Genomic DNA, 282,704 nt, shown 5'->3' with positions numbered 1-282,704 from the left:
TCTGTCCAAAAATTAAAAAATAAAAATTATCTGTATTTTAGTTTACTGGCTTGAGAAGCAGCTTCCTGTTTTGAGAATTATATTATGGAATATAATCATGTATAGTTAAGTTAATGGTTCAGAAAACAAAATGGTAGTAGTTTAAAAAGGAGCAAGTTTTGCTTTCATTAGGTTTTGACACCAGGCTAAGAGGGCATAGGATTGTGCTCAGGTACAAATCTGCTTCTATTCAAGGAAAGAAAGGGCAGGAGAAGGGATCCAGAAAACCTAGAATGGTAGTGGTACCTAGATGTGCAACTACCACAGCGGGTCAGAGACAGGCCGGTGCATCATCCTCTGGCCCAGCTGCTATGGGAAACAACTCCTGCTGAATATTAAATTGAGACACAAGTATCTTGGAGCACACTTATGAAAATTAGATTATTGACCCTCATATTACAAAGCACAGAAGGTGGAGACATTTAATTATTTTAAAAAGGAAGCTAAAGATTTTTTGAGGTTTCTCCTTATTTCATCTTAAAAACTAAAAAATTATAGAAGAGTTAATATATTTAAAAGGCACTTAAAACATTCAAAATACACCTGTCAGCTACATTTTAAATGAATGTTTTTTAAAAAGCATGTAATTTTTCTTATAACTCAGTGATATTTACCATCTAAGGGCTGAAAGTTTTGAAGGCTAGAACCCCAACTTCCCGAAGAACCACCTGAAAGTGCTTTTATCATAGAAACAGGAAAGGCACTAATGATTTGCTCTTTCACTAACAACATCCTGCAGTCTTTTAAGTAAAACATCATCATTTTCTTGACAGAGGCGTTTGGCAGGTGATTCTGCATCACCATCAATGGCTATTGCTCGCTTCTTGGTTCTCTGTTCACCTTGCCTTATCATGTTGTTGATATCTTTCAAACTCTGTGCAAAAACAGAGGACATGCATGAGTTAAAAGGGGAAACAGTAGCATTGAACTAAGCTAACTGCTTTTTCCTGCCCTCTATCCTGTGTCCAAAGCTAAACAATGGGGTACAGATGATTATTTTTTGAATCAAAGCCAACTGAATAAAGGTAATTAGAACTAATCTTTTCAGGGGTTTTAGAAACTGAATTTACCTTATAACAGTTCTCAAAGTGTGGACACAGAGCAGATGCAGCAGAGGCATCTAGGAGCTTAGTAGAAATGTAAATTACAAGCCTTACTCTACATCTAATGACTCACACATTGGGCATGCACCCAGAAATCCATTTTACCCAGCCTTCCAGGTGATTCTGATGCTCCCTAAAGTTTGAGACCCACCTCCTAGAGCAGGGCAGTCAACCTTTTTATACCTACCGCCCACTTCTGTATCTCTGTTAGTAGTAAAATTTTCTAACCGCCGACCGGTTCCACAGTCATGGTGATTTATAAAGTAGGGAAGTAACTTTACTTTATAAAATTTATAAAGCAGAGTTACAGCAAGTGAAAGCATATAATAATAATTACTTACCAAGTACTGTTTGTTGGATTTTCGCTAAGTTTGGCAGAATAAATCTTTATAAAACAACTTACTATAGTTAAATCTTTTTATTTATACTTTGGTTGCTCTGTTACCGCCCACCATGAAAGCTGGAACGCCCACTAGTGGGCGTTAGACACCAGGTTGACTACCACTGAGCTAGATTAATGCCTTTGAAACTGTAATGTATCTACTGAGCATCTGGGGATCTTGTTAAAAATGCAGATTCAGATTCAGCAGGGCTGGTGTAAAATGCTCCCAAGTGATGCTGATGTTGCTGGTCTGTGATCAACACTCTCAGTAGGAAGGCCTTAGAGAAATGTTTCCTAGAATCTGAGCATCACAATTGTGCAGGGAAGCTAACTGTCAGTTCTGTGATTCAGTAGGCCTATCAAACAGGCATTTGTGTTCAAGAAGCTTCTCAGGTGATTGTGACCTATGGGTTTGAAATAAATGCCTTCGAAGTTAATTGGTCCCATTTCTGATTTCATGAAAGAATCTCTTCTAAACATCCTTATGGGAAATCAACTTATATGAAAAGGAAATGCAAATCTGTGAGGTACCCTATCTCAGTGTGCTTTGTTTGCTAAGTATAGTGGGAACTAAATAGATGTTTGTGAAACTGAAACTGAATGAGAAAATCAGAGTTAAGGGAAACTTCGTAAAATCATGAGTTAAGGGAAACTTATAAATGAGTAAAATCATGAGTTAAGGGGCTGCACTTGTATTTGGACTGAGTTACAATCTGTCCCAGTGTAATTTCTTCCAAGTGGCAGTGATTCTGGCTTCTGGAGACAAACTGAACATAACTGCTTGACAGCCCTTGAAATATCAAAAAACAGCAATCATGTCCCTGTCACATCTCTATTGTTGTACAGGAATAAACATAGAGATTAAGTACAAAGCTGTGTAAATAAGAGACCTCTTTTCGGACTTTTTTACTGCCTTGTTACTATCTACCAAATGAACTTTCATTTTTCAATGCTTTCTTTAAACTTAATGTTCCCTGGTGTCGCCTTACTGGTCCCTTCCCAGGGTTATGCTGGAGCAGGGAGATACACTGGCATCTTGCAGTGAACTCCTCCAGTACCTTGTCCACAGTAATGGATTGAACTACCTCAACTGAGTACACAGTTCAGTGCACCAGTGAGAACCTTGCCATAGTAACAGTTCCTATTTATTAGTAGTAACTATGCAAAAAAAAAGAAAAAAAAAAGAGCAAGATTAAAGACTGCTAATTAGCAATCTGAAGTCCAGTTTCACCACATGCACGGAAGCTGTTCCGGAGCTGTCTGCGTGCCGCTTACCTTGGAAGGGCTGCCGCTGAACCTGTACAGCAGCGCCGTCCTGGGTGTGAGGCTGGCCCCGGTCTTGTGCGGGGACACGTAGATGGAGTGCTGCTGGGACACGCGGCGCGGCGAGCCGGGCTGCTGCTTCACGTGCGGGAAAGGAGAAAGTGGCGGCGCTTCCACCTGAAGTAACCCCAAAGTAAGCTGGGTTAAGATAAAAGTTTTCTTTCCTTTTTGGAATTCCACCATTTTGTAAAATTCCACCATATTTTTATTCTTATCGGCAACTCCTAGTTAGGAGTCAGTTAAGATTGTAAAAGCTCATTTGTGGCTGAAAAAAGCAAAGAAATGGCTCATTACCTAATTTTTCAACAATTACTAAGAAACTAAAATTGGCTTTCCTGGATGTCTCAGGAAATCCTGAAGAATTCTGAGTAAGACACCGTAAGCAGTAAGCTGGGAGTGGAAACCCCACGTCCACACTGAGAAAGTAGTGGTGAGGAACACTGGCAGTAAAAAAGCGCCTGAGCCTCTCGACACACACATACCCCCAACAAAAGTAGCAGCAGAGAGCATAAAAGAGTGGCAGAGAATTCTGTGAGCCAGCAGGAAGAGTCCAACAAGGAATAAATCTGATAATGAAATGTTAAGACTTTATATTAAAATGCAAAAGATTTAGAAACAGGTGAGCAGGCTCTGTACTTTTAATATTCAGCAGAATGTTTCCATTCCAAGCATAAACAAAGATGGCTCCTTAATTATGGTTTCATTTTCATCTTGACTGGAAGCTAACAAAACTAGTTTCAGCTGGCTGCTCACCAAGATAGTCACAGCATCGCGTATGACGGGAGCTAGAACTGACAGAGTAGTAGGATGAGCAGTCATGGCCTCTGAGAATAGACAAGACAGCACAGTCCTCGAAAGAAAGCTTCTACTATGTCCCTCTTCCTTATGACAAGTCTGGTCCACTGGAATCAACTCAGTTCATACACTGGTGATACCACTTGACAAACCTGCTGCTGGCACTGCCAAATCTAGGAGCTGCATACAAATTTCTTAGCGCCTGAGCCTACTTCTTTTTCTCATTTTGAGAAAAACATTCACGTCATAAATATAATAACAGAAATAAAAAACAAGAGAAAAGTGACCAGAATTAATTTTGGGGGGGGGGATTTCTGTGTTCCCATCTAGTCCTTGCCCATATGTATACACCATTCCTAGCGCCATAATCACAGTATGGATAAAATTTCCATGAGTCCCTCCGGTCTCTGCTGTATCAGAGCTTTAGCTATTCTCTGATTAATTATAAACTAGTATATTTTCTCCTATATAATGAATTAGTGAGGCTTTAACCCTGAAACACTTATACAGCAAAATAAACTCACAGTAATCCAACTGTGACCATGATATTAATAAAGCAGTAAAATATTACATACCATATGGTCCTGATTTGACAAATCATATTTCAACGCAAATGACTTCACCCTTCCTACATATACTGTATTGTAGAATTTGATCAGATCGCCTCTTTCCTCTCTTACTGATGCACTGGAACAATCAGGTGTTCTTGTAACATCTTCCAAGTCTGCTAAAAGAAGTCAGTGTTGTGCTAGATGTACTTTAATATGTAAGTTGATTATTTAAATTATATCTCTCTCTACAATATAAAAAACATCAAATAAACACAACTCTTTTTTTTTTTGACTTTTTTAATAATTTTATTTATTTATTTATTTATTACAGAGACAGAGAGTGAGTCAGAGAGAGGGATAGACAGGGACAGACAGACAGGAACAGAGAGATTAGAAGCATCAATCATCAGTTTTTCATTGCGCGTTGCAACACCTCAGTTGTTCATTGATTGCTTTCTCACATGTGCCTTGACCACGGGCCTTCAGCAGACCGAGTAACCCCTTGCTGGAACCAGCGACCTTGGGTTTAAGCTGGTGAGCCTTGCTCAAACCAGATGAGCCCGCACTCAAGCTGGCAACCTCAGGGTCTCGAACCCGGGTCCTTCCGCATCCCAGTCCGATGCTCTATCCACTGTGCCACCGCCCGGTCAGGCTAAACACAACTCTTTATGTAAAGCAATTAATGTTTTTAGAAAAGGTTCAGAAACCTACAAATGTTTTGCATGAATTAATCTGGAATCTCAGAAATAGAAACATATAAACCGAAGGTAGCATGCTTTCTCTAGATAGCACTTCAGCAACCACACCTTCTGAGCTCACTGTCACTGGCGGCCCTTAGAGGAGCACCAGTTCTGGGTTGGGGTTCAACTAAAGTAGGCTCTAAGTATGGGTGGCAGGGGAAACCCTGAGAGTAGGGGGACAAAAAGGCCTGCACGTATTCAGATTGGTTCTTTGAGAAAGTGGAGACTCTAAAAGGCATGTCTGCATATCCTCATAGGTCAAGAAGCACGATGAAATGCTTGTTTACTTTTTTGCAAATACATGGCAGATGACAGGTTTTCCAAGATCCTAACTTCCCCATGCACAATAGGAACATTAGTGCTCAGTTTATAGCTAGTACCTTTAGTTGCAAAATAACAACTTGCCTTAAGGTACTTTCCTATATATTGTTGTAATTCTGGGATAGTTTGTGACAGTGGTTTTCAACCTTTTTATACTTGGGGAATGGTGAAAATAAGAATTATTTCAGACCTGACCTGTGGTGGCGCAGTGGATAAAGCGTCGACCTAGAAATGCTGAGGTCGCCAGTTAGAAACCCTGGGCTTGCCTGGTCAAGGCACATATGGGAGTTGATGCTTCCAGCTCCTCTCCCCTTCTCTCTCTCCTCCCTCTCCCTCTCTCTCCCCTCTCTTAAAAAAAAAATTATTTCAGGGACCACTAAGGCAGAAATCACCCTGAGCATAAGTGAATTCAACTAAGATCACTGGATTTATAATCTTTGTACATCACAGTGGTGAACTCCTTTGTGGACCAGCATGAAATTTCTGGCGGACCACTGTGGACCGGCAGTTGAGAAACCCTGGCTTATGACACCAGGCAAAACCTTATTCTCCTCTTTTTTCAGGAAGAGTATTACCAGCCACTGCCTACTTATACACACAAGAATCATCAGCTTATAGGAGCAAAGAAAACCACTGGCAATTAAAAAGAATTTATCATATGGGAAAAAGTTCTCATTCTTAATACACTGGCCTACAAACACCGAGGACATGGGATAAAAGCATGTTTCACCTTAGAAAACCTAGAAAATTCAAACATGGTCCAAAGGCCAAGCAGCCCAGGAAATCTCCATAGGGATCTCAGTCCCAATTTGAATGTCTTTTTCATTCTTGTGATTTATTTATTTATTCGGATGACATTGGTTTGCAAAACCATAGAGGTTTCGGGTGTACAACTCAATATAACACCATCTGCACACCATATAGTGCACCCTCCACCCAAGCAAAGTCTCTTTCTGTCCCCATTTCCACCCCTTTACCTACTCCTACCCTTCGCTATTGCTAACTTTTCTCCCCATTGACTGGGAGGGGGGGAGAGAAGAGGGGAAGAGGGAGGAGAGTGAGGAGAGGGAGAGAGAGAGAGAGAAGCATCGTCATTCCACTCAGTTGTTATATTTAGTTATGCACTCATTAGCTGCTTCTTGTATATGCCCTGACCAATGATGGAACCCATGACCTTGGTGTACCAGGACAAGGCTCTATCCACTGAACCATTGGAAAGGACCACTCTTGCTATTTTTTTTTAAGGTTTTATTTATTCATTTGAAAGAGAGAGAAGAGAGAGAGAGAGAGAAGGGGGACAAGCAGGAAGCATCAACTTCCATATGTGCCTTGACCAGGCAAACCCAGAGTTTTGAACCGGCAACCTCAGCGTTCCAGGCCGACACTTTATCCACTGTACCACAGGTCAGGCCGCTCTTGCTATTTTTTTTAAGGACTTTATTAATTTTTCAGAGAGGAGAGAGAGAGAGAGGGAAAGAGGAATAGAGAGCAAAAGAGAGAAGGGGGAGGAGCAGGAAGCATCAACTTCCATATGTGCCTTGACCAGGCAAGCCCAGGGTTTCGAACTGGTGACCTCAGTGTTCCAGGTCGATGCTTTATCCACTGCACCACCATAGGTCAGGCCTCTTGCTATTTTTGAAGGAACTTCATAGGGGTAAAAAGCTATGTGGTTGAATTAAGTTGAGGGAATACTGTACATTATAGCCTCCTCTTGGAAACTCAGACTACATGTTAGTTATTAAAGGCTTTGAGATGTTTTGCAGTTTGGGAAAAAAATGTTCACTTTAATTCCATATTTCAGTTTCTTTCTGCACAGTCCCTCTTCACCATAACACTTATTACCATCCTGGGGAACACTGTTCCAAGGTATACCTGCTTGTTAATAGCTAATGCAGGTTATTCTCATTATTTGAATCAATTAAAATTATTTAATGTCCTCCTTGGATTAGAAATTTCTGGAGGCAGAGACTATATAGTCTTCATATTTCTGTCATTCCAATTCCAGTTGTCAATATTTTCATAAGATAAGGGACTATACTAAGTTTGAAGGAACCAAACATTTAAAAGTCTGGCACCCTGAATTCTAACTTAACATGATTTCATTTAGCTACATACCTTTTCATTTCAAAACAGAAAACAGTGTCAGTTATCCTTTTTGCAGGACAAAGATCCTTACTTTTCAACCTCTTTAAGGACTCTAGCACTCTGAAATTAAAGCCTCAGTAGGCCTGGTGACTCTCTTACTGCATACACAGGGAACTTGACTGCCTTAACCCAGGTGTTCTTGTGTATGACACAGAGGTTGGAGAAATAGAACGAAGCGGGCAGGCTATGACAGTTCCTCTACTCTGGGAAGAACTGTGTCTCCGGAGTGAACTGCCATATAATAAAATTAATAAATGTGATTCCAGAATCAGGGCATTTTCTCCCATTGCATTCCTGGGGTGGTCCTCCTCAGACCCATTTCTCCAGAAGAGGCTGATGAAATGAGCAGCAGGGACTCTAAAACTGAGCTGTCAAGTGCTACTGCTGAGAGTCCCACTTCCCTGTAGTTGGTGTGCTACAGCCTCCAGCACTAGATCATCACAGCGCAGAAGCACTGCAGAACATGCAAGGACTGCACATCACATCAGCTCCTATTCAGGTATTAACAAAGAGAGTCATTCTTCTTTTTTTTTAATGTTTATTTTATTGATTTTGGAGAGAGGAAAAGAGGGGAAAAGAGAAGGAGAGAGAGACAGGAACATCAAACTGTTCCTGTATGTGCCCTGATCAGGAACTGAACTGGTAACCTCTGCACTTAGGGATGATGCTCTAACCAACTGAACTATCTAGCCAGGGTGGAAGCCAATCTTTTAAACTTAAAAGTTTTCAAAAAAAAAAAAAAGTTTTCTATAAATAATGTTGCAATCACTTTTTGTGGTCATGTGGTGAGTGGTTACTGGATGAGAAGTGTCAGTGTCTGAGAGGGTAACCTTCAACTGAGTAAACCCATGAGTAGTCCTGGATTTAATCCCTGATTTCCTGAGTCTGGCAGCTCAGTACCAACAGATTACCTGTCAACAGTTAGTGACTTTAGACACCCAGTGACTTCTGTCTCTGCAAGTCATATCTCAATTTGTGTTTGATAAAGCCTTCAGATAGAAAGCAATTCTCTGAACGTCTGTTTCAGAAGGAAATGCTTTATGGCTCTTCTGTGCAAGAGGTAAAATTCTGAGATTATAGCTAAAGTATTACTGGTACTAACTAAATGCCCCTGATAAAGCAAAGGTTTTTCCAGGGGGCTCAGAACATACCAGAACTTGTGGAATTAATGACAGAACGGTCTTAGTTTGTCCTTTTTCACAATTCTCAGCCTGTGACACTTTGCTCTTGCTGTTCTTCATGCTTCATCTCCAACTCCTTAGAATTCCAAGAGCTCCAATTCTTGCTTCTTTCCTTCCAGTCAAAACTCCTCCCTAGTACCTGTATGTACTAACTGCAAAATGTCAGACTGCAAATATCTAGGCTCCTGACCTTCTCCCATCATGTGAGAGCAGTGACTTCCTAAGGATTTCTCACTATTCCACCTGCCAAATGACTATCTAAATTAGAATATTGCGCCTGACCAGGCGGTGGCGCAGTGGATAGAGCGTCAGACTGGGATGCGGAAGACCCAGGTTCGAGACCCTGAGGTTGCCAGTTTGAGCGTAGGCTCATCTGGCTTGAGCAAAAAGCTCGCCAGCTTGGATCCAAGGTCGCTGGCTCGAGCAAGGGGTTACTCGGTCTGCTGAAGGCCCACGGTCAAGGCACATATGAGAAAGCAATCAATGAGCAACTAAGGTGTCGCAATGCACAACGAAAAACTAATGATTGATGCTTCTCATCTCTCCGTTCCTGTCTGTCTGTCCCTGTCTATCCCTCACTCTGACTCTCTCTCTGTCTCTGTAAAAAAATAAAATAAAAACAAAACAAAAACAAAAACAAAAAAAATTTAAATTAGAATATTGCCTGGCTATGTTGGTTAGGATTCTAGTCACACTGAATTTTTACTGTTTTATTTTTACTTTTTTTAGATTTTATTTATTCATTTTTAGAGAGAGAAAGAGAGAGACAGAGAGAGAGAAAGAAGAGAGAAGAGAAGGGGGAGGAGCAGGAAGCATCAACTCCTATCTGTGCTTTGACCAGGCAAGCCCAGGGTCTCGAACTGGTGTGTGACCTCAGCGTTCCAGGTTACACTTAATATTTTCTTCCTAGATTTATATATTGCATATAAAAATTATGGGATCAGGGAATGTGCAGATACTCCAGTACTTTCAGCCTTTTGTAAAATGTATTTTCTTTCTTTGTTTTTGGTGACAGAAACAGAGATAGAGACAGAGAGAGGGACAGATAGGGACGGACAGACAGGAAGGGAGAGGGAAGAGAAGCATCAATTCTCCGTTGCAGCACCTTAGTTGTTCATTGATTGCTTTCTCATATGTGCCTTCACTGGGGGGTACAGCAGACCGAGTGACCCCTTGCTCAAGCCAGTGACCTTGGGCTCAAACTGGTGAGCCTTGCTCAATCCAGATGAGCCCGTGCTCAAGCTGGGGACCTCAGGGTTTTGAACCTGGTTGCTCTATCTATTGCACCACCACCTGGTCAGGCTATATAGTGCATTTTCACCAATGAAATAAAAGTTGGTTTTGCATCTCATTTGTATAATCAAACAACTTTCTTTGACTTGTCGTTTGCTTTTCTGATGTTATTGTTTAATAAAAAAACCCTACATGCTTCTTTTTTTTATTGCTTCATTTTTTTTTGAAATATCCCCTAATTTTTGTGAGCATTGCTATGTCTGGGTAGCAATGTTAGGATACACAGTTATCAGGATAGACAGTTATTAGGACAGAAAAAGTGGAGTGGGGAACAAAGCAGGGGTTTATCTCACCTTATCTCACCCACTTAATGAGGAAGTCAGCAGTCCTGAAACCCCACAAAACAAGATAACCAGGTCTCCCAAAATTTACAAGAAAACTACAAAGGGGAGTCTTGAAACCCTATCCGTTAGTCCTGATAACAGGGAAACAAAGCCTTGAAACTAAGAGCATGTAACTCCTAAGACTCCAACAGGCAGGGTGCTCGGACTAGTTGAGCTTGCTCGCTTGTGCCTTGTGCCAAGTTAATTCTGTCTCGGGACCCTGACAAAAACTGAGGAGGAAGAAGTCCTAGGGACTCAGGTCTTTGGTGACAGGGAGAGACCTTGATTAGGCTAAATTTCCTATCTAGAGTTAACAGTTGAGAAATGAGAAGGATATGTTTCCTACTTCAACCATGGTAAGTCAATTTCGCTACCCCATCACGGAAAAGCCCATGTTCAAGATAACAAAATATTAGCATTTGCCTCTAATGAATTTTTTGTGTGAGGTGGTAGTTGGACAGATAGATAGGACTTTCAACTAACTGTACAGGATGTGTAAACTGTGTATTTTTAAAAATAGTAATCATTTTATACCTACTGATGAATTTGTTTATAGAACCAGAACTATTTTTTCAAGGTGGTGCTCTTTTGTGTGGCCACTGCATTTAGCAATAGCTCCAGGAAGTGGAACATGTCTTTTCTGAACATAAACTTGCCTGATGATATCTTTCTCTGTAACTTTCTCACTGTTTTGGTGCCAGAATTCCTGAAAACATTATTATTGGATACTCTCCTTGTTCTGTGCCACCTACACTGGATAAGATCTTAGAATGGGTTGTTGTCTGCCTGCTAATAAATATCCAAATAAATGTATACATAACAATTTTATCTCTTGTAGGGAGAGTAAGTTAACCCTCACTCACCTCAAACTTCATTAATAGACAGTATATTAAAAAGAAACCATGGGCCTGACCAGGCGGTGGCGCAGTGGATAGAGCAGTGGACTGGGATGCAGAGGACCCAGGTTCGAGACCCCGAGGTCGCCAGCTTGAGTGTGGGCTCATCTGGTTTGAGCAAGGGGTCACTAGGTCTGCTGTAGCCCCCCAGTCAAGGCACATATGAGAAAGCAATCAATGAACAACTAAGGTACTGCAACGAAGAACTGATGCTTCTCATCTCTCTCCCTTCCTTCCAGTCTGTCCCTATCTGTCTCTCTCTGTTTCTCTCTCTCTCTCTCTCTCTCTCTCTCTCTCTCTCACACACACACACACACACACACACACACACACACACACACGGAAACCATGGGATATTTCCATTTGCTTACTTGTACTATCTTGAACTTCACTGGTCCCTGAATGCCAGATATTTCTGGCAGTTACTTTGTTTCACATAGAACACACTGTTTCCCATCTAACCTTCCATTCCTGGTTTTACAGGGACATAAAAACCACCCAGGACTGATGAACAAATGTGTTAACAAAAATAGGAAGGTTTTTTATTTTTTGGGATGGGGGCAGGTTTACTGTCTAATATACTTCTCATTATCTTCAAAAGGCTCAGGAATAGCCTGATAACCTGACCTGTGGTGGCACAGTGGATAAACCGTCGACCTGGAATGCTGAGGTCACCGGTTCAAAACCCTGGGCTTGCCTGGTCAAGGCACATATGCGATTTGATGCTTCCTGCTCCTCCCCCTGTTCTCGCTATCTCTTTCCTCTCTCACTCTTTCTCTCTCTCTCTAAAAATGAATAAATAAAATAAAATTTAAAAAAGTTTAAAAAAAGGCTCAGGAATAATATATTTATGTAAATAGAACGGAGTTGAGCTTATGAATCATTAAATGGGATCAGATTCTAGGTCATTATTATTAAAGAATTAAAAAAATATTTTTATTTATTGATTTGAGAGAGAGAAAGGGACAGATACAGGAAGGGAGAGAGATGAGAAGCATCAATTCTTCATGTGGTGCCTTAGTTGTTCACTGATTTCTCATGTGTCTCGACCGGGGGGATGCAGCAGAACAAGTGACCCCTGCTCGAGCCAGTGACCTAGGACTCAAGTCAGCAACCTTGGGCCTCATGCCAGTGACCATGGGGTCATGTCTATGATCCCATGCTCAAGCCGGCAACCTCGGGATTTCGAACCTAGATCCTCAGCATCCCAGGCCAATGTTCTATCCACTGTGCAACTGCCTGGTCAGGCGTATTTTAAAAATTTAAGTGCCTTTTATGTGTTTTATTAATGAGTAAAAGTGGACTAGAAACCTCTTCTAAAACACAATTAACAGAAAAATTAATGGTTTTAATACACAATCTCTTTGGAAGAGGCACCTGGCCCATACTTATCAGTCTAATTTATTTCTTTCCAAAACACACTCTCACATCATTGACTCCATGTTACCTGACATCCACTGTATTATGTACAATGTAACAATCAGAGGTCTGTTATATTAGAATGTTAAATTGGGCAACTTACCACAATCTGTCATTTCAAAATCTCCATTTATTTTTTTATCGTAAGACACAGCTTCTCTTGGGATACTTTTCAACAGCACACTTCTATAGACCTATAGGTCAGAGGGAGAAAAGGACTGCTGAGCCACAAAAAGGCGCAGGCTAAGCAAAACCAAAATAAGAACAACAAAATTATCAAGCCACTGTAAAAGTATTTGTCTGTATGGGTGACAATTAGTGCGGTAAATGTATATGACAGTAAACATCTTAGAAGAGGGACTACTGAAGCAGATTCTGAGACTACACCTAAAATATTCCACTGTAGGAGTTTAAAATAGAAACAGAAGAATTAAGTACAAAAATAGCAACTAACCATCGAGCAGGTTTTGCCAAATAAAAATAACTTTAAAGATCTGAATTTACTCCTCTACTCTTCTACCTCCTTACCCGAGAACCACCGGCTCTCATCAGGGCTTCTTCTCTGGCCCCATACCATTCCCACCTCTGTTCAGATGGTCGCCCATGAAAGTGTGCTCCCTTCCTGCCCCTACGCTTTCCTACCTCCAAGAGAGCTGACCAGCATGATCCATTCCCCCTCATTCTATGGGTATTAGTATTTCAAAGACATTTAGGAAGCTCTGGCTTGGCCCATTTTCATACACAGTACCTTTACCTTAATGATCTTTAGGGACAATCTGGACCTCTCTGGGCTCTGTTCCTGATTTTTTTTGAAAAGACCCAGAAACTCTTAACCTGTCATAGTATATAACACTTGTATTTGGCTCCTCTAATTTCTTTAAATTACTACTATCAGGGTATTTGGGGGCTTAAGTAAAGAAATGAGACTACTAGTGGGCTCTCTTAGAAGAGGGTATCACTACCAGTCCTCCAACTTGAGATATGAGCCACCATCTTTCTTCCAAAGATGGCAGATCACAGGGGCCAGAGGACAGGCCAGTATGCTCCCTTAGAGCAGAGCAACCAGGCCATAGCCTTCAGGTAACCTAACCCTGTGCGCTCACCTGCAGTAACAACAATATGGATGTAATAGTCATTAATGGTTACTATGTACCAGACAAGTACACTAACATTTTACATCTCCATGACTGAAAAGTTATATAAGATTCTCATGTGGGTATTATAACATTATCAGAAATGCTTGGCATCTATTCAAATATACAAACATTAAGATCGTAAGCAGATGGCAAAAGAAGCTGAATTTAAGTTAATAAATCCTCAAATTTCACTGGATTTAAACATCATCAAGGGAATCTTATACAATTAAAGAATATTATACACACACACACACTTCATTAAATTTTCTAGTGAAAAATGTCCTCACTCAACAGATGAACAAATGGAATAGGAGACCATGTGAGAAGTATTTAGATGCAAATGGATGCATGAGTCAGGAACAGCCAATTTCTTGGCTTCTACTTAAACTGACTCTTGAATTTAGTGATATCCACTAAACCAAAAAATCTAAAATACAATAAAACTAGAAAAGAAGTTTATCTTTTACATGACTTCTCATCAGAGAAATAGTACAAATCTGTTTTTGGCCAAGAAGAAAAATAATGTAACTCACATGACTATTAGCTTGAGGCTGATTCCTATAACTTTTCATTATTTCTTGAAAAGTTCTTTCTTCTTTTGTTACCTAAGGGAAAGAAAAACTGCACTTATCAATTGCTCCTAAAAGAAAAATGGCTCTGAACAAAAACTTCAATTACAAGCTGGCACGGAGAGCAGTCTTGCAGAAAGCTATTGACCCCAGGCTAGTCCATGACTAAAAACCAGTATCATCTATGATTTTTACTACCTTTAAAGTTCAGGGTTGGTGGCCTGGGGGAACTCAGCTAATAGTTTCATTAATCAAAAGCACCGAGATGGCCATAGTATATAACTTTACTGAAAATGCTTTTATTAAAAAAAAAAAAAAAAGCTAGAAAACTCAGATCTGAATCCCTTACAGTCTCCACTTTTATTAGTTTTAATTACTTACTTAATAGTAAATTAACTACATACTAAGTGACAGAAAATGTCTTGTGGTGGTTCACAATGAAATGAGTGGTTACCACAGGATTAGGGTTTTACCATGTCAGGAGAGACGTATGGTTTCTAATGCCTAGAGAGAACAGTCACAGTGGTGGCCAAAAGGAAGAAAATGGATTAGTGATCCATAAAAGAATATCTTCTGGTCTATTGTTATGAATAAAGTTCACTTCAATTACTCTTTTATTCTGTTTCACTGTGCATTAACATTTAATCTGTTCTTTATAATGGTGAGCTGGCAATGGCAAAACCTGAACTCTGATAGTTCTCTGGAAAACACAAATGATTAGTTAATAACACTTATTAATACCTACTTTGTATAGAGATCTTAAAGAGTCATGTTGAGACAGGAGCCACAAAGGAATTTGAAAACATGTCCTCTGTCTCAAAAAGCTTAAAAATTAGGTCTTAACTACGTATGTCAGCTAAGATTGCAAGTGTGGCCAACATGGTCAAGACCAAAGTTACAGATGATTACTTCAGATGTATCAGAAATTTAGAAAACAAGATATGCTATTTTATAACCTAAAACATGCTGTAGCAACTAGGGAGGAAAATGTTCTTCAGAAGTGGCGCAGAAAATCACTGGGAAGGAATATGTTATAGAAACCATTTTATAGTAGATTTTGAATCAGGAGATCCTAGATTGCCATATATTATGTAACTGGCAAAGTTACTTTCAGCTCTCGGCCTCAGTTATTCACTTACCATGTAATAATTATATTACTTTAAAGTACCAGATTAGGTGTCAACAGGGTGGAAGCAGAAATGTTGTCACATTAATAGTGGGGAGAGCTACTTGACTACAAATGGACTCTAAGACCTTTCCAACTTCTTTACGACTGATGTTTACTTATGAAGTGGGAAAGCTGACTAAAACTAAATGGAGAATCCAGAGAACAGATATAGCAGCTGGAATTTAGTACTTAATCAACTATGGTGGGCACTGTTGGCTTCTAGCACAGAAGGCAAACTAAGGATCAAGTACAACAAATATTCACTACATACTTCAAATATAAGCAACTGGGGCAAAGAACTTCCCCCAACTTATTCGTTACCTTTGCCATGATGTAAAAGGCACAAAGGAGGAGTTGATCCAAATGTCTGTCTTTCATTAGGTCAGCGCAGTGAACTAAAGTGAATTCAAAACATGTCCATATCTTCCTTCGTAACTCATTTGAAACATCCAGTTTTAAACATAAATCACGTAAGCGTACACTTGCCAAATGATAGACCTAAGATAGAAGGTAGCACACGGATGCAAAAAAGCAAGTAAAAACAATTTTCCCCTCCCTAAAATAATTTCTTAAATTTATGTCTTTCCATGAACATGGACTTTCAGGTCAAGATTAACAAGCACCCAGGCAGTTGATACCTTAAATTACATAAAATTTCTATTCTATAGTACTAATTCATTGCTATTACAGAAGGATATAGAATAAAAAAAAATTCTCTTTAGCCCTGGATAGACAGTTCAGTTGGTTAGAGCACCGTTCTAAAGTGCAGAGGTTGCTAGTTTGATCCCTGGTCAGGGCACATGTTGGAATAGACATGTTCCTATCTCTCTCTCTTTTCCTCTCTTGCTAAAATCAACATATAATATACACACACACATACACACACATTTTTATTTTTAAATTGAGAAGATGGGAGATAGGGAGATAGACCCCACGTGCCCCAAACAGGATCCACTTGGCAACCCACATCTTGGGCTGATACTTGAATTAAGTGACCTATCCTCAGTGCCTGAGGCTGATGCTTGGACCAATCAAACTATCCTCAGTGCCAGAGGAGGGAGAGAAGAGAGAGACAAGGGAGAGGAGGATAGAGGAGGAGGAGGGAGAGAAGAGAGAGACAAGGGAGAGGAGGATAGAGGAGGAGGAGGGAGAGGGAAGAGAGAAAGAGAAGGGGGAGAGGGAGAAAAGGAGAAAGGGAGAGAGGAAGGGACAGAGGGAGGGGAGGGGAGAAGAAAAGCAGATGGTCACTTCTTATGTGTGCCCTGACCAGGGATTGAACCCAGGATGTCCACATGCCAGGCTGACACTCTATCCACTGAGCCAACTGGCCAGGGCCAGGATGGCTATTTTTTAAAAACCCCTGAAATAAATGTTTGCAAGGATGTAGGGAACTTGGAATCCTTGTGTACTATGGCAGAAATATAAAATGGTGCAGTTTCTTTGGAAAGTAATATGGCATTTCCTCAAAAAACTAAATTTAGCCTGACCAGGCGGTAGCGCAGTGGATAGAGTGTCGGACCGGGATGCGGAAGACCCAGGTTTGAGACCCCGAGTTCGCCAGCTTGAGCGCGGGCTCATCTGGTTTGAGCAAAAAGCTCACTAGCTTGGACCCAAGGTCGCTGGCTCAAGCAAGGGGTCACTCGGTCTGCTGAAGGCCCGTGGTCAAGGCACATATGAGAAAGCAATCAATGAACAACTAAGGTGTCGCAACAAGAAACTGATGATTGATGCTTCTTATCTCTCTTCATTCCTGTCTGTCTGTCCCTATCTATCCCACTCTCTCTCTCTGTCCCTGTAAAAAAAAAAAAAAGACATAAAAAAAAAAAACCCCAAAAACAAAACTAAATTTAGAATTACTACTCCACTCCTGGGTATATATCCAGAAGCCCTGAGAGCAGAGACTTGAATAGATGTACTTGCTCACTAATGCTCAGAGCAGCATTGTTCATAACAGTCAATAGGTAGAAACAACTCCAATGTCAACCACAGGTGAATGGAGAAATAAAATATAAAAATGAATATTATTTAGTCTTGAAAAGGGAATTCTGACACATGTACAGCATGGATGAACCTTGAAGGCTTTATGTTAAGTGAATTAAGCCTGTACAAAAGGACAGATAATATGATTCCACTTATATGAGGTACCCAGAGTTAGTCAAACTCAGCAACAGAGAGTAAAATGGTGGTTACCAGGGACTGGTGCAGGGCAGAGAAAGAGGAACTGGGGAGTTGCTGTTTCGTGGGTACAGAATTTCAGTTCAAGAAGATAAAAAAGTTCTGGAGGTGGATGGTGGTAAAAGCTATATAACAATGTGAACATACTTATAATGACATTTAAAAATGGTTAAAATTGTAATTTTATTCGATTCCCAGCCAGGGCACACAGGAGAAGCGCCCACCTGCTTCTCCACCCCTCCCCCTCTCCTTTCTCTCTGTCTCTCTCTTCCCCTCCTGCAGCCAAGGCTCCACTGGAGCAAAGTTGGCCCGGGGAACTGAGGACAGCTCCATGACCTTCGCCTCAGGTGCTAGAATGGCTCCAGCCAAAACAGAGCAACGGCCTAGATGGGCAGAGCATCACCTCCCGGTGGGCATGCCGGGTGGATCCCAGTTGGGCCGCAGGCAGAGTCTGACTGACTGCCTCCCTGCCTCTAACTTAAGAAAAAAAAAATTGTAAATTTTATGTTATATATATTTTACCACACACAAAAAAGAAAGCTAAAGTTACTGTCTTAATCTTTCTTGCATCGATTAAATGAGATCTTTTTAGATGCTATAAAAACACGTACCTTTCTATAAAACAGTGCTAAGGATCCAGTTCTCTTTGGTCTGCTTATTCCAGTTGGGTGTGCCTCTTGAGCTTTAGTCAGATAGGTTTGTTTTGGAGAAATGCCAGTTAAGGACTGAGCAGTAAGTGGTACAGGACTCTCGACTGTGGTCTCCTGAGTTGTGTTCATGGAAATTGGTATCAGTGTGATCTCCCCAGCATCATTTGCAATACCTGAATGTACAAGGAAGAGTTCTATTTTAGCAAGAATCTTCATGTGTTCCAGAAAAGCTGTCAATTATATCTATCTGCCTTACCTGGGGTGACGTAGTGGATAAAGCACTGACCTGGAACACTGAGGTAGCCAGTTCAAAACCCTGGGCTTGCCTGATCAAGGCACATATGACAAGCAACCAATGAACAGCTAGAGTGAAGCAACTACTTCTCATCTTCCCCCTCCTCTCTCAGTAAAATCTTGTAAGATAAACTTTTAAAAATCTTTTAAAAAATTATATCTGCCTGATCTGTGGTGGCGCAGTGGATAAAGTGTTGACCTGGAACGCTGAGGTTGCCGGTTCAAAACCCTGGGCTTGCCTGTTCAAGGCACATTATGGGAGTTGATGCTGCCTGCTCCTCCTACCTTCTCTCTTTCTTTTTACCTCTCTTGATCTCTCTCCTCTCTTTCTAAAAATGAATTAAAAAATAATAAAAAATTATATCTATCCATCTATGTGTATAAACATTAGAATATGTTAGGAGAACAAAGCCACAAAAATAATAATTCTAGGTTATAACATTATATTCTATTTCTGCTGTTTTGTTCTGAGCTCTTGAGACCTTACAATAAAAAAAATCCTTACTCAATATACTCATTTGTAGAGCTCAGACAGAAATATAATCCTGCCTGACCAGGCGCAGTGGATAGAGAGTCGGCCTGGGATGCTGAGGGCCCAGGTTTGAAATCCCGAGGTCACCAGGTTGAGCATGGCATCATAGACATGACCCATGGTCACTGGCTTGACGCCCAAGGTTGCTGGCTTGAGCAAGGGGGTCACTCTGTTGGAGCCCCCGGTCAAGGCATATATAAGAAAGCAATCAATGAACAACTAAGTTGCCGCAACTATGAGTTGATGCTTCTCATCTTTCTATCTTCCTGTCTCTCTTGGTAAAAGAAAAAAAAGTCCTAAAAAGAATGGTAGTAAATTTATAAAATGTGAAAATTAAAAAAAAAAAAAAAAAAGGTATAGGTTCAAAACAAAAGGTGGAGCTATAATGGTGGATATTGTTATCAGACATATGTCAAAACCCAGACTATTCAATGTCAAGAGTGAATCCTAATATAAATTTTGGACTTGGGGTGATAGTAATGTGTCAGTGTAGACTGATCAACTGTAACAGATGTACCATTCTGTCGCAGGAGTGCTGATGGTGAGGAAGTGTGTGCTTGTGGGAGGGCAGAGGGTATATGGGAAATCTCTGCCTTCCACTCAATTTTGCTACAAACCTAAAACTGCTCTAAAAAATTTTTAAAAAATAGTTCTTAGGTTCAAGAAAAATTAGTGGGTTAGCAAGGCAATGTGATTCAACCCAGTAAGACATTTCTTAAATTTTATCCAACTCTGAAAAAATATAAAATAAATATATTAAAATGTTACCATGAAATGGGATTGTAACTTTATGTCCTGTTGCCCCCGCTACTATGGCTGTAGCCATTGTTAAAAGACTCTGTCCGGGTGAAATTGATATATTTTCGGCAGTAATGCTTGAAGAAGGAGCAATTTTCAATTTTTTTCCTTCTGTTATGATCCTGTCCATAAGCAATTCCTTTGGGGGGTCCTCCCCAAAAAGTCTTCTCTTAGCACTCCCTGCGGCAGGAGAACTGTAGCGTTCATGGACAGAAATTGGAGACAATGGCTGCATATCTAATAAAGAGAAAAATAAATATAAAACAGTTTGATATATATTTCACAATACTGAATGAGGTTCATGTATTCATTCAACAAGATACTGAGTTACCATCCTAGGCACTAGGAATCCAGCAGTGAATAATATGGCCTCTGTCCTCACATCAAGTCTAGGGTGAGAGAGGGGCCTGAAATAAGTCCTCGCAATAAAACGTGAAAATGATAGCTCACCTTCCTGGTTTCTTGAACTTCTGCCTATATTAATGGAGCAAAATGTTAAGGGTAAGGTAGAAGCTGAGCAGTAGAATGAGACCGCCATTGACTTTAAGTAGTAGTCCAATTAGCTTCTGTCCCCCAGTCTTATCTAGTAAGTAATACTTAAGAAGGAGGAAAATCAGTTATTTGGTTCACAGTTTTGCCTTCCCCTCCCATACCCCACTTCTAGCAGTTTACGGCAGTGCTGTGGCTTTGTGATTTAGTACAGTGGTCCCCAACCCCTGGGCCACAGACTGGTCCTGGTCCGTGGGCCATTTGGTACCAGTTCGCAGAGAAAAAATAACTTACGTTATTTCCGTTTTATTTATATTTAAGTCTGAATGATGTTTTATTTTTAAAAAATGACCAGATTCCCTCTGTTACGCTTGTCTCGGTCACTCTTGACGCTTGTCTCAGTCATGTGATACATTTATCTGTCCCACCCTAAAGGCCGGTCAGTGAAAATATTTTCTGACATTAAACCGGTCTGTGGCCCAAAAAAGGTTGGGGACCACTGATTTAGTATATACAGAATCTTATTTTGTAAGATGATAATGTGTAAAGGAGTAAGATTCTGCTTAACTTTGCCCTAATCTGAGGGTTGGCAGCAGTATGTTGATTAAAAAGAAAGTTAGGATATAAGTTATGTCTCTCTTCCAGTGTTATCTTGTAGGAGCTGCTCTCCTTTCCTTCTCTAGGAGGTGCAAAAGTTCTTCCAGCCTCTTAGGAACCTACATATAGTTAAAATTTTTTAAATTGAATTTATTGGGGTGGCATTAGTTAATAAAAATAGGTTCCAGGAGTACAGTTCTATAATACGTTATCTGTACACTATAAATTTTTTTTTTTTTTTTTGTATTTTTCTGAAACTGGAAACGGGGAGAGACAGTTAGACAGACTCCCGCATGCGCCTGACCGGGATCCACCCGGCACGCCCACCAGGGGGCGCCGCTCTGCCCCTCGGGGGCGCCGCTCCTTCATGACCAGAGCCACTCCAGCGCCTGGGGCAGAGGCCAAGGAGCCATCCCCAGCGCCCGGGCCATCCTTGCTCCAATGGAGCCTCGCTGCGGGAGGGGAAGAGAGAGACAGAGAGGAAGGAGAGGGGGAGGGGTGGAGAAGCAGATGGGCACTTCTCCTGTGTGCCCTGGCCGGGAATTGAACCCGGGACCTCCGCATGCCAGGCCGACGCTCTACCACTGAGCCAACCGGCCAGGGCCTGTACACTGTAAATTGTATTGTGTGTTCACCATCCAAGTCGTCTCCCTCCATCACCACCGATCCCCTTCTATTCTTCACTATCTTCCCCCCACGCCCCCGTTCCCTCCTGCACAACCCTACATCTTTTTCCACATTTCTTCTTCATTTCCCCTAATCTACTACTTCTTTACAGGTATAGAATATGTTTTTATTTATTTTTACTTTTACTAGATAATCAAAGAACCATGTAATCTACTTTTAAAATACACTTAAAAGGTATAAAAATGACCTCTGGCAATGATATGACAGGTCTCTGTGCTACTGAGGTGAGTGGGGAAATAGTCATGGTTTAATAAATACCTCGCCATAATTCTGGGGGTTATGAAAGCAGCTCTGACCCGTGTCCTCAGTTAACAAGGAGAAACTTCTACAGTAATTCTGTTACCCCTTAACAGAACTCTACCAGGATATCTTTTACTAAGAAATCCAAGCCAGCCCTTATTTTTTATTTATTTATTGATATTTTAGAGAGAGAGGAGTGAGAGAGAGAGACACAGAGAGAGAGAAGGGGGAGGACCAGGAAGCATCAACTCCCATATGTGCCTTGACCAGGCAAGCCCAAGGTTTTGAACCGGCGACCTCAGTGTTCCAGGTCGACGCTTTATCCCACTGCGCCACCACAGGGCAGGCCACAGCCCTTAAATCTGACTAGGAATGTTTGAAGCTAACATTTCAAGGAAAGACATTATAGCTATGAAATTAGCTGTAATCTTTTGAAATCATCTTTCCCTAGCACAGTACTGGAAAAGCTACAGTGGCCACTCAACAAAAATTTAATAAAAAATTTTGAGCCTGGCCAGGCGGTGGCACAGTAGATAGAGTGTCAGAGTAGGACACAAAGGATCCAGGTTTGAAACCCCAAGGTTGCCAGCTTGAGCATGGGCTCATCTGGTTTGAGCTCAAACGGGCTCACCAGTTTGAGCGCAGGGTAGCTGGCTTGAGCGTGGGATCATAGACATGACCCCATGGTCACTGGCTTGAAGCCCAAGGTTGCTGGCTTAAGCCCAAGGTCACTGACTTGAGCAAGGAGTCACTCACTCCGCTGGAGCCCTCAGTCAAGGCACATATGAGAAAGAAATCAATAAACACCTAAAGTGTCGCAACAAAGAAGTGATGCATCTTATCTCTCTCCTTTCCTGTCTGTCTGTCCCTACTTATCCCTTTCTCTGACTCTCTGTCAAAAATAGAAAATAAAATCTTGAGTATCTGTCCACTGTATTTCATATTAAGTCTAATGGGAAAGACAGGCCTGAAATAAGTCCTTACAACAAAATGTGAAAAGGACCGGTCACCTTCCTGGTTTCTTCAACCTCTGCCTATATTAAAGGAGCAAAAAATGTTATGAGCAAAGTAGAAGCTTTATCTCCCCCGAGTTGAGACTCAAATTATTGTTTCCTATTATTTAATTCTCTTGCATAAACCCTTATAAGAAAATAACTTTTCCCTCTAGTTATAAAAATAACATACTCTGAATGTTCACAGCAGCATTATTCATAACAGCCAACAAGTGGAAATAATTGAAATGTCCATCACATAATTAATAAACAAACACTATACATACAATAAAATATTATCCAGCCTGACCAGGCGGTGGCGCAGTGGATAGAGCATTGGACTGGGATGCAAAGGACCCAGGTTTGAGACCCCGAGGTCACCAGATTGAGTGCGGGCTCATCTGGTTTGAACAAAAGCCCACCAGCTTGAACCCAAGGCCGCTGGCTTGAGCAAGGGGTTCCTCGGTCTGCTGAAGGCCCGCGGTCAAAGCACATATGAGAAAGCAATCAATGAATAACTAAGGTGTTGCAGCGCACAACGAAAAACTAATGATTGATGCTTCTCCTCTCTCGCCATTCCTGTCTGTCCCTGTCTATCCCTCTCTCTCTCTCTCTGAAAAAAAATAATAAAAAAAAATTATCCAGCCACAAAAATAAAGTGGTAGTACATGTTACAACACAGATGTAACTTAAAACAATAACTCTTTTTATATGAGATGTCCAGAATAGGCAAATCCATAGAGACAAAAATTTGATTAGTAGTTCTAGGGGCTTGAGAGAGAACTGGAGTGATTAATGTTAGGTATGGGGTTTCTTTATGGGGTGATGAATATATTATGGAATTAGATAGTGGTGATAGTTGTCTAGTCTGGTTTTTTGTTTTTTGTTTTGTATTTTTCTGAAGCTGGAAACAGGGAGAGACAGTCAGACAGACTCCGGCATGCGCCCGACCGGGATCCACCCGGCACGCCCACCAGGGGGCGACGCTCTGCCCCTACGGGGCGTCGCTCTGCCGCGACCAGAGCCACTCCAGCGCCTGGGGCAGAGGCCAAGGAGCCATCCCCAGCGCCCCGGCCATCTTTGCTCCAATGGAGCCTCGGCTGCGGGAGGGGAAGAGAGAGAGAGAGAGGAAGGAGGGGAGTGGGGGTGGAGAAGCAAATGGGCGCTTCTCCTATGTGCCCTGGCCGGAAATCAAACCCGGATCCCCCGCACGCCAGGCCGACGCTCTACCGCTGAGCCAACAGGCCAGGGCCAAGTCTGGTTAATATTTTAAAAATCAGTGAATTGTATACTTTAAAAGAGTTAATTGTATGGTATGTGAATTATATCTCAATAAAAAAATTCACTGCAAAAAATCAAACAATACTAAAAACTATAATTAAGTAATACTAATGCTAAATTCTACTGCCTGGAATCAAATTTTGGTGATAATTTTTCATAATCTAAAATTCTCACATCTCTAGCTAGGTGGACACACAAACACAGAGTATATATAATATACATATAAATTACATCAATGGTACACACATGGAAATTCATGTTATATACAGTCCTAATATGCAGAGATTTCAGTTATCATAGTTAAAATTAACAGCACCTGACCAAGTGGTGGCGCAGTGGATAGAGCATTGACCTGGGATGCAGAGGACCCAGGTTTGAAACCCCAAGGTTGTTGGCTTGAGCATGGGATCACAGACATGACCCATGACCACAGGTTTGAGCCCAAAGATAGCGGGCTTGATGGCTTGAGCAAGGGGGCACTCGCTCTGCTGGAGCCCTCCAGTCAAGGTACATATGAGAAAGTAACCAATGAATAACTAAGGTGCCACAATGAAGAAGTGATGCTTCTATCTTTCTTCCTGTCTTTCTGTCCCTCTCTCTGGTTTCTGTCCCTCTGTCTCCCTCACTAAAAAATAAATTAGCCCAGGTCGGTTGGGTCAGTGGTAGAGCGTCAGCCCTGCTTGTGGAAGTCATGGGTTTGTTTCCTGGCCAGGGCACACAGGAGAAGCACCCATCTGCTTCTCCACCCTTTCCCCTCTCCTTTCTCTCTGTCTCTCTCTCCCCCATCTGTAGCTAAAGCTCTACTGGAGCAAAGTTGGACTGGGCACTGAGGATGGCTCCATGGCCTCCGCCTCAGGCGCTAGAATGGCTCTGATTGCGGCAGACAATGGGCCAGATGGGCAGAGCACTGCCTCCTGGTGGGCATGTGGGTGGATCCCAGTCCAGTGCATGCAGGAGTCTGTCTCTCTGCCTCTCAGCTTCTCATTTCAGAAAAATACAAAAAAGAAAACAAACAAAATTAATTAACAAATTAATTAACAACAGCCCCAGCAAAACAGTTCAAATTTCAGTTATCTTGGTATATTAACTGTAATTGCATAAAATACAAATTGCAGTCCATAAATCATTACATAAATAACAGCTGTGCATCACAATCAGTGCCCAGTCACTTCTTTCAAAGTCTGTCAGTGATGGGTCAGGGCACATCTGTTATTCAATTCATTCAGACAATGATGCATATAATTATGTTGCCTCCTTGTCTCCCAGTGGTAAACTCATACAACTTTTACAAAACAAACGAATGAAAGAATGAATGGTCAAAAAAAAAAAAAAAATTCAAAGTGCAACATAGGGATAAAGTAATAATGCTGAAAGTGAAATTAAAACAGTATGTCAATGAAGTTAAAGAAAAACTAACTCTAGGAAAGTTGTCACTGCCACTGTTAAAGAGATTAGACATGTATCTAAAAGTACTTTATAAAGACGAAAAAAGGATGATGTGCAACAGAAAGTGATGACAGCAAAAACAACATTAGAAAAGCTCTCAGAGAATTTCACAGCGTTGAAAGCACAAAGAATAGTATGTTGAAAACTGGGGGCATTTGAGATCTTGCTTCCTCACATTGTCTTCAGTTTTAGCTTAAAATAAATTCTTATAAAAACTGTCAAAAAGAAAAAAATGTTGAAAGCTGATCCAAACTTAGAAAGGAACATGGCAGTTCACCAAGGCACAGAACAGATGCTCCACTTAGTACTGTAAGTTATATGAGAACTCAATAAGCACTGTTTAAACTATTTTCTGTAAGCTTTTTAAAAAAGCAAATAAAATACTTTTATTCTCAATGTTTCTAACTTTTAAATTATACTGTACTAAGTAAATGTTTTTACTATTTATTTCTCTAAGCAAACAACTGTTAGAGAATTTTTAAAGTTTTGTCAAGATTTTTTAAGGTTATAAAACAACCCTAATCGCCTGACCTGTGGTGGCGCAGTGGATCAAGTGTAGACCTGGACACTGAGGTTGATGGTTTGAAACCCTGGGTTTCCCTGGTCAAGGCACATATGGGCGTTGATGCTTCCTGCTCCTTCTCCCTTCTCTCTCTCTCTCTCTCTCCCTATCCTCTCTAAAAATGAATAAAATCTTAAAAAAACAAAAACAAAACAACCCTTATTATTCCCACTGTTCATGAAGATTGTTTTATATGTACATCTTACACATTTTTATAATCTTGCACTACCTATAAAGCAAAGAGGGTGTGTGCATGCACGCACTCACGTAAAAAACTACGGCTCAAAAGTGGATCTAGGTCCTGGCCAGTTGGCTCAGTTGATAAGAGCACCAGCCCAGCTTGCAGATGACCTGCGTTCGATCCCTGGTTAGGACACACACAAGAAGCATCCAACTGCTTCTCTCCCCCTCCCTTTCCCCCTTCTCTTCCTTTTCTCCTCTTGCAGCCAATGGCTGGACTGGTTCCAGCATTGGCCCCTGGCGTTGGGCATAGCTGGTTTATTTGAGCACTGGCCCTAGACAGGGGTAGCTCGGTGAATCCAGTCAGGGCATACGTGGGAGTCTGTCTCACTATCTTCCCGCCTCTTACTTAAAAAATGGACCTAGAGCTACTTTACAATGTAAGCTGAATACTTGTTCATCTGAGGTTTGGTGCTTTTCTGTGATCAAAAGATTTTAATTGTTTTTAAAATAAATCAAGTTACGTCATACAGAAAATACACACATTAATTTTCTATATTGCAAGAGAAAATAAGGAAAAATGCACTAAAATCTTCCTATTTTAAGGTGTAAAGGAATTACCGTATTTCCCCATTTATAAGATGCACATTTCCCCCAAAAAATGGGGGTCTAAAAACTGGGTGTGTCTTATACAGTGGTTGTAGAAGTGTGGCATTTCAAATGCCATAGATGGAACTGAAGACGAAGCAATATATGAAGACAGTGATTTGTCATCAGACACAGATGAGGACAAGCTAATGGATGGGAGTTTTGATAGTGATAAGGAGTTGTATGCATTTTATGATGAATAAAACTTAAGTTCAATAACTTTATGTAGCCTGACCAGGCGGTGGCACAGTGGATAGTGTTGGACTGGGATGCTGAGGACCCAGGTTCGAGACACTGAGGTTGCCAGCTTGAGCACGGGCTCATTTGGTTTGAGCAAAGCTCACCAGTTTGGACCCAAGGTCGCTGGCTCGAGCAAGGGGTTACTCGGTCTGCTGTAGCCCCCTGGTCAAGGCACATATGAGAAAGCAATCAATGAACAACTACTAAGGTGTCACAATGAGCAACGAAAAAATAATGACTGATGCTTCTTATCTCTCCATTCCTGTCTGTCTGTCCCTATCTCTGTCTCTGACTCTCTGTCTCTGTATATTAAAAAAAAGACTTTATGAGCCCTGGCTGGTTGGCTCAGCGGTAGAGCGTCGGTTTGGCGTGCGGGGGACCCGGGTTCGATTCCCGGCCAGGGCACATAGGAGAAGCGCCCTCTTGCTTCTCCATCCCCCCACCCCTCCTTCCTCTCTGTCTCTCTCTTCCCCTCCCGCAGCCGAGGCTCCATTGGAGCAGAGATGGCCCGGGCACTGGGGATGGCTCCTTGGCCTCTGCCCCAGGCGCTAGAGTGGCTCTGGTCGCGACAAAGCGACACCCCGGAGGGGCAGAGCATTGCCCCCTGGTGGGCAGAGTGGCGCCCCGGTGGGCGTGCCGGGTGGATCCCGGTCGGGCGCATGCGGGAGTCTGTCTGACTGTCTCTCCCCGTTTCCAGCTTCAGAAAAATACAAAAAAAAAAAAAAAAAGACTTTATGTAATACATTTCTTTTTCAAATTTTGGACCCCAAAATTAAGGTGTGTCTTTTACATGGGAGTGTCTTATACATGGGGAAATATGGTATTTTAAAACTATATAAGTAATTTCTTAGATGAACCTCAGCATTCCAAAGAGTTCTCTGCTGTTTTAAATATTTATCTTTCTATAGATACATGCATAAACAGAGAGAGACTATAACTTTTGTTGTATTTGAAAAGTAAGTCTTTAGCTTATTTAAATAGTTTTCCACTAGCATTTAGGGAAAGTTGTGTTTATTAAAAGGCCAAAATACTATTTTCACAATAATTGACATCATAATTATAAAAATAGATTATATTAAAAATCAGAAAATCTTTTTTTTTTTCTTTTTCCCTTTACAGAGACAGAGTCAGAGAGAGAGAGATAGATAGGGATAAACAGGAACGGAGAGAGAGATGAGAAGCGTCAATCATTTAGTTTTTCGTTGTGATTCCTTAGTTGTTCATTGATTGCTTTCTTATATGTGCCTTGACCGTGGGCCTTCAGCAGACTGAGTAACCCTCTGCCTGAGCCAGTGACCTTGGGTCCAAGCTGGTGAGCTTTGTTCAAACCAGATGAACCCGCGCTCAAGCTGGCGACCTCGGAGTCTCAAACCTGGGTCCTCCGCATCCCAGTCTGATGCTCTATCCACTATGCCACTGCCTGGTCAGGCCAGATAGGAAATCTTTACTTTAACATAAAAAAGTATAGAACGAGCCACACTACAAGGCTGATTTAAGCATTAAGCCCCCTTTCAAATCCTGATGAAGAAATAATATATTAATAACAGTTGAAATTATCTCTGAAAAAATGATCTTTGTTATTTTTCATTGTTTTGCCAATGTTGAACTTACCCCTTCGAAGACTTCCACTGTCTGTCCGAACTTCTTTGACCCTTGGATGCATCAGAGGAGACATTGGCATCATGGGAAGATGTCCCTGTACATTTCCTCCACTTCCTGTTTCAAAGTTACTTGGAAATATAACCTGTTGAAAACAAAAGCCCTTTGCTATACATATAGATAAGCCTACTGATGAAAACTTGTAACAAAAAAAAAGAAGAAATGCTCAGAATAGGCAAATGAATAGAGACAGAAAGTAAATTACTGGTTGTTTAGGGCTAGAGAGAAGGGGGGGGGCAGGGAAGTGATAGCTAAAAGGCATGGTTTCTTGTTGAGGTGACAAATATGTTCCAAAACTGACTGTCATAATGACTGTACATATCTATGATTATACTAAAAGCTACTGACTTGTACAGTTTAAATTGGTGAATGCATGGTATGAGAATTATACCTCAATAAAGCTGTTATTTTATAAAATGACAGGATTACCAGCCTTGCCCTGACTCACTTCTTCACAAGTAGGAACTTTGTCTGCAGAAGCCTGGAGAGCCTCCCACAGTGCAGAATCATGATTCCATGCTAAACTCTCCAAAATCTGTTCTTCGATGCTGTTCAGGTGTTTAACCATGTCCCTGGAAAGTCCCTCCTCTGAGCGGATCACCACCTCAATAACCTGGAGACAAGAAAATTGAAAAGATAATGTAGTCTCAAGCAGTCAGTTCTAGTCTGGGTGGGCTTGCATATATGACTTACTCTGGTTTATTAATGACCAAGAACCAAGGAGATCTTTGAAGGAGTTTTTTAAGATCTTCAAAATACTTTCATATACATTTCTGTTTTTAATGTCTTTTTATACATGGGAAACTAAGACAATGATAGGTGAAAACCGGTTAACAGCCTAACAGTGGTAGAAATTGGGCACTGGGTTCCCAGTCCATTGTGATTTTGCATTTACTGCTATTTTGAATTTGAATTTATGGCTATTTTGAATTAACATTATTCTTCCTAAGAGCTCAAAAAAGCAGAATAGATAATATAGTTAAAAAGAACTTTGTTTATATATAATTCCATTTTAATAAAAGTAAGTATCAAGAACAAAGCCTATATACACAAAAGCATTAATGATTATTATTTATAATAAGAATTTTTTTTATTTTAGAAAGAGGAAGGAAGAGAGAGAAGAAAGAGAGAGGCCATTTGTATGGAAAAGCCGATGGAAACAGCTTGGGTGAACCCTAAAGTTGTGTGGCGTGGGGTCTCAGGGAATCGACGGGGGTGTGTGTGAATGAACCAGGTTAGTGAGGACTCGGATACGGAACCCGTCTGCCGGCCCTGTGGGAGGAGGCGCAACAAAGAAATAATAGCTTCTGCCAGCACTTCTGTCTGGAAGAAGGCTGCCCTTCCAGCTCTCATCCTAAGGCCAAACCCTTCAGTTCCTCCTCATATGTCTATGGGGTCTTTCATGCTAACACCCCAATGCTGGATTTCAGAGGGTGACTCCAAGTACGTCCATATGTGGGCCCTTTAAGAGGAATGACCAGGACTCCAGCAGCCATCTGTGTCACTTAGTCTGAGTCCCACTAGTTTTCACAACAAAAGTTATAGGGACTTCTCTTCCCAGCACTAGGACCCTGGGCTAGGGCACCTGGTGTACGGCTGGGACCCCTTGCTCTTCAGAGGGAACTCTGCAGTCAGATATGCCTCCCAAGTATATATAAACGCCACACATGGGTGGGGGACCAGCCTATTCTGCATTTCTGCTCTTCTTCTTACCAATCTTGATGCATCTTATTTTTTATATCCTTGGGTAGAGGACTTCTTTTCAGCTATTTCACATGGTTCTGGATGATGGTTGTTCTACACTTTAGTTGCAATTTCATGTGGTTGGGGGAAGATGTGAGTACCGCATTTAACTACACTGCTATCTTGACAGGAAGTCCGGGATTAAGATTTTCACTTATAAATACGAAAAATTCAGAGTTAACAACCTCTTTCCTGGTTATATTTGCCAGTCAGTGATAGAAAAAGAACCAAAGCTTAAGGTAACTTAATTTACATACACTCTTCATCCTCTCCCTTTTGTCATTGATTCCACTAAAAAAGAAATATCTATTTTTAGAATATCTCCAGAAATATTCTCCAAATTTCATTAAAGCTTGTTTCTTCAGCACTAAGATAAACAGAATTCTTACGTGAGGTACACAACAGAACTGTTTCATCTCACCTTATAAAAATAAAATGGCCGCAAATTCAGAACTTCAATAATCCAGGGAAAAGTACGAGGTGAACTATAGGCAAAGAGCACAATTTCCAAACAACAGGCCATCAAGGAACGATGAAATATGTCTTGCTCTAAAAGAACCTCGGAGAAGAGAAAGAGCACACTTGAACATTTCCAGCATTTCAGCCTTTGTCATTCTATAAAGAAGACTCTAGAGCAGAAACAGCCCTCACAGACACAGACAATAGTACGGTGATTGCAAGAGGGAAGTGGGGGGACAGTAGAAGTAACGTGGAGATAAATGGTGACGGAAGAGGACTTGAGTATGAGTCTAAAAAACATGCAGTTTTAAAAAAGGAACTTAACTGGACTATGAAGTTATATATGTATAATGCAATATCTTGCGGAACCACTAAAAAATATTGATACAAAGCAATAGTCTAAAAAATGTTCAAGTCATCCACAGAAATGTAGGAAAGATAGGGAAATGAAAAGAGAATAGAAAATAAAAACTAAAATGGTATACATATGTCCTAACAGCTATTTTGTTTTGTTTTGTTTTTACAGAGACAGAGAGAGAGTCAGAGAGAGGGATAGATAGGGACAGACTGGAAAGGAGAGAGATGAGAAGCATCAATCATTAGTTTTTCATTGCGGCAACTTCGTTGTTCATTGATTGCTTTCCCCTATTGTGCCTTGACCGTGGGCCTTCAGCAGACCAAGTAACCCCTTGTTCGAACCAGCAACCTTGGGTCCAAGCTGGTGAGCTTTGCTCAAACCATAATGAGCTCGCGCTCAAGCTGGCAACCTCGGGGTCTTAAACCTGGGTCCTTGGCATCCTAGTCTGATGCTCTATCCACTGCGCCACCGCCTGGTCAGACCTAACATATCAATAATTAAATGTTAAGTGGTCTAAATTTACTGATTAGAAGAGACAGACAGAGTAAATAAATTTTTTTAAATTTTATTTTTTTTCTTTATTTTTTAGAGACAGTCAGTCAGAGAGAGGGATAGACAGGGACAGACAGACAGGAACTGCGAGAGATGAGAAGCATCAATCATTAGTTTTTCGTTGCACGCTGCAACACCTTAGTTGTTCATTGATTGCTTTCTCATATATGCCTTGACTGCGGGCCTTCAGCAGACCGAGTAACCCCTTGCTCAAGCCAGCAGCCTTGGGTTCAAGCTGGTGGGCTTTTGCTCAAACCAGATGAGCCCGTGCTCAAGCTGGCGACCTCGGGGTCTCGAACCTGGGTCCTTCTGCATCCCAGTCCGATGCTCTATCCACTGTGCCACTGCCTGGTCAGGCCTGACAGAGTAAATAAAAACATGATTTAATTCTATGCTACCTACAAAAAATTCACTTCAAAGATAGTAATAGAAGTAGCTTGAAAACAAAAGGATGGAAAAAGGTATACCATGGAAACATTTATAAAGAGATCAGGAGTGGCTATAATTTTTTATTTATTTTTAATTTATTCATTTTTAGAGAGGGAGAGAGAGAGACAGAGAGGGAGAGAGAGACAGAGAGAGAGAAGGGGGGAGGAGATGGAAGCATCAACTTCCATATGTGCCTTGACCAGGCAAGCCCAGGGTTTCGAACCGGCGACCTCAGCATTTCCAGGTCAACACTTTATCCACTGCGCCACCACAGGTCAGGATGGGAGTGGCTATATATAAACATCAGATAGACTACAGAACAAAGAAAATTACCAGATTTAGAGGGATATTTTATCACAATAAGAGGATCAATTTACCAAGAAGACATAGCAACCCTTGATTTATATGCATCAAATAGCAAAGCTTCAAAACACCTGAATTAAAAAATTTTAAGAGAACTGAAAGGAGAAATAGATAAATCCACAATTATATTTGGAGACTTCAATTCCATTCTCTCAACAATTGATAGAACTACATAGAAAATCGCAAGGATATAAAGAACTCAACAACACCATTAATTGACAGGATAGAATGGACATTTCAGAATAATGTCCATTTAAAATACACAATGTCCAACAAAATACACAATTTTCAAGTACCCAGAATTTGCCAAAATAAAACATGTCCTATGTCATAAAATAAACCTCAACAAATTTAAAAGAACTGAACCACAGTGTATTATAAAAGTACAGAAGTAAAAAATAAATTAGTGGCTGAAGGGAGTAAGTAGAACCATAAAGCGGTGACATTAGGGACAGTTTTTTAGTGACAGACAGTTCTGCATCTTGATTCAGTGGTGGTTATATTCTACACATGTGATATAATGGTAAAGAGAGAGAGACATACAAGTTCCAATGTCAATTTTCTGGTTTGATACTGTACTATGTAAAAGGTCACCATTACTTTTGCAACCTTCTATGAATCTGTAATTATTTCAAAATAAAAAGTTAAAAATTTACTTCTTTCTCATCAAGCTATAGGAGCATATGCTCTATCAATTATTAGCATAAATCATGAAAGATATGGAATCTAGGAAAACGGAACCAACACAAAAAAAGATGAGAAATTTCCAAGGTAAAACAAAGAAACTTTATCGCAATGGTTATTCTGCTCCCCTATACATTAACCTGTTCCTATTGGAATCGAAGGTCAGAAGATTCTGAGAGTAACAAGAGGGAGAAGGATGAAACTGATAGTAACCGGTTTGACTTTGTAAAAAAATTCCTTTACATAGCTATTGAAGAGAGTGGTCAAATTTAATCAAATGTTCAAAGAAAACCCAGAACAAAAAAATTATTCCTTTAAAATCCCTGGGAAGTTATGGGCAAATACCTCGATCATCAGCAGGCATCACAGTTGGGGAGAGGGGGTTCATTATTAGCTGTCTATGAAGGACAAAAAACAGGACCTGAATGGAAAGGATACTGATGGTGTCCAAAGGGGAATTTTACATATTTCACACTCCTACCTAGAGGTGGCTAGCTCTAGATGTGCCAAAGACAACTAAGGCCAACGAACTGGCCATCGTGGCTAGGCCTGCCATTGACCACTGACCCCCACAATGCATCATAGAACCTCTCAACACTGCTTCCAGGCTTAAGATTTTTGGATATTGCAAGAGGCTGACAGAGTGTATTTACTTACTGACATGTCCATTCCATGAAGTCTTCGTGTTTCCTGGACCATTACAGTCTCTAATATTTTATAATACAAAATTTCTGCAAGCCTTAGTCTGTTTACAGCAAAGTCTATGGGGGCAGGAAAGGGAAAATGTGCTAATGAAATGTAGCTGTTAAGGATGAAAGAACAAAAATGCAAACATAATTCTGACAAATAATAGGCAAGGAAAAAACTTAAATTTCTACTTTTTGGGATAACAATCTGTCTATTTGTAATGCTGAATTACATTTAGTTTTGTCTTCTTACCTATGTGAGATCCTGGTTGTTCATCTGTTGATTGAGTATAGTGTTGACAGAAAATCTCTCCTATTTCTTTCACGATTTTTATAATATTATCCATAGGATTACGTACACAAGATCTATAAAATACAACAGGACCCCAATTATCAGGGGAAAAAAGAATCCTATAGCCAACTAACACTTCTTCTTTTAAGAATTACTTTGGTTTATGGTGACCAAAGCTCTATTCTTAGTTGTAAACCTGGATATGTAAACAACATATTTCAAACAAGTCTACAGCCTCTAAATAAAATAACTTGGCATACTGTTTAGGAATTTCAACATTACAAGAATCAGTATCCTCTTTAATATAGTTATATTTATATGACATTCCAGAAAAGGCAAAACACTACAGGGACAGAAAACATGTCAGTGGTTGTCAGAGGCTGAGGATGGCATAAGGGTTGACTACCAAGGAGCATAAATTTGGGGGGATAATGGAACAATTCCATGTTTTGATTGTGGTGGCACCAATTGCACAACTGTATGTACTTGTCAAATCTCATACAACTAAACAGTGGAAAGCAAAGAACTATTATATATAAAGTATACTTCAAAAAACCTGATTTAAAAAAAACAAAAAAACCCTAATTTACGAGAAAATTAAGAAAGACGATGTAGCAGTGTGTACACATGTACACATCCACAGGTATACACTCACATGTTCTGTTGGAAAAATAAATTACATGTAGTTCTTATCTAAGCCAAAAGAATAAGAAAAAATAGAGCACCAAAAACAAAGACACCAGGCAAGAAGCAATTCACCCTGTTACCTTTAAATTATTGATACCTTTCTATCATTCAAATACTGAATACAGGTCTTAATTCAGAAATGACAAACAAATCCCAGACTGTTAGAGATTTGCCCAATCCCATGTTCGAACAGACCAGTACCATGTGCAGAGAGGTAGGTAGCACACATGGCAAAAATACTTTCTCATGTCCACTTCTAACTCTGCCTCTTGAGTTGTTTTCTTCCAACTAGGTTCTTTGTGTTAAAAAACAAACAAACCACATGACAAATTTACCCTCTTAATTTTTAGGTATATTTTACAGTACTGTTAACTATGTACCCTGTAATAAAACAGGTCTCTAGAACTTTTGCCTCTTGCAGAACTGAAACTGCCTACCCATCCAATAATTCCCTTTCAACCTCTGGCACTGTCATATTACTGTATATCAGTCTGATTACTTTAGATAATGCAGATAAATAGAATCACTCAGTATTTGTCTTTTTGTGATTAGCTTATTTTATTTAGTATAATACTTTGAAGATATTACCTACCTTCAAGTTTCATCCATGTTGTAGCATGACAGGATTTCTTTATTTTTAATACTGAATATTCTATTGTATGTGCACATTATATTTTATTTATCCATTCACCCATAGATAGGACATTTAGGTTGCTTCCATATCTTAGCTATTACAAATAATGCTGCAATGAATTTGGACACTCAAGTGTCTTTGAGATCTTATTTTCAATTCTTTTTGCTATATACCCAGAAGTGGGATCTTTAGGTCATAAAAATGCACTTTTAATTATTTGAGAAATCTCAATACTGTTTCCCATATCAGCTACACCACTTTCATAACCCCACTAGCAGCATTTGTTTTTCTTTTTCTTTTTTTTCTCTTGTAAGTGGCTATTCTAATAAGTGTAAGGGGACATTCCATTTTGGCTTTAATTTGCATTTCCCTGATTAGTAATGTTGAGAATTTTTCCATAAACTTGTAGCCACTTGGATATCATCTTTAAAGAAATGTCTATTTACGTCTTTGCCTGTTTTTGTTTTTTTTTTAGTGAGTGAGAGAGACAGAGACAGACAGGAAGGGAGAGAGATGAGAAGCATCAATCATCAGTTTTTCATTGGACATCTTAGTTGTTCATTGATTGCTTTCTCATATGTGCCTTGACTGGGGGGCTCCAGCTGAGCAAGTAACCGTGGGGCCATGGCCATGATCCCAAGGTCAAGCTGGCGACCCTGCTGTGCTCGAGCTAGTAAGCCTGTGCTCAAGCCAGGGACCTCGGGGTTTCAAACCTGGGACCTCAGCATCCCAGGCCGATGCTCTATCCACTGTGCCACAGCCTGGTAAGACTGCCCATTTTTTAAAAAGATCACCTGATTTTGCGTTGTTATTGAATTGTAGGAATTGTTTATATACTTTGTCTAACCCTCTTATCTGATAATATGGATTGCAATTATTTTCTTCTATTCCAGCAGCTTTGCCTTTTAACCTGTGAATTATTTCCTTTGCTGTACAGAAATATTTAAGTTTGATGTAGTTAGTCCCACCTGATCTATTTTTTGCTTTTGTTACCTAAAATCTTAGCGTCATATCCAGTAAATCACTGTCCATTCTAATGTCATAAAGCTGTACATGTTTTATTCTAGATGTACAGATTTAGGTCTCAGATTAGGTCTTTAATCCATTCAGAGTGAACTTTTATAAATGGTGTAAAAGTCTATCTTCATTCTTTTGCATGTAGATATCCAGCTTTCCCAGCACCACTGTTGAAGAGACAACTTTCCTCATAGTGTAGTCTTGATACATTTGTCAAAGATCATTTGACCCTCTATAAAAATTCATTTGGGACCTGACCAGGCGGTGGCGCAGTGGATAGTGTCAGACTGGGATACCAAGGACCCAGTTTTGAGACTCCAAGGTCGCCAGCTTGAGCACGGGCTCATCTGTTTTTTTGGGTTTTTTTTGTATTTTTCTGAAGTTGAAAACGGGGAGGCAGTCAGACAGACTCCCGTATGCGCCTGACCAGGATCCATCCAGCATGCCCACCAGGGGGTGATGCTCTGCCCATCTGGGGCATTGCTCTGTTGCAACAAGAGCCATTCTAGAGCCTGAGGCACAGGCCATAGAGCCACCCCCAGTGCCCGGGCCAACTTTGCTCCAATGGAGCCCTGGCTGCGAGAGAAGAGAGACAGAAAGGAAGGAGAGGGGGAGGGGTGAAGAAGCAGATGGGCGCTTCTCCTGTGTGCCCTGGCTGGGAATCAAACCAGGGCCTGCTCGCCAGGCTGACGCTCTACCACTGAGCAAACTGGCCAGGGGGCTCATCTGGTTTGAGCAAAGCTCACCAGCTTGGACCCAAGGTCGCTGGCTCGAGCAAGGGGTTACTCGGTCTGCTGTAGCCCCACGGTCAAGGCACATATGAGAAAGCAATCAATGAACAACTAAGGTGTCACAACGAAAAACTAATGATTGATGCTTCTCATCTCTCTCCATCCCTGTCTGTTTGTCCCTAACTATCCCTCTCTCTCTGTCTCTGTAAAAACAAACAAACAAACAAACCTCATTTGAGGAATCTCAAGTCTGTTGCATTGGTCTACATGTCTGTCTTTATGCCAAAACCACACAGGTTTTGATTACTATAGCTATATAACATACTTTGAAATGAGACAGTGTAAAGCCTCCAGATTTGTTCTTTCTCAAGATTATTTTGACTAGTAAACATCCTTTGAAATTCCATATGAATTTTAGGATTTTTTTCCCGATTTTATAAAAAATGCCATTGGATTTTAATATTGATTGTACAAAATTTACTCATCTCCTGCCACTGTCCCAATGATAGGTAAGGGTATTATAAACATAAGATAAAGAGGAAGCAGTGCAGCTTTGAAGGACTTCAGTTGCTCCTGAAGGGCAAGGTAATTTTTTGGATTCAGAGGTAGCAAAGCTAACACTGAGCAAGCATCAAGCACCACAACTGTTAGTGTTCTATTGATCAGGAAAGCTACCCCACACTTCTGGAGAAGAAGCAGGGGGCGCATAAACTGGTAAAACACTTAAATGTCTATTAGTGACTTTCTGGAGGCTGTGTAAGGACTAGTGTGAGAAGTGGGAGACTCCCGGGGGCTGCAGTCTTAGAGGAACCCCCAAACTTTCCTGGGTTTTATCTCCAGGTTCTTACAGTCACCTCTTTTATAAAATAATTGCATAAAATTTTATTTTACTACTGTATCATCAATATGTAATCTGTCTTCCATTTGATGAACATTTAAATTGAACTTTTTTAAAAATTTTATTTATTGATTTTTAAATAGAGGGGAGAGAAAGAGAGAGAGAGAGGAGAAGCAGGAAGCATCAACTTGTAGTAGCTGCTTCCCGATGTGCCTTGACCAGGCAAGCCCAGGGCTCCGAACCGGCAACCTCAGCGTTCCCAGGTGAAGCTTTGTCCACTGCGCCACCACAGGTCAGGCTAAATTGAACTTCTTTTTATTTATTTATTATTTATTTATTTTTATTTTTTTTCTGAAGCTGGAAACAGGGAGAGACAGTCAGACAGACTCCCGCATGCGCCCGACCGAGATCCACCCGGCACGCCCACCAGGGGCGACGCTCTGCCCCTCTGGGGCATCGCTCTGTTGCGACCAGAGCCACTTCAGCACCTGGGGCAGAGGCCAAGGAGCCATCCCCAGCGCCCCGGCCATCTTTGCTCCAATGGAGCCTCAGCTGCGGGAGGGGAAGAGAGAGACAGAGAGGAAGGAGAGGGGGAGGGGTGGAGAAGCAGATGGACGCTTCTCCTGTGTGCCCTGGCCGGGAATCGAACCCGGGTCTTCTGCACGCCAGGCCGACGCTCTACCACTGAGCCAACCGGCCAGGGCCTAAATTGAACTTTTTTAAAGTCAATGTAGAAAGAAAAATAATGCATAATTTAGGGATAGTTATAAGAGTGGAATGTCAGAGCTAAATAACCTTTCAGAAGTGTTTAACCTTGAAAGTCTATAATAATATAAATATTTATAAAAAATTTCCAATAGGTACTTATAGCTGATTTTAGGTCAAAATATTTTGATTGAAATGACATAGTAAAACTTTCCAGATGTATATCTATCTTAAGAATTCTGAGTATACTGAGTACAGAATGAAATACAAAATCTAACTTAAAGGAGACATGTAGAAAAACAGTAGTACTGAACTTACTCAAAGATATTTATGAGGTGTTCGCTTGGTGCATTTTTCAGTCCAGTCACAATACTCTGTAACCGGCTCACACTCTGAGTGGCGGAAGCAACAGGAGTAATGGCTGCTTCTTTTTCCCGTAAATATCGCCGTCCTGTCAGTGGGGTAGAAGGTGCAAATGATGTTTTCTGTCAAAAAAGAAAAATTTTCCTTTACAAAGTTACCTTCCAAAAAATTAAAAAATAAAATTTAAAACAGGTAAAAAAAAGTTACCTTCCCCCTCATTCTGTGTTTAACATATTCATATTTAATAGGTTATTTTTCTCTACTCTTCTAGTTACTCACCAAATTTATACAAATATCATGCTAACAACATCTTTTTTTTGTTGTTTTGTATTTCTCTGAAGTGAGAAGCGGGGAGGCAGACAGATAGACTACCGCATGCCCCTGACTGGGATCCACCCAGTATGCCCATCTGGGGCGTTGCTCCATTGCAACCGGACCCATTCTAGTGCCTGAGGCAGAGGCCATGGAGCCATCCTCAGCGCCCAGGCCAACTTTGCTCCAATGGAGCCTTGGCTGCGGGAGGGGAAGAAAGAGACAGAGAGGAAGGAGAGGGGGAGGGGTGGAGAAGCAGATGAGCACTTCTCCTGTTTGCCCTGACCAGAAATCGAACCCAGGACTTCCACATGCCAGGCTGACGCTCTACCACCGAACAAACTGGCCAAGGCCTTTTTTTTTAAGCAAGAGAGACGGAGAGAGAGAGGGAGGGACAGATAGGGATGGACAGACAGACAGGAAGGGAGAGAAAAGAGAAGCATCAATTCTTCATTGTGGCACCTTATTTATTATTTATTGCTTTCTCATATGTGCCTTGACCAGGGGGCTGCAGCAGAGCAAGTGACCCTTTGCTCAAGCCAGTGACCCCATGCTCAAGCTGGTGAGCCCATGCTCTCACTGGATGAGCCTGCTCTCAAACTGGTGACCTCAGGGCTTTGAACCTGGGACCTGTGCATCCCAGGCCGACACTCTATCCACTGTACCACTGCCTGGTTAGGCAACATCCTCACATTTTAGTAACACTTTTTCAAAGCATAATCTCATTTTATCTTCCTAACATTCACTTGAAAAGTTACATATATATTTTCATTTTACATATGAGGAAACAGGCACAGAGAAGTTAAAAAAAACTCCTGTTTAAGCTGACAACATTAACAACAGAGCTTGGAGTAAAACTTAAGATTTTCTATCTTGTAGACCAGTGATTTTCAACTGGTATGCTGGAAGAATTTTTAAAAGATGCAATACTTAATTATTTAGTCAGAGGCACTGACCTCTTTTACCTTAAGATTGTCAAATAAAAATAAATGGCAACAGCCAACACAACAATAGCCATCTGGTGTGAATCCCCTTTCTTGAACTCTGAAAGTATAGGTCACATAGTACAGATGCATCATACTGGTCACACTGCATAGTAAGATTTCATGTGACTGGTGAATTCTTGGTACCAGAAACCCTTATGTACAAGTATAAGTGTCTGATTTTTTAAAAAGTCACTTTGGAGTAAAAAGGGCTGGTAACTACTATTATTTTTTGTTTGTTTTGGTAAAATCAATAAATAAAATCTTAAAAAAGGAATTCAGGAAAAGCACAGAGTTTGTCACAGGTAGGAAAGCAAACTAAATTTTAAAACAGTGGGTAAAGTGATTTAAAAAAATATTAGAAAGAAAGCATAGCCTGACCAGGCGGTAGCACAGTGGATAGAGCATCGAACTGAGATGCGGAGGACCCAGGTTCGAGACCCCGAGGTCGCCAGTTTGAGCGTGGGCTCATCTGGTTTGAGCAAAGCTCACCAGCGTAGACCCAAGGTTGCTGGTTCGAGCAAGAGGTCACTTGGTCTGCTGAAGGCCCATGGTCAAGGCACGTATGAGAAAGCAATCAATGAACAACTAAGGTGTTGCAACAAAAAACTGATGATTGATGCTTCTCATCTCTCTCCATTCCTGTCTGTCTGTCCCTATCTATCCCTCTCTCTGACTCTCTCCCTGTCTCTGTAAAAAAAAAAAAAAAAGCAAGCATAAATTCTGTATGTCAGAAGACACATACTCTACTGAAAAACCCAGGCATACTGGGAAAACATATCCCAAATATGAAAAAATAACAAGAAATGTGGTAAACATACTAAATGCCATAGCTTTTTAAATTACCTTTTAAGGCTTTCATGGGAAATATGAATTAGTAGAAGAAACTCAAGATTTAACTTGAAAGATGCTTCTGCTGTTAGTAGAATCACACACAAGAGAGAAAAGGACCATTCAACACAGTCCCGTCTAGGTTATATTACTTTTTCAAAGTGTTGAAGGTTATACTCCACATTAGCCTGTGCTGTCAGTTTCCCTAATGGGGTGTCACCAGCGAACTTCCGAGGAGTTCCAATTTCTTCTTCTGCATCTGCTCCCAAAAAGATCCTCTCGTCAAAATCACCAACAGTTAAAACATATTCTTCATACTCCTTGTTCACTGCTTTGCTGTAAAGAGAATTACTTTAAGCTGCAAGAATAAAACTAAGTAATAAAACACAATGGATTTATTTTGACTTAGAGGTAGATTTAGATCCCATAGCCTGGAAAAGTGGATGACTTTCTAGTTTTTGGTTTTTTTTTAGATTTTATTCATTTTTAGAGAGAGAGAGAGAGACTAGAGAGAAAGAGAGAGAGGAAAGGGAGCAGCAGGAAGCATCAACTCCCTTATGTGCCTTGACCAGGCAAGCCCAGGGTTTTGAACCAGCAACCTCAGCATTCCAGGTCGATGCTTTATGCACTGCGCCACTGCATGTCAGGCTAGTGGATGACGCTCTAGTTTTTATGAAGTGTGCTCATTTAACAATATCATAGGTTCCTATCTGATGAACACTCTTCATGTTCACACACACAACAATAAACTACTACACTTTGAAAGGTGAGTGAAATATATATTTAATCTGAAAAATAGATGAACCTAAATAAGATTTGATCATTGAGAAAACAATAGAGACTTTGAAAATATAAGTACATTCTAAATTTGCCAACATGATTAATAAAGGGATAAAAACTCAAATACAGAAGTCATTGGGTCTGTGACTTTTTCTGGAGAGTAGCTGTCTTAAGTGCCAATGGTTTCTTAAAATAAATCTACCTAAAGATAGCAAGGCTTAATGACAATGCCCACTCAATGTCACTAAAGCAGTAGGAACTTAAATATGTTTCACTTAACAAATTGAAACAAATTATTATTGACAGCCTAAAATATACCAGATACCAACAGTGTTAGATACTTACCTATTATCTGTAAAACTGGAAAGGTCCAGGAGGCATTCTCCTTTTAAAATCTGGAAAAAGTCATAATGTGACATCATATAATTAAGCATATTAATATACACATAAAAACGTAACATTTATTTAAATTTTCAATTGGTAGTTGTAAATCATTCAAACAGAAAAAAAAATTACTAAGTTATTTCTTTCAGACCAGTAAAACTAAATCAGCAAGCAAATAAAATAGTAAACATTTAAAGTCAAGTTTTGAAAATACTTTAAAGTCTACAGCAGTGGTTTCCAAATTTTAGTGATACACAAATCACAGGAACTTGTTTAAAATGTAGACTGGCCCTGGTTTGTTGGCTCAGCAGCAGAGCGTTGGCCCAATGTGCAGAAGTCCTGGGTTTGATTCCCAGTCAGGGCACACAGGAGAAGTGACCGTTTCTCCATCCCTCCCCCTTCTTTCTCCCTCTCTTCCCCTCTAGTAGCCAGGGCTCAAGGGATTCAAGCAATCTGGTCCTCGGTGCTGAGGATGACTCCATGGCCTTGCCTCAGGCACTGAAATAGCTCGGTTGCCAAGCAATGGAGTAGCGCAGTGGTCCCCAACCCCCTGGCCGCGGACCAGTACCATTCCGTGGGCCATTTGGTACCAGTCTGCAGAGAAAGAATAATAAATAATTTACATTATTTCTGTTTTATTTATATTTAAGTCTGAACGATGTTTTGTTTTGTTTTGTTTTGTTTAAATGACCAGATTCCCTCTGTTACATCCGTCTAGGACTCACTCTTGACGCTTGTCTCGGTCACGTGATACATTTATCCGTCCCACCCTAAAGGCTGGTCTGTGAAAATATTTTCTGACATTAAACCGGTCCGTGGCCCAAAAAAGGTTGGGGACCACTGGAGTAGCGGTCCCAGAGGGGCAGAGCACCACCCTGTAGAGGGCTTGCCCTGTCAGGGTACATGTGGGAGTCTGTCCATACCTCCCTGTCTCTCATTTAATAAAAGAAACAAACAGATAAAATATAGACTGATGGACCTCAAGGCCTTAGCTGAGGCACCGTTTTTAGCAAATTTCCCAAGGAATTTTGATGAAAGCTGTCCAATTTTCAATATTTGTCTGTGGAGAAAGAAAACTAATATATATTAAATGTGTTACCCAAGCAAAGGATTCAAAGAGAATACGAGTATTATCACTGGTGAGAGGAAAACTATACTGTTATTAGTATTCTGTGTATCCACACTACGTAAGATTACCACGCATCTGGAGTTGCAAAGTCAAAAGCCCTTAGGGGTCAATATGCATAAATGATGAGAGCAGAAAGCATACTTCCCATCTTCAAGGAGGTGACTATCATTTAACTTGAAAACAGTTACCCATATAAAGTCATGATGAAATTCCAATCATATATTTCCACAGCTTCTGATTTTTTAAAGTTTTCATGTAGAAGGTCTTTATATGTAAATTAAAAATTGAACAAAATAAAAATGAAATAAAGAACACCCCTACACTGGCCAGGGAAAACATCTGTGGCCCATGGCAGGAGGACCACTGTCCAAATTAGGATACAACTGTAGTGAAAGGAGCTGCTGTAATAATTACACTAAGACAAGAGCCCAAAGCCAGATAAGCCAAGCAAACCAAGATGTACAGTCATTGTACCCAGAGGCCACTATTGTACTATTTCTGCAACAGCCATAACCTAAGTTCCTGTAAAAGTTTACTGAAGATGTTTAACACAGATATAAGGAACCATGACATATACACATACATACATATGCACACAGAGAGACAAAAAATATATATATTTTAGGAAATGTAAAACCAAATTCAAAAGTTTGTATAAGAGACAAAGAACCCAGTTAGGAAACACTTTATGTTTAAAGAAAAATCTTGTAATAGCAGAGAGGAACCACAGTGATGACCTAATTCAAACCTTCTTTTTTTTAAATTTTCTTTTTAAATTTTCTTTATTCATTTTAGAGAGGAGAGAGGGAGACATAGAAGGAGAGAGAGAGGAGAGAGAGACAGAGAGAGAAGGTGGGGAGGAGCTGGAAGCATCAACTCCCATATGTGCCTTGACCAGGCAAGCCCAGGGTTTCGAACCTGCGAACTCAGCATTTCCAGGTCGACACTTTATCCACTGCGCCACCACAGGTCAGGCCTGATTCAAACCTTCTTAATTTTACCAAAGAATCCCACAAAACCCCTCGAGCTCTACGTGGCTTTAATGGCTAAATATCAGGGAAATAAGAAATTGAGTTCCAAAGGAACAAGCCACTTCATAAATATAGAAACAGTTCATTCTTGAGGAAAAAAATCCCCTAGAATGCATGCAGACAGCCTGCAAGTGTCTACAAAACTATCAAAGATTTTCTGCTCTAGCCCTGGCCAGTTCGCTCAGCGGTAGAGCGTTGGCCCGGCATGTGGAAGGTCCCAGGTTCGATTCTTGGTCAGGGCACACAGGAGAAGCACCCATCTGCTTCTCCACTCCTCCCCCTCTGCTTCCTCTCTGTCTCTCTCTTCCCCTCCCGTAGCCAGGGCTCCACTAGAGCAAGTTGGCCCAGGTGCTAGAATGGCTCCAATTGCAGTGGAGCAATGCCCCACATGGGCAGAGCATCACCCCCTGGTGGGCGTGCCAGGTGGATCCCAGTTGGGTGCATGCAGGAGTCTGTCTGACTGCCTCCCTGGTTCTAACTTTCGGAAAAATACAAAAAATAGATTTTCTGCTCTCTATATAAGGAATTAAAGCTATAGTTGTTATACACTATCCTACTTCTAGTAAACAGTAAGAGATTATTCAAGTTGTGGCCGTAAATGAGCTTACTTCGACCTTCTGTTTCTCATAATTCTTTATCAGAACCTCCTACAGTTGCCTCTGACAGTGTATTTTTACTTCACAGGACATATAGTTGGCCACATTCCACAGCTCAGTTTCCCACATCACAGAAGACCACAGGCCAATTCTGCATCATGGCAGAGACTGAAACCTGGAAATCTCGAATGAATCCTTAAAACATTGTCTTTCCCTTTGAGACTGCTGCTGCTGGTAGTCAGTAAAAATGTCAGTCATGTAATAATAAATATAGTACCTTCCTGTCAAAAAGTTTTGAAATATATGGCTTAAAGTAGTGCTCCTTTATTCCTTTTGCCTCTACCAGAAGCCCATCGTGAAGTTCACACAGTTCAGCAATGATGCAGGGAGGCTCTTCCGGGGCCCTGAAGTCAGCGGTGTGGAAATCAGACGGTAAACCTGGTTTGACAGGGTATGAAGAGCAATAGGGGAAAAACATACAGTCAACTTGTAAAACTCTTCTTCTAAAAACTGGTAATCCATTTTAAAAAATAAACAAGATCTTACCTTTAAATGATGGATTTAGCAAGTCGCGTCTATTTGAGCATATGATGGCATTGGCAAAAATCAGGTCCAAGCAGCACAGAAGTAAATGATAAGAGTTTACTAAATCATCTCCAATCATATGAAAATTACCTTTGTAAGAAAAAGAGAAACACAAAAGCCAGAAACCTCTCATACCAAATAGCACTAAGTTCCCACAGTAAAAATGTAAAACCACTGAAAAGTATCACCTTACCCTTTGTATAAACAAAGAGTGTCCAACAGAAATTAAAGAGATCCTTAACACTGCAAGGACTCCTCCTAAAAAAAGAAAAAAATGTACTTTTTATATGACTAATTTGTTAAATATCACTCCACCGTCATTTAAATTGAAATAGCAATATAAATAACAAATACTCAAGTCAAATTACATATAAAATTCCACATTCAACTGATAGACAACCTCTGATTAATGAAACTTAAATAAGCTTTTCTAGTCTGCATAAAATGATAAGAACATAAGAAAACAAGTGAAAGTACTACTCCACATATAGATAATTATAAGTGGATTTTAATAGAAACCTAAGTTTTTGCAGATGGATACCTATGAAAAAGAGTAGACTTTTAAAAATGCAAATACCGTTAATAACTTTTTATCATGATTTTTATGTGAGTGATATAAGGATTAAGGGTCTCACCTCTGCTTCCTGCTTCGTGCTAACTTTGGTGGCTCTTCATATGGATTTTGAAATATATCTAAAAAAATTGGCTCAAATTTTTTGAAAATTACAGTAGACACCTCAAAATTTCTTTCTAGTCTTTCTATACGCTCACGAAATCCTTGTGGCAGGTTTGACATGTCCATCCATTTCTTCATTTTACTAAAAAACTGTATTAAACTAAAGAAAAAGAAAAAAAGCAACTTTAAAATGAATCCATATAATGGATGAAAAGGAAACATTCTATTTATGCCCAAGAATCTTTATGAAACAATCTGAATTTATTTACTCACTTAATTTTATTTTTTAGTGAGAGAGAGAGAGAAACAGGAAGAGGGAGAGATGAGAAGCATCAGCTCATCATTGTGGCACCTTAGTTGTTCATTGACTGCTTTCTCACATGTGTCTTTTTTTTTTTTCTTTTTCTGAAGCTGGAAATGGGGAGAGACAGTCAGACAGACTCCCGCATGAGCCCGACCGGGATCCACCCCGCACGCCCACCAGGGGCGATGCTCTGCCCCTCCGAGGGGTCGCTCTGCCGCGACCAGAGCCACTTTAGCGCCTGGGGCAGAGGCCAAGGAGCCATCCCCAGCGCCCGGGGCCATCTTTGCTCCAATGGAGCCCTGGCTGTGGGAGGGGAAGAGAGAGACAGAGAGGAAGGAGGGGGTGGGGGTGGAGAAGCAAACGGGCGCTTATCCTAAGTGCCCTGGCCGGGAATCGAACCCGGGTCCCTGGCACGCCAGGCCGACGCTCTAACGCTGAGCCAACCGGCCAGGGCCCTTACATGTGTCTTGACTGGGCGGCTCCAGCTGAGCCAGTGACCCCTTGCTCAAGCCAGTGACCTTTGGGCTTCAATCCAGCAACCATGGGGTCATGTCTGTGATCCCACTGCTCAAGCCAGAGACTTTGGGGTTTCAAACCTGGATGCTCAACATCCAGGCCGACACTCTATCCACTGTGCCACTGCCTGGTCAGGCTTACTACACTTCTATTTCCTAGTTTTAGCATCCATTAAGGATTTCTCCCTCAATCATTACTGTAAGATTGCAAAATGGTTATCCCCCCGACTCTATCATTTCTTCTACATTTATTAATTGGCATTCTAATATAAGAAAGAGCTTTCCCTTCTCCTCTATTTATCATCAGTATGAAATTTATTCAATGAATTATAATCCAGTACTGTCCCTATTCATTTTGGTGTTCAAATTATCCCAGATTTGGCTACTACTAGACCTTTTCAAGTCAGCTTCTATGACCCTTGGACATGTCACCAACATTTTCTTTAAGCATTTCCTTACTTTCTGGAATAAGCTATTCCAGAGTCATCAGAAAACAACAGGTTTCAGAGCATTATGCTAAGTGAAATAAGACAGAAAAGGACAAGAACTGTATATAATTTCACTCATGTGCGGGATATAATACAAAAAGCCAAAACAGAATGGTGGTCACCAGAGGAGAAGGGAGGTGGGGGGGGGAGGAAGAAGGTCAAGGGGGTCACAGTGTGTAGGCTGCAGGTAGTGAGCACGCAATAGAATACACAGATACTGTATTATAAAGTTGTACACCTAAAATTTATGTTATTAACCAGTGTTAACCTGGTTAAATTTAATTTTTAAAAAAGAAAAAAAAATACATAGGTCTGCCCTAGCTTTCGAATCAGCCATTTTCTTAAAGACAATATGCTAATTTTTCAAATGCTAGGTGGGTCCTTCTTTAAAAAACACTGTGCTAAGTAAAATAAGCCAGTCGCAAAAAGGCAAAAAGTGTTTGATTCCATTTATATAAGGTATCTAGAATAGTCAAATTCATAGAGATAGAAAGGAAAATGAAGGTTACCAGGGTTATATTCACATTGTGCAACTGTCACCACCATCCATCTCCAGAACTCTTCATTATTTGAAATTTTTTATTATAAGCTTGTACTGCTCTAAATTTTAAGTCATTCTTTTTTGTTCAGTTTCTGTCTTTCTCTCCCTCCCCTCCTCTCTCACTAAAATCAATAAATAAAAATAAAAAAGAAAATGCTTCATTATAAAAAAAAATTAACAAAATTTTAAATATTAGAACAAAGATGACAAATTAGATAAATTTATTGTATCAATGCTAGCTTTGCAAGAGTTGCAAACTGTCAAGGACTATAATGTACACAACTTAATTTGAAATGGCCCAGGAGCCCTAGCCAGATAGCTCAGTTGGGTAGAGTATGGTTCTGACGCACAGAGGTTGCTGGTTTGACCCCTGGTCTGGACACATACAGGAACAGATCAATGTTTCTGTCTCTCACTAAAATCAATAAGTAATTTAAAATATTTTGCCTGGCCTGTGGTGGCGCAGAGGATGGAGCACTGACCCGGAATGCTGAGGTCACACACTAAAGTGAAACAACTATGAGTTGATATTTCTTGCTTCCCCCACCTCTCTCTCCTTTTTCTATAAAATCAATAAATAAAATATTTTTTTAAAAAAAGAAATGGCTGACGCCTGACCTGTGGTAACGCAGTGGATAAAGCATCGACCTGGAAATGCTGAGGTCGCTGGTTCAAAACCCTGGGCTTGCCTGGTCAAGGCACATATGGGAGTTGATGCTTCCAGCTCCTCCCCCCTGTCTCTCTCCTCTCTTTCTCTGTCTCTCTCTGTCTCTCTCTGTCCCTCTCTGTCTCCTCTCTAAAATGAATAAATAAAATAAAATAAATTAAAAAAAATAAATAAAATATTAAAAAAAAGATTATAAAAAAAAGAAATGGCTGAGGAAAAAACATTTAATAAAAAGAGATCAAATGATAAAGCAAATGGGGTAAAGTACTAAAGATAGGGGAATCTGGACAAAGGGTATATGGCTATTCTTTGTGCTTGAAATTATTTTCAAATTAAAAAAAAAATTATAGAAAAAAAAGATTTAGTGCAAAAGGCCTTAGCTTGAAGTCAGAATTTGAGGAAGAAAGGCAGTGGAAGATGTGGGAAAGAATATCTATAGAATAACAAACTTAGAATGGAATGAAGTTAAATATTTTAAAATAAAGAGAAAATCCTAAAATTAAATTTAGGTCTCATTAAACAATGTTTGAAAAATCAAAGTGCTTTACCTTAATTTAGCTGAACGCAGTATTCTGGTAAGTGAAACACAATTTCCTTCCATGATACCCTTCCCAACTGTGGGAATAATGCTTTTGCGGCATGCAACATACAACGAACATGCCAACCAGTGTATAACTTCTCCCTGGTAAGGAAAAGACAAATAGCAAAATGAGTATATTATGTTAAAATGCTTGAATTCTAGAACCAGAAAAGATCTTAGAATTATCTGGTCTAATATTAATTCTGTTTATAACAGGGCAGAGAGGTGAAGTATTTGCCTAAGGTCACAAAACTTAGCTGCAGAATAGGTATAAAACTTCTTACTTTTAGTCATGTGTAACAGAGTAAATCAGTATTAATCCAAAGCTAGATTTCTCATCTACACCCCAAATATAATATTACTGAAAAAGTTCTCCCGAAACATTAGCTGTCTTGATTTTAAAACACCAGTCATGGCCTTGATGATGCTGAATTTCTTACCATTTTTAACCAATTTGGCAGAGAAAGGAAAGAACCAAGTAGGAAGGTCACAAAGGAATTGCACACAAATAATTAATACCTATCTTGCACAACATCAGGGAGACTGTCATTTTTGTGACATAAAAATTTGGGGATTCACCCCAATCTTTAAAATAGTAAGTATGGCTCCCTATCTTAGCAGACATCTCAATTCACAATGTTACAAAAAAGGTGACATTTGAAAATTCAACACTTAATTCTCTGAGATAGACCTGCAGTATCTGCAAGCTAGAATCACTTCATGACTTCCTTGTTGAAGTATACACGAAATTTAAGGATTAAAAGTTGGACACAAATCTCATAGCAGAACACACTACTGTTGCTATTCACTGTTCTGTAGATCCTCTTTAAAGACCAAACTCCAGAAGGATAAAAAGACTGACAGATTTCTTGCACTAATCCAGAAAGGGTGGGCAAAAATGAGTAGCCACCAATAAAGCTAAAATCCAGTATTCCTACCTTAAAGTAGGGAGAAGCTTTATTTGCTCAGACAGTAAAAGAGGTAGGTAAGCTTAAGGTTGAATATTTTTAGAAGCCTTTATTAATTGGTGAGATGTATGTTAGAAGAAATGAAGATAATGTGCTGTGGGAGAATAGAGCATATGATTTTGACTGGAGGTCAGAAAAGGATGGAGAGACTTAAAATTGTTAAATGGTAAATCACCAACATGGAAAGGGGGATGAGAAAATGTAAGCAAGAGCTTGTCAAGTAGATTAGAGGGGCAGGGGCTGGGGAGATGGGTTCTTCGGAAGCAGCAGATATATGAAAATGCCTTGCATCAAAATAAAGACAGAAGAAAATAAAATATTTTGGATAGAAAAAAACACTCACAAAATCTTAATTCACCTGTCTATGCATTCTACATCCAACATTTAAGATTGTCTCGACCAACCCTGCCTAACTGGACACCTAGCTCTTTGATTTTCCCTGGAATGGGGGTGATGGGAGAGTTTTCGGGTACAGGTGATGGTGTGCAGAAAGCACCTAAGTGGCGGCAAGCTTGGCATGCTCACCCCTCTCAAAGAGGCGGCCTGGTGGAATGCCTCCACTAGAGCTGGCACTCAGTCAATGCTTACTCACTGAGACCCAATGAGGACCTGGGATGCCAGAAATGTTTTTCTAGGCTTTTAAAAATCAGTTTTTCACTGAGAGGCTGTAATTCACCACATCCCTTACTTTCTGATTCTTTCCTTAGCTTTCCGTCAAGCCACCTCGGGATGCAGACCCTCTACCTGTCTACCCAGTGCTGCACCAGAGACAAACCAGTCTCACTTGGGGGCTTTTTCCTTATGTACAGACACAGACGCTCAGCTCCAAATTTCCAACTCTACCCATTTAAATCCAGCAAGCAATTGTTTCACTGGGTGGTGCATCAGTCCAGCCTCCTTGGACCAGAAAAGCCTTTGAATCGAGGGCCACTGGAGTAACCGCTGAAATCCAGTGTGCCATAACTCCAGCTCTACACGGGGCTTGCACTCATCTGGGTTCCCATCGCCGTTAGGAGAATGACCCAAGGTAGGACAGCCCTCGGGGCCTCGACAGGACCTGGAAAGCAGTGTAACCTCGAGGCTCTGCACGTACACAGGGCTGTGGTGAGGTCCACGTGCAAGAATGGTTCGGAGACACCTACACAGGACGGCCTACATTTATTTTGTTTTCTATCCTGTATGAAACGACAGCCAGGGTTGAGGCATCAAGACTCCCTGCGGACCCCCCCCCCCGGAGAGAGCACCCTGGGGCTGGGACAGCGCTGGGTGAGAACGGCGGCTCGGACCTCCCTACTGCGCAGGCGCCGTGCTGCAAAGCGAGCGGCGCCCACAGCCCCCGCCGGAGGGGACCCGCGGCGGGTTCAAGGGCTCGGGCTCCCGGGTCGGACCCGGCACCAACCACATGACCTTACGCAACTAACTTCACCAGCCTCCTCTGGGGACTCATCTTGGCACGGGCGGAAGGGGGTCACAGACCGTGTGCAAGCTGGCAGCAAGAAGCCAGATGACGTATTTAAAGCGCTGGGCAGTGGAGTCTGGGCACACAACTCATTTTAGCTTCCTTTCGTCATTACAGCATTTAAAGAAAAAAACCGAAATTAAGAGCAGTGCCGTGGCGTCTGGCGGGTGGAGTGCAGTCTGGTCCGGAGTCTAGGGGACCCGTGAGTGGCTTCTGACCTTGCACAAGCCGCTCTTGTACCAAACTTCAGTTTCCCGCCTCGAAAATAAAAAAAGGACAGACTGAGCTAGACTCGCCCTCCCAGCTCGGCACCCGGCGGGCCCGGCGGGGCGCGACCCTCCTCGGTGGGGACACACCCCCGCCCCCCGGGGAGGCGGGGCGGAGCCGGGGTGGGGCCTGGCGAGGGTCGGCGCGCCCGCCCCACCTGCCGCCGCTCACCTCTAGGCTGTAGTTGCCCCGGATGGCGGTGAAGTCGTCCAGGGCTTCGGCCGCGCTGCCCTCGTCCAGGTTCAGCTCCTGGCACAAGGCCTGCAGCGCCTCCCCGGCCGCGGCGACCACCGCCGCCCCCTCGGCGTGCGGGTCGTCCTCGAACATCGTCTCAGGCCCCGCGGGCTTCGCGACCAGGAGCCCCCGCTCCCTTCTCCCTCCTGGGCGCGCTTACCCACAACCCCCTGCGCCAAAAGCGCGCGAAAATCGCAGCTTCAGAACGACGCTTCTTCGAGGATCTGCATCCGCGTTCCCCCTCAAAAAAGTCCGTCTCTCCTCCAGGGCTCCCAGCGGACCCTCTTCGTAAACGGGATAAGAAGACGGACCTCGGGTCCTGAAAGAAGCCTGGACTTGGCCCTAGGCGGGCAACGGTGGGCACAGCCGGCGGGACAAAGTCGGAGCGGAGGGATCGACACTCCGCGCGCACAGTCTGCTGGGAGTTGTAGTCCATACCCTGCCCTGAAGCTGGCGGTGCCACCCTTGTCGAGGTGGCTCTTTCGCTTGGGTAGGGTTGGGCTATTGCGACGTGGTTTCGTTCATCGTAGGGAGAAAGCTCCTCTGTCCCGCCAACCCATGGGCCTGGTGTGTCACCTCTCCTTGGCACCAAACATAGTCTGAGTTAGGAGATGGCGGAGGGAACAGAAAAAAAGTGGTCCCTTGACAGCTGGGGGGCCTTGTTGGAGTCGGTGTCTCCTGCACCCAGTGAATGGTCCGTTTTAATGAAGTGTTGGTGAAGCAAGGGTATTATGGAACACCTCCACACGACTTCTTGATAGTAGGGGTCACCCCCCCCCCGTCTTCTTGATCGCTAAATGAGGCTTGACCTGGACTAAGAAATGCAGTAAGGGGTTCTCTTTTCAGCTCTCAACCCTGGGAACCGTCCCAGTAAAGTCCTTCCAAGCTGAGCAATGGCCTGAGCCAGGCCCCAAACACTCTACACCAGATCTTTGCTTGTCTGGCTCCTCATAGTTCGAGCTCAACTAAATGTTGCCTTCTTAGGCCATCCCTGAGCCCTGTATCTAAGATAGCTGACGTCACCCTCCACCTCACTGTTCTTCATAACACCTTATCACTATCTGAAATTGTCTTTGTTTATTCACTGGCTCTTTCTACTAAAATGTTCCTCCTAATTTGTTGCATGAGAACAGGGGTCTTCCTTTCATGTTCACTATATTCCAAAGTTTAGATTAGTGACTGGCTTGTAGTTGGTACTCAGTACGTAATTAGCATGGTGGGTCTGAAAAGTTAGCCCCCCTTTTTTTTTGTGATAGAGACAGAGACAGAGAGGGACAAACAGGAAGGGAGAGAGATGAGAAGCATCAATTCTTCATTGCGATTCCTTAGTTGTTCATTGATTGCTTTCTCATGTATGCCTTGACCAGGGGACTACAGCAGAGCAAATGACCCCTTGCTCAAGCCAGCAACGTTGGGCTCAAGCTGGTGAGCCTTGCTCAAACCAGATGAGCCTGCGCACAAGCCAGCAACCTTGAGGTTTTGAACCTGGGTCCTCCGCATCCCAGTCCGACACTATCCACTGTGCCACCGCCTGGTCAGGCGAGAGCCCATTGTTTCTTGAATGAGGGAAGGAGTCACCATAGGTGAAAATGGAAGACAGGTCCAAGTAGGTCACCCCTCATATGGCTCCACTAAAAGCTTGGATATTATCAGTGTGGATTTTTTTTTTTTTAATTTAATTGATTTTAGAGGGGAGTGAGGAGTAGGAAGCATCAACTCATAGTAGTTGCTTCTCATGTGCCTTGACTGGGCAAGCCTGGGGTTTCGAACCAGTGACTTCAGCATTCCAAGTCAACACTTTATCCACTGTGCCACCACAAGTCAGGTTATCAGTGTGGATTTTAATGAAAGATGGAGACGAATGATCAGTATGTGTTTTGGGCAGGTTTCTCTGGCTGCATGTGACAGATTTGATGGGGAAGAGACTAGAGATCTAGACTTGATAGTGCCTGAGGCAGAGGCCATGGAGCCATCCTCAGTCAGGGCCAACTCACTCCAATTGAGCCATGGCTGCAGGAGGGGAAGAGAGAGAGAGAGAAAGAAAGGGAGGGGAAGAGAAAGAGAAAGCAGATGGGCCCTTCTCCTAAGTGTCCTGACCAGGAATCGAATCTGTGATATTCACATGCCAGGCTGATGCTCTACCACTGGGCCAACTGGCCAGGGGGCTAGACTTTAAATTTATTTATTTATTTTAGATAGGAGGAGAGAGAGAGAAGTGGGGAGGAGCAGAAAGCACCAACTCCCATATGTGCCTTGACTGGGCAAGCCCAGAATTTCGAACTTCGACCTCAGCATTCTAGGTCTATGCTTTATTCACTGCGCCACCACAAGTCAGGGTGTTGTCTTATTATTGAATTGAAAGAGTCCTTTACATATTCTAGATCAGCACTGCCCAATAGTACTTTCTGCGATAGTGGAAATGTCCTATAATTCTGTAGTCCATGTGTCAGCAGGTGGCTGTTGGGCACTTAAAATGTGTCTAGTACAACTGAGAAAGTGGATTTTTATTTTTATTTTAAATTCAAATTTAAGTATTTACATATAGCTAGTATCTAAGATATTGAAAGGCACAGAACCAGACATAGCAAGAACTGACTCTCTCTATTTGAGATAATAATATCTAGGACACTAATGATAATAAGAGTAACCTATTGTGCATACTTCTTATGTTCAAAAGAGTTAAAAGCACAGATTATGGAATCAGACTGCCCGGGTTCAAATCTTTCAGTTTCCTTCTCTATAAAATGGAGTAACAGTACCCACCTCTCAAATGGTGATAAGTAGTAAATGAAATAGTGTACAGGAAAGCGCTTACTACACTCTCGGGCTATCCTGCTAACCCTCAATAAACGGAATTAGTTATTATTTAATTCTTACATAAGTCGCTTCCATCTTTGAGCCTGCTACTTTCCAATCTTCTAAACTGGCTAACATGCTCTTCAAAGAGTTATTATTAGGAGTCGCTGAGTCAACACAAATGGTTTGCAAGTTACAATAAATGCCACACATACGTCAGTTATTACCAACCGGAACAATCTTTGGAGGAAATTGCCATCATTCTCCAAAGGGAGGAAAAGCAAGAACAATAACTATCGAATAACAGCACTTACCCCCTTGACCCTTCCCATTTCTTTAAATTGGCCGGGCTACACACACGACTAAGTGACAATGATAACGACCAATCAGAAGGAGCCACGTCTCGGGCCCGCCCTGAAGCCTTGCCCAATAGAGTCGCGGTAGCGCCCGGAACAGAACCGTTGCGAGGTGGCCGGTTCCAAGTGGGCCCCGGCGCCGGGGGAAGCGGGCTTGCGCGCGAGGACCTTGGGGCTCTTTGCGCGCGAGGACCGGAATTCAAGCCGTGGCTACAGGAAGCGGCCCGGCCCAGGGGGACGGCGGGGGCCGACTTGTGCCTAGAGCCCATCTGAGCACGCGGAGCCTGCCGCGTGTCCCCGGCGTCCCCTCCGGCACGCTCCCGCAGCCACTTTCCCGGGCGGAAGTCAGCCTGCGTTTCGGGCCCTTCTGGGACCTGCTCGGAGGAATGGCGCTGCCGGGTGAGGTGCTGCGCAGGGTTCGACGGCGGGTCCCCGCGGACGGTACGCCTTGGCGAGTGGGCCGGCGCCTGCGGGAGGCTAGTGCTCGGCACTCGGCAGCCGGCCAGGCGGAGTCCCCTTCCTCTGCGGGACAGGGGCAGGGGCTCCAGCTCACTCGGGGGTCGAGGGGCCGACGGAGGGCTGTTGAGCGGGCGGGACTGCCGGGGACCTGCGGAGGGGTGGGTGTGGGTGCGGTGCCGTGCTACGGCCTACGGAAACCCCCGAGGTCCAGCCGGGGGAACCGCGGCGTGGTTACCCTAGATCCGGCTTCACTCATTCATTGGACTCGCGCGCGCTCCTGGGCCAGGCGGACTAGGAGTGAGCTTTTGGTCAAACCATCCGTTGGACCACAGTTTTCCTTTAAGTTGAAAAGGGAGAAATTATATATATATATCTATATCTATCTATCTATATATATATATCTCACCTCTCTGGGTGCTTAGGACATAAGTTCTGAAGTTTGATTTTCCGGGTGCAAAATTGCAGCCCGCCACGTATTTATTATGTGACGCCCCCCCCCCCCCATCCCACCGCAAGTTACTTAACCCCTGTGCACCTCAGTTTCTATCTGTAAAATGGACCGGTCACATTGTCTGCCTCGTAAATTGCTGTGATAAGTGAAAGAATCTCCGTGCATAGCTTAGAACAATACGCATCACTAACTGCACTCCAGTAAAAAAGCAGGATCGACTCACCACCACAACTTGGGAAATGTGTACTATTGTTATTTCCACTTGACAGACCGGAGGGAAGAGAGAATCCCAAGAAGGGAAGTATCTTGCCCAAGGTACCAAGGAATGTCAGTGGTTTACTGGCCCATTATTTAAGAAGTTGAGGGTAATGGAGGTGTTAAAAACAGACTTTGGATTCAAACTGCCTTCAGTTTGATTCTCAGCTAGTTTTCGGTCTTAGGGCAGGTAACGACTTCTGAATCTCAATTTCTTGGTTTGTAAGCTGTACTCACTTGGATGTTGAAGATTTAATAATTCTATACATGCAAGGTACTTAGCTTAGTATGGGCATAACCAACCCATGTTAAGTGTGCAGATTTTAGCTAGGAAAGTTAATTGTTATCATTAATGGGAGGGGGAAGGTTAGGATTCTGACACAGATGCTTTGTTAGGGGACTTTACAGGCTAGCTGGGAAAATGCTAGTCATTTTAGGTCCTAGTCATTCATGATCTTAAGATATTAAGAGCATAACATGTTCAAAAGGCACTGACTGGGGAGTTAGCACTAGTATCTTGACTTCTCATTCTCACACATCTTTCTATTCGTTACCAATTCTACCTTGAATTATGAATTTTAGCCAGACTGACCTCTCCTCCCAACCCTCTATATTAACTCATGTAAAACTTTTAAACCTGAGGAGTAGGTATTATTCTTAATCCCTTTTTACACTTGAAGAAACTGAAGCACAGGCTTGCCACATTGTAATTGTCGGCTGGCAGGCACATTGCGCAGAAATGACAGTTAGAGCCCTGACCGGCTGGCTCAGTGGTAGAGCATCGGCCTGGCGTGCAGGAGTCCTGGGTTAGATTCCCGGCCAGGGCACACAGGAGAAGTGCCCATCTGCTTCTCCAGCCCTCCCCCAATCCTTCCTCTCTGTCTCTCTCTTCCCCTCCAGCAGCCGAGGCTCCACTGGAGCAAAGTTGGCCCCGGGGCTGAGGATGGCTCTATGGCCTCTGCCTCAGGCGCTAGAATGGCTCTGGTCGTAACAGAGCAACTCTCCAGATGGGCAGAGCATCGCCCCCTGGTGGGCATGCTGGGTGGGTCCCGGTCGGGCTCATGCAGGAATCTGACTGCCTCCCTATTTTCAACTTCAGAAAGATACAAAAAAAAAAAAAGAAGAAATGACAGTAAGGATTTCACCTTGGCTCCAGGGGCCATGTTCCTTATTATTTTATAGTACTGGCTTGGGATCTAATCCAAGGGAGGGCTATTGGGGGGCTTCTTAAGGAAGAGATACTTGAACTGGAATCTGAAAGTAGAAATTAAGCAAAGTTTAAGTGGGGAAAAGCATGAAAAGGAACCGGTAGAGAAGAACATGACTCCTTAGAGGAGGCCAGAAAGCCACAGATGGAGGGAAGAGTGAGGATTCAGGGTTGGGTCTGTCCTGAGAGGCCCAGGAGTTGCTAATGTACTTGAAATGGGAATGGTGTGATGAGTCCTGTACTTTAGACACAGGGAGACTGCCCGCAGGACTGGCCTTCAGATAGTTGATGACAGTGACCACCAATTCCCCAAGACTTCTCTCTAATTTAAACCTCCCAGTTCCCTTAGCCTTCCTTACATGATTTGGTGGTTCCTTGACCTTGGTGGGCATCATCATGGGAACTCTGTATAGAACTTTGGAGTAGTATGGAGTGTGTTTAATAGTCATTTTCCCCCAAGGTTCAAGCGCTGTCTTCCTGTTGGCCCTGACAATCATAGCCAGTGCGCAGGCTCTGACGCCCATTCACTACCTCACCAAGCATGACGTGGAGAGACTGAAGGCTTCGCTGGACCGCCCTTTCGCTAGTTTAGAATCTGCTTTCTACTCCATTGTCGGACTCAGCAGCCTTGATGCCCAGGTCCCAGATGTAAAGGTAAGGCTCCTTTTTCTTGGTGGCTTTGTCCCTTTACTTTGTTCCTTTTGTGTACTTCATAACTACCTTTTGCTCATTTGAGGATAACCAAGATTAATATAATATAAAAATAGATCTATCAATCTGCCAGATTTTTAAAATCTAATACATGTTTAGGAACTTGTCAGGAGTTTTAACAGAGTATAACGAAGAGCAAGTCATAGATGCTCTGGAAACTTTTAATGCAGCTCTGAGTGGGACCGTACAATACCGCATTTACTTGTCACCTGCCCTTATCTGTGGCTATAAACAATAAAGGATTTCAAGATGGGGGTGCATCCGACTTATTAAATAGTCAGTGTCCCTGCATCACGTTTTGATGTGAACCTTTGATGATGAAAATGCATCATGATTAAAACCTTTCCTGGATTTAGGAACAGTCTTAAGTGTTACATTTCACTCACTATAGTAGCAAGGATAGCTCGGGCAAGAAATTGGGGCCAGGTTTCTCATATATAAGCTGTGTATTAATTTTCTATGGCTGCATAGCAAATACCATGTACTTAGCAATTTAACACAAGACTCATTTCTGAGTTGATAGTTTTGTGGGTCGGAAGTCCAGGCAGGCTTGGCTAGGCTCTCTGCTTAAGTTTCAGAGTCGAAATGCAGATGTTGGACAGACTGGGCTCTGACATGGAGGGAATGGGGAAGAATCTGCTTCAAGTTCCTCCAGGTTGTCGGCAGAAACCACTGCCTTGCGGTTATAGGTCTGAGGTTCCCATGTTCCTGCTGGCTTTCAGCTAAGGACTGCTCTCTGCTTCTCAGTGTCACCCACATTTCTTCTTACATGACCCCTCCCCATCTAAATCAGTAATAGCATGTTGAGTCCTTCTTACTCTTCAAAAATTTAACTTCTCTGCCGCCACCAGCCCGAAGAACTTTCTGTTATTAAAGGGTTTACCTGTGTAGGTCAGGCCTGCCTGGATAATCTCTGAATTTTAAGGTCACCTAACTTGGGGCTTTAATCCCCCTGCAAAGTCCCTTCAGAGCAGTTTCTAAATCTGTGTTTAAATGAATGACCAGTGGATGGAAACCTAACGATGGCATCTTTTGAGTTCTGCCTCTCCTTTCTTGTTTTAGCATAGAAACGACCCAAATTTCAGTGGCTTATGACAAAAGCTTATTTTTTGCTCATATTATATGGCCCTCATGGGTCAGCTGGGACTTTGTTCCAGAACAGATCATTTTTAGTGGTCCCTTGGGAGGTAGAGGTTGTATAGCTCAGACTCTGCAGCCAAGCTGCCTGAGTTAGATAGAATTTTAGCTCCTCTAATAAGAGCTGAGTGACCTTGGACAAGTTACTTTGCCTCTTAGGCCTCAGTCTCCCCCCCCCCCCATAAACTTAAGGTAATAAGACCTAGTGGATAGGTCCTTTAATTAAATAAGAAATGCACAGAGTGCTAGCGAGGAGTTTCTCTGTTTTGTGGGGACTAACAATGGACACCCAGGAGGACGTCCGACTCCTAAAGGAGCAGCCAATGATATATATCTGTGGAGACTGTCACAGAGAAAATGAAATAAAATCCAGGGGTCCAATCAGATGCAAAGAATGTGGACACAGAATAATGTACAAGAAAAGGACTAAAAGATTGGTGGTTTTTGATGCTCGATGAAACATGGACAACAGAGGAATATCGTTCGCGTTTGGATTTACTGTTAATGTTGTATAGCTTTTGATTAGTGTACTTATCCTATAAATATAACTATACACATGATTTCTCCTATGAATATAACTATACACATGATTCCATTTTAAGAAACACATTTACATGTCTTATTTTTTAATTTTTTTTTTTTACAGAGAGAGAGTCCAGCTCAGAGAGAGGATAGATAGGGACAGACAGACAGGAACGGAGAGAGATGAGAAGCATCAATCATTAGTTTTTCATTGCGACACCTTAGTTGTTCATTGATTGCTTTCTCATATGTGCCTTGACCGTGGGGCTACAGCAGACCGAGTAACCCCTTGCTGGAGCCAGTGACCTTGGGTCCAAGCTGGTGAGCCTTGCTCAAACCAGATGAGCCCGCGCTCAAGCTTGCGACCTCCAGGTCTCGAACCTGGGTCCTTTGCGTCCCAGTCTGACACTCTATCCACTGCACCACCGCCTGATCAGGCCATTTATGTGTCTTTTAATTGTTTACATAAATAAACTTGTTTGATTAAAAAAAAAAGAAATGCACATAAAGCATTTGAACAGTACTTGACACATTTTAGGTGTTAATCATTGTTTGGGGCCTCAGTTTTATTGATGAACACCAGATGGCAGCAAAGCACAGGATTTAAGCTAACCCACAATTCTACAGAAAGGACTTGATTAGCTTTTCTAGTGTAGATCCCTAATTTGTGCAGTGTGAAATGTTTTGTCTCTTTCCTTTCCCTGTTTGGTTCCTTTCAAACTTCTGGTTTCAATTCATTTGCTTTGAGACTCAGTAAAGTCTATTCATTAAGGTTTTCTTTTTTAAAGCTTTTTGGTTGAAGTAGCACGTGCACACCGTAAGATGTCAGATTACAGCTGTCAGCAAAGAGCAGAATCCATTGCATGGCTCCCCTTGCCTCACTCCCAGTCCTGCTCCCTGGAAGCACCCACTTTTAACTACTTTTATTACCTTTGCATTTTGAATAGCTGAATTTATGTTACCTCAACCATAATACTTAACGATATCACAATTAAATGATGTTTCCTGGAGTTGGACATACTATAGATCGCTGGGGTTTTATGTGTCCCCTGTGTGCCAGGCACTGCGATGCGGGTTCAGCAAGTTTCTGGCCTCAGGTGACGAGTGACTGGGAGGGTGTTGGTACAGTATGGTGAGTGCTTGGGGGGGCGCTTCGGTGGGGGAACAGCTGGCCTGGCAGTGAAGACTCTCTGGAATCAGTGGAAGAGGTGACATCTGAGCAGAGATGAAGATAAGGCTGGGTTTGGCAGATGAGAAGGACAAGAGCTAGGTGCTCCTGGCGGGGGGCGTGGCGGGGTCAGACACGTAAATGGCGAGAGCCCGGTATCTCCAAGGAGCGGGTGGAGTTTGAGGTTGGAGGTGGGGGTGTGAGGAAGCTGGCACGTAGAGTACGGGTTGGTCAGGAGTACACCTCCCGCTGCGTCAGAAGCCTTCTGTCTTGTTCTGAGGGTAATTATAAGGAACCAATCAAGGGTTTTAATAGCAAATTTAGGTGGTGACATGTATTTTGTGAAGCTCACTCTTGAAGCAGCATGTGGGTAGGTTGCACGGCTTGAGACCAGTTAGGAGACGAGAAATGCAAGGGCCTGAACGAAGGCAGTGAGAGAAGCAGAGGGCGGGGATTGGGTTTGAGGAACACGAGGAGATAGACGCTGTAGGCTTGGGGGTAAGGGAAGAGTTCAGGCTGAGTCCCAGGTCTCTGCTGTGGGGAATTGGGTGCATGGTGATGCCCATCCATGAGCTGGGAAGTCCAGGTGAAGAAATAGTAGGTTTCAAGCTCATTTTGGATGCATTCAACCTGACTTAGCTTTGTAGACATCTAAGTGGAGACCCTAGTACAGCTGGAATCAAAGGAGCCACTTGGCCACTTACCAGCTTTGTCACCTTCACTGGATTGCTTACCAACTCGAAGCCTCAGCTTCTTTTTCTGTTAAGTGGGGATGATACACTCTACCACGGGTCCTTGTTCATTAAAAGGAAGAGCATCTCAAACACCCAGCAAAGGTCATAACCAGAGCAGGCAGCTCGGGGAGTGGCTTCTTTCCTTCCTCTCTAGGATTTACAGGGACCAGACTTCCTTCAGGTTTGTCACTCCGTCTCTGAAGTCAGCAATTTCGAGTAATGCAGTGTTCTATGGAAAATACCTCTTAAAAAAGGAAATCTTGTGTAGCTCATACTTTAAGCTAGCATATAGATTGCTTAGAATTTTGTCATAAAAAAAAATAGATTCTCGCCTGACCAGGCGGTGGCACAGTGGATAGAGCGTTGGACTGGGATGCATAAGACCCAGGTTCGAGACCCCGAGGTCGCCAGCTTGAGCGCGAGCTCATCTGGTTTGAGCAAAAGCTCACCAGCTTGAACCCAAGGTCGCTGGCTCCAGCAAGGGGTTACTCGGTCTGCTGAAGGCCTGCGGTCAACGCACATATGAGAAAGCAATCAATGAACAACTAAGGTGTCGCAATGAAAAACTAATGATTGATGCTTCTCATCTCTCTCCATTCTTGTCTGTCTGTTCCTGTCTATCCCTCTTTCTGACTCTCTCTCTGTCTCTGTAGAAAAACAAAACAAAAAACAACAACAACAAAATAGATTCTCTTCCAGTCACCATTTATATCACCACTTATCACTGATATTTCCCCTCCTTTTTAGAAAGCATGCACCTTCATTAAAGCAAACCTCGACCCCAGCAATGTGGACTCCCTGTTCTATGCCGCCCAGTCCAGCCGGGTCCTCTCGGGGTGTGAGGTGAGTCCAGCTTCCTACATTTGTATTTACTTAAATTGTCAATATGTGTTTGGGGGATTTCTTTTGAGAGAGAAAGAAACATTGATTTGGTGTGCCACTCATTTATTCATTCATTGGTTGATTCTTATTTGTGCCCTGACCAGACTTCCAGCCCACAACCTTGGTATATTGGGTTGTTATCCTATCAAACTGGCCATCGGCCAGGGCTCAGATTTTTTTTTATTTTAAACAATAAAGATCCATTAATGAGAATGGAATTCTATTTTTATTTTTATTTTTTTTAAGGAAAAGTAGTTTAATTTCCCCTGAGTTTTTACTTTTCATTAATTTTAAATACCTTTTCCCTATACTTGCCTCTCTTTTGGAAAGCCTTGATTTTTTCTCCATCTCCCTTTAACATTTAAAGATATTCAAAGTAAAGAATGCCCCACACCAGTTTTCTGGAAACCCATTTTATTGAACATAGGATAACCAGGTAAGTAAACAAGTGACTTGCAGAATCCTTTCAAGCATTACGTTAAGGTTTTAAAAACGTTTAATTTAGTGTCTGAGGAGTTGAGGGGGAACGATCATGTACCAGGTGCTGGGGTGACTTGGGCAGTTGCTCCGCATGCCAGCTTTGGCATGCCGGCCCCTGACTGCCAGCACCTGCTCTCCAACTCTGTGTCTGCCAATCCTTTCCTAGATCTCTATTTCGAATGAGACCAAAGACCTGCTTCTGGCAGCTGTCAGTGAAGACTCGTCCGTGACCCAGATCTACCACGCGGTTGCGGCCCTGAGCGGCTTTGGCCTCCCCTTGGCTTCCCAGGAAGCACTCAGCGCCCTTACCGTGCGCCTCAGCAAGGAAGAGACCGTGCTAGCGTGAGTCATCACCTCTAGGGCGTCTCAGGCTCCGCTTCGGTCGGGTACTCCTGAGCGGGCTCATCCACCGGTTCAGCAAATATTTTCCAGGCACCTGTTATGTGCCAGGTGCTCTGCTAGGTTCTACCAGACATACAGTTGCCCTGGGACAGGTAGGGTCCCTGTCCTCATGCAGCTCATGAGAAAAGGTCTTCTCCAAGCTGCTCAAGCAGAAGGCACACACTGAGTCAGAGCAAGAACACGGCCGCAGAGAGACAACGTTGCCCTTCGAGGTTAGAGACTGAAGCAAGGGTCGGTGACGACTGAGGGAAACTGAGGCCAGTGAGCCACGAGGCTGTTCTGTTCTTGCTGAGGCTCGGCCAGGCACAGGGAGCCGTCAGCAGTGGAGGCTCTGCACTGAAGGAGGGCTTACGGGGTCCCTTGAAGTAGTGAGAGATCGTACCCGGTGGGAGAGGGGAGTGCTCGGGGGGAGAATATTCTAGGAGTCAGATTCTGCGGCTCTGCAGATGGCGGAGGTGAAGCAGGAGCACCTTACAGGAAAAGCACTCTGAGCAACTTTCCTGGTTATTATCAATTTAATGTCACTGACTTAACACATTTACTAAACTTTAAAGTGATAGCGTATATAGATTTTTAAAACACTGAAGCTCGTCATTTAAAACAGTACATGTGTTTCTCGTTTTCTCTGTGCCCCCCATTTAATGGCAGCCCCTGCAGGAGAGTGGAGCCCTGGACTCTTGCTGATTGTCTAGCAAGAGGCTGTGACATTAACTCCCCATTGCAGAGTAGTTGAATTGTTTCCCAAGGTGGTGTTTGTTTGTTTTGTGTATGTGGTTTTTGTTTATTTTTGTTTTTTGCTAAGAACCAGAATATTTCTAAATTTGAAGCTCTGCTGAAGGCAGGGTTCAGTCATTTGATGTTCTCTTCGTCTCTCTCGCTCCCAATTTATATTCACATGGCCAGTAATCGGTGACTTTGGGGCTGATACTCTTTCCAGGGCTGATGTTTTGTACATATATATATATATATATTTTTTTTTTTTAAATTTATTGGTTTGAGAGAGAGAGAAAAACTTCAATTTGTTGTTTATGAGTTCATTGGATGATTCTTGTATGTGCCCTGACTGGGGATCGGACCCACAACCTTGGTGTACTGGGACGATGCTCACTGAATACCTGGCCAGGGCTTGGTACATATTTTGTCCAGTGCTTGGCCCTTGTCCTATTGTTTCAGGTTACTTTATTTTGATCTCATAATTTCTTATAGAATGCCTCCCCAGTCACGACCATCAGTGATGCCGCCTTCTATAGAAAAATCTTTCCATTTCCCTCTGGGCAAAAAGGAGAATCTGTCTTCTTAAAACGCTGGAACAGGAAAAAGTACAAAGCCTGACCTGTGGTGGCACAGTGAATAAAGTGTCGACCTGGAATGCTGAGGTCACCGATTCAAAACCCTGAGCTTGTCTGGTCAAGGCACATATGAGAGTTGATGCTTCCTGCTCTTCCCCCTTTCTTCTCTCCCCCCCGCCCCCAAATAAAATTAAAGTCTAAAAGGAAAAAGTACAGAGAAAATACATTCATTTTGGAGTCAATTATACTTGGGTTTGAACACTAGTTATGTTCCCTTTCTGCTGTGTGATATTGGGCTTGTTACTAACCTCTCTGTGCCTCATATGTAAAATAAGACCAACCAGTAATCCTTACATGGTAGAACAAAGGTCAGGATACAGTGATATAATAACACATGAAGAGCCTAGTGCAGTGCCTGGTTCTTAGTGGGCATGCAACAAATGGAGTTCCTTCTCTCCTAGAGCACTCTCCTAGGGAGCTGATCACTTCTGTGGTTGTATTGCAGTTATTTCTGTATTAGATTGTAAGCATCTTTATTTGTGGTGCATAGAGCCTGGCATGTGATTGGTGTCCAACAAAGAGTTAATGAAGGCTGATGCTGTGCTTTTGTATTTTGATTCTCTTATAGAAAGATTGCAGGTCTAAGGAGCACACACTTGGGCTCCGATAGAACTCTATTCAAATAGAGCATATTCAACACACACACACACACACACACACACACACACACACAACCGCCACCCCAAACCTCAGTGTTTTCATATCTAAAGCAGAGAATGGTGTCTGTCTCATAGGGGTATTGTGACAACCCAACTAGTAGGATACCTTATATGATATTATACTAATTTGCCTTATTTAATGAAATCTAGCATAAATTAGAATGCTTCTAAATGAGCCTTGTACATGTAAGTGAATGTATTCTAGGAAATGAATGTTCATAAGCTTGTCTAGAATGGGAAAAAATTATTTGTAGGTTTGAATGAATCATCTGAAAAGATGCCATTGTGGTCTCCCATAACACAATTTCTTTGAATCATCTGCTGAGACTGGATCTGCCTTCTTGGTGTTTGAATACAGTACTTGGGAAGGAAAGAAATTGCTGCCTGGGGAATAAGTAATTACAGCTAGTGACAAAACTTTTCAAATGCTTAGTGGTTTAATTTCATTCTACGAACTTCTGAGGTTGTTACCAGCATGATGCTCACTTGTTCCAAAAAAAGAGAAAAGTGGAATTTTAATTGAAAAGTTCTTTCTAGGGTATCCTTGCAGTCTTTTCCGGGCTCAGCAGTTATCATGGGCAGATGTGGGGGTTGTTTTTTTTTGATGTGGGGTTTTTTATCTTGTTTGAAAATCCAGGCTTCATTTTCTCCAGTGCAATATAGCAACAGGCATCCCGTAGGAGCTGTTCAATACTCCAGAACTTCCCTCCCCGTGAATTGTGACTCCTCTGTTTTCCAACTTGTCATCTTAATAGAACTAGTTTTCCGTGGAGAGAATCTAAATTGTTGTGATCTTAATGAAAGCAAACAAAGTCTCACTCCATGCTCCCCAACACATTGACTTAGTAAATGGTGCTTTTACACCAAGGGCCCGTCTCCTTTCTCGGGAACCAGGAAATATCCAGAGTAGGTAAATCCATGGAGACAGAATGCAGAATGGTGGTTGCCAGGGGCTTGAGGGTGGGCCTGGGGTGGCAGAATGGGAAGAAACTCCTTAATTTTTATTTTAGATTAATGGGAATGTTTTGGAACTAGACAGAAGTGATTGTACAACATTGTGAAATACACTAAATGCCACGGAACTGTTCACTATCAAATGGCTGATTTTGTTATGTGAACTTCAATCAATTTGTTAAATATCTCTCTCTATATATATGAGTGAGGGTTATTGGTTATAGCATTATATGATCTTGTAAAACATTTAATGTTTCTCAATTGGACATTAAGTTGACAAGTTGGACATAACTATGATATATCTAAGCAATGAAATGCTATGTCATTGTTAATAAGAATGAAGTACATTTATATGTACTCATGGAAAGGTGTATACAATATATTATTAAGTTGACCCTGGCTGGTTGGCTCAGCAGTAGAGCATAGGCCCAGGTTCGATTCCCGGCCAGGGCACACAGGAGAAGCACCCATCTACTTTTCCACCCTTCCTCCTCTCTTTTCACTCTCTCTCTCTCTTCTCCTCCCACAGCCAAGGCTCCACTGGAGCAATGTTGGCCCTGGCGCTGAGGATGGCTCCATGACCTCTGCCTCAGGCACTAGAATGGCTCCGGCCACAATGGAACAACACCCCAAATGGGCAGAGCATCACCCCCTGGTGGGCATGCCCAGTGGATCCTGGTCAGGCACATGTGGGAGTCTGTCTGACTGCCTCCACGCTTCTAACTTCAGAAAAATACCCCCCCCAAATATATATTATTAAGTTAAATAAGTTGGAAAATAGTTATCTTTATTGGTAGGGTTTACAGAAATCTAAACTTCTTTAATAATGTATTGTTTGAATATTTTATAAATATATACTTTTATGATCAGAAATTAATACTAGGAAAAGAAAGAAACTAGACTCCAGTTTTGGTTTTTTTGTGTGTTTTTTTAAGATTTTTATTTATTCATTTTAGAGAGGGGAGAGAGAGACAGAGAAGGGAGAGAGAAGGGGGGAAGAGCAGGAAGCATCAACTCCCATATATGCCTTGAATAGGCAAGCCCAGGGTTACAAACAGATGACCTCAGTGTTCCAGGCAATGCTTGATCCACTGCCACCACAGGCCAGGCTGACTTCAGTTTTGGAACCGAATCTTTTATTTCTTTTACCTTTACTTCATGCCTGAAGGATGAGTGACTTTCGGGTCACCCAGCAGGACGCCGAAAGCACAAACACTGGCCATTGAACACGTGTTAACCGAACACTTGCTGCTCATGTTGCATTACTATGGTTTCAGAAAAGTTGCTCCAAGTTTTACCGTGTAATCTGCAGATGTAGGTTCTATGATATTTTTTTGGTCTTAGAGTAAGAAAAGTAAAAACTTCACAGGCAGCCATCTTCTGCCCAATAGACCTTGGTCAAATTGAATCCTGTTCCGCCTAAGAGTCTCTCTGTTTTATACCTAATCTCGTCTCAGTGTTCTGTATGCGGTGCCAGTAGGAACAAAACAGGTTTCCAGAGGGCGCTGAACCTGTGCTCCCTCTCTTCTCGGTGCCCGCAGTCCTTGTGGGTCCTGTTGCATGGACTGCCTCCTTTCTAGCTGTACTGAACTTCATAATGTACTGGCCTCTGTCTCACCTTTCCCAAGATTGTAAATAAGCTCCCTAAAGGCTGAGATTGTCTTATACTTCTAAAGAATAGGAGTGAGCTGTCTGTGGGGGTGTCCCAGGACAGGAGGGAGTGAGGCGATGAGGAGCCGGGCCACTCATTCGAGTTCTGCTGCTTACCTTCCAGAACAGTCCAGGCTCTGCAGACGGCATCCCACCTGTCCCAGCAGGCTGACCTGAGGAGCGTTGTGGAGGAGATTGAGGTGTGAATTTACTTTGCCAAAGGAATTTCCCAGCTCCCGTCTTCGAAACTCTCTGGAAGAGCCTTGCTGATGGACGTGCGTGGTCTGTTATAGCCAGTTACGTCTCTTCACGCGTTCATGGCACGCTCGTGTCCCTTGTGTCACAGGGAGTGCTTGTTAGGCCTTTTGTAGGTACAGTTTTATAGTCCACAGATTTTTTTTTAGAGCCTGAAAAGCCTGAAATTCAAAAAGTTTTTCTACCTCTTATTACTTGGTAATCTCAGGCAATATCTGAGCCTCAATTTCCTTTAATGGTGGTTGTAGGAACAAGAGATTCTAAAGTGCCCAGTGGATAATATGTGCTCAGCAAGGGGTCTCGGTGGTTTTATTGCTGCTCTGTCCTTTCCAGTGCCCAGGACCTCCTGCTGCTCAGACTGCTCTCATGTAGGACATAGCCAGTAGTGACAGGCAGCCCTGACAGTGTCATCACTGCCTGCTCCATAGGCACATGAGCTGCCCTGTCATGTTGCCCAGGAGAGTAGAATGTTGTCTCTCTTCATCCTTAGAGCATTTAATAAGAAGGAGAAATGCTCAGTAGTTTGTGTCCAGATGGATGGCCAGGGAATCCGTCTGTGCCATGATGCTTCCTGGGTGCACTGCGGCCTAGGCCTTGGACTGCTGCCCAGGGCGGCTGGTGCCTTCAGTGCCATGATCCCTGGGCTTGGACTTGACTCCGTTGGGTAAGGGAGGGCACACTCACAGAGCTGCAGAAGACACTGTTCCCCTCAGATGCCTGAACGACATAGTCTACTCATCACCTAAGCACCTTTTTTTCAGAAATACTAAGTGGCTGAGATGGTCTCCAGATTTAGAGTGAGATTTCTAAAAATCTATCTGCATTGGGGTGACAGCAGTGTGTGTGTGTCTCATTTTTGTTGTCACTTGACTTCCAACGTGCTTGCATTTTGTTATGACAGGACCTCGTTGCCCGCTTGGATGAACTGGGAGGTGTGTATCTTCAGTTTGAAGAAGGACTGGAAACAACAGCATTATTTGTGGCCGCCACCTACAAGCTCATGGACCATGTGGGGACCGAGCCATCCATCAAGGAGGTGCCTAGCTAACAGTTCTTAGGAGTGAACCCCAAAGGGGTTGTTGACTTGATCTGCTCAGGATAGCTGTTTTCAGAGAGGGCTGTTCAGTTAGCCTTGGATAGAGTCCGTCTCTGTGTTGGGTTAGGTATTGAGAATGAGAACTAGAAAGATGTAATAGTGACTGTCCTTGAGAAACTGGTTGTCAGTGGATAGACACGTTAACAGACTTTTATTCACACTTGCTGTAAACGGGGTGGATATGTCATAAGGGAGTGTGACCAGGAGGCCTTGCCTCACCTCCCCTTTTCCTGATAAATCCTGCTTATCTCATGAATGCTGTCCACATTTGTGGCCCATGCCAATCCTGTTCTCCCTCTCGCCTCAGTTAGCAGTGGCTGAATCTTAGCTAATCTTTGTTGATTGGCATGGTTCACTAAGAGGCTTGTGCGTCTGCCAGACATCCACCAGGGGTTAATTCTTTTCTCCTGTTTCAAGAGGAGCTTGGAAACTGAAGGAACCTTCAGTTGGAATGTGTATGGGAAGTCTTGGAGTAGGACCCTCTTTGTACTCCTTTTTTGTGGAAAGGTTACCACCCTTGATATAAAGGACTTAAAATACAAGCTACTGTGTTTTAGGAGGAAAGATTTGGATTTCAAGTTAGAACTTTCATTTATTTTGTGTATTAGGAGTTCTGTGTTGAGTTTTTTTAAGTCAACAGTAAATAATAATCTGTCTTGGGTAATTTGAATTAATTTCATATTTTCTACAGAGGATATGACCTAATAATTTATAATGAATCCTACACTTCATCCCAAGTGTAGGAGGTCTAGAGATAGCCTAGTGTCTTTTAATTTCTGTTTTAGGTTAAAGTGCAAAAATGGGTCGTAAGGCACCGATCATTTAGGGACTCATTCATACATAGTACGTTAGATGAATTGGCAATATTCTTTGTATACAACTGACACTTTTTCTTGTTTTATTCCTAAGCTTCTCGTTAGCAGGTATTTGAATGGAGTAATTTTGCTGTCACTGCTTTTGACATAACTGTTCTGGCGAACAGTTACCCATTTTAACCTGTCAACAACTTAGTGATAGAAAAATGTAATAGGCACAATTAAAGAAAATTATTTCATGTCGACTGTGAATAACACTTGTCAGGAACAAGGGAGCTTTTTTGTTAGATGGTAGATTTTAAAAACAAAACTGATTGAAATGGAAAATGTTTCCTCCTGAGTAAACAACCTCCAGAATTTTAATAATGCCTTTTAGATTCCACTTTTTTAAAAAATTGCTTTCAATTTTTCTCTAAGCAGCCCATTAGTTTTAAATGGAGAGTTATTTTAGTTTCTTTCTAATGTATATTTTGGCTGTAAGGCTTGGTCTTGTAAATAGACTTAGTGCCAGTGTTCTGCTCAGAGGGGGGCTGGGAGGGGGCTGCTCAGCTGGGAGGGGGGTGGAATCAGGAGAGCACATTGTGGGAAGGACTTTGGAGACAAACCGACCTACACGTCAGTTTTGGTCTTGCTGCCCTTTTTTTTTCTCTCTCTGTTATAACTTGTAGGAGTTACTTAACCTCCTTTAGGCTCAGTTTTCTCATTTGAAAAACATAGATAGTATCAGTTTTTTCAGGGTTTTTGCTAAGATTGTGAGTTAATGTACACAAACTACCTGTCCCAGTGCCTGGCGCTTACAGGTTACTGTTACATGTATTTTATACTTCCGTATCTCAGTAGTTACCTGGAAGTACCTTGCATTTGTCTAGTAAGCATTCAGTAAATGGTTGATAAATAAATGCATTCATATCAGTTTTGCTAGAAGCTGGAAAAAAACAAACAACCAAATCCAAGTTTTGAACTTAAATGCAGAATATTCGTGTGCCCCCACCCCACCCCGCTCTCCCACCCCTGGCTTACCAATCCGGATTGATGGCTAGAAGACTTTCCGGTGAGCACTTAGATGGGGAATGACTTGAGCCAGGTGGGGGGGGAGGGCTGGCTCTCACAGCTTCCTGCTGGAGGAAGATCTCAGCTGCATTTCCCTCTCTTTCAGGACCAGGTCATCCAGCTAATGAACACGATCTTTAGCAAGAAGAACTTTGAGTCGCTCTCGGAAGCCTTCAGTGTGGCCTCCGCCGCCGCTGCACTCGCCCAGAATCGCCACCACGTGCCCGTTGTGGTTGTGTCCGAGGGCTCTCCTTCTGACACTCAGGAACAGGCAGTCCTGCGGGTATGGCCTCCACGCGCAAAACGTGCTGCCCTGCTGTCGTGTCCAGTGTAGGGCGACTGCCGCACAGCCGATTGTCCCCCATGAGGACACCCATGAACGGAGAGCAAGGCTCATTCCCTTAGCCTGGTATTCAGACTAAGGACTGCTGGGTTAGCTAGTCCCCGAAACTCTCCAGTCTATCAAAAGACGTGCTTTTCTTCTAGAGAAGTTTAAATAATAACGCTTTCACTAAATTGAGTGCAAGAAAATTGCATTTGTGAGTTCATAACTTGAAATGACTAGAGAAGTCTTGCTTCTAATGCATTTTTTAGTACCAAAACTTTCTAAATACATTATTTTAAGGCAGCTTTTTAAATTCCTGAGCAATTTTGGTACTTACCGTTGTTAAAGTACATAGCAGGTCTCCCTCTGGCGTGACTGTGGATGTCTCTGCCTCCTTGCTGCCTAGCCGCCTCCTCACTCAGCAGTGAGCACAGACTTCTCTTTCAAGTTAGCTCCCGGAACAGGCTCTGTGCACCCTTCTTGAGTTCGCTTAGAGATTTCATCTCAAGTGAGGCTTTTGTTGCTGTTGAAATCACTGGTAATATAAGATCTTGAGAAGAAATGAAGCATTCTATGTCTGAACTTTGGGGTTCCACATCGGACAGTCCCGTCCGCCCCATCAGTTCTACTTTGGTGGCTCCTGCAGATAGTCCCCTGGGGAGATGCCTAGCACTTCAAAGCTGCCTCTCCTCCCTCTCCTTACAGCCTACATCCCTTCAGCTAGACTGGGGTAAGAAATCACCTAGTTAACATAAATCACCACAAGGCAGGGCATGCTCAGAGAGCGAAGGAGAAAGAGGACTGGCTTTGAAGCTTGGCTGGGGTTTGAGTCCTAGGTCAGCAATTTTCAACTGGTGTGCTACAAGAATTTTTAAATTTTTTTATGGAGTTTAGAGAGAGAGGGAAAAAAAAAGAAAAACATTAATTAGTTGTTTCACTTATTTATACAATCATTCATTGATTCTTGTATGTGCCCTGACCAGGGATCAAACCTGCAACCTTGGCTATCAGGACAGCGCTGTAACCAACTGAGCTACCCAGCCAGGGCCAACTGCAAGAATTTAAAAACATGCAGTACCTGACTGTTTAATCAGGAACACTGACCTTTTTTTCCTTAGGTTGTCAAATTAAAAAATGATAGTAGCTAACAATGATAGCTGTCTGGTGTGAATAAATCAAAATTATACCTATTTTGTCTTTTTTGTCAGATAAGCAAAAAATAAACTTTTTGGTGTGCCACAGATTTTTAGTAATTAGTTCATGTGTGCCATGAGGTGGAAAAGGTTGAAAATCGCTGTTCTAGACCAGCCACTTAGCTGACAGTGTGGTCTGTGGCAGTCTCTTTTCCTCTCATGGCCTCAGTTTCTTCATCTGTAAGATAGAGGTTATGGTCTCTATTTCTGACTATTAATGGGAAGATAAAGAACCTAGCCTCGTATCTGGCAAATAGTTGACTTTCAACAAATGATCGTTTTTAATGTTATCCATATTCAATTTTCTCATTGCCCATACCTTTCTGAAGTGTTTCCCTTGTGAATACATACATTTTAAGTTACTTTAGTTGAGTGCATAGAAGAGGGAACAGAAAGAAAGGAACATACTGTGATCGGGGGCCAGTCATTCTCTTCGTCGGCTCTAGTTTTCTTCCCTGAAAAATGAGATAATTGGACAAGATCGTATTTAAGATCCTCCCCACCTCTAACATTTTATAATTGATCCTGTTCCCAGTCTAATTGTGTTTTCCTGTATTTGATCTCTGATAGACAGTAGACCAAGGGTCAGTGGAGATGTCCTAAAATGAGGCTTTTCTCCTACAAAGCGTCCTCCCTTTGGATAAAGCACACCATGACAACATTCTGTACTCCCTCAGCCTTGGTTGCTACAGATAATTTTTAAACTTATTTCCAGTTGCGGGTCACCAGTGTTCTGTCCCAGCCTCTGCCTCAGGCCTCTGTTAAACTAGAACATGCTAAATCCGTGTCGTCCAGAGCCACTGTTCTCCAGAAGACCTCCTTCACCCCTGTAGGGTAAGTCCTGAGCATTTTTTTAAGTGAGAGACAGACAGAAAGGGGGAGAGATGAGAAGCATCAATTCTTCGTTGGGGCACCTTAGTAGTTCATTGATTGCTTCTCATATGTGCCTTGACTGGGGTGCTCCAGCTGAGCCAGTGACCCCTTGCTCAAACCAGAGACCGTGGGCTCAAGCCAGCAACTGTGGGTCATGTTTATGGTCCCACACTCAAGCCAGCAACCCCGCACTCAAGGTGGTGAGCCCGCGCTCAAGCTGGAGACCTTGGTCTTTCAAACCTGGGTCCTCAGTGTCCCAGGCCAATGCTCAATCCATTGTGCCACTGCCTGGTCAGGCCTGAGCATATTTTTATCAGGTGCCAGTAAACTTGTTTTGGAAAGTTAGCTTGCAGCCATTGTAATCCAGATTAATGTGGATATTACCAAAGATCATTTAACCCTTTGAGTAGTGAGGTTATTATTATTTTTTTTTTTTGCTTGCTGACCCCCAGGAGTGAGGTTTTTTTAAAAAAATGAAATTAGTTCCAGTTCCAGTTTTATTAACTTAAAAATCATGTTTGTTTGATAATCAGTTTATGGAAACAAGAAGAATATACATTTGCCTTTTTTTAATGTTGTTTTACATATTTTTAAAATAAATCTGATCATACTCTGGATGGTCAGGAGGCACGAGGACGTACATAAACGTTCATACTAATCAAAGGGTTAATACCTACTGGTATCAAATCTTATAGTTGTCTCTGTTTTGTCACTGTTACATAAGTAGCCAGTTTTAGATTCAATATTTATTGTTTTTGTTTGATGTATGAGTAATAAATGTTTATTATAGGAAAAAACATGGAAAAGCACAAAAAAAATATATAAATTAACCATAATTTACTATAGCAGTTAGAGATAACTGCCATTAACATTTTACTATCCTTTTTTTTGTTTTTTTTCTATGCACAAAATATGTTTCTAAAATTGAATTAAGACTAGGCTTTATCTATAACGATATGTGAGGATCATTTTCCCCATAGGATTAAATCTTTTTTACAATCTTATTTTATTTATTTATTTATTTTTTTGTATTTTTCTGAAGTTGGAAACGGGGAGGCAGTCAGACAGACTCCCGCATGCACCCAACCGGGATCCACCCGGCACGCCCACCAGGGGGCGATGCTCTGCCCTTTCCAGGGCGTTGCTCTGTTGCAACCAGAGTCATTCTAGCGCCTGAGGCAGAGGCCATAGAGCCATCCTCAGCACCCGGGCCAACTTTGCTCCAATGGAGTCTTGGCTGCGGGAGGGGAAGAGAGAGAGACAGAGAGGAAGGAGAAGGGGAGGGGTGGAGAAGCAGATGGGCGCTTCTCCTGGGTGCCCTGGCCGGGAATCGAACCTGGGACTCCTGCACACCAGGCCGACGCTCTACCACTGAGCCAGCCGGCCAGGGCATACAATCTTATTTTTAATGACTGAATATTATTATATAAATTTTAAAAAAATTAAAGGTCAGTTTTATGTGAAACTGTTAAATGTTAGTAAGTTAACGAGATCCAGAACTTTGAGTGTTAGAAAATGCATTTATTAGTCAGTCATAACAATATATAGGTAAAATATGAAATAAAAAAGCAACATTATTTTTAGTAATGAGCAGTGGAATGGTTAAAGACATTGGGGATTTTGCTGTATAGTCTTTTTATATAATGGGAACCATACTGTACTCAACCTGTTTGGTATTTAATTATAGAAAGCTACCTCAGGGAGGCGGGCTTTTAGGAGCAGAGAGGGGAAATAAGGAAAAGAAGACTTTTGAGACTTGAAAGAGTTGCTCTTTTTAAATTGTGTTGAAGTTCTCCCCACATTATAATCAAAGTTGAAGAAGTGGGGCAGCCCTGGACCATCTCAAGGAGCGCCTCCCTTTGCAGCCCATGCATTACGTTCATGGCTTTCCCATGTGACTGTTTGCTAACCCCACTGTCCTTCTAAACAGGGATGTTTTCGAACTAAACTTTATGAATGCCAAGTTGTCCAGTGGTTATTATGACTTTTCTGTCAAAGTTGAAGGTGACAACCGTTATATTGCAAATAGTGTGGAGGTAAGTGCTTTTTTTTTTAAGTGAGACAGGAAGGGAGAGAGATGAGAAACATCCACTTGTAGTTGCAGCACATAAGTTGTTCATTGATTGCTTCTCTTACGTGCCTTGACAGGGGGGCTCCAGCCTAGCCAGTGACCCCTCGCTCAAGCCAGCAACCCTGGGCTTCAGGCTTGCGACCTTGGGCTCAAGCCCCCGACCACAGAATTACATCCCAGGTCGATCCTCTGTCTATTGCGTCACCACCAGTCAGGGAATAAGTGCTTTTCTTGTCATCTCTGTTGCCATGTTAATATATCCAAAGAAATGACCAAAAAGGCACGTGGCGTTGTCTGGTTTATTGACTTCACTTTACCACCGAGTTAATGTGACTGTGGTAAAAGAGGGATGGGTTTAAAATACACTGTTTGACAGACTTAGCCAAGAACTTTGTGATGGCGAGGTTTCTTTTATTTATAAATTATTCATTTGTTACTATGACTTAGCAGTACTATTTTACATAAAATTAGGGAAGCAGAAAAAATAAAAATCACCCATAATTCCACTGATGCATAAGTATTCTTAACATGTTTTGTGTGGTGGGCTTGATGGGTTTAGAACAGTACTTGATGCTAATTAGGCAATGGAAAAACATCAAGTGACGGATAGCATTGTAGTGAGCTTTCTGGGTAAATAAAGCACAAAAGAAAACTGGTAATTTCTCATAATGAAATGTGCTTCAGATGTTTAGCTGACTCTAGTTGTGTTGAAGACTCAAGTGGTTTTAGGGCTGGAAAGCTACGCCTCATTTATCTGATGCTTTGTCGGAACGAGAATTTCACATTAGTGGCTTTCTTGGCTAATTGAAGCTTACCCCTTCGGGCCCTGTGGCTTTCATTTTAACCTTCTTTGGATAAATGTTTATGATGAATTATGCATTTGCCTACTTTTTATTTTTTTTTTAAAGCAAGAGAGAGGGAGACAGACTGGGACCGACGGGCTGGAGAGAGAGAGAGATGTGCCTTGGGGTGGGGGGGCTCCAGCAGAGTGAGCGACCTTTTGTTCAAGCCAGCGACCTTTGGGCTCAAGCCAGTGATCATGAGGTCGAGTCTATGATCTCACGCTCAGGCCCGCGACCTCAAGGTTTTGAACCTGTGTTCTCTGCATCCTAGTTTGACATTCTATCTGCTGTGCCACAACCTGGTCAGGCTTGAGCTAATTCTTATATATGGTGTGAGGTATGGGGTCTTTCTTCTTTTGCATGTGGATAGCTAGTTGTCCCAGCATCAGTTGATGAAAAGACTATTCTTTCCCCACTGATTTGCCTTGGTATCCTTGTCAAAAATCAGTTTATCATAAATGTAAAAGTTAGTTTCTAGACTTGCAATTCTGTTTCGTTAGTCTCTTAGTTACTTTTTTTTTTTTAAGATTTTATTTAATCATTATAGAGAGGAGAGAGAGAGAGAAGGGGGGGAGGAGCAGGAAGCATCAACTCCCATATGTGCCTTGACCAGGCAAGTGCAGGGTTTTGAACCGGCAACCTCAGCATTCCAGGTTGACGCTTTATCCACTGCACCACCACAGGTCAGGCCTGTTTCGTTAGTCTCTATTTTCATCCTTATACCAATACTGTGCTGTCTTGATTACTATAACGGCTTGGATATTTGTACGAACATCAAATCTGGTGTTTGTCCAAGTGTTTTTGTGGTTATTGGAAAAATTAAGTACAAAATAGCAGAAATGGGTAATAGCTGTTATTCCTGCAATGAAATAAGCCCTTACTGAGGCCATGGCTGTCCTTTTACTTCACAGTGATGGAGTAAACATTACAAAATGTCCCCTCTCCCTCTTCATTACATTAGAGCTTTAATGTGCCTGTTTGTGTGTGTGCATGCTCTGACCTCTGTCGCATACGCAATTTTACTTAGTAATTTCAGTAATAGTCACACTTAGAGCCTTAGAGTGGGTCGGCAGGCCCTGTTTGCTCTCCTGAGGGCTGCTTGACATTGGTCAGAGTGCATTAACAGTGGTTTGGTGTGGGAGGCCAGTAATAACACTCATTGACATTGGACTTGCTGTCAGGGGAAGCATGGGCTTTAGACCTGTCTTCAGCATTAATTGCCCCTAATATACCATCATTTTTGACAGTAATGAGCTAAACGGCAGGGGTGGGTGGGGGTGGGTGGGTATTACTCAGCAGAAAGACTGCATTTCCTGGAGTTAAAACATTTTCGGAGGTGTATGTGGACGCAGCACAGGCAAACAAGGACTTAGCACGATTCCCTGTAAAACAGGCCGAGTTGCGTTTAGAGTGCCAAACAAGCCCTTTCCTCTTATAAACACTAATCTTGCAGTGTTCCTTTAAAGGAAGAAGCAGCCAGCCAGCAGGGGCCCTACTCTGAACCCTTTACGGCAGGGCTTTGGAAACAATTACAATGATTTTTTATTTCTCAGTTTGCTTTAAAAGAGTAGCATAAAAATGCTTTTCTTTTCAATGTTTCCAGAGACCCATTTGTAGTAAGATTTTAGGAGCAGAAAGACTTGTTTTACATTGTTCCCTATTTAAGAATAGTCCTATGGTGTTTCTGTGCAATAAAGAAAATGCAACTTAGGGGGCCTTTTAGAATTAGGGCTGAGAGCAAGCCCAAAATGACTTGGGTTCACTGCGATGTACTCTTTTGTCATTCCACGTGTTCGTATCCCTGGGAATGCTTATGATGTTTTTAAAACAAACACACAATTGAATCTTGGTTAGCAGGCCGTAGTGGGCCTGTGATTGTTGCAAGTTTACAGTCAGGTTACTAAGAAAGGCCTGAAAGTCAATGGCTTTCTTATCACTACATTGGGGAGCCCTGCACAAGTCTTTAAACATCGGTTTTTGTATCTCTCTCTGCTGAAAGGGAAAGTCATTAATTTAAAAACCATATATATTGGATGGTACTTTTTAACACAGAAATGTTTATAAAGAAGAAGGTGTATGACACACAGTCTCATTGCTCAGATAATCCCTACTTAAAAAATAAAATGGGAATAAAATATGCAAGTAGCATAAATAAATTCAAAGTACCAAATGATATATAATGAAATATAAGAGCCTTCTCTCAAACCTTCAGTGCAGTCCTTTTCCTCGGAGGGAATCCGTTATTACCAGTTAACTGTTCACTTTAAGAAAAAGGAGGATGCATGTATCAGTGAATGTCTGCATAGACTTTTAAATTTACACAAAGGGGGTCATTCTATAAGCAGTTATGTTCTTTGGTTTTGTCACAAAGTAGATGCTCCCAGCTTTCCCCTTGGGGGGGTCTATTCTACTTGATGGCCCCCCACACGCCCCAGTAACTCACCTAGCTGCTCAGATTCCATGACAGGCAGTGGTGCTAGATCTAATTCTGCCAATAGATGGCTCTATATTCAAAAGGACACAAGCCTTGTTCTTTTGAAGTGCTCCGTAGTGACTCATAGTGTGCATGTACCATTATTTATTTAATTTGTCTCCTGTTTATGGACATTTGGGTGGGATGATGATTTCAAGACCACATTTACAAATAAAATGAGTGTATCCTTAAGAGAATGAATCATAGAAGTGAAGAGGAATTATTTAGTTAAAGTTGAAGATTGCAGAGTAACTAATGAAGACAGATTTAGCATGAGGTATTGCTAAATTCCTGCCTCTCCCCAAATTCGAGGACTGGCTAAGGCCTCCTGCTACATACTTGCTACTCCCCAGCCAGAGATGCCCAAGGCCAGCCTGGGTCATAGTCCTTGACCTGTGCTTTTTGTAGCACTTTGTACATCCCTTTGTCAAAGCAGCAGCCTGGACTCCTATAATTTAGCTGTGCATATATGCTTCCCTTGAGGACAGGAAGTGCATCTTGCCGTCTCTATCCCCTGCACCTGGGCGACCCAGATGCTCTAGGGCAGTGGTCCCCAACCCCTGGGCTACGGACTGGTACCAGTCCGTGGGCCATTGGTACCAGTCCGCAGAGAAAGAATAAATAACTTACATTATTTCCGTTTTGTTTATATTTAAGTCTTAATGATGTTTTATTTTTTTTAAATGACCAGATTCCCTCTGTTACATCCGTCTAAGATTCACTCTTGACGCTTGTCTCAGTCACATGATACATTTATCCGTCCCACCCTAAAGGCTGGTCCGTGAAAATATTTTCTGACATTAAACTGTTCCGTGGCCCAAAAACGTTGGGGACCACTGCTCTAGGGGCTGGAGGGAAAGTAGTCTCGGTGGGTGTCTTGCTAAAAGGCGATAGCCTCCCTGACCAGGCGGTGGTGCAGTGCCTAGAGCATCGGACTGCGATGTGGAAGACCCAGGTTCGAGACCCCGAGGTCACCAGCTTGAGTGCGGGCTCATCTGGTTTGAGCAAAAGCCCACTAGCTTGAACCCAAGGTCGCTGGCTCCAGCAAGGGGTTACTCAGTCTGCTGAAGTCCCATGGTCAAGGCACATATGAGAAAGCAATCAATGAACAACTAAGGTGTTGCAACGCGCAATGAAAAACTAATGATTGCCTGACCTGTGGTGGCGCAGTGTATAAAGCGTCGACCTGGAAATGCTGAGGTCGCCGGTTCAAAACCCTGGGCTTGCCTGGTCAAGGCACAAATGGGAGTTGATGCTTCCAGCTCCTCCCCCCTTCTTTCTCTCCTCTCTCTGTCTCTCTCTCTCTCTCCCTCTCTCCTCTCTAAAATGAATAAATAAAAAAAAAAAAAAAAAAAAAGAAAAAGAAAAACTAATGATTGATGCTTCTCATCTCTCTCCATTCTTGTCTGTCTGTCCCTGTCTATCCCTCTCTCTGACTCACTCTCTGTCTTTGTAAAAACAAACAAACAAACAAAAAAAAAAAAAGGCGATAGCCTGATCTAAGCTCTTGTTTGAACCTTCCACTCCCGTTTTTCTTCAGCTGAAGTGGTGTCAGTGCCTCTCTGGGCTGAGCTTTACATAGCAGAGCCTGCTCTTTCTGAGTCCAGGTGAGTTATGAAGCTGTTTGCTCAGCAGAGCCCAAAGAACCAGAGTGGAGGCTCCTGGCTTGCTCCTCGGGGTTTATTCGACTTGAAGGCCCACTCTTCTCCCCCACTCCATAATTCACCCAGGCGCTTAGCTTCAGTGTCAAGCTGTGATACCAGATATAATTCTACCAATAGGTAGCTGTGTGTTCAGAAAGCAGGAGATGATATCCTTACAGCTTTAGACAGTATATCTTTTACATTCAGCATCCCTTCCTCCCTCCCTCCCTCCTTTCCTTCCTTCCTTCCCTCCCCCCCTCCCTTCTTCTCTCCCTCTCTCTCTCCTTTCCTCTCTCCTTCCCTCCTCTCCCTCCCTCCCTTCCTCCTTCCTTCCTTCTTTCTTTAATGTAAAGGCAAAACGGAACACCGCTATTTAACTTGATAATTGAGACTGTTGTCACAAAATAGTTATTATGGTGGCTGAAGAGAAGGCTGTTAAAAGGAATTACTTGATAGCTATCTTTATCTCTTTTTAATTTTTCTTCTGTGCCCTTGATTTGAGGCTGTCACACCTTGATAGTACGTTTTAGGAAAATATGGAAGCTGTCCTTCAATCATTTGCCCGGCCCTCTATCTCTGTTCCTTGATCCTGACCTAGACTATGAGCCAGCGGATTTGGCAAAGATTGCCTTAAGTATCGCATTCAAGCTTATCAGATACTTGGAAGTCTTATAGTTATTTGCGCAAAAAGTGCCTTGGGTTTGTTTACACAATTTGTACATTCAAACTTAGATTTTAGTTAATTATTTATTTATTTATTTATTTTGAGGGGGGGGGAGGGAGGGAGACAGGGACAGGAACATCAATCTGTTCCTGTATGTGCCCTGATGGGATCGAACTGGCAACCTCTGTGCCTCATGATGATGCTCTAACCGAGGGGTAGTCAATCTTTTTATACCTACCGCCCACTTCTGTATCTCTGTTAGTAGTAAAATTTTCTAACCACCCACCAGTTCCACAGTAATGGTGATTTATAAAGTAGGGAAGCAACTTTATAAAATTTATAAAGCAGAGTTACACCAAGTTAAAGCATATAATAATAATTACTTACCAAGTACTTTATGTTGGATTTTAGCTAAGTTTGGCAGAATAAATCTTTATAAAACAACTTACTATAGTTAAATCTATCTCTTTTTTATACTTTGGTTGCTCCGCTACCACCCACCATGAAAGCTGGAATGCCCACTAGTGAGCGGTAGGGACCAAGTTGACTACCACTGCTCTAACCAATCGAGCCATCTGGGGTCACTGGGGCTAACTGGGTCACTTTTACTAAAATCATGGTAGACTTTCTGTCCTAGGAGTTTTTCATGCCTATACTCACCTTTAAGAGAAAAATTTGGGTGTGCATGTTAATCCCTGGCACATCCGCCAGCTGACTTGGCAGACTTCTTCTGTGTTTCACTTCTAGCTCAGAGTCAAGATCTCCACTGAAGTTGGCATCACAAATGTTGATCTCTCCACTGTGGATAAAGACCAGAGCATCGCACCCAAGACCACACGGTAGGCGGACTGCCTCCCCTGGGGCAGCCGAGCGCTTCCGGATGTCATTTCTCTTTCAGCAGTGATCCAACTTGCACTCCCAGTTAGAGAGGCTGTAGTCCCACGGGCACACCAGCGGGGTGCTGCTGGCATCCAAGCAGTTCGGGGGGATGTCTGTATCCCTCCATTGGTCAGTCCCTCAGCAAACAGTCCACAAGTTAATGAGCTCACTTAAGAATGTCAGTGAACTCATTATTTACTTAAGGTGACAATTTTTTTTTAACTTTCTTGTTGTATTAGTTTATATTCTGGTGTGTTCTCTTTATCTTCACAATCTTGAAGTTGCCTTCAGTGGCCTCATGCAACTTTTTTTGGCCCACAGTGTGTCTGAAAAAAGTTAGCAGCAGCCTCATAGGTGCTTAGAATTGAGATGGCAGATACCGAACATTAGAGCTACGCGTCCCCTTTCCAAGGGCACAGAAGGCATCAGCGATCAGTCATACCGTTTGTTCCTGCTGAACTCAGAATCTTTTTTTACCACAACGTTCTAAGTAACCATTAGCAATTCATTGGAGTTGGGCCAGAACCCTGTGTGAAGCCCATTTGTCAGCCCTCTCCCAGATCCTTATTTTGGGGGGACCATCTCTACCTCTAGGTTTGGTCATACCCACAAATTCACTCAACTCTTGTGGGTATAGAAGCTAAGAGCAGTCGGTGAACCCTCAGGCCATTTTGAAGATGGTGTGTGTGGCGGGGAGGGTATTAGCTAGAGCCTAGAAGTGAACCATTCACTCCTTTTAAGTCCTGTGAAGGGGCTGGGCCCTTTGCCTCTGGCTTGGATATTTTCATAGTGACATTGAAGAGGAAAGCACTGTTGAGAATCCCTGGAATAACAGCTGTGAAAGTGCTTTGCAAAGTTTAATGTTCTGTATAGATGAAGAGTTGGTATTACTCATAAGTAAGTATAAAGCCCAAGTACAAATATAACCAGGTATAACCTCTAGAATCATCTTTGGCTTGTTCTGTCCTCTGGCCATTCTAACCGAAAATACAAGGAAATAGCTGTGAAAAGAAAAGGTTTCTCATCAAGACTGCCTTTTGAGAAAATGACTTTTTAAAATCCAATTTCAGACAGCAAAATACATTGCAACCGTGGCCAGAAAAAAAATTCAGCATTTAAAAGAAAGAAAGCTCTAAGTACCCTTTTCTTTGCATCTCCTACACCCTCACCTCCCAGCCTTGCTCACACGTGCTGCTGCCATTGATCCTGTGATCATTTCTCCTCATGATTCCTCCAGCCCAGCTCTCAGCCCGCCTGGAAGCCTGCAGGGGACCCACGAGCCCCACTGGTTCGTGATTTGGTTGAGATGACATCCTTAGGTCCTCGAAGTGAGAGCCCAAGCATCTCCACGGGAGCCTTTTCCCCAGACCTGATAGAAATTTGTTCTGTGCTTTCCTTCATCCTGGCTTCATCAGTCCAATTTGCCCTCTCGCTGCAAACAGTCCCCCGCTCCTGTGCTCCTGCCCGCGCATAACGGAAAGGTGTTAATGCACAGTGGGGGGTTTAGGCAGGGAAGTGAAGTTTGAGTTCTTTACTCCGTTCATAGCTGTGTGCAGGTCCTTGCTGAAAGTTTACTGTGTTCATGTCTCTTTCAGGGTGACCTACCCGGCCAAGGCCAAGGGCACGTTCATCGCAGACAGCCACCAGAACTTCGCGTTGTTTTTCCAGCTGGTGGACGTGAACACTGGTGTCGAGCTCACCCCTCACCAGGTCAGGGAAAATCCAGAGATTCTCTTGGCTTGAAACATGACAGCACACTGGAGCTGTTGACGCGTATGTAACTGAAGAGAGCAAATTCCGAGTTCCTGTGTCGGGTCTTCACTCACCCTGGCCCCGATGGTCCGACAGGTGCTCCCACAGGCCTCTGCCCCTCTCTCCTGCTGGCGACCCTGAACTTAGAATACACTCTTCTTTTTAAAAGATTAGCTGATGTTGAGAAGCTATATTTAAGGCAGATTAGCACTTAATTGAGGCTTATTTCTTTCCAACAGAAAAACCATTTATTAGAATAATTTTGCCAAAAGGAAAATGCGGGCACTGGGCCCAAAGCATGTTCTTTTCCGGCCAAAGCAGATTTTCTGTACATGGGAACCTGAAGGCTTGTTCTTTTTCACTTGCGCCTACTTCATGTTATGAAAGCAATAGGCTCCGTTTTTGTAAAGTATTGTAGTAATACTTTGACAGATTTTCAAACCAGGCCTTTTCCCCAGAGTACCTGAGGTGGCTGGCCTCCTGTCCTCTCACAGGCACCTCTTCCCTCTCCTCTGTCACCCCCCTTGATTGGCAGTACTGGCTCTCAGCCCCAATCCCAGTGTATTATGGAGGGAAATTCAGGTAAACAGTGCTGAAAGACAAGCAAGAACGTGGACCTAGTGGCCTTGCTTAAGGTGTTTTGTAGTGATACTTTAGCAAGAGGCAGCAGACTGTGTCCAGGCAAAGGAGCAGCTTCAGAACTAACCCCTGATGAGGGTGAGTTTACTTGGAACCTTTTGCTTTCTTCTTCTTCTTTTTTATTTTTTTTTATTATTATTTTTTTTTAGTGAGAGAGACAGAGAGAGGGACAGACAGACAGGAAGGGAGAGAGATGAGAAGCATCAGTTCTTCATTGTGGCACCTTAGTTGTTCATTGATTGCTTTCCCATATGTACCTTGACTAAGGAGGCTATAGCAGAGCGAGTGACCCCTTTGCTCAAGCCAGTGACGTTGGGCTCAAGCCAGCGACCTTGGGCTTCAAGCCAGCAACCTTTGGGCTCAAGCTAGCAATTGTGGAGTCATGTCTATGATCCCACGCTTAAGCTGGATGAGCCCATGCTCAAGTTGGTGGCCTTGGAGTTTCAAACCTGGGTCCTCTGCATCCCAGGCCGACGCTCTGTCCACTGTGCCACTCTCTGGCCAGGTGCGTTCTGCTTGTAGCTGCAGCGGCTACACTTGGGCCCAGGCCCCTGGGCGGCTGCCCACAGGACCACTGTCCCGGCTCTTCTCTGCTTGTCTCTCCTGCCCCCAAGCACCAGAGAGCTCAGTTGGTGCACATGGTCAGGGCCATGGCTAAAATACCAATCTTGAAGTACTTCAACTTCTTTGCATTTCACATGTCATTCTCAGAATGACATTTACCAACCAAACAAGGGAAGAAACAATATGAAGAAAGGAAATTCTGAGACTAAATTAGTGAGCTTTGGGTTAGGGCAGGGAGAGTTAGTGAAGGAGTGTAACTTTAACTGAATACTTGTCTCATCCAAGATTCTGTTTTGGAAACCATGGCTTAGAGACCTACATAGTGTTGGCATTTTGCAGCTGAGCCTGGCGACCACCTGCACTCCTATGACAGGAAGGAGACCAGGCATCTGGGCTCCTAAATTCCTTCTTGGCCAAGACTCCATAGTCAGGATGCTTTGCATCTGGGCCCCTTTCCCGAAATACTTTGATGGTTCTTTGTTGCCCGGATGGAGAGTAAGAAATGAAATTTGTGTTTTTTCTGTGATACAACACTAGCTGTGTGACCATGTAACTCATTTAATCTTGCCTTACGATCTGTAAAATGGAACCAATCGACCTGCCTTGTTGAGTTCTTTATTTTGAAACTCTTCAAGGAAAAGCTCTGAAGCAGATGTTAAATTTTGCTTCAGTTTTAATATGCTGAAACCTTAGTTTCTTATGCTACTGGAGGGATAAGACGATTAGACTGGCATCTTATTGATAGTAGCGGCTACTGTTTGTGGGCTAGCTGATGTATCCCAGCTCCTTGGCTAAAAGCTTTGCATGCGTTATTAGGAATATTCACACAGATACACCACGTGTTGAAGTTAATCATTGTATCTTATCAAGGCCCAAAAAGGTTAACCCGCTCGGCTAATAAGCAGCAGATCCGCATCTGTCTGCAGAGCTGGGGCGTGCTCGAGGACACCAGGCTGCTCAGCTTGACTAGAGCTCGCCTTGCTATCAATCCCCAAGCCTGTCTTCTCGGTCTGTGGCTGCAGGCACTAGGAAATTGAAAATGGGCCTCTTACAGTTCCACCTCATTTCCCTTCTTCTTACCCTCTGGTGGAGAAGTTAATTGGGCAGCGAAGTGGCCAAAGGCTGGCAGGAAGAAGAAATTGCAGCAACAGCGAAGGGCTTAAATCATCCACAAACTGGGCGTTCAGCCTCCAAGTAGTCAAGAATTGGCTGCATCCCTACGTTAAATTTCTCATACAAGCAGAAGTTATCTCTGCTCCCAGAACTCGGACCCAGGGTGGGATGGCCGGTCCTTGTGCTCTCCGGTTCGGTGGAGCCCCGAGCTCCCACTGCGATGAAAGAGCCAGCTGTCCGCAGCCTCACTGATTCACATTGGGCCCAGAGGGAGCTCTGAAATTACCAGATAAATTACAATATTATTGTTCCATCCAGACATTTGTCCGACTCCATAATCAGAAGACTGGCCAGGAGGTAGTGTTTGTGGCCGAGCCAGACAGCAAGAATGTGTACAAGTTTGAACTGGATACTTCCGAGAGAAAGATCGAATTCGATTCTGCGTCCGGCACCTACACTCTCTACCTGATCATCGGAGATGCCACGTTGAAGAACCCAATCCTTTGGAATGTGGTATGTACCTAACTGCCCCCCGACCCAGGCAGGAGTGGCTGTGCCCCAGTCAGACACAGACGACTCTTCCTTGTCAGGCGCCGGGGTTCTTTACCTGAGCCTTGCCTGTGTCACCCATGGGGCAACGAATACGCATTGTGAAGTGAGGAGCTGTGTGCTGTCGCTGTTAGTAGTCGTAGGGCCATGTACATTGCCTGGCACATAGTAGGCGCTTGGTTGAATGAGTGAATGAAGTGCATGTTTGTCTTCGTGGGTTCTAGCAAATTTCTATAGCAATTATACTGGAAGTTTTCCGTACTTCATCAAAGCATTGTGGGGGATACACAAATGTAAGAGATAAAGGTCTTGACCTGTGCAATACAGTATAGTTTCATGGGGGTAAGATTTGAGCTCCAGTGACAAATCAGGATGGCGTGGGACAGCGAATTGTAAGATATGCAAAATGTGAATAAACTAATCAACATTTGCATATTATGTTATAGTTTACGTGGTGCTTTCACCTGTGTGTCTCACTTTTGACTGGTGTGATGAGAGAAAACTTGAAAGATGTGGCTTTGAGCTGGGGTTGGAGACTTGCAGGGGTTTATCAGAGCGGCGTGGGGGCTTTGGCGTGCTCCCAGGGAGCTTTCTCGGCGGTGTGAGTGGGTCTGTTTTCCAGGAGTGCCTGCTGGGTCTGGTCAACAGCAGCAGGCGCAGAGGTGGAGCGGTAGCAGAGGCCAAATTGCCCTCCTTGAGGGGTGGTTGGTGCCTTTTGCAGGACAAAGGGGCAGCTGTGTTTCTTGTGTTGTTTTCAAAGGTCCTTTTCCTCTCCTGGACTTCGGGCTGCTTTTTGTGTGAGAGTGCATTTTCATCTCTTTTTCTGTGACTAAATAACACTTCCCGGGGACACCGAGCGTTTTCTGATTGCAGCTTTAACAGCCCAAGTGCCAGCTGAGATTTTGTATTAAGCAGCTCTGCGGGGCTCACCAGGCCAGTAGAAAATTGGAACGCTGGCTCTGAAAAGCGTTTTCAACACACACGTATTTTGTTCTTGAAACTTCTACTGCCTCAATCTGTCCACTAATACATGGGAGGTGATTTGACTGCCTGCAGCTCTTTCAGTTATGGTCCCTGATGTGAGGGAGGTGGTACTGTTGTGCTGATGAGTCGCACGGGCTTCTCTGTCCCTGTACCTTTAGCAGCTGCTCTTATTTTTTAGGCTGATGTGGTCATCAAATTCCCTGAGGAGGATGCTCCATCGACTGTCCTGTCCAAGAATCTTTTCACCCCCAAACAGGAAATTCAGGTATATTTCAAGGGGCTTCTCTGATACACCCAGACAAGAAACATGAAATGGGCACAATGAGAGGGCAACAGGCCCCTGGAGGGTGGCTCTAGTCCCTTCTTTACCCTGTTTACATAATGCGTTATAGTTTTGTTCTCACCACCCTGTGAATTAGGCAGAGCAAACTTCAGTCCAGTTCTAGAGCTAAAAAAAACAGGCTCAAATAGTTGGAGACAATCTCAGAACCTTGGTCTGTTTTCTTAAACATCCAGGAGGCACAGCCCTGAGGTCCCTGCTTAACAACTCCCACAGAGCTGGGTTTGGCCCTCTCTCTCTCTCTGCTCCTGTGTAAGTTAGGACTGGGCTGACGGGGGAAACCCAGCTGGGACCACAGGGCTTCCCTCCCCGAGGCAAGTTCTTCCTCTCTTCCGGGAGTCACTGGCCCTGCCCTGCCCTGCCCTGCCCAGCCCACGGAACTGCTGCAGGATCAGAATAGATCACGAATAGATAAGGCAAGACAAGCTCTGAAAAGTTTCTATAAAGCACTGTCCAAAACAAACACGGTAACTGTTAGTTAAATGGTTTGAGTGCTGGTTAAGAAAACTGAGGTAGGTTCACTCAGTGAATTATTTACATTCGTGAGAAAGGATCTTACTGTAATAACATGGAAACTTACGTATAAGTTCATGTTAAAGTGTTCCGAGCAGACTTCTTACTCTTAATTCACTGTTTAAAAAGGACAGGGATCGAAAGGGTCGAGGAGTGGGACTCCGTTAAAGAGAGTGAGGTTGACAGCAGTTGGCTGACTAAGTGGGGGAGCAGCTGTGCTGGGCCGTGCCACCCTGGCAGCCCAGAAGCACTGCACTGTGAAACCAGAGTCCTGTCTTGGATCTGTCGCTCAAGCCGTCCATGTGCCCGGCTATCCATTTTGGTACTAGGCAAATGCCATTTGATAGATTGCATTTCCCCAGCCTCTAAATGGCAGTGAGTCTTTGAAAGGAGACCTCTGGGATTAGAAGCCAGCAATGACAAGAGGCAAAAGGCCAAGTGGTCATCATTACAGGGGGTTTTAGCCTCTGGGAGACAGCTCCTCATACTGACTGTCATTGGCATTTTGGTCCCTAGTAAACATGGCAGCCCCTTCTGGAAGGGCATGTTCTTAAATATTCTGGTGTGTCTTCTTTTGGCAGCACCTGTTCCGCGAACCTGAGAAAAGGCCCCCCACAGTGGTGTCCAATACGTTCACGGCCCTGATCCTCTCGCCCTTGCTCCTGCTCTTCGCCCTGGTGAGTGGCTGTAATTAGCATGGGCAGCGTGCGTCTGGCGCCAGACTCAGCAGATGTTGCCGTTCCAAAGGAGGCTTTGTGCTCTGGCTGCAGCATAGCTCAGAGGGCCCAGCAGCTGGGACCTGCACCAACGGTCAGAAAGTGTCCGAATAACTACAGTTTCCCACAAGGAGGGAGCAGCCACATAAACCATCCATTAACGAGGGGCATGAGAAAGTACCTAATGGCCATTAAGAATGATAAAAGTGTATGAACTGGGATGCTCTCTGCAGGAATGTCCAGATGAGGGGAGGTGTTAGGAAACAAGACCCAATGCCCATAGCTGTGTAAGAATCGAATATGAGGCTGTGCATTTCAGCACTGATTAGAGCCTAAAACTGTAAGTGTAAAACCTGAAGTTCTCATAAAAGAGTGTGAAATAAATTATGATAAACCCATACAATGGAATAATACACAGCTTATTAAAGGAGTGGGTAGATAGGATATATGCTGACATAACAAGATTGCCAAGCTGTCTTACCGAGTGAAGAAGTCAAGGGGTGGGAAAGTTTAGTATGATTATCTTTGTGTAATTACTTTGAAAAGGCATTATCTATTAGTGTTGGTCACCTCTAAGGAGAGGACTTCTTAAGGAATATAAAAAAGGAAATTTTTATCTCTTACACTTTAAAGGACTGTTAGAAATGTTTTTGTCAATTGATTTTTTCTTTCTCTTTTTAAAAATTATAAACATAGATGCATATCATCAAAGTTCAGAGGATTTTGAGAACTGTATGGGAAACTCATTAGATCTTACTTTGGGAAAATTGCCTGTGTTTATAATTCATTCATTGATTTTAATAAAAGAAATATTGGGGCTTGACCTGTGGTGGCGCAGTAGATAAAGCATCAACCTGGAATGCTAAGGTCACCAGTTTGAAACCCAGGGCTTGCCCGGTCAATCTAAACCTGAAAGGCACACCACACACTTGCAGAAACCAGACCCCAGGGTATGGGCAGCTGTTGTCATATTTGAGCGATCAGAGTTTCAAAAGGCATGGAACCCACATCAAGTCCTACCAGCTGCCAGTCCTACCAGTGGGTTTCTCTTGCCAATACCCACAGAAACTAGCAGGGCTGCTAGTTACTTCATCACAAATGCAGTTTCTGACCTTTCAGCTTTGTTGGGTCACTTGTTTTAAAATAGAAAGGTTTGCTGTCATTAAAAATGATGTTCAGATTTGAGTTACCCAAGCACATTTGAGAGCAGGTGTTGGAATTATTGGAATGCCTTTCTAAAGAAAAAAGGGAACAATTTTTCCTGAGGACATGTAATGAGGTAGTTGTCACTTGGAAAAACCTCATGTTTATCAAGTATGCATGAACTTCTCAGCCCCGAGGGCTGTTCAGTGGACGAGCACCGGCATGCCATGTGTTGCCTCTTTCAAGTTCTAATCTCTTTTTAATTTATTTCTCCCTAATGTTTAGTGGATCCGGATTGGTGCCAATGTCTCCAACTTCACTTTTGCTCCTAGCACAATTATCTTTCACCTGGGACATGCTGGTAAGCACTCCGCCTGCTAATTCCACTTAACCTCCTCTGACATTTAGCCTGCCCACGAAAATGCCCCGCTAAGTAGACCCACAACCTGTTAGCTATAATGACTTAATAGTAGAACATTTTCCTCTTCCTCCTGGCCTTTCAGGACAGTTGATAGGATGATGACCCTGTTTGGGCCATCAGCTGCAAACAGCTGTCATTATGGTGGGTTTCGCTGGGCGAGGCTGCTGTTGGCAGGCCACTTACCCTCATCTCATAGCCCTGTTCATTTCCAGAGATTGCTCACTTATCGTATCTTTACGTTGAGCCGTCTTCCTGGATGAGGAGTATTAATGCAGTTTCCAAAGGTCATCTTTCTCCACCGAATCGATCTTTACATTTGCTGGCGGCGGTGTCTGGACAGAAATAGAAAACAGTTTCTTCCTCAGTCAGACACGCTGCCCTGCATTGTTCTCTTAAGAACTGAGGACCTAAACATAACCGCACAGTTCACACTTCAGCTAAGCGTTTCAGTGACTTGCAACCCCATTGGCTCGGTGGGGCCTTCCATTTCACTAAGAAGACTTCAGTACTCTCTGCTCATTTCTTTGACTCTTTCAGGAGTCACCCTCTTGTGTCCATAGTGTGCAGGTTCTGTATGGGCCCACAGATAAACCCCTTGAAATTCTAGGCACATATGTGCCTGTTCTTTTCTGGGGAAAGAGAGAGTATAGCTGATCAGATTCTCACAGCGGTCCGTCACCTCATAAACGGTTCAGAACCCCTGCTGTAGTTCACCGTCATCCTCCCAGGCAGAGCCGACAGGATGACCTTTCTCTCCCGCCCAGTTACTGGGCTTGAGTGTTAGCCCTCCTGGGTCAGGCTGAGAACAAAACCTGAATACAGACGTGTTTAGAGCCATGACTTTGCTTGCCAGAGTGCTCTGTGTGCACAGTCCCTCATTTGATTCTCAGTACAACCCTGGTGGGGGTCACCAGGGCAGGAGTTATGATCCGTGTTTGACAGGTGAGAGAATTCAGGCCCAGAGAAATGAAGTGGCTGGGAGGACAGAGCCTGGACCCGAGCCCTGGGCTGTCGATGTTTAGGCCTGAGCCCTTTTCACTAACCCTCCTTCCTCGGTTCTCCTTGCTCTCCTCCTAGTCACAGTGCAGGTTATCTTTGAATTTTTTTTTTTTTAATAAAAAGGAAATTATTTATTTCTATAATCCTGTATACTTTTATGCCGAATTTGAAAAACGACTTCCAAATGTAACATGAAAGTAATGTTTAAAATAACAAACAAAAAAAAACCTACATTAAAGAAAAGCAGGGATTGGTGAAATTATATGATATATGTGTGACACGTAGATACAGATAACAGGACAGCAAATCCCAGAGGGAAGCGGGGAGGGTTCGGGGTGGGGGCAAAGGAGGTCTGACGGGGGCACGTTGTTGGGGTGTGAGGGTGTTGTATTGATTAGGACACTTGAATCCATGTTAACATAATAAATTAATTCCAAAAAAGAAAGAAAGTAGACACGAGCCAGAACGCAGAAGAAGATTGGTAAAGGAGCTGGTTTGTTGCTAGTCGAGCCTGAGAGGCAGGTACACTGAGTGATCTACATTCTGGTATCAGATGGAAGGAGTAAAACAAGCTGGTCTAGGCCTGACCTGTGGTGGCACAGTGGATAAAGCGTCGACCTGGAAATGCTGTGGTCGCCGGTTCGAAACCCTGGGCTTGCCTGGTCAAGGCACATATGGGAGTTGATGCTTCCTGCTCCTCCCCCCCCCCCTTTCTGTCTCCTCTCTCTCTCCCTCTCTCTCTCCTTTCTAAAATGAATACATTAAAAAAAAAAATTAAAAAAAAAACCAACAAGCTGGTCTAGCAATGCAAGCCTTTGTAGGATCTGGCCACGCCTGCCCTCACTGTCCTCTGCCCCACTGTCTGTCACTGTTCTGTCTAATTGGCTGTCGTCGCCCTGTTCTTGCAGCCATGCTGGGGCTCATGTACGTCTACTGGACTCAGCTGAACATGTTCCAGACCCTGAAGTACCTGGCCGTCCTGGGCGGCGTGACGTTCCTGGCTGGCAACCGGATGCTGGCCCGGCAGGCCGTCAAAAGGTGAAGCTGGGGCGGCTGTGCTCCCAGGGTGGACGTGGAGATCTTTCTGTTGGCTCCGCTGCCCTGATTCTTAACACGGGCATGTGGCAGAACGGTTTACCCTTTAGGGGCAAGTGGGACATGTTAATCCAGCCTGATACGGAAGCCTTGTTCAGTCAGAAAACAGCCTTGGTGGGCAACTTGAAATATTTTAAAACCACAGCCATTTATGCCCTGGCACATTAGAATAAGAGAAGAAAATGATTGTTTTAATGTGGAGGCTGCATAAGAATGTGCCCTGCTGCTGCAGGGACCCTGCCCGCCGCCCTGCGCCTGCTCCTCTAGCCCCAGCGGGCTCCCGGAGCCCCGCCTCCTGGCATGAGGTCTGTGCTCCCCCTGCCCGGAGCTGCCACTCTGCTCAGCCCACACCATGTCCCCAGGAACCAGACACTCTTAGGTTCACACAATGATCGGATCTCCATCTGATCGCAGCTTGACTTTGGAACCTGGGTTAGAGGCAAATTTAAATGTCACAGAGGTGTTCCTTATTGATTTGACTTTATTAGAACTTGGGTGATTGCAGTCACGTAAAGGGCAGTAAGAAAGGTCAGACTTGCTTTCACCTTTGGAAGCTAGATTTGCAGACGTGCCCTGCTGTCTCCTCTCTGGGACTTCTGCTGGAAGAATGTAATTCAGTCGTGTGCCCTTCAGCGTGGCTGCCGATTAACTTGGTCAGGTCAGGGAGGGGCTTTCTCAGAGACCTTTAGCGGGCGGGGGAGCCACTGTCTCATCCTGGCCCGAGTCTCCATGGTGAGCCTCCTGAGTGCCTCACGGCGGAGAGCCGGCCCGTGGGCCCCTGGACTTGCCCGTGGTGATGCGGACTCCACCAGAGCCCCCCTAGCGCCAGCAGTGGAGCTGGTCCATGCTGCTGCCCCTCCAGCAGCCCCAGCGTGGCAGCTATGCATTGCGTCTGAGAAAGAGCCAGGGCCTCCGCTGGTTTCCAGTAGAGCCCTGCCCCTTCAGCAGCCGGTCCAGGCCCCAGGGAGCTGGAGGTCGCGCTCTGCCGAGTGCTCTCTTCTGGAAGTTGCCCACATAAGACAAACAAAATCCAGGGGAGATAAGTGTAGAAACCATTTGATTTGGATCCTGCTTAGCGTGAGTTCCTAATCTGGACTCCTAAAACTGTCCATTTTCTGGGGAGAGAGACCTTGGGCCCCAGCCCCGAACAGGGAGGTACAGCCCGTTCTTAGGCTGCATCCGGTGAGTCCTGGAGCGAACTCTGCCACGGGGAAGGTCAGTGACCTAACGGAAGCTCTGGTTGGGTTTTTGCCATTTCTTTTCTCAGCTTATTTCTTTTCTCACTGTCCTTTCTTGATTCTCAATCCCTCTTTCCTTTGGCAGGATCGCTGCAGAGCAGAGCAGTAGATTGGCAAAATATAGGACATTACGGTAACGACGAAGGGCGGTCTTGTCCCAGAAGCAGGGCCCCCTCCCATCTTGCCTGCCTCGTGCATGTCAGTCACTTATGTGTGCAGCCTGCTTGTCCCCACCCCATCCCCAGGCCAAAGCTGAGTTCCGAGGGCAAAAGCAAAGTCCCCGCAGTTAGCTCAGCTGATGGGTAACTTTGTAGGAGAGCAACCTTGACCTAGCTTTGACTGTATGACTTCGTCCTCCCATGTGTCCCCTGAGGTCCTTTTTAGACAAATTTTCAGGAGAACTGAGCTGAGGATAAGACAGGTCCAGCCTTGGACTTCTTTAAAGGGAACCCCATTCAGAATGTCTTAAGTTCATTATGTGATGGTCTGATGAGAAAACCTGGCACACCTTGGCACTGTCTCTAGGTCTTTCTGTAACACTAATTTTGGGTTGAACCAAACAGTTTGGTTTGGTGAGACTGAATTATGGACTGACGGCCATAGAGCAAGGCTGGCATCAGAACCCAGGTTCCTAGCGCATAGGATGTGGGTCAGGGCTGCTCTCTGTGGTGGAAATGTCAGGGGCGGTATCACCCATTCTCCAGGCCAGGGATGGCAGGGAGGCAAGGTGCAGGGAGGGAAGGAGAGAGTGTCTGATGCTTTCCTGACTGGCTCCTCTAGACCAGGAATCGGCAGAAGTTTTCTGGAAAGAGCCAGATAGTGCTTTAGGCTTCGCAGGCCCTGTCGTCTCTGTGAGAACCTCTCAGCCCTGCGCTGTGATGAGAGAACACCCACAGAGCATGGAGACGCAGAGCACGGCTGTGTTCCTGTAAGACTCTATTTATGAAAGCAGGCAGTGGGCTGGACCCCGTCCGGGACCGACAAAGAGGAGGGAAGTACTGGAATTTTCTCGTCATGTTCCGCCCACCCTGTGCCACAGAAGTGGCTTCCTGCCAGGGCAGCGAAGCGATCTAATTTTTAATCCTCTGAAAGTAAGAAAAATCAACCAAAACATGCAATGTAGAGCGCTTTCCCTGACATGTGAGCCTAGACTAGAACGTCTTTTCCTTTGCACAAGAAGAGACTACATTCGGTTTGGTTCGGTTTTTTCAGGTTTAGACGATAGACAGGAAAACTCACCCTTTTGGGTGTACAGTTCTGTGAATCTTGACGAACTTATGCAGTAGTGTAAACACCACCTCAATCAAGACACAGGCTATTTCCACACTCCAAAAAGTGCCCCGTGTCCAGTTTTAGTCAGTTCCTCCCCACCCTCGTTCCCTGGCCATTTCCATTTGGTTTCGTCCTAAACGATACTTGCTCTGAGATTTGCTTTCAGATCCGCTCCTTTCTGCTAAATACTGAGCTCTAATTCTTTAAAGTAACTCCGGATTGATTTTGTTTTTCTTTATGTTTAGATAGTCTACCTTCACCCTGCTACCCCCAAATCATAACTGCTTGAAAGAGAGGAAAGTCACTTAATTATTTGGATGTTTAGGACTTTCTGAGCTTGGGACCTAGGGTTTTACAGGGAGGTCCCTGGTGGCGAGGTGGTTTTGATCTGAGGACAGACACGGGTGGGTCAGGCATAGCCTCTTAGCAGGATAGGGGCTCGTGGGCCACGGCCCTTCCAGCTGCTCTTGTTCCACACTCACTCTCTCCATGCAAACGTTTTGGAGCACACGCACTTTAAGTTCCCGGGCACCTGCAGGTGTTGGTAGGGAATTAGGGGCACTTACTGCAGCCCTCAGGATTAATTCTGTGCCCGTGCGTGCTCCCGGCAACTGTTGATGAATTGGAACAAAGCCAGCCATTCTGCAAATTGTGTCATCACATGGGCCCTCACCACTGGGCAGAGCTGCCTGCTCGGGACAGCATGGTGCCAGCACCTTCCTCTGCTTGCCAGAGCCACCACCCACTCACTCGCGCTGTCACCTCCCTGGTGCCCAGGGTCTGTCTAGATTGTCATTTCTGTTCTTGTGTTGTCCTAGTACTTAGGCAGAGGCAGCCTTGGGGAGAGAAGGAATAAAGAGATCGATTGTTTTTACCCTCTTAGAATTTTTCTGTGAGCTGAGTCCCAGTTTGGAGAGTCATCCTTTCTTAGGTTTAGACATCGGTTCTGACCGTTGGCAAGAGCGTGACCACGGGCAGGTTTCTGTCTGAGGGTCAGTGCGCCGTCTCGGCTGGCAGACCGGGACTCTGGGGAATTGAAGATGAGCTCTCTTTAAACCATCCTCCCTGTTCCCCTAATCAAAGTGACCGCCTTTTTTGGCCTTGCATGTGGGAGGTGTGCCTGGAATGACTCCCATCTTCTTAAATTTTTACATACCACTCTCATTAATTATCAGGTTTGTTTCATTGTTTCTATTTATGTTGTCATCAGCTCTAGTTTGAACTAGCTGTGTTACACTCTTTTGTGAGATACTGGGCATAAGTAAATAGGATTAATAGAAAAATGATGGTTCCTTTATTAATGGTATCTTATAGTGGGAGAGTACCTTGGTCTCTCCGTTGTCACCAGTTAGGAGCTGTAACAGTGAGTTGAAATCTTTAGTAATTTTGTACTGTCTCCATCTTTCAGAACAGCACATTAGTTCTGGAGGAAGACAGGAAACCCTGAAACCTGAAATGAATGTCAAGAGGAGGAGACAAGAACAATTCAGTTTGAAAAGAGGAATGGAAAAAAAAACCCAAACTTTATTTAAAAAGAAAAAAGTTGAAATTGTGGTTATACGTTTGCCTGTTGTTCCGTCGCCCACCCAGAGCAGGGGCCCGAGAGCCTGGAGCCTCTGTCTCTCTGGCACGATGCCAGCGGGATGCCGTGAACGTCCCGACCTACCAGGTGTCGCGTTTGAAAAGCTGACGTCTGTAACAAGTCTATTTGGGAATAAAGGGTATGGGAACAAAGGCCTGACTGAGTTTATTTTAGCACTTTTGGACTGAGGGGACTCCTGGGGCCGTCCGTACACGAGGATGGCCACAGTGTTTCTTCAGGCCCTCTGACATTGATCCTTCTCACCTGGAAGAGCCACTGTCCTTTCTTCTCCAGCCCTGGGTACCAGCTGTCGGCATAGGAGCCCTGTTGGTATTGGAAGGCTCCGCTTTCGCCTTGTGAGTTGGTGTCAGCGTGCAGTGGGGGAGGGAAGGGAAGCTTAGAAGAGGGCTGACCACGCGAGTTATCTTTGGCTCTTAGAGGATCACACTCACCTCCGGAATGCCCCATTTTGAAGTTGTGCCCAAGACCACCATTACATAAGGGTTATGTAATCCCAGTTAGGGAAGTAATTTTGAATAGTGTGGTTAAGTGTATAGACTTCAGTGTCAGACAAACCTGCTGTTACCACTTGGTTGGGCGAGGGACTTCAGGCAAGTGGCTTAACTTCTCTAAGCCTCCCTTTTCCCTTCAGTAAAAGAGAGAGAATACCCTCCTCTGACTGAAGGAGGTGCTTGCATCTACGCTTGACATCTTTCCTAATTGGACCAAAGTTGTTTGTACTTTGGCTCCTTGCTTCTAATTCTATTAATTGAAACACAAGTAATACATTTAAGTAGTGTTTGAAATGCAGCTAATCCTAACTGTTGAATTTGGGACAGATTATTTTATTCAGATTGCCTTCTAAGCTGGACTTGACTACAGTGAGGGAACTGGGATTTTGACTGGAGATCGGGGGACTTGGGGCTAGTTCTTTTTGTATTCTTTTTTATTTTATTCATTTTTAGAGAGGGGAGAGAGAGGGAGAGAGAGAGACAGAGAGCTTGGGGCTAGTTCTGAACGGGATTCTGCCAGGGGGCGCTGTGGGCAGTCCCGGGTGTCTCTAAGAAGAAAGGGAGGCCTCACCTCCGAGGTTGCAAGCTGGTAGCCTCCACGTATGTTTTATTTGATCCACGGTGTTTTTTTTGTTTTTATAAAAAACAATTAGCTAACATTTACAAATTGAGAAAGTTCATATAAAAATCTAGGTTCGGGGTTTTGGACTCGAGTTGGCAGCAAGCAGCTAGTGGCAACTAGAATGTCCTTAGCAAGGAGAGCATGCTCAGAGGCCCGAACAAACGGGGCTTCTCAGGGAGGGGCGAAGGGAGGAGATCGTCTCGGAGGACCGCCAGCAAACGGGAGGGCAACTTGAATTTTGTGCTGGGATTTAGCAGAGGCAGCAACTCCCCATTAATCTGCTCTCTTTCTGGGCCCTCCACCGGGTAAAGCTCGCGGGCTCTGAGCTCTTGACTCTGGAGCAAGGCTGCAGGGGAGAGCGTGGGAAGGCTGGTGGTGACAGCAGGCTCAACTCTAGCGAATGAAGTCCCCCGGATTCAAATTCTCACCATGGACAAAGAGTCTTCGCTTGACCAAACTTTAGTCAGGGGCCCAAACCTCCTCGGAGGCCCATCTGTGCCCTTCCTTGTAAAATCTAGTTTTAGTGAGTGCCCTGCTGAGTCAGTTTAACCAGAAAGCCTCCCCCCCCCCATATCTGATCACCTTAATATCTGGTGGGTTCCTCATCCTCCAGCATTCCCCAGGTGACATCCAGTCATCCTGATCTGCCTCCAAGAATCCTGTTAGTTCGGTTTAGCCAGAATCCCACTGACCCCTGACATTTCCTCTTAAGTAAGTTTCCATCCACTGATACCCACCCCACTTCTTGGCTGTAAGTTCCCACTTGCTATGCAGTATTTGAAGTTGAGCCACGTTCTATACTGAGGTCTCTTTTCTCCTATTGCAACGGTCCTGAGTAAAATCTGTTTTAACCATGTTGTGCATCTCTGGTTTTTCTTCAACACCACAGCAGTGCTGGGCCATCTCTAAGGAGTACTAAGCACAGCAGTTTATATAAAGTCCAACTGACCTGCTCTGAATTCCCTAATTCTCTGTGTCCTTAGGTATTCTAAAACTTATTTATTTTTTACTTATTCATTTTAGAGAGGAGAGAGAGAAATGGGAAGGAGCAGGAAGCATCAACTCCCATATGTGCCTTGACCAGGCAAGCCCAGGGTTTCGAACCAGCAACCTCAGTGTTCCAGGTCGACGCTTTATCCACTGCACCACCATAGGTCAGACTAGTCATGTGTTTTTTTTAAAACCTCTCTGGGCCTCAGTTTTCAATCGATAAAAATGGGAATAATACCTCAGAGCTTTCTAAGAATTAAATGAACTCACACCCAAAACACATACCACAGGGCCTGGCACTTAGCACTGCCTGTTTGCTCTGGTTACTGTAGATACTGTGACTTCCCCTGTGTTGTTAGCAGCACCCCAGGAAACAGTCTGTACAAGGTCCATGTTTGTTGGCTTGTTTGTTCTTACGATTCAATTGATTGCCCCAGCTCTTAAAACAACAAAGAGCAAGGAATCGCTTCCTGGGTTTGCTCCTTCGGAGCAGGAGGACCTGGCTGTTACGGGGGCCTGTCACCTCCGTGGGAGGGGGCGTCCTGCTCTGCCTTTCTCCCCAGGGTTGGGGTCCTAGGGAGCAAATCTAAGCAATGCATGAGAAACCTCTCTGTGAACTTGAACACAAACACAGGGGTTATCATTACAAGCGACGAGGCCCCCACTGATTATTTCTTTAGGGGAAAAAATGGTATTTGGTCTTAAGTGGGACCCCTGCCCCTCTCCTAGACGGGAAGCTCCCAGCACCTCTGTGGGGGGAGGGGTTAAGTCCTTTAAGACTCCATTAGTGTCGTTGTTAATGGTGATAAAGCTCCCAGAGTGGTAGCCATCCTGGTTTCTGCCTTAATAATTGCATTCACCTCGAAAACCACAAGTAGCAGTGGGTCCCTGTGGTCATTATTTCATCTGAAAAACTGAAGGTGGAGAGGGCCTTCGGTGTTTGCTTTTGTGGGGACAGGCGGAGGAAAAGGTTGAGCAGGTGGGTCTGGGGGCCCGCCGCGTCCCCCGTTCAGCAGTCCCCTCCTTTGTTCCCTGGCAGGTTGCTGGCTGGCTGCCTCTCTTGTTGTAGTGGACTGCCCTCCCTCAATGGTCAGCCTCCTTCTCTGGAGGGGCTTTTGTTTCTCTGTTGTTTGTTCGTATTGTCTCCTCTGCCCGCTGCCACAGCGGCCCCCTGCCAAGTCTTTCCCACGATTCACACACATCCTTTCTTGGAAGGTAAACTGGGCTCCCAGGGAGAACAGGTGGTCTAAACCCAGAGAAGAACCGACGTGGCTTCTGTTCTGGTGCTGGGAGACGGGCCCACGGGACTATGTGTCCCGAGCTGCAGAACGGTGGGGGTGGCATTGCTCATATCCGAGTCCCCACCAACTCTACAATGCTGGGATTCTTCTACTTTTAATCAAAATAGACATCCAATCATCCAGACTTTTCACCTTTTTTTTGTTGTTGTTGTATTTTTTCGAAGCTGGAAACAGGGAGGCAGTCAGATAGACTCCCGCATGCGCCCGACTGAGATCCACTCGGCATGCCCACCAGGGGGCGATGCTCTGCCCCTCTGGGGCATCGCTCTGTTGCATCCAGAGCCATTCTAGCGCCTGAGGCAGAGGCCACAGAGCCATCCTCAGCGCCCGGGGTAAACTTTGTTCCAGTGGAGCCTTGGCTGCAGGAGAGGAAGAGAGAGACAGAGAGGAAGGAGAGGGGGAGGGGTGGAAAAGCAGATGGGTGCTTCTCCTGTGTGCCCTGGCCGGGAATTGAACCTGGGACTCCTACATGCCAGGCCGATGCTCTATCACTGAGCCAACCGGCCAGGGCCCAGACTTTTCACCTTTTAAAGAGAGATTTAATTTACTTGTAGTAAAATGGACACATCTTAAGTGTGCTGCTCAATGGATTTTTACATCTAATAACGCTGGTGTAATAACCATTATCCAAATCAAAATACAGAGCATTTTGATCCCCCTAGAGAATTTGCAGATCCTAATAAGAGGCATGGGTAGGGCTGGTGATGTGTGGGAATATCTGGCCCAGGTGAAATGGTTCATGAATAGAAAAAAGTTGAGTAATCGCTGACATGGGTACCTCTGGTCAGTAGCTTTAGTTCTCTGCTTCCTTTTATGGCAGAAATCAGAAGAATTCTCTCTACCAGAAACCATTCAATAGAAACGTAATGCAAGGCACATGGACGATTTAAAATTTTCTAGCAATATAAAAAAGTAAAAAAGAACAAACAGGTGAAGTTATTTTTAATATGTTGTTTAACCCAATATATCCAAAAATGTTATTTTAACATGTAATCAATACAAAAAATTTTTTTTGTTGAGATATTTTGTATCCTTTTTTTATATTGTCTTTTAAATCCACAATTTTATTCTTAATGCTCATCTCAGGTCATACTAGCCCCATTGCAAGTGTTCAGTAGCCACCTGTGGCTAGTGGCCACCATGTTGGACAGCCAGGCCTATACTGGCAGGCTCTGATGCCTCTCCTACCATTTTCTCTTGAACCCATTCTTGTCAGACTTTTTTGTCTCCACCACTCCACCTTGCCAAGGTCAACAGTGGCTTCCACGGTCACTTCCGTGGTCAGTTGTCAATGGGCTTGAGGCATCCACAGCCCTTGGTACAGATCACTCCCTTCTTCTTGAAAACCTCTGTTTTTCAGCCGGCTTCTGGACCTCCTCTCCCTTGTAGTTTTCCCAACACTCACTGCCTGCTCCTTCTCAGTCGTCTTTGTTGGTTCCTCATTATTCTTCCAAACTGTAAATGTGGGGGCACCCCAAGGTCAGTCCTTGGACCTCTTCTCTACCCTTCCTGTACTTCTAGCGCGGTGATCTGACTCACTTTCCTGACTTAAAAAACCATCTAGATGGTGACAGCTGCTAAGCCAACCCGGCTGCCCAGCTCTCTGTCCTGACTCCAGGAAATCCAGGTGCCTACTCGACACCCTCACTTGGACTTTTTTTTTTTTGTATTTTTCTGAAGTGAGAAGCGGGGAGGCAGAGGGCAGAGAGACAGAATCCTGCATGTACCCGACCGGGATCCACCTGGCATGCCCACTAGGGGGCAATGCTCTGCCCATCTGGGGCATTGCTCCCCTGTAACCAGAGCCATTCTAGCACCTGAGGTGGAAGCCATGGAGCTGTCCTTAGTGCCCAGGCCAACTTTGCTCCAATGGAGTCTTGGCTGCGGGAGGGGAAGAGAGAGACAGAGAGGAAGGAGAGGGGGAGGGGTGGAGAAGCAGATGGGCGCTTCTCCTGTGTGCCCTAACTGGGAATCAAATTCAAGACATCTACATATTGGACCAGTGCTCTACCACTGAGCCAACTGGCCAGGGCCCTCACTTGGACCTTTCATAGCATCTCAGACTTGTCTAACTCATCTCCTAATTTATTCCTTGCCCACCCCCAAAGCTCCTATATGGAGACTCCATCCTCCCAGTTGCTCTGGCCCAAAACCTTGGAGTCATTCTTGACTCCGCTCCAATCCCCACACCCAATCCATCAGCAAATGAGTTCTGCCCTAAAGATGTTATCTAGAATTTGACTCTTATTTCAGAGTGACTTGACTTTATTGTTTTAATTTTACTGATTGATTGATTTTAGAGAGAGAGGTTTGAAGACAGAGAGAGAGAGAGAACCATCAGTTTGTTGTTGCACGTATTTATGCATTCATTGGTTGATTCTTGTGTGTGCCCTGATCAGGGATTGAACCCACAACCTTGGCGTATCAGAACGATGCTCCGACCAACTGAGCTACCTGAATGTTCTTTCCCCAGATATTCACAAAGCCAATGCCTTCCTTCCTTCAGGACTGGACTCCAGTGGGGACTTCCCTGACCACTACACAGCACACTTACACATTATAGATAAAATAATGCCCTCCAGCATTGCCCACCCCCTTAAATTTTTATTCTTTGTATTTGCCACCATCTGACATATTCTATAATTATTTGTTTTTGTTGTTCTTCCCCTAATTTAAATATAAGCTCGATGAGGTCAGGGGCTCATGACTATATTCCCGGTGACTAAAATGGTGCCTGGTATATAGTGGGTACTCTATAAATATTTGCTGGATGATTAAATGATATTGTTCATAGATGAACAAGTCAGCAATGGATGAAGGAGGAGTTTGGCCTGGAATAGAAGAGTGTGGTTAAGCGGCTGGTTCTGGCTGGACTGCCTCGGTTTGAATCCCAGCTCTCTCCTTGTTGGCCATGACCGTGGCAATCCAGTTAGCCTTTCTGTACCTCAGCTCCTTGTCTGTGAAATGAGAAGGATGCCAGTACCTCCCGCTGGGCTGTGTGAGGAGCATACAAGATTCTAGGCAGAAAGCTGCCCAGCTGGGGCTCTGAGTGCCTGGTAAATGTTAGCTATTTTTTAATTTTTATCATACTGTATAATACCGCTTTGGGAAATGTAACTATGTAAAACACATAAGAAATTAGGCTGAAGATAAAAGAAAATTGAACTGCAGACCAGGATAGGGGAGTTTTATTGTAGTTAGAGAGGAAAAAGTAGGTCAAAAATTAAATCGGATTAATTGGATGCAGTTGTCTTTGGCTGCAGGCAGCATGAAACACAGGCAGGATCTTCATCCGTGGGAATTCCTGTTGCAGAAAGAGAGAAACAGCTCAATCCGGGGGGGACTGAAGAAAGGGCGAGTTAGGGCAGGGACGCTTGGAACTAGGGTGATGGAGGCTCCAGTGTCCAGAATGACCGTCTGGGTCTCTGAAGAACCTCATTCTTGAAAAAAGAACAATTGTGCACTGTTGGTGGGATTGTAAATTGGTGCAAAAACGGTAACAAAGGTTCCTCAAAAATATTAAAAGCAGAACTACCCCATGACTCAGCAGTCCCACTTCTGGGTCTTAACCCAAAGAAATGCAAAACTCTAATTTAAAAAGATATATGCACCCCTGTGTTCATGGAAGCATTATTTATAATAGCCAAGATATGGACACAACTTAAGTGCCCATCAATAGACCACTGGATCAAGAAGATGTGGTTGGAGAAGGGTATGGACAGTGGGGGGGGGTAAATGGTGATGGGCGAGGACTTGACTTGGGGGTGGGGTGGGCACACAATACATTGTACAGAGATGTGCTGTAGAATTGGGCACCTAAACCTGTAAGATTATGTTAACCAGTGTCACCCCAATGAACTCAACTAAAAAAAAAAAAAGAAGAAGAAGAAGAGGCGGTACATATACACAATGGGATATCGCTCAGCCGTAAATCAGAATGAAATCTCATCATTTGCAACAACGTGGACGGTCCTAGAGGTTCTATGCTAAGGGAAATAAGCCAGACAGAGAAAGACAAACGCCATAGGATTTCACTTATATTTGGAATCTAGAAAACAAAATAAACGAACAAACAAAGCAAACAAATTCACGGATACGGAGGGACAGAGTGATGTTTGCCACAGGGGAGAAGGTTTGGGGGGCGGGTGGAAAAAGTGAGGGGATTAAAAAGTACACACGGTCAGTTATTAAAACTCATGGGAATGCAATGTTTAGCACAGAAAATATGGTCAATAATATCGTACTAACTCTGGATGGTGTCGGACCGGTACTAGACTTATTGGGGTGATCACTTTGTAAGTTACATAAAATTTCTGTAATATTGCATGTCAGCTGTTGTTGAAAAATTTAAATTATAACATAAATTTTAAAAAAATAACCTCATTCTTAGCCCCAGTTTTGCTAACTCACTCCCTCTGAGATCCCCAGGCTGGTCAGTTCTCCTTGAAGTCACCTCTAATCCCCAGAGAGGGTTAGATTAGATTATTCCTTCCAGCACACACATTTGCCAAACCCCTCACATCCCTTACCATTTATCGCGCATTAAATAATCCACTATCCAAGTACCTGTTTAAGTTTTGTCTGCCTCACTGGATTATGTATGCCATGAAAGCAGGGACCACTGCTGTCCTATTTGCTGCTGTACTCTCAGCCCAGACCCTGGCACATAAGGACGATTTTTAAGGGCCCGGAGGACAGACCAACTGGACCTCAGTACAAGGCTGATAGGCAGACATCAATTGCGGCAGGTGCAGAAGTGTGCCGCCTGCCAAATCATCCTACTCTGCATGACCAAGGTGCAGGAACTCGCTCTCGTTTTATGTTTTCTCAGGCCCACCAGGGACATCCTGGTATTTGCAGCAGCTGAGCTGGAGCAGGAACAATGGCCGTAGCCGCCTCCAGACCCCTTCCTGCTGCTCTGTGGCTTCGAGCTCTGTGAAGCCTCTGGCTTTTAACCTGCAGGAACAAAGCCTGCATTCTTAGGACCTGGCTCTCCTTGAGGCCACTCCACCCCCCTGGGGCCTGGTGGCAGCCATAAAGCAGGTGAGTGATGACCTAATCTCAGCGTGAGAGGCACAGGGTAGGCATTATTCTTAGAGGCATCAGGGACCGTAGAGGTGGCCGGTGCTAGCCCCCTCCTTTCATGGGGAAGAAAACTAGGGAGCCAGCTTGCTGCGTAACAGCGAATTGGCTGCAGAACCAGACCTGGGCCCAGGGCTGCATCTTGCCTCCCAGGCTGGTGTCCGCCCCTCCCGCGGCCTGCCCATCAGCCTGCTGCTGCTGGTATCTCCACAGGAGTGTAGTTGGTGAGATCTCTGAGCTCTTGGTGTCTAATTGGGTTGGGAAGGAGCTGAGCGAGCACATGGGGAGCTCTGTTGGGAACCAGATTTGCTTAATAGGTGCAGAAGTGCCTGGTGGAGTCATGCCAGGACCTGTTCGTGCTCACAGTTGAAAATTGGCCTCAAAAATATCCTCCAAACAGTAGTGTCGTACTTGGGAAACTTTGTCCATTAGGTGGTCTTCATGGGAAGGAACTCCAGAGAAGCAGAGCAGGCCTGGGTTGGGCCTGCTAGCTGCTGACTTGGAGCCAGCTGCTACCCATTCTTCGCCTCAGTTTTCCTCTTCTGTAAAATGGGAAAACTCATTCCTGATCTCCCTTGACCACACTCCCATGGGAGTGTGAGGGTCAGTGAGATGGGGAATGACTGTCATTCTCATCTCTCCCTCGCGTGAGTGTAGCACCCACTGGCCTACCTGAGGGTGTTGGGAGTGGCTGGTCTTCCTTTGGCTTTATAGCTTTGTGAACTTGGCCAGGGACCCAGGGCACGCCTCTCAGATCACGCCCAACAGAACCTCCCGGACACCTGGGTCCTATCCCAGAACGATCAAGTAATGCTTTTGGACACAGACGCAGAGCCTGGCTTCTTGCTACACATTGGAGATACAGCAGTAAGACCCAGTCTCTACCACCCATTTTCCCCCTCCGTCCAGTTCTTGGTGTGTGGAGGGAGGGGTGTCAGAGCCCCACGCCTTTGGAGAGCAGATTCTTTCCTTTTCCTGCTGACCCTTAAAGAAGGAAGCCTCTGAGCTCCCTAGACATACATATACACATGTGCGTGCACGCACATGGGCAAAGACACACACGTGCATGTGTTCCTACCCGTGCTTCTGCGGCAGGGCCGCCAGGATGCTGTCCAGTGCCATCTGCTTTCGGTCTTCCCACACGCGGTCCGCCTGACGGCCAACCCGTACTTTGGCTCCTTGCTCCTGGTTTCTCTCTCTGTTCAATTAGAGGAAGAGAAACAGCCGAGGTTGCGCTCAGGGTGGGACACGGAGAGGCCCGAGAAAGGCCAGGGCAAAGTGAGCAGGGCAGGCTGGGTCCTCATGCCTGTTCTGATACCTGCTACGGAGGCTTCCACCAAACTGAATTAGATGCAGCAGCATTTAGGAATATATGTATATAAGCTGTGAAGAGTATAGGCCCCCAAATTTGCAAAATATCTCCCCACGGATTCTTATTTAATTTCAAAGGGGAAAATATTAACTTTACAGAGGAGAACCCTGGCAGACACCATGTTAACCAAGGGATCTTATTATCACCGCCAGTGGGACAAACTGACCTTGTGTGCCTCCTGACACAATGCAGTGAGAGGGACACGACCTCGCTTCTGTTGCGTAGCCTGTATCTAACCACGAGGAAGCATCAGACAATAATGAGGGATGTTCTATACACAATTGGCTTTTACCTAACAAAAATGTCAGTGGCGTACAAGATGGAGGAATGTTCCAGAGTAATAGAAACTAAAGAGACACGACAACTAAATGCAACCCGTGATCCTGGATGCATCCTGAATCAGGGAAAGAAATAATTGTTACAAAGGACGTTTTGGGACAACTGCTGAAGTTTGAATAGGGGCTCTAAGTGATAATTATATTGTGATTAAGTAAGGAAATGTCCTTTCCTTAGATATTGGGAGAGACACCTGCAGTAGTATTTAAGGATGAGGGTCAAGATGACTGTAGTTTACTCTCAAATAGTTCAACAAAATAATAATAATAATAATTAATAAATGTATACATGTGTTTGCATGTGATGTATACACCTATATCTAGGTATAGATAGAGAGGAAACAAATATAATAGAAATAGGAGGAATAGTTGAATATAGGGAAGTGTATGTGGAAGTCCTTTGTACCTTTGGTGAAATTTCTCTGTAAGTTTGGAATTTTTTTCAAAATAAAAGCTGAGAAATATATAGGCCGTGAAGTTAGGCTGTTTGAGTCCTAGCTCTGCCATGCTTTGATGTGTATCCTTTAGAAGTTATTAGGGCTGTGGACAATGGAGGTAAGAGTCCTACTTTACAGGGTTGTTAGAAAGAGCAAATAAGAAATAAAGAATGGCTAACACTACCAAGGGCCAACTGTGCTCAGCACTGTGCCAAGTGCATGCAAACGTCCCAATGCAGAGCCTTCATTTCTGGCCGAGTCGCGATCCACTGCTAGCAACCCCCAGTATTGTTCCTGTTGGAGCTCGCATAGGGAGAAGCACATAATAGGTGTTCAAGGATCATTTCCTCGCTAGAGGTAAGCTGAGATTGGACATCGGGGTCCTTCTGCTATGGCAAGTCCAGCAAGGACAGACGCTGTGCAGAGGAAAAGTCCAAACTTGGCGTCTCCAGTCTCTGACGCATTTGCAGGGTGGGAAGACATGCCCAGACCGTCTGCTTACCGCTGCTGCCGGCTCACAATGTCCTGGAGCAGCTTGCGGGCAGACAGCTGGCCCAGCACCTTCCGGTAGCTGTTGGTGAAGATGGCGTCCGCATACCGTGGCATCCTATGGAGGCAGAGTCAAAGACCAAGGGGTGGCAGGGCCAGCTCAGGCGAGGGGACAGAGGTGGCTGCACTTCGCAGGTCTCTGTAAGGTCCTGGTGTTGCCCTTTGCCCTGCACATCCCCAGAGAGAGTTGGAACCTGGGCAGGACAACCCCGTTGGAGCTCAGTATCTCCAACTGATGGCTTGATTCCGCATCCTCCAAGCACCCCTCCTCCCGCGGGGAAGGTTTTTGGGGCGGCAGAAAGCCAGGCCTGTTGGCAGGACTGCTTACCTGAGGGTTGGGGTGAGCAAGGAGCCGTGGCAGCCACTGCTGAGGGTGAGGGCCATGAGAAAGACCACCCAGAACAGCATCCTTCACCCTGTGGTGGAGCCTGGAAGGTGATGGGGGGGGGAGGTCAGATGTAGCCGGAGCCACGGGGGTGCCCTTTGCAGGCTGGGCCCAGCCCTGGACTTGGCTCCTTGCCAGCCTTGGTCCTTGTCCTTTGGAAGTGTGGGGTAGGAAAAAGAACCCAGAATCTGGAATTCAGACAGACCTGGCTTCAGGTGCTTTCTCTGCCAGTCACAAGCTCTGACCTCATTTTCTCCATCTGTCAAGTGGGCACGATAAAGCTACCCTGCTGACCTCATGTGGTCGAGCGGAATATGAAAGACAATGGTGAAACCGCCTCTTCCTAGAAGGCACTACACGTGGAAGTCAGGCTTCAGCCACGGGGAGGGGGGGGGCAAGCGCCTTCCCTTCGTCTCTCTTAAGTCACCCCCACCCCCGTGGGGCCCTGACCGTACTGAGTGGGGCTAACGGCTCCGGCTCTGAGTCAGACACTCCCGAGTCCATGTTCAGGCCCTGCCATCACTAGCCGTGCATCCCAGGACAAGCGGCTTCTCCTTCCTAGGCCTCCGTTTCCCTATCCATAAAACGGGGCCACACACTCTATCTGCTGCGTCGGAGGATCCTGGTGAGTACTGGGTGAAATGAGGCCCCCGTAGTTTGGCCCATGGGGAATTCTCCACAAAACTTCTGCCGTGATGATCTGACCTGCTCGGGCAGTCACAGGAAGCCTGAGCAGTTTTGGTTCTGTGTGGTGTTGGAGGGAAGGGATGGTTATACATCTTGTTCCAGACACTTAGATTTCACCAAAGAGTTTGAGTCCTGAAAGGGAACCAGGGAGCCTAGGGAGCTCCTGCTTCAGAATTGTCTCATAGATCATGTAATTACCCTTAATCAGGGCCTGTAGACATGGTGCTCTGCAATTAGAGGAAGAACAGTCAACAGGAAAAGAGCCCTCCTTTGCGGGGGCTGCCTCTGCGGTCACCCAGACCCGCCCTGGTGCCACTTGGCCACCTAGGAATGGGGTCTTCCCATCTCCCATGGCACCCCCCTTCATCAGGATACCCACTCTGTGGGGATACAGACCCATTCAGAAGCTCCATCAGCCCCAGAGAGGGCAGGACCCCTTCCTATCCCATGATCACCCTATATTGCTCCATGTCCTCCCCAGTCCAACTGAGAAGGGATTTCAGCAAGCAGGATCAGCACCGGCAGAATCCACCTTCCTTCCTGGGCTCCCTTGCCTTCTCAGGGCATCCCCCTACCCCCCCCCCAACCCCCCAGACACTGGGTCCTGACCAGGGATGTCTAGAGACCCCAGGGAGCACACATAGGGCAGCTCAGTGTGGGCAGGACCCCCACACCTCCAGCGCTGGAGGGAGCCACCATCCAGGCCTCGGTCATCAGCCCCTCCTTGATGTCTACCTTCCCTCCGCCCCACCCCCAGACAATCCCCGGGTTCCTGCTCAAACACTAGTTGCCAGTGAAGGACAGGGAGCTCACTACCTCTAAACCAGCCTGCCCTAGTTCCAGGCAGCTCTTCTTGTTAGAAAGTTCTTCTTAGTGTGTCGAGTCCAAGTCCTCTTACCCTGAAAATACTTGTTAAACTTCTGGTAGGCACTGGGCTAGAGAAAAAATGAGAAAATGGTATCTGCCCCGAGGGCTATCCCTTTGACATCCACCTGCCATGGCACCCAGAGCTCCTGCACCTTCATGCACATGACAGACCCTTTAGAGGTGTTTTGCATCTAACTTTGGCCTTTGATGCCCAAACCGAGGATCTTCGGTCTTCTGTCCGCCTCATCACACCGTATCCCACGTGGCTTCCCCTTTCCTGACCTGGTCCAGTGCCAGCGTTTCCTAAGCAGGGAGATCTTCGGAGGCAGGGAGGGCCCCTGGACACAACCACTGCCTTTTCTGTCTCCCAGCGGCAGCCTGGACTTGCTCATCTTCTGTGCTGCTGATCTTTAAAAGACCTGAGCACATCTACGTTCTTAATCACCCCACTCGCTTGCTCAGAAGCCCTTGGCCCCCCACGCCCTCCAGAATAAAGCCACAACCCTGCTCTTGGCTTAGGTCCTCCCTTGGCCTCCCTACCACCTGCTTCCTTCTCTGGGGGCTAACCCAAGTGATTCCCAGCCCCTGTGCCCTCCTGGCCCACACGGCCCATCCTCACACTCGCCCTTGGGAGCAGGTATCACGATTTTCATTTTATAGCTGAGGAAATGAGCCCAGAGTGGAGAAGGGCCTTTTTCCATGGTCCTCCATCCAATTAGTTTCGGAGTGCACACCTCAGAATGGGCCTCGCCATTCCCAGGCCAGCCGACTTCCCCCTGCTCCGTGCGGCAGCCTCCCGGATACAATACCCTATTCACAGCGCGCCCCATTCAAGGGGCGCTTCAGAATTCAACACCTGCATGTGGGAAACGGGTCTGAGGAAACCCAAAAGCTTTTGCTTTTTGTCGCTGGATCTCTGGGGAAGAAAAAAGAGGGATCAAGAGGAACACCTGCTTGGTTGCCACATCCCTGCACAGGCCCAGTGCTTTAGGGAGTTGAAAACGACCTGGTGAGAGGGCAGGCCTTGGGAGGAAAGTCATAGTAAATCTAGTAAGGGCTTGCTCATTCAAAACGAGGAGACGCACAGCATTTGCTATAAACCAGTGCCCCAGGGATGGCCACAATCTTTGGGCCGTGAGAACCCAATCAGTGGGGTTGGGAAATCCCATTGGACAAAGATGGGAAACAATAAGGATTATCCTGCTTAACCAGGAGTAGAATAGCGGTTGCCTCAGCAAGGATAAAATAGCCGTTAACAGATACATTCCACATGCCTAGTCTAAGGAGCTGGAATTCACTGATTTTTTAAGTGCAGCAGAAATCTAACAACATTGACCAACTCCTTGACGCTCCAAAGCAGTTTAGGGTTTATGATCTGTCATTATGAGGATCAGTTAGCTTTCCACAGGGCTTACAAACTAATTCAGTGATCGGATATACGCGAGGTCATCTGGGCTCAGGGTAAATGGGCACTTGGTCTACATCAGCTGCACTTTTCCCCAGCCTTCAGGCCAAGAAGGCCACGAGAATTCTGCAGACGCACCTTCAGCTAATGACGGAGGTCAAATCTCAGGTGCCCAGACTAGCGAAGCCGACTGTGAACACCTAGGGAGAAAAACCTTTTACCTTTCTGAAATATTCTGTAATTAAAAGACCCCGGTCCAGTTTATAAACTATTTCACCAACAGCGTTCCAAGTCTCAGCAGAGCAATTGTCTTGAATTGTCACTCAAGAGAGCGACACCCTACCTCCTCCTTCCAGAAAGAGCTTGAGGCGGCTTATGATGAAAGACACAAATACTTCCAGACCGTGAAAGCGAGGACTAGGAAACAAGCGTGGGGGGGGGGGGTAATGGAGCACTCCAAGGGCAGGTCATTGTGTCTAAAACCCAGAGGAATGAGCGCGGCGGCAATTGAGCAAGAAAGCGAAATGTTGTCAATTTCCAGGCAATTATGTTGAATCGGTTGTGAGCGATCGATGTGCCGTATTGATTTGCACAGCCACTTGGCTCCTTCCCGATCCATGGCAGCATCCGTTGCTGTCAGGAGAACCGAGCCAGCTCACATCTTGCCCCAGGAGCCTGCCTCCACACACCTGGGGCGGGGGGGGGGGGGTGGCACTGACACCTCACCTGTCTCCAACAGACACCTGCAGGATGTCTGCCTGCCTGCCTGCCTGCCACTTCTCCTTGGGTTGCGGCGCCACACGTCCCAGACAACCTCAACGTGGCACCAACCATCAAAAGCGCGTTCTAGAGCCCCTCCTCGGGGGCCTCAATGTACTCACCGGTCCACACCCAAAGAGGATGGCCGTGGGCCTCTTTGACCGGGTGTTTCTCAGTTGGTGAGAAGGTCGACTTTCTTGCCCCCCCGCCCAGCCCAGCCCCGAGGACCACCCCCCCTCTCACCTGCAACGAGGCAAGGTCTCCCTCTGCGACGAGCCGCTGCTCCGGCTCCGCGGACCTCGGGCTGGGCGTTTGTTTTGGAGGCTGCGTGGCACTGCCATTATTTATACCTTCATTTTCCTAAGTGTTGTCAGCGTCAGAGAGTCAATTACTCACAAGTCAACCAAAGGGCCATTTTTAGCATCACAGTGACAAGCCCTAAAAGAGGAAAGAGGTTTGCCCCTTAAAAAAAAAAAAATCGAGACTTGTCTTGGACTATCTCTTTATCTGTGAGGGAGTGGACAGAGTGCAAAGTTGTAATATTATTCCAAGAAGAACAGAGAGTACTGTATATAATACCGCTAACTCTAATAATTGGAGTCCTTCTAACCGTGGAAACACCAAGGGTTCATTTACTCTCTGAGATCAACGTGCCTTTTAAAAAGTTCCTGTGATTTTGTTCTGTCCATGTGTAACTTTATTTCACTTTAGGGGAGTCAGGATTATAGATAAGTATTTTTCTCTCCTTAGTAGGAAAGTTTATTCTGCCATCTCCCTTGTCATCCAATTATCAAGATTTTCCTCTGCTTGATTTACACCTGCTGTGGTCCCAGGCTGGTGTAGGCAGCCAGCAGTGGGGAGCATCGGTCGACAGGTGTCAAGGCAGCCAAATTGGTAGATGACTCAGAGATGTGTGAAGTAAGAGGAAAGAGATAGAAAACCCTGGGAGAGTTGTCACGCCTCCAGATTTTTCTAGCCTAGAGATACAGGATCCTCAAAAAAAAAAAAAAAGGCACAAAAGTGTACGAGGCAGAGACACTACTTCCCCTTTGGGCTGTTGTGGAGGGATAGAAAGAGCTCTAAGCTTCAAGTCCAGAGACCTGCTGCCCCTCCTGGGTCTGTCTAGCACAATCTCTGTGACCCTGAGCAAGTTATTTCTACCCTCCAGGCCTCAGTTTCTATACCTGGAGGATCGAGAGTTGGCCGAGAACACACCAGCTTTCAAACGTTTCAAATAGTGGCATATCCCTTTCTTTGGAAAACGTCCATGGAAGTTCAGTATACAAAGCAGTTGAGAAATGACCCGGGCTGCTCTGGTTGAAGAAGGAGGAGTCGAGACTCGCTTTGCCTGCACTTGAGACACCTCTCTGGGTCACAGTTAGAACCAGGAACGCCCCAGCAATGATATTTTATGATCCTACTTCTTAGCCTGCACAGAGCAAACACGGGATGTTCCCCATAGAAGCAGGGACTGAGCGGCATGTTACCCGGACACAAAGTGGTCAGGCCAGATCCACAGGGATGGAGTGGGCGGACAGGGTCACAGCGGCAGGTGGTAGATAGAATCCTTGGGAGCCCCTGGCCAATGGGCTCTGATGGAGTCGGGAGGTGTGGGGTTATCTCAGCAAATGCAAGGCAGGGGCCATATACAGCTGGAAAGCCAGAATGGACACCAGGCCAGAGGGCAAATTGGGGATCAGGATTCAACCCCAGTTGAAGCTCTGTGCCAGGCCTTACACTAAAGACTTCATGCCTGATCTCAGTTTCCTCATCTGTGAAATGGGCTGTTGGGTGAGGATTAAGTGTAACAGTGCACATAGTACAGTCCTGGCACAGAGTCAGTCTCACAAACTAGCTCACACCATTGCTATTACTGTTGTAATAAATGAGGAGACAGAGGCACAGAGAGGTTACCCACTTACCCCCCATCATACAGCTGGGCAGTGGCAGAGCCAGGACTCAGATAAAAATTTCTGACTTCCAACTCAGTGCCCCACACCCATCTGATGATCTCCTATATCCCTTCCGTGGACCACTAGTTCTTCTACCCCCCCTCCTTTTTTTTGTATTTTTCTGAAGTTGGAAATGGGGAGGCAGTCAGACAGACTCCCGCATGCGCCTGACCGGGATCCACCCGGCATGTCCACCAGGAGGCAATGCTCTGCCCCTCTGGGTATCCAGAGCCATTCTAGCACCTGAGGCAGAGGCCATAGAGCCATCCTCAGCGCCCGGGCCATCTTTGCTCCAATGGAGCCTTGGCTGAGGGAGGGGAAGAGAGAGAGAGAGAGAGAGGAAGGAGAGGGGGAGGGGTGGAGAAGCAGATGGGCACTTCTCTTGTGTGCCCTGGCCGGGAATCGAACCTGGGACTCCTGCACGCCAGGCCGTCGCTCTATCGCTGAGTCAACCGGCCAGGGAGAAGATTTAACTTTTAAAGAAACCGCCAAACTATTTTCCAATGTGATAATACCATTTACATTCCCATGATTAGTGCTGGAGAGAGCTCCCATCAGCTCTTAAATAAGCATTTATTTCCTCATCCCACAAATCCCTATTAAGCACCTAATGAGGCTCGCACAGAGCTGGCTGGATTAGCTGGATCTCTCTAGAAGGCCTTACTACTGGACAAGGACTGGACCTGGAGACAGGACCTAGAGCGGGTCTGCCTCAGGCCGGCCAGCAGTGTGTGGATTTTTGACTCTGTGCTGGAAAGATTTCACAACAGGAGTCCAGGTGATTTTGAGAGTGTGTTTATTTTATTGGGGACAGTGCAACAAAGAAAAGGCTTAGGGTAGAAAAAGCAACAGGAGAGAGCCCGGGGCCGGGCTGGGGTGGGGGTGGCAGCCCTGGTGTTCTAGAAAGTCAGAGGAAAAAGGGAACCTTGGAGACAGCTTCAGGGGGTAAGCTGGAATCTAGTTGCTGTTACCTGCTGCGCCCCTGGCTGCAAGTCTCGTGGGGACCCTTAGAGTCAGAGAAAAAGGTCCTTTGTCCCCAGGGCCATAAGGATGGAAAGGAGGGTAAAGTTACAGTGAAGCCGGGGAGCGTCAGACAGGAGCAGAGAAAAGCCTAAGACAAAAGGCATGAATTTAGGCGGCCCCTGGGTTTGGATCTGAAACTCGCCCCAGCCATTTGCAAGCTGTTTGAGTCTGGCAAGGGGTTTAACCTCTCTGAGCCTCCCGTCACCTCATCTGTACGATGGGGGGGGGTGATACCTGCCTCCCCAGGTTGTCCTGAGGGTCAGGAATACGCATGTAAAGCATCTGCTATATACTTGGTAAGTGGTGTCTGTTCCTCTGGTTCTAACGATCAGAGGTCAGAGCTGAGCTCTGGAAGCCAGGCGGGGTGGCGGCAACGAGAGCTGGGAGCCATCTTGGGTGACAAGCCTTATTTACAGTAAATTCTCAAAGCCATCGAGGAAGAAGAGGACGGAGAGAAGAAGCCAGAAGGAGCCTAGGGAGCAAGAGCCCAGCCCCCTCCAGTTCCTGCCCGACGCCCTTATCCTCGGAGAGGTGCTGGGAACGCCCCGCCTCCCTGCCCAGGACGGGTTTTAACCCAGCCTTAATTAGCGATTGTGCCTGCATTCAGGGGCCTGGGGCTTGAGTTGCAGAAAGAAAGTGCCCCAGAGAAAGGCAGGCTTTAAAAGGCCCCCAAAAGGCTAGGGCAGTGGGGCTCCACCGGGAGAGACAAGCTGGGCACTTGTGTTGCAAATTTCCAGCGCTGGAGCCAGCCATTCAAAGGGGATGATGCTCAAGGCAGGCATGGGGGTGGGGAGGGCAGAAGAAGGCGACAAAGGGGGCCTGTCTGAGGGCCTCAGACCCTGCTTTGTAAAAGCTGCTTTCATCACTCTCCCTGGATGATGGCAGCGTCCCAGCCTGAGGCCGCTGGGCAGGGAGGAGCGGCCTGGACCCCAGACTCCCCAGATTCTCTTGACCCCTGCCTTCCAGACCTATTTTTATGGTGTCAGCTGCAGCAGATGTCACATGAGTACTCATGAGTGCTCTGTAGAGTGAGGGATTAGGGTTCAAGTGGTGGCCCTGACTGGGTGGCCTCGGCAGAGTCATTGACGTCCCTGAGCCTCCCGGTCCCTGAGCCTCCTGGTCCTCTTCTATAGAACACGCTGCCAATGACGGTGATGAGTCCTTTCTCCTACTTCACATCCGACCCAAGCACCAGGGTTTGTGATTGGCTGGTGTTCAGAAGCTCATTTCTTTCTGGAAAAGTCTGCCATCTGGAAAGGTCATTAGCAGAGCTCTTTCTAAAAGGTGAAGTTGATTGTACTTAGTGAATCAATTAAGCGACTCTCAAGATGTTGATTGGAAATGTTACTCCCAGATTTGCTACAGTCACCTTGCTGGGCCTCCTTGGGGCTGCTCCAAGTCACTCATCACCAGGTTGTTTTCTTCTGGGTGGGGAGACGGGGTGCCAGTGCCAGGCATGCTGGCACGGGAGGGCGGTCCTCAGGGGGGCTTCAGGCAGCCTCCCCTGGTACAGATCCTTCTGGAACCCATCTCTGCATGAAGCCTCCCCACCCTGCTCCTCTCGCCTGGCCTGGCCTGTGGTTGACTAATTCTATATGGTGAGAACCGGGGTCTCCTTTCCTGAGACCCTAGGGGTATCTGAGGCCAGTTCTGATTTATCTCTGAGCCCTCCACACCTGCTGTCCCCCAACCCCAGCTTTAGTGAGATGTAACTGGCATCTATAAAGCTTCCTAATCAAGATGTAGTCCCTAGACGAGCAGTATCAGGATCACCTGGCAGCCCGTTAGAAATGTAGACTCCCAGGCTCCCAGACTGACTGAATCAGAGGCCGAACCCTCTTCGTTCTAGGCTTCTAAAGCAGCGATTCTCAACTGGAGTGCCACAAGAATTTTTAAAACATGCCATGCTTAACCATTTAGCCAGGGGCACTGTCCTCTTTTCCCTTAGATGAAAAAAAAAAAAAAAAAGACAACAGCCAGCACAACAATAGCCATCTGGTGTGAATGAATCAAAATTATATATACACACACACACACACACACACACACACACATATGTCAGATCGGCAAAAACCGTAATATAATTTTTGGTCTGTCGCAGAATTTTAGCAATTAGTTTATGTGTACCCTGAGATGAAATGAGTTGAAAATCGCTGTTCTAAAAAGGTACTAAGTCCCTAAGATGGGTCCCTGAACGCCCTGTGGTTTTGATTAGGGAGGAGGGCCGTGGCGGCAGGGAGCCGGCAGGTGTCGCTGTTCCCCAGACATTGGGGATGTCGGGCTGCTCTACGAACGCCAGAGGCCCCATGTGCTCGGCTTTGTTCGCGGTGAAATCCCGGGAGCGCTGAGGGGCCCAGGTCTCTGAGGCCACCCCCACCCCCACCACCTTAACCCTCCATCTTTCTCTGCCTAGTTTCTACCCTGGGTTCTCAGCTCTCTTTCCAGTTAGGGGAGGCTGTGTGACCCGCACTGTCAGCCTCTGCCCCAGGATCCCCAGGAGAAAACTCTGTGTGCGGAGCCTTCCTCTAGGACCGCTCATCTCGCAAGAACATGGCCCAGTGAGGAGCGGACATCTGCTGGGAGGCCCCTTCCCACTTGGAGTCTGAGTTGGAGCATCTTCAAGACAGCAGGACTTGCAGACACAGGGACAGGAAGGTTCCATTATTTGAATGTCTTACAGGGAAAAACCCAAGGACCGCCTGGAACTCCAGTTTCCAGTTTCCTTTCTAAATTGGGAGCCCAGTGTCAGGGGCCAGGTTACGGCTTCACTTCCCCTCTGCAGCTACATGGCAGTTAAGGCTGCGGTCCAGCTTGGGGGCCAAAGAGCCCTCATTCCAAACTGGAGGCAGAGCCAATGGGGTTTCCCTCCAGGGCCCGGGCTCCCAGGCTAGCCACAGCCTTCTAGCTGTCCCGCACCCTGCATCATTTGGTCCTGAAACACCCAGATCACAGAGCAGAAGAAAGATCAGCCTCCATGCTCAGTTCCACCCTCGGAGCTCGAACTCTTTTCTGAACCCCAGAATACATCCCTAATCCATGGCTGAGACTTAAGCCTGGCTTGCTGCCTAACTCCTGTCACGCCAGGCCCTGGGTCAGCCCCACTCAGCACCACCCGTCGCTTACAGGATTCTAGTTGTTCTGATCACAGCAGCAAAGCAGTAACATTTCTGGATGATTCCTCTGTGCTGGTCACATAACATATGTGATCTCACTCAATCGCTGGAAAGCTGAGGGGCACAGAGTGATACTATCTTGTGGGGAAAGAAGCTGAGTGTTGGAGCCATTGGGTAACTTGTCCAATCTCACGCAGACAGTACACGGGGAGGCCAGGGGCAGAAGTGGCCCTTGTGAGCCTCTGGACAAGCCCTACCACCCTGCCTAGCTTCAGAGCCTTAAGGCTGATTTTTGCTAGTTCCTCACAACAGATTCCAGATTTCCCTTTGAGCACCTTCAGTGGGATGTCCACGGACCCTGCAAGGTGGAGTGTTACACGTAATAAGCGAGGAGTTCCCACGGCTGATGGCAGGGAAGCTGTGCTGCAAGACGGCTCTGTACTTTTCACGTGCACTCCCCATGGCAGTAGTGACATTTCCAATGACCATCAGAACTTTGGTGATTTCACCAGCGAACCTGGTCCCCAAAGTGTCAGGCTCACCTCTGACCCTATTCACACATCCTTCAGGTTAGAGATGGTCTCAGGCATGCACACACATTACAAAATATCAATCGATGAAAGTGCATCAACGTATTTGCATAGTTCATCATTCATTCGCACTTCCATCCATCCTTTAATAATTCACCCATCAGATGCCAATGTATTTAATATTACCCAACGAGTGCCAAGCATTATATTTAGTATCCAGAAGCCAAGTACTAGGAAGATACAGTTCAAATTCCATTGATATTTATCAAGGGCCCGCTGTGTGCCATTTACTGTGTTGGGGACTCCAGGCAGTCTGTGGACTTGCTTTGGTGGAGATGTCAGTCTAGCTCGGGAGGCATGCAGGCAAACGGATGATGACACACAGTGTCATCCACACGCCCTATAGTAAAGGTGCATGCCTGTCGCTGTAGGGGCAGAGTGGGTGGGGAATTCGCTCTAAGGAGCCAGAGAGGCTTTACAGAGGAAGTGACGTTTAAGCTGGGCCCCGAAGACAGGGGACATGTTAATACAGCAGGAGCAGAGGCCTGGAGGCATAATCAGTGAACGGTAAGGTGCTTGGTGTGGCCAGACGGAGGGTCTCAGGCCTTTGTGTACTGTGGGCCTGGACCCCCACATTCAGTTGTCTAGGGTAGGGCCCAAGGTTCTGCATTTTTAAAATTCAATTTAGCAAAAAATAAATAAATAAATAAATAAAATTCAATTTAGCAATCTGCTTTTGAAAATTTTATTTTTCAATCACAGATGACTTTCAATATGATTTTATATTAGTTTCAGGTATAAAGCATAGTGGTTAGACAGTATTGGTTAGTTAGATATTATTTTCAGAGCGATCCCCTCGATGAGCCTTGTACCCACCTGGCCCCGCACATAGTTATACGGTATCGTTGACTGCACTGCCCATGGTGAACCTCACATCCCAGGACTGTTTTGTACCTGCCGATTTCTACTTCTGAATCCCTTTCCCCTTTCCACCCATCTCTCTACCACCCTCCCTCTGGGAGCCGTCAGTTTGTTCTCTGCATCTATGGTTCTGTTTGTTTTGTTCTTTTTTTTTTTTTCCCTAGGATTTTATTTATTGAGAGAGGTGGTGGAGGATAAGAAGTAGTTGCTTCACTCTAGCTGTTCCTCCATTGATTCTCGTATGTGTTGTGTCCAGGTAAGCCCAGAGTATCGAACTGGCAGCCTCAGCATTCCAGGCTGGCGCTCTATTTGCTGTGTCTTTTAGGTCTATTTAGGTCCTTGGCCCATTTTTTTTAATTGGATTGTTTGTTTTGCTGGTGTTGAGTTGTATGAGTTCTTTATAGATTTTGAATATTAACCCCTTATGGAATGTATCTTGGATGGATATCTTCTGCCGTTCGGTAAGTTGTCTTTTTATTTTGTTGATAGTTTCCTTTGCTGTGCAAACCCTTTTTGGTTTGATGTAGTCCAGGGTTCTGCATTTTTAACCAAGACTCCAGGCAATTCTGATGCGGGTGAGAGACCACAGTCTGAGAAACCCAGACCTAGGGCATCATTGGCAAGAAATGTAGACCATGATTCAGGAACGATAAATACATTAAGGCCAAGTTGTGCAGGGTGTCAACTGCTGTGCTAAAGAATTTGAGTCTTTCTCTTCTCAGTAGCTAGAACACTCAGGAGGCTTTCAAGCCCAAGAGTGACAGTTTTGAAAGGAGAGTTATTTTGTTTGTTTTTTTGTGAGAGAGAGGGAGAGAGATGGAGACAGATAGAGACAAAGACACAGACAGGAAGGGAGAGAGATGAGAAGCATCAACTCATAGTTGCATCATTTTAGTTGTTCATTGATTGCTTCTCATATGTGCCTTGACTGGGGGGCTCCAGCCAAGCCAGTGACCCCTTGCTCAAGCCAGTGATCTTGGGCTTCAAGCCAGCAACCCTGGGATCATGATCCCATGCTCAAGCCAGCAACCTCAGCGTCCCAGGTTGATGCTCTCTCCACTGTGCCACCACCGACCGGTCAGTCTGGAAGGAAAGTTTTCCCAGAGACCTGGAGAGGGTACTGGAAAGTGAAGTGGCCTGTTACAAAGCTTGTACAGCTGTCCAGGCCTGTGGTCCTGGGGCCCGAGCCAAGGTCCACCAAGGGAGTAGCAAGGGCATCTTGAGGCGGATTTGAGAGGACTCTGGAGTATGGAACCATGGATCTGGGGTAGATGGATGAGGGACGTAGAGGAGGGGGAGGTGTGGAGATCAAGCTGACGTTTCCAGATGGCGCCATTAGGAGTGATCAGATACGCTGGTGGAGAACAGGTTGGGAGGAAGAACAATGAGTTCTGGTTTACATGGGTTTTTAGGAGTCCTGGGACCTCCAGGAGGAGGTAAGTTACAAACAGCTGGATCCAGTCTGGGCCAAGGCACAGGCAAGGTGGGTGAAGCAGTGGGAGGAGCCTTTGAAGAGCAAAGGGGCGCGGGTGAGACCTTGGAGAGAGTCCGCGTTTTCAGGGCAGGCGGAGGCGGAATGAGAAAAAGCGTGGGCAGGGCGAACACATTGGAGAAGCGGGCTGTTTGTTTGTTCATTCCCATCGCCACTCTGCAGCTGGGAGAACTAGGGCTAAGACAATGGTTTGTTCTTGGGTCACTGTGCCCAGCGGGGTGGAGCTGGAATTTTGAACTCAAGTCCCTTTCGCTCCAACCCCCATCCTCTTGTCTCTGCTGAGACTCCAGGAGGCAAATCCCATCCCCAGATACAAAATCAACAGATTCCTAGGTTGGGGGTGGGGGAAGTGGAGCTGAGAAAGATGCAGCAAAAGACCTCGTAAAGAAAAGGCGGTGCTTGCTAATGTTCACTGGAAGAGAGATTCTGCCCCCACCACCGAGAGGTGCGGGTGGATTTCTTTTTCTCTTCTCCTTGACCCCTTGCCCTGACCCCTTGGCTTTTCTTGTGGCTTGCCTGTCTTGGTGAGACACCAATAAACAGAATGGCCCACCAAAAAAAAAAACCCCACAAGAAAACAAAAACACGGTGGAGAACATGAGTTAAGATAATACACACACACACACACACACACACACGCACACGCACACGCACGCACACACTTTTTTTTTTTTACTTTTCCCCACTGAGTCTTTTTGAAGCAGATCCCAGACATCATATCATTTCATCCATAAACATTTCAGTATGTATCTCATAAAGATATGGGCTCTTTCTGTAACATAGTCACAATACCATTATCACACTTGAAAAGAACTCTAACAATAATTCCTATTAAGTCAACCTATTGAGGGCAGCTTGACAGGACCTCAGAACGGAAGCAGGCTTGCTTATCTCGAGCTGGTATTGTCACAAGTCCACGATAAGGAATTTAAATTTCTCCCAAGATAATTACAGTGTGAAGGCATACAAAGGGTTGCAAAGGCCGAGCTTTGAGATGCTTGTCAGGGCCCTGGTAAGGAAATGTTATATAGAAAAGAAAAAAAGTCTGGAAAGGTTGGCAGAGTATGAAAGAAAAGAACCTTCTTCTCGACTTCCCTCTTCCTCACCCAAGGTCCTTTAGTCATAACTGTGAACTAGGAACCGGGTGTAAAATGAAACCAAATGAATAAAAATAACACAATGAGCAGCCCCTAAATGCAGCCGACAGATTCATGGGGTCCGTTTCCCACCAAAGCTCTCCAGACTGCTTACTTCATAGATAAGGACTTCATAGATAGGTGACTGCTGTTCAGGAAGTTAGTTTCCTGGGGGGGGGAGGGACCCTGTGTTTGATTATTAATCAGTTTATTAACTAGACTCTGCCCTTCCACCGAGCATTAGGAAAGCTGGTTCCTAGGTCTAGTTCCTCTACGAACTTGTTCCGTGGACAAGTTATTTCACCTTTCTTCTTTTTTTTATTATTATTTTTATTTATTTATTTATTTATTTATTTATTTTTCCATTTTTCTGAAGCTGGAAACAGGGAGAGACAGTCAGACAGACTCCCGCATGCGCCCGACCGGGATCCACCCGGCACGCCCACCAGGGGCGACGCTCTGCCCACCAGGGGGCGATGCTCTGCCCATCCTGGGCGTCGCCATATTGCGACCAGAGCCACTCTAGCGCCTGAGGCAGAGGCCACAGAGCCATCCCCAGCGCCCGGGCCATCTTTGCTCCAATGGAGCCTTGGCTGCGGGAGGGGAAGAGAGAGACAGAGAGGAAAGCACGGCGGAGGGGTGGAGAAGCAAATGGGCGCTTCTCCTGTGTGCCCTGGCCGGGAATCGAACCTGGGTCCTCCGCACGCTAGGCCGACGCTCTACCGCTGAGCCAACCGGCCAGGGCTATTTCACCTTTCTGAGCCAATCTGCGACACGAAGGTGTTAGACTACAAGATCGCCCAGTTCCCTTTTAAGTTCTGAATTCTCTGATTCAATAAACAGCTAATGAAACGGTGCTCATCCTCTGGAGTTTCGACGGTGCTACCAGGATTTGCTTTGCTGTTACCCCGTGTCTGCAGAATGCTCCGATAACCTGGATGAAGGATGCTGGGGAGATGGCCCGCGTCCATTATGCAGGTTCGTGCTTCCAAATCACCCCGGGTGGTACGTGGCTGAACCCCCGGAGGAACTCTGAAGGCGGCTCCCTGTGAGCTCGCAGGAGACCAGCGGTGGATGGAGAACAGATGGAAACTGCGCAGAGCCATCCACAGATGGAGCCAGTTGCCTGAGGCCCAGGAAGCAAATTGTAGAAATAAGTTTAAATGACAGCCCAACGTATGTGTCTGTTTTTTAATGACAGGTAAAGGGATTGATGAATGGCAACCAGGGATTCGGGGCTGAAATGGAGCTAAAGGGGAGGGGGCTGTCAGATCACGCTGCCATATGTTGCTGGGATTCTGGGCCGGAGCCTGGGGAGTTGCATCCGAGTGCAATCTTCAGCACTGAGGTTGGAGGGGGGCCAGAAGAAGACGTACAAGATTGTGAACCAGAAAGGGTAGGGGAGAAACAGAACATACCCCATCCTGGGCCGGAAGAGCAGCCCTTCTCACAGACCCTGCCTCCTGACCCAGCTCCTCACCGCCATGCAGGGAAAGAGAGGATGTGGGGGCTCTTGGTTCCAGCCGCTCTGATTTCTTTATTGCAGTTCCTCCAGTGTGCTCTGCTCCTTGCCAGTACAGAGTTTTTGCTGGAGCTGCGTCCTCTGCCCGGAAGGGATCTCTCCTCTTCTGGTCCACTTATGATCAGCCTTAGCTCCAACTTGCCGCTTCCAGGAAGCCCTCCTTGGCTTCCCTATCTAAGATGTACCATTCCATTTTTAGATCCTTATACCAGCCCTGGCCAGTTGGCTCAGTGGTAGAGCATCAGCCTGGCGTGTGAATGTCCTGGGTTCAGTTCCTGGTCAGGGCACACAGGCGAAGTAACCATCTGCTTCTCTACCCTTCCCACTCCCCCTTCTCTCTCTCTCTCTCTCTCTCTCTCTTTCCCTCCTGTAGCCATGGCTTGATTGCTTTGAGCAAGTTGGCCCTGGGCCACATGGCCTCGCCTCAGGCACTAAAGCTCGGTTGCCGAGCAATGGAGCAGTGGCCCCAGATAGGCATTTGGTAGATGATTTGCTGGGTGGATCCCGGTTGGGGTGTATGTGGGAGTCTTTCTCTGCCTCCCTGCTCCTCACTTAAAAAAAAAAGTTCCTTATACCATTACACACACATATTTAAATAGCACTCCTCACTGGCATAATATTTCATATATTTATGCGATTCTTTTTTAATTTGTAATTTTTGAAATAACCTTAAGCTTTTAGAAAAGTTGCAAGAATAATACAAAGAACTCCCACATACTCTTTGCCCAGATTCAACAATTGTTAACATTTTGTCACATTCTCTTTCTATATATAGATGTACATATAATGCAGATTATATAAGCATCCATATATAGGTAATATAACACAATATATTATATAGGATCCTTATTTTTTTCTGAACTACTTGCCCCTTTACCCCTAAATGCTTAAGCATTATTTCCTATGAACGAGACCATTTACTTGCATAACCACAGTACATTTAAACTGTATAATTCTTTGAGTGACATCTGTCTCCTTTTACTTAAATGCAGGCTCCATAACAGCAGGGGCCACTCTTATTCGCCACCCCACCTGTCTGACACATCGCTAGTGCTCTGCTCAACACATATTTGTTAAATGTACAAGAAATCCTGAATTTGGGGGACTTGTTATTAATGTTGCATTCTGAGATCTCTTCCAGCTCTGAGATGTCTCACTCAGCATGCAACGCATACTGGATAGGGCTGAGTGTTCGGATGTGTCTGCCTGTGTCCATTTCTGTGGAGAATCAGGATCCTGCTGCAGTAAATTATAATGCCTGAAGATTTGGCTTCTGTCCTTTTCAAATCCTTCCCAGCCAGTTCTGCCAGTCTTGACTGGCAGCTGCCTTTCTCTGGCCCAGTGGCACCTGTTGGTCATCACACCCAATTAATTGGCCTCACAAGAGAGTTCTGGCGAAGATAACTGGAATGCCAGTCAATCTTCTCACGCAATTGCTTCTAGGAGGCACTGACCTTTGCCTTGGAAACTGTCCTCTGAGCCCTTGGCCTACCAGTTGACCTGGGTTATCTTACAACTCATGTTTGACCCTCTGTCAGAACGTTGTAGTTGCTCAGTTAAATAAGTTGTAGTTACGTAGCGTAAATTGACCAGGAGCTGATGGAGGGGATGAATGTGCTCAGAGTGGGAGCTGAAGCCCACACTTCACAGAATTCAGATTTGGAGAGGACTTTAGAGATCATTTCCCTGGTGTCTTCAAATATGACTCCCAAAGGCAGTCTTCACAATCCTTGAGAACTCGGAAGAAACGCCCTACCCTAGATCTATTGAATCAAATCTCTGGGGATGAGCGCAGCTGCCTGTGTTTTAACGAGGTGATTAGATACCTGCTCAGGTTCGCAGCCCCCTGCTCTAGGCTGATCCCACTGGTTTTCAAGGGGACACCTCAAGCTCCAGGAAGGGCACCCCGATGTCTCCTGTCGTACTCACTAGCACCTTCTCTGCTCATTGCTGCCTATCAGCAGCTTGCTGGGTTCCCCCCCCCCCTTTTTTTAATGTTTTCAGGATCATAAATAAGCTTATCACAGGCTACTGCATTACCATGGCAACCTGGCAGCTGGCTGGAAAGAAGCAGGTAGCACAACTAACTGCCTTGGGGGTTTTCCAGTGGCACTAAAGTGATGGGGGTTTTCTCTCTGCCGGTCATTCTATCTGTTTGCGCTTGGTCTCTTTGTCTCCTCTTTTCTTCTTCCTTTCTTCTCTTTTCTTCTCTGGCCCTTATTCCTCCCTTGTCTCATTAAGACCAACATGTGTTCTACGTGTTTTAGATTTTCCAAGGGAAGGGCTGCCAAACCTGACCTGGACGTGAGCAGGTCTGTTTACTGCAGTTTTATCCTTACCAAATGTAGTATTAAAATTTCCTTGAATCGATCGACTTATTTGTTGAGAAGGTACACGCACAGGGTGCAGCATTCAAAAGGTACAAAATGGCACCCATTCAGAATAGGTCTCCCACCTGTTCTGTGGTGGTTCAGTGGATAAAGCGTCAACCTGGAATGCTGAAGTTGCCAGTTCGAAACCCTGGGCTTGCCTGGTCAAGGCACATGTGAGAAGCAATGAATTGGTGCTTCCTGCTTCTCCCCCGTGCCTTCCTCTCTCTCTCTCTCCTCTCTCTAAAAATCAATAAATAAAATCTTTAAAAAAATTGCAGAAAGAGTAAGTCTCCCTATAACCCTCAGTGTTTAGGACCCTCTGGGGGTGGGGTGGGGGTATCCCATTACCTGCTTCTTGTACATCTTGGCTGAGATAGCTGACGCATATATAAGCATGTTCCTTTATCTCATTTCTCCTTTTTTATTTATGCAATTGGCACCATTCCATACCCAACACTCTGTACCTTGTTCTCTCACCCAATATGTCTTAGCAACCCTTCTCCAGCATTTCGAGTTGCCTTGTACACTTTCATAGCTGCATATTCCATGGTGTAGATTTACCATTATTTATTTAAGCAGTTCCTGTTGATGATATTTGGGTTGTTTCCAGTCTTTTGCTATTTTCATTCCCATTTTACAGCTGCGGAAGCTGTGATTCAGAGAAGGGAGGGGTATGTGGCAATTCCCAAAGCCATGCTGGCATCCATAGACATTGCTTAGCTGCAACATCTAAAAAAAAAGGAGGAGTTGACTGACTTCAGAATTACAGAAAGGAAAGGGCCGTTGGGAGACCTGATTTCATTTCTGGCCCTACTAGTGTCTTCTTATCGTGTTCATTTAAATTCTGCTAACATTGTGGCTGATATGTAATTTTATAATTGTTTGTGGAAATATTTTAAATCTGCCTTTCCCCCGCTAGATGATAATCTTTGTTAGGGCAGGGACTGTGTTTGCCTCACTACCTCACTACTGCATCCCTAACAAGTACTTAGCAAGTACTGAGTATACAGTAGGCGCTCAATAAATACTTGTTGATTGAGTGAATGGGCTAGAATTGTGTATAGTTAAGACAATGGGCTTGGAGGCCTGGGTTTGAATCCAGACTCTAACACTTACTAGTTTTGTCATCTAAGACCCACCACTCAACTTCTCTATGCCTTAGTTTCTTTTCTTTTCTTTTTCTTTTTTTTAGATTTTATTAATGCATTTTAGAGAAAGGAGAGAGAGAGAAAAAAAGGGGGAGGGGCAGGAAGCATCAACTCCTGCTTCCTGGATCAGGCAGGCCCAGGGTTTCAAACCAGCAACCTCAGTGTTCCAGGGCAACGCTTGATCCACTGAGCCACCACAGGTCAGGCTCTGCCTGTTTCCTTAGCTGTGAAATGCCCACTCTCTGGGAGTTGGTGGCAGGATCAGGTGAGAGAATGCAGGTCAGGTATCCATCACAGGGCCCTGAACACAATGAGGGCTCGGCATTAACTCACAGTTAAGTCGCATCACTTTGTTTTAGTCGTTCACTGACTGCTTCTCATATGTGCCTTGAGCGGGGTTGGGGGAGCCTCAAGCTGAGCCAGTGACCCTTTGCTCAAGCCAGCAACTTTGGAATCATATCGATGAGCCCGCGCTCAAGCTGGCGACCTTGGGGTTTTGAACCTGGGACCTTAGTGTCCCAGGTCAATGCTCTATCCACTGCGCCACCACCAGCCAGGCCCTCCACGTTTATATGATGCTCCCTTAAACTTGACTCTCACCGACAACACAGGTGGCTCCCTGGGTTAAGTCCACAGTAAATATTCAATTACACACAGCACAAGAGAACCACATTGGGCAAGGATTAGTTCACTTGTCCTGTGAAGGCACTTTTCCAGATGAATAATAATGGTGCCTTGTAATTGGGTGGTATCTTCCTCTTGAGGGAGTTGAAGCCTCCCATGCGGCCTGGGCTTCTCACAGCTCCGTGATCGCAGGCTAGCTAGTTGCAATTCTTACACGGTGGCTGACCTCCATGCCGGTGAAGTGCCGTGCCTGGAGGTGACACAGTGTCTCATCCACGCTATGCTGTTGGTCAAAGCGGGCACAAGGTAGAAGAATGGGTGAGATGGAGCCATCTTTAGACACAATCATCTAGAAAAGGGGATCAAAGAAGCCCTTTCCAAAAAGGTGGTATTTGGGCTGAGTCCCAAGGGTTAAAAACAGCATTTCTTGTAAAGACCCAGGAGAGAAGAGCACTCCAGGCAAAGACTCTGACGAAGGCAAAGGCTCAAAGATGGAAACACAAATCTTTTTGCTTTCCTTTTCCTTTTTCATATCCAAATCCAACCCAACACCTGGAAACCACATCAGGCTACCTCCCTCGTGAAGCCTTCCCAGATACCTTGGTCTTATTTATTTATTTTTTTCATTAGAGAGACAGAGAGTCAGAGAGAAGGATAGACAGGGACAGACAGACAAGAACGGAGAGATGAGAGCATCAATCATTAGGTGTTTTTTTTTGTTGCGCATTGCAACACCTTAATTGTTCATTGATTGCTTTCTCATACGTGCCTTGACCGTGGTCCTTCAGCAGACTGAGTAACCCCTTGCTCGAGCCAGCGACCTTGGGCTCAAGCTGGTGAGCTTTTTTTGCTCAAACCAGATGAGCCCTCGCTCAGGCTGGCGACCTAGGGGTCTCGAGCCTGGGTCTTCCGCATCCCAGTCTGACGCTCCATCCACTGTGCCACCGCCCAGTCAGGCCCTCGGTCTTTGCTGAGCTTTCCCTCTTCCTAGAGCACGCATGCCTGGAGCACCCTTCTGGCTTGCACAGGTTGGCTGGGTAGTGCAATGGTCACACACACAAAGTCTCTGTGAAGCCTCAGGGAAGTTACTTAGGCTCCGGCTGGCCCTCTGAATGGGAATAATAATACCTACCCTAGAGGATGGCTGTGAGGGCACTATTAACATATGCAAAGGACTTGGCACCTAGTAAATATTCAGTAAATGGCAGCTGTCATTAACAGTTCACTCCGTCAGGTGTTCATCCAGTTTAGAATGTTTTTCAGAGCAGAGCTCGTGCTTTTTTCAACTTTTTCATAGTGCAAGCAGTGTGCTTCGTAGATAGTATGGACAGGAACAAGCCTGCCACAGAGCTCTCCATCCGGCCGTGGTGCTAATGGAGGCACGCAGGGCACAGAGATAAGCAGGACTCAGCTCCCAGAGAGTGGGCATTTCACAGCTAAGGGAACAGGCAGAGCCTGACCTGTGGTGGCTCAGTGGATCAAGCGTTGCCCTGGAACACTGAGGTTGCTGGTTTGAAACCCTGGACCTGCCTGATCCAGGCACATATGGGAGTTGATGCTTCCTGGTCCTCCCCCTTTCTCTCTCTCTCTCCTTTCTCTAAAATGCATTAATAAAATCTAAAAAAAAAAAAAAAAAAAGAAAAGAAAAGAAACTAAGGCATAGAGAAGTTGAGTGGTGGGTCTTAGATTACAAAACTAATAAGTGTTAGAGTCTGGATTCAAACCCAGGCCTCAAAACTAAAAGTGTTAGAGTCTGGATTCAAACCCATCAGAAGCTTCCAGAGAATGAGAAGGTAGCTGTGCCTGCAGCAGCCACACTGGGAACTTTTACATTTGGATGCAGAGAATAACACTTTTCAAAGCCCCTGTACATCTCTATTAGTTAACTGGGGCTGCAGTAACACAAACCAGGTGTCTTACTCCAGTGGTTGAAAACTCCGGATCACACAAAAGATATTTACTTTCTCACAGTTCTGGAGGCCAGGGGCCTGAAATCAAGGTGTCTGACAGCATCTTCTAAAGGCTGTGAGGGACAATCTGTTCCATGCCTCCCCCCTCATTTGTGGTTTGCTGGCAATCTTTGGCATTTGTTGGTTTGTAGAAACATCACCCTGGTCTCTGTCTTCATCTTGATATGGCATTCTTCCTATGTGTGCATCTGTGACCAAATTTCCTTCTTTAATAAGGACACCGTTCATATCAGATTAGGACCCACCCCACTGACCTCATTTTAAATAGATTACCTTTGTAAAGACCCTATCTCCATATGATCACATTCTGAGATACTGGGGTTGGGACTTCAACCTATCCTTGTCGGGAGACACAGTTTAATGCATAAAACATATCTACCTCCTATGACTCTTCTCATCCACACTCCAGAGTGAGCCAGACCCTTCAGGGAAAAGTACCAAGTCTGTCCAAAATATCTGTACCTTTCAGGCCTGAGCTTCTCCCTGCTTCTTATGCTCCAAGCCTTTCCCATAGCCTTTTCACCCCTCTTCCCACCATCCTCTTTCTCTTCGTTTCTTAACTTCCTAAGAAATGTACCTCCACAGAGAGGCCTTCCCTGATCACCCTCTCTTGACTGTATCTTCCATGTTATATGTTCTCATGGTTTCCAATTCTTTCTTCCCAATATATCTCATGGTTCATTAGCATACATTTCTTTGTGTGATTGATTAACAGAGCAGTCAGACATTAACCCCTAGTCTGTAAGCACAGTGAGGGTAGGGACCCGCCTACTCACTCTTGTCTTCCCAGAGTAGAAACTCCATAAATACTTGTTGAATGACTGAATGAATGATACATCTTTGGATCCTCTATACCACCTCACACAGTATGGGATTAGAGGCTGTTGAATAAATTATAATGATTTTCGTCTGTATCTTCCAGGAGTGAGCCAGCTCTTTGAGGGTAAGATTAGGTCTCATTCTTTTTTGAATGTCCAGTGTCCAACCCCTCTTCCTTGATCTTCTACCTATTAGTTATCTATGCTGCACAACAAACTACTCTGAAATACAGGATCTTAAAATAGTAGCATTTATTATAATTTCACAATTTCTGTGGGTCAAGAATTTAAGAGTAACTTTGCTGAGTGTTTCTGGCTCAAGGTCTCTTATGAGATTATATTTCTGATTTTGGCCAGGGCTTCACTCGTCTGAAGGCTTGCCTGGGGCTGGAGGATCCTCTGCCAAGGTGGCACACACTAAAGGCTGGCAAGTTGGAGTTGGTTGTTTGCAGGAAGCTTCATTCACTACCCATGGGAGTCTCTTTCTTGGGCTGCTTGATAGTTCTCATATCATGGATTCCCCAGGGGTGGCTGAGAGAACAAAGAAGGAGAGCAATATCTTTTGTGTCTTAATCTTGGAACTCACGCTCCATGACTTCCACAATATCCTATTGGTTATACTGGTCTGTCCCATTCGATGTGGGAGGCGATGCCACAGAGCAAGGATACCAGGAGTCATGAATCATGGGGGTCCATCTTGGAGGCTGGTTTCCACACTCTATATATTATAGATTTCCTTTTCCTCTCTACTTGCCAACCCATACTCAGTCACTGAATTCTGTTGTTTGCCTTTCAAATACTTATTGCATTATATGATTACTTGTTCATTTAGTTATTTTAGTCTATCACCCTCCACCAGAATGTCAGTTCTATGAGAACTAGCACAAGACACAGAGCTGGTGTGTGGTAAATGATGTGAACATATTCTAATAATTGCTTCTGTTAGAATGATAAGACTGTTTTTCTCCTCAATGTATTGTAGGCTCCTAGCTCAGGGACTGGCATAGAATAAAGGCTTTTTCTATAAACATCTATACACGTTTGCTGAAATAGATTGATAGACTTGGAGAAGCAAGGGGGTCTCGATTCCGCTTCCCCAGGCCTCTCCAAATGGCTCAATCCCACAGAGTAAGGACAAAAGTCTAAAACACCGCCAGCCTTAGCAACGCAGGCGGAACTGAGCCCAGTGGTTGCTCAGGAGCGTCACTTCCGGTATCCGCGGTCGCGGAGAAGCACTTCCGGGGGAGCGGCGCGCAGCGGCGCGGGAGGTGAGTGCGGCAGTACTGGTGGCCCGGCCGGGGCTTCGGGGCGGGGCGGAGCCGCGGAGGCGGCGGGAACGGCGGGGAATTTGGCCTGAGGGGCTGCCGTTTCGCGGTCCCCGGCGGGTCTGGTCCGCTGGCCTCAGCCTGTCTGCGCGCAGCTAGAGTAACTTGCTCGTTAGGAAGTTACTTGCCGAGGGGAGTTGGAGTTCTTGGGAGGCGGAAGGCCTCGTTTGGTGCCTAGCGGCGCTTTAGTTCAGAACCGGGCCGGACCCCAGCGCTCCCCAGGAGCAGGACCTGACCTGTCCTCCGACGAGTGGAGCGTTAGGAAGAGCCAGCTGGGATCGACGCCTGAGTGTGCCCCGCGGCGCTGTGCAGCGCGGGCAATCTCTGGTTTCCTGTCTGGTTCTCAGTTTTCTCTGAAACGGCACGTCCCCTTCATTTGAGGATTAAATGAAATGGTGACCGCAAAGCAGTTGATAAACGTGTACAGTGCGTGTTTGTTGGGGGAATTCTTTTCAAAACAAGTGGGAAGCGAATATGCGAAACCTCACACTTTTAAGGTGGTGGTAACAACTTCGGATTTAGGAATTACATTTTGCAGGACATCTCTGCACACCAGTTTGAGCCCATAGGCTACTGGTTCTGACTCTGCTCTGGTAGGTGGCTTAGCAATTCATACGGCAAAAGTTTAACCCAGTTTTGAGCCGTTCTCGGGAATTTATTGAAATGGCATGAGTCTGGGTATACACAGCCCCTTGCTCTAAGACAGGGACTAACCCTTGACGCTGATCTTCTATCCCCTAGTTGATTTCACTTGAATTCTCAGAACAGAATTTTAAAACAACTTCATTAGAAGCCAAGAATCCCCTACCAATACACCTGAAATCTGGGTTTTTCCGTCTTAGAGAAGGTTTTATTTCTACTATTTGCTAAGTCTGGAGAGCTATTAATGTCTCAGGGGGTATTTACTTTGAAGTGCTGACTTTTTCAATAAACCTATTTTAGAACCAGTTTAGATTTACATAATTATTGAGAACATATTCCACCGAGGTCCCATATGCCCTGCACCCAATTTCCTCTATTATTAACATCTTACATTAGTATAGTATAATTTTTTACAATTAATGAACCAATGTTGGTAAGTTATTATTAACTAAAGTATGTGCTTTATTCAGATTGGCTCAGTGTTTTGTACTTTTTCTGTTCTAGGATCCCATCCAGGATGCCATGTTATGTTTAGTGGTCATGTCTTATTAGGCACCGCTTGGCTATGATAGTTTCTCAGACTTTACTTGTTCTAGGTAAACTTGACCATTTTGCTTAATGAGTAGTCAGATATTTTATAAAATGACTCATTTGGGATTTGTCTGGTGGTTTCCTCATGATTAGATTGGCATTCTGAGTTATGGGGAGGAAGACCACAGGTAAAGTGCCATTCTCATCACATCACATCACATCAGGGGCACATACCAGCAAACATGTTTCCACTGTTGATGCTAATCTGATCGCTAGCTTGAGACAGTCAAGCTGTTCTGTAGTTGGTCCTTTTCACTTGGCTCCTGTATCCCTTTGACATACCCCAATCAATGTTTTATTCTGTTGACCACTTTCTTACTTTCTGCTCCAAGCTTATCTTGTATATTTTCTGCCTCAGCCCTAGAATTAAACATTTCTCCAAGGAGTCCTGATTCTTTTCATTGGAGAATGGTGTTAGACACCAAGATCTGGGTGCTGCGTGTTCTCATTGCTTTTGGGATATTCACGCTTCTAAGGCCAGGCGTGGCCAACAGTTTTTGCCCCCGGGCCAGATTAGAAAGAAAACTTTTTTCACGGGCCAGATGAAATATTAAAATTAAAAAATGTTAACTACAGAAACTATTCATTTAAGTAAACAAAATTTTGTTATGTAATTTGTTTATAAATAAATGTGAGTGAAAATTTTTTTTAATATACAATATTATTATTATTACTATTATTTTTTAATATGGAACGCTTCACGAATTTGCGTGTCATCCTTGCGCAGGGGCCATGCTAATCTTCTCTGTATCGTTCCAATTTTTAGTATATGTGCTGCCGAAGCGAGCACACAATATTATTTTAATAAAAATATAATTACAGCCTGACCAGGTGGTGGCGCAGTGGATAGAGTGTCAGACTGGAATGCCGAGGACCCAAGTTCGAGACTCCGAGGTCGCCAGTTTGTATGTAGGCTCATCTGGTTTGAGCAAAAGTTCACAAGCTTGGACCCAAGGTCGCTGGCTCGAGCAAGGGGTTACTCGGTCTGCTGAAGGTCTGCAGTCAAGGCACATATGAGAAAGCAATCAATGAACAACTAAGGTGTCGCAATGCGCAAGGAAAAACTAATGATTGATGCTTCTCATCTCTCCGTTCCTATTTGTCTATCCCTCTCTCTGATTCTCTCTCTGTCTCTGTAAAATAAATAAATAAATATATATATATAATTACATACCATATAAATATCCAAACTGTATCACAATCAATCAAAACAATATTTAATTAATAGAATGAGCTTGAAGGAGTTATATCGCAAATAAAACAATTATTTTGTTTTACAAACAGCCTGGACACGTTTTCAGTTATCAGCTGCAGCTATTGTCTATGCTACAATGCCACTTGATTCAGCACACTTGATCACAAAAATAACGAATTGTTTGACCTTGGGTGCGCATTGGCAAACTCCGCCTAAAAGGAATGAGAGTTTCACATCGCTGCAAAAACTGTCAAACAGTTCATATCGAGTACAGTCGAGTACAAAAGCTGTAAATCTTTATAATGGAATTTTTAAAAAAAATAAGTATCACGAATCCATTCAACCAATTATTGGAAGTTAACCCTAGATTAGTCACACATGGAATTCTTTTCTGAGTATCACTATCATCTTCAATATTTCGATTTCCAATAATCAACGACACTTCCGCTTCTGAGTAGCTGAGATTTTAAAGTAGTGGAGAATATTAAAAATTTAATCGCAGGCCACATAAACTCATTATGCAGGCTGGATTCGGCCCGCGGGCCGTATGTTGGCCATGCCTGTTCTAGGCCCTCTCAGTGGACAAGGCAAGAAATATATGTGTGTATCTAACCTCTCTCTCTCTCTCTCTCTCTCTCTCTCTCCACACACACACACACACACACACACACACACATCTGTGTGACGTCTATAAATATTTTTATATGTAGCCACCTGTATCTGTTAAGCTAAGCATGAGTTCATACTGATATCTGCAACTCTTATCCATTCCATGTGGGTCATTCTAGTCTCCTCTGGCCTATCTGTAACCTTTCACTCTAGTTGCAACAAACCTAGCTTTTCCATCTCCCATTCATTTACTTATTTGTTCAATTCCAGTATACATATATAGTGGCTTCAGATTTGTTAAACCATAACCCATGGGAATGATTTAATCAACTAGAGTACAGCACACAGGTCGGTATAGTTCCTTTTGCCTTTAGTCTTACAGACTACTCATTTCCAAAGTTTCCAAGGTCAGTACCTGATTCTCCCTACCCCTTCAGTGACGTTGTGAGATTGAGAATATCACAGTCTGCAGTCCATCTTGAGATACTCTGACCTGCTAAGTGACTTTTAAAAAATATTTGCACATATTAAAGTTTACTCTTTGTGCTGCAGAGTTCTATGGATTTTGACAAATGCTTAATGTCCTATATTCACCATTACAGTATCATACAAAATAGTTTCACCTTCAGACATTATTTTTAACTTCCTTTCAGATTTTATCTCAGCAGTACTGTTGGCTCTCTCTTTAAAAAAAAAAAAAAAAAAAAAAAAAAAAAAAAAATATATATATATATATATATATATATATATATATATATATATAGCCTGACCTGTGGTGGTATTGTGGTTAAAGCATCGACCTGTAATGCTGAAGTTGCTGGTTTGAAACCCTGGGCTTGCTTGGTCAAGGCACATATGGGAGTTGATGCTTCCTGCTCCTCCCCCTTCTCTCTCTCTCTCTCTCTCTCTCTCTCTCTCCTCTCTCTCAAATGAATAAGTGAATCTTAAAAAAAAAAAAACCCAACAAGCAAGCAATGAACAACTAAAATGAAGCAACTATGAGTTGATACTTCTCGCTCCCACCTCCCCTCTCTGTAAAATCAGTAAATAAAATAAAAAAAAAAAAAAAAAAATATATATATATATATAACCTGAGAACTTGCCACCTCCACTGCTATCACCCTGGTGCCAGTGTGACTGTTTGACTATTACAGTAGCCTCCTAACTGGTCTCCCTGTCCTCTATAGCCTGTGCTCAACACAATAGCCAGAGGGATCATTTAAAGATGGGTCAGAGCATGCCACCACCACCACCATCATCATCATCATCATCATCATCATCGCTAAAAAACTTCCAGTGGCTTCTCTTTCACTGAGCGGAAAAGCCAAAGTCCTTACAATGGCCTCTTGACCCTACACAGCTTACTTCCTCTACTGTTCGTGATCATACAGTTCATTCCTGCCTCCAGACCTTATCCCTTACTGTTCCTTCATCCTGGGGAACCCTAACAATATTTTCATGACATGTTCCTTTGCTTTCTTGCTTTTTGTTGAAATATCACCTCAATCCCCATATCAAGTAGCACCTCTTCCCCCCTTCTTGTATTTTCTCGTAATACCCACCCCTGACATTACATTGTATGTGTGTATGTGTGAATGCCACTGATTGGATGAAGAACTCCGTGGCAGGAACTAGAATAATGTTTACATATAGTAGGTATTCAATAAATATTTGTCCAATGAATAAATGCCTCTGACTACTAGTGTCTGGCATTCAGGGATGACCTCAGGGGGTCTAGTAACCTTATGAAATTATTTGCCTTGTTTGGTAATAAGTGGGTATACACTTTTTATTAAATTCTCGTAGGGGTGTGAGATTTCTACTTTGCTTTTAAGCAAGTCTGAGCACCGCAGGATATTCCGCTCTTCCCTGACTCACTGGCAGAGCCTAAGCAATCCTGTTGGCTCCTCCTCATTGTTAAATGAGGCAGTAAATTGAGGCATCTGCTCTTGCTTTAAAGGTGGAAAACAGGCATAGGCTTCATCATTTACCAAATATTTGAGGCAGGCCCTGGAATAAGCGCCTGCTGTCCAGGAGCGTATAGTGGAGCAAGTAAAAAACATTATACTCAGTGTGGTATTTCTCAAACGAGAACTACGTTTTCGATTTTGACCCAGAACATTTATATTTGGATGCAGATGGGTATGACTGAAAAAGAGCTTCAGGACCCAATACTTACCCTTACTGATGTGATATTTTCTATTGTTGTTAATTGAGAGTGCTGGCTAACAACGTTAAAATGTGGTGGTTACAGCTTTGGAAATGGTTTCCATGGCTCACTAATGGGCCACAGCCTGCAGTTTGAAAACCGTTGACCTAGTAAGCGCTCCCGGGTCTGGAAGAGTCGGCCAGTCTGAATCCTGCCTCTCCCTCTTCTCAGGCAAGTAATCCCTGGCTGGGCAGTGTAGCCAGGATGGTTTCCTCATCCTCGTCAGTGATACCTGCCTCCCACAGTGGTTGTGAAGTGAACGAGATGAGTGTGAGCTTCTGGAGAAGGATTTGTTCACTGCTGCTGCGGTGACGGTGCTGGGGGGGTGGGGCGGGGGCGGGGGAACGTCGAAGCCTGTCTCAGGGAGTCCGAGGTAACGCCTCCTAGTTGGGAGCTGAAGGATGAGTAGGACTCTTGTGACTTCTGTAATCATGAAAGGAAAACCCAGAAATGCTGGCCGGCAGGTTGGGAAGTAAAGTGCAGGGCTGCAGAGAAAATTAGGAATTCTAAAGCATGACAACGTGTATAGAGTGTTTTATGTTTTCCAGAACTTTTTTACAACCACCCTCTGGTTATACCTGCACTGTCCAATATGGTGGTCCTCTAGCCACATGAACTATTGATCTTTAAATTCATTAAAGTTAAATAAAATTAAAATTTAATTTCTCAGTAGCCAAATTTATGTGCTCCGAAGCCACATGTTGCTGGTAGCGACCATATTGGTGCAAGTAGAGAACATTGTCATCCTTGCAGAAAGCTCTATTGGACAGCGCTTCATTAGACCCTGTGAAAGTCTTGTGAAGGAAGTACATAGGGGCATGCCTTTTTCTTTTAAATTATATTCATTGTTTCAGTATTATTCCAAAATTTAAAACTGGGACCTTTCTTCACTTGAACAGCAACTATTTACATTTTCCTATGGCTTCTTTTGATCTTTAGCCAAAGAAATTACAGTTTACACATAGTTGCAATCACAGTGTTTATATAATTGTTTTCTTTTCAATGAAGGTTATTTTGCAAAGACTTTCCCTTGACCCGCTGCTCAAGATTTATACTTGCCATTTTAGTGAAGGGCAATAAGCCACCGGAGTGCCATAATTGGGTTAACTGTTTTTTTCTATTGTTGGACACTTTACTAGCTTCCTGTTTTTCAGTATTATGAATAGCACTGCCATGAACTTTTTTTATACCTGAAGCCTTTTCTTCTCTTGAATTGTTTCCTTACTGTAAATTCTAGGAAGTGAGTTGTTCAGTCAAAGGATATAATCACTTTTATGACTCTTGTTATGTATTGCCTAATTGCCATTATAAAAAAAAATGCATTCTAGCTTTGAATAGATTTTATTGTTGTTTGGCTCATGAGAACATCCAGTCTCCAGGAGGTCAAGAGATCAGCCCAAAGTGGAGCCAGTTGCTGACGGAGGCAGGGTTTGTGCCCCTTATTCCTGACTCCAGGCCCCAAGTTTTTATTGTACTACAAATATTCCTAATAGTGTTGTTGCTGGTAACACTAATAAATCTAAATATCAATAAGCCAAGCAGGCTTGTTACAGCCTTAAGCATAAAGTTTGGGGCTGAAAGGCATTTTTCCCCCCAAAAAAAGTTTATTTAGAAAGTCACAGACGTAGAAAAAGTGAGCCAGAGATGTGAGCTCGGAAAACAAGTTACAGAGGCAAGAGAAGGGCCTTTGGAGCTTAGGAGAGAGAGGGGAGGAAAATGTGCCTGGGGAAGGGGAAGGGGAAGGGGAAGGCGAGGGTGAGAGAGAGAGAGAGAGAGAGAGAGAGCCCCTGAAGTCATTTTTTAAAATGTGTATTTATAAGGTGCAACTGAAGAAATGAGAGCGCTTTCTTCCGCCTTGTTCCTCACGTGGCGTAGAATATGGAGCCCTGTTGGGGCTGTGCGTTCCCTCCAGGGACGCTGTTCTCTCAGCTGCCTCGGAATTCACTGCAGGGCCAGTTTCTGAGCCACCCCCAGAAGTCTGCCTGGTGTCTTAGCATCATACCTTGTATTTGACCAAAAATGGTATTCCTGAGCTGGCGGGCCCCACCTGATTCACCACGCTTGGATCCAGATGATGTTGGGTTATTTCCAGAAGTCAAATCCTTCCTGGGAGGGTGATGGTCTGCCAGCTCTGAGGACTTTGAAACTAAAAAAAAAAGGGGTGTGTGGGGGAGGGGAGCCTCAGGCTTTGAAGGCTGTTTCTAAAGATGTGTGAAGATGTAGCCACCTTGTTGGCAGGGGCACAGGACCCTCCTAAGTGACCAGGTTGAAAAAGAAACAATATACGTTTGCGTAAGTCCCAATCTGTTTAGTTGGAAGGTCATTTTTGTTATCGTTAGTCACTCCTCCTTCATGCTGGGAAAGTGTTGCAAAGGAGCCGGAGTGGAGGACGGTCTTAGGATGGTCTCTAGCGAGAGCTCTGCCATCGAAATACAGTGCCAGCCACGGGTGCGACTTTAATTTTCTAGTGCCACATTTAAAAAGTAAAACATAAAATTATTTTTTTTGTGTGGTAAAGGATACATAACATAACATTTACTATTATAACTTTTTAAGTGTACAATTCAGTGGCATTCAGAATGTTGTATAGCCACCACCTCACCATCTGTTTCTAGAATGTTTTTTTATCATGCCACACTGAAATTCTATGTCCATTACACATTAATTCCCCACTCCCCTTCTTTAACCTGGTAACTGGTGTTCTAGTTTCTGTCTCTATGAATTTGCCTCCTTTAGGTACTTCATGTAAGCAGAATGAATGATACATTGACCTTTCATGTCTGATTTATTACGCTTAGCATGTTTTCAGGGTCCACTCATATATCAGGATTTTGTTCCTTTTTATAGCTGAATATTCCTTTGTATGATTTTACCACATTTTGTTTATCCATTCATCTGTTGCTAGACTCCTGACTGTTTCCATCTTTTGGCTGTTAGCATAATGCAGCTGTGCACATTGATATGAAGGTATCTGTCCGAGTCCCTGCTTTCACTTCTCTTGGGTACATACCTAGGAGCGGAATTGTGGATCACGTGGTAATTCTGCATTTAACTTTTTCAGACACTGCCAGACTTTTCCAGTTTGTCTTTTCATTCTCTTGATAGTGTCCTCTCATGCACAAAAGTGTTTCTTATGAAGTTCACTTTATTTTTCTCTTTTCTTGCCTGTGCTTTTTGTGTCACATCCAAGAAATCATTTCCCAACCCAATGTCACAAAGAGTTCCCCCATGTTTTCTTCCATAAGTTTTGTATTTTCCGCTTTAAGATCTTTGACCCATTTTGAGTTAATTTTTGTATATGAGGTGAGGTAGAAGTCCAGCATCAGTCTTTTGCATATGGATATCCAGTTTTCCCAGCACCATTTGTTGAAAAGACTGCACTTCCCCATTGAATGGCCTTGTGACCTGGCTTGGAAATGAACTGGCTTATGTATTTCTGGGCTTGCTGTTCTAGGCCATTGGCCTGGATCCTTACGCCAGTACCACACTGGTTTTGTTCTTTGTTTTTTTTTAAATTTCTAGATTATTGGTTTATTGTAAAGGATATGATTCAGAAAGAGCCAGGAATTGTGGACAAAAAACAAATATATATAAGAAATATATTTGGTCCTCTGAATGACCAAATATGTATTTCTTTTTTTTTTTATTTTTTTATTTTTTATTCATTTTTTTAAAGAGTGGGGAGAGAGAGAGAGAGAGAGAGAGAGAGAGAGAGAGAGAAGGGGGAGGAGCAGGAAGCATCAACTCCCATATGTGCCTTGACCAGGCAAGCCAGGGTTTTGAACCGGCAACCTCAGTGTTTCCAGGTTGACGCTTTATCCACTGCGCCACCACAGGTCAGGCGACCAAATATGTATTTCATATAAATCACAATCTTGCATGTGTTTGAAGAGTTCTTTTTTTTTTTTTTTTTTTTTTTTTTTTTTAATTATTTGTATTTATTTACTCATTTTAGAGAAGAGAGACAGAGAGAGTGAGTGAGAGAGAGAGAGAGAGAGAGAAGGGGGAGGAGCTGGAAGCATCAACTCCCATATGTGCCTTGACCAGGCAAGCCCAGGGTTTCGAACCGGCGACCTCAGCATTTCCAGGTCGACGCTTTATCCACTGCGCCACCACAGGTCAGGCTGTTTTTTTTTAAATAAATAAATTTTTATTAATTTTAATGGGGTGACATCAATAAATCAGGGTACATATATTCAAAGAAAACATGTCCAGGTTATCTTGTCATTCAATTATGTTTCATACCCATCACCCAAAGTCAGATTGTCTTCCGTCACCCTCTATCTAGTTTTCTTTGTGCCCCTCCCCCTCCCCCTTCCCCTCTCCCTCCTTCCCTCCCCCCGCCCCCTGTAACCACCACACTCTTGTCCATGTCTCTTAGTCTCGTTTTTATGTCCCACCAATGTGTGGAATCCTGCAGTTCTTGTTTTTTTCTGATTTACTTATTTTACTCTGTATAATGTTATCAAGATCCCACCATTTTGTTGTAAGTGATCCGATGTCATCATTTCTTATGGCTGAATAGTATACCATGGTGTATATGTGCCACATCTTCTTTATTCAGTCTTCTATTTTTTTTTTTTTTAAAATTTTTTTTTTACAGTGATTAAAGCCTTTAAGCAAACTCTTGGCCAGTACAGCAAGAATCCATAAAAGAGTAGTGTCCTTAACAAGTTCACCAAGTCCAAGTTGGCCCCAACACCATGCCAAGTCCCTGATAAATGCAACCCAACCCCAGTTCAGTCTGTTAGGAGCTGTCCCAAAGAGGAAGAGTCCAGGAAAAGTCCACATCCAGGAAAAGTCCGCATGGCACTGGAATTGTTGTCACAATTCTATACTTTGCTACTCAGTCCCAATGACCACTGCTTCTAGCTGGTAATGATTCAGGTAGACTGGAAAAGCCATCTGCAGCATGTGTGGAGATGGAGCTTCTGTTCTCCTCTGCCTGGAGAGATGAGACCAGGTTGCTTTTCCCTGGAGCTCTGCGACTGTGGCTTGGTAAAGAGAACCTAGGGATACACTAAGCTGGGTGGCAAAGGTAGATTCATACTAGAAGTTGGCAGAAGGAAGAAAGAGAGCTCTAAATTAGGAGTAGGTCCCAGCCTGAAATATGAGTGGGGCATTGAGGTAGGAGGAATAAAGGAAACACTATATATTAAACAAAGCAGCAGAAAATAGGACTATCATCACCCACAACAGAGATCTTCGAGGGAAGAATAAAAAACCTGACTATTCAGGCAAGACATAGTTAAGTGGCCTTTGTGCAAATGAGATCAGTTTACCTGCTTCTTGGAAGAAATACCCTAGGCTCGTCCACAGTGTCGTAGATGGGGCTGACGGCCCTGGGCCCCTTCCACACTGTTTTGATTATTGCAGCTTTGTAATAAGTTTTGAAATCAGAAAGTGAATCCTTCAATCTGGTTCTTTTTTTTCCCTCAAGATCAGGTGAAATTAATAATGTAATTAATTTAACTCAGTATATAATTTCAATGTGTAATCAGAATGTGTTATTAATGAGATACTGTACATTCCCATGTTCATACTGTATTCTGAATGGAGTGTGTATTTAACAGCCCTCTCAGCTTGGATTACATGTGTGTCATCTCTCAGTAGCCACATGTGACTTTTGGCCATCATATTAGACAGCTCAGATTTAGCAAAAAATTGCATTGTGGCACAGATCTCTGAAAACACAAAAGGCTTTGGAGTTAGGTGGGCCCGGTTCCAAAGTAATTTTGCCCTTTTTTGTTGAGGTGGCAGAAGGGAACCACTTGTGGGTGCCGTGGTAGAGGGGAGCAGTTCAGCCATATCAGGGTGGGGGGGGCAATAAGAGACATACTGGGGAGGTGGCACTTGAGCTCAGGCGCGGTGGTGGACTGAGGGTGTCACTAAGCAGTCACTGAGTGGGAGAGGGCATCCCTGGCAGCGTAGGGCGCTTTGGTGGAGGTCCAGGACTGTGGAAGAGCCAGTGCTCTTGGAGGATTACAGGCAGTTCTTTCAGCTCGACTGCGGTATCATGAGACGGGGCCCTGGTGAAAGGAGAGGCTCCAGAGGTGGGCTGACGCCAGACCTGCCACCGCTGCCCGTCACCCGTGTTCCCAGCATCTCTTATTTGAGTTATTGGATATAGTCTCCTCACGGGTCTCTGTGTCTGCTCTGACCCCTCCCGCCCCCGTTAGTGTAGTCCGGTCATGTTACTTCTCTGCTCAGAACTCCTGTGGCTTTACGTTTCACTCAATTAAATCAGAAGCGGGAGGGTCCTGCAAGGTCAGCTCCCCCTCCTCTCTGACCTTCCCTCCTTCTTCCTTCCCTCCTTCCTCTCTCCCTCCCTCCTTCTCTCCTTCCTCCCTCCCTCCCTCCCTCCTCCCTCTTTCCCTGCCTCCCTCCTCCCTCTCTCCCTCCCTCCTCCTTCCCTCCCTTCTCCTTTCCTCCCTCCTTGTTCCCTCCCTCCTTCCCTCCCTCCTCCTTCCCTCCCTCCTTCCCTCCCTCCTCCTCCCCTCCCTCCTTCCCTCCCTCCTCCTTCCTTCTCTCCTTCCCTCCCTCCTTCCTTCCTGAGCCCCTGCCTCTGGCCATTTTGGACTCCTGTCCCTGCCCCAGGGCCTCTGTACTTACTTTGTTTTCTGCCTGCCCTGTGTTCCCTGAGCTGTTCTGAGGGCTCACTCTCACACTTCCTGTCTCTGTCGCTTACTTCCCCCTCTCCTTCAGAGAGCACTTACTGTCACTCTATACAAAATAAAATAATGCCTTTCTTAAGTGTTTTTCAAAGCATTAGTAACTAGCTGGCGTTTCATATCATGCGTTCTCTCCTGCCTCTGTCCTGAGATGTAGGCCTCAAGAGAACAGGATGTTTTGCACCCTCTTCAGTGCTTGTTGATTAAGTATTTGTTAAATGAATGACTGGACAGATAAATGAACACGTAAGTGAAACCTGAAACGTAGCAGGCCTTCAGTAAATATATGTCGATTTGAGACTTTTGTTTAAGTGTTTGCATTTACTTATTTTTCTAACTTATAATTGGAAAAATTTCAAACCAACCAAAAAATTTAAAAGAATGGTTCAATAACTATCCATATATCCTCCAGTTAGATTCAAGAATTGTTAAGATTTCACCATAGTTGCTTTATGTATTCTTGCCTCTGTGTGTGTGTGTGTGTGTGTGTGTGTATACACGTGTGTGCGTGTGTACAGCGGGACCATTTAGAAGTTAGTTGTAGAAACATGACACTTACCCTTTACGTTTAGAAGTCGGCGCTGGAGAGCGGTGAGTCCGAGGAGACCTCCGCCAGCAGGCAGCCGAGGCCATGGCCTCCGACCTGGACTTCTCACCGCCCGAGGTGCCGGAGCCCACGTTCCTGGAGAACCTGCTCCGGTACGGACTCTTCCTGGGGGCCATCTTCCAGCTCATCTGCGTGTTGGCCATCATCATACCTGTTCCCAAGTCCCGCGAGGCGGTGAGTCCTTCTCCGTGAGCCTCAGCTCCCCAGGCTCGGGGCTGATTACCAAAAATAGAGATCCAGCAATAGGGACCAGCAGGGACTGTGCTGGGTTTCCTTGATACAGTGTGTCCCCAGATTCCTGCCTGGTGGCATTGAGCCGTGTGATTAACTCTTTATTTGTCCACACGTGCATTAGGCAGATTTTTATTTAGTACCTACTACATGTCCCACGGCGCTGAAAGATGTGGCACCTGCCCTCAATGAGTTTCTAGTCCTTGGGGGAGGGGCAGATGTGAAACAAATACATGTTTCTTGAGAAGCATAGGACACTGAGGGTGTGGGACAAGGGGGCAGACCCAGGGGCTGGGCTGTTTCTCCTCCCCCGGAGAGTGGAGAGCGAACTGTGTTGGGGAGAGGGAACTGCATTGCGAGGACCTGGGGAAGAAAGGAGTTGTCTCCTTCAGGAACTGAGTGAAGGTGAGGTGGCTGGAGCCCACGGGCAGAGGAGAGGGGCAGCTGGGAGAGTCGGCAGGGCCCAGGGGGTTCTCAGTAAGAGCGCGACATGATCAGGTTGGCTTTTTCGTTGTACTGACTGGTTCTGTAGCTCTGCACACTCCGTCCGCCACTGACAGCACCCGCACTTTCCTTGTGACACCGCTTGTTGGCGAAAGGTCACCGTCCTCTACAATGTCTACACCCAGGATTTGGCTGGCTGCTTCTCTGTGGTGTCATCTGCCGTGTGTCTCTGTTCCCTGTGCTTCCTATCGATAGGAAAGTTGATCTAGAGGCTTGATTCCCTGTGTATCAGGTGATTTGGTGAGAACATCTCGCAGCCGGGGCTGCATACTTCCTGTCATATGGCATCAACAGGCAGGTGCTGTCTAGTTGTTACACGGTTAGAGATTCTAGGATTGATCAGTGGGTTCAGATGGTGTTAGCTGATCCCTCTGTCACAAAATCCCCTTCAGTCTTCCAGCCACATCGTTGTAGCATCTATTGATGACCATTGCTTAGGTCCGTTGTTTCCTTCTCCCTTTATTAGCTGGAATTCTTCAGTGAAGACCTTTTTCTCACTGTGTGGTCACTCTGAAATGCTGGTCGTACTGACAGGCAGAATTAATGCTTGGTTCTTTCTCTGGTAATTTTTAGACTAGTGAGTTTGGGCTTAAGCAGCCTCCCATTTTAACCAGCGAAGGTTTGGTTTTCATGTTGTTTTTTAGTGAGAGAGACAGAGAGAGAGAGAGATAGAGAGAGGGACAGATAGGGACGGACAGACAGGAAGGAGAGAGATGAGAAGCATCAGTTCTTCATTGCGGCACTTTAGTTGTTCATTGATTGCTTTCTCTTTTTTTTTTCTTTTTTTTTTTTCATTTTTCTGAAGCTGGAAACAGGGAGAGACAGTCAGACAGACTCCCGCATGCGCCCGACCGGGATCCACCCGGCACGCCCACCAGGGGCGACGCTCTGCCCACCAGGGGGCGATGCTCTGCCCATCCTGGGCGTCGCCATGTTGCGACCAGAGCCACTCTAGCGCCTGAGGCAGAGGCCACAGAGCCATCCCCAGCGCCCAGGCCATCTTTGCTCCAATGGAGCCTCGGCTGCGGGAGGGGAGGAGAGAGACAGAGAGGAAAGCGCGGCGGAGGGGTGGAGAAGCAAATGGGCGCTTCTCCTGTGTGCCCTGGCCGGAATCGAACCCGGTTCCTCCGCACGCTAGGCCGACGCTCTACCGCTGAGCCAACCGGCCAGGGCTATTGCTTTCTCACACATGCCTTGACCTGGGGGCTGCAGCAGAGCGAGTGACCCCTTGCCCAAGTCAGTGACCTTGGGCTCAAGCCAGCGACCTTGGGCTTCAAGCCAGAAACCTTTGGGCTCAAGCCAGTGACCATGGAGTCATGTGTATGATCCCATACTCAAGCCAGCAACCCTGTGCTCAAAGTGGTGAGCCTGCGCTCAAGCCAGCGACCTCCATGTTTCTCACCTGGGTCCTCTGTGGTCCAGACTGACGCTTTATTCACTGTGCCACCACCTGCTAAGGCTGGTTTTCATGTATTTTTGAACATATATGTTTATATATTTGATATGTTTTAATTAATTTTAGGTTTTCTTCTTCTTTTTTTAAATGTTCAGGTGGTCTCAGTGAGAGTTCTGTCAAGTTGTGTGAAATATTGTCAGGGAGAAATATTGACCAGGGAGGCCATTAGAGACTCACTGCCCAGGGTTTTTACTGGGGACAGGTCACATATGTACCCTCTGCTCCCCACAGACCAAAATTCCGGACTTCCAGAAGGCAAGCACACACTTCATCGTTTGCAGACAGTTTAGACACAGGGAGCCGCTGCGCTGTGATCAGTTCTGGGAACGGTAGGAAGCTCCCGAGTCCCCAGACGCCGGCCCAGGGCCACCCTACAGGCCGCCTTTTCTGAGGGCAGCACTTGTTCTGTAATGTTGACCCTCTTCTGCACACCTGCGATGTACTTGCAGTTTTAAAATGACTATGTCATTTTTCACTACTCACAGTAAGACTCAGAATAAAATTTAAGATTTCTTTGTGGTTCTTTTTGGGCCCTCAGATATGTCCAGTAGAGTTGTCTGAACAGAGTACTGTATATGTTTAGTAATTCTTGTCTTCATGTAGGAATACTCCCAGCGTGACATGCAGTTAGGTTCATTTGCTTTATTTTGTTTTATTTTAGGTTTTTTATTTCTCTTTTGATTTTAAAAATTATATAAAACATTTATATATGACATTTCCCAAAATCAAAACTGTATAAGAAGATGTAGTCACAGAAGTTTCCTTTAATCTCAGTATCCTCCCCCTGTTCCCTCCCCCCCATCCCTTCCTATGGGTAACCATTTTTATTATTTTGATTTATCCTTCCCTTGTTTCTTTTTGAAAACATACACAAATGCATATGTGTGTGATAGCTATACTTATATCCCCTCTCTGATCCGCACGAGGTAGCATACTATTAAACACAGTCTCACAGCTCTCTCTTTTCACTGAACCACATGCACCATATTCCAGCGGCCCGTATATCTGGGAGGTGACTGTGTCTCAGAGGTCGTGCTGGTGTTGCTGGGAGGAAGGTGAGGGTTTACTTGATGCAGTGGGGACCTGGCGAAAGAGCAGACCCAGGTGCGGGTATAGAAGGAGTGTGCTGAGTTCAGTTTTAAACAGGTGCCTTCAAGATGGACAGGTAGGGCCTGACCAGGCGGTGGCGCAGTGGATAGAGCGTCGGACTGGGATGCGGAGGACCCAGGTTCGAGACCCCCGAGGTCGCCAGCTTGAGCACGGGCTCATCTGGTTTGAGCACAGCTCACCAGCTTGGGCCCAAGGTTGCTGGCTCGAGCAAGGGGTTACTCGGTCTGCTGAAGGACCACAATCAAGGTACATGTGAGAAAGCAATCAATGAACAACTAAGGTGTTGCAAGGCGCAACGAAAAACTAATGATTGATGCTTCTCATCTCTCTTCGTTCCTGTCTGTCTGTCCCTATGTATCCTTCTCTCTGACTCTCTCTCTGTCTCTGTAAAAAAACAAAAAAAGAGATGGACAGGTAGGTCAGTGTCAGAATAACCTGGGCTGAGTGTTGATCAACATTTGGGAGCTGACCAGATGTCACCGAAGCTGTGGGAGGGGGTGTGTTCTCGTAAGGAGGGAACTGGGGCGAGATGAGATGGGGCCCAGGAGAGCCTTGAGGAGCTCCCGTACTTGGGGACCAGGCAGGGAGGAGCAGCCACTGAGGGCGGGGACAACCTTGGTGGACAGGGACAAGCCAGCGGTGTCTGGGTTGTTCTGGCCATCCCTATTTCTCATCCTGGTCATGAGTGGAGTATTTCCACCCACAGTTGTATCACATTCTAAAAACATAATCCCTGTGCTTGGGGTTCTGTCCTCAGACACGATATGCTGTTGGGCATTACAAATAACAAACATTCTTATTGTCATTGGCCACCGATGAAGCCCGCTGAGTCCCCAGGGAGGGAGGTGACAAGTGTTCTTGTTTGTCAGGCAGAGATGTAGAGTCAGAGGTGTGTGGCCTTTCGGAGAGTTGCTGCTCATCCCCTTTGTGTCTTAACCCTTTGAGGCTCGCCCAGAGGCCTGAGCCAGCCCAGCAAGCTGACCCCGGGGTGCTGAGGGGCACAGTGACTTGAGGTCTTTTGAGGCAGGGAGTTGACAGAAGGTCCACTGTCTGCCTCCACTCCCCCTCCCCTCCCCCTCCCCTCCCCCTCCTAGCCTGCCATTTAGAGGATAATTTGGGACAACCTCGTCTTTTAAAATATAGAAATATAGTCCATAAGCTTTTATTTTAACTTATCTTGCAGTTTCGGAGAGTAAGGCTCACACAAGTGAATGGTCTTCATAACTGAAGCGTACTGTTTTAGCCTCCCCCCCAGTTCTTCAGTGGACCAGTAGGAGAAAATAGAATTCCGTTCAGTTAACTTTTTATTGGTGCGTTACACCAGCGAAGGGCCCCCCAAACATGCAGGGTTCTAGTGCCAGCTTTCCTCTGCGTGCTCTCAGGACGGTGCAGCCCTCTCCCTCCTCCAGCTCCTGCACGAATGGAGGAGACTCAGTACTTCCTGTGCGCACACAGCTTTGCAAAGGGAGGGTGAGTGCCGAGAGCCTGCTTCCAGGCTGCGCCCAGCGGCAAGCTGGGATTTGGAATTTGTATGGGGAGGGAAACGATGGGGGTTTTCACTTGAGGCTGAAGAGCTCTGAGGAAGGGAGGCAGCCTGTGGGAATGGGGACAGCTTGTGGGACGCCAGGCGGCCCAAGGACAGCAGGGAGGTACCTGGGAGTGGAGGGTGGCTGGAGGTGGGAGAGGGCCCCGTGGGGTGGGAGGGCCAGAGAACAGTCCTGCTCTTCTGGCCTTGTCGCCTAGGGCAAAATCATCTTCTGCGGGGCCTATAGAAAGAAACAAGGTTTGTTAGTGGCTTTTTGGGTCAGAAGATAATATTTTTGGCTCCAGATGATGGGAAAGCCTTTGAAAAGCAAAAGAATGTCTTTCCTGTTGTTCCAGTAAGCTGATTTTTTGCAACTAGTTTATGACTTCAGTACTTCAGTGCTTAGGAGATTATTTGAAAGCTCTTTTGGGGGTAATCAGGGAAGAAAAAAGGAACACATACAAATGTTTCCCACCCTACCCCCTAGTAGGAGCAAGAACCAGTTGGTAAAATCAAAACCAAAGTCCTTAGAATCCTAAGTCAAATGAGGACTTCTTGTTTTCCTCACTGACACCTCAGTAAACCAAGACCCGAGAAAACAAACATTTGCTTGAGCCTGGGCTGCTCCCATTGAGATCCTGATTCAGTTGTTCTCTGAAGCCCTGGGCCAGTGTTTTCTTCGTGCCCAGGTGATTCCGTTAGTCCTCAGACCGTTTCCAGAAGCACAGACCAGCTTGGGGAGGACAGGAGGTGCTCAGTTCTACAGGTGTTCGGTGTGAAATAACAGCGAGACATCCCAGTGGCCGAGGGAGAGCCAGTGAGGAGTTGGGAATAGAGACCTGGGGATTATTTTATCAACATAGCATTATTCCTTGAAACCCTGAGAATGAAGGGCTGAGCTTTTCAAGGGAAATTACAATTCAGGAGGGGCCTGAATTAAAGCATTGCCTGAACTTCTGAAATAACTTCCGGGCAGTGTAGGTTTGCTGAAAAGATGGGGGTGCTGGGCCTCTGGAAGGGGTGGGACCCGGGGGACCCCACTGCTCACCCTCTGCATCCGCTCTGCCTCTCCCCTGCCTGTGTCCTGCCTTTGCCTTCTCTGACCGGGGCACTGCCTCCCCGTGCATAGTCGCTGTGGTCCAGAAGAGACGTGGGCACCGACAGCTCCCAGAGTCACTGTCCCTCAGCGGCAGCATCTGGAGGCCGCCTTATTGCTTGGTCCCTGTTTTGACATCCCCCAGGGAAGGACCCAGCAAGGGACAGCTATGGCCTGTGTGGGGGAGGCGAGGGTCCTGTGGAGTGACCTCTCTGGTTGGAGGAAGTCAGCTCTCAAAGGAGCAGGAGTGCTGTGCAGACAACAGTGGAGGCTCCATTTTTCTCGCTTTCTCTGCAGACCAGGCAAGGCAGAGGAACAGGAGGCGGTGGTCTCCCTGAGAAGCGGCCAGTGGCTCAAGGAGAGCATAGGGAGAACCGTCCCCACAGAGACTGGGCGAGGAGGACAATGGGGATTGCAGAGAAGCCACTCGGTGTGACAACGGTGCTGTGCTCAGGCCTTCAGAGCCTGGGTCAGTAGCATGGAGTTCTTCACAGGGAGCTCAGGAGTCCCTAGGGGGGCTCCCTAGACAGGCTTTAGAAGCCCGCGAGCGCCCTGAAATCGTGTACAAAAGTGTGAGGTTTTCACGTTCAGGCATATTTTCTGGGGAGAGAGTCTGAGTGGAGTGCCATAGCCTGAAGAGGCAGGAGCGCGGTCCCCGAGTTCCGGGAGTGGGTACAGGGCGGCACCGGTCGGGGTCGCGTCCCCCTCCCCGAGGGCCTGCCCGAGCTGCTGCCAGGCCGCCTCTGGACCGGGCCCTACGCAGAATGCCGAGCCGCTCAGCCCTCAGGGAGTGGGTGTTGACTTGGAGTTCAGCGACTCATGCAGCAGATAGTAATAGTTTATCTGGCAGTTAATCATAAACTCCCCTAGTAGTTTAAATGCTGACTGTTCTCATCTCTTCATACGTTTAGGTCACATCTGCCCAGCCACCAGGTACCTTCCCTTGCACTCTGCTGTCTCTGGATCGCCATGTTCTCTTGTATTGATGGGGACTCTTTCTGTTGAAAGGTCAGAAGCGTAGTTCCAGCAGTTTCCCCAGAAAGAAACTGTATTGGCTCCTAGAACTGGGAATTTCACGGCGCAGCTTGCTCCAGAAGCTCCGAAGGCCTTCAGGGTTCTGTCTGTCCGTTGCTGGAGGCTGTCCTGCTAGTGTTGACTTGTTCTCAGGTCCTTGCCACGAGTCAGCAAGGTGCCACAGCAGCCCGGTCTGCATCCTGAGGCTCATCATGTACCAGCAAGACGAGCCATTCCTCTGCCCATGCCCACTTTCCAAAGTCACCGAACGGGTCTGCTTCCCATACTCGCACCTCGCCCCACAGGTGGGGAGGGGCAGTGGGGACCATTTCTGCCAGGCCAGCTTTCACTGGGAACGCCTGTGGCCACCGTGACTGAGAGTCCTTCCAGAGCCACATGGTTGAGGAAAGGGCAGGGCCCAATGGAAAGGAGGTGCTGGGCAGACCCAGCGTTGTGACCCGGTGAGGGGAACCCACCAGAATGGATGGCAGGTGTGATGGGTTTCACAGTCACCAGAAAGCCCCGCGGTGTTTGGACCTGGGACCAGTGTTTGGACGGCACCTTCCCGGGGGCAGTGGGGAGTGGACTGGAAGTTTAGGACCCTGCTGGAAAATTCTGCATAGAGGGCCTTGATTTTAAACTAGGTCCCCAATTGCCAGTAAAGGCTGCCCAGTAAGTAATTAACCTGGGCAAATGTATACCTATTCCCAGTACCCCAGGAGACAGGCTGCACAACCAACCGTGCAGTTCTGCCCTGTATTATTTTGAAGTGTGGGAGGAGTTTGCAGTTGAATTGGGCGGCTGGGATTTTTTTTACTTAATGAGCCGTCTCAGACATTGCTGTGTGGTAGGCAGGGTGAAGGGGTAAACATGGTCCCGAGGTGTGTACCGGCTTGTGGGAGACGGCTGGACACACAGGGAGCCACAGACAGCTGGTGGGAAGGGCCTGTGTCCTGCTGAATTGTGTCTGGAGTGAGCTCCTGAGACTCTCCTCACTAATCACAGCCCTCCTCGCTGCCGGGCGCATCCTGGACACGGGGTCTGCTTTTGCCTTGTTGCGCCCACATGGATGGCCTTCCCAGCTCCCTCTCGTGGCCAGTGCCAGTTCCACCTCTGCAAGGTCTTCTCGGCCCCCACCCTGCCCAGGCCCCGGGCAGGAGTGCACAGCAGGCAGCAGGACCTTCCACACGAGCCCTCCGGGCCTGGGTGCTGGCCCACTGGCCCCTCCCCGAGCCTGTGCCCGGAACTGTGACTGGGGCGTTCACGCCCAGCCCACAGGGTTCTGGAGGACAAAGTGAGATGAGGTGGGCAAGGGCAGCTGAGCCAGCACAGTGGTCTCCTCTCCCTGGACCACCATGGAGGACTGCATGGGTTCAGTCTGTGCGGAATGACGCGTGGTCCTGATTTATAGGGCTGAAGCCACTGCGCTGAATGGTGGGAATGATGAAATCCCACGTGTGTTCCCGCTGGAAGGGCTGTGACACTTTGTGGCACAGACTTGGTCATCGGGCCCTGATGAATGGCAGCAATTTTCTGGCCCCATAGCTGTTGTGGAGCCGCTTCATTACTGATGAGCACCGAGTCCACAGAGGATGTCCCTGCAGGCCCAGGGACTCCTGGCAGGAGAGGTTTCCCTTTACTCCCGACAGTGAGATTGTCGAGGAAACTTAAACCTTGCTTCAGAGGAGAAGTGTTCCGGGATGTACAGGTGGGGCTGTAACTCAGCATCTGCGCTCCGCCCGGCTTGTGCCAGTGACATGCAGTTGAAGAGAAACCGAAAGTCCTCCGTTTGTTCAGAGTCATTCTTGCCAGCCAAGGCTTTGGAGCTCCAGCTCTGTGTGGCTGGGACCCCAGTAGCCGAATCGTGTGTGTAACAGCTGCCTTGGCTTCCCTACAACTTGGGGGGAAGGCAGCTGTGCCCCATTGGGCCAGTCTCTGAGTCTCGGTGAGCCTTGTTTCCTCACCAGGGAAAGGGAGCTGACAGTGGCTGGCTGGTCGGGGTGAGGGGAGGCTCACTGGCTGACGTTTGTGAGGCACCCACGCAGTGCACATCACTAAGTGTGCGTGCTCGTCTTCACTGCCCTAGTGCCCAGCGCTGACCCTGTACACCTGGGTGTGGATAGATGGCTGACGGGTGCCGAGTGCCCGTGCCGAGCGGGAAAGGGAACAGTGCCTGCGGGGTGCTGGCTGCGCAGGAGCCCAGAGGGACAAGTGGCTGCATGAGGGGGTGTGCCCCGAGACAGGTCGAGGCCGGGTGGTACCCCGGAAGCCACGCTTCAGCTCTCTTGGAGTTTGCCCTGTATTGAGAGAGAACCAGCAACACCTGTAAAGCAGAAAACAGACACGGCCTCCTAAGACAACAGTTTTGGGTTCTGAAAGCAGTGTGGCAGGTGGCGAGGAAAACCTGTGGGAGGCTCATAGCACGAGAGGCAGGCGGGGGACCGTGGGCTCTGACCTGGCACCGCGGTTTGTGCCCAGGGGACCGGGTGGGAGTGAGAGCCTGTTGGAGAGCGGATTGGACAGGCCCCGGGGCAGGTCGGCTATGGGGCACCAGGGAGCGGCGAGAACTTAGGAATGACTCGGAGCTGTCGGGCTTGGGTAGCCGTGGGAGACAGTGCCAGAAACTGAGATGGGGAAGAGAGTGGGAGGTCTGGGTGCGGGACACTAACACGCTCAGATGACTTGATGACTGATATGTACACACACCCACGGAGGACTGCTTTCATCTGTGAAAAATAAAGCATGACTCGAGGGGCACTAACACAGCCTTCCTGACTCCTGCAGGGGCTTTAGTCACAGACAGGGGTCTCTGAGTGACCCACTGACAGAATGTAGACAAGCTGTCCTTGTCATTCTGTGGTCACCTGTGGTTCCAGGAGCTACCACACAGAGCCAAAGTAGATTTCAGTTCTCAGATTCTCCATCTCCATAGCCCCGAGGTCCCTTGGAAACCTGGGAGAGGCTTTGCTGTATATAACCATGAAGGGCTTAGGTTCAAATCCTGGCTCTGCCACTCACCAGCTGAGACCATAGCCAAGTCTCTGAGTGTCTCTTCTTTCATCTGTACAGTGGGGCTCATTCGGGCACTTCGTGAGGCTAAAATATGTCCAGACCATGGAACACAGGGCCTGGCGTATTGTAAATAATGAGCAGCTGTTGTGGCGGCTGCTGCTGCTGTTATTATTATTATTGGCTGCTATGTCTAGGCGTATATGCTTCATGGTATGTATATTGGGTTTAGAATCTGCCTGTCTTCTGTCCCCATGGAAGAAGTGCGGCCTCGTCTTAAGTTATATTTTCTTGATGATAAGCAAGAGTGACATTCCCCATGATTATGGGAGATCTTGCCTGTTCTTCATTTCATTCATTCATTCATTCATTCAGCAACAACCGAAGCTGTCCCAAGGAGCTCCCAGGCTCCAGGGGAGCTCAGCAAGAGAACATGTAACCGTGATGAACTAATAGTGGCATTATAAGGTTCCCGGGAGCCTGGGGCTAGGGTGGAGGAGGAGACACGCTTGGCCGCGAGCAGAGGAGCAGGGAAGGTGGGCTGGCAGTGAGTAGGAGTATGGTCTTGGGCTGGGCCAAACCACAAGGAGGGCTTTCCTGGGAGGCCAAGGAAGGGGGGTGTTCCTCTCATTCGGGGTGGCTAGCGTGAGACCTGGCCCAGTGTGGGGGGTGGAGAAGGCACAGACGAGGCTGGGGAAGTGGCCCCGTAGGTGCTGTCCCAGGTGTGGGACACGGGGTGTGGGTGATGGGAAGCCACTGGAAGGCTTGAGATGAAGGCTTGAGACGGGGCGTCTGCACTGTGGAAAAACTGCTTTGGCAGGTATGCAGGGAATGGCGTGGAGAGCAGGGAGGCTGGTTAGCAGACGGGGAGTGAAGTCGGGACTTCGAGGCTAAAGAGAGGCTGAGTCGAGGGGTAGAGGAGGGTGAACCAACAGGGCCGGGCGACTGACCAGACCGTGGGGCGGAGGGAGACTCAGCTCTGAGCTCGGAGTGGGGTTCCACCCGGAGACCCTGACAGGCCTGGCAAGTTCCTGTGCAGGAACCAGTGGCCTGTTCAGGGCCTGTTTGCCCAGGGCACGCAGGGACACACTGGTTTCCAGGACTGTCAGGCGCTCTCTGGGTTTGGTTCCCAGTGCCCAGGTCCCCAAAGGAGTCGCTCCCGGCAGGGTTGCCTTAGACAGTAGCCTTCCCGCTGCGCTCTGCAGCCTGTGTACTTAACACACCGGCTTCTCTGAGGTTGTCTTGTTTGTTTGCTTTTCTAGTGGGCGCTTTTTTTTTGCCTAGTTACATAAACCGTGTCAGCACAGGGGGACAGACAGGCTGGGGGAGCCCAGGGCTGCTATCGGGGACTTGGCCAGAGGAGAGACCGGACTCCTCATTGTCTTGGAAAACTCACTCGTGGGTGCCTGGGTGGAGGCTGGGCCCTTCCATCTGGCGTCTCAGCTGGCGGGCGGAGAGGAGACAGTACTGGCGACGAGAGGGAGCTGACAGACCTCTGGACCAGCCTGCGGGCCAGGACTGGCCTCCCCGGCCGGCCGAGGTCCTGCCCCTGCTGTGGGGCGGAGGCCTGGGCCGGGGGCCGCTGGGCGAGCTGGGCGGACAGAGCTTAAAGCAGGCTGGAAGCTGGGAGTTGGCCAGTTAAACGGGAAAATATTTTTCTCTTCCAGAAAAAATGTGTCCCCTCCAAATATTCTTCGTCTTCTTTTTGTTTTTCCGTTATTTGATGGAAGAGCACAAGTACCGAGAAACGTTTTCTCAGCACAGTGTCGGGGCACCAGGGCTGCGGGCACTTGAATACCGGGCACCGCCGCCAGCCTGTCTCCCGGGACGGGGTTGGGGCTGGTGTCACCGATAGTTCAAGTTTGCAAGAAAGCTGTGAATTCAGATTTGAATGGGAAATCTCCCAATTGGCTTAAATTAAAAAAAAACAAACACCAAAAACTCTGTAGGCCAACACCTGGCCTGTGGTGGCGAAGTGGATAGGGTGTCGACCTGGAATGCTGAGGTCGCCAGTTCGAAACCCTGGGCACACAACGAGAAGCAGCCAGTGAACAGCTAGAGTGAAGCAACTGCTTCTCATCCCACCCTCTACCCCCTCTGCAAAATCAGTAAATAAAATCTTATAAGAAAAGACAACCCAGTTCTGCCGGTCCCGCGAAGTCCACTTGTGGGCGGATGAGGCCAGGGCGCCGTGGCTGGTGGTCTCTGGGTTAGCTGGGCCTTGCTGACGTCATGCCTGGCTGGGGCGCTCCGATCTGTCACCCGGGGAGGAGGGGACACTCGACGGGACCGAGTCCTCTCCAGATTCTTCTGCCATGAGCATGAGTGGCTGGAGCAGGCCGAGGCCCTTCCCCAGGGCCCACTGTTTATATCAGCCCAGGGAAGGCCGGGGTTGGCTCTGAACTTTTGAACTTGTTTAAAGCCGCAGAACCTTTGTTTAAACCAAATCTTATAGGGAAGAAGTCACAATGTACACAACAGATGAAAACCAGAGCTCCTATGGTCCTCAGGAGAGTCCGGGGCCCTGCCCGGAGGCTGCCCTCTGCCCTGCTCGTGGTGCCCCGCCGCCAGGTCCCGGGGAACCGGGCGGTGGCTGCCCCCGCCGGCTGGTGCTCTTCACGCCCCAGCCCTGGCCTTCTGCACGCTGGGCGGGAGGAGCAGGGGTGCAGAGCCAGCAGGGGAGCAAGCCAGAGTGAGGCTGCCCTGCAGCTGGCTCTGCACCCAAATTCCGCCCAGACCCTGCCCAGGGCGCCAGCCAGGCATGGGTGCAGCTACCTTTACCGAGTGCTTCCCGGGCATTTTTGCCTCCTCACGGTAGGCCTCCAGGGTGTGCGTTGCTGTTTCCATTTCACAGGCGGGTAAAGCAAGACACAGCAAAGGGAAACGAGTGGCCTGAAAGGTCACTTGGTTGGAATGTGGAGGGGCCTAGAGTCCACCCAGGCCTGTGAGGGTCCGAGGGCTGCGTCCTCCCCTCGGGGCCTGCTCCCCTCTCTTCACCGAGAACTGCCCTGTTGTAGGGATTGTCCTACGTGCGTGCGCATGCTGGGTCCCAGACCTGACGGCCCCACCCTCGTGTTTCTGTGGCGTGCTTCAGTTCGCAGTCCCTTCAGCATGATCTCATTGTGCCGGTGTCAGGCTTGATTCGCCTAAGCAGGGCTCTTCGTTTTGTCACCACGCAGGAGGCAGAGTCATCGGAGCCCAGAAGTGGGGAGGTGACCAGGAAGCCCAAAGCTGCTGCTCCTTCCGCGAACAAGAGGCCCAAGAAAGAGGCCAAGAAGAAGCGTTAGAAGACGAGACCTGTGGAGCCAGGTGGGAGGGGCGAGGGTCTTGGGGGCAGCCCTCCGGGGACCCAGCGTCCTGTTCCCTCACCCTTTCCCGGGCTCAGAGATCTGGACAGTTGTCACAGTCCCAGGTCCCAGCTGGGCAAACCACAACTTCCTCTTCCTTCTGCTTCCTTCCATGGTTTAGAGCCAAGGGGACTGAGACACCTGTGAGCAGAGGCTCTTAGAAGTCTGTCTGTTCAGAAGTCGGGTCAGATTACAGTTATGTTTTCTTCCTTAATCATGGTGTCCAGCTGTCAGTCACCCGCCTGTGGATTTACACTACGTTTCAGAGCCATTGTCTAAAGCCGACAAGCTCCGCCCTCTCCCATGACCTGTGCCCTGCACACCTCCTGCTAATCAGTCACTTTTGTCTCCCCCACTTGTGCAACGGAGCCAGGCCTCACCTGTTTTGTGTAGGTCAAGACGCCATGGTCGCTAATGCAATGTCCCACGAATATCCCACGTTTTTCATCCCCCTCCCCCAATTCTTTCATCCCCTGACCGGTGTGGAAAAGTTTTTGGAGAAGCCAACGTCAATAAACTGTCCTGCATGCTGAACCTCCTGTGTGCTGTCTGCTGCTAAGGGGCGGGGGAGCCTGGCCTTGCCCTGGGGGTGAAGGGAGGGCTCACCCGGGAGGAGTCGGCCGGCCCCTGGGGCTGAGGACGGCCAGGGCTGGGGGCGGCTCTGGACAGAGGCTCTGCGGCCATACTGGGACAGCGTTTCAGAAAGGGCCAAGTCAACTGCTTCGTGTGGCCCTTGGTCAGTGGAAACACTTGTGATGTCTGTGTGTGTGTTAGACTTTCCATTGGGACCAGGCTCTACTCACTCCCCAGTCCTGATGCCCGAGGGAGAAGCCGCTTGTCCTCAGAGTGGCTTGAGAAGAAGCAAGTGGAAGGCCTCACGTGGCATGGGGTGGGTCTCACAGGTCCAGCCACGTGCCCTGAGTCGACTTCCAAGAAAAAGCCTTGATTCTACAGTGACTGCGGTTGGCCCGGCTGGGTTCCGGTTTGCCAGACACTTTCCCCAATGTCAGGAGGAGGAGGCGGCGCGTAGGGGGTGAGCGTCCACGGTCTCCGTGGCAGAGGGACCGAAGTCCTGACCGCTTGAGAGGGCTGGAATTCAGACTTGGGCCCACACCCATGGCCCTTTCCTGGTATGTCAAAATACTCAGGGAGTGTCAGCAGGCTCGGTGCTGTCAGGGTCTCCGCACTGCTGCAGTGGGCCCGGTGTGGTCTCCCACCCAGTAGGCCTGACTCCCTTAAGTCACCTCCCATAGAGGCTGTTTGCCAGCAAACAGGCCTAGGAAGGCAGGGGTGTCCCCCCCTGCCCCACCCACCCCTCACTCCATACTGACTGTGGGCAGTTTGTAACCTTCGGCCCTCTTGGCTGCCCCTCCCTGGCTGGCCTCCCCCACCACGGGGCTGTCCTCACAAGAGGGGCCAGGTCTCAGGCCGTGGTCCTCTCATCTCCGCACGCACTCCCTTGAGGATCTCAGCCAGGCTTGTATCCGTCTTCCTACTCAGCATCTCCATTTGGATACAGTGTACATCTCAAAGCCAGTCCCTGATCTCCTACCAGCTGTCCCAAATCTGATCTTTTTGTGTTCTTCCTCATCTTAAAGAGCATTTTAATTCTTCCAGTTGCTCAGGACGGAAACCTTGAAGTCATCCTTGACTCCCTTCTTCCTGTGACGCTCCACTTCTGACCCTCTTATAGCTCCTTGCGACTTGACCTTCAAAGTCCAGAGTGAGACCTGTGTCATCACTTCCCTCTGCCACCACGGTCCAGCCGCCATCTCCTCACCCCAATACTGCAGCAGCCTCCTCACGGCTAGACTGTCCTCAACATAACAGCCAAAGCAGTTGTGTTAAATCCTGTAAGATCACAGCCCCCACTCGCTCCCATCTCACCGAGGTAAAGGCCAGAGACCTCACTGGGACCCACAAGGGCCTCCCAGGGCCACTTCACCGTCACCTTTCTGACCTTGTGAGAGACCACATCCCCCTTGCCCACTCTACTGCATCCTTGCTGGCTACCATCTTCCCCAGACACGCCAGGGCCTTTGAACTGGCTGTTCGCACTTTCTCTAGATACTGTGCCTCAAGTGGTAGGTGAACGGCCCTGAAAGATGTCTTCATCCTTATCCTCAGGACTGGTGACTGTGTGTTACTGTAACGTGGAGAAAGGACTTTGCAAGTATGATTAAATGAAGGTTCTCAAGATGGGGAGATTATTCTGGATTATCCTGGTGATCCTAATAAAATCACAAGGGTCCTTATATAAGGAAAAGAGGAAGGCGGGAAAGTCAAAGAGAAGATGGGATGATGAGAGCATAAGTTGCAGTACTGTGGGGCCATGAGCCAAGGGATGCGGGCAGCTTCTAGAAGCTAAGACAAGACAAGGGGATGGATCTTCCCTGGAGCCCCCAGAAGAGATACAGCTCTGCCAACTCCCTGAGTTTAGCCCCGCAAGACACCTTTGGAACTCCTGATCCCCAAAACTGTCATGTACTGCATTTGTGTTGTCTTACGCCACGAAGTGTGTGTAACTTGTTACAGCAGCAATAGGAAGTGAATACAGCTTACTTCCTTCAGCTTATTATACAGGGACGCCTTCTCAAACCCAATTTATAATTGTAACCTTGCCCCCAAACTTCTTTTTTTTTTTTTTTGTATTTTTCTGAAGCTGGAAATGGGGAGAGACAGTCAGACAGACTCCCGCATGTGCCCGACCGGGATCCACCTGGCACGCCCACCAGGGGCAAAGCTCTGCCCACCAGGGGGCGATGCTCTGCCCCTCCGGGGCGTCGCTCTGCCGCGACCAGAGCCACTCTAGCACCTGGGGCAGAGGCCAAGGAGCCATCCCCAGCGCCCGGGCCATCTTTGCTCCAATGGAGCCTCTGCTGCGGGAGGGGAAGAGAGAGACAGAGAGGAAGGGGCACTTCTCCTATGTGCCCTGGAATCGAACCCGGGTCCCCCGCACACCAGGCTGACGCTCTACTGCTGAGCCAACCGGCCAGGGCCGCCCCCAAACTTCTTATCCCTCACCCCTTATTAATTTTTCTTCTGAGCATGTACCACCACCTAATATGCTGTGTATTTTACTTTCTCTGTTGTCTTCTGCCTCGATTGGAATGTGAACTCTAAGAAGAAAGGGATTTTATTGTTCCTCCTTATAGATGAACCCCCAAGGCCTGGAAGAAGGCCTGGCACGTAGCAGGTGCTCAGCGAGTATTTGTAGCGTGGATGATATTAGGAGAAGGTGGTCTGCCCTGAGTACAGCTTAGTGAAGAAACATTCCGTGCACCCAGACATTCCGTGCCCTGTTCCCCGGATGAGGACGTGGAGGTGGCTGGAACGTACCTGGGCAGCCGATTCCATCGCCCACTCTCTGAGCCATCCTGCCGTTTCCCCCCCTTTCTGCTCTGAATTCTCAAGGAGGGCTCTTGGGGAGTGGGGTAGATTGGGCCCAGGTTCTGGAGGCATCACTGCCCAAAGGACTGTCTTGCTAATGGTTAAATGATAGGGTGAGGCTTTTTAGAAAAAATCGTGATGCCTTGGCCAGATAGCTAGGTTGGTCAGAGCGTCGTTCGGAAGCACAGAGGTTGCTGGTTCGGGCCCTGGTCAGGGCACATCAGGGGCAGCTTGATGTTACCCGTCTCTCTCCCTTCCTCTCTCGCTAAAATTCATTAAAAAAAAAAATCTTATTGAGGTGAATAAACATAAAATGAACTATTTTAAAGTGTACAATTTGGTAGCATTTAGTACATTCATAATGTTCCCAAATCACCAACCCTGTCTAGTTTCAAATGAATTTTGTCACCCCAAAAGGAAACTCCATTCAGCAGTCTCTCCCCATCCCCCTCTGCCCTGAGCTCCTGACGACCACCAATCTACTATCTCTTTATAGGTATAGATTTACCCATTCTGGATATTTTGAATAAATGGAATCACACACAATATGTGACCTTTTATGTCTGGCGTCTTTTACTTAGCAGGATGTCTCTGAGGCTCATCCATGTGGCATGTATCAAATCAGAATTTTGTTTCTTTCTATGGCTGAATGTGTGTGTGTGTGTGTGTGTGTGTTTAGAAGGCGGTATGGTAAAAGAGATTTTGAACTTGATTCCATGGAGATGTAGCTGTGTGGTGTTAGGCAAAGGAATTCACATCCCTGAATTTTGAAGTCTACCAAATGGGAGATCATAGAACAACCTTGCAGGGCTATTGTAAAAACTAGACACGCTGTGTGTATATATGGTGCCTAGAGCAAATAGTAGGTAGTTTATAAATGGAGCAATGAAAACAGTTATTCTCAATCCAGAACAAAATGATCATTAAGACATTCTGGGCCCTGGCTGGTTTGCTCAGTGGATAGAGTGTCACTCCAGTGCGCCAAGGTCATGGGTTCCATCCCTGATCAAGGCACATACGAGAAGCAGCCGGTGAGTGCATATCTAAATGGAACAAGTAAGTGAAACAGCAAGTTGATGATTCTCTTTCTCTCCCTCTCCTTTACCCCCTCCATCAAGTCAATGGAAAAATTAAAAAAACAAAACAAAAAACAACAACCAACCATTCTGACCTGACTGTGGTGGTGCAGTGAATAGGGCATTGACCCAGAACGCTGAGGTGTCCCTGGTTTGAGACCTGGAGGTCACAGGATTGAGTCACAGGCTCATCCACCTTGAGTGCAGGGTTGCCGGCTTGAGCCTGGGATCGTCGATATGATCCCATGGTCACTGGCTTGAGTCCAGAGGTCGCCGGTTGAAGTCCAAGGTTGCTGGCTCGAGCATGAGGTCACTGCCTCCTCCACCCCCACCTGCGTCAAAGCGCATATGAGAAGCGATCAGTGAACAACTAAGGTGCCGCAACTATTGAGCTGATGCTTTTCATCTCTCTGCCTTTCTTTCAAAAGGAAGAAAGAAAACATTCTAACCCGAGCCAGCCATGGTCTTGGCTTCCTCGTAAGATGAGCACGTCCTTAGTCCCACAGTCCTGGGAAACCCGAGTTCAGGGAAGGGTTCCAAGGCTGAACTCATGCTTGCTTTTGTAGTTGGATAACTCTTCAGATTTCTAGTAGATTTTGCCATCAGTTTTTCCCTTTCTCATTTATTCGGCAGTCCTTCACAGCGTGAGGGCTGGGAGCTGCGTGGCCCCTAAGGGGAGAGGAACTGCCTTTAAAACAAAATTCGAAACGAACTCATGAAAGGGGCTCATTAGTCATCAGGGAAACGCAGACTGAAACCACAGCGCAATCCAGAGTGACGGAAATCAAAAAGACTGACCACAGCAAATGTTGGGGAGTGTATGGAGTGACTGGAATGCTCAAGGGTTGCTGGGGGAAGTGTAAAACGGTCCAGCCTGCTTTAGAAGTCCATTTGGGAGTTTCTTTATAAAGTTCAACACGGATCTACCCTGTGATCCAGCATTCGACTCCTGGGTCTTTACCCAAGCGACATGAAAATATGTATCCATGAAAGTCTTGTACTAAATTCTACAGTGTTCGTGGCAGCTTTCATCGCAGTGGGCAAAAACTGGAAGTAGCCCAGACTCTGATCAACAGAATGGCTACACTAGCGTGCATTCATACAATGAAATACTACACACCGTAAAGCAATGATCTACTCATACACCCTATAACAGGGGTCCCCAAACTGCAGCCCCCTGAAGCTATTTATCCGGCCCCCGCCGCACCTCCGGAAGGGGCACCTCTTTCATTGGTGGTCAGTGAGAAGAGCATAGTTCCCACTGAAATACTGGTCAGTTTGTTAATTTAAATTTACTTGTTCTTTATTTTAAATATTGTATTTGTTCCCGTTTTGTTTTTTTACTTTAAAATAAGATATGTGCAGTGTGCATAGGGATTTGTTCATAGTTTTTTTATTGTCCGGCCCTCCAATGGTCTGAGGGACAGTGAACTGGCCCCCTGTGTAAAAAGTTTGGGGACCCCTGCCCTATAACATGAATGAATCTCAAGACTATTATTTTCAGGAAAAGAAGTCAAACGTCCCCACAAATAGATACAATGCATACAGTCTAGTTCTGTTCATAGCGAATTCTAACATAGACAACCTGGGGTGATAGAAATCAGACTGGGGTTCCTGGGAGGATTGACGAGGAAGGGCCATGCGGAAGCTTCCTGGGTAATTGCAGTGTTCTGTCTCTTGATGTGCAGTCATCAAAACTGAGTGTTTAAGATCTGAGCACTTCATTATGTGTAAATTTCACCTTAGCAAGAAATATTCGGCCTGACCTGTGGTGGTACTGTGGATAAAGCGTTGACCTGGAAATGCTGAGGTCACCGGTTCAAAACCCTGGGCTTGCCTGGTCAAGACACATATGGGAGTTGATACTTCCAGCTCCTCCCCCCTTCTCTCTCTCTGTCTCTCCTCTCTTGCCCTCTCTGTCTCTCTCTCCTCTCTAAAAATGAATAAATAAATAAATAAAAAGAAAAAAAAGAAATATTCCTGTGGGCCAGGTAAGTAAGCTATGTGCTTCATACACATCATGTCATTTAACCTGCCAGCAAACCCTATGAGTTAGATATTATGGTCTCTGCTTTAGAGATGAGAAAACTCAGAAAGGTTAATCAACTTACTTCAGGACACACAGGTAGAAAAAAGAGATTAGAACCCAGGCAGTGTGTGACCTCCAAAGCCCATGCCTCTGGGGTCCCTTCTTCTGCCTCAACACGTTCTCTTCCCTAAGATTTTTACAGATGGGGAAACCGAGTCCTAAGAGGGCTGGAGACGTGCTCAATGCCCCTTCGGTCTCAAGACAGAATCGAACAAGAACCCAGATCTCTTGAGCTTTCTTATTACATCACACCTTCTTGCTTGGGCAGAGAGGTCAAGCTCACTCCTACTTCTGCCCAACTGGGGATTGAGAGCTAAAAGTACAATTTTTAAAAAAGAGTTTGATACAACATTCATATTACCGGAGCCCAAACTCAGGGCATGGATACCTTGCGACTTCAAAATGAGAGACTGAGTTTTCTATCTATCGTTGTAGATCTTCGTATCATTCTAGGTGGGTTTCCTGTGAGTCCTGGAAGTTCACTGTTCAGCCTCTTGGTAATTAAACTGTGCTACCTGCCGGGGACCCCTCCAGACTCACCTGTTAACCTTTTTCCATGTCTTTTTGGCTGACAAGATGTCTGACCCCTCCGACATTCAGCAAGCTTCCCTGTGCTTTATTTGAGAGGAGCACGCATGAGGTGCTCCTAACCTCCCCCGACACACACTCCCCCAGTTGGAGTTCTGACGTGGATTAATATCAGAAACAAGGAAAATGGCCCGTCTCATTTGGTTTTATCTCGCATCCTATTGGTCAGCAACGTGCAGGGTGGCGGTCAGGCTCAGCCCGTTATGTTGAAAAAGCACTGTTTTCTCTGATGCTCTTAGAGTGGTACCACCCAGTGTTTTGGGAGCTTTTGGCTCCAACCATGATCTTTTCCTTCCCCCAAACGCTTGGCTCTCTGGAAGGAAAAAATATGTGTGTCCCAGCTCCCTCAGCCTCTGTCCACTAAAGGGAAACTTCGTCTTAAAATTTCTTGGTCTCCCCTTTAAAAGTCGCAGAATGTATCTCACGGTCCGCCTTTTCTCTGGAACTGGCAAAGGGCGCTGTGAATCACCCTGCTTCTGGGAATGTTTTGCTCCAAGAGCTTAAGGAGGGGGGGGGGGGTCAACAAGATGATAAACAGCCTCTTGAGTGATCTCTCCTCCCCCCACTGCGGGGCCTGGGGCCTATGACTTCACAGAAAGGGACCATAGCTGAGCTTCCAGAGGCTGCCCGGTCCAGCCCGTGTTTTGCAGACATGGAAACCCAGGCTTTAGCCTTCGTGGAAGGCGAGCTGTGGCAGGATCAAGGCCGTGTGAGGGTGAATCATCCCCGCTGATCGTGAGCCCCTGGATTGTGCCTTCACCGCTCTGAGCTTCAGCTTCCTCCTCTGGAAAATGAGGGCAGGAAAATGGAGTCCTGTTGGTTTTCAACCATTGTAGGGGCTCCCTGCATCTGTCAGGCTGCCTGGCAGAAATGCTGAGTCTGAAGTGTGGTACTCTGTCTTCCAAGCCAGAGAAGCATCAAGGCCTGTGGCCCTGCACCAGGCACCAAGCTGTTCATTTCCGTTGAAGTTGGATCAACAAACACACCTATGTCCACGCTCTGTCCAGACCCTGAGCTGGGCACTGGGACACCAAGGTGGATCAGATGTGGCCCCTTCCTTCAGCCCGTAGGGCCAGGTAGACACAAAGACAATTATAAGAGACTGGCAAGCCTGGTGACGATTATGCCCAAGGGACTTTGGGAATGCAGGCAGGGCTCTAACTCAGCCTGGAGAAGAGTCCCCGAAGGCTTCCTGGAGGAGGTGACAGTGTCAGAGGCTTAGCATCCTGTGGCACTGATCAAAGAAGGGGATGGCCTAATGGAATGAGACCTTGGGCAACTCCTTTGCCCACTCAGGGCCCAGACATTTGAGGCCCTGGCCCTGCTCATCTCTGACAGGCCCACGGTCCTCAGGGGGCATCAGGGTACCCCACCGCCCTCACAGCATTGATCAAGTCTCAGTTCGAGCCAAGAGAGGTGAAAGTGAGTCAGCCTTCCCTCCCCTGACCCTGTGCCTCGCCCTTAGTCCACTGGAGAGTTGCTGCGGGCAAGAGGGCTCTCAGTGCTAACAAAGAAGGGCTTAGGCACGCTGTTGGCTGAACGACATTAAAAAAGAAATTATAATGCCTGACCAGGCAGTGGCTCAGTGGATAGAGCATTGGACTGGGACGCGGAGGACCCAGGTTCGAGACCCCGAGGTGGCTGATCTCGGCGTGGGCTCATCTGGCTTAAGCACAGGGTTGCTGGCTTGAGTGTGGGATCATAGACATGACTCCATGGTTGCTGGCTTGAGCAAAGGGTCACTCGCTCTGCTGTAGACCCCTGGTCAAGGCACATATGAGAGAGCAATCAGTGAACAACCAAGATGCTGCAACGAAGAACTGATGCTTCTCATCTCTCTCCCTTCTTGTCTATGTCCCTATCTGTCCTTCTCTCTGACTCTGTCTTTGTCAAACAAGAAAAAAAACAAACAAAGGGAAATTATTATTCTGAAGTGTCTATCTCTCCAGCAAGCCGCTGGAGTTAGAGTCCCTGATCCCAGAGGGCCGGGCGGTGCCCCAGGATCCTGAGCTCCTGTTAGCTGCCCCGCCTCTCTGCCCTTATCCGCCAGGTTTAGCTCCTGGGCAGCGCGTGGCCTCCTTGCTCTCTCCACCTCCTCTTCTCCCATTCCCTCCAGGACCTCCTGTGATCCAACTCCCATGCCCGCCTCCCCTGCACCCACACTGCCTGGGCTCAGCTGCTCCCTGGCTCAGTCCCCCAGACCCTGTCATCGCTGTCTTCTCCCCCGTCAACGTCAACGTCAGGCTGACCTAGAAGAAACCCCTTCGGAGGCCTCTTCCTGTAGACTTTTAGATGTGAGGGCTCCTTGGGGCTCTACATGGCTTTCTCCTCATCCCGTACACAACGTCCTACTATGAGCCTCAGTTTTCTTATCAGTGAAATGGGTATAATAATAGTTCCTTTTCCAAGACGTTGATGAAGGCACTAAATGAGTTAATATACAGAAGGCACTTCGCGCCTGAGTGTGTTCAGTAAGTGTTGGATGAATAGTACTAGTTTTTTTTCAGCATCTCCATAGATACGTAATAGATTTCTTCAACATAATTTGGCCCAAACTGAACTCTTGACTCCCCCGCCCCCAGCATGCTCCTCCTCAGGCTTCCCCATCTCAGTAAATGACAACTCCACCCGCTCGCCCCAGAAGCCTGCGGATCGATGTTGATTCCACCCTCTCCGTCCACCCACGCTGCTGAGCCAGGCGAGGACTGTGAGGCGCTTCCTCCCAGCGCACTTGCGTCATGCTCAGCTCACCAACCCCCCTGCCGGGGCTGAGCCACGTTCACCCCGAGGGCTTCCCGGCTTCCTTGCTGGCCTCCCTGCCTCCACCTGCCCCCTTAATCCTCCCCCATTCAGCTGCCAGTGGGATCTTTCAAAACCATACATTGGATCGCGTCACCCCTCCTTGCTTAACATCCACAGGAGCCTCCCAGTGCCTTTAAACAAAGGTCAGGTCCCTCGCCACTGCGCTGGAGGCTCCAGGCCCTCTCACGGGCTCTAGCTTCTTCTCCCACGATCCCCCCCCCCACACCATTGTGCCACCCAGACCAATGCAAGCCAGTTCTCACCTCGGCACCTTTGCCTGAACGTTCTCCCCATCTTCCGAGAGCCACTCTTTCATCCTTCAGGCGTCAGCTAAAACTCACCTCCTCTGAGAAGCCCTCCCTGACCTCCTGTCTTTGCTCCCTGCTCCATCCTGTCTCCTGTCCTAGCAGGTAGCACAACCTGTATTTCTGCAACAATAGCTGTGTTCCCTGATTTACCCACCGCCTGTCACACCAGCCTGTGAGCTTCACTGTGGCCGGGGCTGTGCGTATTTTAACAACCAGCATGCCCTCCCCCGACAGTGAATGTTTTATCAACCCCCAAGGCCTCAACCAGACCTCCAGACCTGGGCTCTGTACCTTGGGGAAGTTTCTCACCCTCTCTGGGCCTTGAGTTTCCAGTGCCCTGCAGGTAGAGGGGTCTGGCTGGTGATGGATGACTCCTCCCCCCTGCCCTGGCCCACGGCTGCCCTGACTGGCCCTTCCCCTGCTGTTCACTTCTCAGGCATGTTCTCTCTTGTTGACACCTAGAGTGATCTGCAAGTGTTTGCCGAGGTGAGTGGCATCAAATAGCCCTGCCCCAAGGCCCTGGAAACACGGATGCCAGCACCTCCAGGAATGAGAAGGCTGCAGGGGAGCCGGGTCAAGACCCAGGGAGCAAATTGAGCACTTGGATGACTAAATATGTTTCATTATTGGGAGGTCACTGTGGTGGGAAGTCAAGCATAGATCATAAGCTGCAAGAGGCCTGGTTCAAGCTCAGGTTGTGGGGAGGAGCTTCCCTGCCCACTCTGGGCCTGCCCCAGATCCAACCATCTGGATGGGAGAGGCGGAGGCCCTGGGGCCACATGGAGGCCGGCTCCTTCAGGCTCCTTCCTGGCTCCTCTGGGCATCCCCACGCCCCTGAGCGCCTGCCTGAGCTGGCAGGGGCACGGGGAGGAGGTGAGGCCAGATCCGGGGCGTGACCTGGGGCAGGATGGCTGGCTCAGTTCCTGGTCTGGCAGCCTGAGCTCGTGTGCTAGCCTTGGGCAGGAGCTGGGAGGGGCTTGGAGCTGTTTCAGGGAACCTGGGGAATTCAGGCCTGAGATTCCTGTCCCAACAAGTGTGGGGCCTGTTCAGTGTCAAACCCTGGTCTGGGTACTGCTGGGGCACAAGAATGAGCCAGGCCCAGACTCTATCCACTGGAGCTCCTGGCCGGTGGCGGGAATGGATGGGTTACAGTGAGCAATCCTTCTGGAGTGCAGATGGGGTCCTGGAGGCTTTGAGGCTGGAGGGTGAAGGAAGGGAGCAAAGAATGAATAGGATTCACCAGGGAGGAGAGGCAGGGAGGACATCTCACGTGGAGGGGACGCAGGAGCAAAGGCCTGGAGGCGAGACCCCCAGCGTAGCTGGGGGGGGGGAGGAGCAGCGGCTCAGCTCTAGGGGAGGATGGGGACAGGAGAGGCTGGTGGAGCCCCGTGTGGCCTCCTCAGCATGAGCTTTGGCCTGAGGCCACAGTGGAGCCACTGAAAGATCCGGGATGTGTTCTGGAAAGAGGAACATGAGGGCTGTTATAGGATGAATCAGGGCTGGAAAATCAGGGGCCAGGAGATCATGAGGAGGCCGGGATGATGTCTGGATGAGCCAGGCCCCACCTGCGTGTGGGGCAGGGGACAACAGGAAGGGGTGGTTGGGCAGGTGGAGGCCACGGGTCTCGGGTGTGGGGGCGGAGGGGAGGCTGGGGATGTCCACCGCTGCCTGAGAGGGTGGAGCAGGTATTTCTAAGCCGGGGACCTGGGAGGCGGCCCTGTCAGGGAACAGAGTTGTGTTCTGCTTAGGAGAAGTGGAATATACTGGGTCGCAGGATAGATGCTGGGGGCTGTTTCAGGGAAAGACCTGGAGGATGAGGGACAGGTGGGCCGCAGCTCTGGAGAGAGGCCAGGGCTAGGGGTGGCGGTGAAGCTGGGAGGGTGGTCCCTTCTCAGGCCTTTCCCCTCTGGCTTCCTGGAGTCAGGAAGCAGGTTTGGTTCGAAGGATGAGGGAGTTACCAACCCTGGGGGGCAGCCTGATGTCCAAGGACAGGAGTGGGGGACCCGGGCTCCAGCCTCCGTCTTTAGGATGGATATTTCCGGGAGGTGTGTTGAGCCTTATTCGAGGTCTCCGAGGAATAGGGAGCCTGTCAGGTTGCCTACAGCAGTGGCCTGTTTGACACTCCTTCTGTTAGCCTCTCTCCTTCGCCATCTCTTCCTGTTTCCGCATGCGTTCCCTCACTGAGGTGTGGGATCCCTTCCCAAATGAGGACTCATCTCGGGCTCCGCTTCTGGAGAGCCTGCCTTAGATGAGGTCTAGTTGCAGCCATGAGACTGTGGGCTCCTCCTGGTCAGGCACTGGGCTGTGTCCTCAGCCCCCAACCCCCGCCCAGGGCCCACGAGTGCCCCCTCCTCATCACCTGCCTGGGGGGCGTGGTTGTGGATGTAGAGGGTGGACCAAGGCCGCGGGGAAGGGGAAGGAAGCACAGCGTCTCAGGAAGCTCAGCGTCATGGGACAGAACTGGGTACTTCGCATGGGAGTCTCTCTTCCTCCTCAGAGGGAACCAGAAGCAAAATGAACAGTAGGCCCCCAGGCAATGTGCCTCGAGGAGCGGCCCAGAGTGGGTGGGGAGAGGTCCGCTGCATGACCAACTCGTCCTGGAGGACTTTGGCCCCAGGAGGCACGAGCTGGGGAGCCCTGTGACCAGGCCTGGTATTGGGCAGCCAGAGCAGTCGGGGAACAAACACCCACTGTGAAGAGAATCGCAAATAATCTATATTGCTTTCTATTGCCCCAGTCACATGAGCTCATGGTAGAAATCTTAACAAATACAGATAAGCGCAAAAGAAAAAAATGATTAAGGTCATCTGTGATCCCTGTCTCTGTCCCTGGGACAACTGCTAGGGACAGCACAGGTTTATCCCTTTTATTTACCATATTTTTCACTCCATAAGATGCACCTGACCATAAGACACATCTAGGGTTTTAAGGAGGAAAATAAGAAAAAAAAAAGCCCTGGCCAGTTAGCTCAGTGGTAGAGCGTCGGCCCGGCGTGTGGAAGTCTTGGGTTCAGTTCCCGGCCAGAGCACACGGGAGAAGTGCCCATCTGCTTCTCCACCCTTTCCCCTCTCCTTTCTCTCTATCTCTCTCTTCCCTTCCCGAAGCCAAGGCTCCATTGGAGCAAAGCTGGCCCAGGTGCTGAGGATGGCTCCTTGGCCTCTGCCTCAGGTGCTAGAATGGCTCCGGCCACAATGGAGCAGCACCCCAGATGGGCAGAGCATCGCCCCCTGGTGGGCATGTCAGCTGGATCCTGGTTAGGCACATGTGGGAGTCTGTCTGACTGCCTCCCCCCCTCAATTGTCACTTCGGAAAAATAAAAAATATTCTGAACCAAATGGTGTGTTAAAATATATAATAAAATACCGTATTTTCCCCTCCACTTTGGGGGGAAAAAGTGTGCCTTGTGGAGTGAAAAATATGGTACCTATGTTCACCTTTTTTTTTTTCTTAGCAGAATGGGGTTATATTGGTAATACTATGATATCTTAATCACCTAATATAGCATGAATTCTTTTAATGGCTCCACGTATAGATCTACATTGTTAATTTTAAAGCTGCCATAGTTGTCCACTTTCCAATGGAATCTTACGTCGGCTACACCAGAAATAATGACAACAGTAACACCCATTTACTGAATGTCCAGCATGTGTGTATCGTGCTAATCTCTAAACAGTCATGTGAGGAATGTGCAGTCATCCCTAGCTTACAGATGAGAGGACCAGGGTGAGAGGGGTCAGGGGACTTGCCCGAGGCCACAGAGCTGTGGAGGCAGGATTCAAAGCCAGGTCTCCGCAGCTGCTCTTAACCAAGGTGATGGGCCACCTGGTGGGTCCCCTTCCTGGACCCCTATATTTGTTTCCGCCCAGAAGTTCTGATGATTAGGGCCCTGTGCACTCATGTAACCAGTTCCTTTTAGAGGGAAACTTTCTATTGGGGATGGCAGGATGGGGTAGAGGCACTCCTCATCATCCCTTCTGCCCGGTCCTTGGAAGGTTGTGGAAACTGCACTGGCCAGAGCGGGAAGGGACTTGCCCAAGGCCCCACCGTATAGAGCAGCGGTTCTCAACCTGTGGGTCGCGACCCCGGCGGGGGTCGAACGACCAAAACACAGGGGTCGCCTAAAGCCATCGGAAATACATATTTTATTTAAAAATGTATTGTATAATAAATACGTATTTTCTGATGGCTTAAGGAGATCCCTGTGTTTTGGTCGTTCGACCCCTCCCGGGGTCGCGACCCACAGGTTGAGAACCACTGGTATAGAGGCTGCCCCAGACTGGAGTCCTGGCTTCCGATCCCCCAGCCAGGCTATAGACAAAGCATGCAGGATGCACGGGACACAGGGGTTACAGGCCCAAGCTCCAAAGGACAGGGGCTGTGCCAGTCTTGGTCACGGCTGCATCATCTGTCTCCAAGTCTGGCACAGGGCCTGCCATGCAAGAGGCATGAATGGATAAAGAGGCCTGGGCAGGGAGCTAAGCTGGGCTCAGATGGGCTGAGAAGGGCGAGTGAGTTTGGAAAAGCAGAGAGGAGACGGCGGGGGATGCCACATGGGCAGATGTGTGGAGGCAGGAAAGAGAAAGTGAATGTCGGAGGCTGGGAATGGGACCATCAGAAGACTGACCAGGCAGTGGGTCTGGGAGTCTTTGAGTGCCCAGGGTAGACCAATGGAAGCTCCAGTCCCAGCCTTTGGGACAGACCACAGCCACCACAGAGCACTGCATGGGTAATTCCTGAACAGGAACAGAAGGAGGAAGTTCTCTAAGTGACACTCAACCAGACGGTGAGTGGGTGGCATGGCTTGGTTTCATTTCCAGAAGAGTCCTGGAGTTATTGGGCTCTGCCACCCACCCCCACCCTTGCCCACCCCCTGCCGCCTTGGCCCTTGACTTAGGGGACGATGAACCCCAAAGACCAGGGTACCCAGAAAGGAGGCATCAAGGGCAGGGAACGGGAAGTCCCTTTGCATGGGAAAGCCCAGGAAGAGTGGCCTGACACGTCTCCTCTGGAGGCTGGGGTTGCAGTGTCCACATCCTGCCTTCTTGGCAAACTTCTTTCCAGCCATCAAGACCCAATCTAAGTGTCCCGCGTCTGGGAAGCTCCCTGAGAAACCCCTACCAGAGAAAACTTCCCGCTCCCTCTCTGAGCTCCCCCAGCCCTCACACTGCACTTTCAAATACAAAAAAAGAATACTGTCTATTGAGCGCTGGCTGTGAACCAGGCTCTGCCTGCGTCTCGGCCTCGACACCATACTGGGTCCTCTCAGTGTCCCCAACAGTCAGTTCTGTCACCCCCTCCGTTTCACCCAGCAGCACAGTGAGGCTGAACAAGTTATGGGTGGCAGACGGTGGGGCTGGGTCTTCTGGATATGGAAGCTCATGGCTCCTCAGTCCCTCCTGCTCAGGGTGTTTCAGCATCTGTTTTCCCTTCTGGCTTGAAAGCCCCCAACGGGCAGGACAGGGTCTGTGTCCTTGGACAACTGGCCCAGAGACAGCACTGACCTTTGGACAAAGCTTTGAACCTCTTCTTCACCATGATGGTGACCTGGGTTGATGCCTTGTGTCCAGTAGGCATTTACTAAATTCCTGTGACATTGAGGAACATTCATTCTAGTCCCGGCTGCCATAAACTTGCAGTGTGACCTTGGGAAAGTCAATTCCATTCTCCAGTCCTCAGTTTTCCCGGCTTCAGAAGATGGCTCTCTCGGCTTCCTGCCTGTCCTAAAATTCTGTCTAATCCCACCACCTATTATTAGCATCTTGTATTATAACTAATGAACCAAGTTGATATATTATTAGTTAATATGTTATTAACTAACCTCCATACTTTAATGAGAGTCCTTAGTGTTTCCCTAATGTCCTTCTTCTGTGCCAGGATCCTGTCCAGGACGCCACGTTACATTTAGTCATCATGTCTCCTTAGGCTCCTCGTGGCTGCGACAGTTTCTCAGACCGCCTTGTTTTTTACGACCTTGACCATTCTGTCAAGAGCTGTCAGCTATTTTGCAGAACGTTTCTCTATTGGAATTTGTTGGTTTTTCTCGTGATGACACCGGGGAAAGGGGGTCCTGGGACGAAAACCACAGAGGTGAAGTGCTATTCTCTTCATTATCATACGAAGGGGACATATTATCACCGTGTCTCCCCCCTGTCGACGCTGACCTTGGTCGCCTGGCTGAGGCAGTGTTGGTCAGGTCTCTCCACTTGGCGAAGTCACCCCCTCCTTTACACTGTCCTTCTGGGAAGGAAGGAGATCACTGTGAGCAGTCCATACCTAACTAGTGGGGAGTTCAACTCCCCTTCTTGAGGGCAGGGTATAGGGTTAGCATTCTTTCTTCTTTAATGTCTACTTTTTGAAATACTCTCACAAAACAATGTAATGTCCATCTCTTTCCAACAGGCCTGGAAATGTGGGAGACGGAGACACCCCCTGAGGAGGAAGTCAAGGCTGGGGTGGCGGGGATCAGTGACTGGCTGGGGCTCTGTGGGTCCCGCCTCTCCCTCTTGGACATGAAATATGTGAGAACCAAGGCTTATGGAAGGGTTGGGCAGAACAACCGCACCGGAAAGCCTGACTCAGAGTTTCAGGCTCAGGAGGGCTTGAATTCTGCCTGGGTTTGAATCGGAGGTCCGCCCTCCCTCCATGTGGCATGTCACCTCGCCTCACCTCAGTTTCCCCGTCTGTGCAATGGGGATAACAATGGCTCAGACATCGAGTGCTGTGAAGAACAGATGAGATGCTCCACACAGAGCCCCCAGAACAGGGGGCACTGCCCAGGAAACGTCCCACAGCGTGGCTGTGAGCTATTTTTACAATTGTTCTTTGAAGCTCTCCTGTTGGAGGCTGTCCCAGCAGGCTCCTAACCCCTCTGACCGGCGAGGGTCACAGTCCCGCTGCAGATTTCCGCCCTGCCCTCTGCCCTCCTGCCCAGCCAGGGAGATCAAGGGCCCTGGCGGCTTTTATCTCCGCTCACAGACATTCTGAGAGCCGGCAGAAGGAGGCTTGGGCTGGAGGGGGCGTCGCTCTGCCTACCAGTGACTCTCTTGGTGACCTTGGGAGAGTGTCTGTCCCTCTCTGGGCCTGGCCTGTGGCCTGAGGGGAGTGATGAATGGCTGACTTCCCTTAGGCAGGTCTTTTCTGCATGTGACATCCCTGTGTCATCTCCAGAATCTGGAGAAGTGTTGGGGCCTCCAGCTTCCCATTGATGGGGCCGTGAGGATTTCGATTATGTGTGGCTGTGCTCTGTGGTTAGCGCGGTCATCCGCATGTCGTCACTTGGGCTCCACCCAAGGCTTGTCCCATCACTGCCTGGGATGCTGGTCATGCTTCCCGGTGGCTCCAGGCTGTGAGCAGCTCCGGACGGAGACCAGACTGGGTTGGTTCACTGCTAGGTGTATCCCTGCACCTAGCACAGACCCTCACACACAGTCGATGCTGAGTAGATACCGAAGGTCCAGAGGAAGGGAGAGGAAGGCTTAGTCCACGGCTGCGGGTGGGGTGGGGCGAGTTCCGGGCAGGGGGACCAGCAAGTGCAAAGGCCCGGGGACGGAAGGAGCTGCTGGGATGGAGCGACAGCCCGGAGACAGGCTTGACAGAGTTGGGATGGGGCCTGGGGCCCGTCGGGGAGGCCTGAGCGATAGGCTAATGGACTGATGAACCAGATAGCTCTGTGTAAACTGTAAAGTGCGGTGCCACGGAGGTGGCAAGCCCAGTCTATAGTCTCAAGCTAGAGAGCCTGCATGTTCTTCTACCCTGTCCTTTAGCCTGGAGCCGGGTGGCTCTGGGCTCACAGGAAATCATCTGGGGAATGACAGGGCCGATCTGGAATATGCCGGTGAGTGCCTGTGATGGGTTAGGCCTCCTGGTCACTGCTCCAAGGGTTTGAGGTGGGCACAGCCAGAATGCCACCATCAAGCCAGAGCCACCAGGGCCCTGGGTGAGGTGTGGGCAGCATTCCTGAACCCATGTCATGAAAAAGGTTTTTTTTTTTTTTTTAATTTTTTCCTTTGATTTGAGATAGAGAAAGAGAAAGGGAGAGAGAAGGGGGCAAGGAAGACAGACAGAGAGAGAGAGAGAGAGAGAGAATCAATCCGTTTCACTTAGTTGTTCCATTTTAGTTGCACGCTCATTGATTGTTTCTCAGACGTGCCCTGATCAGGGGTTGAACCTGCAAAGTCTGGCATGCTGGGTTGACATTTTATCCACTGAACCACCTGGCCCGGGCCGGAAAGGCTCTTGCCAAAGGGTCTGCTGCCAGTTGTACGGGGCCAGGCCTCACTCCACACCCCATCTTGCCCTCGGGACTGCTCTGACCCAGGTCAGGGAAGGAGGGAAGAGGTTCCTAGAGACAGACGACTGCGCACAGCAGGCATTCGCCGTCTCAAGGATGTTGCCATTAATATCTGTCCTCTGCGGAGCGCTTTGGGTTAGGAAATTATCCTTCTTGGTGTTCCAGGCCTGGCCCAGGGCTCTGTCTACTGTTGGTGGTCAATAAACGTTTGCTGTCCATTAATGATGATGAGTGATTTGTGCGTATTAAGCAATGAGTTGCTAATTTAACTAACAATGTTTTAAGCAAAAGAATGCAGAAACGGTCACTTATCCATCATGCCAGATCACCAATTCTTGCATCTGGGAGTTGGTGAGTTTGTCCCACTTTCTTGATAAGTAAACTGAGGCTTAGAGAGGGTGGAGTCACACAGCTAATGAATAAAAGAATTGGACTTTGAACTCTTGTTGGATGGGGTTGGGAAGCTAGAGATATGGGGTGAGCATTCCTGACAGGGCAAAGGCCCAGAGGGACTCAAAAAGAGTAGATATTTCCAAGGCTCGATAATAAAACCATTGTGCTAGCCACATCCTCCTGCAGGGCCTTTCGAGAGCTGAGACAAGTCCTCAGAGCCAGTGGTGGTTCTAGATAGAAGGTTGCGTCTGTGCTTGGAGAGCCAAGACTCCTAAAGACGGCCCCACTGCTCCAAGAGATTGAGGGGTGGGAACAATAGGGCTCACGCACACTGAACTGCCAGCACCTCACTGCATCCCCACGGGAGTCTTCTGAGGGAAGCACCCTGAGTTGCCCATTTTTCAGGCTGGCAAACTGAGGCTCAGAGAGATGGCAGGCTTGAGGTCACATATCCAAGAAGTGGTAGAGCTGGGACTTGAACTCAGGTCTGTGGGTTCAAAGTCTCTGCTTTTAAGCCCTTTGCCATCCCTTCTCTAGGAGCCTAGGACTTTTAGTTGAACTCCTTGGGATAAATATAGCGATGTACTGGTGAATATTTAAGAACCAGTTCTCCAGAAGGAAAAAAAAAACCACCTTGATTTGCAGTGTTTGCCACTTTCTAAGGTGTAAATACTCCCACAGTGGCTAATATCAAGCTACCAATCATGGAAGTTGGAGTTGGGAAAAGATGAACACAATTTGCTTTTGCAACTGGTAAGAGCCAGCCCCAGCACAGGACTAGATGAATATCCCATTCCGAGCCCAGTGTGGCCAGTAAAGACCTTCAGACATGTCTGAGGAGTGAGCGAGGGTTGAGAAACCTGCTTCTCCAGGCAGGGGCCCGCCCAGGATCCTCCGAAGCTGAGGCTAATCTTTAAGCCAGGCTTGCAAACAAGTGCAGCCACTTCACCAGCCCAGAAGGGCCTCTGGGGCTGGCTCTACAGCTGATTGGCTATGTGACTCCCAGCAGCCCCACCCCGCTCAGGCCTTAGTTTACCAAGCAGAACAGCTAACACTCGCTGAGTACAACCTCAGACATCCTCATACTTGTCAATTTTAAACTTCCCAGGAGTCCTCTGTGACCGTGTTCACTCCTGTGACTTGTACAAGGTGCAGCAGGTGGGCAGCTAGCCTAGACTTGAACCCAGATCAGTCTGGCTCAAGGCCTTGCTCCTTCCTGGTCTCCTCGATGCTCTTTTTTATACCCTGAGGCCTTTGCCTACCATATACTGTACTAGGGTTCTCCTCCCAGCTCCTCCCAGGGGGTGTCCAGGCCCGGTGCCACTCCACCTGGCTGGGACTTAAGTTTCCCATCAGAGAAATGGGAGAACTTTCAGGGAAGCAAAGTGGAGACAGGTGGTGGTCTTTATAGCTGGATCCAGGCCAGCCTCCCCAGGTGCCATGATTCCAGGACAGGTGGGGTGCTTACCCCTAACAGGGCGGCCTGGGCCAGGAGGGGGTGGGAGGAAGGGGGCTCAGATGGTGGTGGGAGGCTTTCTGGCTGGAGCAGCATTCCCCAACATCCACTTTCTCTGCATCTGGGTGCCGGGTGGATTTCGCCTCTTTTTTGCTTAAAAGTGTAATTGTCACTAAATACCTGCTTTAGCCCCTTCCTCAGTGATAATAACCAGAACTGATGACTTTGTTGGGTTGCCTTAGTTACTTTATTTTTAAATGCTTATTTATTAATTTGTGTGTGTGAGAGAGAGATAAATACTGATTTGTTGTTCCACTTATGCATTCGTTGGTTGATTCTTTTATATGCCCTGACCGGGGATAGAACCCGCAACTTTGGACAAGACTTTGAGCTACCCAGCTAGGGCTTTAGTTACTTTTTTTTTTTAAAGTACATTAAAATGAGCTCATTTCTCTTAAAATAAATGTTTCTCTTCCCCACACTGTCCCTCAGGCCCCAGTCCCCACTTTGGGAAACTAAGGTCAAGGCCAGAGTCCAAGGCCAGGATTCTTGCAGGTCCTGGCCCTTCTCTGTGCCTCAGTTTCCTCATCTGTAAAATGGAGATAATTACCCCCCAGCCCAGGTGGTTGTTAGAAACAGATCCTAAAGTCCACCATTTAGCATGGCGCCTAGAAAGGAGCGAGCGCTTCATTAGTGCTGATATTATTTGTACTATTACTAATAATCGCAGGATAGGTGGATTTGGAGTAAATAGGGTGGGCAGGCTGGGGGAGTTAGGGAGAGCATTTTGGCACGAGGACGCTTGGGGGTCCCCCAGAGTGGGGCGCTCTTACCGGGCGCGGTGAGGGGCGGGGCTCCTGCGGTGTCTGGGTCCCCAAATCCCCCCGCGCCTGGGTCTCTCCGAGCCACCGGCGGGAATCCGTCCCCGCGCGCTTCCTCCTTCCTCCTCCTCCCGGCGGCGTGCCGGGCCCCTCCTCCCTGCTCGCGCACTCCCTCCCTCCTCTTCCCTCCCAACCCCGGGCCGCCACCGCCTCCTCCTCCTCCTCCTCCTCCCTTTCTCTCTCGATCTGTCTCTCCCGGCCCGGAATCCATTCCGGCCTGGGAGCCGGAGCGGCCTGGCAGCCGTCTGCCCGACTCTCTGGCCGTCCGGCGGTCCGACCTCCGGTGCGCCTGAGTGCTGGTGCGTCCACTGCCCACTGGTCCAGGTGAGTGTCCCTCCGCCCCGCCGCGGGCCCCGTCCCGGCCGGCGTTGGGGAGCCTCCGCTTGGGGACCACCGGGCGTCGGATCGCCGGGCCGCGGGGGCTTCTGTCCACCCCTCCAACCCCCCGGCGGGCCGAGCCAAGATCCCGGGGCGCTGGGCGGGCACACCGGGTTTGCCCAGCGCGGCCTTTTGTTGTGATGCTGTGGGGGGAGGGGGCTCGGTGTGTGTGTGGGGGGCGGCTGTCCGGCGGGACCTCCTCCGGCTCACCCTCCATCTACGAGCCCCCTGAGAGCAGCGAACTGGCCCAATCTCTCAGGCCGGGTCTAGGCCAAATCCGAAATCTGAGCCAGTCGGCGCCACCTCTGGCCGTGGCAGCCCGGCCTGGTGCCCCCTGCCCGGGAGGGGTGGTGGAGAGGGGACAGGCAGGCCTGGGGGCACCGGGCTGGGGACACCCGGCTGGGCACCAGAATCTCTGCTCTCCTGGGGCTTTGGGTAGGGCCTGGTGCCACTTGCATGGAAGGGACTGGGCCAGACTGCTTGGTCCCTTCTGCTCACAGACCCCAGGCTCACTTCTGGGTAGGTAGGCCCAGCTGCCTTACCTGCCCAGAAGTTGGCAAAAGTTTTGGGTTTTCACCAACAGGCTGAGTCCATCTGTCTGTGTGGGTTGGGGTTGGGGGGTAGGTGTCACTGCTGTGTGTCCTCAGACAACTGCTTTCCCTCTCTGAGCTGGGGGAGGGGGACATTTTATTAGTGGCAGGTGGGCCTGGCTAGGGGAAGGATGGGGGTGAACAAAAGGCGCTCACCTTCAGACCAACCTGAGTGTGGGCAGAGCATGTGTGGCCCTGGGTGAGGCTTTCTGAGCCTCAGGGACGCTCTACAATTGGAACAGTGGTCCCTGGGTGTCCGGGTGCAAGTCCAGGCCCAGCCACAGTGAGTGGAGACCAGACTTGGTTTCAAGAATGGGCCAGGCTGGTCCTGTTGCTGACTCTCTTCTCAGCCTCCTGGCTTGGGAGCCAAGACACCTAGGCTTCTCATCTCACTGGGTGACCTGGGCCAAGGACTGTCCTCTGGGTCCCCATATGTGGAATGAGAATGCACAGGGGAAGAATCTATGTGTTTCTGCCTGTAGCAGCTTGGCATGTAGTAGGTGCTTAATAACTGAACACTTAACTGGATGAATTGTCTAAACCGGTGCGGGGAGAGGTTGCTGGCCCTGGTGGGGCTCATCTCCAGAAGAAGATGGGTTGGTGCTGGAAAAGCCACATATTAACTCCCTGAGAATGAAACAGTTCCAGCACACTCCTGCCACCCAGCAGCTGTGTGACCTTAGGCAGTTCACTGCTCCCTTCTGGGCTCAGTTTTGAAATGGGCCAATGAGAATGATAGCCGCTAACACCTAGTGAGCGCCTCCCTGGAGGGAGGGACTCTTGTTTATCCTCATTTTGCTGATGGAGAAACTGAGGTGCAGAAAGGGGAAGTGACTTGGGCAAGGTCATGCAGTAAAAGCTGGAATTAGAACTTGGACCTCAGAAACCCCCAGTCGGGCTGCCCTTGCACCCATCCAGTGTTGGCGGAGTAGGGGTTTCCCAGTACAGGACCTGGCGCGCTGCATTGTTGGTAGGACTATACTGATGAGTGCTTGCGTGGAAGCCACGAGGCCTTTTTGGTGATCTGGTGATGTGGTGTGCCTCGGTGATGTGGTCTTTCCACCCAGGGAGATGATTTATAGTGTGTCACCTCTCTCAGCTGACTGCCTGTGCAGGCCCTCCTGTGTGGCTCCTGGGTCTTGGCTCCTGACGGTGTCCCACCAGGGATGCTTTCTCTGCTAGGAGCTGCCAGGCTGCTCTTGCTCTTTAAGGCTGAGATTAAGGCCAACCTCCCCCAGGAAGGCCCTCTTCCTTGGAGCCTGAATTGTCCCTAGCTCACAGCCAGTTCTTGCTTTTGCTTCTTCCTTGATTTTGACCTAGGGGGTGGGGCATTGTCTGGCTCTCTCAAGCCTTGGGAGCCAGGGAAGAGATAGCTCAGTGGCCTACTGATAGAACATAGACCCCCGCCCCTTGCAATTCCCCTGGTCCTCACTTAACTCTGTTTTCCCAAACCCACCTAGATACAGCATCCGTGACCACTGACCACCTACTGTGTGCTAGGAGCTTTGAGCTCAGGCTGAGCAGTGTGCTGATGGGGTTTGCAGTGGGAGCTGTAGGGAGGCACCTGCAGGCATCAGAGGCTTCCAGGAAGTGGTGCTGAGGGGAACAAAGAAGAGGACAGGGTGCTCTTTCTTCCCTTCTGCTCACATACTTCCCAGGGCTCCTGGGCTCGTAGGGAAGAGTTCGCTTGGCTGGGTCCTTGCTGAGGAATTGTGAACAGATCCCTGATATGCCAGAAATTTGGGTCTTAGAGTGTGAATCAAGTAGCAAACAAGTTGCCAAATAAATTAATATATAATCACAGATGTGATAAGGGCTCAGAGAAAGAGGTGTGGGATACAGAGGAATCTTGAAGGAAGTGCAGAGGATTTGGCCAGGGATGGAGCTAGGGGAAAAGGACCAGGCAGCAGCAGCTACAAGTGCAAAAGCCCTGAGGCAGAGGGAACTGCATGTGCAAAGGCCCTGGGGTAGAGGACTATGTGTTGTTGTGGAGAAACACTGGGGAAGCCTGTGGGTCTGGAGCAGAGGGACTTAAGTAGATTGGGTGAGAGGTGAAACAAGTTGTTAGCAGCAAGACTGGCCCATGTGGGGCCACGTGGGCCTTGAGGAGGAGTTTGGCCTTCATTTCACACAGGGCGTTGATTGGTGTCCCCTGTGTGAACAGCTCTATGCTGGAGGCCAGGGGTACACAGCTGGCCAAGAACTAGATCTGTGGGCTGGACTCCCAAGTATTCTGTGGGGGGCCTAGATCAGGTGTCAAAAGGAGGAAGAGATATTTGAGGCTGGGCTTTGAAAGTGGAATAGGAGTTCACCAGCAGGAAGGCAGGAGAGGTTGAGAGCCAGGGGTTGGAGAAGTGCAGTGCAGGAGCCTGGAGGCTAGGAGTGAGGTGGGAGTAGGGAGGTGTCAGCTGGAGACCAAAGGTATGGAAAGGGCTCAGGAGTCAGATAGGTCTGGGTTCAAGTTTTGACCATTTTCACTTGTGTGTCTTTGGGTTATTCACTGTATCTGCCTGAGACTTAGTTTCCTTGTCTTGAAAATAGGGATAATAAATATCTCTAACAGGTGAGGTATAAAGGAGGGTTGTATGCCTAGAGGCTGGCACCTGTAGGCACTTAGGGAAGGGGACCTGCCTTGTGTGGCATTACATTGTGTGGGTTGGTTGGCCCAGTGGGTCTCACCTCGCCAGCTGTGTAGGGAAGGCTTCCCCCCTCCACCTCCAATTTATTGGTTGATTTTAGAGAGAGAGGAAGGGAGAGAGAGAGTTATAATCTGTTTCTGCATGTGCCGTGACCAGGGATCGAACCCCTAACCTTTGGCATGGGGATGATGGTTTAACCAACCGAGCTATTCAGCGAGGGCTGTGTGATGAAGGCTTTGTGTGGATGATCTCACAGAGTCTGAAGGTGCTGGTCTAGGCGGAACTTTGGCACCCTGCGCCACCCCGTGCTGGGCGACATTAGCTCTGCCTTGCCCTGTCTTTGTTAGGAGGCTGAACTGAGAAGCTGGGTCTAGCTCATCCCAGCTTCTTGAAAGCCTGCCTTACGTGAGGTTGGTCCATTATCCTTGTAAATGTGAAGACCCAGAGAGGAGAAGCCACTTGAGTAGGGCCTTCCAGTTGCCAAGTGACAGAGCTGAACCAAGGGTGTAGGGCTCTGGGCAACTAGTCCAGTGCTGGGCACTGCCAGCGCCTCCGCCTCCGTGTCCCTGTAGAGCCACTTCAAAGGGCTCCACCCCCCTGCTCTGGGCCTTTTGACTAGAGCCTCATTTCCTGCCTGCTTTGTGGTCCCTGATGCTGCTATCTCCTGCTGGGTCCCCATAGCCCTCTGCTTCCCTTCCGTGGCCCCCACCTCCTTATCTCCATGGTAAACTGTTCTGGTTTCCACTTGGGCCCCTGGGGGAGGCACTTCCTCTGGGGTGCCTCAGTTTCCTCATCTGTGAAGTGGGATAATAGGAATCATGGATCCCACGATGTCCCAAGAGGACTGAAACAAAGTAGTTAGTGCATTAACTTGATACATAGGGGTGGGAAAGAACCAGACACACTCCACTCCCTTTTCCTCTGGCAGCTGACACCCCCTTGCTGGGACTCAGTTTCTGAACCTGTAAAATGGGTACGAGGCTTGCACCTAGCGGGGCCGTGGGGAGAATGGAGTGAGGCTGTAGCTCAGTGGCTCACCTGGTGGCCGATGGCTGGGTCTGCAGCACTGTTCTGGGGGTAGGGTGGTGTAGTAGGTGCCTTCCCTGTGTTCACGGCCCCGTTCCAGCTGTATGTCCAAAGGCAAGTCACGTAGCCTCGCTGAAACAGCCTCTGCACCCCTCCCTTGTGAAGATTAAATCAGGTAACCTCTCCTAGTGACTTGATTCTCCTGGATACTCACTCAGAAAATGTTATGTCTTTCTTTCTCTCATTCCCTCCCTCACAGGAGCTCAGATATTATCCAGTCTTGGGATGGCCCAGGGCTCAAATTCTCCAGACTTGGATTGCTATACTGTATTGCATGGGTCCCCAAACTTTTTACACAGGGGGCCAGTTCACTGTCCCTCAGACCGTTGGAGGGCCGGACTATAAAAAAAAAAACTATGAACAAATCCCTATGCACACTGCACATATCTTATTTTAAAGTAATAAAACAAAACGGGAACAAATACAATATTTAAAATAAAGAACAAGTAAACTTAAATCAACAAACTGACCAGTATTTCAATGGGAACTATGGGCCTGCTTTTGGCTAATGAGATGGTCAATGTGCTCCTCTCACTGACCACCAGTGAAAGAGGTGTCCCTTCCGGAAGTGCTGCGGGGGCCGCATGTGGACTGCAGGTCCGTAGTTTGGGGACCCCTGCTATATTGAGAAGCATTCTGAGGCCCAGTCTTGGCTTTGTAGGAGAGAGTGCTGTGATAGATTAGTAATGTCTGCCATGGGCAGAGAATTAGGGAGCATCTTATGTGTGCCATGAATTTGTTATCCCTGATTTGTTCTGACCTTCTCTTCACAGTTTGTGGAAACGAGGCCAGAAAGGCCCAGGACATACGATCCAGGCTAGGAGAAAAATGCACATCTCTTGTCTTTTGATTCAGGGCTCTCCCCATCCAGCCTGCCCGCGCCTTTCCGCAGCGCAGCCTGGGTGGGGCTGAGTCGAGGGGTCAGGGACTGGGGAGGATCCCAGCACTGGAGGCCCGTCTGCCATCTTTTCCTTCCTTGCCGTGGGGAGCTAGTGCCTTTCCTCCAACTTGGGCCCTAGCCCCTCCCCTCCCCCTGGAACTACCCAGAGAAATTCCAGAGTAGAGTGAGAAGCCAGAGGGAAGGAGAACTGGGTGATCGTGGCCAAGTCCCTTCCTGCGCTGGTCCTCAGTTCCTCCTCTGCACAGGGAGGCTCTTCCCTTGCGGGGACTCCGCAGTGGCGATGCTAGCTGGGGCGTTCTCCGGGGGTAGGCCCGGCCGAGTCCTCTTCTTTGATGCCTGTTCCGGGGCTGTTGAGAAACTGTGGGAATGGGTCCTTTGACCGCGCAAGCTCCCAATGCCGGAGGATGGAAGTTGAGGTCCGGTGGTGTCGGGAAACTTGGCTTCCCTGTCAAGGGCTGATTATTCTCTCCTGGGCTGCATTGTCCAAATCTGTGGCCTTGACTTTTTATTCTGATGGCAGTGTTTTCACATCGTGCTCTCCCCAGCCAAGTCATAGCAGGGTGACCCGTTCTATCCCGTGCCCCATCATGGGGTGGGCAGAACTTTTGTTCCGATTACACAGAAGAGGAAACAGTGGCTCAGAGAGGCCAAGGGCTGGGGCCATGCTCACCCAGCACAGCGAAGTGTGAGCCCAGACTTGCGGCTTCTGGGTGATTTGTGGCACCTGATCCCCACTGAGTGTGCACCAGCGTGGCTGAAATCTGTCCCCAGGTAAGGGTGGCTGTGTTGCTGGGGACAGGTGTCCTGATTGTCTGGGCTTCCAGCTCTGGCTGATGGGTCTCCCCTTGGATCTGGGGTACGCTGATCTTGCAGGGAGCCCTTAGGTCTCAGGATTGGCTTATCAGGGTGCTCAGTGGATGGTATGGTGGAAAGGGGGTGGAAATAGCAAGGCCTTTGGAGCCGGTGGGATCTGGGCTCAATTCCTGGCCCTGCCACTTATTGGCTGTGTATGATTGTGGGAAAATGATTGCTCTGAGCCTTTGTTTTCCCATCTGTGAAATGGGGATGACGGTACCAGTACCAGAGGTGCTGTGAGGATCAGATGCGCTAAGGTGTGTCTGCTCTGATACAGGGCCGGCCTGTACGCACTAAGTGCTTAATAGTTCTGAGTGCTTGTGCTTATGAAGGTAGTTCCCTAGCAAGGTGGGAATCCTGGGCCTGTGCGGGCCAACTGATCCAAAGGACTAAGCGTGGACACCTCTGTCTATGGTGGGCTTGTCCTATGGGGCAGGGCTGAAGGTTAACTAGAGACAGACAAGGTTGGTGGCTGGATCGATTGGCAGCCACCAGCTTCCTCTGGCCTCTCTGAGCCCAGTTTCTGCTTCAACCTTTGCCCACCTGTGACTTGTCAAGGCCTCCTGGTGCCCTCATCCCTGGCATTCAGTACCTCCCTCCCCTCTCCCCCGAATGCATCCTTCTCTCTGAAAGTGGCCACCGATTGAGCATTGGGTACTTTGTGTCTTTGTCCACATGGCCTGGGAGGCAGTTGAGGCTCAGAGAGAGGCCAGGGCGGGCCCAGGCTCCGTCGAGGCTCAGAGAGGGGCCAGGGTGGGCCCAGACTCCATCGAGGCTCAGAGAGAGGCCAGGGCGGGCCCAGGCACCATCGAGGCTCAGAGAGAGGCCAGGGTGGGCCCAGGCTCCATCGAGGCTCAGAGAGAGGCCAGGGCGGGCCCAGGCTCCATCGAGGCTCAGAGAGAGGCCAGGGCGGGCCCAGGCACCATCGAGGCTCAGAGAGAGGCCAGGGTGGGCCCAGGCTCCATCGAGGCTCAGAGAGAGGCCAGGGCGGGCCCAGGCTCCATCGAGGCTCAGAGAGAGGCCAGGGCGGGCCCAGGCACCATCGAGGCTCAGAGAGAGGCCAGGGTGGGCCCAGGCACCGTCGAGGCTCAGAGAGAAGCCAGGGTGGGCCCAGGAACCTTCGAGGCTCAGAGAGAGGCCAGGGCGGGCCCAGGCTCCATCGAGGCTCAGAGAGAGGCCAGGGCGGGCCCAGGCACCGTCGAGGCTCAGAGAGAGGCCAGGGCGGGCCCAGGCACCGTCGAGGCTCAGAGAGAGGCCAGGGCGGGCCCAGGCACCGTCGAGGCTCAGAGAGAGGCCAGGGTGGGCCCAGACTCCATCGAGGCTCAGAGAGAGGGCAGGGTGGGCCCAGACTCCATCCAGGCTCAGAGAGAGGCCAGGGCGGGCCCAGACTCCATCGAGGCTCAGAGAGGGGCCAGGGCGGGCCCAGGCTCCATGGCAAGGGCTCCTGAAGGTGCTGTTGGTCTGGCCAGGGCTCTGCCCTCTGCCCTACACCCCCACCTCTCCCCGTCAGGGGCCCCTTTCTGAACCACTGGCCATCTTCCCGCTTGCCCCGGGAGGTCCAGCCTCCATGCCTTTGGCTCTGGGGTCCCACGCTCTTCCTCTCAGTGCCCGTCTAGTGGCTCAGCCGCCTCTGCCGCCAGAAGGCTCTTATTGACCCCCCTCTCTGCCCAGCCTGCCTCCACACTGCCCCCCTCGGCACCCCGCCGCTCCTTCTCCACCCTCCCTCCCGGCTCTGGCATGTTCTGCCTCAGGTGGCAAGCCGTAGGATTCGTTCTGCTTCCATGGGAATACGGTGAGCATCAGCACACTGAAGGGTGCCACACTGACAGTTCACAGAGTACTTCCCACAGTCACCTCTGGGTCTCCCCAAGCAGGGCTGGGAGGGACACAGGACCATCATCATAGTCTTCATTTGGCAGATGAGGAAACTGAGGCCCCAAGTCAGGGTCATGCCAGGCGCTCTCTGTGCTTGGGCAGATGGCACTAAGCTACCACCCCACCCCCGTGAGCCCTCTGGCTCCCCAGGCAGGATCTCTCAGAGTCCCATGAAGCCTTGACTTACTGTTAAAAGGAGGCTCTGGAAGTTCCGAGAGGTGAACTGACTTTCCTGAGGTCACACAGCCTGGGAGGCTGGCAGGACCAGGAGGGTTCCTGGTAGGAGTTCAAGAGACAGATTGTACCCCCATTCCCACCGCTTCCGAGTGCAGAATCAGGTGCAGCCCCGATCCGGAAGGAACAGTGAGCGACACGCGGACCAGCCGGATTCCTTCACTAGTCAGTCATTCCTTAGCACGTGGCTGAGCTCTCGCTCAGGGCCCGGAGAACACGCCGGTCTGGGCCTCACTGCATCCCTGCGAGATAGCATTTCTGCCTCCATTTCACCAAAGAGGAAACTGAGGCTCAGAGAAGCAAAGGAACTTGCCCCAAGTCACCCCAGGATCTTCTCCTTACTTCTAACTGCTGTCACTTACTAGCCGTGTGGCTTTGTGAGTCAGTTCACCATTCTGTGCCTCAGTTTCCCTATCTGGAGAATGGGCCTGCTGGCAGTCTCCGTATCCTGGGCTTGCTTTAAGAATCAGGTGATAAAGGTACGGTATTGAGCAAGACCTTCTTGGCAATACCAGCACATAGTAAGCTCTCAATAACTGTTAGATGTTATTTTATGGTAATTTGTATCAACCTGAAGAGGAACTCAAGGACAACCCCATTCTCCAGATAGGAAAACTGAGACTCAGAGAAAGGTGATATCGTCCACCAGGCCGCAATAGGATGTCATAGCCAGAGGTTCCTGGGGGTATATCCACTTTCTGGATCGGGATACTGCCCCCTTCCAGGACTCAGTTTTCTCATCTGTGTAATGGGTCTGTGCATATTATGATGGAGACAGTTTCATCACATTGTACCAATGTGGCTCCTCACTCAGTAGCCACCCTAGGGTGGTGGTCGGGTGGACCTATGGGCTCCTGTTCTGCCTGGGTGGGCGGGACCATGACCTATATACTTTGTTCCCCAAGTTATGCCAATTCACCAAGGCTGGGCCTGGTTAGGAGGCTGAACCAGGTCCCACCAGGCCTTCTGGGTGCCCTGTGGCTGCTGGTACCCAGGACCCAACACATCTGGTTCACCTGCCTCTTCTCTGTGTACCTTGCGCAAGTAGCTTCTTTTTGAGCCTCAGTTTCCTCATCTATGAGGTGGGTGCTGCAGGTTTTTCCTCATAGGAATGTTTGGAGCATTTGAGAGTCTCATTTTGCTCAATGCCTGCCTGTGCCTGGCTCATAGAAAGGGCCGAGTCAGTGGTCAAGGGTATAAGGATGGCAGCATTCCTGGCAGAAGACCCCCGTGAGCAAAGGCTCGGAGGTGTACAGTTTAGGGAGCACCCTAGAGTCAGGTGGGGAGAAGTGGGAGAGGCCCCTTCTACCTTCCGGGACTTGAACTGACCCTGAGGGCGGTGGACAGGGTATTAGTGCCAATGGCGAGGCTGACCTCCCTGCCCTCCAAACTTCAGATTTCCTTTCCATCCTTGGGAGCGGTCACCTGCCTTCCCCACCCCCACCCCTGCCAGGTGTTCCCGAAGGCCCTGGAACCAGCTGAGCCACAGTTCTATTTGGGGACAATTCTGCTGTTCCCGTTTCTCTCCTGTGCCCTAGTTTTAGAAACAACGTGGGTTTGGTTACCAGTTGGCCATTTGCAGAGAGCCCCCCCCCCCCACTCCGCCCATACCTTATGTCTGTGGGCAGCGCGGATAGAACAGGGCTCGGTACTGCCATGGGCAGTCACTCCTGGCCTCTGCCTCATGGTTCTCTGGGCAGGGGGTTGGCAGCCGGACTCTCGATTACCTGCTGGTGATGACTGGTCCTTGTGCTGGGTTCGGGGCCCCTAAATGTACACTCTAGGAGCAGCCTGCATGCTGGGGGAGCCAGACACAGACCCTGATCGTTGCCCTGCCATGACGTAGATGCCAGAGGAACTGTGGCAGTCCATTACAGTGACAGAAGTGCTTCCCCGGGGAGGTGATCTCTGGCCTAAGGCTTGGAGGGAGACCGGGAGCTCAGGAGGAAGGAAGCATGAAGGCTTACCAGGGAGAACGGGCGGCAGGGGCAAAGATCTGGAGTGGGAACCATCTGGTGTGTGCAGGCAGAGCCCGCGGAGGTGGGGTGCAGCAGGTCCTGTCGTTAGAAGATGACGAGGTTGATCAGGGAGAGTCTCAGGCCCCTGCCAGGGTGCTCAACCTTTGGCCTGGGACTGCTGGGAGCAGGGCAGGCCTCCTGCTGAGGTCTCCTACTGAAGGCGGGAAGAGAAGACAAAGAGAAGGATCAGACTGGGCGCAGGTGCTCAATTACTGTTGTCAACTGAAGGTAGCCCACAGAGGCTGGGGTTCCAGATGGGGATCAAGAATCCCCACTTGGGGCAGAAGGTAGGGACTGGTCTGGGAAGACTTCCTGGAAGAAGCGGTACATGTGACTTACTTGGAAGGATGGGTTGATTCTCTTGACAGGGAGGTAGAGCTTGAACAAGGGCCTGAAGATAGGGCAGGAGCAGTTCCTCTTGTTGGAGCCCAGAGGAACACAGAGATTTGACCTGAAGGTGACTGTTGGTGAGTGCCAATCAGTGGAGGGCCTTGCATGCCTGCCCAGGGAGTCTACATGCTGTCCTGGGGCAGTGAGGAGAGCCCAGGGGTGGGACTGATTTATCCAGCACCGTGGGCAGTGTCCGGCTCAGGGTGGTCGCCCCGCTGGGCCCAGTGTGGCTTTGGTGCAGTGGCCCTGGTGTCTGCACTGATAGCAGATGGGCTTGGCGGGAGGGTGGGTGCCAGTCAGCCAGGCCCATGGCAAGTCTGGGATTGGAAGGGGAACAGGGGTGTGGGGCGGGGGCGCCTCTTCCCCCTGGCCTGCCTGCTTGCATATCCTTTCTCTGGCTGGCAGGAACTGATGGGGACTTGTTGGGGCCTGGCTGGCAGATTCCAAAGGTGCCTGGGACATGGGCTGGGCTGGGCTTGGGGCAAGGGCTCTAGGTTCAGAGCCCAGTCGGCCTTCCTTATTAGGTAACCTCACCAGGGCAAGGGTCTCCCTGTTCGGGTGAAGGGCTAGGTAGGCATGGTTGCCTGCGTCTTGAACCCAGAGGGTCCGTAGCCCAGACTGTAGGAGTTGAGAGCAGCAGCCGAGACTGTGGGGCCAGATGGGCCTGAACTTGAAGTTCTAGCTTTGTTCTTTGCTGGCTGGGAGCTCTTGGCCAAGTAACTTTGCCCTTCTGAGCTTCAGTTTCCCCATCTGCAGAAGTGGGGGCCACCAAGCGCCTCCCTCCTAGGGCTCCTGGGGAGGATTAATGAGATTTTAGACAGCAGTGCCCAGCACCGTGCCAGCTTCTATAATCAGGCTTTGGAGCTGTCGGTCCCTCTTACTGGGGCTTCTGGGACTTGCTGGGCGACTGAGGGCGGCTTCCGGTCTGCCCAGGGCCCTCAGCGCTGAGGACAAAGCTGCTTTGTGGTGGGACAGATGGAGCCCAGGAGCTCCCCCCTCTTTGGGGACTAGAGGGCTGCCTGCCCCTCCTCTTCACCCAGTTCCCCCGGGAAGGAGCTTCCTCAGACTGAGCCGGTGGGAAATGAGAGTTGGTTGTGCAGGAGGAGCGGCTGCAGCTGCTTAGGTCAGAGTCTGGCTGGTGAACTTGGGAAGTCGCTTCTTTCTCTGGCCACCTTCTCAGGACCCTGGGCATCTCTGGCAAGTCTCAGGCCTGCTGTGTGTTGCCCTGTTCATTTATCTGTCCGTCCGTCCGTCTGTTTGTCCATCCATCCATCCATCCGTCCATATACCCGTCCATCCATCCATCCATCTACCCGTCCATCCATCCATCCATCCATCTATCCATCCATCCCTCCACCCCTCCACCCCTCCACCCCTCCACCCCTCCATCCATTTGTTTGTTCATCCGTTCATACCAAGCCCCCACTCCATTGCCAGGCCCTGTGCTTTTGGCCAGTGTCCGTTCTGACCAGATGGTGCCTTCGCACCCCCACTGTGAACTGTTTTGAGCATTACACCCACTACAAAGTCTCCAGCTGTGAGTGCGACAGAAGTGGCCCCTGCCCTGGTCACACACATACCCACACAGTGAGGTACGCTGTCCCAGCTGCGGTCCGCGCCAGGAGGGAGAAGTCGGAGGTTCTCACTTGGGCGCGGGGAGGTCCGAGGGGCCTTCTGTGAGTGGGTAAGTTTTCAAATGGGACTTTGAGAGCGGTGCTGTCTGGGCGTGTTGCCGTTTAAACAGGTGGTGAGGAAAGGCCGCTGCGGAGGTGGGGCGGCATTTTAGTGGCGCACCTGAAGGAAGTGAGGGAGTGAGGCGGGCAGGTGCCTAGGGAAGTGTGCTGGAGGGAGAGGAAGTGCAGGGCCCTGGCCTCTCGGGAGGAGGGGAAGCCGCGGGTGTGGGAGCAGAACGAGTGGAGGGGTGAGGCTGGCCGGGTCCACTGTGAGGCCGGGGCGGCCCCCGAGAGAGGGGACTTTGTTCCTAGTCTTGGAGCGGAGTGGCTGTGAGGCGTGTTAGCAGGAGTGACTGTTCGCATTGACATTTCAGAAAGACTCTGCCCCCAGTTGGCCAGCCTGGAGGAGGAGGCTGGGCCGAGACTAGAGGTGGCCACGGTGGGAGGGAAGGGCGTGGATTCAGGATGGGTTTGGATGAGACTGACAGGGCCCGGGACCGGGTCACACGGCGGGTGAGAGGACTCACCCTCCTCTTGGGCTGTGGGGAATGCGGGGCTGAGGCTGAGGCGCTGCCGCCGGCCCCTGCGGGCTTCACGTCCACGTCCGCTCCCCTGCGCCCGAATCCGTCTGCAGGCACAGAGGCCAGCCGCTTCTCTGATTTGTCCCAAGGCCTTGACCAAGTCCTCCGGTCCCGTTGTTTTAAACAACGGTACATCGTAGGCCTGACCCGTGGTGGCACAGTGGATAGAAAGAACATTGACCTGGAACACTGAGGTTGCCGGTTCGAAACGCTGGGCTTGCCTGGTCAAGGCATAGATGGAGTTGATGCTTCCTGCTCCTCCCCTTCTCTCTCTCTCTCTCTAAAATGAGTAAATAAAGTCTTTAAAAAAAAATTAAACAACGGTACATCTCAGATGCAACTGGCAGGACGCTACCCATTTCCCAGATGAGAAAACCGAGTGGCGGCCCCTCCCTCGCAGTGCTGCGGGGAGGACCGGGTGAAGCAGTGCGTGTGAAGCACCGAGCCGATGCCAGGCGCGCAGCAGCGCTCAGTACACAGCAGGTGTTACTGTTTGTGTGGGGAGTACGGACACGTGGGCGACTGGGCTGTGGCCACTTCCACCCCGAGACCTGGGCTTCAGGTTAGGGCTGGATGCTGAGCGACGTCTGCTGGATAACTCAACCCCTTGGGATTGAAGGTCCCGGGAACCCTGCCCAACACTGCTTCCCACATGGGGAAACTGAGTCCAAAAGGGCACAGCGTAGGCTTGGGGCTGTGCGGTGACTGGGCCCAGAGCGGGGTACACAGCAGATCTCCTGGTGCTTTGTCCTGCCCAGCGCCCCCCACTCCTGGCCCTCGCCCTTCCCTCCAAGGCGTCCAGACTGTGACTGGGTCCTGGCGGGAAGGGGTCCGAGCACCGTGCAGGTCAGGGCACTGCGGGCTGGAAAGCGGTCCCCTTCCTGCCCAGGAAGAAGCCCAAGAGCGTTCAGGGCTTGAACAGTCCCATCTCTGCAGGACTGGAATTGGTGGGCGCTCCACTGCCCACTTGCTCAGCCTTCGCCCTCGCCAGGCTGCGGGTTCCCCCGGGAGCACCCCTCCGTCTCTCTGCTGGTGCCCGCTCGAGCCTGCAGAGCCCTGCCCCGCCCCAGCCGCACCGGCAGAGCTGGTTTGAGGCCCGCCAGCCCCTAGCGTGTCTGCAGCATGCCCGCGGGACCAGACACGTTCTGGCTGCCTGGGCCCACAAACGGCCTCTGGCGCACTCGTCACTCACTCCTTGCTCATTCAGCAAACATCCCCTGGTACCTGGTCCGTGTCCAAGCGCCTGCCCGGCAGGGCTCGGGACCTGGGGTTGTCTGGGGCTGGCACTCTGCCCTGTGTATGTCAGGGTGGCCCGGCTCTGCCACCTGGACGGCCCGGGCAGTGGCAGGCAGGACATACAGTGGTCGGGGCATAGGCTGTGGTCGTGCTGGACAGACCCGGGGCTGAGGCCTGTGCCTCTTCATCTTGCGGGGCCCCTGGTAGGACCCATTCATTTATCCCTCCTTCCTACCTTTCCACAAATGTTTACTGAGAACTGCTATGTGCCAGACAACGTGCTAGGAGCTGAAGCTACAACAGAGAACCAACCACATGAAAATCCCTGTTCTTACAGATCTGACATTCTAGGTGAGGAGACAGAAACACAACCCACAAGGAACCTATGCACATGGTCTGTAAGAGGGTGACAAGTGCCATGGGTCAAACGTAAAGCCGGGAAGGAAGGGGGTGGTACGCTGGCTGGGGCGTGGAGCAGGGACTGTAATTACATAGGGTGCCCTGGAAGAAAGACCTCTCCCAGGAGCCCCCATCCACGGAGGGGAGGCGGGGTCTTGTTGCTCCTCCGAGGGGAAGGGAATACAGGTAGAGGGAACAGCCAGTTTCAAGACCCTAAGGCAGGGGGGTGCTGGAGTATAGGAGGAACAGCAAGGAGGCCAGGGGAACAGAATGAGCGAGGGAGAGAATGAGAGAATGGAGGGAGAACAGAGCAGAAAGATCCAAGTAGGGAGGGCCTCTCAACCATTCTAATGTTGGCTTCTAACTCCGGGGGCCAAAGAGGGGTGCTTCCGGTGCGTCTGTCTGCTGTGTGGAAAACAGACTGTGGTGGTGAGGGCGCAGACAGGTGGATTCCTGCCTTCGTCCAGCGAGGGGAGGGGACGCTGGTGGTTTGCCCAGGCTGGGGGCAGTCAGTAGGATGGAGAAGGGAACAAACATTGTTTCTATGTTATTTCATTTAATCTTCTTAAAACTCTTTATTATGGAAGCATATTAGTATAATGAACCACCACAAACCCATCACTGAACCCCCAAACGCCACCAACCCGCCGCCTGTCCTGCCCCCCTCCACACCTGTTCTGTCCCATCCCCCTTCCTCTGTCATTTTAAAGCAAATCCCACGTGTCCTATTTCATGCACAAATATTTCAGTATGTATCTCTCAAAGATAAGGACTCATGTTAAGAAAGTAGCCCACAAAACAAATAAACCAAATAAACAAAAGAATAAATTCTGAGGATGTAGTATATAAAAAGAAGAAAAAAAATGCCTCAAAGCCATAATCCATCATTTCTTTTAAGAAACGAGCAATAATTCTTTAACGTCAGCAGAAATCCCCTCCTCCCCCAGATGTGTTTTGAGGTGAAGCTGATGCCCTCCCCTCTCTACCGTTCAGTGAGGTTAACACCGGCCCTTCCCCCCAGGCTGCTGGGGGAGAATCCAGGCAAGACGCTGAGCGCAGGGTCTGGCACGCAGTAGGTGCTCAACAAGTAACAGTTGCCACTATTACGGATCAGTGGCAAACACTTACGGAACATTTGTTAGGGTCTGGGCTCTGTAATCAGTATTTCACGAATACGAATGCATTGAATCCTCAAAACAATCCTTCGAGATAGGTTATTGTTTTTATCCCTATTATATTTATTTATTAAAGATTTTATTTACTGATTTTAGATGGGGGGTGGGTGGGAGTGGGAAGCATCAATTCATAGTAGTTGTTTCTCATATGTGTCTTAATTGGGCGAGCCCGGGGCTTCGAAACTGTGACCCCTCAGCATTCCAGGTCGATGCTCTATCTATCCACTGCGCCACCACAGGTCAGGCTTTACCCCTGTTTGTAGGTGAGGAAATGGAGGCACAGAGAGGTGGAGTAACTTTCTCTAGGTCACACGGCTAGAAAGGGCCAGAACTGGAATTTGGACCTTGGTAGTCCAGCTCTTAGTCTCCATGTGATGGGGATTATGTGAGCCCAGAAAAAGAGGGATATCTTTCTCAGTTTTGGGGGCAGACAAGGTCAGACAGTAGGTACATGGACTTTGTGGGGGGCACAGGGGCAGGGGAAGTGAGTAGCAAAGGTTCAGTGGAGGGATTAACCTGTGCAAAGATCTAGCGTCCCCAAACTACGGCACTGCGGGCCCACATGCGGCCCCCTGAGGCCATTTATCCGGCTCCCGCCGCACTTCTGGAAGGGGCACCTCTTTTATTGGTGGTCAGTGAGAGGAGCACAGTATGTGGTGGCCCTCCAACCGTCTGAGGGACAGTGAACTGGCCCCCTGTGTAAAATGTTTGGGGACCCCTGATCTAGAGGCTCCAGGGTAATTATGAGTTGAAAGGAGGATCAGAGGACAAGGAGGGGAGAGCATGCAGCAAGCCCCCCTCCGTCCTTGGCCTCGGCCTCCGCCTTGTGAGCAGCAGGCGGAGGAGCTTTAAGAGTTTCGGCACATCTTGCTGACTGCTGTCCCCAACCTTAGGCTCAGAGATGCCCTCTCCTTCCACACTCTGCCAGAAATGCCATTACGTGGATGAATAAAGGGACCTTCCCAAGTTCACCCAGCCAGGGCAGGCCACTGTGGGCCCTGAGTGTGGAGGGAGGGTGTGCGCTCAGGCTGACCATGTGGAGGGGCCTGCCTACCAGTGTCCCTGTATGTGCGTGGGTGGGAGGAGGGGCGCTGTGTGTTCTCGGAGCAGAGGAGCAGCCAGAGCTGCTGGCAGCAAGTAACGGGCACTGTGGGCAGGGGCCACTGGTGACTGCCCCTGAAGGCCCTCCAGCCAGCAGCCAGTGGGGGTGCGGCAGCTAGGAGGCCGCGGGGGAGATGACCTTGGAGAGGCTGCGAGAGAACAAAACTTGTCACTTCAGTGTTCCCTGGGTTCACCCCCTGATACTGGGGTCTGTTAAGGAGTCCTTGGCATGCCTGGGCCTCTGTCCAGGTGCGCATGCTGAGGCCCAAGAGGAGGTGTGACTTGCTCAAAGTCCCACAGTGATTCTAACGGAAGCCTTCCACTCAGCCCTGTGGTGGGCAGCCCTCATCTGGTCTGGCCAGGGGGTGCCTGGCTGGGTCCCTGAGACCTGTTTGATTTGTGAGTTTGGGACCAGCATCTCTTCATCCACTTCCATTTTGGCTCAGCATTCTTGGGCCTGGTGCTCCAAGAATCTTATCTTTAGTCTCAGTGCCCACACCTTCATTCAAGGGCCAGCCTCCACCTCGCTGCATGACCTGGGGCTGCACAGTCCTCTGGCAGACCTTATGCCTGTGCCACAGATCAGCTGTGACCCAGTTAGACTGGGACCTACTCAGTCCAGATCTCTCAGTTGATACCTCCCTGCACATCCGACTTTCCTACCTCAGGGCCTTTGCACATGCTGTGCCTACCTCCTGGGCTGCCCTTCCCATGCTTCCTTGCAGGTGCAGTGGAGAGGGGATGGGCTTTGGCATCGTGGATCTGGATTGGCGTGCTAGCTCTCTGCTTCCTGACAGGGGCCGCTTTCTGGAGCCCCCACGTCCTCAGTGTGGAATGAGCATGGCCAAAGCTTGCTCCAGGGTTAACATTAGCTAGTAAAAGAATAATATTAGCTATTATTATCATTATTATTATTATTGTCATTACTCATATTCTCCCACTTCGAGGCAGGAGTCCTTTGTATATTAAAAAGCCACCTACAGGAAAAACACCCCAGTTGAGTAGATAAGACTCTTTTGAGAGTCTGAAGGAACAAAAGGAAATCAGGTGAAGATTCCTGCCTGTGGGGAACTTCCCTTCTAGGACGGGAGGTCACGGGGGAGGCAAGAAAGGGACGCAGCCGCCATCTGTGAACGGGGCCCGTTGGACAGTGCCCCTCCCATGCCGCTCCAGCCCTAGCCTCCTCTGTGCACAGGTGCTGGCGGCACCTGCCCCACAGGGCTGGGCTGTGCTGAGGAAGGAGGGGCATCAGTGGGGTACTCCCAGCCTTCCAAGTTTAGGGAGGTTACACATTCACTCCATAAGTGGTCCTTCTTGGGCTGTGTGGCCTTGGGCCAGCCACTGTCCCTGCCCCGGCTCCCATTTAAACGGACTGGCCAGGGGGCCCGGTGCAATCCCTGGTATAGGGACACCCCGCGGCAGCTGGCTGGGACCAGTGGCCTGGGGCCAGGCAGGGAGGATGCTCAGCTGGCCCTTTGCTGTCTTGGATGGTGACCCGGGCACCTGAACTGACTTCCCCGAGCCTCTTTCTGCCCCTCCTCTGAAAGGCGGGGCTGATTGTCCCCTTGTCGCAGGGTCCTGGCGAGAACTGGAGAGCTGAACAGTGACGATGGAAACGGTAACGTTAGCGGCAGCAGCGAGGGCCCGTTTACCAGGCCGGCCCGTGTGCTCGGGGCTTGGCCCGGGGAAGCTCACTGGCCTTGGCAACCGCCTGGGGGTTACTAGGGGGGTCTCCATGGTACTGAAGGAGGTTCTGGTTAACTTTCCCACGGGCCACAGTAGGGGCCCCGCAGCCACGATGATGCTCACTCCACCTGGCTCGAGCAGGTGCCAATGGGGTCTTTCCGCTCCCCTCTCTCCAGAGACAGGACATTGGCTGCCAGCGGGCGGTGTCTGTCTCCCCCCACTCTGCCCCCTCCCTCCTCCACACTCACACATTCCTGCCACAGCCTCCGCCACCCACTCTTCCTACCCCCGTTGGGCCTTTGTTATCAGGAGACATTCCTGGACTGGCCGAGAACAGCTCCCACCTTGGGCCCTTCAGAGAGGGGGTGCCATCATGATACAGGCCCTGCTGGTGGCTCCCTGGGGGGATGGGCCCCGGGGCGCCAGGCTGCGAGCCCAGACAGTCCGCCTGCCTGCTGATGCTGTCTCGTATGAGCTGTTTGACTTTAAGCAAGCAGCTTGACCTCTCTGTGCCTCAGTTTCCTCACCTGCAAAGTGGGGCTGTCCACACAGGGCTGCAGCGGGTTCGCCTGGGCTCATGGGTGTCACGCATTTCTTAGCACGGTGCCTGGCACACGGGAGTCTCTTTCTACCCATCAGCTAGGCATTGTCATCATCTGAGAACCAATTGCCAATCCTGTGCGTGGGTCCCCAGTTCAGACGGCAGCTGAACCTTCCGCCGAGTGCACGTCAGGAGGGCCCTGTGGGCCTTCTCTTCTCCGGGCCTGTGGACGGGCACAGGGCGGAGCTGAGACAGGCTCTTCTCGGAAGTGGAGACCCTGCTGTGTGACGTTAGGCAGCACTTCTCCTTCTCTGAGCCTCCTGTTTCTGGTCTGCTCTGTGGGCACTCGGACCTGGGTCAGGCCCTTAGTCCCCATTGTCCCCGTCAGTCCCTGTCTGTAATTCCTTCCTCGGCTGATCCAGCCACTTCATCTTTTGTTGGCCTTCCCCCTCCAGTGCCAGTACATAGAGGCGGCCAGCTGAGCTTTGTGGAAGGAGCCAGTCATGCACAGTGACTGAGTGAACACCCAGGGTGGTCCTGCTTCCGGGCCCTTCTCCAGGCGCACCATCCCCAGGGGTCTCTATGTGTGGAACTCCTTGTCCTTGAAATCCTTTTCAAATGCTGCCTCTTCCAGGAAGCCTTTCCCGGTTTCTCCCAGTCAGAGGGGATCGCTGGGCCCTGAACACTTGGTCTGAGGCTCTCCGGTGGCACCTATTAGTGCCAGCTCGGCGTACATAGTGCCATATGAGTAACCAACTACATGCACTTCCTAGGAGCCACACATGGTGGGGAGCCCGGTACTTGCGATGCCTTGTTTAATCTTTTGCAACAACCTTGTAAGGTAGATATTATTGTTATCCCTCCCTTTGCAGAACTCAGAGGCTCAGAGGAGTGAAGTAATTGCCCAGCTATGAGAGAGCGAGCCAGGATTTGAAACCAGGTAAGCTTATATTTTTTCTTAAGAAGGAAAGAAAAAATATTAATACAAACATAGTCAAAAAAATAATCCAAAGGGTACAAAAGAAGACGGGGGAAAGCAGGTCTGCCTTGCACTGAGAAGCATTTCTCGTGGTGTGTCCTTCTAGGGAGGTCCAGGCTTGTGCATAAGCATATATGTCAGAAAAATATTTAAAAATGGTAGCACATGGTATACCCTGTTCTACACCTGGGTGTCTTTGACATTGAACCTTGGAGATCATTTTCTTTCTTTCTTTTCTTTTTTTTTTGTATTTTTCTGAAGCTGGAAACGGGGAGAGACAGTCAGACAGACTCCCGCATGCGCCCGACCGGGATCCACCCGGCACGCCCACCAGGGGCGAGGCTCTGCCCACCAGGGGGCGATGCTCTGCCCCTCTGGGGCGTCGCTCTGCCGCGACCAGAGCCACTCTAGCGCCTGGGGCAGAGGCCAAGGAGCCATCCCCAGCGCCCGGGCCATCTTTGCTCCAATGGAGCCTTGGCTGTGGGAGGGGAAGAGAGAGACAGAGAGGAGGGGGGGGGTGGAGAAGCAAATGGGCGCTTCTCCTATGTGCCCTGGCCGGGAATCGAACCCGGGTCCCCCGCACGCCAGGCCAACGCTCTACCGCTGAGCCAACTGGCCAGGGCCCCAAGATGTTTTTTTTTTTAACATCACAGCTTTACTGAGCAATAATTCACATTCCATCCAACTCACCCATTCAAAGTGTGCACTTTAGTGGTTTTTAGTATATTCCACAGAGCTTTGCAGTCCTCACCACAATCAATTTTAGATCATTACCCCAAAAATAAACTGCGTACCCATTAGTCACTCTCCACTTCCCCTCAAAGCTTCTTCCCTGGCCCCAGGCAACATTCTTCTTTCTGTTTCTATAGATTTGCCTGTTCTGGACATTTTATAGAAATGAAATCATACCAGATGTGGTTTTTTTCCCCACGTCTGGCTTCTTTCACTTAGCGTGATACATACTTTCAAGCGTAGTTCGTGTTGTGGCGTGCGTTATGGATGACTCCATTCCTTTTTCTTGCCAAGTAATATTTTATTATATGGACATACCACATTTTATGTATCCATTCATACAGGTTGCTTCCACTCTTTGGTTATTAGGAATAATGGTGCTATGAACATTTGTGGACGAGTTTTTATGTGGCTGTGTTATTTTTTTTTCCCTTGGGTATATACTCAGGAGCAGAAGTTTGGCTCACATAATAACTCTGTGTCTAACAATAAAAATTATTATTAAATGAGCCCTGGCCGGTTGGCTCAGCGGTAGAGCGTCGGCCTGGCGTGCGGGGGACCCGGGTTCGATTCCCGGCCAGGGCACATAGGAGAAGCGCCCATTTGCTTCTCCACCCCCACCCCCTCCTTCCTCTCTGTCTCTCTCTTCCCCTCCCGCAGCCAAGGCTCCATTGGAGCAAAGATAGCCCGGGCGCTGGGGATGGCTCCTTGGCCTCTGCCCCAGGCGCTAGAGTGGCTCTGGTCGCGGCAGAGCGACGCCCCAGAGGGGCAGAGCATCGCCCCCTGGTGGGCAGAGCGTCGCCCCTGGTGGGTGTGCCGGGTGGATCCCGGTCGGGCACATGCGGGAGTCTGTCTGACTGTTTCTCCCTGTTTCCAGCTTCAGAAAAATACAAAAAAAATAAATAAATAAAAATAAAAATAAAAATTATTATTAAATGAGAGGCAGAGAGGCAGTAAGACAGAATCCCTGACTGGGATCCACCTGGCAAGCCCCCTACCAGGCCATGCTCTACCCATCTGGAGTCACTGTTCTGTTGCTTGGCAACCTAGCTATTTTAGCGCCTGAGGTGAGGCCATAGAGCCATCCTCAGTGCCTGGGACCAACTTGCTTGAACCATTCAAGCCATGGCTGTGGGAGGAGAAGAGAGAGAGATAGGGGGGTAGGAGAGAGGTAGAGAAGTAGACGGTCTCTTCTCCTGTATGCCCTGACTGGGAATCAAATCCAGGACTTCCACACGCTGGGCTGATGTTCTACCATTGAGCCACCAGCTGGGGCCTCTGTGTCTAACCTTTTGAGGAAATTCCAGACTCTTTTCTAAAACGAATATACCGTTTCACCTTCCGCCAGCAACGTGTGAAGTTTCCAGTTTCTCCACATCCCTGACAACAACTTGTTGTTCTCTGTCTTAGTTGTAGCCATCCTAGTGGATGTGAAGTCTTCTCGTTGTGTGTGGCATCTCATTGTGGTTTTGACTGGCATTTCCCTAAAAGCAAACGACATTGAGCGTCTTTTTGTGTGGTTATTAGCCATTGGTAGTATCTTCTCTGAAGAAATGTCTGTTCAGATCCGTCACTCATTTTTTAATTGGGTCATTTGTCTTTTGCTGTTGAGTTGTGAGAGTTCTTTATATTTTCTGGAGACAAGTTCCTTATCAGATACGTGGTTTGCAAATATTTTCTTTTTACATTTTTTTTTTTTTTTTTTTTTTTTTTTAGAGAGACAGACAGACAGAAAGGAAGACGAGAAGCATCAACTCATAGTTGTGGCACTTTAGTTATTCATTGATTGCTTCTCATATGTGCCTTGACTGGGAGGCTCCAGCTGAGCCAGTGACCCCTTGCTCAAGCCAGTGATCATGGGGTCATGACACTGATGCCATACTCAAGTTCAAAGGTGCATTCTGACAACACTCTCCTGAACCTGTAGCATCCTAGCTTCGATGCACTCCCTTGCTGTGTGGCTTCAGGCAGAGTTCTGGCTTCTGCAAACGTTAGTCCCATCGGCAGAGGGGTGCAGTTACCGACCCTACGTCACTGCGCTGTCAGGATAATTGAGAACTGACGGCTCAGCAGCTCTGGGCTCGGCGTTCAAGGCCCTGCCACGTACCTCCTGCTTCCTCTTGCGTTGCGCCTCTTACTGCCTGTGATGGTGGAAAGAGCGCTGTGTGCCGTGCACAGAGCACTTACTCTGTGCCCTGCACGTGGACCCTCTCACTTAATTCTCAGATTGTAGGTTTTTGAAAAAAAATTTTCCCATTGACTTGAGAAAGAGAGAGAGAGAGAGAGAGAGAGAGAAGCATCCACTCGTTCCACTTAGTTGTTTCATTCAGTTGTCACTCATCAGTTTCTTCTCGTACGTGCGCTGACCGGGGATCGAACCTGCTGCCTGGCACATTGAGCTACCTGGCCAGGGCAGATGTTAGGTTTCTTGTTATCCCCATTTTATTTTAAAGATTTTATATATTGATTTAGAAAAAAGAGGGAGAGGAGGAGCAGGGTGCATCAATGCACAGTAGTTGCTTCTCATATGTGCCTTGACTGAGCCAGCCTGGGGCTTCCAACCCGCGACCCCAGCGTTCCAGGTTGACGCGTTATCCGTGGCGCCACCACAGATAAGGAAACTGAGAGGTGATGCAGCTTGTCCAAGAAGATTTAGCTAATAATTAGTGGAAGTTGGGATTTGAACCCAGGTCTGACTGGAATCCTTATTCTCAACTCCTAAGCTCCTGGCCTCCCTTCTACGGTTAGAAGAGGTGGAGGTGGTGTTCTTAGAGTCGGGAAGGAAGGAGTGGATATGTCATGACCGAACAACAGTATTTTCTGGACTCTTCTGGATGTTGTGAGCATCCGTGCACTGGCAGGGGCCACAGCCTAAGGAAAAGGCAGGAGGTGACAGTCAGGGCGGTGCCCCGTCGGGGCTGCGGGTGAGGTGACAGCGCCAGCTCTGCGGTGCTGTCTGTGTGGCTTACAGAGTCACCCCTGCTGGGAGGAGGGCCCAGCCCTGCTGCACCCAGCCCAGTGTGACAGGGGCCTGGCCCGAGGGACCGCAGATGGGGTGGGTGGAGGCTGGGAAACCAGCCCTGACAGCGACATAGGTCGGGGCAGCCTTAGAGAGAGATGCCAGGTCAGGTTGGGACCCGCTGAGCGTGTCGTGTTGGGGGCCCTGCGGGGGCGTGCCGTAGGGCCACACGCTCGCACCCCATGGGTAGTGATAGCTCGGGCCCTCTGTCTGGAGCCTGCGGTCAGGAGCGGCTCCCAGGAGGAAAGGGGCCGCCTTCCTCTGGGAACCTCAGGCAGACCGGTGCGGGGCCCTGGCCACTTCCCCTGGGGCTCCCAGAAGCTATTTCTGCCTTGGAGTGTGCACGTGGCGGTAGAGATGTGGGGGGTTGGCCATTCTCAAACGGGCGACTCATGGTGACTTGGTGTTTGGGCCCGGAGACAAGGTCCTGTCTCAGGAAAAGGTGACTGAGGCCTGGGAAGTCACACAGCGTGGTGGCAGCCCTGCAGGGACTAGACCCCGCCCGAAATGTGCCTATCCTTCGTCAGAAGCCTGAGATGTCCAACTTCCTGTGGGAGTGCGGCTGAACTGCCTTACCTGCTCGTGGCCCCGGCTGCCAAGGGCATCTGGCTGTTCCATGAAAGAGAGGTCTGGAGGGCAGGACATGGGTTCCATGAGTGCCTGTGGTGGACCCCATGAGCAACCCCCAATCCCTGTCTGCCCATTGTGCTTCCTTACCCCCCACTTCTTTGCATTCTCACCCTTGCTGTGTGATCTCAGGCAAGTTCCCCAACCTCTCTGTGCCTCAGTTTCCTCATCAATAAAACAGGTACAGTATTAGTAACTACCTTTAGGCATCCCCAAACTATGGCCCGCGGGCCGCATGTGGCCCCCTGAGGCCATTTATCTGGCCCCTACTGCACTTCCGGTAGGGGCATCTCTTTCATTGGTGGTCAGTGAGAGGAGCACTGTAGGTGGCGGCCCTCCAACGGTCTGAGGGACAGTGAACTGGCCCCCTGTGTAAAAAGTTTGGGGACCCCTGTTATCATGAATCAGCATTTGCCAGGTGCCTAGAGCAGAGCTCAGTACAAGGCCCAGGATCTGCGAGGGTGTGAGTATCGCAGCGGATACTTGGTCTCTCCCACATGACATGGCAGGAACAAAAGCAGGATACAGGTCATAGGTCTGTACTCCTAAGTCTTTTGTCCATTCTGCAGATAGTTCCAGAGCACCTTGTAGGTGCCAGGCCTCTCCCCGGGCTGTGGAGATGGACCCACCCTGGCCCTGCTCACAGGGAGCCATGGTCCGGGGCACTACAGGGATTCCACTCCAGAGCACCTTGTAGGTGCCAGGCCTGTCCCCGGGGCTGTGGAGATGGACCCACCCTGGTCCTGCTCACAGGGAGCCATGGTCCGGGGCACTACAGGGATTCCACTCCAGAGCACCTTGTAGGTGCCAGGCCTGTCCCCGGGCTATGGAGATGGACCCACCCTGGTCCTGCTCACAGGGAGCTATGGTCTGCCGCACTATAGGGATTCCAGTTTACAGTCTTTTATCCACGCGATGCCGTGTTCCATGCACTCTCCTCGCTGATTCTAGGAGCAGCCCTAGGACGTGGTAATGTTGTTATTCTTAATTGACAGAGGAGGAAACTGAGGCACAGGGTCCCCACGCCAGGGTGGTAGGCCTGGGATTCAAACACGGGTAGTCTGCTACAGGATTCTGGCACTTAACCTCGACCTGCCTGCCTCTCCACAAACACATGTTACTTGCATAATTAGAATTAACCACAAGGACCAAAATCCCCCATAAAAAACCAAATCCCACAAACCGGCAAACATTGCAGTCAGGGCCCCGGGCCACCTTAGCCCAGTTTTGAAAGGCCTCGTGCTTTTTCTGAGTGCTCCAGTGGGGAGTGGCCTTCTTGGATAGTGTAAGAGCTTAGGGGCCAGGGGCGTTTTTCCCTCACCCCTTCTTTTTTTTTGCATTTTTCTGAAGCTGGAAACGGGAGGCAGTCAGACAGACTCCCGCATGTGCCTGAACTAGATCCACCCGGCATGCTCACCAGGGGGCGATGCTCTGCCCCTCTGGGGCGTCGCTCTATTGCATCCAGAGCCATTCTAGAGCCTGAGGCAGAGGCCACAGAGCCATCCCCAGCACCCGGGCCATCTTTGCTCCAATGGAGCCTCGGCTGCGGGAGAGGAAGAGAGAGACAGAGAGAAGGAGAGGGGGAGGGGTGGAGAAGCAGATGGGCGCTTCTCCTGTGTGTCCTGGCCGGCAATCGAACCCGGGACTCCTGCACGCCAGGCCGACTCTCTACCGCTGAGCCAACCAGCTAGGGCTCCCTCACCCCTTCTTAAGAGGGCACATGTGTCCTATTGGTGCTAAAGGGCCTTAGTGACCAGCTCTGGCTCTTATTCTCATTCCATAGCACATTACCCTGTCTCCTTTTTTGGTTACCTCCAGTGACAGGAGGCTTACTCCTCATCATTTAGTTCATTGTAAAGAAAGTTTGGGCTCCTAAAAAGTTCTTCATTTAGAAACTGTAGTTTTACTTCCTCTCGAAGCCGCACAGACATAGTCCTCTGTTAGTCATGTGCCCTTGGATGCAGGACCAGGCCAGTTCTTCTCTGTCATCCCCCGGTCGTGAGTGACAGAGGGCCTGCTGCACAGTTGGTGCTGTGAGTGCTCTAACAGGGGGCTCAGCCTCCATTAAGCCTGGCTGTGTGGGTAACCAGGTCAGCAGGTCCCACGGGACACCAACTATATATGAGTGCTGATGGGCACTATGACCTCAGTGGATTAGGTTGCCATAGAAATTGGCCGTTCCTGTCCCCAGGCCCATTGGTCCCTGGGGGGGAGCTGGTGATCTTTGGGCTTTTGAACAGGTCTCCCCAGGGCCTCCTGAGCCCCATATTCTCTGAGCTGGACGGACCCCAGGGAGCATGCAGGCCATATCCTCACTGTGCAGCTGGGCAATCTGAGGCCCAGAGGATGCAGAGACGGGCTGAGGTTCACACAGGGCGTGGGGTCACAGAGCCGGGCTCAGCGCTCAGGGCTGGCAGTCTTGCCTGCAGCCCCACCCAGTCAAGGGGACTTGTCCCCGTCCATGGGTTCCCAGAGGACATTCTGGACTGATTCCAGGGCCAGCAGCATCCCACTGGAGAACAGTGGGAACCCACCTGGCCAGTGTGTCCAGAGTCACACTAGACCGACCCAGTGAACGCTGATGTGGCAGGGTGACCTGCTGTGTCCCCAGCACTCTGCCTGGCCACATTCAGTTATCACAATGACCCAGTCATTTCCAGATGAAGAAACAGGGCGCGGAGGGAAGTTAAGCCGCTTGTCTGAGGTCACACAGATGATTAGGGGCAGAGCCAGGATCTGAGCTGGGGAGTCTGGCTTCCGAGCCCACCCTTAACCGCTGTGTCCTACCCAGCGTCGCCCTGCCCAGCCTGGCTCTCGCTCATAAAACGCTTTGGAAGGGCGGAAGGAAATTTCAGGTCTGGGAAGCTCTTAGCTTCGGGCCTGCCAGAGTCAGAGGCTGATAAATCATGACCCACAGGTCACAGTTGCTTTCTCTTTCTAATCATACCCTCCCAACAGCCCTGAGAGTTTGCTTTATCCCTGCTTTGCAGATGAGGACGCTGAAGCCCAGAGAGGGGAAGCGACTCGCCTAGGGTCACACAGCGGTAAGAGGTGGAGCAGGGCCTCTAGCCCACGACCCCTGACTCCACACCTGGTGTTTGCTGAGACCCCAGGCTGCTTCCCAGGGCCCCTGGGACAGCGCCTGCCTTCCACCAGGTGAGGTGCTGACCCATCAGGGTCGTCAGGATGAGGGAGCAGGGAGGGGCGGCCATAAGGGGTGAGGAGACCCTGGCTGGGCTTGGTGGGAGCCGGGGCCAGCCAGGATGGGGAAGTGGAAGGGCAGTGGGCATCTCTGGGGATTTTTCTGTGTTTCCCAATCTCTAGATGTGCCAGATTTTCCCCTCCGAAATCTCCTTCACTCAGCTGTGTATTGAGCACCTGCTGTGTGCCTCACTCTGTGCTAGGTACTGGAGGCACACCAGTGAACTAGATAGACTAAAGCCCATGACAATAATCATATAATCGCACAAATAAAAATTAAATGAAAGCAGGGCCATGTGTTTATCTAGGAGAGGCACAAAAGTCACAGGGACTTAATCCAGTGAAAAGATTTGGGGAACACTTTCCAAGGAGGTGATTTATGAACTAAGAACTGAGGGAGGCATGAGTTATACTGGTGAAGTGGTCAGAGAAGAGCACTCAGGCAGAGGGCATGTGCAAAGGCCCTGTGGCTAGGGTGAGCTCCTAGCCATCTCTTCTTTCAGCTGTCTGCTGTATTCCTGACCTGGTTGCAACAGTTAGCACTTTCCCCCTCTAGTATTAGACAATTTCAGTCAATCATGTATTCATTCAACAAACCCCCAATGAGCCCCGTCCTATGTGCTAAGGTGCCTGGGACATAGACATGACTCAGATACTGTCCCTGCCCAGAAGGGGCAGAGATAGTGATTCAGGGGGGTGTGGGAGAGGATGGGGCTTCTGATTATGAGGTTTCTTCTGTGGTTGGTCCTGTACCAGGGAAGCCCTTCATGGGTGACATCATTGTTTCCATTTTATAGATGAAGAAACTGAGACTCCGAAAGGCTAACTTACCCAAAGAGGCCAGCCCCCTCTTCGGGCCTCAGATCCTCCATCTGTAGAATGGGTTGGGGTAGAGGCCGTCTAAGGGGCCCCGGCAGCCCTGCCTGCCCCCAGAGTCCCTTTTTCACCCCGGGTTCCTCTCTCTTCTCCAGCCAGGACCATGGGCAGCAACAAGAGCAAGCCTAAGGATGCCAGCCAGCGGCGCCGCAGCCTGGAGCCTGCCGAGAATGCCCACGGCGGTGGCGGTGGGGGTGCCTTCCCCTCCTCACAGACCCCCAGCAAGCCGGCCTCTGTGGATGGCCACCGTGGCCCCAACACCGCCTTCTCCCCTGCTGCCACCGAGCCCAAGCTGTTCGGAGGTTTCAACTCCTCGGACACAGTCACCTCCCCGCAGAGGGCGGGGCCACTGGCCGGTCAGTGGGCCCGGGAGTGGATGTTCCAGAATGTCTTTGCCCTTCCTGGCTGGGCCCAGGCTGCCATGCCGGGAGGGCTGTGTGGCCTGGGGCAGCAGCAACACCCCCTCTCTGGGTTGCTGCTTCTTTTGCTCACTAAAGGGGAACAGTCTGTGGGTTGGGGCCTCTTGGGAGTTTCTTGGAGGTCATGGGCGGGAAGTGCACAAAGTTCATCAGATACAGAATATCAAGGGGTAGGGAGAGACAGGACCATAGGGGGAAACTGAGGCCCAGAGAGCCACGGGACTGCTCAGGGCAGCCTGGGCACCAGGTCCGAGTCTTTGCTCTTTGCTGTGGTTCAGAAATGGGTCAGGACAGGTGTCTGGTGTGTGGCAGAAGGGTTGGGAGGAGGACTCGGCTCCGCTTCAGAGGCCCGCCTGATACTGAGATGCGCCCCTGCGCCCTCTGCTGGCACGTCGGGGTAAAGCAGCCCAGGCAAGGGATGCTTAGGAAGAGGCTATGTGTCAGGATCTGGGTCAAAACAAAGATGCCTGTTAGCAGGGGCTTCTGGTTCAATGTGGAAGACACAGATGAGCCAGCGCCCAGCGTCACCCAGAGCCCGTGGGACACTCTGACATCAAGAGATGCAGGTGTTTTCTACACGCCCTCATGGGGGTGCCAACACACATGGACGCGGTTAGACAGGCCTGGAGGCCTGCACCCTCTGAGTGTGGCCGTGCCTCTGGGCGGGGCTCCGAGGGCATGGAGGAGACCGGGTCCCCAACGCCAGGGTGCAGGGCCCTTTCGTCCACCCCTCTCCCTGGCCTTGACCGTTGCCATCCTGACACGCCCCACCGCTCTCTGCAGGTGGAGTGACCACCTTTGTGGCCCTCTATGACTATGAGTCGCGAACAGAGACTGACCTGTCCTTCAAGAAAGGGGAACGGCTCCAGATTGTCAACAACACGTGAGTGCCCCCTTCCCTGTCGTCCCTGGAGACCCCATACCTTGGGCCCGGTCTTGGGCCAGAGCCGCTTGTGAGCCCCCCGACCCCGAGGACAGCATGGTGGGCAGTAGGCCAAGTTGAACACCAAGGCCGGTTGAGGGCCGGGCACCGTCCCGGGGCCTTGGCTGTGATCAGTCGGTGACTGGTGGTGGTCAGGGCTCTGGGGGGCCCCTGGGACGGGGCTCTGCAGTCAGTACCTGGTCAACACCCAGACTCCAGACTCTGCAGAGGGCCGTGTGGTCAGGGTGGACCTGGGCCCGGGACCCAAGATGATAGAGAGCTCTGTGAGGCGGTGTCCACAGAGGGGGCCTCCATCGTGACTGGGGGCTGGCGGGCCTGGGCAGCCAGTGAAGCCAGAGCGGCCAGCTGTAGGGGAGGAGACTGCATCGGCAGGGCTGGGAACCCATACTGGGCACCCAGTGTGAGAGGGTCAGGACTGGGCATGCGGGTGAGAGAGCAGGGTAGGGTGTGGAGGACAGAGCGCCCTGGTTCACCTCCGGGCACTCCAGCCTGGGGGTGGGGTCCCTGCCAGATGCGGGGGCCGCTGTGGAGGAGAGGAGAGCAGGGGGGAAGAACCAGCGAGGGCGGGGGGCTCCAGCTATGGGTGGGCATCCTTCTGTCCTCCTCCTGTGCCCTCGTCCTCCGTCCCTGCCCACAGCGCAGTGGGAGTGAGGTGCACGCCTGTCCCTGGGGGCGCTGTGCCGCCTGGGGGCGTAGGCCCAGGCGTGGGGGCCGGTGGAGGGCCTGAGGGGGGTCTGGGTGGTATCTGCTCACACAGGAGTGCCGACGGGGCAGGGCCGAGCCCGCACCTGCTGCATTGCTGCCCTTGGCAGCGCTGGCTGTCCCCTCTCCCTGCAGCCTGGGGACCCCCCGTTCCTGGCCCATGCTTGCTTCCTCCAGCCCTCTCTCAGCTTCTCCCTCTCTCTGCTTCTCTCTCGCTGGCCCTTAGGAGGAAGGTGGATGTCAGGTGTGTACATACTTCGTGGGCGGGCAGGGCGGGGTGCTTTGCTGGGGGGGGGGCTGCTGTCTGCATGTGGCCGTGTCCCTGCCTGTGGTCTCTGGCTCCCTGGGCTGCCCCCCTCCCCCTCCCCAGCCTGTGTCCTCACTCCTAGCCTGTCTGCGCAGGTCCTGACCTTAGCCCCAGACTGAGAGCGGGGAGGGTTCCCCTGCCACCCCGGCCGCTCCCCGTCTCCCTTCCCGGCCACCCTCCTCATTCTCCCGCTCCTTATTCTGACCCGTCAGCCCGCCTGGGTGCGGGCATGGTCCAGTGCTTGGCCCACAGGCACCTGGGTGGAGGAGGCCTTGTCCTGCCGTGGAGCCAGCCCGGGTCCAGGCCGCGTGGCAGGCCGAGGGCGGGGCCAGGGTCAGCCCAGGCGTTTGGGCCCCTGCTGGGTGCCTCCCTCTGGTGGTGACCGCAGGGACCAGGAGGTGCAGGCAGGTCCTGGGAGGAAGAACAGTGGAGTGTGGCACGTGGAGGTGGTGGGAGGCGGTCCCTCGCGGAGGGGCAGCTGTGGGAGGGTGCAGGCTGGGGGGCTGGGGGCCTTTGGAGCCGTGGAAAGGTTCTAGAGGGGAGAGCAGGGTTGACCCGCGAGTGTCCTCGAAGGCCTGGCTGAGGAGGTTGGACATCCCCGCCCTCTCCGAGCATGTCCTGCTTGCTCACGCCTCCCTGCCCTTGTGCATGCTGTTCCCGCTGCTGCATGGCCCTTTGGCGCACCTCTGCCTGGCGGACTCCTATTCATCCCTCAAGATCCCGCTGAGACCGCCTGCTCTGCAAGGCGAGAGGGGAGCGGGTGCCAGGCCGGCCACTTTGAATCTGTGTCCTCGAATGTGCTCGGTGGCAGTCCTGCCAGGGCTGTAGTGATGGGGGAGGGGATGTCTCCATCTTGCAGATGAGGAAACTGACGCTCAGAGATGCGAAGGCCCTTGCCCAAGGTCACACAGCTACCAACTAGCAAAGCCAGGATCGGAACTTGGGCAGCGGCTCTCCCTGGGGGAGGCGGCTTTCCCAACTTTCCGTCCCCTTGTGTGTCCGAGTCCTAGTGTCCCTCCAGTTCTCTCACGGTTCCAGCTGTTTGCATCTGCCTCTCCCAGGCTGGGAGCACCCTGGGGGCTGCTCTCGGTCCTGCCCCATTTCTGGGTCCCCCGTTACCTACTTCTTGGCACGCTGGGGCTGCCCCTCATCTGCTGGTGGGCAAGACGGCTGAGCAATAACAAAACAGCCCCGTTTTCTGGGCTCTGGGTGTGAGCTGGGTGTCGTGCGGAACGCTTCGAGTTGCCTTGTTCTGTTGCTGTATCAGCACAGCCCTCGGAAGTGGAGGCTCCTCTCTGCTCCATTTTACAGATGAGGAAACTGAGGCCCAGGGAGGTGAAATGACTTGCTCAAGGTCACACAGCTCGCGGTGGCAGAGCTGGGAGGGGCGGGCGTGACCCACGGCCCTGGTTGGAGGGGCTCACGGGAGGCTCAGAGGAGCCAGCAGCGGGACAGGCCTTGCAGGGGCGGGCGGGTCAGGACGGAGGCTTCGAAGTTCTGGGGGATCTCAACCAGCAACCCTGGGAAGGGCGTCTCAGGCTGGGGTCACAGCTTGAGCCAAGGTGTGGTGGGAGGAAGGGCTCTGGAAACCGATCCTGCCTCTTACCCAGAGTCCGAGAGCAGCCCTCACTCCTCTTGTCTGTCCCTCCCCTCCCCTCCCCTCCCCTCCCCTCCCCTCCCCTCCCCTCCCCTCCCCTCCCCTCCCCTCCCCTTCCCTTCCTTCTTTCTGCCTCCCAGGGTTCCCTGAGGCTGCCGGGAGGGCGCGCAGGGGTGGAGCCCCAGCCCTCAGTGGCCATGAGGGGCCCTGACCGGAGGGTGGGGGTGAGTCGAGAGCCCTCCCTCAGGTCACAGTGTTCAGCCAGCTGCCCCTTGGTCTGAGAAGCCTGGCGTCGGTGGAGTTCGGGCTGGTGTTAGAGGAAGAGGAGAGATAAAGGGACCGAGGGGCTTATTGGAAGGTGGACCACCCACATTTGAGGTGTCCAGGCCTCATATCCTACCGAGGGACCACCCTACATGTCCTCACTTCATTATTGCCTTGGGCCCACTCCTGTATGATCCCTCTGCCCTAACCCCCGCCACCTCCCGTGTGAGTGAGGGACCTCTGAGTCTCACCTGTGGCTGGGCTGGGTGTCGGGGGCCAGGGGGGCAGAGCTTAAGGAGAGCCCCTTTGCTGCTGGGGTTTGGCCAGGGCTGGCTGAGTCGGGGTCTCCCAGATCTTCATGCCACATGGCCCTGCATCCTAGAACCCTGGGTGTTCTGTGGCCCTGGAAGCCCACTGGGGTCCGAGGTCTGACTGCCCCCAGCCCCGGGCCTGGTGACTGAGTGTCCAGGAGTCGGGGCTCCTCTGAGTCTGACTGTCGCTCCCTGAACTGCCCCTCCCTCCATCCGGACGCCAGCAGCCTCTTTGGGGGAGCTCTCCAGTGGGTGCTAACCTTGCCCCGGGTACGACTCCCCGCCGTGGGGCCAGGGACCCCTCCCTGCGCCTGTTCCTCGGCCTGCCCTGGGCTCCCCCTGCCCTCCTCCACGTGCCGTGTGCCATGTGCCCAGGGCTCGGGGCTCGGGACCCTGCCGAGCTGTCCAGGCTTGCAGGGACAGCTTCTCTGGCCAGTATATGAACACCCAAGCGGGCATGACTTCCCGGGTTCCAAAGCTGCCACAATCCCGATCCGGGTACCGACCCAGCCAGCACAAAGACTCGGGTCCGTAAGGAGGGTCCCGAGGCTCAGGCAGGGAGACCGGTAGGCCGAGGTCACACAGCCGGTGGACAGCAGTTGGGATGTTAAGTCACGGCTCTGGGATTTCTGGCTCAGTGCATCCTCCTCCGGCCACGGGCGGGAAGGTGAGGGGTCAGGCAGGGAATGTCTTATTCCCTTTCTTCCTTCCCTTGTTCCTACCCATCAGATAAGGGCTAAGCCCCAGGGAGGGGGCCAGATTCAGTGACTCTGCCTAACCTGATAGATCAGGGGTCCCCAAACTTTTTACACAGGGGGCCAGTTCACTGTCCCTCAGACCGTTGGAGGGCCGGACTATAAAAAAAACTATGAACAAATCCCTATGCACACATCTTATTTTAAAGTAAAAAAAACAAAACGGGAACAAATACAATATTTAAAATAAAAAACAAGTAAATTTAAATCAAGAAACTGACCAGTATTTCAATGGGAACTATGGGCCTGCTTTTGGCTAATGAGATGGTCAATGTGCTCCTCTCACTGACCACCAATGAAAGAGGTGCCCCTTCAGGAAGTGCAGCGGGGGCCGGATAAATGGCCTCAGGGGGCCGCATGTGGCCCACGGGCCGTAGTTTGGGGACCCCTGTGATAGATGGACCCACGGTTACTTCCGAGGCTGGGCTGGGGTTGGTGCCCCTGCGGACTGGACTGGTCTGGGAAGCTGGGGGGCGCCTCTGGTGGGAGTGGCCCCAGGCCCTTGGCAGCCGACAGCAGCCTGTTGAGTCTCTTAGACCACAGACTTGGGAGGCGGGGGCTCAATAGCTCCATTTTATAGCGGAGGCTCAGACAATACAGTAATTAACTTACTGAAGCTGAAGCCAACTTGATACTGACTGATTTATAAACTGTTGCAAGAGATTCTATGAAACAGGAAATAAAAAGGACTATTTCCTCTTTACAGATGAGGAAAATAAGACCCAGAGAGGGTAGGGTACTTGCCCAAGGTCACGCAGCAAATCCTGTTGGAGATGGACTGAACTTCATTGGTTTTGGGAAAAAACAAAAACAAAAACAACTGTTTTGAAGGGTGGAGAGAGGGGCCCCACTGAGATACAGACTCAATTGTAGCCAAATCACAATATTAACAGTTGACCCACATTGAGCACCTACTGTGTGCAAGGCTCTGTGTTGGTATTTTACATCCTTGGAGGGAGGCATGCGTGTCCCCATCCCACAGATGAGGAAACTGAGGCAGAGCCAAGGTCCCACAGCCTGCGAGCGGTGAGCGGGGGCGGTGCCCAGGGGGGCTGGCTCTGCCAGCTCTGCCACCTCTCGGGACGGAGCCAGGACCCCTTGGCTCCCTTGGGGGGATTGCAATGCAGCACCCTCCCTACCCTGGTGACTTAAACTCCCAAACTGGACTGGGAGCCCAGACTCACGTGTGGGCTGATTTCGGGGGCCAGAGGCTTCTGGGGTCCTACGTGGCTAGCGTCTGGGCACGTGTTCCACCAGCCTTCCACTCTGAGTCGGGGCCTGGGGGCCCCCAGGGGCTGGTCACTTTGCAGACTCTGTTTTTGTCCATCTGCCTCGTTGTGTTGCCTCTGACCTGGACCCCGGCCCAGCGCCTGGCCCTCAGCCCTGCCCCCCCCCCCCACCTGCCCCTGCTGCCCGGAGGGTCTCTGGGCCTCTGAGGGCCTGGGGCGGTGGCAGGTGCCCTGCAGGCTTGCTGGGTCAGGCTGCGGGCACTCGGGGGCCCTGCCTCTCACTCTTGTTCTGCCATTGATTTGCTGGATGGCTTTGGGCAAATCACTGCCCCTCTCTGTGCCTTATTTTCCCCATTGGTGAGATGAATGAAGGTTTTGGACTGGGAGATCTCAGCTGTTCCCAGTGACGAGTCCTGGCTTTGAAGCTCGGGGCCAGTCTCAGCCCCACTCTGTGCCTGCGTTTCCCCAACTCTGCAGAGAACGTGCTGGGTTACTCCAGCCTGGGTGCTGGTCCCTCAACATTTCTGAGCTACGGTTTTCTAGTCTGGGGGCTGCGGCCTGCCTTTCTCCCTCTCCGGGTGGCCTGGAGGGACCAAGGGAATAGACAGGTGGGGAGTAGACACACCCGGGCGGGTGCACAACAGGACGTGGGTGCAGGTCCTGGGAGTCCGAGGGCTTCTGTCCTTGAGTTGGGCCCTCCCTGTCCTGCGGAAACTCCCACAGGGACTGTCCCTGCCTGGCCATGTGCAGCGATGGCATAGCCGGTCAGCCCACGCAGCCGAGTCACGCTGCCTTCCGCCGTCCGTCTGGAAGGGACCCTGCCTGTTCTGGGTCAGCCCCCCCCCCCCGCGGCCAAGCCCCCGTGTGGGTGCTCTCCTCTGCTCTCGCAGGCCCTTGGAGAGCTCCCCTAGCCCTGTGCTCTCCTGGTCTCAACTTCTCCATCTTCAGAATGGGCGGGAGAATGTCAGTCAGGGGAAGCTCAGAAGAACCAGGAGCCAGGAGTTCAAGTTCAAATCCAGACTGTGAGACTGTCGGCAAGGGCCTTGCTCTGGACCCCGGGGATAGGGGCGGGGCAGCGCACCCTGCTCGCCGCGTGTCTCCTCAGGGTCACAGTGAGGTCCAGAGGCGTTCTTGGATCGAGGAGCTCAGTGGGCTGGTGGGTCCCAGTTCACCATGTTGGGGAGAATTCCTTCTAACCTGACAGTCGGGAGCCCGGGCCTGGCTGTGTGACCTTGAGCAGAGGCCTTTGCTTCTCTGGGCTGTCTTCCTATCTACACAGTAGGGAAGGGAGAGAGCTGGACCCCATTTCCCAGGCAGCCCTTCTCATTGCCCCCCACATTCCTCATGCACCCGCTCCCTGTCCCCCTGGGTTGCTTTGGCTGTGAGGCCTCTGGGGCTGCCCCCCACCCCACCCCCTGTCTCCCGTCCCCGGCACTGCCTGGCTGTCTTGCTCCCCCCCCCCCACGCTCTTTCTGCCTCCCCCTCTCACCACCCCCCTCTCTGCCTCTTCTTTCCTGTTGGGCTCTCGCTTTCTCCTCTCTCCTCTGTGTCTCTGGACCCCCGCTCCAGCCAGACCTGGTTCACATTCAGATGGCTGCACAGGTACTCTGCCCCCCTCCCCCTCCCGCCCAGGCCCAGGGGGTCCCATCCAGGGGACTCGGCCCGTGTGGGGCGCTCTTCTTGCCCGGGTCCCCATCTCCCCTTCCTCCTCATGGGGCAGTTAGCGTAGAAGTGTCCTGGGCGTTGGGCTCCGCCACCTCAGCCACCTCTGACGTGACTCGCTGTGTGATTTTGGGCAAGCCCCCGCCCTCTCTGGTCTCAGTTTCCCCTGTGGACAGGCAGGCTGCACGAGGAGGCCTGTAGCTTTTAGCGGAGGAGCCCTTTCGGTGTGACCTGTGATTTGTGACAAAGGCAAGCATTGCTCTGCTTTGCAGGGTTGGCACCCGGATTGTCACCAAGCCCCAAAGGGCCACCCCTTGCCTGCCTCCACCCAGGTCTCACCAGCTCTTAGGGTTCAGCTTCCAAATCTCAGGGCTTGTGGAGGCTTTGAAGGTCTGAATTGACATCCGTCTGGGACAGGACCCTTCTTTCCTGTTGTACCTTGATTGCTCCCCAGAGGCAAGGAGCTCCCTACCTCACTCCCGAGGCAGCTCCAGGCATCTTGAGATGACTTGGTCTGGCGGAAGGGAAGCAAGATGACTTCCTATCCCAGGACTCTGCCCCTGTGAGTTCAGGCCTCGGACTGACCAGGGTCCATCCTGCCACCGTCCCGGACAAAGCCCGTTTGAGTCAGCCGTGGCCAGGAGGCAGCTGGGCCAGGGAGAGGAAGAGTCCCAGGCCGCCTTGGCCGGGCAGGCTGTGAGTGGCCTGGCCCCACGGCCTCTGGGGCCGCACAGCCCCCTGAGGGTCCCTGGCATCGGGACCCGCTGCTGATGACCCCTCCTCCTTTGTCCCCTCCCTCTCCCCCGCTCAGAGAGGGAGACTGGTGGCTGGCTCACTCGCTCAGCACGGGACAGACGGGCTACATCCCCAGCAACTATGTGGCGCCCTCCGACTCCATCCAGGCTGAGGAGTGAGTATGGACTCCGGCCTCCTGCTTGCTCACCGTCGCTGCCAGTTCAGAGCTGCTCTCCGGGGCCGCGGCGGGAGGTCTGGCTGCCCAGGGCCTCAGCCACATCCCAGGCAGAGAGGCACTGTGGGTGGGCGGAACCCTGGACCACCGGTGCCATCCCCCTGCCTCCTGCCCCAGGTGGTACTTTGGCAAGATCACCAGACGGGAGTCGGAGCGGTTGCTGCTCAATGCGGAGAACCCGAGGGGGACCTTCCTCGTGCGGGAAAGCGAGACCACGAAAGGTACAGGCACTCCTGCTGATCAGTGGGGATCAAGTCTCCTCGTGGGCTGTTGGAGCGGGGCGTTGCCGAATGCGTAGGAGTTGGGTGCATGGAGAGAGGTGGTGAGCCTGTCCAGGCAGAGGAAATGAGGGGATCAAAGGCAGGGAGGTGTAGTGGAGGGAGTTACCTTGCAGGGCCAGAGGTACAGCAAAAGAGGACACTCTTCCTGTCTGGCCTCAGTGTCCTCAGATGAGGAATGGGCACAGGTTCTCAGGAGGACTGAGGTTCACAGAGCAAAAGGCTCGTTCCCAGGGCGGGTGCCAACACAATAGGACCCTCCTCTTCCCCTCCTTTGGGCGCCTCTGGGGTGGGGCCGGGGGCTGGGGCCTGGCTTTGCCCTTCCCCCAACAGTCCTGGCTCCTGTTCTCTTGTCCCTGCCCCCCCACCAGAGAGAGAGAGAATGTGTGTGGATCCCCTGTCACTGCCCTCTGCCCTCTCTCTCTCCACCCCCTCTGCACGTGGGTTGCAGGAGCCCCATCACCATGGCAACGAAGCTGGGCCACTTCCTGTGGGCCTGGGGCTCAGCGGGAGATGGGAAAGCAGACCATCCATGTCACATGTGTGCATTTACGAGCGGTCCTGTAGCCGTGTACCCCATGTGTAGGGTCGGGCATGTGTGTGCACGTGGGGGTGGAGTTGTCTGTGCTGCTGCAGGCAAGTGCATGGCTGTGGGTTGGTCTTCGTGCCTGGGGACCTGGGGAGTGTATACCTTTGTGAGCACGCAGCCACTGGGCCCGGGCACGCCTGCGTGTGCGCACATGTGGTCGGGTGCTGGCTGCAGGCTCAGGCCTCTGTGTGCTCAGGGCCTGGGACATCTGTCTGAACCTGGTGTCTTCAGGACATGGTGGGGACAGTGCCTTTGAGGACAGACCCAGAGAGGGGAAGCAGTTCATGTGGAGACACACAGCCACTCAGGGCCATTCCTACACTCCCAGCAAACATTCACTGAGCACCTACTGTGTGCTAGGCCCTCTTCTATGTAGTCTTGTTGACTCTTCCCCAGTCCTGGGAATGCAGAGGTGGAAACCGAGGCCCAGAGAGAGCAAGCGGCTTGTTCAGGTCACACAGCTGGGACGCTCACTCGGCATCAGGGGTCTTGCCAGGGCGATGCGGCCCAGCCAGGTGCCCCTTTGCTGACTGGACCCTGTCTCAGTGGCTGCCCCAGAGCTGGGTGTTCCGACGGGCTGGTTCAGCCTGGCACTGGCCTGGGCCGGGGGCTGCTGACCTGGCCTCCCCCTTCCCTCCTGGGTCGGACAGGCGCAGAACTGCATTTAGTGCTGTGTCCTGCGGGGCTGGCAGGCTTGGTGGTCATGGCTGCTCTCTGTCCCCCCCTGCAGGTGCCTACTGCCTCTCAGTGTCCGACTTTGACAACACCAAGGGCCTCAACGTGAAGCACTACAAGATCCGCAAGCTGGACAGCGGCGGCTTCTACATTACCTCCCGCACCCAGTTCAGCAGCCTGCAGCAGCTTGTCGCCTACTACTCCAGTGAGTGGGCCCCCGAGCTGGGGCCCCAGGGGCTGGACAGCTGCGGGGGGGGGGGGATCCGGCCCCTGGGCCTGGGCTGGGCGCTCAGCCTCAGCTGAGACCCTGAGGAGGGGGCTTTGGGATCAACAAGAGCTGGGACTTCTGTTATGCTAAGAATGTGCAGTTCCTGTCCGCCTCCTTCTCCCTCTTCCTCCTGCCTCTCCCCTTCTCCCTCTCCCTTCCTCCCTCTCCCCCTCCCCCCACTGCTTCTCCCTCCTTTTTCTTTTCCTTTGCAGCTGGCTGGTGAGGAGGGGCCTGCCTGGAAGAGTGGGCAGGGGAGGGAGGGGGCGTGGACTGGTGTGGCGGTCTCTGCAGCCCTAGCACCGGTCTGAACCGGTTACTGGGAGAGGAGGGGGGCGGCCAGATCGAATGTGGCAGAGGGGGAGAGAGGGAGAAGGGGAGGGGGGGAGGGGAAGAGGGGGGAGAGATGGGGAGAGAAAGGGAGCGAGCGCGCTCCTGGTGCTCACGTGCGCGGCCCACGTGTGCAGCAGTGTGGCCGCTGCATCTGGACGTGGAGGCTGCTCGGGAGGACCCGAGAGTCACGGCCTGCGAGAGAGAGCCCGGGTGCAGGTCTCGGGCGCTGCCTGTGTGCTTGTGGCCTGCAGCGCTGACCGCTGTGTGCCGGTGTGGCCTCCTCTGAGCCTCCGAGCGTGCTGCTACGTCCTGCCCCACACACCCTTCTCTGTCACTCAGGCCTCTTGACTCCCTCTGGGATCTGCCGTGCCTCTCGGTCCCCTCGGCCACCGCTGCTGCCCATTCTAAACCCTGTTCCCCTGGTCAGAACCCTCCGGGGGCTGTGTTGCAATCTCAGGGTCAGGGCCCCAGTGTGGTCTCTGACCCTGGGGCCGCCCTTCCCAGCCTCCTTTCCGCTTGTTCGGCCAGCAGCTGTGCCTCCCCGAGGGCCACTACACGGGTCCGACGCGCTGTGCCTTCTGCTTGGAGTGCTATTCCCTAGTTGACCGCTCACCCTCCTGCAGATTCAAGCCCAAGTACCACTTCCTCTGGGAAGCTTTCCAGGACTCCATCCAGCCTACCTGCTGTTGCACGCACAGCTCTCTGTCCTCACAGATGTGGTCCTGGGAGCTGATTAAGGGAAATTGAGCTCCCCTTGGACTTTGAGCGTCTAGAGGCCAGGGTTCCACTGGACTTGTCCTCTGCTGGGTCCCTGGCACCCGCCACCTAGCTGGCCACCCCTTAAACTCTGATGAATGAGTGGATGGCTGACCCAGTGGGCAGAGGCATGCGGCAGCGTGAGCCTGTGCGGGGTGAGGGTGTGCACACACGGGTGTGGGTGCTTGGCCTCAAAGGTGTCCTGTGTGCTCCCAAAGCTGGTGTTCGGACGATGTGCAAGTCTGTACACACCCACAGTGGGACAGGGAAGCCCCAGGGTGGACGCCAGGCCTGAACTCCATTTCCCTGACTCTCTGTCTTAAGAACACGCGGATGGCCTGTGCCACCGACTCACCACCGTGTGCCCCACGTCCAAGCCACAGACTCAGGGCCTGGCCAAGGACGCCTGGGAGATCCCGCGGGAGTCCCTGCGGCTGGAGGTGAAGCTGGGCCAGGGCTGCTTTGGAGAGGTGTGGATGGGTGAGTCCTTGCCCCCGCGTCCTCAGAGGAGGACACGGTCCCCTTGGGGGGACTTGGCTGTCCCCTCCTGAGAACCAGGCTGACGTCATCCCGTCTGGCAGCTCAACACCCCCTTCACCCCCTTCCCTTTACCTCCCAGAGTCTCACTCGCCTCTGTTGAGCAGAGCGCCCTATTTTTAGTACAGTGTGGCTGGCACCGAGAGGGGGGGGTCTAGCCCCCTCATGCTGCGGAGGGGGTGGGCATCGCCTCTCTCCACCCTGTCGGGTGGTCTGGGCCAGGTGGTTTCACTCTGAGCCTCCGTCTCCCCAGCTGTAAAATGGGGTTGGGGCAGTGGTGGGATTCAAATAATTTAATAACCGGTTCTCGGTCCTAACGACCGTTTGAAGTATAAAAAAAAAGATATACCGAAAGGTAGTTCAGTATTTCATGCAGTTAATAATTAAGCGAGAACAATAGAAGAGGTACACAAAACTAGATGATAAGAAGAAAGAGTTTTAAAACATTAGTTAAAAAATATTAAATAATACCTGACCAAAAAACCAATAAAACTGTAATTTAAGATATTTCCATCTTGCTTCTTGATTGGCATCCTCACTTGCAATTTTTTTTCACCTACGGACGGACGGAATGAACATGACCACGGGCGCTTAGAACATGGTGTTGCGCAGATGAACGTTAAAAAAGAGCAAGGAATGTAAATGTGTGATTTCACGTTGGGCGGCTGCCCAGGCGCCCGCCTCAGAGAGAACCCTGATGACAAGTGCCACTTTAACAACCGGTTCACCGAACTCAGTAAAAATTAGCTATCGGTCTGCCTGGTGCGAACCGGCTGAGTCCCCTCCCTGGGCTGGTGATAAGAGGACCCACCACGAGGCTGTGCGAGAGCGCCGGCCCAGTCCCCCCTCCCCCCCCTTAGCTCTTAGCCCTGGGAAGGGAGGTCACAGCTTGCAGAGAGAGTGCTTGAAGTGCAGGTCCGGCATGTTCTGGGCCCGTGAACAGTCTCCCGTCTAACTCTGGGGAAACTGCAAAGCAAACACCACTCGTCCCTGACAAAACCCAGGCCCCCATCGATCCACAGATGGTTTCTGCTGACACAGAGGAGGCGTGGCGGATGGGGGGAGGTCGGCATGACCGTCCCGAGCCTGTGGCTTCAGCGGAGGGGTCACAGTGTCCTCTCTCCAAGGTTTTCCTCTGAGCCTGGTATTCACCAGGCATTGCTGTCTCCTCTTTTCTCCCTTCAGAGGAGAGAGTGTTGGAGAGCAGAGAGGGCCCCGGCGGGGGGAGGGGAGGCACCGCAGGGACGAAGGCCTGGAAGCTGGAGTTCAGGCCTTGTCAGGAGAGGAGAGGCTCTAGTTCTGAGTTAGGGGGAGGGGGTGGGGATGAGAAGCCAGCTCCCCAGCATGTGTGCAAACCTTGGGTAAGCCCACGGTGTCCTCCATGCTGGAGCCGGGAGACTCAGACCTGGCCCAGGTGTGCAGTAACCAATGGGGGAGTGTGCACTGCTCCCCTGACGCTCCAGGTCGACTTGTGAAGGGCCAGCTACATGTCCCCAGGTGGGCTATGCTGGGAGGACTGGAGTCCCCACCCTCAGATGGAGGCCCAGAAATTGGGGGGGAAGTGCCACTCATCAGAGAAGCCCCAGTTTCGGCCCCATGTATTTGCTAGTGCCTGAGGCACCAACCCAGGCCAATGCCTGGCTTTTTGTTCCTAATAATCACAGCCCTAACAACAGCTAGTATTTCTTGAGCATATACCAGAGACTCATTTAATCCTTGTTATATATAGTCCCAGGAGGAGCATCCTGTCTTTGTGCCCATTTTACGGATGGGAACACTGAGGCTCAGACCGGCCAGGGCTGAAATGGGTACTCGGGCAGATCCGGGGCCCCTGTGGGATGGGAATGGAGGGCTTCCACTGAGGCCACACCTGTATCCCTCTCCGCACAGGGACCTGGAACGGCACCACCAGGGTGGCCATCAAAACTCTGAAGCCAGGCACGATGTCTCCGGAGGCCTTCCTGCAGGAGGCCCAGGTCATGAAGAAACTGAGGCACGAGAAGTTGGTGCAGCTGTACGCAGTGGTGTCCGAGGAGCCCATCTACATCGTCACAGAGTACATGAGCAAGGGTGAGGCCCAGGGACCAAATCAGGGCGCCGGCCAAAGAGCAGGCGGGGGGTGCTGTACTGCCCCCCACACCAAGAGGGAACCTCTTTAAAGGTGGAACGGGACAGAGCCAACATCTTGTGGACATGGAAAGTTAAAACCAAGGTTGTCTTTCTCGTTTCATTTTGTTTTTAACTATTTCCCACAGTGCATCTTGTCTCCTCCCGTTTTACAAAGCCACTTGCCATTTGGGGGAAGAAAGAGAAGCCCCCCACCACCACAACCACTGCCATCCAAGCTGAGCTATATCGAGTCCCTGGCTTGATTGACCTTGACTTAATTTTTTTTTTTTTTTTTTACAGAGACAGAGAGAGAGTCAGAGGGATAGTCAGGGACAGACAGACAGGAATGGAGTCAGATGAGAAGCATCAATCATTAGTTTTTTGTTGCGCGTTGCGACTTCTTAGTTGTTCATTGATTGCTTTCTCATATGTGCCTTGACTGTGGGCCTTCAGCAGACCGTGTAACCCCTTGCTGGAACCAGCGACCCTGGGTCCAAGCTGGTGAGCTTTTGCTCAAGCCCGATGAGCCCACGCTCAAGCTGGCGACCTCGGGGTCTCGAACCTGGGTCCTTCCACATCCCAGTCCAACACTCTATCCACTGCGTCACTGCCTGGTCAGGCGACCTTGACTTAATTTTAAAATTAATGAATTACTTTTTAATGTTTTACTTTTTGGAGGCATAATTTACATGTTATGAAATACGCCCATTTTCACTGGTTCATGAGTGTTCACAAATGGCTGCTCTGTGTTTTACCACAGTCGGGACGTAGAAGATCTCTAGCTCCAGATAGTACCTTCCAGCCCCAAACTCAGACAACCACTGACGTGCTTTCTGTCGTCCTAGGTTCATTCTAGAGCTTCATGTATATATTCTTTTACACTGGAGGTTCTTCCCTGTGTTATCAGTAGCCTGTTCCTTTTTGATTGCTGTCTAGTATTCCATCGATGGATGGACTGTAGTTTCTGTTCACCTGGAGGTGAACATTTGGTTGTTTCCCATCTTGCTTGCCTTTGACTGACAAACGCCGAGTGAGACTCTGTTCAGAGATGGGTTTACCTCAAGGCTGCGGTGCCGGTTTGAGCGAGGCCAGCCCGCCCAGTTGGACAGGACCCGGGAAGCACTGCTTCCTGGCTCAGGGAGGTTAGGGCGGGGGGCTAGCGCTGCTTTCTCTCTGCCCAGGGAGTTTGCTGGACTTTCTCAAGGGGGAGACGGGCAAGTACCTGCGGCTGCCTCAGCTGGTGGACATGGCTGCTCAGGTGAGTCAGCCCCTCTTACACCCTTGGCTTTGAGCACTCAGACCCACCAGGCTCAGCCAGTTCTGGCCTCGTGAGTGCCCCCTCCAGGAAGCTTGCTTTGGTTGCCTTCACACTCTCACTGATCTCGCCCCATATATTATAGGGACCACTTACGGTGCTATAAGTGGTGGTTCTGGGCAGAGGCAAGAGCCCTTCCCTGGGCAACAGGAGTCACTGACTTGCTATGGGACTTCAGGCCTCAGTTTTCTTCTCTGTGAAAGTCATTTATTCACTCAACAAACATGTATTAGTACTTGTTTGCTCAACAGCCATTTTTTCACTTAATGCTTTATCACAATCAGGGGTGGTAGGGCTGGCTATTATTCCATTTGATGGATGAGAAAACCAAGGCTCAGAAAAGGGACTTGGGACAGCAGGCAGGACCTCGCACTCATCTGTGTCTCCGGGGTAGCTGAGGCCTCTTTTTCGTGGTCACCCCACTCCCCCGGGCTGCATCTTGTCTTGTGCCTTCCCTTTGACCTTTGTGCTGCATTCCCTCCTGCTGCTGAGCGCTGCTCCTGCTTTTTGTGCCAACGGCATTTAGTGTCACCTGTGTTCACTTGCCTGGAGAACTGGGAAGGGCAGCGTGTTTGGTCGGCTCCCATCCCGGGGATGACCCCAGCCCCGGGCACGTGCCCTGTGACCTGGGAAGGGTGTGGGGCGGTCCCTCAGCCAGGCTCCTGGGTTTTGCCTGCAGATCGCCTCTGGCATGGCGTATGTGGAGCGGATGAACTACGTCCACCGGGACCTCCGGGCGGCCAACATCCTGGTCGGGGAGAACCTCGTGTGCAAAGTGGCCGACTTCGGCCTGGCTCGGCTCATCGAGGACAATGAGTACACAGCCCGGCAAGGTGGGGAGCCGGTATTGGCGGGTACCGTGTGCCTTGGGCATCAGAACCCGGTTCTCCCTCTGACAGATGGGCAGCCGTCTGACCTTTCTTGCTCCTGTAGGTGCCAAGTTCCCCATCAAGTGGACAGCTCCAGAGGCCGCCCTCTATGGCCGGTTCACCATCAAGTCCGACGTGTGGTCCTTTGGGATCCTGCTGACGGAACTCACGACAAAGGGACGGGTGCCCTACCCTGGTAAGAGAGCTCTGCACCAGGCCCATCTTTGGTCCCTGAACCCCTCTGCCCTGGTGACCTTGGGCAAGCCAGGCCTCCTCCCAGGCCTCAGTTTCCCTATCTGTATAACAAAGAAGTTGGAACGTATGATCTGAGGCTCTGTCTCTGGTCAGGGTTTCCAGTCTTGGGAGGGACTGACCCACAGTTCCACCCGCCCTGTCCTGGCGGGAGGCCCCCTCTGCTGTCCCATCAGCTTCTCCCAGCCTCGTCCCTCCTCCCTCTGCCCACAGGGATGGTAAACCGTGAGGTGCTGGACCAGGTGGAGCGGGGCTACCGCATGCCCTGCCCACCTGAGTGTCCCGAGTCCCTGCACGAGCTCATGTGCCAGTGCTGGCGGAAGGAGCCGGAGGAGCGGCCCACCTTCGAGTACCTGCAGGCCTTCCTGGAGGACTACTTCACGTCCACGGAGCCCCAGTACCAGCCGGGCGAGAACCTATAGGGCGCAGGCTGCAGGGCCAGGCTGGCCTCTCGGCTTGGATCTGGGGCTGGGCGGCCCCCGATGTGGGTCTCGCCTCCCTCTGCCCGCCCGTCCGCCCGCCTGCCCGCCGTTGATCCTCTCTGTAGGGCTGAGTTGCCAGTGATGAGGCCTCTCTGTCTTTTGTGGCACGGAAGGGCTCGGGGCCTGGGACTGCCCGGAGGGCAGGTTCCAAGGCTGGCACAGTGACTGCATCCTGGCTCCTGCTCCAGCCCCACGCCTCCTCCTTGCAGCCCTTCTGGAACCCTGTGCGTCGCGGCAGGAGGACCAGGGAAGAAGGGCTAGGGCTGATGGCTCCCTTTTCCCAGCCTTGCCCTACTTGACACATTGGCTCCCTCCTACTTCCACAACACCCGGTCTTATCTGCAGAGCAGGCCAAAGAGCCTTTCCAAAGAAAAGCGACAGGTCCTGGGCTGTCAGCCTGCCATCCATTTCTGAAACACCTGTTGGTGGAGGCCACGGGGGCCAGCCCTGTCTGCTGTGGCTCCCAGGCAGGGCAGCCTGTGCCCGAGACTGACTTGATGATGGTGGGTGGGATGGCACCCCATCAAACCCCGCCCTTCTTAGACCCAAGGGACCCTTAGAGATCATCAATTCCCTTTCCCTTGTTACCATGGGGAAACTGAGTCTGGAGATAGGTTGTGACTTACCAAGGCCACAGAGCAGTTCAGGGTTGAGGTGGGATCAGAACCCGGTGCTCCCTCTGTCTTCCTCAGGAACCAACAAGAATGTCCTTGGTGGCAGCATGGACCGACTGGCAGCCCAGGGGACGAGGGGCCTGAGGATGAGTTAAGAGAGAGTGGAGGGGAAAGTGGGGTGGAGCTAGGAATGAGGGGTGAAGGGGCAGGTGTAGGAAAGAAGTTGCAATCAGAATGAGTGGATTTTGACCTTCAGGGCTAGCCACACATGAAAGGGAGTGAGCTCCCAGGCTCTGGAGGCAATCAAGCAGAAATAGATCCAAGTGGTTGGGGAAATCTGGCCCTAGCCTTAGGAGGGAGTCCCAAGTCATCTGTTCAGCTTGTCCTGTGTCATTTCAACGGTTGGCCCCTGTTCTCTTCCCCAGGTCAGCACCCCTGAACTCATGAGTAGGGGAAGGGGTGCCTAGGCTGGGGTAAAAGAGGGTGAGGATGTCTGCCACCATGCACCAGGACTGGCTGTGTGACCGTGGGTGGACCTTGCTGCTTCTCTGGGCTGTAGTGTCTGCCTGCATGGGCGGCCATGGCCTCTGCGATTGCTCCACTCCTGTCCAGACGCCGTGGGCTAACGTCCCGTGGTGAGCACAGCCCGGGGCGGGCGTCAGGAGTTTTGGCCCTAGCGGTCTGCTGTTTGGTCTGAGGGTGTGTGGTGGCTTCTCCCTGGGCCTGGGCCTGGGCCTGCTCCTCTTAAAGGGGCGGCTGACGTTTGTGGGCACCTTGCCAAGGGCCTGTATGTCTGTATGTATGTGTATGTGCTCGTGTGTGTTCCTCCATGTGTGTCCATATTTAACATGTAAAAATGCCCCTTGCTGTGTGCCCCAGACACACTGTACATTTCCCCCCCCCCCGCCCCCCTCATAGCAATAACATTCCTGCTGCCAGGGACTCTTGAGCCAGCAGGGGAGGAGGCCGAGCGGTGCCTGCCCAGGAAATTTCAACGTTTCCTTTCACACACGTTTATTACTCACGTCCTCTCCTGTCTGTCCCGGTCAACTCTGGGCTCGCTTTCAACAGCGGCTCTGAAGTCCCCTTCCAACTGCCCACGGCCCTTGGTAGAAGGTGTCCTAATACTGTTCTTTTTTTTTTTTAAAGCAAACAAACAGTGTTTTGTAGATTTCAGATGACTATGCAGAGGCCTAGGGTGAACCCCGGCTCTGGGCAGGGCCCGGGGGTCCCACATTCCATGGCCCCGGCTTGGGGAGGGAGGGAGGGAATCCAGAATTGGTTGTAAATACTTTGCATATTGTCTGATTAAACACAAACAGACCTCAGAGTTCAGCCAGTGGTTTATTGAGCATCTACTGTGTGCTGGAGAGCGATGGGGCGGGAGGTGAGGACAGACTGTGGTCCGAGGGGCCTGGGTGCGGGCAGCACTGGTGCCTGGAGGGCTGCAGGCCTGGGCGTGACAATGATGAGATTGGAGACAGCTGCTTGGGCACGTGACCACATGTGCACACCTGTGCCTGCCCGGGGTGTGAGCAGGTTTGTCAGGAGCCTTGCTTATGTCCGACGAGGTGCACGAGCGAGAACCCAGGACTCCCCAGGATGGGCCGTTCGGAACTCTCGGGCCCTGGGTGGATGGTGGCGGCTGACACCCCGGGGCCTGGGGTGGGGGTGTCAGGCCTGCGTGCAGTTGTGGCTGTGTGTGTGCTGTGTATTTCCCCGGGGGTGCTGGGCCGGGTGGGAGGGGCAGGATCACCCAAAGCCCTGGGCACTCGGAAGAAAGAGCCGGAGACTTCCTCTCCTCCCTCTCTCCCGCTACAGACGGACACAACCTGGGAAGGTCATTTGCGACAGTCTATATACGATGAGATTTATTTTACATCAGATCGCACGCCTATCCGTGAGTCACCTCTGGTCGTAATAACACTTTAATTAAAAACAAATTTCAGAGTTGGGATGTTATTCTGTTCGGCATTACTTTCACAAGCCCGTGAACTTACGGGTGTGCTCGTCACTTGGGAGTGTGAGTAGGAACTCCCAAGGGACAGGGATGTGGGTCTGTGGCAAAGGTCTTCTGTTTGCTCATGGGTGGGGGTGTGTGTGTGTGTGTCCTATGAGGTGTGTGCCTTTGTGTTCATGTGGGTCCGTGGCGGGGCTGCTTGCCCATGGCTCTGTGTGTCTATATACACATGTGTCCAGGTAGTGTGCTAGCCTGTGGTTTTCTGGGATGTGTATGTACGTGGGTATTAATGGGGTGTGAAGTGAATAGGGCAGTTTTTGGCAGCTGTATGTGCATGGATTTGTGTGTCTTGCATGGACACAAAGCCAGGTCCTTCCAGCGAGAACTGGCGGGCCTCCTGGGCTGTGGGCACCGACGTGTATAACTGGATTCTGTGGACAAGTGTGGGACCGTGTGTGTCCACGCGGACCTGTGTGGGTTTGGAGTGCACACGCCAAGCAGGCGGCTCCCAGCAGGGCCCAGTGTGCCCTGGGGCGCAGGGACACGTGCAAGCTAGCCCAGGACGTGCCCCAGCCTCTGCGGGGACCAGGCTCTGAGCAACGCTGCCCCGGCAGGGGCCACCAGGTTCCTGAGGCCCCCAGAAGAGGTCCTGCGTCCCCCCCTTCTCTCTGCTGGCTCGCTCTGTACTTCTCTGCGTCTCTCCGCCTCTCCCGCCCTCCCCCGCCCTCTCCCGTCCTCTTTTCCTCTGGGTGGCTCTGGCTCTTGGTCCTGATGATGTTCTTGTTTCTCTCTTTTCCCCCTGCCTTTAACCTCCCTTTCCTTCCACTTCCTGGTCTTTCTCCGTTTTGACTTTTGTGGGCCTCTTCCTCCAGAAACAATATTAAAAATTGTATTTTATGACAATATTGGTATATTTAATATTAAAACATTTTCTTTTAGCTAGAAATTTATTTTTCTTTTTGATTAAAAATACAAATTAAGGCCCTGGCTGGATGGCTCAGTGGATACAGGACGTCATCCCGGCTCACTGAGGTCATGAGCTTGATCCCCGGTCGGGGCACATACGAGGAGCAACCAATGAATGCACAACTACATGCCACAACTAAGTGCAACGACAAGTTGATGCTTCTCTCCCCTTTCCCCTGCTCTCTCTCTCCCTTTCTGTCTCTCTCTGTCTCTCTCTCAAAATCAATGGAAAAGTTAAAAAAAAATTAAAACATTTTCCTGGCCCCCTAACGGTACGGTGGGCTGTCGATGTACTGAGCTCCTCCTCGGGGCCCGGCCCAGGCAAATGCTGGGTGTCCTTCTGCCTCCTGCCTCTCTGTGTTTCCCTTCTGCTCCGTTCTGCCCCCCTACGGCTTGCCCCTGACTTCCGTGTGAGTGCGTCAAAGCCAGATGATGGGTGTGCCAGCCCCCTCCCCCACCCTAGCAGTTTTGTCTCTTTCTCGGGAGTCCCTCATTAATCCATCCATCCACCCATTCATTCACTCATTCATTCCCCCAACAAACAGCTGGTGTCTGTGTGTCTGTCCGGGAACAGGGATCTGGCTCCCCATCTGTCCCGTAGGCCTTCTGCGCTCCCAAAGCTGCAGTTCTTGTTGAATTTCCAACGTGGGTTGTGCTCCCAGCAGCCCCCCCCCCTTGCCGTGGCCCAGCTGGGGAGAGGGTCGGTGTTTCCTTCAGGCCCTAGGCCCTTCAAACTTTTCTACAAACACGGTGGAGCAGCTGCTCTTGCTGGGCCATGTGTGTGTGCGCGTGTGTGTGTGTGTGTGTGCGCGCGCGTGTGTGTGCTGCCCCACTCCGGGCCTCCATGTGGCTTGTTCCAGATGTGCCTGCCCTGTCCTCCCATCCTCCCCTGCTCTCCTCTCTCACAGCTGCGTTCCCCCCTTGATGCTCTCAGTGTGAAGTCTGCATCGCCTCGATGATTCTTCCTTCCTGTCACAGGTTTCCTTCCACTGAGTGCCCGCCATGTGCCGGACCCCAGTTGGGGGCCAGGGGTTCAGGGATTAGGAAAACACGCCAGGGAGTAGTCCTGGACACGCATTTCTGTCTCGAAGGAAGGACAGATGAGCAGAGCGGATGCAGAGAGGCCCACGGTCCCAGGGGCCTAGAGACGGGTCCTGAGCTTAACCGGGGGTCAGGGAGGGCTCCCATAACCAGGAGCTGTGGGAGGCCCGAGGGTGAGGAGGAGAGACAGGAGGAGAGGGGGGCGTGGGGGCACCCCCGGCAGCAGGGCCGCCGTGCAAGCCCAGGACGGGGGAGTGGGCAGAGAGAGCCAGGGTGCACTGCCATTGCGTCCTCACCTCCTCTCTTTGTCTGCCCGCCCCTCCTCCCCTTTCCTGGGGGCTGTGATTGTGTGTGAGCGGAGCCAGAGAGGGAGGGGGGACGAACATACAGACACAGTGGTGCAGTTCAAATAACAACTGGTTCTCTGCCCTAATGATCGTTTTAAGTATAAAAAACCAATATACCAAAAGGTAGTTTATTATTTCATGCATTTAATACTTAAGAACGATGAAAGAGGCACACAAAACTAGATTATGTTAGAAGGGTTTTAGAATATTAATGAAAAAATATTAACTGATACTTGACAAAAAACAATAAAACTGTTATTTAAGATATTTCCATATTGCTTCTTGATTGGCGTCCTCACTTGCCATTTTTTTCCCCTGTGGACGGAAGGAACATCACTACGGGCGCTTAGAACACGCTGCTGCACAGATGAACGTTAAAAAAAAGAGCAAGGAATGTGAATTTGTGATTTCGCATTGGAGAGAACCCTGATTACGAGTGCCATTTTAACAAGCGGTTCAGCGAACTCAACAAAAAATTAGGTATCGGTTCTGCCGAACCAGTGAGAACCGGCTGAACCCCAGCTCTGGACAGACACCGAGAGAGGGCGAGAGAGGCACACGGAAGGCTCTTGCTTGTTCTGTTCCCCCCACTCCTCCCGCCCTCGCTGCTCCCGGGGGCTGATGTAAATCTTGGCTTCCTCCCGCCTTGCCGCACTTGTTCTTGTGTGTATGTGTGTGTGGGACGTGTGTGATGTGGACGTGGCATGCGTGCAGTGTGTCTGTAGTATGGTGTGTGTGTGTGGTATGTGGACGTGCACGGCGTGGTGGTGTGTGTGTGTGTGTGTGTGTGTGTGTGGCCTGCGGTCCCTGCCTGTCTCCCGCACTGGGGCCTGACTCCAGCTCGGGTTGTGCTGGGGGTCCCTCCCCCACCTCAGGCCTCTCTCCTTCAGCTGCTTGTTCAGTGAAAATCCCAGCAGAGCCGTTCTTCCAGGCTCCCCGGGGAGGCTCGGGGGCCTCTGTCTTCCTCTTCACCCTTCCTTCTGCCTCGGTTTCTCTTTCTGAACCCCTGTCTCAGGGTCACTGGCTCAGACTTCTCTGTGCCGCTGGCCTGTCTGTCTGTCGCCTCTCTCCCGCCCCTCCCATTGTCTTCCTCCTTTTCTCTCTCTTTGTTCTGACTTTCTTTGTCCCTGGTTCTGCGGTTCTCTTTTTGTGATGTTCTTTCCCCTCTCTCTCTCTCTGTCTCTGCCTCTCAGTTTTGGGTTAATGTTACGCAGCATTAATTAGTCTTTTTCTATCAAGATGTGACTGCGCATTTGTATGCGTGCCGTGTGCGCACGCGTGTCTGTCCCCCCGACGCTTGTGCAGGCTCTGTCTGGCATGTGCATGTGTCTGTAGCCTAGCCGGGCTCTGGCTCCTACTCTGTCACCTGAGCCTCAGGCCTCGCCGGCTGCTGGCTTGTTGGATTCCCAGTGCGGGCAGCCACCCCCCTTGCTCCGCTTGGGGGTCACTGCCACGGGCTGGGGGTTTTCTTTCCTTTCACTCCCTTGGCTTTTCCAAGAATAGTCATCTGAGGAGCAGCTGCTCCTGTCGGCTATAGTGTGTGTGTGTGTGTGTGTGTGTGTGTGTGTCACACAGACAGGGACAGAGCCGCCCCGTGCCCTGCCCCCTTCTCTGTGGGGTTCAAGGCTTTTGCATTCATTCCAAGTCAGTTGCATTTGTTCCTCCATTCAATCAACACCCTTCGGTCTCTCTCGTATGCTGGGGTGTGAGTGTGCACGACTCTGCCTCTCTCCTGCTTGTTCTTACCCTGTCTCTAAGGCAGCTCAGAAACCCGCCCTGGCTCTGTGCACGTGGCATTCACTGAGGAAGGCGATGGTGTGTGTGTGTGTGTAAATCAGTGTGTGGCAAGTGTGTCAGTGTGATGTCTGCCACTTTACCTAATCCTCCGCTCCCACTCTGGGGACAGTTTCCTTTCGGTCAACACATTGAACACCGTGTGTGTGTGTGTGTGTGTGTGTGTGTGTATGTGTGTGTGTGTGTGTGTGTGAGAGAGAGAGAGAGAGAGAGAGAGAGAGAGAGATATCTCACCCTTGTGCTCTGTGCTTGCTCCTCTCTCCTGCTCCATTGTGATCTTTCCAGACACACTGGGATCTGTCTCCCCACTTCCCCAGTCTCCTGTTCTCCTTCCACATCCACCTCTGAGGCTCTGCCCAGTGTCTGCTTTCTCTTTGGATCCATCTACCCACCGATCCACCCACCCATCTACCCATCCATCTACCTATCTATCCACCCATCCATCCACCCACCCATCCATCCATCCACCCATCCATCCATCTATCCATCCATCCATCCATCCATCCATCCATCCACCCATCCATTCATCCACCCATCCACCCATCCATGCATCCACCCATTCATCCACCCATCCATGCATCCACCCATTCATCCACCCATCCATGCATCCACCCATCCATGCATCCACCCATCCACCCACCCATCCACCCACCCATCCATCCATCCATTCATCCGCCCATCCATGCATCCACCCATCCACCTACCCATCCACCCATCCACCCATCCATGCATCTGTCTGTCCTAGCGTTACTTCCAGGCTCTTTCCTAACCCCCTTCCTGGGCTGACTGTCGTCCCCCGCTGCTCTGCACGTGGCTGCTGGGCCACCTCGCCACTCACGCCGCCTTCGTCTCCTCCTTGCCCCTCTGTTGTGAGCTCCAGACCCAAGCATGCAGCTGCTTCTGGGCCCCTCATGAACCCCCAACTTCTGTACCCCTCTAGGCCCACCCCAGACTCAGTACCTTCCCTGCCCCTTCCTCCCTCACGTGCCCGCTTCACCTCCACCTCCAACAGGTCACCCTAGCCAGGACATCTGCCCCAGGAGCCCCACCAGCGTGTACTTCCAGACCAAGGGGCCAGTGACAGAGATTTCCTTCCTGTCCTGTGGATGAAGCCTCTCCCGGTCAGGTCTCCCCAGGGTCTCTGCTTTGAGGGTCTAGGCATCGGTCTTTCTCTCTTGGGTTGCATTAATATTTTATTTCCTTTTTCATCAGACCTGGTCAGAGTTTGTTCTTCCTGGGCATTGTGTGTATGTGTCTGTGTGTCTCTCCTTTCCTGTCTCCCTGTCTGTCACATACCTCTTTCCTTCTCTCTCTTAACCTCTTTCTCTTGTTAAAAAACGCTGAGGTGTAGCTTACCGACCATAGAACGCACTGCTCTCCACCTGTGGACCCGCCTCCTCGCCAGTGACCCCTCCCCCAAGGGAACCGCTGTTCTGATTCTATTACTGTTGTTCCCTTTCATTGTGTTAAGTCCAAAACTTGACATGGTTTTCTTTTCACTGTGTATATGTGTGACTGTCTATCTGCCTTGGAACTTTCTCATTTGTTGCTTCCCTTCTGGGAGTTTCTTGTCTTTGTCCCCTCATTCAATCAACAGTTATTGAATACCTCCTAAGATGGGCTGGATGCGTGTCTAACCCGCTCCTTCCCTCCCTCCCCCAGCCGCTCTGCTCCCGGCTCTGTCTCCAAGTCATTATTGAATTCTGCCTCTATTCTGTGCGGCACTGCAGGAGTGTGTGTGTGTGTGTGTGTGTGTGTGCGTGTGCGCGTGCGTCTCACTTGCCCACCACCTCCCCTCCCTCCCTCCCTCCCTCCCTCCCTTCCTCTCTCTCTCTCTCTCCTACTCCTGGGGGCTTCATCTAGATTTTTCCAGGTGAGCCTGGCTCTGTCTCTCCCTCTCTCTCCCTCCGCTGTCTCTGAGGTGCGGTGGGAGCTGGCCATCGCAGTGTGCTGTGTGCTGGCCGTCCACCTCGGCTGCGGCCCTGGCCTCATCCCTTCCCTCCTCCCTCACATTTCCTCTCCCCCTTATCAAACTCTCTGCTCCACAGACGGCCAGCTGCTATCGGGTCCCAAGCTGGGATTTTAGAGCAGAGCCCCAGACCCATCCACCCACCGAGGTCCATCTCTCCTACCGCAAAGCCACCCCCCCAGCCCAGTCCCCACTGGCCTTCTCCCCTCCCCACCCCGCCCCAGGGCTGTCTTCACGCCCCAGCCTCCCTCTCCCCTCCCCGACCCGTCCCAGGGCTGTCTTCACACCCCAGCCTCCCTCTCCCCTCCCCAACCCCTCCCAGGGCTGTCCTCACGCCCCAGCCTCCCTCTCCCTCCCTGTCCAGCCGCATTTTGTTCCCTTCCTGCTGAAACGGCTTTGACTGGGGCCCCTCCTGCCTGTCTGCAAACCCGTGGTCTGTTCCCCGAGCCGCTCTGACACCACTCCCCTCTGCATGGCCCTTCACAGTGTCTTTCTCTCTTCTGCCTTCCCACGGAGCCTGTCACCTCACCGCCACTCTGGGCCTCCCCTCCTGGACATTGGCCCACTGCCCTCTGGGCACCAGGACAGAGCCCCAGGCTCCGTCCACCGCCCTGCGCCTCCTTGCCCAGGTCCTGTCCATCCCAGCGCCTTGCCTTGCTTTGGGTCTTGTCCTCCCTCCCGGGCTGTGTGCCAGGCCCCTCACTGGCTTTCCTGTCACTTGTCACCTGTTGCTGCAGTTCTCCAGCCTGCACTGGCCTCCCAGAGGGACCCTCCTACGTCCGGCAAATTCGGTTGTGCATTCAATCAGTAAACGGTGACCAAGCGCTCTCCATGGGGCAGGCCTTTGGACACCTTCGTCTCTGAGGCCTGGCACCCTGGCGTGGAGGGGGTACCCCCGAGCTGGGGAGGGGGGCTCAGTGTGGGCACGTGGCCTCATGTGCTCCTCATCTTCATAGTCTCCCTCTGCCGACCCCTCCGTCCTGCTGGTCTCTCTGCCTGTCGGCATCCCCGCCTGTCTCAGAGGGACGGGCTGTGTCTCTTGTCCCCGTCAGGCGGTTTGAGGCTTGTCTTTCTGTCCCCGTGCACCAATGTGTGTGAGTTCCTGGTCTTTTCGTCTGTGTGTGTGTGTGTGTGTGTGTGTGTGTTCAGGCATCCAGCATTTGTGTTTGTGTGTGTGTGTGTTTTCCTCTGAGTCCATTGTGTGTGTGTCCTTGCCAGGTTTCTGACTGTTTCAGTCCCCGTGAACGGGACCGTCCGCTGGCCTCTGCTTGTGTCTTGCTGACTGGCAGCCATTCTTTCTGTGCAGCTGTCTGTGCAGTGACGAGCATATGCGGGATGTCTGTGCATGCCGGGGGGCCTCCGGGCCGTGCTGTGGGATCACGTTGTCTCTGGCTGTGTCTCCCTGAGTGGAGGCATCAGTCTGGGCGATTTTGTCCGAGTGTCCTTCTCTCTCTGGGGGCTCTGGAGATGTCACAGGCTCCCTGTCTGTCTGTCAGGACTCAGACCTCCTGTCCCCTTCCTCTCCAGCTCACGTCGTCTCTCCGTCCCCTCCTCTCCCATCTCCTTGTCCCCTTTCCTGGGGGCTTTGTCAGTCCTCATGTCACCATCAGTGCTGGCCAGACTCACAAGCCAGCCATCGGGCAGCCTGCCTCACACGTGGTGAGCCCGACTAGGACCCTTCTCCCGCGTGGGCCGTGCGCGTCATCGGGCAGTGTCGGGGTCTCGCCTCGCTGCTCCCGCTTTCCCCGGCCCCTGCCTCTCCCCCTCGGAGCCTCTCTCCAGCTTTCTTCTCCTTCCTCCCTGCGTCAGGCCTGCGTCCATCCATCCGTGTGTGTTTGTCAGAGCTCCTTGGCTTGTCCCTCCTCTGCCCTTCCTGCTGCTGAGGGAGTTAGCTGGAGAAACTTTCAGGGTGTACTCAGTCTTCAATCAACAAACCCTGAGGGGAGGCAGGGCAGGGCGGGGGCTTGACATGCTTCCTCTTTTCCTGTCCCCACTCGGGTCATCTCCCTCCAGGGGCACTCACCCCATCTCCACAGAAGGCCCTCGCCTGCGGCCCCTCCCACCACATCCTCTGCCCCAGCTGCCGGCCCTCAGCCTTTCCTTACACCTGACATGCTGCTCTCACCTCAGGGCCTTTGCACTTGCTGTCGCCTCTGCTTGGAGCGCTCTTTCCAGAGATCTGTGCAGTTGCTCAGCCCCTTCAGGTCTCTGCTCCAAAGTGTCCTCTTCAGAGAGGCCTTCCTGACCACCGAGTCTACAGGAGCGTCCTCTGTCGCTCTCCTCACGCCTGCCCTGCTGTGTGCGTGTGCAGGGCACTGTCACTCTCGGCCGTCCCCCCTTATATACTGATTTACCGGTCTGTTTTCGGTCTCTCGCACCACCCTCTCTGCCCTGTGCTGTCGGCCCTAGGACGGCAGGGAGAGTCTGTCTGTTCAGGGCTGTGTCTCCAGCTCTCAGAACCCTGCCCGGAGGGTGGGAGGCGACCACACAGGTTCTGACTGAGTGAACAGGCTCTTTTCCAAGCCCTGCCTGGCTAGATGTGGGGAAGTGACTCTTCTTGCCCACCTGGTCCCCTAGTTTTATCCTGCCCTTCCCCATCTGCCCACCTGCTTGGCTTACAGGCTGCCCTCCACCTCGTCAGCACCCCCACCTGAGCGGCTCAGACTCCTGCTCCTCCCAGTCCCTGGCCCCTGGTCTCACCCCCCGGGACCCCGTCCTCCACACAGCATCAGTGACGGCTCTGCAGGCAGCGCTGGTCACCCTCTGTCCCACCTGGAGCTCCCCAGACGCCTGTCCCCACCGAGTGTTCAAGCCCACTTCCTCTGGCCTCCTTCCCTCCCTCTGGTCCCCCCCCTCCACCCTCAGCACGTCCCTCCCTCCTTCATCACCTGCCTCTAAACCTCTGCCCCTTTGCATGTGCTGGTCCCTCTGCCTGGACACCCCTTTCCTCACTTGCCTGCTTGGTGAATTCCTACTATTTTTTTTTTTTTTATCGAGGTGAAATTTATGTAACATAAGATGAACCATTTTAAAGTAAACGATTTAGTGGCATTTGGTACTCTCACGGTGTTATGCAACCTCTGTCTAGTTCCAAAACAGTTCTTATCACCCCCAAATAAAACCCCGTTTCCCCCGCCCTGTCTCGTTCCAGGCAAGCCCCGGTCTGCTTTCTGTCTGCTTTCTGTCTCTGTGGATTGAGCTCTTCCGAATATTCCAGATAAGTGGTGTCTTCTTTCACTTCGAGCAAGGTTTCTGAGGTTCATTCATGTTGGAGCACATGCCGGGACCTCATTCCTTTTCCTAGCTGAGTAGTATTCTGTGGTGTGGCGAGACCACCCTGTCCACTCAAGCCTGGCCCCTCCTCCAGGATCACCTGGGCCCAGCCTGGTGCCTCTCTCCAGGCAGGTACGGGGAGGGGCTTGCGGGTGAGGTGACCTGTGGCCTGGCCCCGTGCTCCCTGCCTCCTTTCCCTTGCCCCCCCTCCCCCTCCGAGAACCCCCCGCCCTCGTTTCCTCCTGCCCTGTGTGTGAGGGTGGCTTTCGTCCGTCCGTCTGGTGTCTGCCAGACCTCCTCCCTGGAGCATCAGGTGGTTTGGTGCTCCTTTTGAGCATCACATGCTTTGTCCTTGTGTGTGTCTGAGTCTGTCTGTTCATCTGACTGTCCTACCAAACTTATAATCTTTGCTTTCTCTCTGCTCTAGTCCTGGAAGGGGGGGGTGTCATTACTATTCTGCAAGGGTGACACACACACAGACGCAGTGAGAGAGCAAGAGTCCCCTGCCTGGGCCCCTCCCTGCGGGTTCTTCCTTTTGTGTTCATTCTGAGTCACCGGCACCGGCATTCATCCCTCTCCTCGATCAGCGCCCCTCCAGCCCCCCCAGTCCCTCCTGTGCTGGGCTGTATGTGCCTGTGGCGCGCTGTCTCCTCCCCTCCCCCCAGTCCCCTCTGTCTCTAAGGCGGAACTGAAATCTGCCCCAGCTCTCAGAGTAGGGGAGAGGGAGAGGGGAGTGTGGGAGCCCCCCTCTGCTCACTGCTCCCGCTCCCCTTCCCTCTCGGGGTCTCCGGGGTCTCTGTCTCCGACTCCTCCGAGTCTTTACTCCTCTCTCCCCATCACCGTCTGTCTCCGTCTCTCTGCTCCCGCCACTTCCTCCCTCTTTCTCCTTCTCTTGGCCTCCCTCTCCTTCCTCCTCGATTTTTCCAGATGTGCCCATGTCTGACTCTGTGTCTCCTGCCCGGTCCTTCCCTCCCCCAGCCTTCTGCCCCTTCCTCCAGCCTCCAGTGTGTCTGCGTGTGTCCTCACACCCGGGTCCCTCTCCCTCTGCCTGCCCCTGACCTCCTGGGCCTCCAGGGGAGCTACCTGGGGGCCTTGTCTTCCCACCGGCACCCCCAGCCCTGGCCTCAGCCCCTCCTGGGTGTTGTGCTGAGGGATCCCCACACCCCCATATCTGGCAGACTCCATCGAGCTCCTCCTGAGATCTGGCCCCCAGGGTTCCTGAGTTGGGGATCAGCACCATTCCCCTGGTTGCCCGGGTCAGTGCGGTAGCCCCCCCCCCCCCATAGTGAATTGCCAAGAAGACGCCTGGAGTGTCCGCTGCTCTCAGTGCCCCTCCCCCTCCCTCCTGAGGCAGGCCACACCCCCCTTTCCCTGGAAGGAAGGCGCTCCCTCCCGGCTTCCTCGGCTCTCCCTGCCTCTGCTCCCCATCATGGATCAACTCCCGCCCCAGCCCTAAACCTGGCCGCTTCCCATGTGCTGAGCACACAGCCGCCTCCAGGAAGTGGTCCAGGCTCTCACACCCCTGCTCTGCCTGCCCTTGGGGCCTCCTCTGTGTCTTTCTCTGCCTCTGACTGGGTCTCTGTGTCTGTCTCTCCATCTCTGTCTGTGTCTCTGTCTCTCTGTGTCTGTGTCTCTCTCGCCCTCGGCTTCCCCAGCCTTTGCTCTTGTGCTGGAGCTTAGCCCCTGCCTGGTGAGGAGGCCCCCCTTTCTCCCTGCCCATCTGCTTGGCGAACTCCTCTTCCTCCCCCAGGGCCCTGCTCTGAGCTCTTGGGCTCTGGGACCCTCCTCTGGGAGACCCCGCTTCTGCCCGGGCCTCTGGGTCAGCCCCGACTTACCACTTACAATTGCGGTAGGCTTCAAGGGGACCAGGCTGGAGCCCTGACCTAACCCTAGGAGCCTGCACACAGTAGGTGGTCAACACGAGCACCCCCTGGGCCCCGTCAGGGGTTTGTTCTGCCTGTGTGGGTGGGGTGTGTTTGGAGGTCTGGGGCTTACATCCCCTGCCCCACCCTCCCCAAGCCTCCCCTCAATCCCAGGGTCCAGGGCGTGTGTGCGCGTGCCTGCACACACGTGTGTGTGCAAATGTGACTGGTCACCTCCCCTCGTGCTCTGTGCGGCTCCCCCTCCATTCTCTCTCTGCACCACTTTTCTTTCTAGGCACATGCTTATTCCTGATCCCAAAGCAACGCATCCATCTTTATGACAGGACCTGTAGAAAACGCAGAGGCAGGGAAAGAACAGCGACATCCCCTGTAGGTCCTGTTTCCCAGGACAGGCAGCATGTGGAGGAGTAGACCCAGCTGGATTGTAAAGTGTGCGTGTGTGTGCGTGCGTGTGCGTGCGTGTGCGTGCGTGTGCGCGCTCCTCCCAAACTCTCTGCCGCCCTCCTCCTTTGTCTCGTACTCTCTGTTCCTCTCGGTCCCTGTCGCCATGCCCCAGGTCTGTCTCTGAGTGCGTCCGTCCGTGTCTGGGCGCCTGTCTCTGCCCGGGTCCTTCTCATCCCGGGGGCTCCCAGCCATGTTCTCTGGCGTTCATTCATAAAAGCCGTTCTGCAGACGGCAGACCAGGGATGTGTGCCTGGGAGAGTGTGCCCCACCCCCATGGCTCAGGTCTCACTGAGTGTGCCCCCACCCTGGGAGCCCCTGGGGTGCAGGTCGGGGTATGTGTCAGTATGTCTGGCTCCCTGGACGCCCATCTGTCTGCTTGCCACCTCCTTCTCTGCAGTTGTTTTGAATTGCCGACTTGCTCTTTGCCCGGTGCGTGTGTGGTGTGTGTTGTGTGTGTATGTGTGTGTGTGTGTGTGTGTGTTTTCACTAGACTCCTTTCTTGGGTTTCCTCACAGTCTGCTCTCCCTCTGTCTCCATGGGTCACTCCCATTCATAAGATTATTTTTTCTCATTCAAAAAATTGAACATCATATTTTCTAAATTGTCTGCCAGGGCGCACAGTGTATAATAGAAACTCCCACCACTAAAGTCATAACCACAACCATCCTAAGAATAATGAGAGTGTCAGAGGCCCTGGTGAGCACCACACTGCATCATGTCCTGGGCCAGGTCGGTGTGTCTGTCCGTCCAACTCCGGTCTTGCCTGTCTGCCTCTCCTTTCTGCTCTCCTCCACCCATTTCCTTCCTTGGAGATTTCTGGAATTTCACTCTGGCTGCTCATGTTTCCAATGTAAAGAATGGGATTGTCTGTGTGCGTGCGCCTGTGTGTGGGAGTAAGTGGATGTGCGTGTGAGTGTGTGTTGGTGTGTGTGAGCCCATGCGTGTGAGCGTGTGTCTTGGCGTGGCGTGGGGTGTGAGCGAGTATGTGAGTGGGGGTGCGTGTGCCTGCACGCTCCCTCGCCTCCCCCACCTCTCCCTGCTCCTCGGGAGCTGCGGCCGGCTCTGTTCCCGCTCTGAGGATGTTTTCTTTTCTTTAGAAATGACATGTATTGTTTTTCTTTGGTTTCAGAAGCAATACGTGCTCGCTGCCGAGAAGTGGAAAATACCGGAGAGAACACGCCGTAGAATATAAAATGAAAATCCCCTGTAATCCCACATCCCAAAGAGAGGAGCCTCTGTTAGCATTTTGGGGTTGTTGTTTTTCTCTTTCAGAACCTTTCCCTCATCTCTGGAAACCTTCTCTCCCTGCAGATTCGGTTCCGCTCTGTTCTCACATAGTCCTTCCTTCTAAAGCACCTGGTGGCCCCCACTGGGGACAGCCCCGTGAGCGTGTATGTCAGCCTGTCTAAATGTCTTGCTCTGGGAGGTCTGTCTGTCAGACAGGCTCCTCTCTCTCTCTCTCTCTCTCTCTCTTCTTTTTCTCTCTGGGTCTTTATCAGTGTGTGTGTGTGTGTGTGTGTGTGCGCGCGCGCGTGTGCACGCACGTGTGTACACATGTGTTGAGAGGAGAGAGGAAGCTAGGCAGAAGAATTGAGCAGAAATAAACAGCCGAGGAAAGAGAGCCCGAGACCAGAAAGACGCTGTGTCCCCTCCCTTCCCTTCCCTCTCCCTCCTGCCACCTTCCTCAGGATTCAGGGCTCGCCTGTGCTGGGTGGCTGCCTGTCTGTGTCCCTCCGTCCCTTGTTCTGCCCGTTCCTTTGTTCTCAGGTTCCTTAAGAATGAAGAACTGGGAGGGGGCATGGAAGATGGAGGTCGTGAGCACAGCTCCCATCAGCGAGCGCAGCAGGATACTGGACAGGGTTTCTGGGAGGTGTCACGGTGTAGCCAGATGAGGGTGCAGAGGAGACCAGGGGCCTGGGCATGGAGGGGCCTCGCTCTCCTTTCAGCCTGGCGGGGGCTGGGGGCTGGGATGGGGGACATGGTTCATAGGCAGCAGGAGGGGCCAGTCTGACTCTCCCAGCCTCTCCCCATGGCCCAGGTCGCCGCCCACTCAGAGAACTCAGCTGTCTCTGTCTCGTTTTCTGTGTCTCACTGTCTGTCTCTCTCTCTGCAGCCTCGGGCTCTCCCCCCCGTCTGCCTCTGCCTCTGCCTCTGCCTCGCACACAGCACACTGGATAAGCCGCAGGACATTGCCGCCTGACACCCGTTCGCATCCTACTGTGGTCCTCAGGCGAGCGGCAGCGCCTGAGTGTCCTCGCCTGCAAAATGGGGATAAAAAGAATTTTGAGGCTCAAATGTGAAGGCTCATGTAGAGAACACTGAGCACAGTGCAGGGCATGAGGCAGGTGTCACCGCCTGCTGGTTACCTTTGGGCCACCTTGCTGCTGCCCCTCTCTTCTCACTGGCTGAATCACAGCTCCCTTACCTCTGTAGGCCCCTTCCATCTGCCCCTCCCTCCCTCCCTCCTGCCCCCCTCCTGCTCTCCGCCTTTCTTCCACACACCACTCCTTTTCTGGCTCCAGGCTCGGTGCTAGGCCCAGGCGTGCGCCCGCACACATATTTGTGCCCAGCTGCACCAGTTCCGCCAAAGTCCCGTGACGTGAGGGCCAGCCAGGGGCTCAGTTCCTCTCTGGAGCTTTGGCTCCTCTGGCCCTCCCTCATCTGGCACACGGCCAGGCACAAGTGAGGCACTCGAGGTGGGGAAGGGATGCTGCCAAGTGTCTGGAACAATGAATAACCTCCCTCTGCCACCCGCCAACTCCTATGCATCCTTCAAGACCCAGCTCCAATGACCCTTCCTTGCCAATGCCTTTCCTGACCCCCTATTAGTAAGTGGCTCCCTTCCTGGGCTGTCTCCTAAAGGGACTGTCAAAACAAATCTCAGGTCACATCATTGCTTTCTTTGTTAAACGTCTGGCTTCCTAAATGCTGAGAGTGCTTAAGGCCAGAGCAAGACAAAAATATAAGAGCTGATTCTTTTTTTTTTTTTAATAATTTTATTTTTTTAATGGGGTTGACATCAATAAATCAGGATACATATATTCAAAGATAACATGTCCAGGTTATCTTGTCGTTCAATTATGTTGCATACCCATCACCCAAAGTCAGATTGTCCTAAGAGCTGATTCTTAAATAGTGCTTACCACATGCCGGACACTGTCCTAAGGGCTTTAACTGTGTTTTTCGTTTAATCCTTACAATAGGATTATAGATACGTACTACCATGACTCCCATTTTACAGACGGGGAAGCCAAGGCTCAGGATTAAATGGCTTGTCCCAGGTCACACAGCAAGTAGTGGAGGTGGGATTTGAACTAGCTTCCTTGGCTCCAGAGTCCGCCTCTAAGTGAGATAAGGTGATACACATTAAGCATTTTTATTGCAACGTGTGAAGGGCCCTGGGGTCCTTCTCCTTTCTGTCTCCCCTGTTCTGTCCTGAGCCCCCTCGACTCCTCACTCTGCACCTTTTCCCTGGGCAAAGCATCTCCTGCCTGCTCTGCTGGAGCCCCCAGTCCCCTCCCCACAGCCCCCAGGGGTGAAGATCTGACACCAGCACGTGCTGCCTCACACCCACCACCTTGTCCCGCTGCTGCGGCCCCCGGACATATTTTTCTCCTGTTCTCATTAGCACCGCCGGGGCTGCGGGGCTGCAGCTGGGAGCCCAGAGGCGTCTCTGACTCTGGCTCCAGCCGCCCACAGCCATCTGTCCTGCTTCCTGCTCACCTTCCCTCCCTTCCCTCCAGGGCCCCTCCGCAGCCCCTGCTTCAGCCCTTCCTGCCGCAGGGCCCCCTCTTTGGCCCCCGTCTCTGCGCTCACCCCTCCACTTCTTGCTCAAACACCTGTCACCTTCCCAAGTCCCCTGGTCTGTAAACGAAGCCACCGACAGCGTGTTCCTCATGGGGTGCTACGAGGATTAGTGGGATTCTGAAGAGCCGGTGCAGCAGGGCCAAGCTCATGATCCATAGCTGCTATTGAAGATTAAGTGGGAAGCTGCTATTACAGATTAAATGGGAAGCTGTTATTAAGATTTTCTGAATGAATGAATGACCCCGTGGATGTGCTGTTCTTCTCTTCCCCTGTCCCTCTCTCTGCGCCCGCCCAGCCCCCTCTCCCCTTTGAAAAAAATTGTAGGTCCTTCCAGCCCGCATGCACACCTCTCCTGTCCTAGGGAAAGATTCCTCCCTTGGCCCCAACTTTCTCCCAACTGCAGCCCCGTCTCTTTCCTCCTTTCCAGAAGAGCTCGGGGCAAGACTCGCCCCCACTTCTCTGCAGCCGCATCAGCCAGGTTCCCCAAGGTCATCGGCGGGGCCTCCCACCTGTCAGATCTAATGGACATTTAAATTTTAGTCCCAACCCACTGGAACTCTCAGCAACGTTTCCACGCTGTTCTCCATTTCCACGACGTTCTCCTTCCCTCCTTCCTCGGCTGGCCACTGCAGAAAACTTGGAGAACCCCGTGTGAGTGCAGATGACGTGTCGGTGAGCCCATGGCCTCGTCTTTCCATGTCCGCCTGTCTGTCTGTCTCTCTCTGTCTCTCTGTCTCCCTCTCTCTATTTCTCTCCTTTCTTCTTTGGGAATCTCGATTCATTCAGAGCCATAACTTGAAAACCCAGCAAGCCTCATGCTGCCGCCTCCAGGCCAGGGCCTGACCGCCAGGCTCCTATGTCCCACTGCCCCGTGGACACGTCCATGCAGAAGTCTACAGGTGACTCCATTTGAACATGTTCTGAACCAGCCCTTGACTTCCGTCCGCCGAGCCTGGCCCCCGCGTGGCCTCGCTCACCGCAGTCCCTGGCGTCACCACCACCCGGGCCTGACGCAAGGGCCTCGGCCCTGACAGGCCGCCCTCCCTCTTTCCCAGGACAGGGTTCCCAGCCCTCCTGGTTTTCCCTTCACCTGGTCCCTGCTCATTGTTTCCAGTAACCGCTTGGAGACTGATGACTCTTGAGTTTTATCTCCTGCCCCGCTCTGATTGTGAATCTTAGATCTACTATGTAATGATCACCCGTTTCCTAGTTGCTTCAGGCACCTGGATTGTCCCTCAGGCACCTGCCACTCCATGGGTCCCAAACTGAATTCAGCATCTCTCCTGACAGGTGCTCCCTCCTGCTGGGGTCCCTGAGTTGGTAATCAAGACCCCATCATATATGCCCTGCCACGGAGGATGGTACCCCCGTATCACTCTTGAGTCAGCTTTGCTCAATCTACCAATACCTCTCATTCACTTGTCATTTGCTGCTCTCTCCTTGTGTCTCTTCGATCAATGGGGACTGCATTTCCTGGTTCTGTCTTCTCTCTGGTCCTCACCACCCACACGGATGGTAGAGCCAACACCGTGGGCTCGACCTCCCAAGTGCTGACAATCCTGCCCTCCAATCGGCCTCAACCATGGTCGCATCTTTGGTCGCATCTTTGACCTTGCCACACAATGACAGCTCCAACTCTGGAGTCGCAGGTTCAAGCCACCCCCCCTTCTGTCTGTCACCTGTGGTCATCCATCTCATTTACGTGAGCACGTCTTTGAGCTCAGCAAGACCTTGGAAGTCAGCCTACACGCCCATGTTAGCCTTTCATCACCACCATGCTACTGACACCACTCTTGGTGGGACCACCCGTGACCTCCATCTTGTCAGATCCAACGGTCAGTTCTTAGTCCCCATCTCCCTCGACCCATCAGCAATGTCGCATGTGGTCAAGGACTTCCTAAACTTCAGGACATTCGCTTTTCTTGGCTTTCACGATATGACGCTCTCCTGATGGTCTCTCTTTGTCTCTTTTGCTGGATCCTCCCGCTTCGCCCAACCTCGAAATGGCCCCCTTCTCCTCTTCATCTACACACTCTCCTTAGGCGATCTCATCCAATCCAGTGGTGTGACATATTCTCTCTTGGCTGACCACTCTCCCAAACGCTGCCTCCCCCGGAGGTCCAGGCTCCGCTGCCCATTCAACATCTCCACTTGGACGCCTGACAGGAATCTCGGCCTCACCATGTCCAATGCTGACAGCATTGCATCTCCCCTCCACTCTTCCCCGTGTCAGTAACCGACACCACACTAAAACCCTCGAGGTCACCCTAGAGTCCCTCGTTGTCTTTCTTGTTCATACATACCCGTCCTTAATGTGCTGGGAAGTTCCACTGACCCAACTCCCAAAGAATCCCACATCCGTTCTGTTTCCCCCACACCAGCTGCTCCATCCTAACTCAAGCCCCTGACATTTCTCTGGGACAATAGCCCGGCTTCCTCCCTGGTCTCCCTGCTTCTACTCCTGTGTCCAATTCATTCTCCATCCAGAATCAGAGGGATCTTGCAAATCAGATCAGCCCGCCACCTGCTTCAAACCCTCCAGTGGTTTCCTGTTGCCCTGAGCACAAAACCCAGGCTTTGTGCCGTCCCATACCAAGTGTGACATGATCTGGCCGGGACCCTGTCTCCAGCTCCCTTTGCGTTCTCCTGCTCTCACTCAGCTCCAGCCCCCATGGCCTCCTTGCTGTTCCTTAAATGCACCAACTCATTCCTGTCTTCCGGCCTTAGCCCTGAAACGTTCCTTCAGCCTGGAAGACTCCTGTCCCAGAAATTCACAAGGCTGCCTCCTTCCTGCCTGCCACTCAGTTCTCAGCTCAGGTGCTACCTCCTCAGGTTGGCCTTACCTGATTTCCCTTCTGGAATGTTTCCTCTCTGCTCCCCCCACCCCGGCTCTGTATCCCCACCTTGCTTTATCCTCCTCTTCATTCTTACCGATATCAGAAATCACCTTACCCTGGCCCTTTTCCTGTCTTCTCCGCCTGAACCTGTCCTGCGCCCTGCGGTAATGGCTCATTTGACAGCGTCTGGCACGTAGTAGGTGCTCTGTAAATACTCAGGGATTGCGGGCATGGGTCTGACGGCAACCGGTCCGTTCCTCCACAGCTCTCAGCCCTGACGCCCCACTCTGCCTCCTGCTGCGCTGCCTTGCACTCCTGTGCTCTCTTCCTAATTCTCGCCAGCTTCTGAGTTACCCCGCTGAGGCCTCACAGGGTCGGTCCTCCCTTTGTGAGTAGATCGTCTTGTGTGTGTGTGTATGTGTGTGTAAGAGAGAGAGAGAGAGAGAGAGAGAGAGAGAGAGAACATCTGTCAGTTTCTCACGTCTTTCCCTCTGAGGCTTGGATTGAGGCGTTCCTGGTCTCTGGGTCCCTGTCATTCACACTGTGTCCATCTATTTGTTGATTAATCCACAAGAGGTTTATTAAACACCTGCTTCATGCTGAGACCTGGGCTAGTCTGTTGTGTGTGTGTGTGTGTGTGTGTCTGTGCTGTGCTGTGTGTGACGGTCTGCTGTCCCTTGCCTGTCTCTTCTCCTCTCCCCATCCTCTATCTGCTTGCATACCTGGTCCCCCCCCCCCCCGTGTGTATGCGAGCCCCTCTCTGCACATGCTCGGCCTTCTCTCCGTGATGGCAGCCCTGCGGACCAGACTCCTTTTTTGTTCACAAGTTGAAAACTCCAAGTCAATTCCCAGCTGGCTTTTGTACTTCAAACCCAGCGTATGATAAGCTCACCATATCATTTCCACACCTCTGATGGATTTCTCTCCCTGTTCTCATTAGCGCAAGTGGCATTGCCTGCCTGGGTCTGCAGCCAGGAGCCCCAAGTCATCTCTGAGCCTTCACTCTCCTGCCGCCCACAGCCCATCTGTTCTCTCTCCTGTAGAATCTTCCTCCCAAACCTGCTCACCTCCAATGCCTTAGCCCCTGCCTCAGCCGGAGCCTGGATCATGGCATCCATCATCCATCCATCCACCCATCCATCATCTGTCTGTCCGTCCGTCTATCCATCCATCATCCATTCATCCATCCATCCATTATCCATTCACCTATCCATCCATCTGTCTGTCTATCTGTCCATCCATCCATCCGTCTGTCTATCCACTATCCATCCATCCATTTCTCCATTCATTTGTCCACCCTGCAAACATGCACTGAGCACCCACTGGGTCCTCGGAAGACCTGGGAAGGTGAACCCTTGGCGTTAGCACTGCCGCCCTCACTTCCTCTGACCACCGTGAGGCTTGGGCAAAGCTTGCTACTGGATACCCTATTTGCCAGATCTGTGGTTTCTTTTCCTTTGCATATCCATCTGCCCCATGGATGTCCCATGGGCTCTGCCTCACTGTCAGAAAAGCTACAATGGCCTCTTTCCTTTCTCCTTCCAAACCCATTTTTCAAGAATAAGGCACTGTCTCCTCTTCTATGAAGCCCCTGATGGGCTCTCTCTCCTCATATCTCACAGCACAGATATCCCAGAAGCTCACCCCCTGGTTTGGATGCCCTTCTACCCTCCAGACGGAAGCCCATGTCTGAATTCTTCTCTAGAGATTGGCACCGAGGACGGGCTTGGGGATATTTGGGACTGGGGCAGGGAGGAGGGATGGACAGGCAGCTGGGGTGAGTGTGTGGGTTCCCTCCTCTTCCTTGTTCTTTCTCAGTAGTCCCTTTTCCCTTCTTCTGCCACCCTTCTCAATGTTTTTAAATAAAAATTACTCTTCAGTCTCACCAGTGGAAAGCAAATACCCTGGCTTGAAAGATTAAAACCTTCTATAGAAAACTAAAATCTCTTCTACTGTGCCCACTTATTCCACATCTGGTCCCCAATCTCTTTCCCAGGAGGAACCTAGGATTATCAAATTAGTGTGAAAAAATTCATCACATACACACACACTCACTCTCACACATTCCTAAAAAGCAGCTAAAATCATACTCAATAGTGAAAGACTGCTCCCCCCCCCCCCCAGGAACAAGGCAAGGGCATTTATGCTTACCACTTCCTAACTCAACATCGTATCAGAAGATCTGGCCAGTGCAATACAGCAAGAAAAAGGAGTCACAGTACAATGCAGACCGGAAAGGAAGAGACACAACTGTCTCTATAGCAGGGGACATTACCACCTACATAGAAATTTCTAATGCATCTACATCAAAAGCTCCTAGAATGGACGTAAGGAGTTTAGCAAAGTCGCAAGATACAAAGGCAATGGGAAAAATAAATCAGTGAACAATGGACATGGAAGCCTATCTATCCATCTATCTATCTATCATCTATCTATCTATGTATCATCTATCCATCCTTCCAGGAAGTGCAGAGTACAGTTTGGTAAACAGTATTCACTGTTGTTCTGGTTTTTAAAAGAAATTGCTTCATGCTGTGTGTATCATTCTCCAGTGGGCTTTTACTCTCAACAGTTCCCCAGGGCTCCTTTCCCTATTAGAACATAGATTGCAGTCAATTCTTTCCCTCTGCTGCACAGGGCTCCTGAGAAGGGTTGCAATAAGTGTGTTTAGCTTTTCTCCCGAGGATGGGCATTTGGGTTGATTGTACTTTTTCACCAGCACAGGGTAAGGCTCACCTCACCCCGTGCTTGGTCTTCTCTGGCTCCCCCTTCTGTGGGGTCTAAGAGCACCCAGACTTGGTCTGCGGACTCGTCCGCCTCTCGTGGCGTCTGGGAACACCGCCGCCTTCTCTGCCTCATTCCTGGCCTAGCTTCTGAGAGAGAGAGAGAGAGAGAGAGAGAGAGAGAGAGAGAGTGTGTGTGTGTGTGTGTGTGTGTGTGTTTAGCTGCGCCCCTGCGCTATACATCTATCAGGGAAGATCCCATCGGCAAATTGATGTCTCAATCAAATTTAGATAATTTGAGCTTTCCTCTCTCTCTCTCTCTCTCTCTGGGGTCTTTCTCAAGGTTTATTCTCATCCCCTCCTCTATTCACCTGTCCTCCCCACCACCGTGCATCCACCGGGCAAGACCCACCGAGCCCGTCCAGTGAGCGGAGCTCAGGATTGGCGTGTATGTTGGAGTGCGGGTGTGCGCATGCGTGTGCCAGCCTGCCCCTCCGCCTGCGCCCCTGTCCCCTGAAACCCCCCACCTTGCTGGCTGCTTTATTACTTTCTAACTTTTTAATTTACACATCATCTCGTTGCTCTTGCTTGTCTTGATCTCTCCCGCTCCGCCGTGCTCGTCCTCACTCTCCTGAGAAGCGTTATTCAATTTCACTCTGAGTCTGTGCGTCATTCCTGCTGTGTGTGTGTATCCGCGCGCGCACAGCTCGCCCCCTCAGCTCTGCCTCTTTTTTTCTTAAGTTTGTAAAGTTTTTCACTTGTCTATGTGTGTGCCCATGCGGGTGCCCGGTGCCCAGGCATACACATTTGGGCCACGTTTCTTTCTCTGAAGCCGGGTCACAATTGGGTTCCACCCTCCCTGCCATTTCAGTGACTCTCCATCCTTCTACCTGCCCCTTTGCTGAGCTGTGTACCAGGGCCTGCCTGTCTGTCTGTCCGTCCGCTCTGACCCCTTTCCTTCCCTGGCTCCTGCTTCGTGTGCCCTCACATAGCAAGGGGACCAGGCTCCTGTTCTGGATCTTTCTCTCTTTTCCTTTCCCCCCATTCCCTGGACGGGCTCACAGAGCCCTTCCTTCTTGCCATTATGCCCCAGGGTGCTCCTGCAGTTCCGCCCCACGAATTCCCTCCGCCTCCCACCACTGACTCAGCGCGCACAGACCGGAACCCTGCACTCGAATCCGAGCATCATCTACCAGCCCCGAGTGTGTTTCTCTCCCACTTCTCATTAGTGTGCAGCATCACCGCCACCTGGGGCCTCGCAGCCAGGAGCCTGAGTCATCTCTGACGCCACTCACTCCTGCCACCCACCTCTCTCATCCGTCCCCCCTTCCTGTCAAGTCTCCCTCCAAGGGGCCGCTCAGCAGTGCCCTCCCCACCCCAATCTCATCAGCCTCTGCCAATTCATCGGCTTCTAGATGCCAGGAGCATCCATCTACCCAACAAACGTGCACCGAACACCCACTGAGTCTCTGCCGAGGACACAGGCTCCGAAGCCCCAGCCTACATCCTGAAGGAGCCCAGAGACCAGAGGGAGACAGACTAGTTACCACTGCACTACCAGACACATGATCAGGGCTTCCCACACTTTGTTACTCTGAGCATCGGTGTGTGTGTATCTGTCTGTCTGTCTGGGTCACTTCTCTAGACCCTCCTGTCCCCTCCTGGCTTTCTGCCTTGATGCTCCCTGCAGCTGCACCTGGCTTCTCCCCCTCCCAGATTTCTGGAACTTGTCATTCACTCCGAGGGGTTCAAGGGCTCCCACCACAAGATGCTACCTCACCTCAGTGTCCCCCCCTCCACCCAGACCCTTGGGCTCAGGCCCCAGACCTTACAGATCCTCTGTTTTCTCCTTAGCAAGACTCAGGGGTCCCACCAGCATCAGAGACTGATCAAGCCAGGCCCAAACTCTCCATCCTCTGTCCAGAGCCACCCCCCATTTCCAGAGCCAAAGCTTGGGCCACCGCTCTTCACTCTCACCTCATCTGCCCCGGTTCTTAACCCTTCCTTCCCCAGAGTCTCTCTCCTACTTCCCTCTTCCTCTTCCCCATCCGCATGGCCAGTGTCGTTGCCTTGGCAACGGCTGTCTTCGCCACTTCTCCTGGGTCCTCTCAGCAGGTGGGTTTGAGTGCCTCCCTCCCACCTGAGATGTTCCCGGCTCCCTCCTGTCTTCTCTCGCCTTCTGTGCACAGACAAGCAGGGGAGGGGATCGCAGGCACTGGTCCTGCCTCTCCCTCCCCCACCAGCACTCCCTCTGCCGCTGAGGACCCCCGTCTGAGGCCCGCTGGACCCCTGGGAGAGGCCTCTCCCAGCTGCCTGTGGACACATCTGGCCAGTCCATCTTACTCTTCATACCCTGTGTCCCCTCACTTCTCGGGGACCCTGACACTGGGGGCCAGTGCTGTGGACACGATGGCTTTGGGTTTCCGTCCCCTCCTCAGGCTCTGCCCCCTCCTTTTCCTTGGGAGGCATCTGCCCCCCAGCTTCTGCGGTGTCCGGGGCTCCCAGGGCCCTGTTCCGGCTCCTGCCTCTCCCCACTCTCCTTCGGAGGCTTGCCCCCACCCTGCTGAGTTCCAGCCCTGGTCAGACCACCCTGCCCAGCCTGCACCCCACATGTGCTGGTCGCTGGTGTGGGAAAGGCTCCCTCCCCTTCTTTCAACCACCACCATGTGCAGAGAAAGAGGCCTGGGTCCTGTGTCTTCCCAGAGAGGCCCCTGATCACCCCTCCCTGAGGTCCTGCTGGACCAAAGGAGCCCTGTGTGTGGCCGTCTCTCTGTCCCCTAGGCCGCAGGGAGCCTGTGGCCTGAGTCTGGGGTCTGCATGGGGGTGGGCTGGGAGGGGGGCTGGACAGAGTCTGTGGCTCTCCTTTCTTGTTTTTCCTCCTTTTTTTTTTTTTGCTTCATCTCTTCTTCTGAAAATAATTTTTAATTCCACAAATGATATAAGGACCTATTGTATTTGTTTAAAAAAATGAAGGCCTTACATATACATCCGAAGTCTCCTTTGACCCGTGTTCCGTCCTAGCCTCAGGCAGATCCCAACAGAAAACAGATGTGTCCTCAGATGAAGGGAATTTGAGAAGTGTCTGTTTGCAAAGGTCCTGAGGAGTGCAGGAAATCACCAGGGCTGGTGAGGGACCCGGGGGCAGTGGTAATGAACAGTTCCGGGAGAAGTTTCCAGAACGGTGTGGAGAGACTCAGCGGCCGGAGCTCCAGAGGAGGGAGACCTCAGGGTCTCCCCTGGCTGAGGCAGGGCGGTGGAGGGGCTCAGGCTGGGGGCATGGTCTCCAGGGCGGTGGAGGGGCTCAGGCTGGGGGCGTGGCCTCCGTCCACACCGCTCAGCCCCGTGGGGGCCTAGAGCAGGGTGGTGGAGATGGAGCTGCGGGCCTGCAGGAGGTATCGGGTGCCTGGTGCCACCCTGGGCTCCTCCCCTCGCTGTGCCCTCTCGAGGCTGTATTCCCAGCCCCTCACCTGTCTGTCCACTTACAAACACTCGTGAGCGCCTCTCAGAACCCGGCCGGGCCGGGCTGTGTTCCCGGTGACCCGGTGTGCACTGCACCTCCACCTCCTGCTTCCCTGAGGGTTCTGCTCCCCTTCTGTGACTTCTAGAACTTTTCTTTCCCTTACCAGGTCCCTCCTCCTCGCTGCCTGGCTCATCTCTTCCCGCTCTCCAGAGGAGCCTTATGAGATTTTGCTGTTTGCGTGTCATCCCCGCTGTGTGTGTGTGTGAGATCTCTGTGTCTCCCACTCCTCCAGATCTCCCTCCTCATCCCTCTGGTACCGGTACCAGCGTGCCTGCCCCAGGCTCCGTCCTCCTCTTCCTGTTCCTCCCACCCACAGACTCCCTGGGCCACGCTCCCTGAGACCCACACTTGGGGCTCTGAGACTCCCTTCGCTCCTGCCTGTGTCCACCCTGGCCCTCCCGTGTCCACCACAGGCCAGGCATTCAAACATCTTTCCTCTCCCCTTGAACGTCCCACCAGCTCTGCACACTCACTCAGTCTGAGGGGAGTTCTTCGAGTCCGCATACATCACCCCAAGCTTCCCTTCCCCCGTCCGGAGTACAGAAACCGGGGCCCCTTCCTCTCTCCTGCTTCCTCCCTTTAAGTTTTCTGAGCTGCCACCCCCCCACCCCCTCCCTCTATCTTCCCCTTTACTTCTCTCCATCACCCCTAGTCAGTGTGGTTGCCCTGGTAACGCCATGTTCCCCTCTCCTGGGTTTTTCAGAGACGAACACATCCGCCTCCCTCCACTGCCCTTTTGTTCCCACTCCCTCCTGTCTGCTCTCTTCTCAGTCCACAGGAGAGCTCGGGAGGGAGCTTTAGGCTCTGGTATTTTCCACCTCCTCCCCCGCCCCTCTGTGGCCACCTGCAGCTGACCCTGAGCCCACTATGGTGCTCAGCTGAGGTCCAGTGACCTTCTGTTCGCCAGATAGAACGAGGTCTTTTCTCTCTTCCCCTTCCCTTGTCCACTGAGGCCCCTGACTCTGGGGATGGGTCCTGCCCTCTGGACAGCTTCTCCTCCTTTGGCTCCAGAGACAAGGAGAGTCCCGGCTATCCGGCCACTTCTTCTGTTTCCGTCGGAGGCTTCTCTTGCTCCACGATCTGTGGCATCTCAGTGTTCTCCAGGACCCTTCCCTCCCTTCCCCCACTCGCTCTACCTGCTCCCGACCCGGTCCACACCTCCCGGGGCCTGTGAACCATTCACACCTTGGGCATGTCCTACTATGTCATATATATTATAGACATCTATGTATGTGAAATAAAAAAACATATATGGATACAATATAAAGTGTTTTTGGCAGTTCTTGGCTTGGGGTGCTATTTCCCATGGAAATTATATTGAGCTGTGTATATTGTTCAGTGGGATGTTGACTAAACACCTTTTTGGGGCTATGTTTCCATCTCAGTACATGAAGCTGTACACCAGTCTTTTTACCAGCTGCATAGTATTCCAGAGGGCCGAAGCCTCACGGGTTTGTTCAGCCTTTTTCTGAGCGTGGACACTGAGATCCTTTCCGCTTTCTCTGCCTGTGAGGGCGGAGGGTGGGTGGTGGATCATAAACAAGGTTGCCGTGGGCGTCTGGGCCCTCGCTTCCTCTTTGTCTCTGCATTTCCCCCTCTGCCTCGGGGGTCTCTGAGTCACCCTCTCTCTCCTCGCTTTCCTCCTTTCAGCTTCTCAGCACTCCCTGTTCCTTCTAGATGAGTTTGTCGCTCTCTGGGTCCCACCGCTTGTGTGTGCGTGCGCTCCGGCCTGCGCATTCTCGGTAGTTCTCATGTGGGCTTGTGTTAGGCGGCCCCAACAGGAAAGAGCCAGAACATTCAAACGGAAGGACCCCAGAGGAGAGCTATTTACCAAGGCCATGCTAAACTGCAAGGTGCCCCAGTGCAAACACCCAAAGGGTCTGCAGACACGTGGTGAGGGTCTGCTAACAGAGGTGAGGTTGTGACCACCTCTATTGCCTAAGGGATGGAAGACAGCAGTAATTACCAGGACCTAGAAGCAAATACAGGTAGTTGCATAAAGAGGTTGTTCCAGAGGGGCTGTGATCACCCAGCTCGAGGTGACCCAGGGGCACCTCTCTTTCCCGCCAGCTGTCTCCTGCACCCTATTGGCCAAACCCGGAAGCCAGTGGGCAGGAAGCCCACTGATGGGAGTCTGCACAGTCAGACTCCTGGAACAGAGGAGGAGCATGGAGAGAGAACTCTCAGGAGCAAACAGAAACTAGAATCTAGAACTTTCTCTATCTGGAAGCTTTATCAGGTTTTGTTTCCAGTTTCTGGGTTACTTCATCCATCCACTTACCCATTCCTCCATCTATTCATATATTCATCTACCCATCCAACCATCTATCCACTCATCCATCCATCCATCCATCCATCTACTCATCCACACACCCATCTATCCATCATGTATCCATCATGCATCTATCCATTCATCCATCCATCCATCTATCCATCCACCTACCCAACCCTCCATCTATTCATGTATCCACCTACCCACTGACTCACCCATTCATCCATCCAGCAAATCTCACATCCATCCATCCCTCATGCATCCATCCATTCATCCATCCATCCATCTATCCATCCACCTACCCATCCCTCCATCTATTCATGTATCCACCTACCCACTGACCCACCCATTCATGCATCCAGAAAATCTCACAGAGCCCCATCCATTCATCCATCCATCCATCCATCCATCCATCCATCCATCCATCCATCCACCTACCCATCCCTCCATCTATTCATGTATCCACCTACCCACTGACTCACCCATTCATCCATCCAGCAAATCTCACAGAACCCCTCATGGGTGCCCTGCGTGGGCTGGGGCACTAGTTGAGGCGCCTGTGCACACAGCTAGCCTGCCCCATCCCCCACGTCTGCCCGCGTGTCCTGCCGCCCCCGCTTCCTTTCAACTTTTTTACTGACTCATTCCTCTTCTCTCTGTGTACCTGCTGGTTTCTTGCTCATCTCTGCTCTCTCCCTCTCTCCAGAGGAGAATCATTGAATTTTGCTCTGAGGCTGTGCGTCACTCATGCTGTCGGTGTGAGTGTGTGTGTGTGTGTGTGTGTGTGTGCGCGCGTGCACCCGCGCGCTTGGGCGGGCTGCCTCTCTCCCGCCACTCCGTCTTTGGTTGGGGGCTGTGGAGTTTTGCTTTAAAGCCCTGAAATTCTCTTTGATCCCCTTGATCCCAGTTCCCACCCCCTCTTCCCTCAGGAAGTCTCGCTTGTCGGGAAGGTGACTGGCAGAGGAGTCTCACACAGGAGTTGCTCCCTTTCTAGTTCTGGTATCAGGCTTCATTCTTACTCCGCGAGTTACTCCATTCATTCATCCGTTTCGTCCACCCGCTGTCCATAAATACACACCAGCTATCCGGTGCCGTGACCCACGTTCTTTCTTCGCCCCATCTCACCTTGTGTGAACACACGTGGGCCACATCTTGTCTTTTGAGGTATACTAGAGTCACTCTTGCCCCCTCTGATACGTTCCTGGCCTCTGTATCTGCCTGCTCTTCTATAGGCCTGTAAGCTGCTTATTTAGTTCCGTGTCTGTTTGTCCTGCCTCCTCGCCTCTCCTTCCCTAAGTCCTCCTCTTTTTTTTCTCACACCTCGAGAGGGGAGTCCCCAAAGCCCTGTCCCAGGTTCCCTACTCACTCCACACACATTCTGCGGATGCCCTTGGCCACTGTCCTCTGTGTTAACACCCCCCCGCAACACCTCCTGCAGCCCTGACCCCTTTCTCTTTCCCTCCAGCCACAGCCTTGAGTTGGAGGAAGCCGTCGCCTAGCTCCTCTGCCCCACTGCACTGTCTCTGTATCCACTAGATGCGTTTCTGTCTCCATTCTCATCAGTAACAGGCAACACTGCCAGCCGGGGCCAGTAGCCCCGAGCCTTCTCCGACTGTTCCTAGTCCTGCCTCCATGGCCCGGCCCGTCTGTCTCCCCACCACCTCCTGCCCAGCCTCCCTCCAAGGTGTAGGGCAAGAGTCCCTCTCAATTGCCTCAGCTCTTGAGTCAGCTCAGATATAAGAATCCCGTGCCTGGATCACATTTATCCGTCTGCAGTTCTGCCCTAACCTAACTGAGCACGTGCTGGGCTCTCTGCTGAGGACCCGGACTCCAGAGCCCAGGCTGGTTCTCAGAACCTCGGAGTCCAGGAGGGAGATGGGTAAGTTAGCACCTCAGAGGAGGACACTGACACAATGATAGAGGGGCCCCAAATCTTCTTGTCTCACTGGCATTATGCTTTGTGTGTGCGCGCGCCCCTGCAGGAAGAGGGGGAGAAACAGAGAGAGAGAGAGAGAGAGGGAGAATGTTCGAGGGTGAGAATGTGCTATATTTTTACCTTGGTCCCTTTATGTCTGGACCTCTTCATCCGTTCCTTACAGTGGCACCAGAGCTCCCCAGAGCTGTGTCCTCCTCCTGCCTCTCTTTCCGGGGTCACATCACCGCTCCCCCTGGGGGGGCCCAGGGCCTCAGAGACCCGCTGATGTCCATGGTGACTTCATTTCTGTGTCCTCCCCAGGCCCTGCTGAGGCAGCAGCACTAGACTCACGCGTCCACAGTGCCTCCCTCAGCCCTGGCAGTGCAAACAGGGCGGGGTGGCGCCTCTACCTCCCTGTCAGTCACTCATGCCCCCTCTCTGGGGTGAGGAACCTAGAGCCCTCCTCCCTAGACCTGGGAGGAGGTCCTCCCACCTCCAACCTTCCTACCGATTCTGCCGATTCCTCCCCTGCTGCCTCTCTCCGAGCCCTTGTTCACCTCTTCTTCCCCAAGGCAGCGTCCAGCGTACAGATAAACGCTCCCCTCTCTTCCAGAGACACTGTTCTCCCTGGACCCTCTGTTCCCACGTGTTCCCTTCCTCCTCCTCCCCTGTCCCAGAGGAACTGCGTGGAGGGGAGGGGTGGCACCTCTCACAGCCTTTCTGCTGCAGCCACCATGCTTGGTCCTGAGCCCACCCTGGTTTTGGAGGAGACCTCCAGTGACCTCCTGTTTTCCGGACCCCATGAGTGTCCCCGCCACCCATCCCCCAGTCCCTCTTTCTGGGTCTGGGGCATTTTCTCTGACTTTGTGGCAGTCTCACTGTGTGCACCGGTGTGTGTTTGTGTCAGTATGCATGTGTATACATATGTGTCTGAAACGTGTTTCTCTCTCCAGGGCACGGTCAGGTCACTCTCGTACACTCTTCCTCTGCCTGTCCGTCGTCCTGGCTGCAAGCACCGTGCTCACAGACATCCAGGCATGGTCTGTCTGGTCCTTTCATTTCCGTCTCTACCATGTCCTCCCCTGCCCTCAGATCAGGCCCCTGTTCCCTGTCCTGGCCCGGCCCCTATGACTGACACCCCCAATATAGACCTAGAGCATCTCAAGGCATCTTCACAACCCTAGGTGGTCACCTCCTGGGGTCAACCAAATACACCCTGGTCTTACTAGCACTGAATCACCACCCCCTGAAGGAGCAGCAACCAGAAGTCATCTCTGACTCCTCCTTTTCCTGCTACCATGCCCATCTGCCCTCCCTTCCTGCTGAATCTCCTTCTAAGGGGTTGTTCTAAGGGCCCCAGCCTAACCCCTCAGCTCTTTCATGGCCCAGGCGTCAACATCTAATGCCTGAATCATAGGCCTGTGCCAACCACTCTATTTATTCTTCTACTCACCTATCCACTGGTATCTTTCCCTTCTCATTTTCACATACTCATCCACCCATCCATCCATATATCCATCCATATATCCATCCATCCATCCATCCATCCACCCATCCATCCACCCATTCATCCATATATCCATTCATCCATCCATCCATCCATCCATCCATTCATCCACCCATCTATCCATCATGCATCCATCATGCATCCACCCATCCACCCATCCACCCGTTCATCCATCCATCCATCCATCCATCCATCTAACAAGCATGCACTGGATACGAACTGAGTGCTCTGTTGAGGACACTGATGCCAAAGCCCAGGTTACTTTCTGGTAGAACTGAGTCCAGGGAGAAGCAGTCGTCCGTAATGAGGACATGGGAGTAAGCATCCCATGTTTTAGGTCACCCTGAGCATCACAGCATGGTGGTTATGTTTGAGAAAGAGAAAGATGCCCCCACATCTCAGGGCCCACTGTAGGCCCCTCTGCTGAAACACCATGCATCTAACCCCATGTCCCACGGAGGGCCCCATCAGCATTACAGACTTATCAAGTCTACAACCAGCTCTGTGTCCCTCCTGCCTCCCACCAATTTCTGAAGTCTAGGACTGAAAACATAGATTAGCCCCTTTCCCTCTCCCTGCCTCCCACTTCCCACCTATGACTGACTCTTCCTTCGAAGCCCCATCTTTTCCATCCTCTCAATGCGGTTGCCCTGGCAACAGCTGTTCCCTTCTCTCCTCCTCAGGGCTCTCTCAGCAGGTGGACATGCTCACCTCCCTCCCACCTGAAGAATCTCTTGACCTTTTGTTCTTGTCTCCCTCTTGTTCTCACTCTTTCCATCCGCTGAACAGCTGGGGAGGGACTCTCTGTTCTGGCAGCGTTCGCCCACTCCTTCCCCAGCCCATCGAGCTCTGTAGCTGCCCACGGCGGCTGTTCGGGCCCACCAGCGCGGCTGCGCGGGGCTCCAGACAGCATGGCCCAGCTCCCCCTCACCTCCCTCATCCATCCAGGGCCTCTGATGCTGGGGCATATTCTGGTGTCTGGACCCCCTAACTTCTGTGACTCCCACTCTTTGGGCCACCCCTCTTCTGCGTCCTTAGCAGCCTCTTCTGTTTCACCCACGCCTCCGTGTCGGCGCCCCCAGGGTCCCACCCTCTTCCCGCCACTCTGTCTGCTACCCCGAGTGGTCTCCCTCAAAGCCCCCCCACCCAGAGCTCTGCCGAGCAGGGTCACGGGCACTGTCCAGGAAGCCTACATCCTCCTTCTCAGAGGAGTCTTTGCCGACCTCCCGGCGTGTCAGGACCTCTCCCCCAGAATTAGACTGCAGTGTGTGGGTTCCGTGCTGTCCGCCCGTCTGTCCGAGCATTCACACGGTCCGTCCGGAGCCCTGTGCGTTGGCTTCTCTCCGCCCCTCCTTCATTCTGTCTCATCTTCCCCTCATTTCTCTCTCCCTCCAGGTCTGACCCTTGCCCCGAGCGTCGCTGAGGACCCGGAGAAGCAGAGGGTGTCTGCTTCTGGGTGAACCTGGGAGTCCCAGCAGGCGCGCTGCGGAGACCATCGCGGGTCTTCTCCCCTCCCCCACCTCGCTCACGCGTCCCCCGCGAGCGTCTGTGTACGCACACGTGCGCCTGCCTCTCTGCCTCTGCCTGCCTCTGTCTCCCTGAGGGTCCCACCGCCCCCTCTTCATTTTATTTTTTAACTTTATTATTGATGTACCCTCCACCCCCGCCTGTCTTCATCTCGCGCCGACATGCTCGCTCCGCTCTCGGGAGGAACCTTATTGAATTTTGCTTTGAGTCGGTGTGTCATTCCTGCTTTCTCTCTCTCTCTGTGTGTGTGTGTGTGTGTGTGCGCGCGCTACTTTCTCTTCCAACTTTTTCTCTCTCTTTCTGGGGCTTGTGGAGTTTTACTCTTTCTCTGTGTCTCTGTGTGTGTGTGTGTGTGCACTTGCGTGTGTGTGCGTGTGGGTCGTGTCTTCCCAGGGCGTGCTTAGGGCTGGTTCCCACCCTCTCCATCACTCTCTCGGACTCTTCATCTGCTGGTTGATCCCTTCATCTGTCCAAGATTGCCTTGTAAGCTCTCGACCAGGGTCTGTTTGTCCTGTCTCTGCCCCTCTCCTTCCCTGACGCCTGTGCTCTCATGTGGCACCTGCTGCCTGCACACGCTTCCCTGCTGCCCTCTGCGCGGGCACCCCAATCTCCTCCGGCACCCTAAAACTACCCACCCCATTCTCTCTCTCGACCCACAGATCGGAGCCAATCGACGTTGATAGGTTCTCTCCACAGGTGCCTCAAACTTCTCTCATCGTCTCCATCCCTCCAGCTAGCCCTTCCCTGTTCTCATTAATGTGGAATGTCACTCTGGTGTGGTCCGCAGCCAGGAAGGAGCTCTGCCTGGTCTCTGTCTACTCCTGTGAGCCACCCACGGCCTGTTTCCCCTCTGTGCCAACTCTCCCTGCAAGGGGTTGCTAGAGCCCCACCCCTACCCCCTCACGGAGTGTGTGTGCACACGTGTGATGTGCGTGGTCTGTCTCGGCCACCTCTTCAGACCCTCTTCCTTCCTCCCGCCCTTCCCTAGCCGTGCTCCCTGGGGCTGCGTCCTCACTCCTCAGCCCCTCTCCCTCCACGAGCCAGCCCTCCTGGCCCATTCTGTGCACGCTTGGGCTTCAGAGACCCCTCCACACAAATGGCCCTTACTTCTGCTCTGACCTCCCCACCTCCCAGATCCTTCAGCTCAAGCCCCAGACCTGTGCATCCACTCTATCCTGCTCAGCCCCACTCAGTCATGCCACGAGTGGACCCTGGAGGATGAAAAAGGCTGGCTGTTGTCAGGGCAACCACAGGGGCCACAGGAACTAAGAAGAGCAAAGGAGACGATGAGAGATTTTGGAGGAAGGAGTAGCACAAAGTTGAAGGACTGAGGTAGAGAGAGTGGTGTTGGGATTCGTGTCCCTGGAGATGGAGGGTGGGGGGCATGGACGAGGGTGGAGATGATCTGGTTTTGTCCAGCTTGATGAGTCTGCGTGCTTGTGCAGTTTTGTTCTCCCTGTCTGTCTCATGGTGTGTGTGTGTGTGTGTGTGTGTACCTGTGTACAATGCGAGCGTGTCACACCTCTCTGACGCGTGGTTGGGGTTGGCTCCCACGCTGTCCATCCCTCTCATGGACTCTTCGTCTAGCATCCATCCATTTGTCCACAGCGTGCTTGATTTAGCTCCGGATAGAGTCTGCCCTGTTTCCCTTCCCTTCTCCTACGCCCCACATCCTCCCCAGCTGTGGATGAAGCGGAGGGGGTGCGAGTGGAGGCTGCACCCCTGCCCTCTGTGATGACATCCCCCAACTGCTCCTGCGGCTAAGGTCCCCGCTTTTGTTGCCTGTCTACTTGGAGCGAACATTGGCTGGATCCTTCCACGGGGGGCCTCAAACCCGCTACATCATCTTCACAGCCTGGAACGTGCTTCTCTTCCTATTCTCACCAGCACCCAGTGTCACTGCATGCCTGGGGCTGCAGCCGGAGCCCAAGTCATCTCTGCCTCTTCCTGCTCCTGTCATCCATGGCCGTCTGTACCCACTCCTGCTGGGTCTCCCTCTTAGCTGCTCTCTGCCCAGCCCCTGCCACCCCTGCCTCGGCCCTGGCCCCAGCATCTTGTGTCTAGGTCACTGGAGAGGCTCTGTGGTCCTCCAGCCTCCACTCACACCCCCTCCACTTCATCCCCATTAATTTCTGGAGAAATCATGAAACTCCTTTGCTGGAACCCTCCCGTGGCTCCCATGTCACTCAGAACAGAAACTAATATCCTCGCCGTGGCCCACAGGGCTGACGCGGTCCATCTCCCTGTTGTCTCTCTGCCTTCGTCTTCTCCTCCCCCCTCCCCTGCTCATGCTGCTCCCGCCACACTGGCCTCCTGGGGGCTCCTTGAAGAGATCTACATCAGGGCTGCCGCCCGTGGTCGTTTCAGATGCACGAGGACATCTGGCTAAGAATGTTAATGGAGGCCACAACCCAGCCCTTGTTCTGTTCGCCAGCCCATGAGTCCTGGTTTGGGGTTGCCTCTGCCTAGAAAAAAGGGATCGCCTGTTCCTTTTAAATACACAGGTAGAAAAGCCCTTGCATATTCTTGCCTGCTAGCTCTACCATCTTTGTTATTTTTGTATTTATTTGCTGATTTTTTTTTTAGCCCTGATTATGATTTTTCTGTTCCTTGGCCTCTCTAGGAATTTTTTATTAGATGCTGGATATTGTGACTGTTACACTAGTGCTGATCTGAATTTTTGTTGTCTTCCTGTGAGAAGTGGCGTGCAGTTAAATTAGTTGCTAATTATTTTATTTTGAGGCTCATTTTAAAGCTCCCTTAGGGTGGGTTCCCAGTAGCCTTTGCTCATGAGATAGTTTATCCCTTTTACTAAGGCATGATTGGATGCCCTGTCTGGTCACCAAGGACTCGAGCTCTGGCTAGTCACATCTTGAAGGTCTCCTCCCCGCCCCCCACCCCCATCCCCGTGTGTGTTTGAGGAATTGTTCATCTGAAAACTTACCAGTCTTTCTTTGCCTACATATGCACAACCTTGCACTTAATAATGACTCAGGGGGACCCATGTAGATTTCTGGAGTTCTTTTTCTACATAGCTTCCTCCAGTTGGGTACTCTGCCTCACCCAGCCCCAAGTTTTAGGCTATTAGTAATAATAAAGCTGTTAATGACGTTTGAGAGCTGGTCTTTGTGTGGACAATATGTTTTCATTTCTCTTGGGTGACCATGTAGGAGTAGACTGCATCGGAGTATAATTGCTGGGTTGAATGGTTAGTGCATATTTCACTTTATAAGAAACTGCCAAAATGTTTTCCAAAGTGGTTGTACCATTATACACTCCCATGGGCAATGTATGGCGCTCTGCCTTCTTGCCTGCATTTGATATTGTCAGGCTTTTTGATTTGGGCCATTCTAGTGGGTATACAGTGGAATGTCATTGTGATTTTAATCTGCGTTTTCTAGAAAACTAATGATGTCGAGCCTCTCTACATGTGCTTATCCGCCATTCACAGATCTTCTCTGGTGAAGTATCTGTTCAAATCTTTGCCAATTAAAAAAGTCCTTTTGAATATCTTATTATTATTGAGTTATTTATATATGCTGTTAGGTGTTAGGTAAGATATGGTGCTAGGTAAGAGTTGAGGTTTCCTTTCTTCTTTTTTATTTTTATTTTTTGTATTTTTCTGAAGTTGGAAATGGGGAGGCAGTCAGACAGACTCCTGCATGCGCCCGACCGGGATCCACCCGGCATTCCCACCAGGGGGTGATGCTCTGTTGCAACCAGAGCCATTCTAGCGCCTGAGGCAGAGGCCATAAAGCCATCCTCAGCGCCTGGGCCAACTTTCCTCTAATGGAGCCTTGGCTGTGGGAGGGGAAGAGAGATACAGAGAGGAAGGAGAGGGGGAGGGGTGGAGAAGCAGATGTGCACTTCTCCTGTGTGCCTTGGCTGGGAATCGAACCTGGGACTCCTGCACGCCAGGCCGACGCTCTACCACTGAGCCAACCGGCCAGGGCTCTTTTTTCTTTTTAATATGGGTTTCCAATTGATTGTTCCAGCACCATTTGAAGAAAATCACCCTTCCCCTATTGCCTTGGCATACTGTCAAGGGTCAGTCGACTATATATGTATGGTTCTGTTTCTGGACTCTATATTATATCCCACTTCTCTCTAGGCCAGTGCCATATTGTCGTGATTACTGTGGACTATAGACCATCTTGAAATGAGGTCGTGCAAGTTCTCCTACTTGGTTCCTTTTTCCTCCAAATTGTTTCTATTTAGACTCTGGTAGGTGCTTTGCATTTCTATAATCCATTTTAGAATCAGTTTGCCAATTTCTACAGAGAGGCTTCTAGGATTTTGATGGCGGCTGTGTTGAATCTATACACCAATTCAAGGAGAACTGATACGGAAGCCATGCTGATTGACATGCTGTGTGGTCCCAGACCAGTTATGTGTCGTCTCTGAGCCTCTGTTTCCTCCTGTTCTCTCTCAAAATGGTTTTAGTGGGTAGGCCAAAGCTTAGCTAAGAAGTTCTGGGCACACAAGAACGTTGGCTCGGCATGTATTTGGGTGGAGGGATGGGGGCTGCCGTAAAAGCCTGCAGCGCATGCCGCGGGAGTTTGAAGGGTTGTGGGGCTGCCCTGAGCAGGGGGTCGAGGTCCTTGGCCTGGGTCCTACCTCTCTTACTTATTGTAGCACTCTGGGGATGTCGTCTCCTCTCCCCGGGCCTCAGTTTCCCCATCTGTAAATCAAGAGTTGGCCAGGGTTGCCTATTAAATATGAAGGCAGATGAGCAGGAGCTAAAAGAACCATCTGTTTTCTCCATTCCACCTCTGGGCTGCCAAGTGCGGCCGGCGAAAATCACATCACCGCGCTGATTGGCGCCAACACAGATTAATTTTGTTCAACTTCAGCTGGGTTTTAAGTGCTGCTCAGCAACCCTTCCCAGTGGTCCTCCAACCCCTTCCCTTTCCTTCCCTGCAGGAGCTGCTTTGCCTGAGCCCCCCGCCCTCCCCTCCCCCTGCTCCCCCTGGGCCCCTCAGGCAACTGGGGCTCCTGCTCTGTGGAGAAAAGAGCCTTTGTGGGGACACTGGTCCCCGCCACTCCCCTCCGTCACGGCTTTGCCTTGCGGAGCTCCGCCAGCCCCTGGGCCAGCAGCTGTCCATTCCCGTCTCCTCCTGGGCCTCACACCCTCTTTCCCTTCCTTCCTTCCTTCCTTCCTCCCATTTCTCCCTCTCTGCAGTTCCCTCCTCTCCACCCATAAAAACTCTCACTGCTCCCACCCCACAGGCCGCTGCCTCTCCCAGACCCCCTCCCCTCCTTCCTGGATGAGCTCCTCCATCCCCGCCCCCCACCCTCACCATCTAACCCCCTGGGTGGTCTTCCAAAGGGTTCCTGGGAGCTCACCTGCCCGCTCGGCCCTCTTGGGGGGGGGCTTCCAATCTGGGCCACAGTTTAGAGGGACAACAGCTGGGGACCCCAGGCAGGATGCTCCCGCCCTTCTTGGGAGGGAACGTTTGGTAGCCCACAAGGTTCAACCAGGACATGGGGATAAAGTTACCCGCTGAGGACTTAATTAATTCAGCACTTAATTAATGGCAGCTTAGCCCAACACTGACGTATTGTTTAACTCTAATCCTTCCACCTGGCCTGGATCCTGTCTACGTGGACAACCCCGGCCTGTTTCTTCCTTCTGAAAACACCCTCCCTTTCTCCTCCGTCCCTTCTGCACAAGCCCCACGTCCTGGGCCTGTCTCTGGGCCTGTTTCTGGCTGCCCTGTCTGGTCTTGCTCCAGGCCCTCTCTGGGCTACGGAAGCCTCTCTGGCCGAAGCCATCGGGGTGTTGTATGGGGGTCATAGCCGGTGGCTTTAGCATGGCAGCGTCTGAGATCGCTGACCACCATCTTCCTCAAACATGTGGCCCCTCGGTTTCCCAAGCACCAGAGTCTCTCCTGGTTTCCCCCTCTGCCCTCTGGCCACTCTCTCCTCACTCTCTGCACCCCCTTTCCCTGCGCTCTAAGCTGCTAAGCCTCCCTCCGGCCCACCCCTCTCTCCTCCCTTCACCCTCACTTCCGGGGCCCTGAGCGCCAGTTAGTTACCACTGTGCACTACCTGTCACCCCCTCAGAGTCACCGGGCCCCAAGCCAAGCTCTGTACCTGTCCTTCTGAACCAGCCCTTCCCAAGTGTCCCCTCTCGTTGGCTTCTGTCGCTCACTGAGCTAACAAGGGTTTATTGAACATCTACTAGGTGACAGGCACTGTTCTAGGTGCCGGGATGCAACATTTACGGTAGATAATGTGGATGCTCTGTTTCTTTCCTTAAAAAATTTTTTCTTAAAATGTTTATTGTATTGACTTTAGAGAGAGAGGAAGGGGGGGGGAAGAGAGAGACAGAGACAGGAACTGAGATCTCTTCCTGTATGGGCCCTGGCCAAGGATCGAACTGGCAACCTCTGTGCTCCAAGATGAGGCTCCAGCCAACCGAGCTGTCTGGCCAGGGCAGAGGTGCTCTGTTTAGATCCTTTCTGATCCCTTTGAACCAGTTATTCGCATCTCCAGCCGTGTTCAGTGTGTGGGGCTGCCCACAGCCGGTACCGGCAGCTGTGTTCTGCAGGAGCATTGCTAGGTCCCAGTGGCTTCCCTCCCCGCAGGTACTGAGGACCAGAGTGCGTGGGGTCCGCGTCTCCCTCCTGCAACCCCAGGTGCACCCCAGATCCCTCAGTTGAGACCTGCCTGGTGCAGGGGTGTGCAAGCCCAGCTTCCTTGCCTCCAGGACGGGCCCTTCGGAGGTATACCTGGGCGTCCAGAGCTCCCAGTGGGATGGGGGGGGGCACTGCCTTCTGTGGGACCTTGTCTGCCCCTCCCCTTTTCCTGTCCTGCTTTCCCATCTCCTTACCAGTGTGTCTTGGAATCACTTCCTTCATAAACTACTTGCACCTGGATTCTGGTTTGAGTCTCGGGTCCCTCACCTAAGTTAGTGGTGAACACGGTAAATAGCTGAGGATTGGATGCTCCTCACGAACACCCTTGAAACCCCATTCAGATTCTCTCACTGCCTCAGGCTCAGGGCCACCCTCTGCTATATCCCTGTCACCCAGACAATGCACCAAGCTGCTCCCAGACCCCAGGGGACAGTGGTCCCCTCCAGCCAACACTGAAACACCCACCTGATCATGCCCTACCTCCGCTCGACACCCTCCCAGTCACCCCGACACAAATAAGGACAAAAGACTTGAACCACTATCCTGGCCAGGTGGCTCAGTGGATGGAGTGTTGAACCAGCACACCAGAGGTTGTGGGTTTGACTCCCAGTCAGGACACTTATGAGAAGCAATCAATGAGCACACAACTAAATGGAACAACTAAGTGAAACAAGTTGATGCTTCTCGCTCTCTCCCTCTCCCTCCTCCCTCCATCTGTCTCTCGAATCAGTGGGGAAAAAAAAAACTTGAACCACTACTAAAATGGCTAAAGTGAAAACAAAACAAAATAAAACCAAACTCAACAATATGAAGAACTGTCAAGGATGGTGAGCGATGGGACCTCTCTTATATTACTGGTGGGAGCTCAGAATGGTAGCCTTTAAACCCAGTGTGACAGTTTCTTATTAAATCAAACCTCTGTTTTACCATATAACACAGCAATCCCCTTTGGGCATGGAACCTAGAAAAATGAAACCCGTCCACATAAACACCTCTACATAGATGTTTATAGTAATTTTACCCACAATTGTCCCAAAGTGGATGCAATCCAAATATCCTTCAACTGATAAAGATATTTAAAAAGAAAACCTCAACAAAATACAAAACTGTGGCGCATTCATTTCTGAGCAAGACAAAGGATCACATACTGAAACACGACATGGGTGAATCTCAAATGCATTATGGAAAGTGAAAAAAGCCAGACCTAAAGTCTGCCTACCCTGTGAGTCCATGTCTGTGACATTCTGGAAAAGAGGAAAGCCTAGGGACAGAGAACAGATCAGTGGTGATCAGGTGTTGGTGGTGCATGAGGGAATTTTTAGGGATGATAGTAAATGTTTCATTTCTAAATTATGGTTGGGGGTTACGCAACTATATGTATGCATTTTTCAAAACTGTATACAAGAAAGAGCGCATAGCCCTGTATGTAAATTATACCTCAATAAACCTGGCTTACGAGACAACCCTACCTTATTGAGTGTAAATTGGCACCATTACTTTGGAAAACTGTTTGGCAATAACTACAAAAGCAAAACACATGCCTACCCTCTGACCTAGCAATTCCACTCCTAGAACTGCGCCCAAAAGAAATGAGCACATAGATTCACTTAGAGATGTACGGAAGATGCTCTTTCTCTGTCGTTGCAAAAAAATTGGAAACGACTTAAATTTTCCATCATAGGAAAACAGAGAAATAGCTCCATTGCTGGTATATTTCTAGGAAGGAACACTCCATAGCAATGAGAAAGAACAGAGCCCGTCTGCACACAACAACATGGGTGAATCTCGTAGATGATCATTTGGTGAACGGAGCCAGACACAGAGAACACACGAATTCCATTCAGATGAAGTTAAAAAACAAGCAAGTTCTCTTCCCTTGGGTGTTAGAAGTCAGGATAGTAACGACGGCTGGGTGGTGGGTGTTAACTGGGAGGAGGTGCAAAGGAACCTTCTAGAGGGATGAAATTGTCTTGTCTCTTGGTCTGGGTGGTGGTTACCAGATGTGTGCACAATGGAAAGTCACTGAGCTGCATACTTTAGCTCCGGGTGCTATACGGTTTGTGTACCAGGCTTTAACACAAAACGAAGTCTATTCAGCACTCATTGATCGGGCTTACTGACCAAGGGTCAGAATTTGCAAGTGGTCAGTGGTGACAGAGGATGAGGACTACACGACCTCTGTCCCTCACGAGGCAGGATGCAGCTGGTGCTTACGTGGGACCCTGTTGCCGGTGGAAGGGAACGTGGAGAAGGTCAGGTTACCTGGGACAGGTAGGCAGTTTAATTAGGTCCTGTTCAACGTAATACACATCCGATGATAATCCCTCCGTTTGCAGCCCTGGCACCATCTGGTCACGAGTTGTTGCATCCTGACTCACTCAATGCCCTTGCTGTGTCCTCTCGCAAAACTGACAGACAAACTCAAATCTCATGCTGGGGGACAAGTTTCCCTGGCCCCTGCCTCCCCTCCTCTCTCTCCTGACTTTCCCTCCTCTCGTGGTTTCCCACCCAGCTGTGCCCCCATCCCCTCTCCTGGACGGCTCCTCCCGCAGAGGTCCCCAAAGCTGCCCAGCAACCAAGCCCAGAGGACATCCCTCCTTCCTCAACCCCCATTCCTAGCTTTCTGCTCACAGCCCAAAAATGACCGCTCCCAGCTTCCGGAAACACCCTCCTCCCTTGCTTGGCGGCCCTCTGCTGGCCCGCCCCCCGCCCCCCACCTGGACCTTCCCCAGTCCCCTTGCGGGGCCTTTCTTCCTGATTCCGGCGCCCCAGTCTGGCGAGAGTCAGGGTGAGGCCCCTGATTCCTTTCCTCATTGTGTCCTCAGCTTCACGGACTGTCTCTTGTCCAGCCACGAGTTCTGGGTTGTATTTGTTCTCTGAGCTGTAGACCAGGCCACCAAAGTCCCCTGCCTACCAACCAGAGTGAACACTCCTCAGTCCCCTCCCCACTTGGGCACACACAGGTGGCTCAGGCCTTCTTGTCCATCTCCTCCTTGGTCCCCAGAGCCGCTGGCTCTGGAAACCCTGCTGGCCTCTGGCTCATCTAGCTCAGGTCTGGAACACATTCTCTCTGTAACACTGTCTTGTCTCCCATCACATTCTTGCTGGGCCTCCGCACCCCCTCTCTGGCTCAAAGGACTCCCACATCCAGACTTGCTCTGTGTCAGTCACCTTCTGCATGGCAGCCAAAGGAACTTTAAAAATGGAGGTAGCGGCCCTGGCCGGTTGGCTCAGCGGTAGAGCGTCGGCCTGGCGTGCAGGCGACCCGGGTTCTATTCCCGGCCAGGGCACATAGGAGAAGCACCCATTTGCTTCTCTACCCCCCCCCCTCCTTCCTCTCTGTCTCTCTCTTCCCCTCCCGCAGCCAAGGCTCCATTGGAGCAAAGATGGCCCGGGCACTGGGGATGGCTCCTTGGGCTCTGCCCCAGGCACTAGAGTGGCTCTGGTCGCGGCAGAGCGAGGCCCCGGAGGGGCAGAGCATCGCCCCCTGGTGGGCAGAGCATCGCCCCTGGTGGGCGTGCCGGGTGGATCCCAGTCGGGTGCATGCGGGAGTCTGTCTGACTGTCTCTCCCCGTTTCCAGCTTCAGAAAAAGAAAAAAAAGAAAATGGAGGTAGCATCTCAGACCTGCAGTGTTCCCCGCTGCACCTGGAATCAACTCCAAGGCCCTGCGTGCAGTGCCTGCCTGTCCCCCCACCATCCTTCCACTCCCTGCGCCTTGCTGACCGTTGTAGCCATACCGGCCTCTTTGCCATTCCTGGAACACACCACGCTGTTCCTACCGCAGGGCCCTTGCTCCAGAGGCTCCTTGTTATGGGTTGAATTGTGTCCCCTAGATATGTAAATGTTGACGCCCTAACCCTCAGGACCTCCTAATGCGGCCTTGTTTAAGAATAAGGTCACTGCAGTTGTGATGAGTTAAGATGAGGTCATCCTGGGTTGGGTGGGCCTCTAATTCAACATAACTGGCGTCCTTCTAAGCAGGAGACTTTTACACACAGATTTGCACACAGGAAGAACAAGGTGAAGACAAACACGGAGATCGGGGTGGTGCCATGTGTCTGTCTCTTCGAGCTCTGTGTAGTTGGGGGCTTTCGGCAGCTTCTCCCTCACCTCTGTGCCAGGGTGTGGGGGTTTTCAGTCACTATCTCCACTTGCATACACTTAGCCAATCAGCAAATACTTAGAATTTATGCTGCAGAACAGGATAGCCCAAGTCCCTGTCCTCATAATAAACAAGCCACTCACACACACACAAAAAAAGTTAACTGTGAGGGAGAAGACCAGGTGCTTGCTATGAGAGTGTAATCAAGGAAGACTGCCCGGAGGAACAAAGTTTGGGCTAAGAGAACCATAGCAGGATTAGCCAGCTGAAGCAGAGGGAGGTACGTGCAAAGGAGAAGTAGGTTCAAAGAACAGAAATAGCCATGTGCAAAGGCCCTGTGGCTGGAAGAAGAGGTGGTACATGGAGGGCAGTAGTGGGCAATGAGGTTGGAAAGGGGACAGAGGTCAGAATTATGCAGTCTTCTAAAGGCAGTGGGGAGCCACTAACTGTTCTAAGCAGTGAGGATTGTTTTAAGCAAGAGGACCTGGGCAGAAGAGGTCAGAGGTTATCACAGTCATGGGCAGAGGGAGACTAGCAGCCTCCTCTCTGCCCTGTTTCCACCCCCTGCCCCCCAAGCCTCTGCCACCCTTCCCCTCACCCTAGGGGTTCCATTCATGTCCCTTTGACACTGCAGTTGGTTTCAATAATTAAAAAAACAACAACAACCAGATTGTGCTGCATTTCAGACATTGCATTTTTTATGTCAGCAAACATTCCTTCAGCAGGCCCCTGGGGTTAAGGCAGTCGCCAGGTGGGGGTGGGAGGGTTGTGATTCAAAGGCCAAGGTCCGCCTTCCAGCTGCGGGGCCGGACCAAATCCCTACAACTCGGGCTGTTGCCAGGGCCGGGCCGCAAGGGGTTTGGCAGCAGAAGGACAATTTAATTTTGTTCCATTCAGCGAAACACGTGTTCTTGTCCAAAACTCATTTCCCATCGCCACCCGGGACCCCTGCGTCCCCAGCACATGTCCCTCTGTCCCATCACTCATTCTGCAAGGCGTCCTTCCCTAGAGCTTCAAAATCCTGAAATGTGTTTTTACAGAATTCCAGAATTCCACACTGTGAGGCTCTGTTTCCTGTCTTCAGAAGAACACACGGGTTGCTTTAGGAAGGGGCCCCGGGGGTCGGCGGAGCAGGGCGAGAGGCAGACTTTTCACTGGACACTCTTCTGTGGGTTTTGAACTTTGAACTGTGTGAATGTGTTTTCTAATTAAACACTTTTTAATTAAAAAAATAATTTCCATTAAAAAAAGAATCTAGCACACCCCATCCTGTCTTCTCTAATCGACGGGTTCTTGCTGCCTCCCTTTTCGGGGTCCCTACGCCTTCCCCTTGGGGCGGCTCTGGTAAAGGTCCCCGAAGGCCTGTCTGAGGCCAGGTCACCTCCCCTGAGCTCTTTGGACACTGCCCACCATTGGCTACTCCACCTTCTGGAGTGACCTCTTTCCAGAACCTGCCCTCTGGCCCTGCCTGCCTTTTCCATCTTCCTGGTGGGCCCCTCTAAATGCTGGTGTAATCTGGGCCCCCACCTGGACCCTCTCCCACAGTGTCACACACCCCTAAAGCTCTGACTCCCCTCCTGGACGGCAGCGACCCCAGTGTAGACACCCCCCCCCCCCCCCCCCCCCCCGCCAGCAGGGGCTTGAGACAAGTCTGGGCCCTTCCCTGGGCAGTGACCGCCCTTATACCTCCAGCCTGGGGCCTAGGCCCGTCTGTCTCCTTGGTCACCCCATTTGTTTTATCTTGGGAACCCCACACCAACATGTCCAACGCTGCCCTTTCCTTGCTCTGGGCAAGTTTCTCAACCTCTTTGAGTCTGTTTCTTCATGTGTGAATGGCTGTAAATCAGGTGGTAGCCACCTTAAGAATAGGTGTTAAGTAAAAAAAAAAAATTAATATAAAGCTCTTAGAACAGTGTTGGGGACATTGTCAAGGCCATCATATATTCGTTAGATTAAAATGTCCCAAATGAACTGAACGTCCTCTTAGAAAACCAAATCTCCTGCCATGTTTCTTGCTGCCATCCCATCCCTTCTGAAGGCCAGGAACCCAGGGGTCTTGCTTGACGCAGTCCTCCTCCTCCTCCTCCTCCTCCTCCCCCTCCCTTCCTCCTCCTCCTCCTCCTCCTCCTCCTCCTCCTCCTCCTCCTCCTCCTCCTCTTCCTCCTCCTCCTCCTCCTCCTCCTCCTCTTCCTCCTTCCCCTCCCCAGCTCCTCCCCAACTCAGGTCCATTTCACCTCCTAAATTTCTCCCTGTCTCCACCCCTTCTCTGGCCCATGATCCCCTGAAATTGTTCTTCTTAAGCTCATCAATGTTCTACTAATTGCTAAATCAAAAGAAAAATTTTAGCCCTCATGAGTTTGGAATTTTCTGCTACATTTGGTCCTGCTGATCCCTCTCTCCTCGAAATGCTTCACCAGCTCAGTTTCCATGACAACGTGCTCCCGGCTCTGCTCACGTGGCCATGTGGCACTGACATTTCCTCCCCTCTGCTGCTCTTGTGGGCACCCCCAGATCTGCCAGTCCCTGAAATGGTGGGTGGAGGTCCCTTGACTCTGGGAGGAGTCTCTGTGCTGCTCAATCTTCCCGAGCTGCGGCCATTGACACGGTGATCTCCCAGGTTCTGTGCCTCCAGGTCGTCCCAAGGATCAGTCAGACTCCTAGCCTGGACTCCCTGCTGGTTATCTCCCCCAGGGGTTTTCTGGCCCTCACAGTCAACCCTGGACTGTGACAAAGACCCCACCCTGGTCCACCTTCCTCTTCAAGTCCTAGTGAGATTGCTACAAAATAAAAACATGTCCATGGCACATGCCTGCTCCAAATGCTTCCATGGCTCCCCACTGCCCACAAGATGAAATTCGAGCTTCTTAACAGGGTGTGAGCTGCTCCCATCTGACTTCTCCAGTCCCGTCTCCCACGTGTCCCTATCTCATTCTAACTGCAGGAACAGCCCCAGCTGCCCCCGAGCACACACCACACGGTTCCTGTCCTCCATGGCTTTGTTCACGCCGCGCCCCCTGCCAGGGAACCTTTGCAATCTCTTCTACCTTGGTCCTGACTTCTTGAGAAATCCATTGAGGTGTCAACCTTCTTGGGGCATCTTTTTCCTGACACGCCCCTCCCCCCTCATTCTGGGTCCCCAAGATGAGGTTACAGTCCTCTTCCTGCATCCTCACAGCACTCTGGGCGTTGTCTCCATGCCAGCCAGGGCACTTTTGGTGGCAAGCAACCGAAACCAAGTTCAAAAACGTCTTAGGCAAATGGGGACTATATTGGCTCAGGAAGGGCAGGGGTTCATCCGGTTTCCAGGGAAACTGAACGTAGACATGAGAGAGATGGGAGAGAGTCCCTGACACCCCAATTTGCACCAATACGATGCATATTTCATTGCGATCTATTTATTTCTGTATTTATCTAACAGCTTTATTGATGTACAGTTGACATAGGGATATACTCCTCCACATATTTAAAGTATACAGTTTGGTAAGTTCTAACACAGGCATCCACCTGTGAAACCATCACCTGTCAAGATAATGTACATCGCCATTACCCAGAAGACTTCTTGTGTCCTTTTGTGATCCCCTCTTTTCCTCCCTTCCCACCTGTGCCTCTCCCTGCATTCCCCAAACCACCACTGATCTGCTTTCTGTCACTATACATTAATTTGCAATTCCTAGAATTTTAGACAAACGAAGCCATGCAGTATATTCGCCCGTTTTTGTCTGGCTCGTTTCCCTCAGCATAGTTAATTTAAGATATCTGTTCACCCACTGGTGGGTATTTTGGTGTTTTTCCCCCCAAGTTTTTGGCTATTACAAGTAAAACTGCTTATGAACATTCATATACTAGTCTTTGTGAGGACACATGCTTTCATTTCTCTTGGGTAAATAGCTAGGAGAAAAATGGACTGGAACCTGTAATAATTATATGTTTAACTTTTTCAAAAAAATTTAAAAATTGATTTGAGAGAGAGAGAGAAAGGGAGAGAGAAATATCAATTTGTTACCCTACTTATTTATGCATTCATTGGTTGGTTTTTATATGTGCCCTGACTGAAGATCTAACCCACCAACTTGGCGTGTGGGGACGATGCTCTAACCAACTGAGCTACCCAGCCTGGGCACTGTTTGACTTTTTAAGAAACTGCCAAAGTCCTTTCCAAAGTGTTTGTGCCATTTTGCAGTCTCACCCATCATGTATGAGAGTTCCAGCTGCTCTACGTCCTCACCAGCACGTGGTACGGTCAGTCTTTAACTTGAGACATTCTAAAAGGTTCGTGGCGGTACGCCATCATGGTGGCACTTTGCGTTTCCCTGCTGGCTAATGATGGTAAGCAGCTTTTCATGTGTTTATTTTTGCCATCCTGCCCATCTTCTTCGGTGCAACGTCTGTGCAAGTCATTTTTATTGGGTTGTCTGTTGTTTTATTATTGCGTCTAGAAACTTCTTTATAGAGGGCGGGGGCCAAAGTAGGCTCACAGTTGCGAGCCCACAAAACACAGAGTTTATTCTTGTGTTATTATTTAGTAATTATGGTCGTGTTGAGCCGTACCAACAACTGTAAACCTGCTTTTGCCCGACCGTGTCTGATCTAGACGCAAGTCCTTTGTCAGATGTGTGACTTGCAAATATTTTCTCCCGGTCTGTGGTTCTTCTTTTCCTTCTCGCCTCCGTGTCCTTCAAAGGAGGTGGGTTTTCAAGTCGGAGGGAGTCCAATCGATCAATTTATTCTTTTATGGCTCACGCTTCCGTGTCGTGTCTCAGAAATCTTTGCCTAACAACCCAAGCTTTCCTCACATATTCTCTTCGAGAAGTTTTATCGTTTTAGATTTTTTTTTTTTTTACCCTTATTTTTTACTTTTATCTATCAGCGAGCCTGAGCTCGTTTAAGCTAGGTCCTGATCCGGCAAAGAAGAGAGTCACTGTTAATATTGCAATCTCTCTGGAAGGAAAATCCTTAAAAACCTTCCATGGCTCCTCATTGCCCTGGAGAGAAAACCCTAAACTCCCTAGCGTGTCTCAAAGGGCCTTCCTAGACCGTCAGGCCCGACTCCCCACCGCCCTCCCCTGCTCTTTGCTCTGGCTGTTCTTGAACTCGCCGCTCCAAGGCAAGCTGTTGAGTGTCAAGGGTCGGATGAACCAGATAATGCGGCTGAAGCGAGACTCTACTCCCCTCTCTTCCAGAAACGCTTCTTTGAATGTGATGTGACCTCACCTGCATCTTCTGGGGCTGGCCCATTTATTCTTCCTGTTCTCCTTCACGGCTGACCCATCCCGAGTCCCGTGCCCTTCGGTTCAGGGTCCCGCTACATTTCCTTCCAGGCTTTTTTATTAAATGTCTTTTTTTGGTTGTTTGTTTCCATAGCTGAGATAGTATCGAGCACACTATTTATGTCCTGGCTTCTCACTTGCTGTTCCATTTCTATAGCCTAAGAGTGTTGCAGAACTTGTGTGTGTGTGTATGTGTGTATGTGTGCGTGTGTATCACAATTAACTAATGAGTAATAGTCCATTTAAATGGGTATAAAATAATTTGCTTAACGTTTTCTCAATAGTTGCTTATTTTTATTGTTGTTGTTGTAAACGAGGCCATACCGCATCTCTTTGTACATAAATCTTTGTCAATTTGAGATTATTTCCTCTTGACGGCGAGCCCCGTAAGTGTAATTACTGGGTCAAAGGCTGGAGTCATTTCCATTCCCATCAACAGCATTGCCTGCTTGCTTCTTCACACCCTAGCCAGCATGGGGTATTCTCATTAAAAATTTTTCCTGCGCTCCTGTGATGGGCAAAAAGTGTTATCTCCCTGTTGTTTTAATTTACTTTTAAAAAAAATAATTAGATACTGGAAAATAGGTTCAACCTATGAGCCATAAAAAATTAATCTTCTGTTAATTGAGTGTTCCTATCCCTTCGCACTTACCCAGCAGTGATTTGAATTTTTAAGACTCAATTTGTATGGATTCTTAAACACCAAGGAGGTTAACCCTCTAGGTGACACCCTCCGAGTTGATTTCAATTTTCCTATAATTACGTCTGAAATGTAAAAAAAGCTATTTCCCTTTTTCTTCTCTTGGCGAATGAATGAATGCTTCCTCGGCTTTTCAGCTTGGATGGTCACACTCATGCCGAGTTTTGGATGAATATTCACTTCTATTTTATTGGAGTGTGATTTCTTTTTTAATATAAATCTTTAATCTAGCTGAATGTAAGGCTGATGTATGACATGAAGTGAAGAATGAAGGGGTATTTGCTTTTCCAAACCGCTTAGCCATCATTCTAGCGCCTTTAATTGACTAATCCCTTCTTTGCTCACTGCTGTCTGGGCGCCCCTTTGTAACAGCACAGGGTACGCTAATATTTTTCTCTTACATTGCGTGTGCATAACACGCTCCCCACCGGCTCACTCCCCGAGCTTCCTGGGTGCAGGGTCCTCGGGGTGCTGACCTTGTGGAGAGAGTCCCTGGCTTGGCTTTGAGATCTTGGGTGGGCTTTGGTAAGTCCATATCACAGACAAAAATTGTGAGACTTTTGTCTACGGGAGAGACTAGAGAACGGGAATTAAAGCTCCTGGGGCTGGAGAAAGAAAAGATCCTGGATTCCACAAAGCTTGGAGGAGTTGACGTCAGAGGGAATGGAAGAGGCAAAGCGTTTATGCACAGACAATAGATTGAAACAACGATTCACGATGTCAGAGCTTGGGCGCCATGGAGGGACCATGAGTTCAACCTGTAGGCAGAAGGCAAGAAATCCAAGCTGACCAGACGCCTGGCATTGCCTGGGTCCCCGGAAGAGGCTCAGGTCCCAGTCCCCAAGCTGAATCCCAAGGAGGAATAGCATGGGGTTCCAGACAAGTTTGGGGACTCCAGAGCAGAAGTCTGAAGTCCAACTTGGGACATCAAAGGCAGCACAGGCAGAGTGTCCGGAGCAAGCCTGTGGGGGCTACGGAGCATCTGAGAGGGTTGGGGACACCCACAAGGGGACTGGGTGCTGAGTGAGCTGGCAGGCCCTGCGAAGCTGGGGAAACCTAAGAGGACACAGGACGCGTGGAGACAGTGTCTGTGGCTGCCAGCACTGGAGGTCCAGCCTGGGATAGCTGAGCAGCAGAACGAGCCTGCCTATGACCATGTGACAGCCCCTAGGTCCTGGAGCCTGAACTTACACCCAGCTGCTGTGGCCTCATTGATGTGGTTTTGAGCTATATTATGATGTTCAGGATGGCTGGTCAAACCTTGAATTCCAGGAAGCCCTCTGGTGAATGTCTTCTCTTGAAAAACCCAGACACTCTACTCTCATCTTGCATAACTTTCTTCTTCTTTTTTTTTTTTTTTTTGTATTTTTCCAAAGCTGGAAACAGGGAGGCAGTCAGACAGACTCCCGCATGTGCCCGACCGGGATCCACCCGGCACACCCACGGGGGGGGGGGGGGGGGGCGATGCTCTGCCCATCTGGGGCGTCGCTCTGTTGCAACCAGAGCCACTCTAGCGCCTGGGGCAGAGGCCAAGGAGCCATCCCCATCGCCCGGGCCATCTTTTGCTCCAATGGAGCCTCAGCTGCAGGAGGGGAAGAGAGAGACAGAGAGGAAGGAGAGGGGGAGGGGTGGAGAAGCAGATAGGCGCTTCTCCTATGTGCCCTGGCCGGGAATTGAACCCAGGACTCCCGCACACCAGGCCGACGCTCTACCACTGAGCCAACCGGCCAGGGCAACAGAACTTTCTTCTGACTCTGGACTTGATCTTTCTCAGCAGTCAACAGGAGGCTCCTGTTGGCGCTCGTCCTGGGCTGTGGAGGGGCCGGGATGCTGGAGTCAGAGGCAGTGAGCAAACTCAGATCCTCCAGAGTCAATGCCCCAGGCTGGTCCCAGCTTCCTTCCTTCACTTGTCTGAAAAACGGGCTTCCCATCTCCATCTGCCCCATGGGTTTTATAATGACCACATGAGACAATGGCTATACCATACAAAGACCTTTGCCCCCACTAGGGTTGGTTGTCCTGGTTCTGTCTCCTTTCCTCATGTCCCATCAGTCTCGCATGGCAAAGGTGCCAACTGTCCAATCCACTGCCCAACCCCAAACTCTCCTGACTCCCCATTCACATCTCATGCAGAAATTAGCACCAGAGAGAGAGAGAGAGAGAGAGAGAGAGAAAGAGTTTGTCTGGTTGTTCTATTGATCATCAACTCTTTTTGGCTAAAAAAGTTTTGACCTTCCATTTCAGACATTTCATTTCAAGTCAGAAAATGTTTTATTCAGCAATCAATCCCTGGTTGGCTGCCCCGGGCTAAGGATGATTCCAAAATGAATGAATGAGAGAGTTCCAGCCACGGGCAGGGTGAGAGTCCTGCTACAGTGAGACGTGATGAAGTCACAAAGGTCACACACAAATTCCCGAAAGAAAGTCACTCGGTGTAAAAGGTCAAGTGCTGGATTCTCTCCTGGGAGCTGGATGCGCGTTCTTGCCCGGGACGGTGTCCTCTCACCACGTGGCCTCCTCTCCTCCGAGGCCTCATTTAGCTAATTGCCTCGGTTCCGCCATCGCTTGCATCCCACAGGTGCCTTCCTCCAGGGAAAATTAATATGCTAATATTGCTCTTTTATTAAAGTCAAAACCAAATGAAAAATTCCACACCCTTTATCAGCCTTCTTCCTTTCCTGCTCACTCAGGACCTGTGCTTCCTCCCTGCAAAAACCTTGCAAAAGCCCCCAGAAGCTAACTTCACAGTATCTCTCTAACGAGCCCTCACCCCTGCCCCTGCCCCCTGCCGGTGGCCCACCGGCGGCCACTCTGACTTTTGGAAACCCTCCTCCCTGGGCTCCTGGGCGCCCCTATTCCTGCTCTTCCCATCCCGTTCCTTCTTCTCAGGCTGTTTCCCACATCCCGTCCATTAAATGATGGTGCATTCCCAAACATAGCCACTGTCCCCCTGAGCATGGCCTCCATGTTCTATCCCTTAATGTCACCACCCCCTGAGCTGCTTCCAAAGCCCTGTGCCCGCAGGTGCCTGAAGCCTCCCCGGGCCCCATTTCCAGCCCGAGCTTTCCCACAGGCTCCGGAACCAGAAGTGCAGGGCCTCTTCTTCCCCCCACACCCAACAGACTACTCTTCTTGCCCAAATCTGCTCCTTCACCAGAGTCCTGTGTGTCACAGAAAGACGCCACCAGCCAGCAAGATGCCTGAGGTTCTCCTCCACTGCTCACTAGCGCCCACTCACGCCCCCCACAGTCCGAGCCCAGGCCTTGGGGACCCGACCCCGAAGTGGCTCCTGGATCCTTTCAGCTCCCTTCAAATCCATTGCCCATGATGTGCGAGACCAGGTCACTACCAGCCCTGTCTGGACAACAGCTGGGCGTGCCTTCTCCATCCCTGCAATCCTTTTCTCTCTAGAAGCAGGGGCGATACTTTCAACAGGCAAACAGGAATGGGTCATTGTCATTTTTTAACCCCTCCAAAGACCCGCTGCCTGCTTCCCCCTTCATTCTCAGGAGAAAAGCCCAAACTTCCCAGCTACCAAACCCTCCAGCTGTTTCTCACCCTGCTTCCCCACTAGCCTTCTTCCTGGGTCATGCCCTGCCCCGCCTGCTGCAGGGCCTTTGCCGTGCTGTTCCTTCTGCCTGGGACGCTCTTCCTGACTCCCCTCGGCCAGGTTGGCACCCACTCCCCTTTCTTTAAGGTCTTGTCTGGGGAAACATTAGCAGAGGCTCTCATCCCTGACTCAGGAACCCCGTTGCTCCCAGCACCCTATACCTCTCCTTCGTGATGACCGTTGTTTGTAATGATCTATTTGCTCATGGGGGTGCTTGAGGCGTGTCTGTTCCCCCCCCCCCCGGGACTGTTAGCTCGGTGTGTGGGCACGGGTTCAGTCTGTCTCGTTCACACCATCTCCCTAATAGCCGGCCCACTGGTGGTGCTAAAAAAAAAAAAATTTCTTGCACTGAGTTGAACATTTTCTCTTGACTCCATATTTCACTCTCGCTTTCCTGACAATCCCTCTCAAAACTTTTCTAATGATCTAAACTTAATTATCTAAACTTCCATAGAAGGGGGCGTCTTCGCGGACTATCTGTCATCCCCAGGTGCTGCGGTCGGGGTTCTGCTCCAGCTCGCCCCTGAAACGGCTCTCGCTGAGGGCTCTGATAACCTCCTAATTACCAACTTCAGTGGGTGTTTTTCCATCCCTGTCTTATTGGAATTCTCTGCGGGGTCTGATATTGTTGATTACTCGCACCGTCTTGAAGCTGCTCGGCTCTCTTGGTTTCCATGACAACACCCTCTCCTTGATTTTAACCCATCTCTCTATGACGACTTTTCCTTCCCCGGGTCTCATTAATCAGAGCCTCATGACTCAACCACCCTTGAAATGTTAGGGTCCGGAAGACTCGATATTTGGGAAGATGTCAATTTCTCTCCAAATTAATGTACAAATTCAATGCCTTCCTAATCAAAAATCCCACCGGGGTTTTGTAATGGAACTTAATAAGCTGATTCTAAAGGTCAGGTAGACGAGGCGATGGGGGTGAGGACAGCCGGAGATAATTCTGAGAAAGAAAAACAAGCTGTGGGAACACAGCTGGAGGAAAGGGACTGATTGGCCTTAGTAGAGGTGGCATATGAGAAACAACAGTGATAAACAGTGTGGTCAGAAACAGACACTCTGCCTATGGAATGGAGGAATTCAGGATCAGGTTCACGTCCGGAGGGAACTTGCCATATTCTAGGCATGGCATTTCAAATGATGGGCATTCGTCCCCAGGAGCCATTTGAAAGGGGCCCTCCCAGACAGCCTGGCTCTCGCCGGACCATTTCTTTTCTTGTCCATCCTTCC

General features: G+C 49.7%; 5 protein-coding genes, 1 long non-coding RNA gene, 1 other non-coding gene and 1 pseudogene across 20 annotated transcripts in view; 4 read left to right on the top strand and 4 right to left on the bottom strand.

Annotated features, from left to right (window-relative positions):
- The window catches only part of RBL1 (RB transcriptional corepressor like 1), a 54,755-nt gene extending 1,777 nt beyond the window's left edge, over positions 1-52,978 (bottom strand). Inside the window, exons 1-22 of one of the 4 annotated variants that reach the window (XM_066235716.1) lie at positions 52,663-52,978; positions 49,766-49,899; positions 46,662-46,862; positions 46,220-46,284; positions 45,988-46,116; positions 45,719-45,879; positions 42,647-42,696; positions 41,674-41,857; positions 39,351-39,517; positions 34,382-34,494; positions 34,100-34,203; positions 31,019-31,156; positions 29,303-29,467; positions 28,807-28,957; positions 19,804-20,070; positions 18,171-18,382; positions 15,706-15,882; positions 14,181-14,252; positions 12,615-12,705; positions 4,218-4,369; positions 2,800-2,964; positions 1-913 (exon numbers count right to left, since the gene is read on the bottom strand). The exon at positions 1-913 is cut by the window's left edge and continues 1,777 nt beyond it. In XM_066235716.1, coding sequence (XP_066091813.1) covers positions 743-913; positions 2,800-2,964; positions 4,218-4,369; positions 12,615-12,705; positions 14,181-14,252; positions 15,706-15,882; positions 18,171-18,382; positions 19,804-20,070; positions 28,807-28,957; positions 29,303-29,467; positions 31,019-31,156; positions 34,100-34,203; positions 34,382-34,494; positions 39,351-39,517; positions 41,674-41,857; positions 42,647-42,696; positions 45,719-45,879; positions 45,988-46,116; positions 46,220-46,284; positions 46,662-46,862; positions 49,766-49,899; positions 52,663-52,818 — 3,225 coding nt within the window. In that variant the 5' untranslated portion in view covers positions 52,819-52,978 and the 3' untranslated portion in view covers positions 1-742. The remainder of the gene's footprint in view (positions 914-2,799; positions 2,965-4,217; positions 4,370-12,614; positions 12,706-14,180; positions 14,253-15,705; positions 15,883-18,170; positions 18,383-19,803; positions 20,071-28,806; positions 28,958-29,302; positions 29,468-31,018; positions 31,157-34,099; positions 34,204-34,381; positions 34,495-39,350; positions 39,518-41,673; positions 41,858-42,646; positions 42,697-45,718; positions 45,880-45,987; positions 46,117-46,219; positions 46,285-46,661; positions 46,863-49,765; positions 49,900-52,662) is intronic. The other 3 variants (XM_066235717.1, XM_066235718.1, XM_066235719.1) reach the window with 3 other exon arrangements.
- A 3,001-nt stretch (positions 52,979-55,979) lies between these two features.
- On the top strand, positions 55,980-98,148 carry RPN2 (ribophorin II). Of its 3 annotated transcripts, none has more exons than XM_066234557.1 (18): positions 55,980-56,276; positions 58,710-58,903; positions 63,269-63,364; positions 64,050-64,225; positions 69,022-69,097; positions 70,054-70,188; positions 72,220-72,396; positions 74,347-74,465; positions 76,435-76,540; positions 82,945-83,036; positions 84,672-84,786; positions 87,463-87,657; positions 88,856-88,942; positions 90,112-90,207; positions 91,675-91,750; positions 93,718-93,847; positions 95,228-95,275; positions 97,823-98,148. In XM_066234557.1, exons 1-18 carry the CDS (start codon positions 56,264-56,266, stop codon positions 97,833-97,835), a joined length of 1,944 nt encoding a protein of 647 aa, XP_066090654.1. In that variant the 5' UTR covers positions 55,980-56,263; the 3' UTR covers positions 97,836-98,148. The 3 variants fall into 3 exon arrangements, with proteins under 3 accessions (XP_066090654.1, XP_066090653.1, XP_066090655.1); XM_066234556.1 differs by having other exon boundaries at positions 55,981-56,318; XM_066234558.1 differs by lacking the exon at positions 95,228-95,275 and having other exon boundaries at positions 55,982-56,318.
- Positions 60,352-60,599, top strand: LOC136308584 (DNA-directed RNA polymerases I, II, and III subunit RPABC4 pseudogene; annotated as a pseudogene).
- Positions 98,149-104,591: 6,443 nt separating the features above from the next.
- GHRH (growth hormone releasing hormone) lies at positions 104,592-114,619 on the bottom strand. Its single transcript, XM_066236674.1, has 6 exons — positions 114,484-114,619; positions 113,543-113,737; positions 109,525-109,624; positions 109,150-109,254; positions 107,582-107,701; positions 104,592-104,725 (listed from the first exon to the last, which is right to left on the bottom strand). The coding sequence occupies exons 3-6, from the start codon at positions 109,602-109,604 to the stop codon at positions 104,710-104,712; spliced, it is 321 nt and encodes a 106-aa protein (XP_066092771.1). The 5' UTR covers positions 109,605-109,624; positions 113,543-113,737; positions 114,484-114,619; the 3' UTR covers positions 104,592-104,709.
- Positions 114,620-133,136: 18,517 nt separating this feature from the next.
- MANBAL (mannosidase beta like) lies at positions 133,137-162,981 on the top strand. 6 transcript variants are annotated; one of them, XM_066237789.1, is made up of 4 exons: positions 133,137-133,192; positions 145,735-145,943; positions 158,894-159,023; positions 160,679-162,981. In XM_066237789.1, exons 2-3 carry the CDS (start codon positions 145,794-145,796, stop codon positions 158,999-159,001), a joined length of 258 nt encoding a protein of 85 aa, XP_066093886.1. In that variant the 5' UTR covers positions 133,137-133,192; positions 145,735-145,793; the 3' UTR covers positions 159,002-159,023; positions 160,679-162,981. The 6 variants fall into 6 exon arrangements, with proteins under 6 accessions (XP_066093886.1, XP_066093885.1, XP_066093881.1 ...); XM_066237788.1 differs by lacking the exon at positions 160,679-162,981 and adding an exon at positions 159,183-159,595; XM_066237786.1 differs by lacking the exon at positions 160,679-162,981 and adding an exon at positions 138,537-138,666 and having other exon boundaries at positions 133,159-133,188; positions 158,894-159,595.
- LOC136309725 (U6 spliceosomal RNA) lies at positions 135,161-135,268 on the bottom strand. Its single transcript, XR_010726376.1, has one exon. It is a non-coding gene; the product is annotated as a U6 spliceosomal RNA (small nuclear RNA).
- LOC136309530 (uncharacterized) lies at positions 150,623-180,403 on the bottom strand. Its single transcript, XR_010726298.1, has 3 exons — positions 180,287-180,403; positions 163,623-163,859; positions 150,623-150,836 (listed from the first exon to the last, which is right to left on the bottom strand). It is a non-coding gene; the product is annotated as an uncharacterized lncRNA (long non-coding RNA).
- Positions 180,404-180,509: 106 nt separating this feature from the next.
- On the top strand, positions 180,510-229,290 carry SRC (SRC proto-oncogene, non-receptor tyrosine kinase). 4 transcript variants are annotated; one of them, XM_066237780.1, is made up of 16 exons: positions 192,407-192,497; positions 192,738-192,892; positions 200,565-200,632; positions 208,040-208,205; positions 209,222-209,482; positions 210,329-210,428; positions 211,417-211,434; positions 218,127-218,225; positions 218,403-218,506; positions 219,883-220,032; positions 221,506-221,661; positions 223,609-223,788; positions 225,009-225,085; positions 225,822-225,975; positions 226,076-226,207; positions 226,477-229,290. In XM_066237780.1, exons 5-16 carry the CDS (start codon positions 209,230-209,232, stop codon positions 226,683-226,685), a joined length of 1,632 nt encoding a protein of 543 aa, XP_066093877.1. In that variant the 5' UTR covers positions 192,407-192,497; positions 192,738-192,892; positions 200,565-200,632; positions 208,040-208,205; positions 209,222-209,229; the 3' UTR covers positions 226,686-229,290. The 4 variants fall into 4 exon arrangements, with proteins under 4 accessions (XP_066093876.1, XP_066093880.1, XP_066093879.1 ...); XM_066237779.1 differs by lacking the exons at positions 192,407-192,497; positions 192,738-192,892 and adding an exon at positions 180,510-180,658; XM_066237783.1 differs by lacking the exons at positions 192,407-192,497; positions 192,738-192,892; positions 211,417-211,434 and adding an exon at positions 180,511-180,658 and having other exon boundaries at positions 226,477-229,289.
- Positions 229,291-282,704: the final 53,414 nt, after the last annotated feature.

Source organism: Saccopteryx bilineata, chromosome 6 (assembly GCF_036850765.1).
Source record: "Saccopteryx bilineata isolate mSacBil1 chromosome 6, mSacBil1_pri_phased_curated, whole genome shotgun sequence".
NCBI lineage: Eukaryota > Metazoa > Chordata > Mammalia > Chiroptera > Emballonuridae > Saccopteryx > Saccopteryx bilineata.
This window is presented reverse-complemented; position numbering and strand designations above follow the sequence as displayed.

Bases quoted from the DNA above. Each gene is read 5' to 3' on its own strand.
- SRC (XM_066237779.1), top strand. From the start codon at position 209,230: ATGGGCAGCAACAAGAGCAAGCCTAAGGATGCCAGCCAGCGGCGCCGC. The intron at 218,507-219,882 runs GTACAGGCACTC...CCCCCCCTGCAG, and splicing joins GGAAAGCGAGACCACGAAAG to GTGCCTACTGCCTCTCAGTG. The intron at 223,789-225,008 runs GTGAGGCCCAGG...CTCTCTGCCCAG, and splicing joins CACAGAGTACATGAGCAAGG to GGAGTTTGCTGGACTTTCTC.
- MANBAL (XM_066237789.1), top strand. From the start codon at position 145,794: ATGGCCTCCGACCTGGACTTCTCACCGCCCGAGGTGCCGGAGCCCACG. The intron at 145,944-158,893 runs GTGAGTCCTTCT...GTCACCACGCAG, and splicing joins TTCCCAAGTCCCGCGAGGCG to GAGGCAGAGTCATCGGAGCC.
- GHRH (XM_066236674.1), bottom strand. From the start codon at position 109,604: ATGCTGTTCTGGGTGGTCTTTCTCATGGCCCTCACCCTCAGCAGTGGC. The intron at 109,255-109,524 runs GTAAGCAGTCCT...CTGCCTCCATAG, and splicing joins TTGCTCACCCCAACCCTCAG to GATGCCACGGTATGCGGACG. The intron at 107,702-109,149 runs GTAAGCAGACGG...CTAATTGAACAG, and splicing joins ATTGTGAGCCGGCAGCAGCG to AGAGAGAAACCAGGAGCAAG.
- RPN2 (XM_066234556.1), top strand. From the start codon at position 56,264: ATGGCGCTGCCGGGTGAGGTGCTGCGCAGGGTTCGACGGCGGGTCCCC. The intron at 74,466-76,434 runs GTAAGTCCTGAG...CCTTCTAAACAG, and splicing joins ACCTCCTTCACCCCTGTAGG to GGATGTTTTCGAACTAAACT. The intron at 84,787-87,462 runs GTCAGGGAAAAT...TGTTCCATCCAG, and splicing joins TCGAGCTCACCCCTCACCAG to ACATTTGTCCGACTCCATAA.